The 288,358-nt window shown below is 24.0% G+C and overlaps 10 protein-coding genes across 12 annotated transcripts; 4 read left to right on the top strand and 6 right to left on the bottom strand.

Annotated features, from left to right (window-relative positions):
* The first annotated feature begins 67,129 nt into the window (after positions 1–67,129).
* Positions 67,130–73,670, top strand: LOC129619003 (transmembrane protein 132E). Its single transcript, XM_055534049.1, has 16 exons — positions 67,130–67,416; positions 67,476–67,724; positions 67,789–68,324; positions 68,421–68,646; positions 68,710–68,853; positions 68,936–69,141; positions 69,207–69,363; positions 69,439–69,591; positions 69,659–69,906; positions 69,971–70,326; positions 70,401–70,814; positions 70,878–71,052; positions 71,114–71,273; positions 71,335–71,830; positions 71,888–72,168; positions 72,398–73,670. Exons 1-16 carry the CDS (start codon positions 67,201–67,203, stop codon positions 72,410–72,412), a joined length of 4,032 nt encoding a protein of 1,343 aa, XP_055390024.1. The 5' UTR covers positions 67,130–67,200; the 3' UTR covers positions 72,413–73,670.
* Positions 73,671–86,895: 13,225 nt separating this feature from the next.
* On the bottom strand, positions 86,896–88,011 carry LOC129619081 (39S ribosomal protein L16, mitochondrial). Its single transcript, XM_055534164.1, has 3 exons — positions 87,895–88,011; positions 87,769–87,837; positions 86,896–87,660 (listed from the first exon to the last, which is right to left on the bottom strand). Exons 1-3 carry the CDS (start codon positions 87,920–87,922, stop codon positions 87,044–87,046), a joined length of 714 nt encoding a protein of 237 aa, XP_055390139.1. The 5' UTR covers positions 87,923–88,011; the 3' UTR covers positions 86,896–87,043.
* Positions 88,012–88,913: 902 nt separating this feature from the next.
* On the top strand, positions 88,914–91,320 carry LOC129618809 (ribosomal RNA processing protein 1 homolog). Its single transcript, XM_055533820.1, has 5 exons — positions 88,914–89,191; positions 89,259–89,482; positions 89,544–89,894; positions 89,948–90,192; positions 90,248–91,320. Exons 1-5 carry the CDS (start codon positions 88,996–88,998, stop codon positions 91,170–91,172), a joined length of 1,941 nt encoding a protein of 646 aa, XP_055389795.1. The 5' UTR covers positions 88,914–88,995; the 3' UTR covers positions 91,173–91,320.
* Positions 91,222–92,551, bottom strand: LOC129618810 (uncharacterized). The gene is made up of 5 exons (XM_055533821.1): positions 92,334–92,551; positions 92,111–92,271; positions 91,903–92,036; positions 91,534–91,852; positions 91,222–91,481 (listed from the first exon to the last, which is right to left on the bottom strand). Exons 1-5 carry the CDS (start codon positions 92,432–92,434, stop codon positions 91,363–91,365), a joined length of 834 nt encoding a protein of 277 aa, XP_055389796.1. The 5' UTR covers positions 92,435–92,551; the 3' UTR covers positions 91,222–91,362.
* A 622-nt stretch (positions 92,552–93,173) lies between these two features.
* LOC129619041 (nuclear pore complex protein Nup205) lies at positions 93,174–100,605 on the top strand. Its single transcript, XM_055534114.1, has 20 exons — positions 93,174–93,388; positions 93,499–93,647; positions 93,716–93,911; positions 93,974–94,098; positions 94,166–94,267; positions 94,336–94,898; positions 94,954–95,020; positions 95,082–95,509; positions 95,569–95,765; positions 95,826–95,978; positions 96,042–96,243; positions 96,296–97,151; positions 97,222–98,085; positions 98,146–98,266; positions 98,321–98,555; positions 98,619–99,363; positions 99,431–99,753; positions 99,821–99,981; positions 100,042–100,227; positions 100,289–100,605. The coding sequence occupies exons 1-20, from the start codon at positions 93,379–93,381 to the stop codon at positions 100,495–100,497; spliced, it is 5,892 nt and encodes a 1,963-aa protein (XP_055390089.1). The 5' UTR covers positions 93,174–93,378; the 3' UTR covers positions 100,498–100,605.
* On the bottom strand, positions 100,541–103,666 carry LOC129619043 (DNA ligase 4). 2 transcript variants are annotated; one of them, XM_055534118.1, is made up of 9 exons: positions 103,513–103,666; positions 103,314–103,457; positions 103,129–103,255; positions 102,782–102,949; positions 102,306–102,722; positions 101,854–102,242; positions 101,665–101,785; positions 101,170–101,603; positions 100,541–101,105 (listed from the first exon to the last, which is right to left on the bottom strand). In XM_055534118.1, exons 1-9 carry the CDS (start codon positions 103,516–103,518, stop codon positions 100,611–100,613), a joined length of 2,301 nt encoding a protein of 766 aa, XP_055390093.1. In that variant the 5' UTR covers positions 103,519–103,666; the 3' UTR covers positions 100,541–100,610. The 2 variants fall into 2 exon arrangements, with proteins under 2 accessions (XP_055390093.1, XP_055390092.1); XM_055534117.1 differs by having other exon boundaries at positions 101,854–102,722; positions 103,513–103,664.
* Positions 103,667–104,299: 633 nt separating this feature from the next.
* LOC129619042 (N-acetylneuraminate 9-O-acetyltransferase) lies at positions 104,300–107,439 on the top strand. Its single transcript, XM_055534115.1, has 5 exons — positions 104,300–104,531; positions 104,586–104,682; positions 104,743–105,411; positions 105,503–105,604; positions 105,669–107,439. The coding sequence occupies exons 1-5, from the start codon at positions 104,408–104,410 to the stop codon at positions 107,083–107,085; spliced, it is 2,409 nt and encodes an 802-aa protein (XP_055390090.1). The 5' UTR covers positions 104,300–104,407; the 3' UTR covers positions 107,086–107,439.
* A 191-nt stretch (positions 107,440–107,630) lies between these two features.
* On the bottom strand, positions 107,631–132,216 carry LOC129619045 (mpv17-like protein 2). Of its 2 annotated transcripts, XM_055534121.1 has the most exons (4): positions 131,951–132,216; positions 108,284–108,466; positions 107,893–108,070; positions 107,677–107,831 (listed from the first exon to the last, which is right to left on the bottom strand). In XM_055534121.1, the coding sequence occupies exons 1-4, from the start codon at positions 132,070–132,072 to the stop codon at positions 107,805–107,807; spliced, it is 510 nt and encodes a 169-aa protein (XP_055390096.1). In that variant the 5' UTR covers positions 132,073–132,216; the 3' UTR covers positions 107,677–107,804. The 2 variants fall into 2 exon arrangements, with proteins under 2 accessions (XP_055390095.1, XP_055390096.1); XM_055534120.1 differs by having other exon boundaries at positions 107,631–108,070.
* LOC129619044 (dnaJ homolog subfamily B member 6) lies at positions 110,830–113,543 on the bottom strand. The gene is made up of 2 exons (XM_055534119.1): positions 112,822–113,543; positions 110,830–112,588 (listed from the first exon to the last, which is right to left on the bottom strand). Exon 2 carries the CDS (start codon positions 112,171–112,173, stop codon positions 111,331–111,333), a length of 843 nt encoding a protein of 280 aa, XP_055390094.1. The 5' UTR covers positions 112,174–112,588; positions 112,822–113,543; the 3' UTR covers positions 110,830–111,330.
* Positions 132,217–136,959: 4,743 nt separating the features above from the next.
* On the bottom strand, positions 136,960–225,964 carry LOC129618724 (probable cyclin-dependent serine/threonine-protein kinase DDB_G0292550). Its single transcript, XM_055533672.1, has 4 exons — positions 224,642–225,964; positions 142,652–142,695; positions 140,775–141,459; positions 136,960–139,200 (listed from the first exon to the last, which is right to left on the bottom strand). The coding sequence occupies exons 1-4, from the start codon at positions 224,754–224,756 to the stop codon at positions 137,366–137,368; spliced, it is 2,679 nt and encodes an 892-aa protein (XP_055389647.1). The 5' UTR covers positions 224,757–225,964; the 3' UTR covers positions 136,960–137,365.
* Positions 225,965–288,358: the final 62,394 nt, after the last annotated feature.

Below are 288,358 nucleotides of genomic sequence, written 5' to 3'. Positions count from 1 at the left end.
AAAAACTTTTTGTAATATGAAAATATTTCGTAAAAAACAATGAAAGTACAAAAGATACCAAGTTAAATAAAGAATTACTTGGATTTGGAAGCACTTATGCTTCTTGAAACATATATAATATAACAATTGTGTGAAATTTTGTTCTACAACCGTTTTCTGTTTTTTATCGTCAACATATTTCGTTGTTTCATTGTAATTATTACTGAATCATCCTGTAAGCCAAAATATACATAATAAATTAAGCAAACTCGTACAAATCTGCATATTCACTGTATAAATGTTTATTTTTACCGACCGCATTGTATCCACAATGCATACAGTTTATGTGATGGCAAGTTTTTGGCGGAAATTGGTTCTTTCATTATTAGGCAAGCGTAATAAGACTATTTTTAGAGAGATGTTTATTTCTCTGCCTGTGCAGATCAGTATCTCAAGTTCGGCTGAATCGATTTTCACGAAAATTTATAACTTAGTTTATATTGAGTTGACGTTTGATAATTTTTTGGAATCATATTGGGTCCCGAGAGCTAGATCTCTACTGCGAGCCGATTTTAGGTTTTTGACTATATCTAAGAAAATAATCTGCGTATTTTTCTAAAATTTTATATAAAAGCTATGTCTGATAATACGCGAAACCACTAGGGAACTAGGGTGAAATAAAGTGAAACTCTACTAAAACCCAAATTCACATTTTCCTAGGTATATTAACTAAAAGCTTTCTAGAGTCCTAAAAATTTAAAATAAGTATTTTTCATTAGCTTATAAAACATTTTCGTTAAATAAGACAATACACCTTGCGCTCGGTGACTTTATCAGAATTTTTTTTTTTCATAATTATCCTCAAAAATTAAAAATTATTGCTTTATATTTATTTTTTGTTTTTCGTATTTAAATTATTGAATATACCAGGTGTAACACCTATCTCTCGTTTTATTGTAGTAGTGACCAGACAATTTTGCTGAATTTTTAATATACATTAAATATACTTTACACATACATAAATTATGACATATAATTTAAAAGAGATTAAGTCAAGTCAATGGACAAAATTTATGTTCCATTAAAAAGTAAAATCGATTTTTTTTTTTTGTTTCATAATTGAAATGTGAATTAAAAATAAAAATAAAAGAACAGAAAAAAACAGAAATTTTTGACTCCTAATAATTTAACCAACTTTAGTTAAATTGGTAATTTTTTTTTTTTTCTGTGTACTTCTGTGTATTTTTTTCCCTTTATTTTTTTCGATTTTTTCGATTTTCCATTTAACTTAATCCTTTTTTTTTCTTGTTCATGGTTTATTTTACTAATGAAATGATGGTGTTTTTTATTTCATATAAAATACCCAATCATGAAATTAATACTTTCCATCATTGGTAACTTATTATCGATATATTTTTTCATTATTTTAAGCATTTAGTTATGCACATACAACTGTACCTTAGTATTAATTATATACCATATACTTGAATACATTTATGTATATTCCATCGAAAGTCCATTCATATTTATATATAAAACAAACAAATACTTATAAAAGTGAAATTTTCGTTTGTATTCGAATGTGTTGTGTAGGACTTTCGAGTAGGATTGTATGAAATAATTAAATTTTCATGGGTATTCATGAGTATATACCAATATTTTGTTATAATATAGACAAGAATACTTAAACAATTTGACATTTGCGTTTCAGCTTCGGAAAAATGAAAGTACATACATATTTTTTTCCCTGTTCTTTAAATGACAAATTTTTTCACCATAATTGTTATGAAAAAAAAACTGACATTTTAAGTCGATTTTAATGTATTTTTTCCATGTAATCATTTGTAATTGGAAAATTTTTCTCTAACTATGAATTTTCGTTTTTTTCTTTAAGTTTGAGTAAATTTGTCAGTCTTGTATTCCTTTACACCTATATTTTACCGGTATGTGACAGAAATTATTACCAAAATAAGAAAATTTAGTTTAAAAAATATTGAACAAATTAAGATTTTAATTTGAAAACGAACGGACTACAGTACTGTGCCCGAGAGATATCATACTTGATAACGTATTTCCAAAGATAAAGTTCATATCGATATTAAGGATTTCATTCTGTTTCTCACCAGTTTTACTTACCGAGTCACAAAAGAGTCACTAAAATTCAATGAGTGAGAATTCATGCTCAATGCGTTTTAGTGATATTTTTCTCTTATAGGTTTTGTTATTTAGCAACTTTCTTTGACAAGACCGACATAAAAACGTTGCAACAGAAAATTTTCTACTAATTGCTTAATACAATACTGTCAGCTATATTCGAATTAGCCATTTTTAAAGATATTAAATAATATAGATTTGCTAATTGTGCTACAATATCTCTATTCAAAAATTTTTATATAGCTATGTATTTTGACAATATTAATTAATATTTTCGCGCCGTAAAGCATGCAATTTTACTTTTTTTGCAATGTTTGTAATGTTTACACTTATTGTTTTTAGGTTTAGTAAAACTAAAATGTTTGACTGGGAAAATTAAAATTTTAAATCTGAAATTCTAAGAATAGTTAATAATTATTATTATAAATTTGAAATAAAAATTTTAGTTCTTAACAAAATAATATAAAATCGATAAATTCATTAAAAAATTCAAAAATATTTCAGTTTATGGTGAAAATGAATTTTAAAATTTCGAAAAATTCTGAAATTGAATTATAAAAAGTTTCCATTCGAACCAATTAAATTACGATTCTTTAAAATTATTTCACACAAGAATTATAGTAATTTGTATTTAATATTTAATTTCGTTTTGCAAAATACACTACATATGTGTACAATAATAAATAACAAAACAATGGCGGCTGAAAAATTACATTTGAAAATGTATGTACTTTAAATAATTTCTTAAATTTCTCTATATATACATATACATATAGATACTAACTAATTAATATCTGCATGAATTGCTCCTATTCGTATAATATTACCTTTGTACTATAAATTGACCAAAAATTTGAAGAAAAAAAGCAAAACGAATTAAGGAAAAAGCCGAAATAAAAAAAGAAAAGCGCACATAACAATGAAAAATAAAACAAAGACAGACAGAAAATTAAACTTGCTAAAGGAAAACAATCAATTCCCCATTCCATTAATCTACAACATTTCTCATCCAACCAGTGTCATCCCCCAGAATGTTATATTGATTAATTATTGTATTCCCTGTGCGCTGATTGCCAAAATATCGAGGTCATTGAAAAATTACAATAAGAAAAAAAAAAGCAATTTTTAAAATTTGGTTTTTTTTTATCGCTCAGTTTTTTCGCTTCCTTTTTTTATTGCTATATACAAATTTTAAAATACTATTTATTAAAGGTATAAACAATTTGTAATTCCATAGCTGAGTGTACCTTAAAGTGGTGCAATACAGAACGAGTATAAGAGAATAAGAAAAAATAATTAAATTTAGAAATTACACAAAAAAACAGGAAATACGCAGTCGCAGAGCATTCGAGTTATTTACGGGATGGGAAAGTTTTTCGGTAAACAAGATCAGAGTTCTTGAAATAAAAAATAAGACAGAGATAATAACAGACAAGAATTCTCAGAAATATTTTATTCGGCCATTGCACAATGAATTAACACTAAAGGAAAATTGCTCTATATAGCGATTTTAGCTTTTGTAGAGAAGAAAGCGAGAGCTCAGTATTTTAAGGCAATAACGAACATTTTTATATACAATTTTTTATACTGGCTTCCACAAAATTCATGCAATTAATTGTTCATCAAAAATCTATTCTACTCTTTCTACTGAATTATAATTTTTACATCCTATAGTTGCCTCAATATTTCAATTTTTTGCTTGGTTTTTTTTTATATGTATATGGTTTGTTTTTTATTATAGGGGGAAATTAAATAGACTCATTTTGGTTATTTTTTGTTTTATTTTTTTTTTTATTGGTTTAAGATTTTAGATATGCGATCGAAGACAATGGTTTTTATTGTATATAGAACATGAAGAAGAACAGAAACTTTTTTTTGCAAAAAAAACAAAAAAAGGGAAACGAAAAAAAAGTTGTATGCGAATTCAGATGAGGAAAGCAATTAATTTACGTAATTCTTGGATATGACAAACAAAAGCATACTGGGTATAATTTGAAAATTTTAGAATTCTAAATATTTGGACAAAAAACAAAAAAGAGAAAGAGAATTATAATATTGATTTTTGGTTGTTAGTCAGCTGAATAGGATGCAAAAAAATCGAATAGAGTCGTAATTAAACTTTTTTAAGTTTACATAATTGATTCTTTCGGCTTTTATTGATTAATTTTTAGTTGAATTTTAAAAACTTTCAGTTTCACTAAGAATTTACTTCAAACCTAGCTCATTTTAAAAGATTTAGTATATTTAGAATCGCTAGATAATTAATCTAATTTAATTTTATTAATATTATTAATAAAAAATTATGGTCCCAATATTCATTAACATTCTAAACATTCATTTTCAGCAGCTAAGTTATCTTACATAAATAAGCATAATGTACTGATTGGGTGGATCATTCTACAATTTTAGTGTTCATGTCGAAATGTTTCGGCACACTTATTTAGTTCCATAACTTTAGTCAAATAACAACTGCTTTAAGACATATATGTAGGTAATTAAGAAAATTAAACAAATCAAAAAAAAAAATTCAATGTGTACGTTGTTTTTAATTCAGAATCTCCATTTTAATAGCTAAAACCTCCAAAACTAATACTCAATAAAAAACTCATCCTATGATTATTAAAGTTTTGAACAATTATTCTTTTTTATCTTTCATATTTTGAATCCAAATTAATTATAATATACTGCGTGCCTGTGACTCTATAATATCCTCGAAACAAAATGACAAAAATAACTCTAGACACACCCTAAGTAATAGGGTACACAATCATCTTTCGCCATCTCGTTAGAGTTATTGCTCTTTTAAAATCAAGAACTCATTTTAAAACTCAGAATGAAATCCTCCTTCTGAAATCGTATCAGCGATATTTTTACCACACAAAATTTATATTTAAAACAAAATTAAAATTTTTAAAAAATTTCATAGGAAATATTTTTTAACCGTGATTTAATCATGTTATTATGTTATTAACCTGTTATAGTATTTATAGAGACACAAAATCTCAGAAATAACATTGTTGACGAAGCGCCAATTTGAAAAGAAAAAACCGTTTCCAAAAAGAATATTTTTCGGGATGTCATCAGGTTTTCTAGCAACGACATATGGAAGCTCCGAAATACGGTTCATTCTATCACCATGCTTACTGAATAGAATCGACTCTTACAGACCCTGTAAAACAGTATTTCCTCGATTAACAATATAATTGCACCATATCTTTAACAGAATATATACGTACTATATAGATATGGCTCATATTATATATGTGTATCCGAATTTCTTAGCATAAAAGTTATACAAACTTATTCATAAAAATTTTCCTAATGAAATTAATTATACACTAAGTATATATATAAATACGATCAATTACGAGTACACAGTGGTAAATAGATTTTTGTTTCCGGAAGAATGATTTCAATCGTTTGGCTCATTATTAGAGAAATTTTATATATAATAATCAAAAATATTACTTAGGACCTAAGTATATAACTACTATGTACATATAAATACGTATATTATTTGAGAGCAATTATCTTTGTTATACCACATATTATTAGAGGAAATTTTACATTAATATTTTGAATCTATAATTACTTTACTATTGTATAATTATGCTATATATATTGAATATACAATGTATGTATATAGATGAGCATATACTATTAAACAGGAAATCAAATTAATTGGAGTTCAATCAAAAAATATTACTTTAATATTCTTTAATAATTTCTATATTGAATTTATTACCGCACTCAACATTTTGTACTTTAAAAAATTCTTCATAAGTACCTTACATATACATATGTTTGTGTACATATACACAAAAAGATGTATTTAAACTTTCATTTAGATATTTATATTTGATGTACACTTATCTATACCTACATATGTATATTCAAAATCACGTACCCACATACAATGTATATTTGTAGAAAGCTCCTATAGGTTACATTCACATTTATATTATATTGGAAAAGGTATAAAAAATGAAAAGAAAAATATAGACACATTTTCATTAATAATGCGAAATAATAATTTTCACATACATACTACGTACATATATACATATGTATATACATATACACACATAAAAAAGGTGCACGAAATGGAAAAAGTAATTTAATTTGCCTTAGAAATTAATATGACGCCAGTGTAACATTAAATTAAAATTGGATGAAAAATAAATTTTAATTGAAATGCGGGCGTTAACAAAAAAAAACATAAAATTTGTTAAATAAAAAACAAACAATCAAGGCTCTGTATAAAATTAAAGCTGTATATGAAGGAGGTCTTAATTTTGATTCAGTTATGGTTAATTATTATTTTTTTTTTTCGTTCTTTTTAAAGTTTTCAATTTGTATTGTAGTACACGTGTACTATAAAAATATACTATTAGTATAGTTTTTTAAAAAATTTTATAATAAAAATTTGCTATCTAAAATTGTTTTTATTGGCTTGTTGTCCGTAAGTTTTCGCAAATAATTGAGTTTTGATCTGTAATGCAATGAATTGTCAAAATTTGTGATTTATTAAACATTTTTAAAAGAGTTTGAATCAAAATATATATACAACCACCGTCAGAACCGGTTCTGACTTTCTGAGCATCTTACCCGGTTTCCAAAAGTGGACAATCACCCAGTCAATTCAAACAGTGAACAATATTTAATAAATATTGCGCATAATAAATCAGTTTCTTGACTAACTTTATCAGAAATTGTTATTTTATAAAATTTAGTTTTTTTTTTTAAGTTTCCTATGGCACTCCTTTAATCTGCCATCCATTACAAATGCATACTTTGCACATATGGTAAATTTGACGGTGATAGAGATTATAATTTGAGCAGAAGAAATATAATTGATTCTTGGCATATTCTTGTCGTTCTTCTAGTTTTACTCAGAAAAAATTGCACTTATATTCACGGGAACAGCCTACAGTTTAATTGTACTCACTCTTTGTCAAGTTTACCCTATATAATCTAGCATTTTTAATAAAGGAATAATCATATTTTAGATAATGTAGACTAATTGTCTGGCATCAAATTTATTTACCTAACTTCGATATTAATCAAATACTTTATTAGTTTTTGCTTATGACGTGTCATCTATAAATAAATTTTTTTTTTAATTTATACTCAAAATTTTTTTAGAATTGTTTATATAAAAACTTTTATTATAATGTCAGTTAGATCAAAACTTTTACCAGTTAGATTTTACTCTATTAAAATGATTATTTATGTTAGTAACTGATTATTTTTAACCAGATAGTCCAACATTCGTACTCGTAAAAGATATATTAAAAGTGCGATAAAAATTTTTATAGCTTTCAATTGATGAATTAAGTATAAAAATTTTTGAATCTTAAAAATATTGTAAAAGTAGAAATAATTTTAAGAATAAAAAAATGATGTTGATCAATTCAAAAAAGTAAAAATTTGAAATGAAATTCGAAAATTTTATTTATTTCATTTGATTCTCAAAGAATATAAGGCTACACTAAATATTTAGAGTAAATTTAGTGTTGCCATATATTATAGTAATTTACTGGAGAAGAACACTGTTGCGCCTCTGTTTATAATTTCAAAATACTAGACATTCATACGGTTGGGCTCGTATTCAATAATTGAAATTAAAATATAAGTGAAGAATGATTTTTCGAGAAATTTTAAAATTTTTTCCGATTTTAATTTATATGATTTCAAATTTAAATTTTCTTATAAATCATAATAATTTCTTAAAAGAAAATTCATATTTAACCAAGTGAAATAATGCTCTCTCTAGATAATGTTAATTCCATCGGTCTTTGATATTTCACTCTTTAATACATGCGATATGAATTTTCTCAGTTTTCTCAGCAAGCATTTAAAACATTTAGCCTCCATATTCTTTATCTCAGTATTACTGTTAAATGTAGGTATTTATAAAACACTTTCATCGAATATGTAAGTCCGTTGTGGATTAGTAACCCTAGCTGTTAGAAAGTGGCAAAAATTCTTTAATACATTGAAAAATATCAAAAAAAATTGTGTTAATAGTCATGAATTCGTGGTCCAATATTTAAATATTTCTGTTAAATTACTTGTTGTTTAAACAAACACAATAACAACAACTAAAACTTTTCATTTTTCCGATCTTATTTCAAAATATTTGACAATTTCCTAGTCAGATTTAATTTTTTTGTTCTCAATTTGCTTTAAAAAAGTATTTTATTTTTTAAGTGCAAAATAAAAAAAAAAATTAACAAAAAGCGAAAAAAAAGAAGTATGCCGATGCGTGATTATTCAAATATTTTGCTAATTTTCCATTGAATGTTAAAAGAAAAAAAAATATAATATTAAACCATTAAATTAAATTGTTTACTACAAAATGTTTATTGTCTTTCACATTTTTAGTCTTATATAACATGTATGAATGTACAAATGTATAACTCCATGCGCTAAAATATCTTTGTATAGTCGCCAAAATGAAATTTTTCTTTTATTCTATTTAATTTACACCCTAAATAATTTTAGTTGCTTTTCAGTTTTATATACTAAAAAAAAAAATTTATTGTAAAATTTTGTATGAAGTTTTTTATTAACTTTTGCTTCTTCTTCTTCTTTACTATGGTTATTGCTGTTATACAACATAGTTTCCATTTATTATGATACTACTGCTGTTGTTGTTGTGATTGTGTGTTATATGGTGCTACTTTTTGTTCCTACCAAAAATCTATTTATATTCACATATTTATTCTTAACATTAATTTATATGTAGGTTGTCATAAAAACAAAAAAAATAAAAAAAAAAAATAAATTTTTTTTTCTCTGTGAAGTGCTTTGTCACACGCTACATAACTCAATTAGTCAATAGTTCTCTTAAAATGTGTGAAAAATTAACATGAAAAATTGGATTTTTTCAAGTTTTTTTTTTTTGCTTTCGGAATATTTTAATATGAGTTATTGATTTTAGGCATATCAAAGCTTTTAGCATGTGTATACGCATATCTATAAGCACGTGTATAAGTATATGTATGTATAACAACATGTATGTCATATTATAATGAATGAGTTTTGATTTTACTATAAAACGAAACAAATGTAACTTACAAAAAAAAATGCTATTTTTGTGTTTCCCGATTGTGGAAGAAAAATCTTACAATTTTATTTACAAAATGTTGAAATTTTTAGTCATAATTTTTCAATTTATTTGTAAACTACATGGAAATATTCCCATTACCTGAACATTTTGATTCTTCAACTCGATTCTTACATTGGATGCTGAATAATTTCTTTCATGTTTTTTTTTATTAATAAGAGCGTCTTTGGCTAACTTTTCTGGGGTTTTGGTATAATAAAGAACGCAGTATATTTCTATTATCAACTAATATTGGTGAAAAATAATTCAATAATATTAAGGAATAAATTAATGTGTATGATCACAAAGTTCTTTTAAGCTCAAAAGTCAGTAATCATCTACAAATTTCTATAAACTTGAAAAAAAAATTGAAATTTTACAATTTTTAATTCTTTAAATTTAAAATTATTAAAACATTTCTTAATAAAGCATAAATAGCTATTTTATTGTTAATTAGGTACTGGCTTTTAGCCTCTGATGACAGTAATAGTGATAGTTTTGATATTATCGAATAAGTCCGAAGTCGGAATCATACTTTGTGCTTTTAAAAATTGTTTTATCGCTTTCATTTATTTCGTTTTATATGGACATGAAATGTGATCAATAATTCGCAACAATTACTAAATTATGAAATCTTTATCGGGTTCTTAAAGAAACAATTAATTGCAATATTCATTGGCGCCTAGTAATATGTAATTTTCGCGATCAGTTTACTTAATTCTGAAAAAATATTCATGTTTTCTTTCTCTCTTTTGATCTTACTAAAATCTTTTTATTTTGCTTTCAAATTTACGTGGATAAAGCCCTTTATTATGGACGATATTTTTGTACTAAATTTTGTGAATTTTTTTAAGAATAGTGTAATCGAAAAAAAAAAAGTTTCCAAAGGAATGCAATTCTAATAAGAATTTCGTAAATTTGTTCGCATCAATAGAAAATTGTTATAAAAACGCCAATTAGCCGAGAAATCAACGCACTATCGTTCTTGTATAATTTGTTTTTGTTTGTATTTTTGTTTTTTTTTTACTATACAAAAATGTCGTGTACGCATTTTTTGTATTCCTTTTATTTCAAGTTATTTACACAACATAAAAGAAATCTATATTTGAATTAACTAACGACAACGAGAAAAAAAAAACGAATTGACCTTCAAGTTTTTTTAGAGTCCAAAAACACCTTTATTTTTTCTTGGTCGATAAAATAAAAATACGCATGTTTGTACATATGTCTATACACATGTAGTAAACATTGATTCTTTTTTATAAAAGAAAAACATCTAAAATTATGTTTGATAAGGAAAATACACTGTTAATGATAAGCACTTTACTAACCTTAAACGATGTTATCAGTTTGCATTTAATATAAACATGGTTATTGGTAAACACCTTTACACACTTAGTAAATTCTACAAACATGATGAAATTGAAATTCCAAAATAATCAGTATGAAAAATGGGTATGTGTAGCATAATAAAATGATAAACATACAAGGTTCTGTTTATAGGTAATATAAAGGTAAAATTAATATCATTTTATTAGTTTTTGCTTCCACTCCCAATATACATTTATGTATTTAGAAATAGAATTGAAATATTTAATTGAAATAAAAAAAATTGTTATTAACAACAGCAGTTTGAAAACTTATTTTTGATTTTTGTTGTAAAATTTTGAAATATAGAAGAGGAAAAGCTTAATACACAAAAAGGAATGAAAATACGGAATACAAAACTCAGGATGTAATATACTAATTTTAAGCTGGATCCAGCTCTTCGTCGTGTTCAGTTGAAATTGTTTTATTCAAACTTTTTTCTCAGATAAACGTTCACTACTTCGAAGGAAATAATTTGAACTAAATTCTTCAACATTACGTTTCTTTGAACAATAGTTTTAGGTATATGCATATTTCAGTCCCAATATGACAAATAATTTCAGTACATCATACAATTATTTAAAAAATTTTCGTAAAGAAATTTGGAAATCGTATACATATTTCTATATAAAAATCGTGACTTGGTCTTAAATCGAACTAAGCAGAGTATTGAACTTTAATAGTTTGAATTTGGCACAGGTCTAAAAAAAGACAATTTCAACAGAATTTTAATTCCTACATAAAATAATTTTATAGCGCAGTGAAAGTCTGCTTAATAAGTCAACAATAAAATCTTTGAATTGGAGTTGCTCCCTGAAAGAATTCGTAATTAATATTTATTAAATATCAATATAATTTGTTAGCCATATTTCGAGCTCCAATATATAGTAATTTGAAATAATAAACAAAATTAATTGAATTTGACATTGATAACTTGACCAAATAACCTATGAGGTGTTAGAATTACATATATAGTAAAAACAGATACGATGATAAACACTTCCTTCGTAAAATCAATGCATAAATATAATTGACTCACTTAAATCTCTTTAGCATTAAGCAGATTAAGAATTCGCGAATTAATTTTAAAACAAATTAATTTTATTGCTTTAATTTAATTATTCCATTACCCTTAACATTTCTTTTAAAATTAGTCATTAGAAAATTAACAAACAACTTAAAGACCTCTTTAACTTAAATCTAAAACTAATGCTTTTACTAGGTAGTTAAAAATTATACGAGTACTCGATATAAAAACCCACTTCACTTAGTTTAAATATGAATTTTTTCCAATATTAACAATCATTTGTAGGTTAAACATCTTATATACGTATAGGCTGTTATTTATACAAAATCATTACAAATGTTTTTTTAACAAAGTTATTACCAGTGTGGCGCCTCTTAAATAACTAACCAACTAATTCGTATATGAGTATATTAAAAAAATATTTGTGTTAATCTATTAATAATGATAATCCAAAACTTACATAAAGTTTTTATTTAAAACATATTGGAATTCTTTTATATAATATCGTTTTAAACTGCGAATCATACTTATAATTCAACACAATAATATGCTATATCGTATGTTATGAATAAATTAAAATTTTTACGATATATTCTTTATTAAAATATGCACTTAAAATTTTATTAATTTTTCATTGTTTTTATTATATACAAACTTATAAATCTACCATTTTTATATTCAGTATATATGGAATTAAAAATTCAATATCCTTGAAATTCGATTATTAAATTATCATTTCATTAAGACGGTAACGTATTTTGTATGAAATTAATGAATTTTGTTTTAAAAGAGATGCAATTTATAATTAAATTTTTTTTTTATCTTAAAAACAAAAAAAAAATTATTAAAACTTTTAATGACTATTTTAATCAATTCAATTAATTCATTCTTGTATTGCATTAAAGCTTGGTTGTACGTGATATTTAAAAATTCAAAATTTTATTTTGTGTTTTCAAAAGCCTGTATTTCAGTTCTACTGGATTAATTAAATTAAATTAAGTTGAATAAATTAAATTAAGTTGGTCTATTAAGAAATTTTCATTAAACTACAACTTTATTCATATCTTGGGTTTAAACATAACTTATAATAGTTCGTGTTCAATATAATATTCATTAATTGCATTGGATATATACATTAATATTCTGGGAATCACAACTATGTAGATCAATGTGATGGATATCTGACCGTGAAGGTACTATTTTAAAAACCGCATAACTTGAAACGCGTGTTCCTATTTTTTTCTATTTGTATTTTCCATGCATTGCACATTTGCGAAAACAACGACATAAGTCAAAATGCAGAGTTGCAAACTTTAAATTCCGGAAATCAAAGTTATTTTTTTGAGCTGTGCCATTATTCTTCTCAATATATGCTCTGTATCATAATATTTGAATAGCTTGGACAACAATTTTTGTTAAATATTCGGTCTTCTATTTATTATCATTAATAATTTTCCATATACTGTACAGAAATTTTTTAACTTTGTCGAGAAAAAATTTTTGAGCAATGATTTTTATTGCAGAGATTGCCAACCTAATATTACCAAAAATATATTTCTTGGATTTTCTAAAGAATATTATGTTTTAACGAAAGCATATTATATATGTACATGTTTTGGACCACAAGCGAAAGTTTGCTAACAACCTCTTTATAATATCCTCAATAATTTCTATAAAACCACAGAACTCTATACATGTACATATAAAATAATATATTCGAATCAATAGAATAAAATCTACTACATATAAACCAAAATCTATAAATATCTTAAATTCAATGTAATAAGTCATACTCATAACCCATATAAATTTTTAAGATAGAATCATAAATTTTTATTATCTACCACCGTACAGCATTATAAAAACAATCCTTTTTATTCAAAAAACAAAAAAAAAAAAACTGAAATACAAAAAATCGATTTATTTTTCATACCTATAAACTTTCTATATGTGTAGAGTTAGAGTATAATAAATTTGACCTCTTTCTTATACTCCATATTTTCCATATATTGTTAACGTAAGAGATAAATCATGTATTCTTATTTCCGCTAAATATGAGCTTAAGGGTTAATTTTTGACATGCAGATTTCTATTCCATATAGTATTATTCGAAAAATGAATTGAGATCGTGTTGAAATTCGAGGATTTTTTAATATTTAAATTGTTTGTTATATTATAAGAAAATTTTAAAATTATACACACTATTAGAGTTACTTAATAAAATCAAATTAATACTTTTGTCTTCTTGGAGGTTTTCATATTGATTAGGAATCATTAGTCATATTTATTTAGTTCAACTATAGCTTATATTAATTCAGAGTGTAAAATCTGAGCGTGAAACTCTTTTTCTTCAATTATTAAGACCGAAAATTGGAATATTAAACTTATATACTTACTTAGATAGTATTATAGAACAATAATAGAGAAATATTAAAATTCTTTTTTTAATAAATGCTTACAATACTTATTTTGATTTTCATCCTTGGAATACTAACCTACATTTTTGTTTCGTTTACATATTTGCTTACAAATCAACTATTTTTTTTAATATATAGATTTGTTTGAATAGAATTTTAATAAACAAAAGTATTACGTAAGAAGCTAATAATAAAAATATAATAAAAATGAGAATATAAAAAAAATTGCTATAAACAATATAAAGAAAAATTCATTTGTTGTAGTTTTGTAATTAAAAATTTTTAAAATTAAAACATAATAAATGACTTTTTATGGAGTCGTTCCGAAATACTATAAATGTTAGTATACTAAATATGTACACTAAAAAGTTATACATATTATGTATGTCAGACTTATCGCATGTTTTATTAGTAAACAAAGCAAAGTTTCAAATACATACAACAAATTGCAGTAAAATAAAATGTGCGAAGATACGTGAAAATTCAAATTTTTTCGCTCCCAATTGATTCGTACTGACTCACGTTTAATTGATTCGTACTAACTGTCATGTATATCCCACTTTTTTTACTCAATTTCAAATCAGAATTCTCCGTTTTCTAATGGATATTTCATTTTTCCAATACGATTACTCATTTATTCAATTGGATTTTTGAATTCTTCTAAAATTATTTCAATTTCTCACACAAAGCGAACAAGTTTTTTATAAATTCAAGAAAAACACGGGATACCGAATCATTTTTCTCACTCGAAAATAACATTACACAAATTTGATAGTTACCCACTTTCTCACTTGCCGAACATAATATTTTAAAAAGATAAGCAATCTGGTCCTACTCTTGAACTTCATGAAATTCGCATTGATTTTTATTCACTTAATTAAATTTTTTAAATTTCTTCTAAATACTAATACTTAACAGGACCTAATAACATCAATGTTGTGGAAACCCTAAACTTCAAATTCAAATTTTTTAATTCAACTAAAAATCTTATTGAATTAAATTTTCTGAAATTTAAAGTATTAAGAATAAAAATAAGAATTTTATATAAATCAATTCGAATATAACATTGAAGCTATTTTTCTAAATCGTACCAAATGAGTACACATGTGGCTCTCTTGCTTCCATATAAATTATTTCTAATTCTCATATATTCACATGTACATACCTATAAGAAATGTGTATTGTGTTGTGTATTGTGTCTAAAATTTTTTTAACAAGAAATTTATAGTCAAATGCATTTTTTATTTCTCTATAAATGCTCTCTACTCTATATTATAAAAGAGTGATTCTCTTTAATACAAAAAAAAAAGTTCTTTTTACTAAAATCTATTACGGTTCGTTCCTTAAAACAAAAAAATTTGCTCTCTACCAATCAATTTTAATTTTTCAAATCGATTACTTCCAATTCATTGAATCTGTCAAAGCACTTATGTATATGGATATGAAAATTACCTGCAAAACAAAAAGAGAAGAGAAATGAAAACAAACAAAACATAAATACTATGAAAAGAGAGAGAAAAAAAGAGATAGAGAAAGAGTGTAAAAGGAAAGCATCATTCTTTTTGATACTTTATCCACATATTTAGATCATTTGTAATCGTTTGATTTGTGAGCTCATCAAAAATATTCTTTTTATATTAAATGTAATCAATATACTTTATAAACTATAATGCATAAATATTAAGTATGTATATATATATATGTATGTGGATAAAAAAAAAACTAATACACTTTAGGATAATGAAGATGATCCTTTTTTAATGACAATTTAAATTTCTCTTCTTTTATTTTTTTGTTTTTTCTTTTGTTTTATTAAATAATATTTTTGAGAAAAGGAAAGTCATGGATCATTAAAAATTGAAGTGAATTTATGCATAATAGCTAATAAACTTTAATTTAATTTGACATCAGAATAAAAGTTCTTTTGAACACAGAGGGTCTTCAATACATATTGTAGTGTCTATATTGTCTTGAACATATAAATTTCATATCATGAATATTTGTATATTTATACAATAGACACGCTGACTTAAATTAACTTGTAAATACCAGTTGGAGTTCAAACAACCAAATTATTTAAAGGAATATGTTGTATTAAAGGTATTATTATTTCCTAGATCTACGTTACAATGCACGGGGATCCTAGGAGAGTTATTGTGCTCCTTACTAATGTGCTGAGGTTTTATTCTAAGGCACTCTTTCGAGGCCTTTATTCCTAATATGTAGGATCATTTTACAGGAATCATGATAATAACGTCACTTCTCCACTACAAATTTACATAACACTTAAGAAATCCTCTTCAATTGTCGATTGCTGATGTTGGTTCAATTGATTTTCTAATAATAAAAACGGTTTAAATAAACGGTCTTTAAATAAAAGGGCATTTTCTCATATTTTGACAGAATATTCAGTACAATATAAATTTTGAATTTATTCAAAATGAACTTTTATTTATATGCATTTAATTACGAGTTTACTGTAAGTATATTATAAAATGAAAAAAATTATTTTTTAAGAAATTAAAAGCAATTTCTAAAGGAATAATAAGAATCATATTTGTATATATATAGGCTTCTCATACCATTATTCTTGTACATTATATATGCTATCTTTATGTAACTCTCATTATGTTGCTATATCTTTTATTTACTCGGGCAATTTAAAAGTTTATTAACAAAATTACTAAAAATGGACATATCAATTATAAGAACATAATATGAACACCATTATTAGAATTTTAATTTTTCCGAAAAATTTTCAAATCTGTCTTTTTATTATCGATAATTACTATTCAGACAGTATTATACTCGTAATTATGATAATCTTAAACAGCTTTTATACTTTCCTATACTAATACTAATATTCTTATTCTCCACTAATAATGTGAACTTTTTTCATTATGGCATTTTTCGAATAATCATTAAAGTAAAATTTTTCAATATTAATTAAAGGAATTTGAAAATTAAAGAATTATTAAAAGAAATTTTTAATAAATTTTTCCTGATTTGCATATTTACTTAATAAATTTGGTATAATATATATATATGTATGTAATATGTACAAGTTTTACAAGAAAATATTTACAAGCTATCTTTGTAGCATAAAAATACCCTAGTCAAAAATTAGTCTAAGAAATATTCTAGATTTTTCCATAAATGAAAACTTTGTTTATACACAAATGTTGCTAATCTAGTTTATTCGTAAACATTACTAAATAAAACTAAACTAAACATTACTAAGTAAAACTGTTATGTGAGTAGCACAGTTAAATCATATGAACCGTTATACAGAGTTGCTTTTTAATCATGAAAATCTTTTATATTCTAAAAGTAAATTAAATTTCATAAAATATTTTTAATAATCCATCATTAATAAAAACAGCTTGATTTTAAGTTTTTATACAGGCCACATCAAAACTTTGATATTTTTGTAAGAATTTCCCACGAAGTCATATAAAAAATTTAATTATAAAACACTAATTTACAGAAACGTTTATTATATGCTAAGACTTCTCATTTCTTACATGTGATTATGCAACTGATAGTACTCATAAGAAAAGCTCGGAAATTCAATTTTAACTATTAATATACCTTTTTCGAGGCATCCGAGATACTTGTACGATGAATGCGTACACAAAATATTTATGTGTTCACGAATAAATTAGGTGGAAAATTAAATTTTTTTTTTCTTATAGTACATAATTAAATGGCTGTGTGATTTTCAATTAAAATTATTTAAAATCAACAAAACCAAAATTAAAATATTCAAAATTTTAACAGAATAAGAACGTAAAATAGAAAAAGAAATTCTACAATAAAAGCAAAAACGAAAACAAAAATGTCCTCGTCATATTATTATGTAAATATTGTATATTTGTATAGCTAAGTATATATGCATACCGATTTTAATAAAATCTAGATGTGTGTATAAAATTGTTTTTATGTGCGTGTGTGTGTGCGTATACCGTTATTTTTTATCTATAATTTCAATAAAAAAATAAAGTAATTTTTGTAATAGCTTTCATTCATCTTTTTATAGCATTCTATACTTTGTTTTTTTTTTTTTATTTATATCTATATTATATGTACATACTGTTGTCCTTAAAGAAGTTAAAAGAGAAAAAAAATTTTTTTTTTAAATAAAAATTATTTTTTTTCTCTGTGTATTTGTATTCTATTTTTTTTTTTTTTGATAAACATTATCATGACATCTGTATTTTGTTTCTGAATTGATATGAGCATAAATGTGTTTTCCTAAGAGTATGCAATTTAAATTATCTTATTATTTTCATGTTTTTCTTTTACATTTTTTTTATATTTTTCTGCGTTTCCTTCATAAACTTTGTTAGTAAAAATGTGTGTATGTATATATGTTTACAAATTTAATATATATATATATATATATATATATATATATATATATATATATAAAGTAAGAATATATATGTACATATGTACACACACATGTTTTTTATAAATTTTATATAATATTGTGAATATTTTATTTTATCCTTGAAAATTTTCATTTCTCAATAACTAAGTATTAACTATACATACATACATACATAAATATAAATATATTACATTTCTTGTCGTCGTTTTTCCAATTCGGTTTTTCCTTTATCCTTTTTCGCTTGAAAGCGCTATTTTTTTTTACTTTTTTCTTTTGAATATTATTATTCTTATATATTCTTTAACAATAATATTACGTCATAGATTAGAGAATGGAGGCAATTATATATGGCAAAGAAAAAACTAAAAAATAATATAAACAAAAAGAAAAATAAAAAAAAATTAAAAAGAAAAAAATATAAAACAATAACAATAAAGAAAAATTCAATAAATATTTAGTACACACTTATATTATAGTTCAAATTTTAGTACATACACACTTATATTTCCTTAATATATTCTATTAAGATTCCCGATTTACATTGTTTATTATATCATAGTTATAGTTATATATACAAATTTCAAATCTAAAATAAAAGTATAAATATTGAACAAAAAGCAAAAGGACGCAAGCAAAATTTTAATAAATAAATAAACAATTTTTTTAAAAAAAATTTTTTTTTTTCAAAATTGCAAAACACTTAATTTTTATAATGAGTTTAATGTGGAATTTCTTTTTTTTTCTTTTAGGTAAGAGACATGAAGTCAACTATGTATATGAATACACAAAACAAAAACAAGAATATGTTGTAATGTAGCTTTACAAGCAGAAGAGTTCCAAAGGGTTTCATATTGTATAAATAGTGCCATAAAAACCCAAACTAATTTTTAATCAAAATTTTGTACAGTTACTCTAAATTTAACAATGTGGTAAGACTTTCAGTAATAAATTAATATTTTACATTTAGGTTTTTTTTTGCGGATTTGTTTATGAATAAAAAATTAATATTTGAGGTAGACCAATTAGTTACGTTAGGTATATTGTTCGATTATATTAGATAAACTCAAAATAATTTTGTCAATTATGTAGGCTTAATATAATTTTGCCGCGGTTTAAATTGGTAACAATTATAATATTTAATTTTTTGAATAATTTTTAATTAATATTCATTTTTGATTACATTAAGTAACTAAATTTAATATTTTTAACTATTAAGTATCAAACAATTAATTTTATTAATTTAATTTACAATATTCAAGGGATTCTAAAATAGCCTTAATGTATTTGAATATACTATTTTATTTGATTTTGATTATTTTCTATGATAATTTCAATTTAATTGGTTTCTTTTTAGAATATTTTTAAATATAGTTATTTTCATAGTATTTTTTAAATCGTAATCGGAAATTTTTTCAAATTTCCAGCTATTTCGCATTATATTCACTTCAAAATTTACGATAAAGTTGTTATACTAAGCTTAACTATTTTCGCTCATTCAAAATCCTGCTAAAATTATGATATTTAAAGAGATCTGATTATGTCTTTACAAAACAGAGTTGTTCTTATTCTATATAGTTGTTCTGAGAAAATATTCTGAAATACTGTAGGATATAGTAGCATAAAAAATTAATTTAATAAATTTTTATAAAATTTTCTATATTCTTTAAATTTATTTATTTTATTTAATTTTAAAATTTAATTTTTTTTATAAAGAATATCAGGAACTTTCAATTAATTTTTCAAAATGACTTTAATATTTTCCTAAATTCATTATACAATTTTTCTAATTTCTTACGATATAAAAATAATTTCAATAGTTAGTTTTAATTTTAATTTACAAATAAATATTTTGTATATGTAACTATTAAATTTAATATTAATTGTAAAAATTAATTCGAAAAATCGTATATACTTTCACTTATATACGTACCTTAAAATATTAAACACTTACAAAATATTATCCTTGACTCAAATAATTTCCACAAATTATTCATTAAAGAAAAAAAACAAAATCTTCTTAAATTCAAAATTTATTGAAAAATATTAATGTAAACAGAAAATTATACGAGTATAATTTGAATTGATTTTTCATTTGAAAATATGTTGAGAAAAAGTATACATAAGTAGATAAATAAAGTACTCTTTGAAAAAACAAACATGCTTACTACAAAAAAAAGTAGTACTTTTAATATAATAATCTGGCAATCTTGTCGCGCGAATCCTCAAGGTTGAAAAATTTTCAGATTGAAAAATTTCGAAAGAATGACTTGTTTTGTAATCTAACGATTTTATGTATATGTGTTGTATGCTTGCATATAATATGTACGATGTATGTACATATATTTTTTGTTTTGTGTAAAAATTCCTTGAAAAAGGATGAAATATGTTGCATCACTTTGTATTAATAGACGTGATGTGATTTTTTATTGTGATGAAATATTTTTATATATGTGTGACTTTGATATTTCTTTTCGTTTTTTTTTTATTATTATTGTTGTTATTATTTTTTATATTTTGAAAAAAAAAATTTTCTTTATTTTATTTTTACTCGTGTTAGTTTTTGGGGCAATTTTGTTGTAAGGAAAATGGAAAAAAAAACTAGTTATATGCATGTAATATGAGCTATGATTGATCGGTGATTGATGATTATCTATTATTAATTATTGGTATAAAAATGTATTTATATGTATATAATGTGTGTATATGAATTTATAAAAAGTAATCAAAGTTTTATAATGAATTTGTAATCCTTTTGATGATGGCAAAAGTTAAAATTAAGATTAAATATCATATTTTTTTTAACATGAGTTTTGATGACTTGTTTTTAAATTTTACATTGAAAAAAAATCAGGAAAAAAGTTTAACAAAAGGATAAATTTAATATTTCAATACAAATAATTCAAATAGATTGATTTACTATGGAAATAAAATTTTTCAAAGTTTTAAGCCCCAATCAAACTTTTATAATACTTCAAAACTATTAATTCAGATATAAATGACACAAAAATATCTAAAACCGTGATTGTTGTAATAAAAATGAATTGATTCTAGTATGATTAATCTTTTATTACTTGACAATTCCATTGCACTTCATTCGATTTTTAAATAATAATCCAAGAATTGTGAAAAGAAAGCAAATATGCATACATAATTTATCTATACTGATTAATTGATTAGTATAGTATTTTCTATTTACTCAACAAATGAGTTTTAATTTACTGCTTATTTGACCTTTTTAAAATTTAACATATTACCATATATATAAATTAAATGGAAAATATATTAGAACAAATTTTTTATCAAAAATAATTAATTTTACTTTTGTTCAGAGGCTAAAATTTTACACGTATTGTTCTGAACCTGTATTAATCAAATCAAATCCTGAATTAATCAAGTTATCGGAAACAAATTAATATCATAACTGGTTTTAAAGGGCGACTTCAGGATATATACATTAAGATCTATTCATTTCTAAAATTCTTTTAGTTTCATGGATTTAGAAATTGTATAAAAAGACGGGCAACCGAAGAAACGAATTAATAGAATATTAATTAAGATATTGTTTTCAAAATTATTTTGAACAAACCTAAAATAAAACTATACAGTGCACTATGAAAACATTTTGTAGCTGTTCTTTACACTTCTATGAAATACAAAACATGAAAGTAAAGTTATTTAGTTAATTTAGTCTTATTTTAGTACTTAGTAGAAATTATTTTTGTGTAAAAATTCTAATGTAACTCTTTTGTAGAAATTTTAATGTAATATTATAAGCAGTTCAATTCAAAAATGAACAAAATAGAAATTCTATAAATTTATTCGTATAAAGCCAAATTTTAATCTTCGAAGTAGGTTCAATTACAATCACACTTGTATTGTATGATCAAACAAAGTACTCGTATAATCAGTATAACACTCAACAGTAAACAATTCTCAATATTATTTTACTCTCACTTGAAGTTTATTCTCCCGTGCACCGGCTGTAGATCAAAAAGAAAAAATTCCTGAAACTAGCCAATAAAAATTTTTGGATAACCCAAAAATTGTTCGATTTGTAACATAATTCTATTTTATTATTCCTTTATACTCACACTCTCATTTAATTCATACACACACTATAAATATTTTATATAAAATCATATTAAAGGAATAACAATAATAATAATAATGATAAAAAAAATACATACATACATACATGCATATATGAAAAAAATAAAATATCAAAAATTTTGAAATATTATTTTCTATTATACCCAAGTAGTAGTCATAAGAATAAAACCGAACTGCAAAAAAAAAAAAATATTTCGAAGATAAAAGAAAGAATTTACAAGGAAAAAAAAAAGGATCTTTTCATGTTGTTTTCATTAATTCTACATCTGTCAAACAAATGTGTAACTTACGAAAGTATGAAAGAAATCAAAGATTATATAAGGCAAAACCAAAACGAAATAGGAGCAAACAAAAAAATATAGTTTGTCTAATCGACTCTAAGATATCATAATAGAAAAGAAAGAAATACAAAAAAATAAATAGAAAAAAATGAGGTTAACCCCAAAGTCTATAGATTTACATACATATATCGCAATTTTACCATAATTCAAAATTCATTTTTCAAAATTTTAAAAGTCAATATGTGCTTACAGTTTTGTAGGGGAAAATTTAGATCAAATCAATCTAAAAAAGAAGAAAAATTTTATGTAAGTAAATAATCTATGTGCATAAGTCAGTATAGAAAAAAAATAATCTATATAGAAAAAAGTTTTAGTATTTAAAACTAATCTGATTTTATATACTCAAGTCAGAAACTGCTTTACGAATACTAAAAAATAGGTTATGTTACTTTAGTTTTTATAAATAGTCATAGGTTTCTTAGTATAAAGAAATAGATACGAGTATTTCTCTCAGATCAAAATAATTTTAGTGATATAATGTATGAATGCCTAATACTTAAGCAGGCCCGTTAAGTAAATTATATAAAAGTGTTTTATAGTTAATATACATGTGCTCTGTGCCGAAAATAAAATAAAACTCCTTAAATAAAAACATGATTTATAAAATTATTATATGTCAAGATAATTTGGATAATTGAAACTCAATCTAAAAGACAATTACTTTTATAAAGCTTGTACATTTTATGAAAAAATCGGTTAAAATTTTATCAGATTTTGTCTAAGTAAAAGCTTATAACTTGTGGAATTTCTAATTCCTTTGTATATTACATTATTTGTACTTATTCCTTAAAACGAAAGTACAGTGCTTTTCATAACTTCGTTTTGTACTTGAACTATTTAAATAAATATTTTTCCTTTCATTGCATTTAACCCACTTAAATCATTTATTTATAATGATACAAGAATGATAATAAAACTTTGCATAAAAATGATTTTAATCATTATTGAAAAGAAAATTTCACCAAATAGATTTAGAAAAACTTTTCGATATTAAGGGATATCTTAAGTACAATTGCCAGTGATAAAGATTTATTATTATTCTAAATTTACAATATTCTAAACTAATCAATATAAAGCGAATTTGCTTTTCTGAACATTCTCTATCATATCAAAAACTTATTTAAATTAAAAGTGATTTACAATCTGAGCAAAACATAAAGCATATTATAAAATTATTAAATAAACATTTTAGCCTATAAATTCTAACGAACTCGATTCTACAAAATTTTTTTTTTAGATTCAAAAATTTTTTTTTAAAAATTATCTTTAAAAATGGAATTTACTAACTTTGAAGTTATGGATTTATTCCAAAATAGTAATTTTAGTTTATGCGGTTTCTACTGATTACTACAAATAATATTTGTGAACTATAACACAGACGTTGAATCTAATTTTATAGGTGCAATTTTGTAAGATGCATTAAATGCAGAGCAACATTCATTAAAACATGCAATTCCTCATTGCAATACATAAGAATTAATTCAAGTAAATCTAGTTATTGATATAGAATTCCAAATCGAACTTATAAATTTATTTTATTTAAGAAGCTAATTATATTTTTTTATAATAATTTTTCATAAATAAAATGCTTAAAGAAAAATCATCCCCCAAGGGGTTAATAAGGAAACCATATTACATTATAAGCTTTATTTTATAAAATTCCCATTATATTTAAATCAAATATTTTGATCAGTATTCTCACAATATAGTAGTTGTGATATAGATATTTTCCAGGACCATAACAGAGAATAAAGGAAAAGTTTACTTTTTATTTTTAATTTTGTTTTTCTCTTTTTATTTGGCTTTTTCATTTTTTTGTTTTACTTCTTTTGCATATGTGACACCAAATAATTTTTTTTTTCATACCATCTCTTTTTTTCTCGAAAATTTTTTTTTTTTTTATCCTATTTTATGGGAACAAATCAATAGTCAATACACTCTTTTTTAAGGCATACTAAAAATATATAAAAAATAAAAAAAAAAAAGTTAAACTTTTTTTTTTGTTTTCTTTTGTTTTTTTTTTTTGTATTGTAACTGGAACAAACATTTTTTTTATTTTTTTTTTTTTTTGTTTTGTTCGAAAATCTATAAAAATAGGGAATTTTTTTAACGCCAAAAGATTGTTACGAATGAAGAGAAAAAATGCTCTATTTATTATTTTCTATTGTTTTTGTTTGTGCACACAATTACACATATATACACACATATACCAATTCATTTAGTAGTAAAATGTTTATAAAATGATAAAAATTTGGTACATGTAAAAATTGTTTATAGAATATTGAAAATTATTTTACATACAATGTAAAGTAAAATAATATAAAAGAGGAAATGAAGCGATAAAATTTAAATTTAGTTTTTAACATAGTTTCCTTTAAAAAAAAGAAATATTTATATGAGTAAAATATTTAAAATAAATTTAGAATGAAAGTTATTCTATAAAATAGCACTAAATTGAAATTGTCACAATATAAATGAATTTTCTGTTTTATAATTAAATTAGTATCTCAACATGTCCTTAAATTGTAAGAATTAAGATTAGTGATATATTATTCCTTAAATTAGTTTAGACCATATTTAAAAATGTTATTTAAAAGCTAATGACGTTGCATATATACTTACTATTTAAAAATCTTCAGTAAATTTCCTGTTGTGAACATACTGATATCTATTTAATTAATGATTCAATGTCAACTTTATGTTTTTTTGAATTTTGGTACAAGCTGTAGAAAAAAGAATTGATTTTAGCAATATTTAACATTTTATCGACCGGTAGCCTATTAATCTGCTTTTGGTTATCGATGGTTTTTGTCAGTGAGTTGCTCTTTTTATAGCTTTTTATAACAAAAGGAATAAGCACAACACAATGCATAGTGAAAATTTAGTCGGTACTGGGAGTAAATTCAACTTAGCCGGTACTTACTGAGTGGCAGCCTCAACCGCTACCGGACGATAAAGTGTTAATAAAAATTTTAAAGTAAAATCAAATGCAAGCCAACACGATATATTTTTGAACAATAATTTTTAATTAAAATAAAAGCGGGAAGTATGGCAAAAATTAACAAGATATTGCTTTCTGTATATATACATGCAAAAATATTGGTACCATTAATTTGTTAATATAATTACCCTGTATTATATAGCATTAAAGATCCGATTTGTGAGGAGTTCGGTCTGGTTCAATTGAGGAGCCGAAAAGGAGAGATCCGGAGGCATCACAAGGTGGACCTAAGTGGCTTAAGTGTACCCTTCAGAGTGCCGCATTAACCTAGCATAAAATATTATTGTTTTCTGAATTTTGGTAACGTTGATTATAAAATAGAAAAAATTAAAAATCGTTATACTTATTGCTATCATTTGATACTAAACTTTCGATAAAAATCTTACAATTGAATAGTTCTTAAATTCATTTAACAATTCAAATATAATTGAATTGAAAATTAATTTTTATTAAATTCATGTTCAAAAATCCGTAATTTTTAAACAATGCAATACTGTAATGTTAAAATATTTGAGATGGCAATAAAACAGTATTCAAATTATAGATACTGGACCCAATGTTTTTCTAAATTTTTTTTATCAAATTGTGTCATTATGACAACGAACTACAAACGAATTAAATTATGAACGTAAATACTATTGAACAGCTTTGAATACTAAATTTGAAATTATATTCATTCGGCAATCAAATCTTAAATAAAATTGGTAAACTTAAATTTGAATTCGAATTTAAACATTTTATATAAGTTTTAATTTATCAAATTTGAATTCGATTGCTTTGAATTATTTTCTTCAATTCAAATAATATGAAAAGCATATTGAATGAATAAGCAATAATTCAAAATTAATTTTGATTTTAATTATTGGAATTTTTAACAAATTAATTCTGATAAAAAATATCAATAATAACCAAAGATTAATTTAAAATGGCAATGACTTTTGAAAACCAGCGAAAAAACTCTTCAAATATTATTAATAAAATCCAATTTTTATGTACATACATGTATTGTGTATATACATACAGTTTTATGTATTTCATATGTATATTAACTATTTACCATTACATTACATTTCATAAGCAAACTGTGCTCCACATACAAAATAAAAAATGAGTACTCACGTATCCTTTTCTATAGAAAATAAATAACATATTTTTATATCATTGTTTGCAAAAGTAAAAATGAATTTTCTTATAAAAACAAAAAATAAAATAATGGATTGTTGCTAAAATAAATATTGAAGAAGTAAAATTATGAAAAAACTAAATTGAGAATTTAAAGGAATTTTAATATTAGCTGAATTAGAATTATTGCAGTTGAAGTCGTAACTTACATTCAGAAGCTTTTAGAACCGTAGTTAACACATTCCATATGCTTCAGCTTATAAAATCAAAAGCGTTAAGTAGATTTCTTTAAAAAATATTTCTGTTGTCCTCGTAAAAGCAATTGACGATTAATTTTTCTAGAAAAAATTTTTGTAATAATTTTTGAATTCTTGGCATGTTAATAAAAAAATTTACAAAAATTAAAATTAGATTGTAATTTAATTATTTTAAAAATAATATTTTTATAATAAATAAACAGCGAAAATTTCTTCATACTTCTGCAGAACATAATAATGGGGCGAATCCATAATCACTGGAATAGTTCAAGGCGGAAAATTTATTGCTTTCTAGACAGATACTAAAAATTTTTATATGAGTGACTCAGTTTGAACGTAAACTTTAACTATCACGTTCCCTGTTCCAATACAAAAATGCAAATTTGACCGACAAGTCCAACAGGGTTTTTTGAATAATTTGCTTTTTTGTTGTCATAGGATATCACGTCCAGTACTGAAGTTGTACAGTTCCGTTACATCCAGTCGAATAAGAACAGTTTGTTTTAGAAGTTTCATATAGCCCCTGACGCACATAAAGCTCAGGAACGTATCAGTGCTTATTAAGCGCACGTATCCTGAACCATATGTGGCTCACCGGACAGAGAACGTGTGAAAAATCTCTAATAACATTCACATAATATGAATTTTTTTTTTTGTTCACGCCTAAAAATATGCAAATTTTTCTTATTATAATATCTCTAAGTATTTCTTCTATTCACTTTAAAAATTGCTATATTTTGTAGATTAAAATTATATTAACTGTAATTTTTTTCTATTTAAACTGATTTCGTAGCCCTAAATTTCATCATCAGTAAATTTTATATTTTTATTCCAAATATAATGGTATAGACTATACACTATATATTCAGTTCAAAATTTTACCATTAAGGGAAAAGTTCTACTTCATTAATTATTACTTTATAAAACAAATTAACTAATAATTTTATATTACAAAATAATTATTAATCTCGAAATTATAATTATCATCAGTTGAAATCGAAAGTTACTATACACTTTTAGGAATATTTCTATTGCCATCAATAAAATTTATTTGTAATTTTTTTAAATTATATAAATGACTTTCAAATTTTTAAATGCCATAGAAAAAATTACATTTAAATTACAATATTCGAAATTATGCATTTAATCAAAGATCATATTATGTAATTATTAATTAAGGACAATAAGTAGTTACTTTTCATAATTTATGATTATACGCTTCTTAAAATCACAAATTTTAACACGCCTGTAAAACTGTTTTACTATAATTTATGTACATTCTTGTATAAAATGAGAAATTATCATTTGTTCGAAATATTAAATCATTTTTTTTCGTTATTCATACATATTGATTATTCGAAATTCTTCGATATTTTAATTTATTCAATTTAATAATAATAAAATTATCCATTTAATTTCATTTCATTTTATTTGACATGAATATTTTGATGGGACTATATAAAGGACATTATTTTTTAAAAATCAAATTAAATTCTTACATATTATATATAATATATTTAAATAAGAATAAGAGTATATTAAATATTATTGTATATTGTAGTTATTACCATAAAATAAATTACAATATACTATTTATTTTTTTTCATTTTTTTTTAAATATCAATTCAGTTTTCAATAACACATATAAAATTATATAAGAATCAAGAATATTATTATGTACATATGTAATTATCGCCATATCAAATTGTTGTATGTATAGTCATCCTGTCAAATAAGTAATTTTCTTTTTCAATACATACATACGAGTATTAATAATTAACATATACATATATGCGTTTTAAATTATTATAGATATTATAAATGGCATTGAATCAAGGATAATATTAAAATAATCAAATAAAAAAAAATTCATTGCTTAACTGTATAAGTATACATTTAAAAAAAAGTTTATTTTAATAACCATATTGTTGTATATATTTGTATATATATATATTTAAGTACTTAAAAGATTTTCTTATAAATGTAAAATAAATAAACAATAACAATAATTTTAATATTTAAATATTTGTACATACTTATTATTTTTTTTATATATAATATAAGTATACATAAGAACTATTATGTTTAAATAAGTACTTATATTTTTATGTATACATATATTAGAAATTTTCATTGAAATATAATAATAATGAGGTATTTGAGTACAACCGAAAGAAATTACTTTTAAAATATAAAATGAAAATTTTCCATTTATTATATAAAAAGGAAAACTTTTCAGAAATATTATTAAATATACATATATACAAACGAGTACTATAATTTTATTATTTCCGTTTGTAATACCGTAGAATATTTTTGATTTAACTATATAAGTTTGTGCATTCGTAAGTGCCAGTGATAATTCAAAAACCTATTAAACGAAACTTACCAAATTTTGTACAATTCCTAATAAAGTCATTGCCGCCAAATGAGTCCTTCTTTCATTTAATTCGATTAGAACGCTGATTCAATTTGAAGTAGAGTTGAGTTTCTTACAACTCTAAGAGTAATTTCTTCATATCTAGGTACAAGTACCTATATAGTACGCGAAGATTTAAGTGAATTTCGTGATAGAGTCATTATTCCATCATAATTTAAATGAAGTATTAAAAAGTTTTAAAATAGCTCTATATGCGTATACTCTTTGAAAAAAATAAATAAATCGTGAATATCTTCAATAATAAGGATTCTGCGATATTAAGTCCTTATGAATGGTAGTAATAAAATAACAAACTGGGATTGCTTATTGTTAAAGCTAACCAATATTAAAACTTTACTCACATAATTTCGAAGTTAATTCGATCCAAAATGGGCAAATTTTAAACGAACTAGCTTGATAATAGGAACAATATTATATAACTAATGAAAAAAATTTTCAATATCGTAAATTTGCATAAGTAACGCCGAGTTGACACGGCTAACTCTTTTTTTTGTCTAATTTTTAAATAAATCTTTATTTATCAATTTCAAAATTTAATTAATAAAGCATTTATATAATATGACTTTTGTACAGTGTTACAGAAATAATAAATTATTTTTTTTCTAATTTTAATTTGAAATATTAATGAGAATTTTACTTTAATTTTGCTTTTAACTTTGCAATTGTCAGAGAACAAAAAAATATTTTAGAAAAAATTTTCTAAAAAAAATTTGAAAGAACTTTTATATACCTTTTCAAATTTTATTCTTTAAATCACTTGCAAATAAAAGAATGTTTCCGATCTAAGACGTTTTGAGAAGATGTACAAATTTTAGATCTTAAATACTTCACGAAAAGGTATATGTTCCATTGAGGGTCTAGTTATAAGCTGTAATTATAACAATAAATAAAATTTTCTGATTATTAAAAGCAATGTAAATTTTTACAACTTGACTTTTATTCCTTTGTCAAGCGACATTTTAGTCACCAAAAATGCTTGATCTAAAACTTATCAAAATTAGTGACATACTGCACGAGTCTCACAAATTATTTTGTTAATATTTCTGGACGAAATACAAAATGAACAACCCTACAAATTTTTTAAAAATATATATTTAAAAAGTTCATTAAACATGATAAGTACATATAACATAAAAAGTTAGTCAATGTTAATGACTCTATATAACTGTTATTAAGTATTCAAGTATAAAAGTCTTTGATATGTAAACTTTATGTATATGCACTTTATAAAAAAAAATTAACTACCATTTTATTCTTTTTCTATATAATTATTATTTACGTTCACTTGAACATTTTTATTTTTATTGATTAGAATATTTTATGATTTTATTACACACACACACATGTAAGAAGGTGAATTCATTTTCTCATGTTCTATTATATGAAACGGTGTATAACATATAAAGGTAAATAATGTTGAAATGAGTAAATTCATGTAATATTCCTTAATTAACCACATTTTCTAATAACTAAATGGTTATTAACCTAATATCGTAGGCAGACAATAATATAGATGAACTATATATATTAGAGAGAGAGTGAATACGTAAATATCATGTAATCGTAGGTAGTAAGTAGGTTTTTATAAATAAATTTATTAATGAATGTATCAATAACCCTATACGAGTTTATTGATTAATAATGAAAATAATTATATAATTAAGTTCAAGTTTAAAAACAAACTACGTAGAAATTAAATAGAATTTATTTTATATTAAAATTCTTTGAAATTTTCTGGTTTAATTGGAAAAGAGGAATGCATAATATTATCAAGAATTTGTAATTAAAATCTAATTTTTATTAAAATAGGGATCATCTTATGGTATAAATTTAGAAGTATTCGGATTACATGAAGTGTCTAACTGCGAAGATTTTATACAAGAAAGCGAGGAATAATCAAAAATCTTCATTAAGGAATCAAATATTTTTTAATTGTTTAATTGAGATATTATATTAGTAAATGCAACCAAATTTCAAATTTAATGAAACAAGCCATTTTCGTTTACCATGACTAATTTCACTCATTTCTCCTTATATTGAATGCTTAATTTGATTTTGTTCATTCCTCGAAGTTAGCATTCAATCAAATGAAGAATGGTACCCATATTTCTTTAATTTAATTCTTTTCGAACTTACATGTGGTAACTTCTATATGCAATTTAAAATTTTACGTGGATAATTTATGCTACTACTTTTCTATTGCTATTATATTTTAGAGCCCAATTGCAATAGAAATTAATAGCTCCATGGTGAATATTTTCTTCGTATAGTCCACTTAGTTTTACGAAAATAGACGCCAATTAACTTTTATTAGAAATGTATTTAAGCTCCAAATTTGCATTCAGAGCTATTAGTTAAGGCGGAGAACTATTATACAGAATAAATTGTTACTTGTTATAACTCATAAATAATTCAGGGATTCTATTTATAGAAAATTTACAAAATTATTAATTTTAATCTGCCTCCGTCTTTAGTTTACGCCTACATAATATTCATATATTCCATATAAATATTAAGGAATTGCTCTAACTATGTGCCCATTTTCTATTGGAAATCCTATTAAAATTAGATTTTGAATAGTTTTTTTTTTCATTCTATTAAAAAGTAATATCACACATTTATTCTCAATAGAGCACATACATTTCTCATTTTAATTTTAAACCTTTTATTTTCCGGAAACCCTGTATACCATTTAACAGAATTAATTTTACATTTTTATTGCTGTTACATGAAATAACAAACTTGTACTCTTGTTGAAAATAACAATCCTTTTTTTTTTTTGTCCCTACCTTAATGTTTATTTAAAACATAAATAATTTTTCTTATTTTTTTTTTACCATTTTTTTTTTGCAGTTAATTATGACCTTTACATAATCATAAACTAACATTTTTCACACTAAATATAAGCATCTTTTTCTTTTTTTTTTACATTTTACCATTGTATTTATATAAAGTCTTCTTTTCTGTTTATTTAGCATTTATAAAAAAATATGAGCTTTTCCCCATCATTATTTTTCTGTAATGCAAGGCAAAAAAAAACAGAAAAAAAGACAAGAGTTTTTCAATGAACACCCTCGACTAACAACACTCCTTTTATACAATAATAAAATTGTTTATTTACCATTTGCAAAAGAGTGTACAAAATATAATGAACCTAACCGAGAGGATACTAGAAAAAAAATTTTGCTGATATGGTCATCATGTAATCGACTGCAATGAGTATTTTCTAAAAATTGTTGGAAAATTAAAATTAATTTATTGCTATTGGTTTTGACAAAAGAATTATTGTGCAAAACTCTGGAACTCTGAAGATATCCTTTAAGCATTTCTTACCCCGAGAATATAACTTTAACGTTTAGTAGAGATTTCACTCTGTAGATTCCAATTTAATTAAAACTCGTTAGTAAACTAAATCAAATATTAAATTTCAAATAATTTCGGTGCTTTTTTCTTTGTATTTGATAAATAAAGAAAATTTGGTCTGTAGAAAATGATGTTGAGTTCATATATAATCCACATAGAGGATAATTATCGTTTCCCTGAAAATTACGCTGATTCGTAAATTTAGCAAACGATAATTACTTAAATCGCCTCATATTAGTAAAGGTATACAAGTTGCTGAAATCTAACATACTTTAAAAGTTGGACAAATCTATTACAAATTTGGCTAAAATAAACTCAAATCTAAATTTTTATTAAAATATAAATTGCAGGAACTGAGATACACGAGTATACAAGCCGAAATGCAGACAACTAGATATCGCGACATGTCCATTTTGGTAAGGTAATAATACCTACTTTTTTTCATGCAATGCGATCAATAAAAGTGTAATATTTAAAACGTAAAATATACTCAACTGTATACGAACATAAAAGTTTATATGTGTATGTAAGTATGAAACTAATAAATATGGCATTTTGTTAGTTAAATAATGAATGCCAACATGTTATTCATCATAATTTTTGTTTGAAAATCTAAAACAAGCTCAATTGAAAAATTAACAAACAGAAAGAAAAAATTTTACATTTTTTTTCTCGAGAAAAGTTCTTTCCTTTTGGTTAATAACCTTTTTATTTGTTTTTGTTTTTCTTGAGAGTGATAAATTAAAATTTTCACGCTACAATTTTTTGAATAAAAAATATCGTAATTACAAATAAAACTGCGTGATGTCGTGTAGTATAGAGTAGATTAATTTTTACTGCATTTAGTATAACGTTTGCTGTACACTGCATTATTAATTAATCTATGCATCAATTTCTGAATTGTCCTGTGAAATTATAGATTTTCAAAGATAAGATTTCTCAGAAATTAATTTTATTTGTTTTATTTTAATTAATTATGTCAAAATATTTATAGTTTGGCCACTACATCAGCAGTTTTAAAGTTCTATTAAAAATCGTACATGAAATTAGTTAGAATTCAATTTAAGCGCATAAATAGTTGTACCATTCAAAGTTTGTACCATTCATTTTTAATAATTTCAGTTTTGACATACTCAATTTTAACATACTCAATTTAGCAATACATCATACATACATTTCACGTTGACATTATTATTTATTTAATAAATAATATTTTATTCCATACAATTTTTAGGAAGCAAACTAAACTTATATATACATGTGTACATGACCCCAATTTGCCTTATGGTTCTGATGTACTCTCTTTATTATACCACAGCTTATAAGAATACGCTTTCGACAAAAATATCTTATTAAAATAAGGAGATATGCCAGCTCCCACAGTTCTATTATAGAAATTTTAAAAAAATAATTCTAATATTGGCAAACAATATTAGAACACTACACTTATGTGTATGTGTAAGATATTTCGAAAGGACTCAAAATTAAAATTGAATATTTTGTTTTAAAAATTTCCTCTTTGGAATTTAACAAAATCACTTTTGATTCTACATTAAATTCCAAAAATTTTATATGAATAATTGACATAATAAATATAACAGTTTATATTGTGTTTATTTTGAAAATTCTACTTTCACATTATCATTATGTCAGATATAATTTTTCGAATAACTCACAGTGTTATCCTTAATTTCTTAAGGAAAAAATTCATTCAATATGTTATTTTAATTAATGTTGTACAACCTTTTTATTACAACTATTTTAAATATTTATTATAATACTTGTAGAATTAAAATTTATAATGTAATAAAAAATATATACTCATACCTTAAATTATTTTACCTAATAACAATTATATAAAAGTAAATTAAAGGTTCTTTTATATTAATTAAAATCAGATGATAAAATAACTTTAATTTAATCGATTTGTCCCTTTTTTAATTGCTATATACCATTAGCTCGCAATCTCTCGGTTATATACTTATATGTATCTCTGTTATAACATAATCAAGTTGAAACAAATTGTTTTTGAATTTGGAGTGCATGAAAATTCAGGGCTCAAATATAGCAATTTCAGGCTGTTTTCAGATGAAATTGAAATATTTTGCTAAATGTATATAACATTTAATCCCTACAGTAAAATAAACACTATAACATTATTGTTCGAAAATACTTCAGAAAAATGATCCTATTAGGGTCCAAGCCTGAAAATAGATAGCGAGAAAGGCGAAAAAATTTATATTGTAAAAAAAACTCTACGAAATTCGAGATTTGAAAACCTCTACGAATTTCGTTCTGGATTTTTTTTTAGAAAAAAAAAGACCCCGCGAGCCCAGTGGTCGCAAAGAGGTTCTTGCACAAAAGATATCAAATATAGTTAAGGTGTAAGAATTAAAGAAAAATTTTTTACATATTTTGTTTATTTTAAACCCAGAATTTCTGGGGCTTGATAGCTGTAATAACAAACATTTAAATTGGCTAAAATCTAAATTAAAAAAATCATTAATAAAAGAAATTTTCTGCCCGAATTCATTTAATTTTTGATATATTATGGAAGTGGTCACTAATAGTATTTTTATAATATATTAATATAGTTTTTTTGTATATATAAAAATTTTAACACAATAAAAATTATGTTAAGTCAATTTTTGTTTTCTATATTATACTCATTGTACCCTGTAAACATTTTATTTATTCATTTAAATACTTTACTCACATACATATATACATATACTTTAATTTTATTATGATAGCAATTTCAACTTATTCATATTTACTTATTTATTTTCTTTTCATAAATATTTTAAATATTTAAACAATGTAGAACATAATTTTCCGTAGATTGTTGCGGACAAAAGAATTTCTCGTATATGAACAAACCATTATTTGTATACCAATGTTTTGAAAAAAAAGCAGAATTAAAAAACATAAGGTAAATACAGACAAATTGTATCCGTACCGGAAAAAGAAGTTTTTTTTTTTTTTTAAATAAAAAAGAAAAATAGTAGTTACACATACTTATATATATAGAAAAATTTATTCATTACCAACAATTAAAAACACATCATATATACAACCATATGTACAGACACATAAAATATCTACGCAATTTATGAAATCAAATAAAAAAGAAACAACAATCATAATAATTAAAGAAAGAAAAAACAAAAAAAAAAGGATAAAAGGATAACCACCATAAGTAAACACTATTATATAAAAATGTAAAACAATAACAAAACTATAAAAAAAAAAAAAAAAAAAAAAAAACATATTTACGATATATTGTAAGAGCGTGACATTTTTATAATAAAAAAAAAAAAATAAAATAAAAATTATGAAAACAAAACTTTTTTCCAACAAAATATTCTTTAAGGGTAAATTCTGGATGATTTTATATAAAAGGGTTAATATACACTATAAATATAGGAATATGTTTATACAATTTTATTTACCTACAATTTTTTTTTTAATAAAATATACACTATATTGTTTAAATAGAAGAAATTTACATGCATATTTTCCCCTCTATACAATTTGCTTTTCAATAGAATTGTTACTCGTATATAGAATTGCTGATTCTTCATTCTATTATTTTAATAAAATATACTTTGTTATATACATACAAACATATACAAATAAATAGATAAGATATTATGTGAAAGCATTTCAGGAAAACCAAATTATTCAAACTATTTAACCACAATAAAGTCACTCTATATGTATATGTATGTCTGTATGTATGTACATAAAAGAAAAATGGTTTGACGGATAAAATAAACAATAGTTTTTTTTTATTAGTAGCACATCTTTTCAATATTGACATTCATTCAATTCCAGAGTGGATGTCATTTTACCAAGGAACAATTCTATATATGTATAATTTAAGAAATGAATGAACTTTTAAAAGCGGCACTCTATATAGTGTGACTATAACAAGTCGAATAACTATTTCCGAATTCTGAAATCCATATAGAGCTAATTCTAAATTTAAATTTTTAAAAAGAAATTCTGGAAACATTTTACTTGCTATTTTCAAAAAAATATTTTTAATATTTGAAAAAAAAAAATATTAAGTAATACTTGAATTTTGGTTAAGACTATGTAAGACTCTGAACTATTCCGCAGCATTTGGATCCAAACGCTATTTTATATGAAATATCTGTTATATTTGAATAAAACCTAAAATATTCAAAATGAAATAGTTAAGATTTGAAGTTTAATTTTTTTGCAATTATTCTTTACAAATAACTTCGCAGTTGAGTATTAAGCGGGTACAAATGATAGTATCAAGCATTTATACTTCTAAATTGACATACGTTTAGAGTGTTATATAACATACACACATTGAAGTTGAAGACCAAGTCCTTTTTTTACAATGAATAAATTTCAACTATTTGACTGCTGACATATTATTTATGGGAATTTATGACATTCTAATTTAGATCTAAATTAGAATTAAATTATCGAAAATCTTTATTACTTCTATATACATACTTTAAATAAAAAGTAAAATTTTTAAGATTTTAATGAAAATTTTTTCAATTTTCATTAATAAAAATTTAAATTTTTTCTCCTAATTAAATTCAGTATTCTTTTCAAAGGCTTATCTAATTATCAGTCTGTTTCTAATTGAATGAGTTTTAAAGAGTTATAAAAAAAAAAACATTTTTCCAAAATTTTTCTTCAATTAAAATTTTTTTTTTCCAAAAATTTTTTGTTTTGAAAATTTTTGAATAAAACTCCAAAATTTATTAATATAATAATATTTTTAGGTATTTTTAGTTGCAAATTGTCTTAAATTGTCTTAAAACATAAAAAGATGGTCAAAATTTTTTTGCCCTTATATGAACTCTATACATTTTTTTCTTGACAAACATAAAAAGAAAATGGAAGCTGATTTCTCTACACGGAGGTCTTATTTATTACTCAAGAAAGTGCTTCAATTATAAAATTAAAAATGTTATTTTTCAATAATGTTATAAAAATTTTTACTTTGAAATATCAAAAATTAACGAAATTTTGGCATGACAAATTGAATAAATTTTAAGTAGAATATATTATAAGTTTTTATGGGTTCAATGGACGTCATATCAAACATCACGAATCCTATGCAAATATTAATTCTTGTAGTACAATTCCAATATGTAGTAAGGTACACTATTGAACAATATTAACAAATAGATATTTGAATTATTTAATCAAATTTTTACATAATTCTATTAAGAGATGAAAAAAATTTTGTTGTATACACTGTGAATAATATTAATATTGACTATGCAAGAGTAATTATACTTACTTTTCAAAAACAACAAACATTTTAAATTTTAATTGTAAATTGTATATTTTCTTTTATTAGATTGAAATTTATTGAAAATCATATATTATAAATAAAAAAAAAACCTTGTTCTATTAAGATTTTTTATGGTATTGTAAGGTAACTACAAAAATTTTAATTTCTGATTACATGCAAATTAACTCAATCCATTCTTCAAATATGCTTCGAATACACCTACACACACTAATGTATTTATGTATAAGAGTTTGTAATTTTTTTAAAATTTTTTATTATTGTACATATTTTTCTGTTATGGCAAATCAGCAAAGTTAATACTTAATAAAACAAAAACAAAAAATAAAAATAAAAACAAAAAGCATTTTAAAAAAAAAAATTAAAAATAAAAAATTAGAATTTATGAGAAATTTTCAAGGTATTTCCTTAAGCAAAACAGAAAAAAAATAGAATTACAAAAAAAAAACATAAGAAAAAAAGGAGGAAAAGTAAAAACCCCTGGAAGGAATTTATATGGCAAAGATATTGTAACAACCTGTTGAAGTTGTGAACTTTTTCCATATTTTTTTTTTCTTGTTTTTTTTTTTATTTAAATTACCATAAACCATTTAGTATTTTATATTCTCTAAATATGCTGCTAATAGCAATAAATTTTTACTTTTATTTAAAACTTATCCTCTTAATTAAGGTTGTAAAAGAACAAAAAAAAATTGAGATCCCAAAAACGTTTTTAACAATAATATTTTGTAAAGTGTATAAAGTATGTATATTGTTTAGTAAATAAATTAAACAAAAACAGAAAAAAAAGAGAAAAAAGAGAAAAAAGAGAATTTACAAATTACAAAATGATTACATTAATTTTTTTTAATAGAATAAAATGTGTTTGACATTTCATTTACAGATTTTTCTTTTTTATTTTATTATTTTTTTTTTAACTTGATACACACACACACAGAAATCTTGGAAATAAAAGTTTGAAATAAATATTTATAAAAATTTTATTTACAAAATGCTTTTAATCAGGTGAATGAAATAAATGAGCGAATAATAAAATAAAGTCCCTAATAAATAATAAAGAGAAAAATAAAAAAATTTTTCTCTTAAATGAAAAATTGAAATTGAAAAGAGAAGTTTAAATTATTTAATTGGATATTTAGCGCGAGGTGTATCGGTATTCAACACTTATATTAAGGCTCATTCGGACATATAATTTTCAATATTTGCAATTAATGCTTGACTGTAAGATTGTTTCGTGTACATTTAAGCAACTAAACTATTGCGTCAATGCAAATCAATTACGTTAAATAAAAAATTGCAATCAGTTTGTAAAAAAATAAGAACCAACTGTTTGATTGCTTAGTTGCATGCGATCAAACATTTGCATGTATGAGCGCTTGAATATAATCCTATGGAAAATAAATAAGCAATCAAACAGTTATAAAACTAAAAATTGCATTACTGTATGAGCCTTTACACTATTGACAGAAATGCAACAAATTTGTTATATTTAAGGATATAAGCGGAGTCCAATTGTAACTCCCATTTTAATGGTTTTTTAATTAATTAATTGAAAAATTTGCAAAGTTCAAGTTGCACAAAACTCAAAACTTAATACAAAAAAAAAGTATTTTCTGAAACGAGTCAAATTAAAATTTGTAGGGGTTGCAATAGGGCTTATGATTCTCTCAAAGAAATATTTTTTATTGTCTGTTTTCAAACCTCTGATTGTTCAAGTTTATAAAATAATAATATTATTTTAATTCATATATGTAGAATCTGGATTAGATTAACAACATTTTAAATATCTCTTTGGTAATATCAATCAAATATTTCGCTATGTCATTGTCGCAACTTAAATCTATTTCGGAAATTAAATATCAACAACATCATCGTATAAAGTCACCGTTTCGGAAATGCGTCAATTGCTTAAGATTGATTTTCCCTTTAATACACGAATAATTGCAGTTATACAATAAAATGTGGTAATTGAAAGTTCAACGACCATAATTTTTGAACAAAAAATTCTTCATGAAAATTTCGGCTTATAATTTTTTTTTGCAATTTTTTTCATTGTCGAAGGTAATATATATATATATACTATATCTATACAATATATGATAACTGAAAATCTTGCTTTTGCTAAATTTTTAGCATTTGCTATGTTAACTAAATATATGCAGCATTAAATAATAACCACAGACATACAGTGCCTTAATTGACCCATAGAATTCAACTCTGAGTTTTGCATTAATCAAACGACAAGTCTTTAACTGAACTCACAACATAATGTAATACTCTAAAATTATAGTTCGTAAGATTGTAATTATAAATTTTTTAAACAGTTCATTTAAAAATATACATTCATTATTTTAAAATTTTTATTTTCACATTATATACTTATTTTGTGAGCTGTACATTACTTACTATGTACTTTTATGTTCATCAATTTTACATGTTATTATTTAATGTTCATCAAGAATTACATGTTATTACGTGAATATTATTGTCATTTATCTGTGTTAACTGCAAACCGAAAAAAATCACCCCTCACCTTTTGATTCCATAAGGTTTTAAAGTAAGCAAAGTAGATTAAAATTGAAACACTCCCCTGAATAATATACCAGCAGTTTATTTTTTTTCTACTTTCAATACAAAATTTTATTAATTATCCCTGTTCAAAATACAAAATAATGGCAGGAGATCATTACTTTCTGGACATAACACAAAAAATAAACATAATAAATATAGAAAAGCCACAATAATAATATTTTATAAAGGTTAAACGAAGATAACAATAAACTGTTCGTTTCTTTATAATGAAAATAATGCAGTTTTGTATGTGTATCAGACATAAATCTGAAATGTAAAATTATAGGTTATGATATATGTATGTACTCCTTATATATATGTGAGAATAAAACATGAACACATTTTGATCCTTTACAGTGTTGTGGCCACAAAATGCAAAATGCAATACAAACATAATATTACAAGAATATTAATAAATTTATATTTGTTTTGTATATACCATTATGAATGTTGTGTGGTTTGCTACAGACGTATACGTGTAAAATTTTTGTTATATTGCATGTAGATTTTTTATGTGTGTTGTATGTGATTTCTTTGTTCATGTAATATATTATTATCTCAAATGGGAAATTTTAACAAATTACACTTTTCATGTTCATACACTTACATGTTGAATACGTTAAATTCATATAACTATAAATATCCATATATGTGGATTCGTGATTTACGTACATTATAGCTTAAAAGTTTTCACTAACTATATGTACCCTTATTGCCAATTGTTTCAATAAAATATTCTTCTTTATACTTGTACTTATAAAGAATTTTAAAGTTCTTTATGATTTAAGTATAGTGCAAGATACGATATGCGTGAGTAAAATTTATTTAAAATTGTAAAAACTTTCTGACAAAATATAGAAGATTTATTCACTCTTATAAGTAGATGAAGCTTACGTAAGGACGGAATTTTTATAGTTCAACAAGTTCCGAGTTACAGAGACTTAAAGTCAATCTCTAATATTTTCTTTTACTTTTTGATATTTTAAGTTAAAATCTGTTGTTATGTCCGATAGGCACATAATTAAATATGATAGCCTAAGAACAAGCGGTCTGTCGGGAATATTTACATTAGTTAATGGCGAAATTTGAAAAGATTGACTGTCTTTTGATGGTGAAAAAAATTTGAATTTTTAACTTTTCTTTTTTAAAAAATGTTAATTTTTCATGCGATGAACATTACAGCTTTGATAACAGGTTAACTTAGTTTTAATTTGGTAAACCAATCATCTTCTTTCCTGGTATGGTTTGCAAATATTTTTTTTAAACCTTTTCTTCAATGACTTAAAATAATTCACAGCAATGGTTCCAAGTTGTGTCTCTCTTCTGTTAAGCAAATTTTGCTGACCCATGAATTAATTTTCTTGTGCATTCATTTTTCTTATGTACTCATGAGGATCCATCTATATCGATGCAGAGCAGAGCACTCAGCCCGTACATAACAATTTGTACGAAACCTCTTTAAGAACCCTATAATAAGTACTTACTAAAAGTTAAAAAAAAACGTAGTTTTTAATGCAAATCTTTTCACCCATCATTCAAGCAATTCCATATTTAATCAAATAAATTCATTTCGACCACTACAATTTTGTAGTTTAGTAGTAAAAGAATTTTTTATTTTTATTTCAACCTGCTTTTATTTAAACCTGCTTTTATTACCATTCTACTACAACTACACTAAAACAATAAAATTCTTAAAATTTAAAAATTGAACATTGCACAACATATTGTCTGCCTCTTAACATTATTATACACTTTAATATCTTAAACTGACAACATTACAATATTGTCAATTTCCACACACATTTATACATACAACATACAAATTTACACGAATGTTATTCCACTTGTTTTATTTATTATTAAAAATAATTTTCCTTATTTTTCTTGTTTTGCTTTGCTTCTTTTTTAATGTAAAGTGCCTAGTTCATTTTTTAAATTGGCTTCAATTTCAAATTGAAGTCAACTAGCTTTAACTTCATAAGAGCTCTTTATTATATATATATATATATAATAAAATATAAATTTTGTAAAGTGCACTTACGCATATTATATATAGAATTTAAAAAAAAATAACAATAACAAGAAGAACAACATGTGCAATTACTTAACCATATTTATTGTTAAATATTCAATTACTTAAATCTTATTTAATATTAAATAACGGAATAATATACCTACATACTTATAAACAATATTTATTTTTATTTCAATTTACAAATAAAGCATTCCTTAAATACAACCCTTCAAATATTATTAAGACTTCTTGAAACCTATTCAAGTCCTTTTAATTTTTTTTTTTTTTAAATTCAATTGTTAAGTACGACACCATCGTTTTTGCTTGTAATATTTAAAATGAAAAAAAAAAAAATGATTTTATTTTTTAACTAGGGAAATTTGTTTTTTATTTTAAATTGTGGAAATAAGTTGCGTTTGTATGTGCTATGTTCTTATTTCAAAATAGATTACATAGGTTTGTACTGTATGTGTAAAAATTTCAGTATGAATAATGCAATTTTCATATACTATGCTGTACTATGCTGTATATTTAAAAATTCATCGCTCCAAATATGTTATTCTTAAAAAATTTTAAACAAATCTACGAAAAATTTCATATAGTTAGAACTAAAAATTTAGTGCCTTACTTTGTATTTTTACTAAAGGAAATAACAATCTGAGTGATTTAACAATTATAATGTTCGAATAATGTAATGTTCGAGCAACGAATATAAGGTTTTCGCGTTACATATAATTTGCTCTTCCCAAAAATATAAAAAATTTAGTCACGTCACCACTCAACAGCCGTTGTACATATATGATTGTTTGAAAGCTAAGAAGCTCAGTTGGTTTTTCAAAATTTTTATTTTTAATAGTATTATGAGAGAAAAAATGAAGGTAATCCAATTGAAAAAAAAAAAGGAATTATGATAGTTACAATTTTGATTTGAAAGTGATTGGAAAAGTTAGTATTATGCAAGACTATTAATTTTAGTTGATTTGTAGATGAAAGACTTATATATCTACTTATAACACTGATTTCCATTTAAATAAAAATTTCAAAACATTTTTACCATAACACGCACAGTATACGAATGGATGAAACAAAAATAGGTTATTAAAATAGGACCTGTAATTACTTATTGTCTAATCATCTCTGGATAGAGAGCCAAAATCTCTACACAGGAAAGTTTTAATAGTGCTTACCAATCCATTTCATACTATTAAAATTGTAATGATTTATTTTAATTTAAAAAAATTTCTTTGTCCTTTAAATATTTCATTGAGTTCGTGTACTATAAATGATAACTAAAAATTATAATTCTTTCACCATGAAATTTATTCAAAGTCAAGGGGAGAATAAATTTCCAATTAACCCTATATTTCATAAGTCGTTTGAAGATATTTAATTCAAATTTTTAAAATCCAAGTGGTGTTCCCGAGAAATTATTGTATTTGACAAAAACTATCATGGAAAATTGTCATCCTATACCTTGTATGAAAGTTATTCCTCTTTTTTTTACAATAATGTCAAGGAGGAAATATCAAATATTAAGAAATCCATAAAATCTACCAAATTTTATCATTAAAATAAATCAGTTCAAGTTCAAAATTCTGAATGAATTGAAAATTCTAAAAATAATACTAACAAATTTTCAATAGCCATTTATCAATTTTTTTTTATGTAATTTTACTTTATTTTAAATAATTCAACGCGAAGTGTACCCAATGACTGAATTTTTATAATATTATAGCCGCATTCAGTAAAAATAATTAAAAAAAAATTTATAATAAAATGTGTTTAAGTTGTCTTTAATGTACCCAAAATGGTTTTAATAACAAACTCATGTATACTGTGCTATACAAGTATTTGAATACAAAAACTGTACACAAAAAAAAAAATATCCTGAATTGATGTCAAATAACATACTAATACACATACATATGTACTTAAAATATATTTATACTTATACTGAAAATCTTAACCGATCATTTAAATCATTAATTAAAGAATTATTGTTAATGGAATACTTTACAATAAATAAGAAAAAAAAGAATTTATTTTTTTTTCAATAAATTATTTTTATTATAAAAAGTCATAAATTACGTAGCATTAAAATATGTATATGAAATAAACTAAAATTATATTATACAGGATCAAATTAATTACGTCAAATGTATTGCAGTAAACCAAAAAATAATATGCATCCGACCTGTTCTAATAGATTATAGTAATATTTTAATTTAAAATTGTTATGACTTATGGTTTTATGACATAAATTTAAAATGCAGGAAAAATGTACAAGTGTAAACACACATAAAATTTGAATTTTAAAATTTGTTACTTGCCGTCATTTTATTTAATTGAACAAATTTCTGAATTGAATGAATAAAAACATGAAAATGAAAATAATATTCATTAATTTTGAAAGAGTCTGTTCCTTAACATAACAAGAATATTTCTGTCAGCCACGATCTGTATTCTATAATATTATAATCACTCAGATTGCAGAATGGCAGCCAATATACAAAAAAAAATATTACAAATTTTTAACCAATTTTCTCTTTTAAAATGAGAAGTTAAAGTTAAAAAATAAAATTTTTGTTGCCATCTATCGGAATAAATTTTGTGTAACTATACTTTTGTCACTTACTCCCTACTACGCTACTACGTTATACGTCATCCTATAACTATAAATGACAGTTGTAGGATGACGTAGTAGCGTCGATAATTTTGAGATTCTAGGTGTTAACCTATTTCTTATTCTATAGAAGCTTTAGATAATATTAAGTATTTTCAAATGGAACTCTCTAATTATGTCTTTTTAAATTTTAAATGAAGTACTTGAAGGACAGTGGGCCATTGAAATACAATTAGTTATAAAAATTTCATTTAAATTCAATTTTCAAGTATATGAATGCTATAAATTTTAAGGAACTATCAGATTGACATTTCAAATGAACACCAAAAAATCTGATGTGGTCAGCACATAACCGACCGCATTGTGTATTGTCTAGTTAAGTGAAAGGGTTACGGAATATTATAAAAATGTCTGTTATATACTTCTTTCCAATTTTTAGGACATTAGTAAGCTTATAGATAACATACTTAGAAAAATGTAAATTTGGCTCTTAGTAGAGTTTCGCTTTGTGCTACTCGAATTCCCTGAAATGCTCACCAGTTAGTTTGGGTAACAACCAGAACTCAAATATCAAATTTCAAGAAATTCCATCAATTTGTTCTGTGGATATGGTGAAAAATGTAAAATCGGCCCGCAAATCAGTTCTCGAGCCCTGATCTTTCCAAAAAAGTTATATGTTCATTGCTTTAATATGAGGAATTCATATATTAAATTTCAATGAAATCGGTTGATTATTTCTCTTTATATACACAAAAGTGTATGTTTGGCCCGTAGTAAACGTCTAGTTGCCGATGCCTGATCTTTCCAAAAAATTTACATGTTCATTGTTTTAATACGGGGAATTTATATATTAAATTTCAATGAAATCGGTTGATTATTTCTCTTTATGTACACAAAAATGTATATTTGGCCCGTAGTAAACGCCCAGTTGCTGATGCCTGATTTCTTCCAAAAGTTAGGAATTTTTGTGTATGATCGAGCAAAGCTTATATATGAAATTTCAAGTAAATCGGCTGAATACTTTCTTCAAAATGGTGAAAAATGTAAAATCGGCCCGCAAATCCGTTTTCGAGCCCTGACCTTTCCAAAAAATTTACATGTTCATTGTTTTAATACGAGGAGTTCATATATTAAATTTCAATGAAATCGGTTGATTATTTCTCTTTATATATACAAAAATGTATATTTGGCCCGTAGTAAACGTCTAGTTGCCGATGCCTGATTTCTTCCAAAACATACGAATTTTTGCGGACGGTCGAGCTGAGCTTATATATAAAATTTCAAGTAAATCGGTTGAATATTTTCTTCAAAATGTTCAAAAATATAAAACAGGCCCGCTAAAAAGTGCAGTTCCCGAGGCCTGATATATACCAAAAGTTGATCGATCCGTGCCATGGTGGAAACAAACTTACATATAAAATTTCATCAAAATCGGTTCAGCCGAACTTGAGATACACGCGTGCACACACAGACCGACAGACGGACAGACCGACAGACCGACAGACCGACAGACCGACAGGTTGCTAAAAATAGTTTATTTACACTTCCCTACTATGGAGAAGTACGTTCCCACCGAAAACTCGATATGCAAAATTTGTTGCCATCACATAACCTACCTATTGTTTACACAATACGGTCGGTAAAAATATATATGTGAACAAATTCTATTGAAATAAAGAATAAAAAAAGGTTTATCTCTTTTACTATATACATGCTTACTTATATAAAGACTTTATAAAAATATCCTCCTATGTCACAGCGGTAAGAAAAAGGGCACATTAATTCAATTTTCAATTTTTTTTTTTTTTAAAGATTCTTTTAATATAAAAAGTGGAATGAAATAAGAACGACAGATACATTTTTTTTTTTTCAATTTTTGTCTCCCCCACTTACAATTTTTTTCCCTTGTTTTTCTGTCTTCAACTTCATATTCTTATCATCATTATAGTTTTTCTATTCTTGATGTTAAATAATTTATTGCATCACAATAAAAAAAATCTTTCAGTTTGAATTTTATCAAGTGATAAAGATTATGTATACATATACATATGTACATACACAAATATTTTCATTTCTTATTTTAAGTTAAAATCATTGTTTTTTCTTTAATTATTATGCAACATAATTTACGTTGGGCGTTTAATAAAAAAAATAATGAAATTTTTGAAAAAATCAATGATTTTTCAGTTCGTTCTTTTATCATGTATGATGTTAAATCAGAACATATGTCAAATTTTCAAATATGTCAAATTTCTTAAAAAAGGCTACGGAACTATTTACAAAACAATTATACGTTAAAGAAAATAAACATTTAAAATTCAAAATATTCCAATTTAATAAATTTTTAGTTGAGCTTAGTCGAAATTTCTCTAACTTTTATTAAGCTTAATTAGAGATATTGATTGAAGATGTTATGCTTTGACTGCCTAGTAGAATAAAATTAAAAGCTAAGAAATACCACCAAAAATAAAATGTAATTTTTATATGGAACACCCTATTTTTATAAAATTTTTCATAAAACTTCTTATAAATTTTCACTTCACGCCCCGAATTTATACTGCAAGTTCATTAGTAACATAAAATTTAAACCATACATGTATATAGTGTCTGTGCGTATATATCCTAATGGCTGTGTAGCAGACTTGACATAAACTATTTACAATCTTAAACTTCTATATTTTTTAAAAAATAAATGATTTTCAAATCATATGAATATACGTTAAGTTTAATATTAACAATAATTCAACTTTTTAACCAAAAATCTTAAAATTTATTAAACAAACTGCGTAAAATTGCAGAATATTCGAATATACATATTAAAAATATCTATATATATATATATTAAATACTCTATATAAGAGACACATAATAATAACAATAAACTATTATTATAATCTAGAATAAATGAATAAGATGACAAGAGAAAGTTATGTAAAATATTTGAAAAAGTATTGTTCATTTATGCATCGTCAAGAATGAATTCTATGAACTTATGCTTTATAGATTTTTCATGAATTCAACTACATTATACAATATGAAATTATGTACATATATATATATATATGGATATGTACATATGTATATATACATTTCAAATCAAAAATTAATATATATATTTTACTATTAATTTATATGTTATTTTTATATTAAGTGTATACCCTTGTACTTATACATTGTATAATACATTTGAAATGCACTTGAAATTAATGTGAATTTTTCATGATTACTTATATTATATTTTTTCGTTTTATTATTATATTCATACATTATATAAATACATAATATATATATGTACATACAATATACATTAAATACAATCATTTTATTCAAAATAATTATTGTAATTACTAAACAGTTTGAAGTTATTGTGATCTATTAAAAAAAAATTACTATATACTTACATTGAATTTTCTATATATACTTTCTTTAAATAAAGGATGTTATTTCTTTAATTTGTTTTATATATGTATAGCATTAAATATATTCATTTACAATTGTTCATTATATAATTTAATATTATGTAAAAGATTTAAATTGTAGAAGGTCATATAAAATTGTGTAAGGTAATCAGATTAGTAAAAAGTTAAAAATTGGAATATTTAATCTTAATTATATTTAAAAGGAATATTGAAAACGAAGATTTAAAGAAAACCTAGACAGCTTATTATTTAGCATTTAAAAATAAGGAAATTACATAAAAATATCTTCCTTTCTTATTAAAATGAGTAAGAAAAATTAAGCTATATATTTTATTGTTGAAATTTTTGAAAATTATTTAGATTAAGATAATATTTTTGAAACTATACGTGGCATAAACATTTTTTTTATTAAAATGATACTTTGTAATCCATTACTATTCAACTATGATTTTTTGTCATGATTTTTTAAAGGATCAAATTTATTAGCTCCCGAAATAATTATCTTAAGTATGAATAGAATATACAGTATTCTCAAACTCATATAATATGTGAGTTTGTGTGAAATAAAACTAGTTTGTATTTTAGAATTATTATTCAAAATCGATTCTAACTTTTGACAAAAGTCTCTTAAACATTCTCTTTCGATTTTAAATAAGTATTTATAAATAAAATTAATTTACAAAATTATTAAAAATCAACTTATGAACTAATCATTAATTAATTCTACAAATTTTATCAATTTAATTGAAAATTTTAAACTGCACAAATTTTTCATTCACTTTTATATTTTCATAAAACTTATAAAATTCTTTAATTCAAATACAAGAGAATACAAGAGAAAGCATTAATTTTTCACAATATTTCTTGAAAAATTTTCTTTATTATTTATTTAAATTTTTAATTTCATTTAAAATATTGAAGTCAACTTAATAAAACTTCTTTAGAAAAATCATGACTTCTACAATAAATTTTAGCTTTAGCTTTTTTTCCACTAGGAAAATTTATAAACTCTTACAACATTATCCAATTAAATTTTATTCAATAATTAAAAAAAAAGTTCTTTATATTTCAAATCAAAACAGTTTATATATAGCTATTTTTCATCCAAAACCAAAAATTTTAAAATTTAAACCACAATTTTAAAAATTATATTTTTTAACAGTGTATAAGGACTATAATCAGTAATAAGACAAATATATACGTGTATATAAACAATTTTATATTTGAAAAATGAGCTCATGTTATAAATTCAGAAAATAACAAATTCTATAAAGTTTTATAAATTTATTCTTTAATTTTCTTATATTTATGCATATTTTGTTAATTATTGCTTTCAATAAAATTTTCAAATAATATTTTATTTTTACATTCCATATACATTATAAATATTGCATTTAAAATACTGAAAATCTCTATAATTTCTATATTATAATGCAAAATATTTTCATTGAATAATTGAAGCGTGCCAAATCAAATCTTACAAATATACGAATAATGTACCCAATGTAAAAGTACAACATATACCTATACTTAAGTACGTATACGAGTATTATAACACTCGTGTTCTGTACGTGTACATAATTCATACATATATGTACCTATATACATTATATAAATAAAATACAATCCATAAGGATAATTATCCAATTGTTTATTCAAACAATTCCCCCAACTACAAATATATCATTCATTTTCATTGCATATAAGTACAGCATAGGACAGACCATAGAGGAAAACCAGGAAAAAGTGACAAAAGTTAATGATTATTATAGTTCATTATTCAGGATCATAATGTATATATACAAATATATATATATATATATACATAAACGTACATGTATTTAAATCTATATAAATCTATTTGAAGAGAATATACTTTTAACTTATTCTTTTCTATTTAGATTGTAACCGGTGTTTTTATTTCTTCCGTCATATTGTCACATTACAATTTCATATAATATCATTCTTGTTCAAATATATAAATATTCTTGTATATGCTTAAAGATTTATGAGTTCCATGTTGTTACGTACATAAGTATGTGCATAATATGTACATAGTATATTTGCATAAAAATTTTTATATTATTGTATACTAAAGAAATAGTTAGATTATACGACATAGAAGAATATGAAATGTATAAATACTTTATAAAGTGCATCAACTTCTTTTTTTTTCGGGGGGTTTCATCTTATATATAGAATTCCATTTGAAGGGCGCCCTTCTTTATTATTTTGATCTTTTATATGTAGAAGATAACATAGACCTCTTATATTTTTTTTTTGTATATTCTGTATAAGTATAGTGGTATTCTAAGACACTATAAGACATAATATTCAAAGAAATAAAAAAATAAAATTATAAGAAGAAAATATTGTAGATTGAAGGGAATTAAACTTTTCTTTATGTACTCATAAAATATTTCATACATAACATAAAGGAGATTTATAAAGAATATAAAGAAGTTAGTTACGTTTTCTTGTTTTTGTTTTTTTTTTAGTATTTTCATTCAACAGCAAGAATATTATTCTTTAAGGTATTTTAACAATTTACTTATACCATGGAATGTATGTATATGAAGATATTGTAGTGATGCTCCACAATACTACATACAACATATACTTATATTTTTCAGCGCAATTTATTCTCTCTTCTTAAATTTGCCTTTTCTTTTATTTTATGTTTTTTTATACCATTGTTATGCACATTTTGCATCAGGTATCATTACCATAATAATAATAAAAATAAAATATTATGCAAAGCTTCTTGTACATATCTACATACTTACATACTTATATATAAATAGCATTTTTCTATTGTTGTTGTTTACTACCTGTCATTTATGACAGCTACAATATAACTTGTCATTATATTATTGTTATTATATTTGTGATGAAGTTTTGAAACAAAAAGAAACAAAGGGTTTTTAACTTTTTAGTCCTATTACGTTGTTGGTAAAAAAATAAAAAATTAAATAAGAATTAATGAAAAAACGTAATTTTCCCGTGTTCTTTATGATACATGTATATATATATATATATATATATATATATATATATATATATTGTTAAATTAAAGGGCCAATATTTTGGGTAAAATAAACAATTTATTATCTATTATCGCTTACAACACATTATTCTAAGCAAGAATTTCAATTCTATTGTCCCTATTACAGATTCAGTTACAAGAATGTTTTCGTGGTCCACACAAATGAAACATTAAGTAACAAATTTTTGCAAAAATTCTCTATAGGAAAATTAGGTTTAATGTTTTTTCAAAAAATATGAATAACAGTATTTTCTAAATGTATTTTAGTATTTAAATTAATTGGAACCGAACTGAAAAAGGACAATTACATAATGTACAGGATTATTACATCGCATTACTGGGAAAACAATATGCTTTAATCATTTCAAATGTAATAAGAATCAATTGTATATTTTATAAAACACATTGCCAAAAAATGTACCTAAATATATGTATACAGTAATAACTATGCTCGATATCACGATATCTTAGATTTTTACATTGTATTCTTGATTACCTAAGTATATACATAGACGTTGATAAAATAAAAAACTATCTACAAAAACAATTATTTAGCTGCATTTACACAACGAGATTAACATCAATAGTTGATATGCGTCTCATTCCCCTTGCCAACAAGCTTTGAAGCTTTAAATTATAGGTATTAATCAATATGTATCAATTAAACTTAAGTTAATTATGTAGACAAATAAGTGATTATTATATGTATTGATCAGCTTACACGTGTAATTTATTCAATTTATAACAATAAAATATAAAATAATTAAATAATATAGATTTTACAAATATGTGCATATATGTATATATAATTAAATGTTACACATGCACATGTCTATTGCATAATTCATCTGCAGGTTTATCAACTGCAGAAGACAATTAAGAAATTCACGAATGAAAAAAAAAATGCAAATCTAAATAAAATACAAAATTTTGCGTATACTCGTATTTTGGAATACACAACAAATTTATTCTATATAAAAGCAATGAATAATATAAGGACATAAGCCCGATACACAATAATTCTTATATTCTCTTTAGTTTAAATATATTACTCTGTTAAAAATTTAAAAAATATATTGAAAATGGAAGAAACGAACAAACAAAGTTCATATAAAATCAAAAATGTTAACTGGGCCAGAAAACCAAACTAATTCAACTCCAAATATACAGGTATATTTGGATGCAGATACTGCCAAAAAACAGGTATATACAGGTATAACAAGTATACTTTCAAAAAACGACAAAAATTAAAAAAAAAATTTAATTTAAACTTACTGTACTAATTGTAAACTATTACATTTCTGAATAAGTTTGAATTTATCATGAAATTACCTAACTGAACGTATATAAAAATCAAATATTAAACTTCACCAATTACTTAAAGAAATTTCTAAAATTCATAAAAATTTTTTAAAAAAATAACAAGTCTATGGTTCCTCTCTTTTATATAAATTGAATATTCAAGCTTAAATATCGCAAATTACCATGAAATTTAGAAGTAGATATAACAAATATTTAAAATAACAAAGTTTGTGCGGTTTCGACATTAAGAAATGCACCTTTCATTAAGAAATCTCAAAGAAAATAATTCAGACAATCTTGTGTTTACATTTTAAATTAAAGAATTAGAATCAATTTAAATTTCCAATAGTTATTTCTAATTTATATGAAAAGGTCATCATAAATCAAATACAAAAATTATATTACACATCAAATAGAATTTGAATAAATTGCATGTGTACGACATAAAATTTAAGTGGAAATTTGAGTTTCTATAATTTTTATTGCTTTTAAATTCAGCCAAAAGAAAAAATTTATGACATAAAATTTGAACTATGTAGATATAAATACTATTTGACCTCTTCTACTTTACCATCTTCCGCCTAAATAACATCGAGAAATATGTAATTTATACATTGATACATACATACATAATTTTAGAATCCTCTTTTCTTTCTCCCATTTAGTTTTCCTTTTAAAAGTAGCGCTAGAGCAGCTTCCGTATATATAAAACAATGATACTTATTTGAAGGTTCTATTCCTTTGTACATATTTTTATTTAAAATATGCTTTAAGTTTTTTACTTCTTTTTTTCATCTGGTTTTTTTTTTTTACTGTTGTTGTTGAAACAGGAAGGCTTCAGAATAGAAAATAAAAAAAAACAGTGTATAAAAGAAGCGGTATGTTAAGCATGCTAGAAGTACATACATACTACATTTATATATACTTATAAGTATTTAAAGAAAAAAGAAAAGATTTCATTTTTTTTATTAAATAAAAAAGGATACCTTAGCTCATAAAGAAACACGATCACTATTCACTACATATATATGTGTACTTAACTGAAGGAACATAAAGAATAAATTTAATATGTTATTTTACTTTTATTGTATTATATAACAAAGTACGAGTATACGAGTATTTATATAAGTATGTACACTACATCCAGTACATCTTCATATTACAGATATTATACATAAATTTAATGATATGTAAGAAAGTACTATACGTGAATTTCTTTTTTAAAATGGGATGATGCCAATTTGAACAAAATAAATTTTAAATTCTATATGTGTGTTTATTTGTAAAAAATATATATATAAATGATAAGAATATGATTTTCTTTTTAGGGAAATTGAAATGGAAAAATATAGTAAAATATATATGAAGAATATTTTTTATTTATATTTATACTCGTACTAAATTAAATCAGTTTACATTTGGGTTTTGAAGAAAATTAAATATTTCACTCTAAATACTAGAAAAGGAAAAATTATGATTTTGTATGAAAAATTTGCAAATTTTCTTTAATAAATTTTTTTTTTTTTGCATGCGCTTATTTATATGCAATCATTAATTCTAAATACAATAATCTTTCGCATAGTCACCTCAATATATGATTAAAATGGATTTAAATCTTGCTAAAAAGCCATTTTCTGTTCAATAAATACCCCAAAACCAAGGAGTTGGCTTCAAAAAATTTTGCTTAAAGTCATACATTTTCCGTCCTAAAAGCTACATCAAGCATTTTCTTATCATATTCTACCAAATTAATCAAGTTTGGCTGTTTTTGAAAATGCAGTTCTTATGATTAGAACTGCAAAGCTTTTAAAAATTCTTGTACAAATTAAATGTAAAGGTTTTAAAGCAATTCAGTTCTAACCTTAAGAACTGTATTTTCAAAAACACCCTATATTTACTGTACTATAGAAATTTCTTTTGATTTTTTAATTAAAAAAATCTTATAATTTTCGCAATATGGTAAACGCATATGAGCGGGCGGCCTAACATGGGCAACAATGTTGCGTAGCGGGCGAATATAAAATGTATACATCCGGATACATAAAAAGTTTGAGGGCCGTATTACTCAAAAAATAACAAGTTTTTGAAAAAACATATAAGAATAAAAAAATGTCTAGAATAAGTTTCTACATCCATATTGCCTAAAATACGATTATAAGTGACAATCCACACAAGCGGGTACTAGTACCTGACCCGCTCATAATGTGTTAATGGCATACTTAAATAAACAACTGATTGCTACATAGTATTTATTATGAATAGGTAATTTTCTATGATGTGAATTGAAGTTTACCAATAAGCTATAAAATTAATTTATTGGCACTCAATCGACTTTTAAAAAGAACTTTGACAAATGTTTAATAATTGAGAAACAAAAAACTTCAAAGATCTAAGATCTTAAATTTTTGTTACGTAAATATGCACCTTTTTTGCAGTTGAGGGTTAAATTTAAGATAATTATTGCATAAAAATTAAATTTATTTCCAAAAAATATTATTAGAATTTATTTAGAAAAATGTATTCCATATAATTTGAATTTAAAATTTATAATTTATGTAACAATAAATTTAAATTTTAAATTCAAATTATTTCGTCTTTTATTAAAATTTAATCAAAAATTAAATTTATAATTTATATGTGTACTGTCTGTATTTATCTTGTTTTTTAATTTGAATAATTTCAAGTTATTAATTAAAACAAATATAATCAATTATTTACTTACTAATCATCTGATCATTGGTGCAGTGGTTATGGCACCGGCCCTTTAACCGAAGGGTCTCGGGTTCAAACCCCGGTCAGGTCACTATAAAAAATTATATTCAATATTATATAACTTAATATGCAATACTAATAAATATTAAAAAACAAGTAATTTTCAAATATTCATAATATTCGATACTAAAAACTAAGAAAAATAAACAGTAAATATTAATAACCTCAAATAATTAATATAAATAAAACTACGGCAGGCTAGTCACCTACCTAGCTAACTCTCTATGACTATAAGAAACTAGGGCATGATAGATATCATGCACTAGCCCTATACTCCTCCTAGGAGTAAAGAAGGAAAAAAAAAAAAAAAAAAAAAAAAAAAAATTTACTTACTAATAATTACATGTATGCATTTAACACTAAAAACAAAAAATTATTAAATTCAAATTAAAAATTATAAAAAGAAAATTAAAATCGCATGAAAGCATCATCAACAATATTATATATTTTAAAAATAATTGGCAACATTATTAAATAAAATTATACTAATTTATTCAAAAAAAAAAAAATAAAAAAAAAAATTATTGTGGGTGATTTTAAATGACGCCTAAATATTATTTAAAATTTAATTGGAAATTAATAATTATTTTTGACTGCAATTGAAATTATTAAATAATTCGCATAATTTTATTTACGATATATTTTAGCACTTTTCTAAAAATTTTTTGAAAAAAAGTGCTTATTAGTTTCACTCTGTCCGTCTGTCCGTGTGTCTGTTTACAAAACTTCTACACCCTTGAAGATAGAAAGCTGAAATTTAATACGTCCATAGATCTTTACTAGAAACTTATTTCCGTAGAACAAAATTTTTAGCTATCTCCCCCCCCCTCTAGAAGTTATACCCCCCCCAAAACCCTAAAAATGGCCTTTTTAACTATTTGTTGCAATGAAACCATAAGCATTTTTTAAATTTTTCAAAAGCAGAAAGGCAGTGGGTTGCTTTCCCTAGTGCGGTATACTATAGTTAGACTTTAGAAAAACAAAATGGCCGTTCAAATTTACCTTTATCTAAAGTCCTAGAGATTTACAAATAGTTCATTTCGTTAGAAGAAAATTTTTTTCCATCTCCACCCCCTCTCAAGTTATCGCCTCTTGAAATTTGTAAAATTTGAATTTTTGCCACCTTATGTTTCGAAACCGCAAGCTTTTTCAAATTTATATAAACACAAAAAGCTAACGGTGAGTTCCATGACATTAAAACATATAATTATTTTTCTTAACTCACACAATTAACCCTTAAAATCGAGCATTATATTAACCCCTTTTTATATTAATTTTTGCTTTATTTCAAAGACTGCATAAATCGTTGATCCTAAATATATGCAATCCTTGAAATAGTTTCGTTTATGAAAGAAAATAATTTTAATAGTGTGGTGGATATACATAGACTGTATTTCAAAGCAGAATTTTCACTTGTTGAAGGGAAAAGTGCTACAATACAAACCATTAGTTTGACCCAACTTTATTTTTTAATTGCGCGAATAGAAAAAACCATAAAAAAAATATTTATTTAAACAATTATTTTTTTTACTTGCTAACTCATATTTTTCAAAGAACTTCTGTGCTTCAAAAATTTTTGCAGCATTGACATTAAAATAATATTGAAGTATTAATTGATTATTTTTATACATAACCATTTAAATCTTAAATGTATAATGCAAAATTTAAATTTCCGGTACTGAATTGATCCAAATCCTTTATCAAGATCTTTGATTCATTATAATTTCAAATTTGATTTTTGTATATAATAAACTGCTATACTTCCACTAGTAAATCCATTCCTGTATATTTTAAAAATTTATTATACATATTACATATAAGTAAAAGTGTTTTAATTTAAATTTAAATAATTGTGCAAAAGAATTTTGATGTGGGAACAGCATATAACCGGCTACATTGTTAGTTAATGAGCCTAGAAATATGTTAATTTATTAATTCTATTATTCAGTTTTGTTGAAAAAAATTTCTTTCCAGTTAAATTCGTAGAAAATCAGGACTCAAATATTTAATTTAAAGAAATCTAGTAAAGTGATTTCTTAGATATGGCAAATGGAATTTAATATCGTCCATACTAGTATACAAGCCCAGATATTCGCAAAACATTTATTTAATCGTTTTTTTAATAATCAGGGTCCCAGTGCACCAAATTCTTTAACTTCTCAAAAAAATACATTTTTTTTATTATAGTATGGCTTCATTAATAAGTAGACTCTTGATGCAGTAGTATATTTATTATATATTAGAACCCAGATTTGACATTCCTGACATATTTACTGAAACATTCCTTTAACAAACAGAGTTCAATATATTATGGAAATTATTTGATTATTTCTCACAAAAATGTTAATTCCGCACATAGTAAAAGCTCTCTTACTGACACTTGATTTTCCTGAAAATGGCTAGTTCTCTTGACCACATCTGAATTTTCTAAATAGATTGATGACTTGATTAACGCTTTCTCAACACTGTTAATAAATTTGAAATTAGCCCCTAATAAAGATCCAATTTCTAAAACCTGAGAAATAAAATTATAAAATCCGGTCAACCTGTGCTATTCCCAAAAGTAAAGTCAGAGAATTCTGACTCGGACAGACACACGTCACTCTAATATTAATTTAGTTTTCCCTATATATCATGGAAAATAATGTCGTGCATAGCAATTTTATCAATAAAAAACTATATTTTTCTGTTCACTATGAATTCAATTATTTTTAAATGAACACTAATGTTTGCTATTTTGTTAGAATACATATTTTTAAACAAATTACTAACAAAATTAATTAAATTGAATTTCAAATGAATAAGTATTTATGCTTAATAATAGCTCTTCTATAGCTGTCAGATATATTAAAAATTTTTCAAGAAAATTTTGCTATAATTTCAACTTGTAAAATTATGTAAGAAAAAAATTATTTTGAGCCGTATTCATTTTAATTTAAAATATAATATTATGTATACACAATTATATATACATTTTAACTATACATAATATTAAACAAAGAGTATTTTTATTCTTTTATTTTGTTTTTGTAAAAATCTTTTTAAAACTAGCAGGATACGAGTATTATCATAAAACAAAATAGAACGGAAAAAAATTAAAAATATTTTTTTTTGTGTTTCAAGGTTATCCTTATAAAAGGTAGAGTATTTCTATAAATCTTTTATATTTCATTGTTAATGTCTACGTTAATATACTTAAAATGTTTAACTATAAAGCCATAAATTTCAAAAAAAATTTCCATTATTACGCCATTTTTACACAATACATAAATGAAAATCTATTATTAAATTCATTGCATATAAATTAGATGGCTCATTTTTTAAAATATTTGGAAAAAAAAAGAAAATTCAAAATTTATGCAATTCTATATTACATAAATTCTGAGAAAAAATGCAAAACTGTTGAGGTGAATAAATTACTATTATAATAAAATGATTAGTTTCTTGGTAATTCAATGAGTTCAATTTAAAATATTGTTAAGAATTCTTAGCTCTTTAATGAACACAAAGAATATACAGCGAAATTTTATTAATTTCTCATGAGAGACATCAGTGATTGGGTTTGAAACATAAATTAATTGATTTCAATATATCAATTGCTTTATCAAATATTATGAACTTCTGCTAAAAAATATAGAACAAAAATAGCAAAATAATTTTCCCGAAAATCCTATGAAATTGTAATGGCAAATAATTTTTCTTCAATCAAATACTTTTATTTTCTCCTCAGTCAGGGTTCAACATCCAATTGATTGTTGAGAATTGTACCCATAAATTTCAATTTCCACTTCATCTGATAACTTGGCAATCTCAAACATTCAGAAATCAAGTAACAATACTCAGTTATTTAAATCACATCCAATTGGCAAAAATATAAAATATTTGAAGTTCATTGCCCTAAAAAAAATATTTTTAAATAAAAACAAAATAATATCAAGCAATTAAAACAAATAATTGTGTACAAACATAAAATTTGGAAAAAAAAAAATACAAAATTTTAAAAAAATTATTCTTTTATCCTTTTTTGACGATTATTGTATGTTTGTCATTGCAAATTCAACAATAAAAATTGATTATTGCTTCTAATTGTTTGATCGGACATAGAATTTGCAATTGTATAGAATGGATGATAACAATGAAAAGGCAATTTTTTTATGGACACATACGATTTTAATACGGATTTTATAGGTAATCAAGAATTTATTGAATCGATTTTATAGATATGTGTGAATATTATTTTATTGTAATAAAATTCAGAACAAAAAAAGAAAACCAAGGATTAAATGTTTTAGTTTATATTTCCTTAATGTAGTCTCAACATTTAGTTGTATTTTATTTCGAATGTCATTTAATACAAATGGCATTTCCTCACTTTAAAAGTTGCTAATTTCAATTCGATTATCGATTAAAATTCGATTGGCATATGTAGCATTCGATTGCATATAACAAAGAGAATAGGAAATATACTTTAATTTTTTTTTTTAATCAATTAATAATGATGTATTAAACAAGCTGTTGAAATTGACCTGATTAACTTCAGCTTTCATAATATTATGATTTAATCACTACAATATAGTCGACTTCCAAAGTCAATAATATAGATGAATCTGACAGTGATAGAGATTCTTAATAGTCATTATCGAATTAAATTTGATTATGAATTAACTTCCATAATTGAGCCCTACTTGTTTCTTTTCTGCTTGATTTCGCATTCAAAATCAATTAGACTAAAATCAAATAAACAAAATTTATTCCACTATCGGCAATAAACCGAAAAAAGAAAGAAAAAAATTTTCCTGATTTCTTCCTTTTCTTCTCTTCTAAAATATACGAGTACATATAAAAAAAAAAATTTTACTAGGCTATGGGAAAAAATTCATAGAATTTTTTATTTATTTTCCGCATTGTTAAATAAATTGCATTCTTTTTTTTTTCTATTACATCATAGAACCAAGACAGAAAAACCAGAAATAAAATAAAAACCATATACTTTATTTCTTATTCATTTGTCAAGAATTTGCTTCTTTCTTTAAACAATTTAAATCTCACCCACCCAGCTAGACATTTATAAATTGATTTTTCACAAATTTTAAACAAATGATGTATTATACGTGTATAAGACTTTAACCTTTGTTTTTTAAGGTTCTTAAAAAAAAAGTGTTCAGGAAATGAAAATTAATTTATTTTTAAATAATCAATTTGCAAACTAACTATGGTGTAGGGATTAAAGTAATTTTTTTAAGTCTTTGTCTTGAAATAATCTTTGAGTTAGTTAAAATTAAAATATTTTGTTACATGATTTTCTATAAAAATGTGAAACATATTAATTATTGACGATATTGTTATTAATTGACGATAAAAATTAATTAACTCATATCCTCACATTTGATATTTTGATCGTAAATTTATTTTTAATACATAACCTGCTTAAACGATGATATTTTAATGTCTACATTAAATCATTTGAAATATTTTAGAAAAATGAGAAAATCAATAAATTGAACACAGATTTTCTATCCAAACAAAAATATCTGTAATGATATTCTGCGAAAAAAATATTCTTATAGGAATGGGAACGCAAAATATTAATAAACACATTACAATTTGCATCTATATTTTAGGTTATAAGAATATGTACATCGATGAGTTGACAATAGAAAGGAAATTAGAAAAATATTAAAGATTAATCACTCTCTATAATTTACTTACTATTAAAAATTATTTAGAGAATAACGTGAGTTCATGTTTGCATCAGAATTTGTAAATTAGAATGACAATTGCGTTTTTCATATAGTCAGTCCTGCCTTATAGTCGCGTTTTCTTATAGTTATAGGCCTACAGAATTTGCAACAAAGAAATTAATGCAAATTTGTTATAACTATTTGTTTATTTTTATTTTGACTTTATTTTTTAAAATTTTAACATTTTTTGGTTTTTGTTGGCAGTACTACTCTATTTTTATTCTATCACAGTACAGTTCTAAATACATACAAATTTTTGACCAAAATTAGTAGGGACTGAATCAAAATTTTAAATAAGAATTGTTGCTGAAAGAATTGTTATTAATGCGGCGAAAGATTGTTTGTTGGAATAACTTCTATACTGCCATATTATTTTCAAAAACTTCCGAAAGGTTACGTTATAATGAACTCTATCTTGGTAAGGTACTCTTGTGTTGAATCAATTATTAAGTTTCCAATTGATTTTCTTAGTTCATATAGAAAAATTTTAAGGCTATCTGGGAACAATATTCATCATAATGTGTAGCTGTTTGTCTTACAACATCTCATTTTGCTAATATTAATTGATTTAACGTAGAAAATATTTATAATTATAATTTTAAACTACTTACTTACATACTTAATTTTTTACCATTTTTAAATTCTTAATTTCTTCCTTCAATCTTGCATATTCAATTTCAGTATCATTGGATCTAGATGACAAGTTTTAATATTCTATTTGGCTCATTTAAAAAAATTAATATTTTTTTTAATTTTTTTTTTATTTATATTTTCTTTTGTCATTCTTTCTATTGCCAGTATACATGTTCTTACATATACTTACATAAATACATACTTATATGCATACATATTTTCATACTTGAAAGATTGTAAAAGAAAATAAAAGAAATTTCATTCAAATTCTTAGACCACTTACAGTGTGAAAAAAATGCTTCAAAATATGCCATCAACACTTCCTCAACCATAGGGCATAAATAAAAAAAAAAATTTAAAAACTAAAAAACAGATTTAATTTTTTTTTATTTCTCATTTTAGATTCAATCTGACGACTAGCTAGATGTTAAACAAAATATTTGTCAATTTAAAGTTAAAAAAAAAAAACGAAAAAAAAATAAAAATTCAACACCCTTTGTATGACATTTTCTAACTAAACAATATAGACGCCTCCAATTTTTTTTTCTATTCTACACGATATAATGTAGATGCAATATTCATTTACAGTTCTAAATGAATGCGATATGAAAATGAGGAAAAAAAATTATGCATACTAAGTAAAAATAACATTCAGATCTATTAAAGCTTTTGCAATGCAATTTAAGTATGTACGTACATACGTATATGTACAAATCTAAACACAATACAAAATAGTAAAATAAGAAGAACGAATAAAATCTTAACATCATTTACATAAGGATAAATACACATAATTATACATACATATGTACATATTTACATACACATGTATGTATAATTAAGTTTATATAATTAAAGCATATAAGTATAAATATCAACTAGTTTTTAAATTTTTGATTCATGTCAACTATAAGAATGCAAATTGTATAATAGTTATTTGAATTTAAAATTTGGTTTTGGAATTATTATATAAGTTAAAAATTATTTTCATTTTTATTATTCTATTGTAAAAATAATGTATAATTAGTAGCTAAATAATAATTCGGATGATTTTGTTGCGAGGATTTTCCAAAGCTTATTTGGCAACATAAATTTGTTATTAAAATTAATTGTGCTTCATGCCAAACTCAAAAATCATAGAAAGCATATTATATTTTGAATATGCTTAAACCAATATAATCTACTGTACAAGTCGGTGCTAGGGACCATATTAAATGTAAAATACTATAATTATCAACTTCAAAAGTAAATATTATAATTTCAATTATGAATATTTTAATTTTAAATATTAATAATAATATTTTGTTGGTCTTAAAATTAATATTAAAATTAAATTTAGTTCAAACCATTTAGTAAATGTGAAAACCATTGCAATTAAAACTGTTCAAACCATTGATATTGCATATTTTTAGGTATTGTTCAAAAATGAAAATTAAATTTTAAATTATACCGTAACAAAACCCTGTTATTGTTAGAATCATAAATTATTTAATATTATTTCTAACACAAATATGTATGTATGAGTTTAATGTATTGCTAAAATAAACTTGATCAATTTTTACCTCAACTTCCTATAGCCAGTATTATTGGACAGAATTATTTTCAAAAGAATTAATTATTCAGACAATCAAAATTATTCACAAATAAGAAAAATAAATAAATCTTCTACTATAAAAAATTTGCAAAAAATTTCAATTTTTTATAGTAGAAATTCAAAATTTTATTTTCAAAATTCAATTATCGTAATTATGTAATTATTATGTACCCGATAACAAGAATGATGTCAGTGATATTCTCTAATAATGAATTTTAAATATTAAACAAAATTAATAAATTTAATTAAAAAAAAAACATTGAATTACCATTATATATACATAAAATTTCGTATTATTACATTATTCATATACATACAATAATATACTATTTAGTATATTCAACAAAAAATAATAATTAAAGTCTAGCCCCATATTTATAACATTTTTTCCTTCTTAATTTTTATTTTTATAAGTAAATCCTTTGTAAAGCATAAGATTCATTAAAATTAAAAAAAAAATCCCAATAAATAATTTATTGCCTTATAATAATATAATTTATTCAGAAAACAATATAAATAATACGTACATGCATATAAACATATTAATCTATATATAGCTTTATAAAAATACGAGTATATTAATGTAGAGCATGAATTTTCAACATTAATAATTTATGAAAATTAATGATAAAACAGTGAATTTTAGTAATTTTTAGGCGATAAAATCTGTAAATTAGAAAATTTATATACATATAACACTGTGACAAGTTCGTGACTTATTTTATATTGTAATATATTTATATACTAATATGTAGGTATATGCTTTTACATTAAAATATATTGGATATTATGCTTTACATAACTTGTACCTGAATAGCATCCTTATAATGAGAATAATCTAATTTTCTTTCATTATTTTTTTTTTTTGTTTTTGATTATCGTAATATCGATAATAATAACAATAAAAATAGTATAGGAAAAATTCTAAAATTTTTATTAAACTAATTTTCATCCTTTTATTTGAAATTGTTTTGATATTTTCTAAAATTTATAATGTACACAAGTATATGTATAACACATAATCCTGTACATATTTTTGCATACACACATTTTGTAGAAAATTTGTTATAAATCGATTGTAGAATAAACTGTCATCGATTGTGAATATAGGTCATAATAGGTTGATATGAATACATAATGTTTTTCAATATCGATCTTATAACAGAGATAGTAAAATCGTTGCATATTAGCTATTTTACTGAATTGTTAAAATGTGTTAATTTTTCAATCAAATATATTTATTTGTACGCATTAGACTCCTTCAATTAGTTTCAATTGTCTGAAATTTTTAAAAAAAATCTTCCGAAAATAAATTTTGTGAATTTCATATATGGCTTCAGAAATTAATTTTTTAAAATTCTTAATGTTTGTTCTAACTTTATTATTGTTGTAACCTGGCTTATTTTGAAGTATAATTCTCCCCGATTAATTGCACCACTTTTAATTCATTTTCTCCTTTTATTGAACAAACAAACTGAGAAAATTCACTATTGCACACCCTTTAATTGAATAATCTAATTAAATGAACCCCTTTCTTTGGTATCAGCATCTAAATATATAGCCGAATATAAAATATTCCCCTTTTTATGGATCTATATATGAGAGCATGTTTCTTATTGATTTTATGTGTTCTCACATGACATGATCTCTTTTTTATGTTAATAGTCAACCTCGAATTTACCGTATATTTAAAGTGAGAATTTGTAATTGGCGATAAAAAACAGGAGCACCACTGTAAACTAAAAAAAAAAACTAAACTTGAAAAAAAAAATTTTTCAAATTTTTACCACCCTGTGTTTTCCAAAGTTTTTCTTTTTTATTTACAGTGAAATTAAGCTCATAACCTATATACAAACATTGTAAAATAAAGAGCTGAAAGTCTAAGGCCCTCATTCTATGACTTATCTTGCATTCAGTATAATTGAATAAAAATTGAATTTAATTGCACTGATTGTTCAATTAAGCCGATTTTTTTTGTGGTGTTTTACCCACTTAATTGAATAAAAAATTCGGTTTTTTGCTCGGTGCAATTAACTGAGGAAAACTATACCTAATAAAAGGAAGACACTTTTCATGAAACCCAATTTTGGACTTAATAACTAATAAAATGGTAAAAAAAAAGTAAAATATCTATTATTTTGTATATCTGCTGTCGCATATTCTATCACTTTATTTCAGAACTCTCAGGAAGCCTACTGTGAACAACTAAACATTTCTGAACAATTGAATGCATTAATAATGGTATATACTATAATTCATTTAAACCGCTGAGATAGTTTAATTTTAAGATACATTTGATTTCTATATTACCCCCGTTGAACATATTCTATGAGCATATTCTAAACATAATTCGAACTATGTCACATAGCAAAATTTTAAAAGAAAATTTTTTTCAGAAACAAATGCTTGACATAGAAAAAATAAACACTCTTTCTTTCTTTCTTATTTAAGAACAAATAAAAAAAAATTATTTGTATTTTCAAAGAAAAGATATTATTTAATATGCATCATCACATCACGTTATCTTAGAAAACACTCTGAATTCAAACTTCATTTACTTTAAGAGTATTATCATAATTATTATTGTATGTAGCAGCTTTTTAGTTTTATTTTATACTCATTTAACTGGCCTAGCAATTCCTTGTTTTTCATCAATCCTCCCATATTTAAAAACGATGTCAACATTTTTATAAAATACTTATTGTTTAAATATCATTAAAATGCGATAAAATTTAAGGCAAATATGTACAATCATATAATAAACATATATAAAAGTTATATAATATATCAAGTTATTTAAACACACACTTATGTGTGTTTAAACAAATAAAATACATATTATTTGTACATATTCATAAACATATATAATACATATATATACATATATATACATATATATAATACATATAATACATATATATAATGCTAATAATATACAGTATAATAATTATATTTTCTTTATTTCTTTAAATGCTAATTATTTATATTTCTTTTTTGTTTATTTCTCCTTTGTCTTGCCTATTTAGGAGGATATTGTTTGTGTGTTGAGGTACATTTTGAAACGGCTGATAGTGGATTTTTCCTAAAACATTCAATGAGATCACCACCTTTATCGCCTGAAATAACAACATCACAATCAAGACCGAAAATTACATCGGATTCAATATTATCAACAGATCGATTTACTGTTGTACAAACAACTCAACCAGTATCAATACGTGCCAGTTATGGACCATTTTCTACAAAACAAACAGTTCCAGCAAGATATATAGTACCGGATGTAATCGAATCACAAGGGGATAATGCAAATGTATGTTTTATTATAAATATCAAAAATATAAATTTTAATTTATTGACATTCACTTTCAGAATACAACGGCAGCACTAATGGATTTACAACAATCAAATTTACATTTGGATATTTCAGCACATTTAGTTCAAACTTCAATACCCCGAGATTCACCAGTTTTAAGAGTATTATTTCATGCTGGTGCTGATCCTGGAGGTCATTTGCAACGTCAAAAAATTTGTGTATTACTTCATGTAGGTTTAACAAGTAAACAACCTTTAAAAGGTCGTTGTATGCCTGAAGGAGAGGATGGAGTTTGTGTTGCTGAGGTAATTGTTAATACAAAAATTTTTGATCATAATTTGAAACAAAAATATTTAATGTATCATATAGGTTATAATACCATCTAATTGGTGGCCACAACTTCCACCGCCAGAAAAAGAAACAAATGGTTCAATGCCACCAAAAGTTCCCCAACGTTTAGTTCAAGTTTCATATAGTGTTTTTGAGCCACCAACAAAAAATCCTGAGCTATGTGAACCAAAAGTACAAATACAACCGCTAACATCTTTTGCACAAGTTCCCTTAGTTGCAGCACAATCAGCTTATAAAGATTTAAGAGCCGATGATTCACTAACATTTTTAATACCACAGCCAACATTATATCCAATGTCAAAAATTCATGTACCAGTATTTTTACAACAACAACCAGATCAAAATATTGGAGCATTTACTGTTCGTGCTAGAGTAAAAGCTGGTTTAAAAATTCTTGGAGCAACAGCTACATCTGATCAATGGAGTATTGAGGTTCAAAAAGATAATCCGAAACATACAGTTGCTGTTGTTACAGCAATTAAAAAAGATCAAGATGTTGATGGCGATTCTAAAGATATAGAAATTGATGCTAGCAGTAACAATAATAATAATAAGTAAGAAGTGTTCTTTTACAATAAAATTTTCAATTTGACTTATTAAAACAATGACAATATAAAATTTTAACTTAAAAAATTTTATTACATGTATAGGATTACGGAAATATTTTCTTGGTTATTAGAAGTTGCAAATGATACAAAAGAAAACTGGGATGGTGGAAAGATTATTTGGTCTGTAAGTTATTCATATGATGGTCCTAAATTAAAAGACGCATCATTGGAAAGTACAGGAGCTACACCTGAAGAAGTGAGAAAAAAGCTAATTGCTAAGCTAGAGATTAACAAAGATGATATCCAAGCTGTTCTGCCAATTGCAAAGGTATTGCTTAAAGTTTTTGAAAAGGAATTTTTAATTGAAATTATTATTTAATTTAAATTTAAGAATTGGGAACTAATGAATACAGCCGTACTAACAGGACGACAAGTTTCACAAGCAATGAAAGTTTTTATTGTATCACAAGCTGGAAAAGTTGCTGATGTAACGTTGCAAAGTTCTTGTCATGCAGAAGACGAAAGTGTTATAAAGGTCTGTGATACTCTATGAGTGACATTAAATGTTTATGAACAATTATCAATAATAAAAGAAACTAATATTTTCATTAAAATAGGTCTCATCATCATGTAGTTCAGTATATGTAGACGGATCTGAAATTCGAGGCTCATCAAATGCCTCTATTATTGTAAAGTATGGAACTTATATTGGTTTAGCAAAATTCATTGTATGGATGCCAGAATTTCCATTGGAAGTATATGTTTCCGATTTTCGATTATCACAAGTTAAAGGTTGGAAAGTTCCAGAAGATCAACATTATGGGTAAATGTAGACTGATATAGTCATGAAGAATAATAAATATTAATTTGTACTATATTGTGTTGTAGTCATGGCAAAGGAAATCGTCGACGTAAAAGAGCATACGGTTGGAATCATCACGGAGATGATTTTATGAATGTTTTAGGTCCTGAAAAAACTGTTTGTAGAGCTCGATATCAACAAAGCCCGGTTGAAGTTTATGCAAGATTCTTAGCGATGGATCAGGTAAACAAATATATCTTCGACAATATCAATTAATAAATTACTGTTACCATAATTATCTAAAATAACTTCCAACAGAACTCTGGACGTGTTAGTTATTTGATTTCAAGAAGAACTGGATTACGTGTTACAGATTTAGTGCAGCCACTTTTAAGGGTTGCTGATCCGAAAATTGCAACACTTAAAGGAAGAATCCTTCAGGGAAAATCGATGGGACGAACTGATGTTCAGGTTTGTTAAAAGAACCTATCTTTGCAAAATTTATTCTAAAACTTACAAAACAATTTTAAAATTTAAGGTTCTTTCACCAATCACTGGTCGTGTAATTGGTGCTAAAGAAATTCGAGTTGGAAGTGATAAAGTTACTTTAACAAGACTAATCGTACGGGTGGTTTCAGGATTGCAATTGACCATAACTCCTGACAATGCAATTGAAAATGGATATATTGCTGAAACTTCAGTTACACGTCGTTTAACAGCCCAATACCAAGAAGGCTTACTAGATATTGATTTGGAGTTTTCGGATGGAGCTCGAACACCTTTAAGGTAATTATAAAAATTCACGCTTTACATGCTTCAAGTTAAGTATTGTCTTAAATGTTTTTCACAGAGATGTATCAGTTGACGACTACTTCCTGCTTGTTGAAAGCTTGGATTCTGAAGTTGTAGCTTTTGCTCCGATGTTGGCTTCACATCATCCACGTGTTATTGCTGTTGGCGAAGGAAACGGTGATTTGTTAAGAGTAACATTATTATTGTCAGAAGAATGTCGTCTAAGACGTGGAATACCTGCGTCTAAGCAAGCTAAATCTGCTCCCGGATCTTTGGCAAGTGCTCTGGCTTCTGTTCAGGTTGATTTTAATACTGGCGATAATGCAGCCAAACCAGATACTGTACAAAATGATGGAATATTAGGAAGAGATCGAAAAGGTTTACGAGACTCAGGAGACCTTAATGATATAATTGGTATAATATTATTGCATTCTTTATTTAAAATACTTCTTTGTGAACCTTTTTCAAACCATTTTTTACAATTATAGGAATTCCGTTAAAAGATGAAGGAAATCACGAGCCAAACGTGCAAGCTAGACAACATAGGGGAGGTATGACCTCAATAGATGGAATGCGGCATAAACCTGGGCCACATGATATGACATCAATGGAAATTGGAATGTATGTTCTTTTAACCGCATTTTGCGTTGCCATTATCGTGTTCGTGATTTCATGCGTTGTCTATGCATCGAAGTTTCGGCCCATTACAATTGAATCGGGTTTGGACAACGTCGGGGGAGCAAAAGATTTACTTTCAACTAGTGGACTTTTAAGAGATTCGAGAAAACCTAGAGAATCAACAACAAACGCTCATGATTGGGTGTGGCTTGGAAGATCAACTCTGGATCGCTCATCAGTTGCCCACGACTCAATGAACGGAAATATTTTTGAAAATCCTAGAGGTATTAGAAATGAAATAAATTCGAAATATAAATGTATTAATTTTCAAAAATATGTAATTTTAGATTCAAGAATTCGTATTACGAGTAATCCGATGAATATAAATTATTCAGATCCAGATGATGTTGTAAATCGCATCACAAGTTTTGATAATTCTGGACGGCATGTACCCTTGTGCCACATGAACAATCAGAATAATATTAATTCTACTACATACAATAAAAACGAAATCAGAGAAAAGTATTATATTTGATCTTATTTTGTTTAATTACAAATTATGACACTCTCCTTTTTCTTATAGTAATAATACATTACCACCACCGTTACCCCCACATAATCGTCATGGGCAAAACGGAAACAAAATTGAATATAAACCACCAGTGCCACCTCATAGAAATATTGGTGTAACTGCTAATAATAACACTAACAATAATTGTAGCAATAATGGAAATATTGAAAAGGTATACTCCTAAATAAAAAATAAATTGAACACCACCAAAACTTTTTTTTCTTTTATTTTAGGAACAAATACCACCTGTAGCTCAAAAACGCCATCATCATAAGCATCATCGAAATTCGAATCATATTCATAATCGTAAATCACAAGTAAATGGAGGCATTGATATGATTCGTTCGTATGATAGACCCCAAGAACAACAAATCCCATCTACATCTCAACCACAATTACATACTCATCATCAACAACAGCCACAGCAGCATGGTTTAAGTTTCACGCAAGAACAATTAAACAAAGCATTCTACAACCAAAATTCACCAGAACAAACATTTTCACCAAAAGAAATTAGCCCATCTAATGATGAAGAGTCTCCAACTCAGAAAAAAGATATGCATATGGCAGAAAGATTAGTTGAAAATGCAGCACAACAACAAAAAAGTATATTCCAATTTGATTCATTAACTCCAAAACGTGATGCTGAAGAATCAAATGTAACAGCAGAATGCACGCAAAATGATATTAAAACAAATAAAGAACGTGAAAGCGATTCAATAAAAATAGGTAAAGCAATAATTTTTTATTTAAACTGAAATTAAAACATTTAAAATAAAATTTTAGAAGAAATCCCAGAAGTAAAAAGGAGACATAAAAAACAATTATCAGAAACTCCCGTCCCTATGAGTGGTGAAACAACATCAAGTTCTGATGATAATGGGGGTTTTATTACACCACCCGGTGAAGAAAAAATAAGAAAACATCAAATTAAAAGAGCAACTGTAGTTGGTAATCCTATGTTCTCTACAACGTCAGATGGTGATATTGGCCCAGGAGAAAGTTTAGGTCTTGATGATTTGGATATGGATTATGAACAGATTATGCATTATTTTGATAATTTAAAGGTACGATCTGTTTTCCTTTTAGATTAAGAAATTCTAACAAATTTAATAATAATATTGGTGTTTGAGAGTTCTTTATTTTCTAAGTTTTTATGTTTTTCAATTGATTGAGTGAAATATGAAGTTTAAATTTAATTGTTCCCATGTAGAAATTTAATTTTAGCAGTTAAACAAAATCCTTTTCTCAATAAAATTTTAATTTAATTTTAATAATCATTTTATCTTATTTTAGGAATCAAACGCTTGAGTTCAAGAGATCATTGCAAAGATACGCGAAATACTATCAACATTTAAAGAACAATATCGTAATGTGGCAATGCCACCAGCTAGTCCAGAATTAGTTAATATTAATGATCCAGATTTTGAATATTTTTTCGAAAATTTAAGTGAATCTTATGCTTAAGTTTATAAAATGTAGAAAAAAAACCAAAACAAATATAATAAATAAATAAGTTGATAGTAAATTAAACAAAACAAAAAAAAAATATTAAACTAAATTAAAATACAAAAAAAAAGACACTTAAACTAAAATGATAATTAAAAAAAAATGTATTGAATAAGGACGAAACTTATATCTGAATTTAATAGAATTATTAATATTATAAATGTATGTAATACGATGATGTGGTCAATTGAAATATATAACAGTTTAAAATTAAAAACAAAAAAAAACATAAAAAAAATAAGCTAAACAAAATATGAAACAAAAACTATTAAAAAAAAAACAAAACTCATATATAAGTTAAAAATATAAACGCTTAGTTAAAGCTATTGTGTATATATACATATTATATATAAATATTATGTAATTAAAAAAAAATATATAAATACAAAAGTCTAGTTTATGTTAATATTCATAATAAATATAAACTAAAGCAAAATTAATTTATGTAATTTACCAAAAAACAAAAAAACAAAAAAAAAGCAAAAATATAAAGCATTAAGTTTTGTAAAGTATTAAATAAAAATTCAAAATATACAAAAAAACACAAAAAAAAAAAACTAAAACTGAAACTGAGACCCTCACAAATTCTATAACAAAAAAAACAAACAAAAAAAAACATCTTATATAGGAATGAAGGATATAAAGATCGTCTAATTGTGGCTTCGCGACTTTGCAGTGATCTGTTAAAAAAAAATTAACAAACAGAATAAAATCAAATATCAAAAAGAATCAAAGAAAAAAACAAAAATTACCAAAACGAAAAAAATTTTCTTTATTAAGTTTCTAAACTAAAATTAAATTAAATTTAAAAAAAGAAAAATAACAATTTTTTAAAAAATAAAATTTTTTTAATACGAAAAACAACAAAAGATTAAAAATTAAACAAATATGCATCCATTCAACATTCAAAAAAATTTCCATTTCACCCAATAATTTGAATATCGCAAAAAAAAATATTTAAAAAATCGTAGATTAATAGGTACAAAAATACTATTTTCAATTTTTTAATATTTAAATTTTCATTTGTATGCCTTCTTTTTTTATTCAATTTCGTATTTAAGAGAAAAATTCACATTAAAAAAAAAAAAAAACAATTACGATACCTTATTAAATTTATCTAAATTTAAATGAATAACATTGAAATATTTGTTAGATTTTATAGTTACAATTGATTTTTTTTTTATAAATTTTTCAATTAAATAAAAATTGTAATTTGCTATTTTTTCAATTTAAATAATTTAATCAAAAGTTTTTTATTCTATAATCATATCGTATAAGCTTTAAGTAATCAAATTCTTTTAAATATTAGATTTATTATAAACAATAATTACAAACTTATTTAAAAATATGATCGACAAATATTAAATAACAAAAAAAAAAATTAATTTACAATATTTTAAATATTTTCTTCTTATTTACGCATTTTATAAGGAAAAAATTACTCATTGCTTATATAACAAATAAATATAATCAAATATATAACAGTATTACAAATATTTTTTTGTAAAAAAAAAACTTCTTACAAAATTTTCCTAAAATATTTATTGCTTTATTTCAAATTAAATATTATTTAATATATAATATAACAATAAAAAATTCTGTTATATTATTAAATTTATACATAAATAATATAAAATTATATATTCACAAAATGGTCGTCTCCTTCATAAAATTCCTACTCTTTATCATCCAAATTATTTTCAAAAACAATTTTTCAATGTTATTCCTAATGCAAAAAAACAAAAAACAAAAATTCTTGTCATACAAAATAAACTTTTGTTGTTTTTTATCACACAGACACACACACACACATTAAAAAATGTTTTTTCCCTGATCAAAAATAAATTTTTTGCATATACCAAGATCCTATTATATAAGCTTAATTAATCACAATTTCATAAAAAAAAAAAATTTAAAATTTACAAAAAATAAATAAATTATAAGAATTACAAAACAAAAAAAAAAATCACTGTGCATTTAAATAATCAGTTAGGCGTGTTTTTTCTTGTACTGTTGACTGAAAATTTTATTTACGAAAAACTAAAATAAAAAAAAAGAAAAAAAAATTAAAAAAAAAATGTATAAAAAAAAATAAAATAATGTTGCCATTTAAATGTATAATTCTTAAAAACGCCTAGTAATATTTGTTAAGTATTCTAGTCAAAAATTTTTCAGAAAAAAGAATATATATATACATAATATATTATAGTAATAAAATTAAATTAAATATATCTATATAACTTATGTAATACGATACCCATATATTATTTATGTATACTTATTAATTAAAGTATATAAGATCTTATAATGATATTAAAAATGAAATGTTAATTGATTAAAGTAAATAGAAAATTGAAAATTTAATAGATTTGAACCCACAATAATTTATTTCGTATTTTTAAAAATTCCGGATAATATAGGGATTTTCGATAATTATAAATTTTCAGATCAAACTTAAATCTAAACAGAAACTAACTAGTTTCCTTTTTCAAATTTTTAATATTTTACAATTTTCTATATGATTTTTTTTTTTAATTTAAAATATGCAACATTTAACATATTTTTAAAAACTTTTTCAAATGTGCTTCTAGTGTGGTAAAAATCTATAAGAGAACAAGCTAAATTTTAAAATTCTATCGAACATATTTTATATTAAAACTAAATTTAATTTAAAACTGAATTTTCGAAAATCTTTCATCTGTGAACGTTAATGGCGTTATGTTCCATTTTTTTTTTTTTTTTAAAATAGAATTATAAAAATTTACTAATAAATTCACGATTTTTTAATGAACTTTGATGCAGTTATTTTCCAGTACTGCTTCCGACTGGCAACACCAATTTTTACTCATAAAGATATTATATAAATTGTTATAAATATAATGTCAAAAAAATATGATTGCCATAATTGCATAAAGTTATTCTCTTTCCGTTTTGATTTAACAAATTTTAAAATTAATAATTATTAAGAATTTGCTTTATCATTTTTAACAATTATTAATTATGTAATTTAAAATAATTAATTTAAAAAATTTTAACTAATTTCTATTTACTTTTGAATTAAATAAATCTAAATTTATGTATTTAAATTTAATTTTATATACTTTAATTAATGATAATGCATAAAATTATTAAATATATATCAAATTTTATCATGAATACATTTTTATATTAAAGAAAACAAAGAAAAAAAAAACACAAAACAATCAAAGTATCCACATAATATTATTATATTATATAAAAATCAAACATTATACATATTTCGCATATAAAATATTTTTATTATATATGTATAATTAATTATTAAGTTTAAATATTTATTTTATGAAATAATTTTTTTTTTAATTTTAATTTTTTAACAATTTTTAATTTTATTTATTGTTGATTATTTTATCTTTATTATGTATGTCAGCCATATATGTATATATATATATAAATATATATATGTACATTATTTATGTAATATTTAGTTTAATTTTAAATATTAAACTACAATTTAATTTTAGTTTATATCCATAAATAATATGAATTCTTAATTTTGTCATCCCAATTTTTATATTTTAAAAAATTTATTGTTATAGTTTTGTATTTTGTTTTTAAGCTAATTAAATATTTTGAAACTATTGATTGAAAACGATAATTTTACGAAAATTTATTTTTATCTTATTCCATTATAATCATTACAAATTTAACTAATAACAAAGAAATTATTATTATTTAGGAGCATTACTTATTTTTTCATTAATAATATATTTCATCATATTGTAATATTTAAATCACGTTATACGATACACACATAAAATGATATTATATTAAAAATAAAATATTTAATAACTACTTGCATAAATAAGTAAAAAACAGAAAACAAAATATAAAAAAAGGAATTGCATATTTTCAAAAAAAAAAATTACTAACTTCAGCAAACAATTTTAAAATTGTAATTTATCTAATATAATGTCCTATAATATTAATGCTGAACTATAAAAAAAAATAACCTAAATGTGAGATAATATAAAATGTCATATGATGAAATATTTATTAATCAAAAAATAATTAACTTAAAAATAATAAAAGTTTCAATTTTCATTTTAATTATTAATATTATTTCATTATAAGGTCAACAAAAACTCTAGAAAATCTAAATAAAATCTATATAAAATCAGTATTTTATATGTATGTATATATTGAAACTATAATTATTATAATTTTATAAATGAACGAAAAGGCTCCAAAGTATTATAAATAAATAAATAATATTATGTTCTTTATTACGTATATAAATTTTATATAAAAATATAATAATATAAAACATATATAAGCTAAATAAATATTAATCAATTTGCCGTAATAATTTAATGCAAAGCTCCCATCGCTGTTTTACATAAACCATATTATATATACGATACATTAACAAAAAACAAAAATGAAGTAAGACAAACAAACAAACAAAAAAAAAATCATTTTGAAATTGAAATTAATAAAACATGTTAAATCTTAAATTTGTATATTTATACAAAATTATAAATCCTATTGAAACAAATTAACAGCCTATTTTTAGCTCAAAACTTAAAAAAAAAATGAAACAGATATTATATTTAATTTTTTTTTTTTTTATAATATGTACTTGAAAATCCCAATTTTTTGAATTTATCATAAATGATATTATATAATTGTTAAATAAAAACTACTGCCATTTTTAAAAGATTTAATAAAAAGCAACGCAATCATTTCAAATTAAATTTTATAATGATATTTTACATAATGAAATTATATTTAAATACAAAAATACTAATCAAACTATTAATTTAAAATTCAAAATGTTTGCATTTAATTGTTTTTTCTGATTATCGAACATATCAATTTTAAATTAAATATTATTAAATTTTGACTCATTTTTTTATTGATTACAGTTTTACTGATTATAGGAGACTAGCATATTTTTTTTATTTAAGAAATTTTTGTTAAATTTCTGATATTTTTAATTAATTCTTAATTTTATTAACTCATAATTTTTTATTAAATTTTCTAAATTTCAATATTAATTTATTAAAATTTAAAATTTAATTCTTAAAACCAATTTTTAAATGCTTCACTATTTTCAAATGCAAAAAGTTCATTATGTAAAGTTATCATTCGCTATATATAATTAAATCAGAAAATTTATAAAGAATAATCAGAAAATTTATAAAGAATCTATAAATTCGCTTAAAATATTTAAAAAGTTTTCTATATAAAATAATGTATTGAAATAAAATAAAAAAATTATTTTCAATTTTCACAACTGCTTAGAAAATGCTCAAAAAACAACATTACTCTTGTATTTAAAAAAAATTTCATTTACTTATAATTTTTTTTTTTTATATTTTATTAAAACTTTACAAATACTTTGAATAATTGTAAGCTTTATGAAAAGAAAAAATTAATTTAATCTTTTAAATAATATTCGTTTACAAAATTTTATTATTCTTTTAACTTTTTGTTTTTTTAAAGTATAGCCAGAAAAAAATAAAATATGCAAATATTAAATCGAATAATATACTAATTTCTTAATAAATTCCGTAAAATATTATTAAAATTATATTTTCTTCATATTTTCAAAAACACAATCGCAATTAACTTTCTTTTTACTTTATTTATGAAAAAACATAAATCCAACAGGAATACAAGGAAAAATGGAATAATAAATTCTAAAATTATACACTAAAATGACCATGCTTTATTTAAACAAATAATAATAAAAATTGAATAATATAAAATGCCTAAAATAATATAAAATTTATTTGCAAAGAAAAAAAATCAGCTTCCTTCCGTCCAACATATTACTAAAATAAAAAAAACAAAAATTAAAAAAGAAAACATTTTTTATAATAAACAAAATTTAAAAAAAAAAATTGAATGTATGCGCAATTTAAAATGTATACGGCGTTTTTGCTTTTTTTCTTATTTAAATAAGAAATTTTCAAAATTTTCATAAATTTTTCATTTACTTCCCGAAATTTACTTCTTTTACTGTTATACGTTTTATAATATATAAAATTACATGATAATTAATTATAAAAATATTAAAATTAAAAAAATAATACCTTTAAAAAATTTTTGTAATTTTTATATTGTACAAAAATTAATTAATAATAATTCATTTGAATAAATTTATTACTAATATTATATTATTGTCTTTATAAATTTGCAAGCTTAAATTATTTTAATATTATATATAATATCTATATTAAATTTATTATTCAATATAGCATGGTCATTCTAAAATGTACCAATATACTTATCATATTGTTACTAATATAAGAAAATACAAGAAAAAAAACAAATTAACTTATTAAACTTGGCCTAAAATATCATTACCATAATTAAACATATTTAAGCATTTAATTTTATAATTACCATTAAAATTACAACTAAACACAATTCTAAATTACAACAAGAAAAAAAAACTTAATAACATACCTGCATTTTTATATAATTTTAAAAATATTTAATACTTTTTTAATATTAGCGATGTCAATAAAGAAAAAAACTAGTAAGCCCTTAAAATTTTAAAATTTCATAATGAATTGTCGGTGTAATTCTTTTGCATCATAATCGATATTGTAGTTAACAAAAGCATTGTAACTTTTAAAGTTATCAACAGATGTCAACATTTTTTCATTATTGTAACCAATAATGCAAAAAACAAATGTCACGAATTAATGTGTAATGTCATTTTTAATTATGCTTTTAACATATTTCAAATGAAAATTAAATAAATGTATGGAAGAAGAGTTATTTTTTCTTTATTTTTTCGTTAAAATGTTAAAATTTACACAATTAAGAAAAAATTTAAACCATTACTTAATTGTTGAAGTTTTTTTATTCACTTCACTCAATAAAAATTAAGTGTAAAATAAATTCTTAAGTAAAATCAAGAAAAATTATTTATTAAAATACTTAGTTCAAAAATTTCAATTTTATTATATTTAATTTAATTAATATCATATACATGTTTAAATAAACAAAATATAATTATAAAATCTATGTAAATGTATAATTAAATTTAAATAATAATATACAATATATTAATTATATTTATTTATATATCACTCAATGGCTGCAACAGTTACAGAACTCTAAAAAATACGAATTAATTATACAAAAATAAGCACTTAAAATATGTTTTTTTTTTGTGCAAAAATACCATTTCTCTGGCTTTATTTACAAATAAAATATAAAATAATGCTATAATGAGAGAAATATATTAAATCCAAAATTTCAAAATTAGTTTTTCTCAAATCAGTAAATTTTGATTATGTCAGTGTTGCAAGAAATGAGCGATATATTCATATATTTAAGCTTAATATTAATTATTAAATAATGAAAAAAGCAAAAAAATGTTTAAATGGCTAAATTAAAATTTAAATAAAAAAATGAAAACAAAAACGAGTAACTAAAATAATTATGTATAAAAATGAATATAGTTATATAATATAACAATTATTGTGCATATATCTTTATAGTTCAAAATATATATGTTATATTATGTAATATTGTAAACGGAATTTTTTTTCTAGGAATTCAATAGAAAAATTAATAAAAATTAAAAAAGAAAATTTTTATTGGTTTTCTTCTTTTTTTTTCGTTATATTATATACATACTCTATATACAAGAAATATAGCTTTGTAAAAAAAAATTATATATAAAAATTATAAAGAAATATCATAAACAATGCATATAACAGTTAAAGAACGCTTAAATAAGTATGAAACATAAAATGTAGATAGAAAACTCATCCTTATTTAAATTATTTAAATTACTTAATTATTGGAAGAATGAGTTCTTTTTTTAAAAAATCAGATAAAAATAATTAATTATTTGAAAATATTAATTATAAATAACATTGTAAATATTTTATAATATAACAATATTTTGAAATTGAATATTTAAACCGGAAATTATACGATTTTTTTTTTTATAAAAATTGCAATTTATTTAAAACAATTTTAATATAATATAATTATATATTAATATAATAAAATTATTTAAAACAATTTGAAAAAAAAAAACACAAACTTTTTGAAAAATAACTATATATGAGTTTTCTATTCAAAATCGAAAATAAAATTTAATAAAAATTAAAATTGTTAATATAAAAAGCTTCAAATTTAATTTTTAAAATATAGGGTTTTTATATGAGCTTTGAAAACAAAAGAAAACAAAAAAACAAACCCAAAATTAGCTATGTGAAAATTAGGTAAAATTCATTTAAGGAAAAACAAAAAATACTATATTAATATATATATATATATATATATATATATATATATATATAGACATGTATATATATATTCAATATAAATTATAATTATATAATTATAAGAAATGTGCTTGATTAAATTAAAATTTCCATTAATTTATTAAACGAAAAAAAAAATAAAAACAATTCTCTTATATAATGAACATATTTTACAAAAACACACAGTTTGATATATAAAATAAAGTAAATATATGTTCCAAGAGTATAAAATTTATATGACAACATCAAATTTAATATTAAATGGTTATTACTAATATATAAGAAAGAAAAAAACGGAATTAACAAAGAAAAACTAAAAAAAAAAAAATAACCTAAACATACGCAAATTTCACATAATAATGAAAAATATTCTATATATATTATATATGTATATTTATATTTAATTATGTATATATAATTATTTAATATAAATATATATCAATATTTAGAATTTATACATTAAAAAAACATAAACACATTTCCAAAATTAACAATCGTAAAATTACTGCATTAAAAAAAAAGAAAAAATAAAGAAAAAAAATCAGCCTACATATTATATATACATATATAATAAAAAATATATATTATATAAAAAAACATAATTATACAAAAATCAATGCTTATGTACCTTTATATTGAATGTAAAAATTTATTATAAAATAATAAAAGCAAATTTGTATTTTATAACAAGGACAAATATTATACAAGATTATAAATTTATTTTCCTCTTATTCCGTTTCTTTCTACCCAATATTACAAATATAATAAAATACAAGTGAAAAAATCATAAAATTAACGACCCTTTATTAATTTATTCCAATCTCACTAATCGGTTCTTTTATTATTTCGAAAATATTTTATTAAAAAAAACAATCAATTACAATTCTAAAATCAATGGTATACTTTTGAACAGATATAACAACTTGTATAAAAAGAAAAGTATAAATTATCATATTTGAAACCTAAACACACATTCGTAAAGAAATGTTATACAATTAATTAATTTTATAAAACTCCTGAAATTATAATATGTTCAAGAAAATAAAACATATTATGTATTTAAATTTAATTATATTTGTCTTTATTTTATAAAATTCAAAAAAAAAAAAAACAAACATTATTAGTAAAAATATTGTAATTTAAAACAAAAGAACAATAAAAACAAATATTAATTATTTAGCGTTTATCATTATAAAATAAAATATTATATTGTATAAAAATAATATAAAATACAAAATAGAGAAATAAAAAAAAAATAATTCAAAAAGCTGAAACAAATCAATAAACAACCAACATACAACTATTTTATATAAGGAAGATCAATCATAATTATTATACACATGTATAACAAATTCAAGATTAAATTATTAATGCAAAAACATTATAATAACAAAAATTATTAAACATAGTACAGTTTAAACTTTTGTAACATCATTAAACTACTCAACTTTTGCATTATTAAGTTTTTATCTTGAATTCGTTTTTATTTTATTTTTTTTTCAATTTTTCATTTCTAATTTTTTTGCATTTTTTCATTTTTATCTACATAATATTATATAATATTCATTCATAAAATATATAAACTACTATATCATGCTAATATTCCGCAAAATAATTAGAAAAAAAAAAAAATGAAGATGAAAAGAAATAATTAAAAAATAATGAATAAAATAAAGAAGAAAATAATTGTTAAATTAAAGTTTTGCATTTAAAATGTAAGCAAAAAAAAAAGAAAAAAAGACAAAAAAAAAACAAACATTTAAAAAAATATATAAAAAATATTTTTGTAATGAAATATTAGTTATGGAAAATAGGTACGAAATATTTTTTATTTTATTTTAATTTATTTATTTGTTTTATTTATATAATAATGTACGTATAAAAAAACAATTATTTCTATTTACATAAAATCTATAAAATGCTATACCATAAAATTTGAAAATTACTAGTCATTTTCTTAATAAATTTAAAATATTAAAAATATTAAAAATATAAAATTAAAAACAAAAAAGCAAACACACATACAAAATATAATTGTCGTCAATATCAATATATTATGAAAAAAATTAAAATTTCCATTTTGTAAAAAATTTTAACTATTTATTTTACTTATTACTTTTTTCGACCGTTCCCCCGCCCTCCCGCATTGAATTAGAATTAAACAAAAATTCCATAATATTCAAATTAAAAAATCATAGTTTTAATATTGCTATTTTAAAATTATTTAAAAAAAATTATTTAAATTATATTATTACAGAATTTTTTATTAATTAAAAATTACAAAAATAATTTTTACATAAAAAAAATAAATACGAAATTAATTAATTTTATTTATTTTAATTTTAATCAAAACAATTATATGAAATGTAATTTATGTAAATTCACAAATGAACAAACCATATTGTAACAAATAAATTAAATGAAAATAAAAACAATAAAAAAAAAATAACATTAAAAATTTGTTAAATTATAAATTAATAAATTATTAAAGTAAAAATAAATCATTTTTCGTATTTAAAAAATTAAATGTTTTGCACTCTGAATTATAAATTAATAAAACCACATCTTATACATATATATTGAATATTTTTTCAAATTTTCCAATATGAAATTATGTAAATTAATATTTAATTTTAATTTTGATTTTTTTTTTTTTATTTTTTCCAATTTGAAATTCAATTGCGTGTAAAAAAAAAATTTTCAACCATAAAATCTTTAATATTTTTTATTGTAACTTCCAAACTAAGAAATTGTAAAAAAAAAAAAATAAATGAAATTAAATTAAATTTTATTGTAATATGTAATTGTAAAAATAAAACAAAAAAAAAATTATTGGTCTTCTAACTAAAATTGAAATAAGAAGAATTTTCTTTTTTTTTTTTTATTATTAAATTTGAAAATTTAATTTTTAAATTAGCAATATAGTAAGAAATATAACGAAGATAATGTTTTCTATTTTAAATAATTAAATGAAATAACAAAAATTTTCATAAAAAAAAAAATGTATACATATTTAAATCCATATTCAATAATATTCTGCTAGTCGCATTATTTGAGCTGATGCGATATTATTAAAAAAGCATTTTGATTTTCAGTATAAAACTTAAAATTCCAAAAAAAAAAATTTATTTTATTTTAGAAAATTATAAAATTTTTTGAATAACAACCCACCTTTGGGTAAATTATGTATCTTCGACATAATATCACTTGTAAGCTGATGGGATGCTATTCAAAAAATTTTCAAAAAATTCAAAATAAAATCAATTTCGATATTTTTTAATATTATCACATTACTTCAAATGATGGCGTATCTAAGAGAATTTAATAATAAAAAAAATTTTTAGTTTAAATAGGAATAATTAAAAACTAGTCCATTAATAATATTATATATGTATTTCTTTTTTTTTAAAAGGATAAAATTCGGAAAATAAATATAATATTTTATATGCTGCTGGAGAATGTATAGTTTGAAGACCACCATCCATATTGTGTATTATTATATTTGTATTTGAAAATATTCTACCCAAAAAAAAAAAACAAAAAAATATTAAAAATAAAAAAAAAAATGAGCACAAAAAATATAACACATTACATAAAACTTGCACCCAAAAAAAAAAATTTAAATTAAGATAAGACAAAAAAAAAAACAAAAATTTTTTTTTTCTTTTGTTATTTTCTATATAAATAAAGATCCTTTTCTAGTAGTACATTGCATTCCTAAAATTGAAAACCTTTTATAATTTTTTAATTTAAAATGTGTAAATTAGAGATTTTCATTACAAAATAAAGAAAAATAATAACAACAACTACATATTATGAATATAAAATAAAATATAAGTAATAAATAAATTATGAAAAAAAAAATCACTTAAAAGCAGGCATATTCAATTTAATTTTAAAAAACACTCAACTGGCTTAATGTAAAAATATAAAATCATATTTTTAATTTTATTTCCTATATATTTTTGTTTTCTTTTTTTTTTCATTATTAAAAAACACAAAAATAAATGTTTTATTTAATATTTTTTAATATTTCTGTTTTTTTTTTTTGTTATTTTCTTTTAATTCCTTATTAATTTCAATGATGTGAAAAAGAAAAAAAAAATATTTTTAATTACAGCAATTTTTAAGCTTTGTTTTAAAAGCCATATTAATTATGTACTATATTTAAAATAAATGTAAAAGAAAATATAAGAATAATGCATAAAAATAAACACATATAAGTACCCATACTTTTTTTTTTTAAATAATTAAATTATAATAATTTTTATTATAAATATTATTACTATATATAATTATTATAATTATTATTATTATTATTATTATTACTATTATCATTGTGTCATTATTATAGTATGTATAGTATTTAAGAATTATTTAAAAACGTTATCGTAGTTTATGTAAATAAAAAAAAAATTTATTAAAGAGAAAATGAAAAATAGACCCTAAAAATATCTATATTAACATGAAATAAAAACCTTAATATTGATTTCAAAAATAAATTATATGAATTGCATTTTTTAATTTAAATTGTTACTCTACGTACATAATATGCATGTCATCTAAGGTTCCTTGCATATTGAAAGCTTTGACTTTAAAAAAAGTTACAGTTAGTCTTTACCAGTAATTAATTGAGATATCAGTAAATTAGAAATTTTTACATTAAACCAATTTGTCGTTATAGATTACCATTTGGGGGTTTACTTGAAAAAAAAAAAAAAAAGAAAAATCATACATAGGATGTATACCAAAACGCAGATCTAATATTCAAAATAACTTATTCTGTAATTAAAATGATATTGCTGAATAAGACAAGTTGACGTTAAATCTGCATTTTGGTATACACCCATATATTTCATACGAAATAAACTCGAATGCCAGGGCATCGAGCGCAGAATTCTAGACGCAAGACCATACAACACAAGCGCAAAAGGCAGACCTAGATCTAGATGGTTCGGTGGTATAGAGACTGATTGTAGAAGAATTGGGGTCCATAACTGGAGGGCAGCTTCCCAGAACCGTTAAGTTTGGCGAAAAATTGTGAAAGATGTCAAGGCTAACCCGGAGGTGTAGAACCAAAAGATGATGATGATAATGACTTTATTGTGGTAGCTAGTTACATATATAAAATTTTTATCAAGTTTTTTCAGAACAATGCAAAACAAAATGATTACAAGGAAAAATGGGTACTGTGCAGTCGTCATTCAAATTTATTTTGGTAATGTTAGTTGTTCCAATTTTTTTTTTGTTCAGGTATGACACAAGACTGAAGTTACAATTTTACAAGAAAAATTTTCTTTAGATTTCACTTTAAAAAAATTAATTTTGGGCAAATGTGCAACTTCTGTAATCAGGAATTGTAAATTAAGAACCCGTGTTCCAAGCGTTTATTTAGTTGCATTATGCATATTCAATAACACAAATGCATACCTAATTTTCCAGATACTGTCATCTTAAAATGTAAAATTGCTTTGAAAATATGAAAACCCTTTCAAAAAATCAAATTTCACTTATATCCATATTCTCTTATTATCGATCTACTCTTCTAATATTATATTATTCTTTTGTTATTTATATTACTGTATGATTTTATTGCATATGTAATGGATTTAAAATCTAAATATAAATATTTCCACATTATAACTGTTCTTTACATGCAAGAATCACCTACGGCTTTTTTTTTACAGTAAAAGGAAATGTCGCTAACTTTTTTCATAAATTGTCAAAAAATAGTTACAAAAAACTATATGCGTATAAAATTGGAGGATCCCCATTTTAGCAAAACAACAAACTGCTATAGAATTTTCTTTTATAAAAATCCAAAGGAAAAACTCTTGTGAAAATTACATATTCATCATTTCTTACGTTATACAGATTTTAAATTGAATTTTTAGTTTTGATAACACATAAATATTTTATAAAACATATTAAATATTTAAAGAAAAACTAATTTGCAAAAGCATTGTAATTCCTAATTCCATAAAAATTCCAAATTTCTTTAACGAAATCATACATACCACGTGTATGTTCTAGTTGATAAAAAACGTATAGCTTACGGTTTCGATTTATCTTAATTATAAAAATGTAATAAATCAGGTTTGAGTTGTTAAATTAAATTTTTATATGTACATACAAATATTTTTTTACAATAACATTATAAATGTTTTCCGAACCATTTGTGATCCACGGGAGAAAGCCATCTGTGACATCCACTAAGATTATTTTGAATAACGTATTTTAGAGTATATGGGTTTAGATTTTCCTTTTCTTTTCTTTCTTCTTCTTCTTTCATTTCTTCCAACATTTGTTTTGAAACTACCTTCGCTTTGAAAGGTAAATTATGGGCTACAATCCTTAATATTGGTTCAACTTCTGAGAATTCACATTTCCCACCCATTTCTACAATAACACGACCACTTTTCACGGGAGTTACATAATGATCAATTGCACCTTTGCCACCACCCATTCTCTGTCCTTGTCCTTTTTTCGTTACCGGTTGCCAAGGTGCTGTTACTCTCCATATTGCAAACATGCGATTAACATCCATTTTTCGGCCAATTGTCAAACGCATCATTTCGAAATGTCCCCATTTCAAGCGACCACCACAAGTTGCTATTATACCATATTGCTCGTGTAAGAGTGTATTATGAACCAACTCGGGCCCTCGCATTAGTTTTAATTTCTTTTGCATTTTTGGGGGCCTTAAGTTGGGTGGATATTGTGGAACCTTTTCCATCATTTTTAATTTCGGTCTCTCTATAAATTCCACATCTAAAAATATTATGTTTAACATATAACTTTTTATTTAAAATTTGTACTTTATATAATGCTCGTACATAAGTACGCATATGCACGAGCTAAATACAATGGAATACGTACGATCATAATTGACTGGAGGCTCGAAATATTTTAATCCGCAAAAAATTACATGTTGTGGTCGAAAATTGTCTATAAAGACAACTTAAATATTTCAAAATATGTATTATTAATATAGAAAAATATTACCTATTAACAACTTGTTTAGTTTTAACATTATAAATAAATTTTGAAGCTTAACAAATCGTTTAGTAAATCTAATCAGTTCAAATAACCTAAGTGTTTATAAAAATGTAAATAAATAAATTAACCACAGTGCTCAAACTTCAAAATAAGCTGTGTTTACACGACTGCTCTTAACACATAGTATGTTTACACAATAAAGATTGTCAAAAAATTTTTCAAGTATTTTTATAACGAAGATTTCTCGCAAAGTATGTGAATTTGTTACAATTAATTAAAAAAATATAAAAAATATAAATCAATAAAATAAAAAAAAACTTGAAAAAGATTATGCAAACAAAAGTTTAAGTCCGCTATGTAGTTTTCAAAAAATTCATGATTTACATTATGATTTTTCATGCACGGTAAATCTTTATTCGTTAAAGAAAAAAATTATTGAATTGCGGAAACATGATATATAATATGACAAGAAAACAAGAAATAAAATATTTCAAAACCTAAGAAATCAATAATGCAGACACGTTCTTTTAAGAACATGATTAAAAAAAACCAAAAAAATATAATTTTTTCAAAAACAATATGTTTGAAAGTTTGATTGTATGACACTTTTTTAGTTCCAAAACTCCACACTTGGAAATGAGTCAATATCGACGGCAAAATCTAAAATTAAAATCTATTATAAAGTCTGATAGCACTGTTTACATATATGACTGAAATCATCTGAAACTTTATGGCAAAATTTGCCATGAAAATTATAAATATCACATCACGAAGTCTGATATCAAACAGGGTTTTTATATTATACGAGTTTAATCAGACTTAGATTAAATTACAGATTTTGTCTTAAACATATATAAGCAGTAGTTTAGCTTTAGAAACACAGCTTTAATCCAACACAGCAAATTGACAGAATTTTGAATAACATTGCATAATTATACCGTCTAATTTAGGCCTCTAGGGTATGCTTGGCAGCATGGATGTCAACGCTTTTGACATTCGTTTTGACAATCAGAAGCAAATCAAATCTTAGATACTGTCGCACGTGGGCTTTTGTTAGATATTTTCTTTTCTGAAATTAAATTCTTGAAATTTATTGCCCGCAAAACGATGGTAGCTTTAACACAACAAAATCATGAGTTAAATGAAAATGGTGAAGTTAAAAGGAAAATTCCTAAAGAAGTTTATATAGTTTCACAGGAAATAAAGATTGCAAAAAATTTGTCTTCCTGCGATTTGAAATTAAGAGAAAAACAATTAAAAAGGTTACGAAAGTGGCTTCAAATTCGTTCAGAAAGCTCTTTTGGTAAATCTACATACTTAATTATGTAAAAAAAAAGTAGGTATTAAAAATTAAATATTTAATATTCTAGAATATACAGAAAATGATTTCCTAAGAATTTGGAAAGGATTGTTTTACTGTTTTTGGATGTCAGATAAGCCTTTAGTGCAAGAAGATCTAGCTGACCAATTCGGTACTCTAATAGGATGCTTTAAGGACTTAAAAACTTCTTTAAAATTCTTTAATGCTTTTATGAAAACTATGTGTACCCATTGGTTTGGTTTAGACCAATGGCGTTTAGATAAATTTATGATGGTAAAAATCTAAAATTACTTACATTGTGTTAAGCATTTTGAAATTTTTTGATTTTTTTAAGTTAACTAGGCGAATGTTGCGCCACACTTTGATGGCTATCAAAAAACATAATTGGCCAGAGGAACACATACAAGATTTTAATTTCTACTTGGCAGAATCAGTTCTTGATAATGATGTTACCGGAATGATAATGCATCTTGTAGAAATTTTCATGGATGAATTAGCTAAAGTATCGAATGGAAAGATATCAGCAACCGCCGTTGGGGAGTTTACAAAGCCTTTCATAATTTTCTTAGCAAAGCAAAGAGACTCAAAAATATTAGGTGAAGTTCGTAATAAAATATTCTATCATTTGTTATGGCAGAGTGAAGCTGGACGTGCTTTTCAAGATAAATTTGAAGCATGGAAAGCGGTAAAATAGATTTTACTGGTCAAATATCAAAAAAATTAAGCTTTACATTTTAGATGGGTTTTCCAAATATCAACATAAATCAACTAGAGAAAGTAGAAACTGCGGAATCAGATGCAGAAAATGAAGAACAAATTGAAAATGAACAACAAACAATGGATCCAAGAGCTGGGAATGTCGATGTATTTATTCCAATTTTACCTGTTGATACAAAATTTATAAGTCGAATTTTTGAAAAAATACTTGAAAATGAAATAGCTAACGCAAAAAGCAAAAAGTTCATAATGACTCTCTTAGAGAAGTAAGTCTTCTAGAAAAACAGTAAGAATTCTGAGCATAATACTTTCTTATTTTAGATACAGAAAATTTGAAAATGGTGAATTTCCTTTGGGAGTTCATAAAATGCCATCTGTTAAAATTGAACCACTAAAGCCATTATTAGAAAGGACCACACAAGAATTGGATAATCTGGACGAGGAATTACACAGTGTTGACAGAAATCTAAAAAAACTTAACAAGAAAAAGAGGAGGAAAATATTAAATTCTCTTAATCTTGAAGAAGTTGATGAAAACAATTATGAAAAAGTACTTCAAAAAGCTATGTCAAAATATAAAATCGGAAAGGGAAAAGATGACGAACTACATAAGCAACCGAAAAGAAGAAAAATTACAATGACATGGACAGAGGAAGAAATCGAGCCTAAAGAAAGTAAAAAGAAAGTGGAATTGATTACAAATACTACACCAAGTGACGATAGTCCAAAAAAAGTTAATTCTGTCAAAATAGAAAAAAAAAAGACAAAAGGAAATACTGAAGAGCAAAATGTAGTACAACCTTTTAAATCCGAATGGGATAAACCTTTAGAAGATGGTGAAATTGAATATTTTATCCCTTCAAATAAAATAAGATTAAACGAAGCAAATAGCAAATTGGAAGAAAGTGATGGTAATACTGAGCAAAACTCCAGTCTCGTTTTAAATCCATTTTCAAAATTGAATTCATCTAAAACATCGAAAAATATTATTTTGGGGAAAAAAAATAAAAAACAAAAATTATTAAACGTGTCATTGCCAGAAAAGAAAAGAGTTAAAATTGCATTGGCGAAAAATATGATACAAAAACCTAGTGAATATATTAAACAAATTAGGAATTCCCCTCAACTTCCATATGATGCAGATAAAAAACCAATGAAAAGTTTGCTAAAACCCAATCAAATGCCCAGCCCTATAAATCCATTTTATAAAAAAAAAATAGGTTTACAATTAAATGAAACATTTTAAATAACATTACAAGAACTGCATGGTTGCAAGAATATTTCTCAAAAAATAATTTTTCAAAAAAGTTTATATGTTCTAAAAAGTATATTAACTTTTCCAATAATTATCTACATTGTATAAACTAAAATTTAAACTGTTTACATTAAAAAATAAAAATGTATATTAAAATTAAACCAATATTTAGTCATGTTTTTTAATGTGTAATTGGTATTGTAACACAGGCACTTTTCTTGTAATGACCAGTTTCAGCTTCAAAAAGAATTTGCTGGATTTTAAATTTTGCGACTGATCTAGAATAAGCATCCGGAATACCTAGAAACAAGAGTTTTATATAAACTATAATGGATCTTTTATTAAATCGTACTTCTAAGCTGTGCTGCAACACTATTGCAAAATTGCTGATAATCATCGTCTCTGGGAGGTTCAACCCTGTAGTAAGTTTGAATGGACGCTGAACTGTTATTTGGATTGTGTTTTTCTGCATGTGAAGTTTGATCTTCTTTAATAAATGTATGTTCTTCAACATAATCTTCATACGGATAACCCTCTTCTGTTTGTACTCCTTCAAAACTTATATTGTTTGGATTAACTTTTTCATCTTCACATTGGTTATGTGTTTCATCTTCGGACATAGTTTCTCTTCGTTTCATTGCTATTGATGGATTTAATACTTGAGTTGCAATCTAAAATTGAAACAAATAAAAATCTTGAAAGAAAAATACGCAATAATTACTTTAGTATTTTGGTCAATCACATTTTCTTCTACTTTATCCGGGTATTTTGGTTTACGTGATGTTGACACTGATCGTAAAAATGCATCAGCTTGTTTAAACCAGGACAATTTTGGCTCATGTGGTAGTCCTTTTGCTATTTGTGAAAAATTAGTTAAACAATTAATACATAGTTATATTCCACCATTTAGAAATTCCATAGGCACTAACATTTCTTAAACAGAGAAGTTTCCAATTCCTTTTTATAAGTGGTTCGTACGCCCTTAATCTTTGCCCTAATATCATTATGTGTAATTCCATTCATGTTAAGTTCTTTTATGATTTGTTCATATGCTTCGTGTCTTGCTCCCTTGTCTTTATACGAACTAAGCCTTTTAATATTAATTTATTTATTAATCTTAATACTTATGTATATATGTATATACAATTCTACCTAGAATTCCATAGGCATTCCTGTTTCCCATAACATTCCAAAAACTTTTTAATTGAGATATTTCTTAATTCTCCACTATACAATGATACAGATTTGGACATAATTTTTGGTTGGTCGTTTTGTTTTTCAGCTAGGATGGTAACAAGTTTTTTGTTTTTAAATATGATTCGAGTTAAAAACAAATTATTGAATATCTTTTTTCAACTTTCAATTCAATATTCCGCTTCAATTTTGACAATCAATATTACGAAAAGCAGTGTAGCCGAAAATTTCAACATTAATATCAGAGACAAATACCTTAAGCCACCTGGTGAAGATAAATTTAGCCAATTAACATTTTATGATTATGATGCTTGACTTATATTAAGTATTTTAAAATATCTGTGTATTATTTTAAAATATTTCCAGACTGTCAATCCAAACATCTATTTTTAATTTTGCCAGCAATAGAAAAATTATCAAACTAATGATATTTTGGATACTTGAATTCAAAAATATACGCTTTTATGCTCGAATTTCAATCAATATGAAAGAAATGAGTCACTTTATGGAAACTAAGTTTTTCGCATTTTGCATTCAATGTAATATATTTACAAAAGTTATGGCATTTAAATAAAATTCAAAGTTTGATTATGTTTATTGATAAGTCCATTAATATGGTTTGGATTTATCATATCTTAATCATTGGAAAATTTAACGTCAAAGTTCCGTAAAATTGTCGTCAGACTGTTGATGCTATATTCAAACTAGTACGGCAATACTAAACTGATTGACATTTTGCTTAATATCAAAAATTTCATACCACAAATCACAATTATTATTAACGACATATCTATAATCTGTCTAATATCCTTGCTAAGCGGCAATTGAACATCAACAGTGTAATTTAATTTGTAATATAAATAGGTAAATTAGTCGCTGGCTATCGAAAACAGAACAGAAGAATACTCCTATATTTTTAATTTGAAATTGAAATTTATAAAATCTTGGTATAAAATTTAAATACTGAAAGGAAAATTTTTAAATATTTGTTAAAAAATCCGTCATGGCAGAAGGTAAATACACATTTTAATAAAAGAATGAAAAATTTAATTTTAGGTTATAATGGCTTTGGTTCTTATGTTATTCCGCCAAATGTTTTTTCAACTTTGTTATTTTTTTTAAGGAATACCGGATGATATGTGGACCCCATACAAGCACTTACAAAGTGTAATAGAGAATTCACTTCTAAGACCAAGCAAAAGTAATCTACCTCAAATTGAAGTTGTTTTGAGAAAGTCGAAACAAAATTTTGCAAGTTTGTTAAAAAATCCGGTAAGAGGAATATTGTAAATTTTTAAGAAGAAAAAAATAAAACAGCGGAAAATAAAATTTTTTTTAAGCCTAAAAATGAAGTAAGTCGTAATGCTATTAAAAAAGGTATCACGGAAGGGATTAATGTACCCGGTACCGGAAATGTAGTTCTATCAAAAGATCTTGTAGATGAAAGTATTATTCTGTCTGATATGTATAACTTGGATGAAAACAACGCATTAGAATTACTATGCACAGCACAACAACAAATGATACATCATCCTGGTACTTTCTAAGGAATTATATATTTTATATAGATTTAATTTACGTATGGTAAATATTTATAGGTTTGCCTAGAGGACTTGTGGCAATTTTACTATATTATGATGGTCGGAAGGCTTTGGCTTGTTCTCTAAGAGATTTATTACAAGCAAGAGCTGGCGTTTCTTGGTGTACTGAAGCGCCAAAAGAAGTAAGCATAAATGAATTACCTTTCCTAAAAAGCAGAATACCATTTAAAAGTTTAAAATTTTTTTTAGTTAGTACATTTAATAACTACCTACACAGACAGTTTAATAAGTGAATCGAACGTTCTTTGTCACATTATAGATTTATTATCTGAAATGGACATAACAAGTGAGGTAAGGCGCAGCAAAAATATTTTTCTGGAACTTGATCAAGTGTTTTATTTGAATTTTCTTATTTTTAGCTCGAAATTTTAACAAAAAATCGTGCTGTCGGGCCTCCTAAACACCATCGTCAAGTATTAGATTTATTTGAAGAAATTCAATTAGCGCTTGCAACATCCCTTTTCAACTGGTCTGCTCAGTGCGGACTCCCAAAAAATGTTACAGAAAAATTAATGATTCACCTATCAAAATATAAACCGACAGAATCAAGAGGTGGAATGGACAATGTTACACTTACTTTGCTTATGGCTTTGTTATACGCATTTGATGCAAGTGTACTACAAAGGCATGAAGATATAGAAAGATCAGTTCAAATTTTACCAATAATTTCTGAGAAAGACTATGCACAAAGTATATATAATATTTTAAAAGATTCTAATTGGGAATGGGATAATAAATTGAAGTCAATAGTCAATTTCGCTTTTGGACTTTCAATGGCTACATTGCGCCATGCACCACAAAATTTAAAATTTAATTCAGAAAAAATTATAGAAAATGACGAGGATATTGTGGATGAAGCAATCCAATGCAAAGTTTTTGATTTTATACATTATTATTTACTGGAAAATGAGCTAATTTATAAGTAAGTTTTTTATTTGGTAGTCTTTGATCTTAATTAAAATCATTTTAATTTTTAGGACTGAATTTTTTTATCGTCGCATTCACACCATTTTTACCGATTTTATTGATTACATGCATTCTAAGGTTAGAAAAACCTGCTTGTTTAAAAATGTTGTTATTCACATTGTGAAATTTCTTATTTTAGGTAACAGAGCTTAGAGGGAGAGCTGATGAAACTGCTCGCACAGTTCAATCGTTTGCTCAGCAAGGTTTAGACTCTCCACCTAATTTAGATAGAAATTTTGAATCGTTAATGCTGGCAGTTGGCAAACTTTATATAAGAGATGATCTTAAATTAAACTTATGCGTTGAATACTGGGGTCCTATGGAATTACAAACAAATTATGCCAAATCTACACCACGTTCTGTTTCGTTGTTCAAATTTATTCGCTTAGCTGGGGATCTTTTACCACCAATTTTATTTGTTCCGTACATGAAAATGTTGGCTGGTTTATCTAGTAGTGAACACGCAGCACGATGTGCCTTTAACTTGCTAAAACAAGGTTCGGGACTTACTAATAGCACTACCATATCATGGGATCATTTTTTTGGATCGTTGTGCAGATACTACGCGTAAGAAATGTCTATTTTGTAAAGCGAAGCTAAAACTATTTTTAATCTGTTTTTGTTAGAAATTTAAGACAAGAACAAGCGCCTGGTACTGACACAATTTATCGAAATCGTGCACTAAATCGTACCATAAATCCTCAAGAAATTGAAGGTTTACATTCCGTATTAGAAATAATACGAGTTGTCGCTAACTATGATGAAATAGCTCGAATATCTTTATGTGAACATCCAAATTGGGCACCACTACATGTTTTAATCGGTAAGTACTGCAAGTATTAAAAATTAATAAGAAAATAATAAAAATCTTAATATTTTTAAGGACTTTTGAGTTGTTCAGTTCCTATAAGCTTAAAAGCGGATATTATGCTAACATTGTCGACTTTAGGGAAATCAAAGGATACTGCAACTCAACTCTGGAACAACTTGGAAGCTTCTCAAATTATAAGAACAATTCCAACCACAAGTATTTATTGTGAGTGTGAACAAAACTAAGTTTTATTTCGTAAAGCCTTCGTAATTTTATATTTGCTTATAGGTAGTGGTGGATTGGAAGCTGAAATAGAGCAAAATGAAAGTAGAAATGAAATTTATCCTCTCACACGCGCAACTTTAGATTTGTTTTATACATTGGTTACAGTGGGGGTTCCGAGAAACTTAGGTGTTAGTCCTAGAAAACCTGGACTGGATCCTTATTTAACATTCATTGTTGACGTTATATTCTTGAAATTTTATAACAGGTTTCAAAAAAAATTCTTAATAATATGTAATATTAATATGCGCTTTTTTTAGGAATTATAAAAACGTTGCCGAGAAATGGAATGTTGGAGAAAAATGTTTAAAAGTTTTATATCATTTTATTAAAACATATCGTGTTAATCCGATAGATTTTATTGAAAAAAAAGAAGAAAATTCTGCACCTGGTTACCATTTAATGCTCCAATTACATACAAAATCTGATCTCTTGCGTTTGATGTTGCATGTTATTGATGAAGCTCGAAACAGCTTAGACTTATACACTCCTTTTGCCGGAAAAAAAGATTTGGAATCAGCTGCTCTATATTGTCTAAACATATTGGAGAAAACTCTTTCTGTTCAAGAACAGTTTTTCGAAGCGCATTCAATCTCTAATAGTTCAATTTTGTTGTCTGGATTAAATAAACTGATTTTAGATGTAAATCCAAGAAGTGGAAAACCCGATCACATTCTTAATACTACTAAATTTGTAACATATAATAATTGGCTGCCAGAACATGCTCTTGTTGCAGTAAAACTTTTAAATATTGTTGCAAAACAGCCTAATGTAAATCCTCAAATTTTGGGAATGCTTGCCCAATCCGAAAGAATTCAAACAGAAATATGCCATGGTTTTGTAGAATGCTTTGAAAGTGATATCATAATTGAAGATGAAAATGATCAATCTTTAGAAAAAATGATTGGTGATATACAATTGGGAATTAAAGAAGCTATTATTGAATTAATACAAGATTGCTTGCCGCAACCCGCTCCAAATATAGCATTATTTTTGTTAGGATTTGATGTTAACAAGGATTTTCGAAGTAGTCACATACAAAAAACTAGTGGCATTTTAAGTTCGTCAAATTCTTGTACAAGATCATTAGTTTCAATGCTAGACAAAAACTTGGAGGTAAATTATTTCGACTTTAAAATTGATTTGAATACTCTATCTAAAATGCATTGAATTGTTGTGCTTTTAGCTTATAAAATCTGGAGTGGTTGTCAGTTCAAGCGAAGAAAAAATAATGGAGAAGGCATACGGTCTCCTTTACACTCTATGTTCAAATCAAATTACTTTTAACACAATTTTACGTTACTTAAGATCATGCAATGACTTTTTATGTAGGCATATTGCGGCATTACCATTCCAGAACTATACAAGTTCAATGGTGTTGAATCAAATGAGTTTTCTTTTAAAATGCATTGCTATAGAATTAAAAATTACAGCAGACAATAATCAAGTTAGCCAATTTTCCAATTTGTGTAAAATTTTATTGGGCATTGTACAAAATAACATTCAGGAAAATATACCATTTGAATTAAGTCATTATTTATCAAATACTTTTACCGATACAATAAGTGATTCTTTAATTGTTAACAAACGAAATCCATCGGACCAACAAGCACCTAGAATATTGATTTGCCATTTATTGAATTGTTTAGAATTCCAAATGAAAACTTTACCACAACCAGATTGGCATTATTTTGATAATACATTGACAATGTCCCTCTTAAGTGATTGCGAAGTTAAAAATAAAGACATTATTGGTCCAAAATTGATTGACATAAAAAAATTACACGAAATTCTTACAGACGAATTAAATACAGTACAAAGTTCCATAGTAGCTGGACAACGACAATTAATAATGGAAGAAATACAGTCGTTCTTAAAATATGCTGTTAAAGTTAACGAACAGAAAAAAAGTTGTGTGGCCACAATAAAATTTGTTGCTGCTTGGGGTCAAGTAACTGAGATACTATTTAGTGTATCTCCCAATTTTGCTTTGCCTTTGGAAACAAAGCAAGAATTAATATTAGAAATACTACAATGTTTATTAAGCAAGGTTCAAAATTAAGATTTCGAACTATTTTGGTAACAAAATAATTTTTTGATTCATTTGTAGGTGGTTCCAGTGGAGGTGATGATGGAATTAGCTAATATAACATCAGCTACAGTTTTAATTTTAATGGTGAATTTAAAAAATTGTTACAATAATAAATTTTGTAACGCTAATGAAAGCTCAGGTACTTTATCTTTTAAAAGATTGGAAAACTAAAACTAAGGGTTTTTATTTTTAGACAAATTTCATAATATTTCGCTACGTCCAAATACACATGTAAAAACGTTTGGTACATCACCAAAATCCAATACTTTGAGCTTGAAATTCATTTTACAGAACATATTAGAATGGATTATTCTGAGCGGTGTTGGCTCTCAAAAGTTAAGGATTAACTTATACGCTTCACTTTTGAATTTTATGAACATTGTTAAAGGAAATGTACCCGACAAAGAGTCTTCGGTTGACAACGAATTGTAATTGACCTCTTATTTTCATTTTGCAATTTAAATAAATTAGTGTTAATTTTTCTGTTTTAGCTATGTTTCCAGACTAGACTCATCAATGACATATCATAGTGAAAATAAGGAATCAAATCAGATACACATGGTAATTGAAGTGTTTTCCAGTTTCGGAGAAAAATTAATTGACATATTGTGCCATGATTGCATTGGTGGATTGGACATTTGCAAAATGTTGGCATTATCATGTATTGATTCTTTACTTGATATGGATTCCTTCACCAATTTTGTAAATTTCATTGCTAAAAGAGGATATCTTACACATTTAATTGATAGCTTAGCAAAAGGTGATGATAGTTTGTGTCGTGTTTTAAAAAGTATTCCAGATGATATGAAAGCGTTGTATGTTTATGAATCAAAAATGGCTACGTTATGTAGAATTGGTAGCTCGCATATCGGTGCTGAATTATTATTAGAGAATCGCGCTCTGGGAACTCTATCTAATATGAAAGTATTTGATTTACATCCAGATTTTCAAGTCAATTCATTACGTAGACCCGATACCCTGGATAGAAGTTTATTTGTTCCGTCTGTAGAAACCCGATATCAACAGATTTTATTTCCAGCATTAAATCTTTGTGATTGCATCATTTCGACTTTGGGGCCAGAAAATCATTCTGCAGTTTCACAAGTAATACATTTCCTTTTGTCTCATGGTGAAACTATTGAAATCGTTTTAAGAACTGGAAATCCATGTTCGGGTTTAGAGTTATTGAAAGAGCTTTCTGGTATTACTGGTTTAATAGCTAGATCGGCAAATCAGGTACTTATATTTGCAAAATACTTTTCATCAATCAAAATCAAAAAGTGTTATTTTTAATATTTTACAGGATATATGTTCATTGCAACAATCACTTGATCAAGATATTAGTGCTCAACTCTATCGATTACAGAGATTAATATTATCACTTTATCCAAGATTTATGTTAAGCGAAACAATACTCAAAGAAATGATAAAAGTTAATAATAACTTTTTTGAGGAAAATGAAAAAGCTGTTGTAGAAAGGAATAAAGCATTGCACATAAAATATTTTCTTGAAATAGCTTGTAATTTGAGTATGTACTGCCGAAATACCATAGCAAATCATTCTGCTGACCACAGAACAACTGCCATTCTTTTTTCTCCAAGTATAACAGAATCAACTGTAAATAGGTATGATAATTTCACTTTAATTTTGTGATAATTGATCTTAGACATTCATTTTCAATTTTATTTTTAGAAATGATTATCGAGGAAATACTTTGGAAATAACACCAAGTTTAGGTATAGTGGTTAATCAACTAAAATATTCTGTTGAATATTATAATAGAGAAAAATTGATTTATGATAAATTAGTACGTCAAAAAGCTGGGTTACCTTCAATCACCTTGGATTTATCTGGTATGAAAAATTAATTTTTTTTTTTCTTATGGAAACTTATTTTATATATAAATAAAACAGTTCAAGCACAGAGTAATGAATTGGCTGAAAGGATAAATGAAAAGCAAAGTGAATTAAACTATTGTACTTTTATAACTGAACAATGCCTGTATTTGCTTTGGGCTCATTTGGATTTTTATATGAAGAGATCAATACCAATTAACAAATTGCAATTTAATGCAAGATCTTTAACTTCTAATGAAGACAGTAAGTTTCCATTATTACTAAATTCAATTACAACTTTTGTATTGATTTATATGAATTTTAGCTTTTATATCGTCACCATCAGAAGCTGGATGGAAAATTTCAGTAGAAGATATTAGTTTATTAAAGAAAAATTTGATATCAGTCCTTAATGAAACATTCTGCAAGCAATTAATTGCAACAACACAATCTCAAAATTCTTCTGATAAAGGATTCACAGAGGGACTTTTACGGCGCATAAAAAGTCTTGTACAATTTGTATCAGTGAACTAAATGTTATGATTTCAGTTTAATTAAAATTAAGATGAATGTTTATTGTACTTTCATATACATTTGTGGAATTTTTTCAAAACCATACCTTTATTAAAATTTAAACAAGAAAAAAATTATATAAGTTTATTTTTTAGCCAACAGCTATCTAGTTCAGTTTTCAAATTTTCTATTTCATTATATGATAAGAGAGGGGGATTTTCAATGTCATCAAACAGAATTTTTAATTCTTTATTGTCAACATGATCTGTATATGAATCTCCATATTTGTCGAAATATTTTACTTGCTTTGATTCTGTTTCTTCTGTTGCAAAAATGATGTCTCTCGGTTTTGGACGGCAAAATTTTATATTACTTCTATTTGAGAAATTGTCAATTAGCCAACTATATTTAATAATGTTATGTTGACCTGTTTCACTAATTTTTTTTGCTCGAAATCCCATTTTTCCTGCAATGCATATACAACTTTTACGTACAGTTGGATTTTCAACAACCTTGCCACCATGTTGTACCACAATTTTTTTCAAATCTTCAATTGAATATTTGCCATCAACTGAACCTGATAAGACGCAAAATTCAAAATTTTCAAAAATTGAAGATAATCGTTGTACCTAAAAAAGAAAATCAATGAATAAATTACCGAAATCTCATATAGGAATACGAAATTTTAATTACATTATCGGGAATAAAATTAGATTTGTAAGGATTTTCCAAAAGAAGTTTTATTTTTTTCGCTGGAGCAAAATCTTTAGCATCAAGATTACGTTTATATATTTTCTTAACCCTCTCATTTTCTTCAGTTTCATTACACAATTCTTGAATGGATGTTGATTCTAACCAAACTTTATCTGTTCTTATTGATAGTATTCTCGGAAATCTTAATGTGAAGTCTGTTTTAAAATCTTCACTTTTGCTTAATTCTGTTGCTGTTACATCCAATAAAACAGTATTTTTTAGAGGCAACCAAGAATCTGCTTCTAGCTTTCCAATCACAAAGTTTTCAGGCTTTTCTTTTACCAAATGTTCTTTTATTCTATTATTTAGTTGCTCCTTTTCTACATTTGATAGTCCAGAATTAACGGTTGCAACGGAATATATTTTTGATGCACCTTAATTTAAATCAAATGTTAAAAAAATAACGAACGAAAGTCAAATGATTTACATACATACATGGTTCTTCTTCATTTTTATTTAAGGCACCTAGTAAATAACTATTAATGTAATTTTTCGAACGATCAAAAGTTACGCCCATAATAATAAAACAAAGATCTGCTATAACATCATCAACATACTAAAAATTAAAAAATGTTACACATATAAATATTATATCAAAAATAATAATATGTATATCTAAATTACGTCAGGTTTAAGTTTATACCATCCATCGCCTCTTATTCCTGGTTTATAAATTGATGATGGATGCTTTAGTACTATGCCCTCTTCATTTGCATTCATAGCTTCATTAAATTTTTCTATAAATTCTTCCAAACTGTTAACTTTATCTTTATGACAAAGCTGTAAAATTCCTTTTTGTACTTTCAAAATTTCGTGAATTTTTCTTATTCTTTCAAAATAAGGTTTTTCCAAGAATGATTCATTATTTAAATATAATATATCAAATACAACAAAACAAGGATTAAGATCCCCACCAGATTTCAAATGCTTAACATCATAGTTTTCACCTTTAACACAAAAGCTTTGTTTAGTTTTACTCCACACCATCATTTCACCATCCAGTATAATTGATTCTACCGAAGAGTTTAATAAATTTTTAATATTACATGTAAGAGAACCAGCATTGATATTTTCACCGAAATTTTTTGTGTAGTCTATGCCATTTCTTGATAAATATTTGAATGTACCATTTTTCATATGTATTTGAAATCTTTCACCATCCATTTTTGTTTCTAAATAATAAAAGGCACTTTGTTCAAAAATTTGTTTGAATTTTGTTGGTTGTATTTTTTGGCATAACATGGCTTTAATATGTTGAAATAATTCGACTTCTACTTTATCAAGATCAAAATGTTTTCCTGATTCTATGATATCACAAACTTTATACAAATTTGTCAATTTCATGTACAGAGGTCTTGCTTTATTATTATAAATTGAAAATATTTTTTGTTCACCAATTCCTAAATGAAGCCTTTTAAATAAAATTCTTATAAACCATTTTTGTTCCATAGCAGTGGCAATTTCGAAAAATTTGGTCAATTCACTTTCAACGACTAAAATATAGTGGAAAAAATAAGTGTATGTATAAGAAATGTATGTATATTATTTATACCTTGCCGGTTATTATTTACTATTACATCAAGAAGATCATGTAATTGTTTCAATGAAAAATTACTGCCATTATTTGGTCTACTTTTTAAAACGTTAAAAGCTATGTTTGCGAAATCTCCTTCATAAGATTGATTTTCGTTTTTATAAGTTAACTTTTTGGCATCTTCCCCTTAAATAGAACAAAGTTAAAATTTGTTTGTTAGTTAGTTAATGAATTTTAAGAAATTGGGAACTTTTTGCATTCAAGAGGTTTTCTGCGTAGGCAGGTACAATTAGTATTTATTTTAGAGGGATACCTTTCCATTCGCAAATGATTTACGAAATAGTCGATATCGATTATATTCTTACCATTTGGTGCCAAACCAAGAATCTTAACATAAATTTTGCCCATTGTTGTGGTTTTTATGCCATAGGTTCTTCCATCTGTGTTTGGAAGTAAAATTCGTAACACACAGTAAAATGTAGAATCAGAACCCTGATCAGAATAACAGAAATTAAAAAAGTATACCACGAGCTTGAATTTGGATACCTACTGTTAAATGAGATTCTTGTTTAATCTTATTAAAATTTTCGATAAATTTCTTTAAACAATTTTCTTTTTGACGGATATCTTTTGAGTTTTGAATTTTTTCTAGCAAGTTTACAAGATCACTGTATTTTATTATTTCTGAAATCTCCTACAAGAAAAAAGAAATAACAAAATATATAAAACATTCGTAACAAAATAATTACCTTCATTATTGCAACTTATAAATAATTTATAGTGTTTAATAATTAAAAAATATATATATTAGTTCGTTTCTGTTGAGGCTTGTGAAATTAAAATAACAAAATAACACAGAATTGACAACATACTAACACATAATAACTGTGTTCAACAACTTATCGTTTCAGTACTCCCACTCACAAGTCACAACTAAAAAAAGCATTGATAATTTTTTAATAAAAGTGAAGCACAGAATTTTTTGATGAGTAAACTGTAACTTGAAATTTAAATTTATTATAATTTTATTTTTCTTTTAATTAAATTAAAATTTATACCTTTCATGTTTTTCTAAAATTTTTTAATATAGAAAATATGAAATAAATAGTAAAGGACTTTCGGTACCATTTTTAACAATAAGAATACAAAATATGGAAAATTTTTTTAAGATCAATTTTTTAAAATTGGTAGGAAATTTATTTTTCTAATTTAAAGTACTGATTGCATTTTGTAATGAAAAATTTAGGACAATGCGATTGCAAAAATATTTTGGATTTTGACTATTTCGTGTTATATTTGATGAGCATGAAATTTTCTGGATCAAAAGTTTAAAAATGAAAGAATAAAATAAAAACCTTAAGAAGTGACTATTTTAAAATTCACAAAATAAAATTTTCAAATGTTTCATAATTACCGCCAGATATCTTGAAATTAAGCTATCTTTCATAATTTGACGTTCTATTTGACAGCTTTTGCAGATAACTTTTACAATAGCATAATATGTCATAAACACATAATTTTGATAAAGGTTTTTTACATGTTTCAAATTTGTTATGAAAAATTTGTAGTACAGTACCTATTAAAATATTCCCCGGTAAAATTATATACAAAAAAATAAAAGTAATTAATAAATAAAAACAGAAAATGGAGGAAAAATATAATGCTGAAAATATTATAAAACAGTTCAACTCTGCTAATGCCAAAAAAATAGCTCTTGTAGTCGTTTGTGGATTCATTATTTATCATGGAATTTTGCATATTAAATATGGTAAGCAGAAATATGTTGCAAATTTGACATTTTAATATATGTTTTTTAAACTAGGTTCGGACTCTTGTAAGTGGCTTCTTGCAAAAGGTCGATACAAAGGTAACAAAGAATGGCAACCATATGGATGTATGATGCATAAATATTCTCAAATGTAAGCGCAAAAATTAATTTCAACATTTTGCAAATTATCGATTTTTAAATATTATTTTAGGGATACTAGAAAATGCTTTAGATATTTGGCATTTTATGGTAACAAAAATCATTTCATATTTATTGGTGATATTCGAATGAAAATGCTATTTCAATCCTTCATAAATCATCTTCATCCTCATGAGGATAATGAAAATAATTCAGTTTTAATGTCACAGACCAAAGAAAATAGTGATTTTATTGATTACAAATTAAAATTACGAGCTGTGTATATATACGCGGATCATGTTAGTAAAGAATTAATTGGAGAACTAGAAAAGTTTCAAAAAGATTCAGAGCCATCTTTTGGGTCGGGGTCAACCTTTATAATAGGATTTACAAATTCCGCGTTTTTAAGTGGAAATGTTACTGAAAAAACTTTAATTGACTACTCAACTAACTTAGAACAATTAATAGAAACATTTAAAATTATAGCTATGAAAAAGTCGAAAATTTTGTGGAAATTACAAGATCATGTTTTAGAGGAAAAACTTCCGGATGAATGGAAAAACGTAGTTAATGAGGATATCGATAAATTTAATAAAGTAGCTAAAAGTGTTTTTAAATATTCAGAAGCTAAGATTTGGGAATCGTCTTTTCAAATTTCAAATGGGTTATTGGATAAAGTTATTGATGGTTACAAATTAGATGATCTGGCATTGCAACATGATGTTCAAATTATTTTAAACATGTAAGAGAAAATAACCTTTGAATATGTGGGCTATTCCATTCAGTTATTTGAAATATGTATATTTGTTGGGTTTTTGTTTTTTTAATTCCAGGTACTGTAACGATTACATGAATTACAATGATGGTTCATGCTGTAGTAGTCCAGAACCTTATACGGTGCTTCAAATAGTTTCATATTCAGTCTTTGGAGTATGGTAAGGATTTTTCGAATTTATTTAGATAGACTGCAAAATTATTTTATTTTTATGCTTTTTTTAGTATTGTATTGGTTTTAGGAATGTTATTAAGACGATGGATATTAACCATCAGGGGAATTACATTCTATGTCCCTCTAAATCAAGCAGCAGGTGATGGTGTAACACCTATTTCAGGAACCACTGATTATTCTACAGCATTGTTTGCGATGGCGAATCTTGGAATTATTCTGGCTTATTTTTATTTATGTGATCGTACCAATTTTTTTATGAAGGAAAATAAGTATTATTCAGAATTTAGCTTTTGGATACCAGTAGGTTACGTTTTTGCTTTAGGTTTATTTTTCACTGAGGATAGTCGTTTTACAAAAGTTTTAAACCGTGATCAAACCGATGAGCTGAGAGGTTGGATGTTACTTGTAATACTTATATATTATATGACAGGAGCCGACAGAGTTTTATCAATTCATATGCATATTAAAGTACTTATAAGCGCTTATATATTTTTGGCAGGTTACAGCCATTTTACTTATATGTGGCAGACAGGAAATTTCGGTATTGTAAGATTTTTTCAAGTAATGTTTAGATTAAATTTTATAACTGTAATTTTATGCTTTTGTATGAATAGACCCTATCAATTTTATTATTTCGTGCCACTTCTATCATTTTGGACATTTTTAGTTTATTTTGTTCTTTGTTTACCACCTCATATAACTGCACAAAGTGTTGAATCAAATAGTTATCATTATTTATACTTAGTTTTAAAGTTTGTTTGTTTCTTAAGTATATCTACAATACTTTATATGTCTGAAGTATTTTTTGAAAAAATCTTCGTTACGAGACCATTTAAAGCTATATTTGTTAATTTTGATGATGACATACATGAATGGTGGTATCAATTTAAGTTGGATCGATACACAATTGTATTTGGTATGATATTTGCATCAATCATACATATTGCTCAAAAAAACAATCTTTTTGATGATAATAATCATGGAAATCTTTTTTCTCGTCGAATTTCATTAACAGTAACCTTAGCTGCTATAATAGGTGTAGGATTTTATACATCATTTAGTTTTCTTTGTAAAAGTCAACAAAATTGTGAAGAAATACATTCATATATAGTTTTTATACCAATTTTGGGTTATATAATTTTAAGAAGTATTTCTGGTATATTACGGACACGTTATTCAACATTTTTCGCATGGTTTGGCAAAATTTGGTTAGAATTATTTATTTGCCAATATCATATATGGTTAGCAGCTGATCGTCACGGTGTTCTTGTGCTATTGCCAGGTTTCCCAACGTTGAATATGATTATTACAAGCTTTATATTTGTTTGTGCTTCACATGAAGTTCATCGACTTACCCAAATATTATTACCAATAATGGTGCCAAATGACTGGAAATTAGCTTTAAGAAATTTTGTATTTTTCTTACTTATGCTAGTACCAATTGGTCGTTATGACGGAATGTTTTAATTTTGAAAACAGTACAATTTATTAAAATTAATTTGTTAGTTTGTTCTTTAATAATATTTTACAATTAGAAACAGAATTTCTGTAAATATTTTCAATTCTTATTTATTATAAGACTTGTTGAAAATGTTAAGTATTTTTAATTGAACTAGTTTAATAATTTTTCGGAAGTTTCAGTATTATTTAGTTGTTTAAGTATGATGAATGTATAAAGCTCAGTATGTAAATGGAATAGAATATTTTTCATAATAGCGCTGTTTAAAATTTGAATCATTTTAGTATAGGAAATATGTAGATTTAGTAGTTTTTTTAATTAGTTTATTTTTCGCATTGATGCAGAGAAGAAAATATTTGTAAATATTTATTACGGCTGAAAACTTACTAAATAAATTGAAAAAAAAATCAAACAAAATCTGTGTTTAATTTGACATTAAATTTTCTTTGGATTCTCAGGAATTATTAAATTCATTGCAAAAAATTATTAATACTTTTCAGAAAACTGGAATATTGGGCTTTAAAATATGTAATATAAAATACGTTTTGGAACACTCAGGTACAACATGATTTTTATTCTTAATATTCTTTTATATATTAAATTATAGATCACATTATGTACTTAATTTCGATTTAGTCGTATTTTAATTAACATTATTGTAAAATTTCTTTATATTTAAATACAAAACTTAATTAATCATTTTCGTCAATTTTATCCGTACAATATTTTATATTAGAAGTAAAAACATCATATCCTAATGAAATTAAATTATCATATAAAATTCTATATTTCGGTGGTAACCAATAAAAATTTACTACTTGAGCTACTGGCCAAACCATCCATTCCGCTGCATATAATTTCCATGCTTTTTCTTTAATTTCATTAAGAGTTTCTTCCAACGTACTTTTCTCTAATATTCCTAATGTTATAAAAAATATTGATATATATAACGGTGAACAAATCAATTGATCTAGAACCACTTTTTTTAGAACTCTTTGAAATAAACACAAAAAAAAAAATAAGAATAAAAATTAAGTAGCAAAAAAATTATTTATATAAATTTTAAGTATTAACTCTATCTTTTTTATTTTATATTACTTAAACGGATTTAAAATTTTTAAGTATGTACATTTACGTAAAAAATTAAAATTTATAAAAGATTTTGAATAATTTTAAAAATATGATGATTTTTATTTTTTTACATACATAACTATACTTGAGCCTGGGAGCCTTTTATCTAAAAATCTATACCAGTAATGACATATAAAACCAACACTAACACCAGATACTGCCATATTCATTGTGCGCTTTTGATCCCATTTATTGATTCGTCCAGAATATTTTTCATATTTCTGTTCCAAAACATCACCAAGTGATGATAATGTTAAGCTAACAATGCAAAATTAAGTAAAAAATTTTTATAAAATATTTATATAATTTTTTCTAGCTTATAATTTAAGCATATTTAAAAATTGATTTAATTGTATTAAGTGGTTTGAATTTGAGAAACTTACTTAATTTAAGTTTATTTAAATTCTTTTTTATTTAAAGAAGAATATTTTATTTGTAAAAGCTAAATGTGAACTAGTTTTGAATAGAATTTTTAGATTTCCAGAAATATTATTTTTTAAAATGAAAATTGGATAATTATTATTTTTCAACACAATTTTGTGTTTACTTATATAATTTATATTATATAATCAGGTGACAACTTGAAGCATCAGATTTATAGGCTTTTTAAGTAATTGTTATACCTCCACTCCTAGTTCTTAAAATTATTCAACATTGCACGACAAAAAGGTATGATAGTTATGTAAACATGCGATTGTTACTAATTTAAATTAGATTATAATAAATTGATTTTATTGTTAAGATTAAAATTATGTTAAGTAAAAACACTCTTTACGCATATCCAGTTTAATTAATTAATTAAATTAATAATAATATATAAAAATTAATATGTAATAATATATTTTCAAAGAGTGATAAAATTATTGTTTGCCTCCATCTCCAATCAAATCCAACAAGCTTATTATTGTTCAAAAAAAGAAAAAAATATTAAGATTTCAAAATGTGCCAGAAATTCTTAACGATAGATTAAAGTAAAAAAATATATACAATAATAAAATAAAAATTAAATAATATTAATACTATATAAAAGGATGAATTTGGTTAATTAAGTACAATTTATTTTAAAACGTTACTCTACAATATTCTTTGAATTAAAATATGCTATTTAATATATAAAATCGAGCCCAAAAACATTTAAAATGTTATTTATAAAAATATTTATAACTTAATTATTAAAATAGATATATAAATTAAAAAATATATCAAATAAATAGGTTCTACTACTTAATTTGTCTTTAAAAAAATTTAAAGTAAGTGTTTAGGATTTTGAACTTACCATTTGAAAATCATCTAATTATTTACTTGAAAAGAATTTTTATTTAAATTTATAGAAAAACTATTAAAATTGATTTAATCTTTACATGTAAATATTAGTAATTTTGTAATAATTAGATGGTATATTAAAAATTGAATAATTTTATTAATATTCCAGACCACTAAAAATTTCATTTTATAGAAATTTCTCACATTTACTTTCCCTAAAACTTGTTTCGCAGAACAGCTTTTGCCCTATTGCCTTTAAAAAATAAAATTTCAAACAAAACTATTTTATATTTTCTTTTTTCAAAGTTTTATTTAAAATTATGATAAAATATAACATTAATCTGTTATTTTATATGTTGAAATATCATATTTGTTCTTAATATAAAAATTAGGATTAATTTTCTTTCAAGGATTAATTCCCTTTCCTTGTAATTCTCTTTCCTTAAAATAAAATATTTAATTATAGAACAACTAAGGAAATTTTGGGATATTTGAAAAATTTATCATATATTGTAATATAAAAATTTTAAATTTTCACAGAACCAGAAATGGAAAACAAAATTTAAGTTAAAATCATTTGAGTTTCAAACTTCAAATTAAAAACCTTTGACACCATTCGAATTTTTAGTTTTTGTTTTCAATTGAAATAATAAAATAGTCATTTGGCAATAGAAATCGCAATAAAAAATTTAATATTAAATTTTATTAATAACGTTAAAATCAATTATCAGTAATTGTGAATTTAATATTAAATACAATAATAATATACAAAAATTGTTTTTCAATTAAGAGATTTCGGATTTATATCAAAAATGAAGATGGAAAATCATACAGATCAATAACACATACCCATATAATATAAAAACAATACAAATACACCTCACCCATAAAATGAAACAGATTTTGATTAGAGCGGTGATACAAGTTTTATTGACTAAAATTTAAATAAAAATGTCTCTAGAATGAAAAAAAAAAGTTAAAAATTAAAATAATTATTAAATTCTTATTTTCTATTTTCTATTATATATTTTTATTTTATTTAATTTTTTTTTGTTAATTTTATATATATGTATATTTTTATTATTTAATTCATATGCATTTTTTGACTGAATTTTACAGATATTTAAATTTTAATATTATTTGACTTGAGATATTCTAAGCTAAAATTAAATGGTAAGTTTGTATTCATTTTTGAATTACTTTTGTGTTGCTTTTACTTTTTGAATATTATTTTGCTTTAATTTACATTGTTTTATGTTTTGCAATTCTGTATTCAATTAATCCGGCTAATCTAAGGTACTTCGCTAGAAACAAAATGTAAATTAAGCGAGAAATTTTGTTTTCTTCTTTTTAAGTAAATATTATAATTATTTATACATTTATGTAATTACAATAGGATAAAAAAAAGTACATTTATCTAAAGAAAAATACTTAAGTTTTTCTTGATTTTAAATTAATTTTTTTCTTTTAATATTTCAAATATTTTTTTAGTTTCAATGTTGGCTCTTTATTTTTTTTTAATGTTTTATTTTGTAAATTGGTTTTTTTTTTAATTTAATTGTAAATGATTCTTAATTTTTACGTTAAATTCTTTTTCTCCTTTTATTTTTTTAATTCAATTTTAATTATTATTTAATTTTAATTAATATTATTTTTATATGTTTGCGTATACATACATATACATATATATATATATATTTTAATTATTTTTTTTTTGTATTTTCTTTTTCTTTTTCAAAAATTTATATAATTAAAAATTAAGATCAAAATTGTTTTTTTTTTTAAATGGTAATTAATTAAAATTAATTAGAACAAAGAATATATTAATTATTATAATTATTATTATTTTTATTATTCCCTCAATTTGTAATTGAATTGAGTTTCTGGGGAATTCCATTCACAGTCTTCGATTTTAGGACATCATTTTCATATGATAGTACAGTTTCTTTACCATTTTCATATACTTTTTTTGTCATAATTTTTTTACCACCAACAAATTTTGTTGATGTTGATGTACGTTTAACTGCACCACTTCCACCACCACCACCACCACCACCAGCTGATATTGAATTAAATGATGAAAATGTTGTAAAAATACTACTTGTAGGTCCCATATCTGGTGTAAATATGAAATCCATCATTGAATTACCCAACATTGGTGTCATAAATGATGTCATTATTGTATTAATTGGATGATGTTGTTGATGATGATGCTGCTGTTGATGATGCCGGCTATGTTGACCATTACTACGATGTGAATGATGATGATGATGTCTATTTGATGGATGATGTGAATTAACATGCTCATCAAATAAATCGGCAAATGGTGAATGAACACCGAAAAATTCTTTAAATACTTCTTCAGGTGGCCTAAATACAAAATGAAAACCACCAGTTGGATCAAAATCATCAAATTCTTGAAAACCGCCATGTCTACCCGATGATCTATGATGATAACGTGGATTGTTTGGACTACTATCACTTAATCCTTCTTTACCAAATTGATCATAGATTTTACGTTTTTTTGCATCTGAAAGTACTTCATATGCTTCAGATATTTCACGGAAGCGTTTATTTGCTTCATCTAAATTTTCGGGATTTTTATCTGGATGCCATTTTAATGCTAATTTTCTATATGCTTTTTTTATTTCGTGATCTGTAGCAGTTGTTGTTACTTCTAATGTACTATAATAGTCAACCATATTTTTTGTCTTTTATTTTACACACGTATTTTAATTATTTATTTTAATTTTTATGTTGAAAAACCAATTTTTTCTTGTTTTCAATAATATTTTGTTTTAATTTTTTTTATTTCCTTATTTTGCATGAAGAAAAACAAAAAAAAAAAAGCGTAAAATCCTCTGCTCGCCGCTTTATTAAAATTCCAAAATAATTCCAATTTATTGTAGGATACCAAATATTGATTTTTTTTTTCTTTGTCCTCTCAAATCTTGATATTTATATTACTTCACTTAAATCCTTTATGTTTTTCCTTTTAAGTTGATTGTATGCCAACAATATTACTTATTTTCTTTATGTTGGAGATTAATTAACTTCTGTTTCATAATTTACTTGCGATAAAATGCATCTATTTATTGACAGGTGCTGATTATTTACCTAAAAATATTGGTTTTTTTATGTTACTAAATATGATGAAGAGATGGTGTGGATGGAAATCAATTTTTAGCTTTTAAACATTATTCTAATAAATATAAAAAGTTGATTGAATTTGTTTCATTAAAATTTCAAATTATTTTTACAAACAAATATTAACTATATATTTTTTTTTAAATTTAAATATTATTATTTCCCATTTTAGTTAATAAATCAAATTTATTTTTTTTTCCTACTTTTATTTTCACAGTTCCTCTTCTCGTTTATTTCTTGAATACGATTGATTTTTCAGCTGATATGAAATTATTTTGTATACATTGGAGGGTGAAACAATATTGCCAAATACAATGCAAAATTTAAAAAAGCATAAAAGCTCGATTAAAAGATTTGATATTTTTTTTTTTAAATTTCAGGTTTTTCAAAATTTTAAATTTTTGATTGAAAAATTTTACTAGGAATATTTTTTTTTATGATTTTTGATTAAGTTTTTTCAAAAGACTAATAAAATAAAAAATAATGTATACTTAGTAGTTCAAGCCTACTTTTTATTTTACACAGAGAGCAGGGTGATTTAAGGTGATATTTTTGAGGAAATGTTGAGGCTTGTCATCGTTGTTTTTATCACTCACGTTTTAGTAATAATTTTTAATCATTAACAAAATGAATGATGAAATGAAAAAATTAATGCTGTTTATCATTCATTTATTTTTTCTTTGGCGATAGCTAATTTTTGTCTTTGGCTCTTTTTCGCTTTCGTTAATTTTTAGTGAAAAAGATGACTGGGGCCATTGTATATTATGGATAAAATATAATTTTTATATTTTAAATTTTAGTAAATTAAATAAAAAATAATTTGTAATATTTTAAAGTTTTAGTTTTTTAAAATTTCTATTTAAACTTTTAAATTGACTGGAATGCTGTATGTAAATGCTATATTTTAAATTCAGTATACGCTTCTGCAGTATAAATGGTTCAGTTCTACAAAGCTATAACATTTTAATGGCAAAAAAAAACACTGTAAATTATTTGAAGGTTCAATACTCGTAGAAGAGGCTAATGGTGATATCTAAATAATTTTAAAGAATGAAAGTTTTCTTTCGAATTAAATTTTTCTTTTAATGATTAAAATCAAAGATTCCAAAATATACGTCCATTTTTTGTTCAAATGTTTTACCCTTTATATAATAATGCAAGCTTTTTTTAAAGTCAAATTAATACAAAACTTGCTTCATTTTCTACTTCATTAACGTTTAATGTTGACATGTGAACTATAACAATGGTTTTTAAAAAGTATAAAAAAAAATTAACGAAAAAAACAAAGCGAAAAAAAAAATTATTTAAATAAAATTCTTTTGTTCGATACAATAGGCTTTAGTGTTTACGAATAAAAATTCTTATATAAAATTAATTTTACATACAGAATGTTGTCAAGTTAGAAAAATCAATATAATATTTTTAATGTACTGATAATTTCCTATTGAAAAATATTTTTGGGCTTTATTTAAAATATAAAGAAAACAAAAAAAAAATAAATTCTATTGATATTTTGAATCATACTTTACAAAAATATATCATTAATGTAATTTCAGAAATAATTAATTAGAAAATCATTTGAGAAGATTTATCAAAATTGTATAACATAAAACTATAGAAGTTATGTCTTCCATTATTTTCAATTGATTTGCGAACTAGGCACATACGTAGTTTACTTAAATCTTCAATTTTCTATTCTACAAAATTTGATATGGATATATACTAGAGCTGATACTATGCCATATAGGACAGGTTTGCATTCTAGAAAAGTCTTGATTATATGATAAAAAAGAATATATTTTACCCAATGCTCAATCAACTCTTTACTGAATTGAAGCTTTAAAATAATAAAACAACATTATGTATGTCGTGGTTTTGTGTTTAAGAGAATTTCCATGTTTTTTCTCTCATTTCAGGTATTCTTTTTCGCGCACAATGACAATTAATTAAAAAAAACAGTTTTGTATAACTTCAATAACAATTAAATTAAATTTTTATCAAATTTTTTTACGTTTTTTTTTTTTAATATAAATTATCGAGTTCAACATTACGATATGATTTTATTAAGTCACAAAATTTTTGAATTCAGCTTAAGTACAAATTTTTTGAATCGAATTGTATCACTGCAATAATTAGGAACGAATGGGATAAATTATTGTTTCTCTACATAGTTTTCGGTAAAATTTTTAATTTGCCAAAAAATAATTTTGACGTGATACGAGTATAAAATATCAATATGTCTTAAATATCATCACATTTAATTGAATGGTGTTCAGAAAATAGTTTTTGTCTCTTCATCAAATATAAAACATATGCTATAAGATATTAATTGCAGAGCTGAACATATTTGTGTATTCAGGAACCCATACTCGTAAAAGAAATTATTTTAAAAAGTTTGGTTTTGTAAATTTTAATGATTGCTGTGAGTATCAAAAATACCTACATTTTAACAATAGAAATTTATGTTTCATGAATAATTTATTAAAAATTGTCAGAAATATACTAAAAAAAATAGGGAATGTAAAAGATAAAAAAAAATAATTTTTTTAAATATTTGGCAACATCTTTTATTAAATTAATATTTTTGTTGTTTTTATATTATATAAAGAATAGGAAAAGGATACCTGTGTATACACACATAATGTTATAATTGTACATCTACGTCAATACTTTTATTATTTTTGGTATAAATACATACATATGCATATAAAATTCATTATAAATACCATTGCATATATGTAGGTATGGGTACTTAAAATAAAATATGATTTACAATGAGTATCCAAGTACAATATATTTTATTAGCATATTTTATTTTTAAATACCTTTTATACATATTACGTATGTATGTAACATAAATATGTGTTTCCATAGTAATTTGAATATATAGATTTAAGGTCTATTTTATAATAAGGGAAAAAAAATAAAAATTCTATGTGTTTCTATGGAAAATTAGAATTCAACCTAGATTATTATTACTACTTTTTAGTATAAAAATCTTGTATCCAAGTTTCTATAAGTGTACATATATGATATTATATTTGTATGTTGGGAGATCTATATGTACTCTTGTTAAGTTGACAATTTTTATTTATTTATGAAAATATGAAAAGCGGAAAAAAAAATATTATTGATTTTTCCAATATTCTCAAGTAAATTTATCATTATCCTTAATACCACAAAAACGCGGGTGTATAAATAATTTGTTTATTTTATTTTTTATTAGAAGAAGTGGAAACAAAGGTGGTATAATATAACAGTAGTCTTGTATAATCTGAAATATTTTAGAAAAATGAATAATAAGAGGAAGAAAACAACAAATGTGTACACAATAGATCGAAATATTTAAAATGAAATAGGACCATAATAGAAAATTATAAAATATGTTTTTTTTTGTTATTGTTTTAATTAAATATTAAATATTATTTAAGAAAATGCATTCTGAGTAATAAACAAAAGATCTTTTGGTACAAATTTTTTCTTTTTGTACTATAAATGTAATGTGTGTGAGTATTGCAAAAATATTTTATTGCATTTTCATACCCCATTATTCCATAACCTACCACAACTTTTCCTTTCTTTCATAGTAATTTAAAATTTTCGTTATGCATAGACATACAAATATATAAAAGTTATATATTTATGCATATGTACCAGTTTTTATAAAAAGTAAAAATATAAAAATATAAATATGTAAGTATATGAAATTTTACTTTTATTATTTTCATAAAAATATTTTTACGTACATCTCCATATACATACAATATTTAAAATTTTTATTTTTTTTTTCTCTTGAAAATTAAAACATTAAAATTAAATTTTATCGCCACACTGATTTTGGCTAAATGCCAATTAGTAGCAAGTTCGTGTAATATATTTTATTTAAAATTGAGTAAATGCTAAATATTGCGCAACTTTTCATATTAAATTAAAAAAAAAATTAAAAATTTTATTTAATATTTTTATTTTTAATTTAAAATTGCTACTTTTATAAAATAAGATTTGTATGGGAAGAAATAATAAATTTTAAGTTAACATTAATATTAATATTACATAAAAAAATAACAAATTATGTATTTTATATGTAAATATTTTTTTTTTAAATAAACTCTTTAAATTTTAAGTTTTAAAAGAAGTCCTGTGAACGTTTTTTATTTTATGTTTTATATAAAGAAAATAAATAAAAAAAATGTATAAATAAAGTTTATTGAACTTGAATAATCAGTTGGTGGTGGTTAATAAACTTGTGGTTATTAAACTGGGGAATATAGTCGTCATTTCGTAATTTTTATGGATTTTTTTGTTTTTCTTTTTGTGGATCTTTTTGGAGAAAAAATGTGCATTGAAATTTATGCCTTTTGTTAAATTTTATAATATTGAATGCATTTTTTTAAATTATTATAAATTTTTTTTATGAAAATAATTAAATATTTTACAATATTGGCATTTTCCTAATTTTTCACAATATTCACAAACTGCGAGATATTTGGGTTTATCGTTTATACATAAATAAATTTTGCGTATCTAATTTGTTAATAAACATGACTAATTTTTCGCAATATAACAAAATTAGTATGAGTAGTGCAGATAAATCATATGAACAATTTTAAATTTATACTAGGACAGTTAAAAATATATGGCATATTTATCACGTTATGTTTTTGCAGCATTGTATCTTTGCAATTATTGTTTTCCATTATTACGTTCTTATAATTGCGTTGAATATTAAAATTAAATAAAAATTTTAATTACCACTAAAATTAAGTGCCATATCTATATGAGTTTTTTCGGGAGCAGTTTAAGGTGTAAAATGAAATTTTACACACTTTTACTAAAAAAAAAAAATATTGTTATTAATTTAGTGTATTATAAAAATATTTGTATTTATTAAGGTTGAAATAAAAAATTCTATTGATATACATATATATGTATGAACATAATATTAATTTTATACCATTTTATATAATTGATGTTTTTAAAGTAATTTTGCCTTGCCGATTCTTTCCTACATTTATTTTTTATAATTCATATTTGACAAATTCTATGATGCAGTTTATAACAGTATTTTAAGGGAAAAAAATGTTTTACTTTCAGATAGATAACATAATATTGTTTTTGATGATTAATATATAAAAAACTTATCTACAATATGACTAATAATATTGCTAACACTTTTAATAATTTGCAAACATTTGTCAAATATTATTTCAATAATAATAAAATAAATATTTAATAAATATATATATAAATATTTTTATTGCATTTAATTAAATATTGTAAGGTATCTGTTTATAAATTTTTTTGATATTTCAAATTAACAATAATGAAGTATTTACTTTAAAATCATGGGCGCACATATTATAGAAAAGTAAATTTATATAAGAGAAATTATAAACTTAATATAGATGAGTATGTTTTTCAATATAAGAATAATCAATTCGATTAGTTTAACAAAAAAAGTCCAAGAATAAGTAAGTAATGCATTCTAATTTTTATATTCTTATGAAATATGAAGTTAGAATTTTGAAATTACTCATCTTAATTATTTCGTAATCTAAATATTGAAATATAAGATTATTTCAAATGGATTGATAATTTCCGTTAATATTCATTATTACTTCAAGGCAAAATCACTCTCTCATTTTAGAAATTTTCCCGGATATTTTAAAAAATATTCTTCTTCATTCAAACTTGATAACAATTTAATTTAGTATTACTTTTGCCATATTCTTCATTCCAAATATTTCTATATTTTTATATATATTAATATAATGTTATGTAAGTATTATATTAAAAAATAAAATAAACTTTTATGTTAAATAATAATTCACAATTTTAATAAAAAAAACTATTAAATAATAATAAAATAAAACTGTAAATTAATACTTATAAAAATAGTAAAGCAAAATTTTCCAAATGGTTCAAATTCTTGAAACATTATAAATTTGAACTATTTATAAAAATGTAAAATATCTTGTGGTCAATATTTCACTAAAAAGAAACAAAACACAAAAATACATGGAACACGTGAATAATTTTTTTCAAGTATTAAAATACTTTTTCCACAACAATGACAAGTATCAATTACAATATAGTAAAATATTTTTAATGTAATGTATAAAATGAAATAAAATGAAATAAAAAAAATCATGGAATTGAAATAAAAAACAAAAAAAAAGCTGAAAAACAAAAAAAAAATTGTAATTGTAGTTTGAACAAGGTTTTTTATATTAGAAATAAAAAAAAGTAAGAAATAGTAACAATTTTTCATTATAAAAAAGCTTTCACATTTAAATATTTCTACTTCCCATTTTTATCTATAAAATTTCTATGTAATATCAATTTTAGTAAAATTCTAACATGATTTTTATATCATAACAGCTTTCAATAAAATTTCTATATGTATATCTTATCTTTGAAATTGATGTTATTTTTTTTCTTTATTATTCAAATATTTATAATATACTTAAATTGATTTTTTTCAGTATCTCTCATATTATTTTATAATTGTTATAATAGGCTCCGACAAACAAGTAATTCAATTAGATAATGATATGAAAAAGTAAATTACAAATCATGTATGTAAATAAATAATATTAGTGAATGTACATATGTATAAATAATTAAAATATTTTATAAGAATTTAATTAGAAAGAATTTCTTTTAAGAAACATTATGAAAGTAAACTAAAAATTTGTAGCAAAATAAACCCACTCAATTCTTCCAATAGCATTATAAAAATTTTTATATTTTTTTTCCTTTTTTCATTTTTTTTTCATTTTTTGATTGATAATCTATTAATAAATATGTAAGTTTATTTTTAAAAAAATATTTATGAAAGCGTGGAAGATACTTTTTTAATATACCTTGAACGCGAAATTTTAAGCATTTACTTAAAATTAAATTTTGTTTTGGTTTAAATAGAAAAATATGAGCATATTTTATTCTTTTCATATAATATACCTACATATAAATATGCACATATATATAAATATAATATTAATAAAATTAATAAAAATTTGTTCAAAACTTATTTCTTATATTAATGTATGTACATATATTTATATCCATACTGTATTTGTGTATATAATAATGAGCAAATAATATTGAAATGACGATAGTAAAAATTTTTATGTATCAAATAATTTTGAACCGGTGATAGAACTTTTGTTAAAAAAAAATTTTTTTATAAAACATTTTGGATACCTGCCCATACCTAACTAACAAAATATGGAAGATTTAATATTTATTATTATTTACAAAACAAGTCAGTAATAATAATTTCAGTTTTTTAAATAAAATTACAAAATTTTGTACAATTTTGTTTTGAAAATTATTAAATACAAAATAAAATAATGAAATTTATTTTTTACACAAAGAATCTTACACATTATCACAATAATGTGAAATTAAATAAAATTTTTGTTTTTACTTCCGTAATGTTTCTGTTGTCAAAAAAAATATATAAAAATTTTATATAGAAAATATGAATGGTAAACAGTATAGATAGATAGTTGGAGTTCTATACCATCTATTATACCATATATTTAGAAGTTTGCTTTTTTTTCGAAGTGCCAATTTTAAAAATAATACTTTAAAAATTTCTTGGTGTTAATTAAATGTACATATTATTATATTTATTGCCTATTATTATGTAGGCAGTAACTACTCGTGTAACAAATATCCTAACAATTTTTAAGAATTTGATAGAAAGTTTTTTTTATTATGTATGTAGGTCAGGTAGGTACCTATATTGTTTGGAGTGATGGGTAGGTACTCTATTCCTTTTTTAAATTTTAACAAATTTCTTTTAACCAATTATGTCAAAAAAATATCAGTTTCATTAAACTGTACTTAGGTAGGTAGGTACCCATAAATAAAAGCATAAAGAATATTATTATAGGTATGTAGGTATTTATCTATCTATTAGAAGTAAAAATTTGCATTTGCCGTCTTATGTTAATAGAATACCTAGGCATATATACAATGTAAATAATATAATTATACAATTAATATTATCACTTTACTTATTTAAAATTTATTATAATATGTAAGTAGCTATCATCATTTGTATTTTATATACGTATATATATGTATATATACATACGTATGTATGTTATGATTGAATATAATTTCGCTATATATGTATGTCAATAGACTTGTACATATGTATGTATGCATGTGTACCTAGGTAATATGGCAAAGCAAGAATTACATTAACATTGTGCATTTTAATTAAATGAAAATATTGTACCTAATTCCACTTGCACGAAAATAGGTTAAATGAACACTATTATTTTTATACAAGTATACATGCTTATTATAATATATTACTATTTATCTATGTACATATCTAGCAAATTTATATATTTTTATCTAGTTTATTTTTGCTTAAAGAACAAAATTTTATTTATTTATTTATTGTTTCATTTGAAAAATTTTTGTACCCGTTAAAGATTTCAAGAATTCTTCTTTTGTTTTATATTTTTTTACACAATATTTTCCACTAAATAATTTTTTTCTTTATTTTTCATTTTTTTTCATATACACTAAGTATGTACATATATATGTATTATATATTATACCTATTATTATATCTTTTAAACAAAACTGAATGATGTTTTATAGGAAATGCTAAAATGCAGAAATAATTTTATATTATAAAAAAAATATGTATGTACATTTAAAAAAAAAATATCAAGGTGCAGGTGTGTCTATCCATAGATTTTAAACAAATTCAATCACTTTATATTTATTATTAATGTTTTTTTTTTTTTTTGTAATAATTTAATGGAAAATTACCTGAATAAAAAAATGAAATTTTTATGCACTACAAGAACAATACTATTTTCCTTTTTTTTCTTTTTCACGTTTTACAATATTAAAAAATTTTTGTGTAATGTAGAAAATCTGAAAAACAATGAAATTAACAGATGACAAATTAAACTTTATAGACAGTATGTACAACTACATTGACGTAGCATATTATGTCAAATGTCATTAATGTATCAAAATGTTTCAGCAACATTTTTCAATTATTTTCCTCCAGTTGAAAATTTATAAACAAAAAAAAAATTATTGATTAGCGGAGAATATTCAAGAAATTTCAAGAACATTTTTACATTAAAAAACGTTATATTATGAGTGCATGTTATTAATTTTAAACCGAAGGGTGAAATTAAGGTACACTGCAGATAATGTATGAGTACGACATAAATAGAAAGTGTTATTAAGCAGATATATGTACATTGATACAGTGTATATTGATTTTTGAAGATTTCAATATGTTATTAGAAAGTATTTCTAGAAAATCTACTTCAGAGAAATGGAAAAAGAGGTGTTAAAAATATGTTTTTGTTCAGTGGTAAATGGAAAAATAGATTAGGTTTATATTTTTGTAGCCACTACAATAAAAGTTATAAACGTTAAATTTTGTGACAATTCTCATCACTATTAAATGTCAAAAGCTCTTTAAAATATTGGAGAAAAAAGTTGTCTCTTGGTTTTTTACTCACTTAATAATATTTCTTTTATCTGTTTCACATCTTTCGATGTTACCATGTAACAATTGATGTTCAATACTGAGTTTAATTGGCTTTAAAAATTACTGTCTATAATTTATGGCAATATTTATATTTTTCGGAAAATAATTTGTATGAAAATTTGAATTTTTGACATTCTCTTTATTTTTAGCATTTTCTCAAAAAGTTGAATCAACCTCAACTTTAGTGCGGAGGTTTTTTAAAACGCCAAATTTATGTATACTGAACTATTACAATTACATATAATTCTTGTCAAAAAAGTAATAAATGCATCATAATAAAAAAAAACGATCAGCTTTTTTCAGACGAACCAATGAATAATCAAGGAAAAAATAGTTAGACTACAAATAGCTCAGCTCAAAAACGACGAACCAATGAATCCAGCTTTAACAACAAAAAAAAGAGATTCATTCACACATGTGACATAATATCTATGTTTCATAAAAATTGTATTAAAATGATCACGCGGTCAACTAATTCATAGCTAGAGACAGAGTTGTCATAACGTAATTAAACTAAATTTCGAATTATTTTTATAAAAATAAACGAAAAATTCAAATAAAATAAACTACTACGTTAAATTGTTTAATATATCGTAAATCGAAATATTAATATCGAAACAAAAACATCGATACTTACTACGTTTTATTAGTATTGTGACGTTTATAGCATATATTAGAATGGGAAAAAACATAAATTTTAATTGAAGATGTGTGTATGTATTTATTTATAGAGAGTTGGCAAGTGTGTAAATATTTTCATTGTTAAATAATAATGTTACTTAAAATATTAAGCGTCAAAAAAAAAATTTTTTTTGATCAGTTTTTAAGGTAAACATCAGAATCATCCAAAATATTTAACCGAAAAATGGCAATTTCTACTAAATGACTGAATGAAATACATTCTCTTTGCGAAGGAACTACTCAATTATTTGTATGTATGTCCAACTTTATACGAATCCATTTTTTTAGCAATCACAGTTTATTAGATCTATATGAATATGTAGCAGTTTTTGATAATGTTGACCTTTAATATTCTGAAAAATATTAATGCCTACATATGACAATTATAAATTTGTCACAATACATAAATACATACATATGTACATGAAACAAATATGTATACACTTATGCTAAAGTTTATATCGATATGCTGGAGAGATAATATCGATAATATTTAATTCATAATTAACATCGATATGGAATTGTAGTTCCGAAATTACAATTTTAAATATGAATTAATAAAGAGATGAAGTTTAATTAAATAAAATTGAAAACGAAGCAACAAAACATCATTTATAGTAAAGCTAAAAAATCTATATTATTCTGTATTGAAATTATTAGACATAATCCCATATTATGAAGATTAATTAATTTATTTTTTACATTGAGAAAATATAATATGTAGACATTTGGGTATTATTATTTGTGAATTCATACAGTATGTACATATATAATACATATTAAAAAATATACATATATATAATAATTAGTATTTCAGCAGTATTATTTTGTACATACAGTTGCATAATAAGTACATACGTACGTAATTTTATAAAATAATTTTAACGTTGGCGATTAAAATTCATTGAAAATTTATTGATTTTACATTTTTATGAATTAGATAAGTAGGTATTATGTATGTACATACGTGTCTTATATAATATAATAAATTTTTCTACAAAAATGTAAAATTATAAATTTTTATTATTATTTTTTTTATTTTATTTGAATCAGTTGTTCTACTTTAAATTAAAGTAGGTTAATTATATTAGTCTAATCGAAATCTATTAAAATAATATATGTATATTTACTTATGTAATTTTTATGTTAATTTTATATGTAAAATCAATTAATTTAAGAATCAAATTTAAAAATTTTAATTCTAGATCCAAAAATATACATAACTAGTTTTTAAATAAAAAAAATTAGGTGAATCATTTACTCATGGTTATGGGAAACAACATTGCTATTATTTATACATATATTTTTTACGTATACTTTTAGAATGGTATTTTCTGTATAAAATCTTGCTATGGTGATTTTCGATTTTAAAGTAAAATGCTTATAATATTTTGTATATACTTAGTAGAAAAAATTATATATTTTTTTTTAATTTAAATGGTAAAATGATTCTTTAAAAGAAGTGAACATGTTGTTAATATTATTAAACCGGTTTGCGTGTTTATAACAAAAGAAAAAATAACAAAAAAGAAGAAATAATTGAAAGACGTTTACCCATTAACCATTATTTTATTGAGTCATCCCATATTATATACAAATTATAGAATCGGTCACATTTTATAAGATTTATGAATTATAAGGAAAATGTCAGGTTTTGCTTGTGTTTTGTTTTTCTTTTTCTCTCCCCTTGTTTTAATTTTTTTATTAATTTTATACATGGTTTTTTCTTTATATACTTGTATAATTTACTTACATATTATTATCTTATAGTTATAAGCTAATTTGTCTTAAGATCTTACAATATTCTTTTTTAATCATTACCGAAAAAAACTTGTTTCGATATACATACATAAGTAAGTATATTAAAAGTGAGCATGTTGTATGTAATGTCGTAGACGAACAGTGAGTTTATTTATGTATGGCGGATATGTTAAAGTGTAACAATTTTTTTTTTTTTTTTTGTAATAAAGAAAATAAAAAATTGAAAACAATTTTGATTTTTTTCTCTTAGTTTTTTTTCTATATACTATATTCAACTTTAAAACACCGTAAAATCTTATATTCGTTAATTATCAGTCATCATCTTTCAGAAATTGGAATGATTGGACTTAAATTACTTTTGCTCGCAATTTTTTTTCTTGGTACTCATGTATGTATGTATGTACATACATACCTACTTACATTTCTTGAAAATGTAATGAAGTTGCAAAAACTTTCATTTCATAATAAGGAGAAAGCGATTGAGTATTTTGTAAGATAAAAACAAAGAGAATAAAGATCAAAGAAAAACAATTCCATTGAAACGCGTATATCAAACGTTATTAAGTCAATTTTTTGTCATTTTAGATCAGAATCATTTTAAGTGACATTTTGTTTATTTTTCAGGAGATTGAATTAAAGTTAAAGTATTTTTAATTTTTTACAGCATTTTCTCCTATTTTTAATGTATAAAATAAATGAGTTTTAAGAAATAGCAAAATAAAAAACCAATTAACTAAAAATTAGTAAAATAATGCTAGAATTTTTCAGTGTGACTACGGACCCCTATTTAGGAATAGAATATTATTGAATATTTGTTTGATACTGAGTACAGCTAGTACTACTTTTAGAAAAGAAAAATAATTCAATCTTTTCTATTTGAGCACTCCCTAAGAAATTTTGATTACATACGAGTTTAAATGGAATTAAAAATTCAACTGATTGTTATGCTTTCGGATAGTTTGTCATTTAGAAATTTTTCGAATTGGTACTAGTCAATATATTTCTTATATGTTATTCTACAAATATATACATACATATGTATGTTTTTATACCAGTAGCAAAAATTATTTTAAAATCTAACAAATACGTACAAATAAAACCTAATTTACATAAAGCTGACTTAAAATAGATTTGATTTAAGCGACAACATGTGTGCACAATACTAAGAAGCAGGAACGTATACATACTTTATGAGAGAGAGATAACATAATTATCGTAAAATATTCAATAGGTACACAGAAAAAAAAAATTTTTGAAATTAAAAACAAGAACAAAACAATTTGTTTCTTTTTCATTTTTTGTTTGTGTTGTTGCTTTGTTTTGAAAAAACCTGTTGTTTTCGAAAATTTCAATAATTAATTTTATTATTAAAAAATCTTTTTTTTTTGTTGGTACCTATTTACATATACCTTATTTACCTTGTACTATTTTCATGGTTGACTTAAGTTTAAATGCATTGAAATCAAATTGGTTATGTACAATTTAAAATATAAAAGCTTTATTTTTTTTGTCAATTATTGTATTTTACATGAAACTAAAAAAAAAAATATTTTACAATCAGCTCGAATAAACTTGATTTTTTTTTGAAACTTTGCACAATGTTTTTCAATGCTTAATAAATTGTCGCTTTCCATACGTACTCATATACATTTATCCAATTTAAGTTTAATTTGTATTGTATTTTTTTACAACAGATTATTTTCCTATATACTGTAAAATTGTATTCATATACATACATATGTAAAATATCTTCGGGTAAATTAAAAAACTAAAATTTATTAAATAAAATGTAAAGCTTTATAGGAAACAAGTTTACTAATTTTTGGTTTTTTGTTCTTCTTCTAAAAAATAATTATGATTAGTCATAAAAATGACGATTTAAAAAAAAAAAAAAAATAAAAAAAAAATATTTAGTGATAATTTTCTGATGATAAATTTCAACTAACTTTAACCGTTAAACTACTGTAATTTTTTATTCGTGCACACAAAGTTTACTATGTACATATATGGTTTTGATGTTAGCCGATTCAATTGAAATTCTTTTTTGTTTTTGTTGATTGTTTTGATATTAAAATATGATTAAAATGAATTTAGTTTAAATTTTTATATGCACGCATGTAAATTCAAATCCCATACATAGATACATACATACATACATATATGAATGAATAATATGCACATATGTACATATGTATGTAGATATATTTGAAAAATTTCAAAATTCCCAAGTCAGTGACTTTTTGCTTATAACAATATTTTAATGAACTATTTTTTTGCGTCACTGTAAGGTTATTTAATTTTTTTTTTTATTATTGTACAGTAGCCTTGCAATTTTACGAATATAATGAATTCATTTAAAAGTTAGAATAAACTAAATGGCAAAAATTGGCATTAAATTCTGATGGTGTATACAAGTATGAAATTTATTAATGGTATTTAAATTACAAAATTTTTGTAAAATAATGGTTAACAAAGAATGTGTAGAATCTTATAGTTTTTTGCATTTGATTTGAAATTTATTTTTCAATTTGAAACTTGTTTTCTTATTTGAGGACGATAAACATCAGTTTTTAATAAAATAAAATTTTTACATTGGTAGATTCATTAGTACTTTGTCTTCTTTGTGTTCAAATAATTGTGAGTTTACTGTATTCATATAAATATTCATACTAAAGTCACTATATAATTAATTATAGTATCTTTTAGTATAAAAGTAAATTAAGGAATTTCCTATTATGCGTAATAATAATAACTAAAAAATTTATAAAAATAAAAGAAAAAACTAACAATAATTTGGAAAAGAGAACAACGTCTATTTAGAATTGTTAATTTTATGGAAAATTACTTGGAAAACAAAGCTATATAATTTTTGTATACGAAAAAGCAAATTAAAGTTTAATAAACCACAAGAGCAAAATCGCTACTGTATTGTTTACAATGTTAAAGGAAAAAAATTCATTACCACGTCACATATTTGAATAAAAAACCTTACCTTATAAAAGAAAAATATAATTTTCAAAATTTTTATTAATAAATTTTAATTTATTTAAAGATAATAGATAATGTAAAAATGTAAATTTCCAATATTTGAAAAGGTTAAACATATATGAATTCATTGTGAAATAAAAATATGATAAGTAATAATAATTGTAATTGTTAACTTGAGTGAAATGAATTTCAAGTTAGTTAAATCAAAAAAAAAAATCTTAATTGAATAAACTTTCTATCTTATTAATAAAAATGCTTTCGTGTACAATATACGAAAATAATGGTTAGCGAACGTGATGAAGGACTTTTATCTTTTATAAACATTTACTTAAATTCAATTGAATTTATTTAATTTGATGATATGTAGGCTTGCAATTTTAATAATTATCTCTTTGAACATTTTGTCGTTGTTAAATAACAAATTGATTTTTCAAAAATATTAGAAAAAACTCGATGCAACATTGAAATATTAGTAAAATGTAATAATAATTATGTGGTATGAAACCAGTTAATAAAATTATGTAGATGTTAGAAATATTAATATTATTTTTCAATCACGTTTATTAGATCAATTACAGATTAATGAAATATGTATGGAATATAAATCACGTTGTTTTTATTGAAAAAAACAAATGTACCAAATGTATTTGCATATGTTTACACTTCACCGGCTTATTTCATCTTTAGTTTTATTTTTTTTTATTTTGCATAGAAATTTTATATACATAAATGTAGTTTAACATACTTATAACATGATCTTACATACATAAACATACGATTTTATTTCTTGGTTTAAGTATTTAAATAATTTTATATTATTTGATAATAGCAAGTTTCGATTTTTTTTTATTATTCTTAAATTATGTTATTTTGCGAAATCCAGTAAGAGAAAAATTAAAATTAGGATTGATTTAGGATGAAATGATTTAACTTCAGATATTGGAACTTTGGAATGCTAAATGAATCCTAAATTTCTAAACTTTATGATTGCTTTTAGGAATCTATTGCATTTTCATTCAAAATTTAATTTGTATATTATCAAACTGTATTTGACAAGAAAAAAAAAAAAAATTAAAATATTTAGTGATATTTAATAATAAATTCGGTTGATAAATGAATTGATTGACGTCACTTTGATAACCAGAATATCTGGACTAATTGGATTTTATTGCGATTATATTCAAAATTATGAAAGTATGTACATTTAAAATCAGATATGTATGTACCTAATATAGCCAGTTGTTGAGATATTCTAAATTTATTTTAATTCAAGATTTAATAAAAGTAATTAATTTGATAATTTACTAATTGAATTTTTTTGTTTCTTATTTGTTTTACTTAAATATCCTGTTTCATTAGAGAAATTATTGAAAAATTTCAATTTAGAGAATTACTTATATTATCCTACTATTAATGTGGTTACATGAAAAAATGTTTTTCTAAAAAAATTGTAGATTTTTCTTTTACTTTTCTAATGTTACCCATCATATATAATTATCATAAAAAAAAATTTCAATGCCTATCAAATTTAAATAAAATATCATATTAAAAATGAATTATAATTTTTATACTTAAGTATTTTTAGCATATTTTTATGGCAAAAAAAAAATCTGATGTGGTCAGCGCATAACCGACCGCATTGTGTATTGTCTAGTTAAATGAAAGTGTTACAGAATATTATAAAAATGTCTGTTAAATACTTCTTTCCAATTTTTAGGACATTAGTAAGCTTATAGTTAACATACTTAGAAAAATGTAAATTTGGCTCTTAGTAGAGTTTCGCTTTGTGCTACCCGAATTCCCTGAAATGCTCGCCAGTTAGTTTCGGTAACAACCAGAACTCAAATATCAAATTTCAAGAAATTCCATCAATTTGTTCTGTGGATATGGTGAAAAATGTAAAATCGGCCTGCAAAATCAGTTCTCGAGCCCTGATCTTTCCAAAAAAGTTATATGTTCATTGCTTTAATATGACGAATTCATATATTAAATTTCAATGAAATCGGTTGATTATTTCTCTTTATATACACAAAAGTGTATGTTTGGCCCGTAGTAAACGTCTAGTTGCCGATGCCTCATCTTTCCAAAAAATTTACATGTTCATTGTTTTAATACGAGGAGTTCATATATTAAATTTCAATGAAATCGGTTGATTATTTCTCTTTATATACACAAAAATGTATATTTGGCCCGTAGTAAACGTCTAGTTACCGATGCCTGATTTCTTCCAAAACATACGAATTTTTGCGGACGGTCGAGCTGAGCTTATATATAAAACTTTCAAGTAAATCGGTTGAATATTTTCTTCAAAATGTTCAAAAATGTAAAACAGGCCCGCTAAAAAGTGCAGTTCCCGAGGCCTGATATATACCAAAAGTTGATCGATCCGTGCCATGTTGGAAACAAACTTACATATAAAATTTCATCAAAATCGGTTCATCCGAACTTGAGATACACGCGTGCACACACAGACCGACAGACCGACAGACGGACAAACCGACAGACCGACAGGTTGCTAAAAATAGTTTATTTACACTTCCCTACTATGGAGAAGTACGTTCCCACCGAAAACTCGATATGCAAAATTTGTTGCTATCACATAACCTACCTATTGTTTACACAATACGGTCGGTAAAAACCTTATCAATTCGTTATCATAGTGCGATGCGATACGTACATGATCCACTTAAAGGGTTGATACAAAATATATGTATGTATGTATGTAATTAAGTTTAGCAAAAGTATGGCGTAGAATCGTAGATTATGTTACGTAGTATATGTATTAACTACTAGGTGGGTATCTCCATTGCCTTATTACAAAACTTATTTTGGCCTCTTTTCTTTCTTTGACCCATTTAAAAAAATTTTCAATTATCAATTTTAAAAATTTTTATGTTCATTTGAAAAGTATTTATAGTTAATGTACCTAACTATACTTATTTACCTATTGTTTATTTAAAATCTTATTTGTTATATTCTAATTATCATTGTTTATACACGTTTTTTTAATTAAATACTTGAATAAATTATATTATTTATGTATCTATTTATTTCATTTTTTATTATAATTTATTATTTATTTGAAGAGAATAATTTAAATATAAATTGTAGGCAAATAAACGAATTTCTTTGTATACGAACGTATGTATACAATGATAATATAAAATAATTTACAATTAAGGCCGGTACTTAATGAAAAAATGAGCGCAAATATGGTTATTATTGGCAATATTTAAAATTTTTTTTTCACATAAATGTAAGCAAAAATTATTAATTAGGCCATATACATACATACATCACAATAATATAAAATATAAAATAATCTATATTAGTATTTAATTCACTTTATTATTGATTTTTATTGTATCTACACTTATGTATGAATATTTTAAATAAATTGTTAATTTTATATACTTATACACAATCAAATACATTTTGTTTTTGTTTATGTAAATACTATTGGGTAATACGTTAGAAGGCAAAAAAAAACATGCATTTTGTCATGCGGTCAAATAATTTTTGTTTATTTTTATTTATTATGCATTAGACTTTCTATTTTTGTGTTTCTACAATATTCTATTTCAAACTTTCTATTTCTATTTAAAAATATTGGTAAATCTATTTTAAAAATATACAAAGGCCTTTTTTGGACTAGCATTTCTATCAAGTTTACTAGGTAACTATTATACTTATATGTAAAAACCTACATACATACTTATATACATTATGTGGAATTATTTAGGTACATATACAATGTCCTAGGCATCTATAAAGATTTAAAGAACATGTTTAAATTTAGCTGAGTGTAATAGATTTTTGCCTGTTTTTTTTTTTTAATATTGTTTAATTGCCAAACATACATACGGTTACAATATAATATTATTAAACAGTGTTGATTTTGTCATATTTGGAATTAAAGTTTTCGTAAAATTATTGTGCAATATGCCCTTGAAATTTTTAACCTCAATAATTTCATCACATCTAAATATAACCATCTTATATAAAAACTATTACTTTTTGTATCTTTTTTTTATCTAATAGAACTCATTAAATTTACCAAATAAATCAAAGAACTTTTTAAATTTATAATAGATACAATGGCATATGCAAGTATGTATAGAGATATTACTATACAAAAATGAAAAAGAAAGAACAAATTAAGCGCTAGAGGTAAGGTAATTTGTCTAGATTTATTTTCTTGATCGCTTTATACAGTATCTGATTTGAAGAAAAAAAACATTGCATGTGGGTGGTTTTTAAAACATGCTTTAACCAAATATGATAAACAGAGTTAAATATTACCAATAAAATTTGTTTTTTTTTCTTTTTTTTTTTAATTTTATAAAACTATAACTCACCTGATACCAAGATTTGTGAATAGTAAATATTTTTCACTGAATGCAGTATTTTTTATTTTTTGGACCCTATGCACTATATGTGACTTGGTAAAAGCTCTTAGAGCTTGTCTAACAAACAACATTAATTAAAATATTTTGTTATATAAAATTCAATTGAAATTTTAATTAAAAAACGACTAAATCGATATTAATTTGCGAGCAAAACAAAAATCGCATGTTGACACGAGTGTTTTGATTAAAAAAGTGATGATTTAAGATGTCATCGACATTGACGTCAGCTGTTCTTAAAAAATAATAAAATAAAAATTTGAAGTAAGTTAAGCTAGCAACATTTGTTCAACGTGGATTGTTATGAAACAATATTTCAATAAAGTGTTGACGAGTTAAGAAAACTAAAAAGCAGTAGATTTTTGTGTAGGTAGAGAATAATATTAGTGTTATGTAGAATAAATATATAAAATGACTTCCTACACATTATATAAAGCTAATAAGGCTTCTAAAGTAAAAATTTTAAGAAACTGTATACATAGCAAGAGAAATATGTAGCTCTTAAAATATGTACATATTATATATGTACGTACCTGTATGTATAAATAATCTGAAATCGAAAAGTAATTTCAAATACTTGTAATACATATGCTAATCTGTAAAACTATTAATTGTTATTGCAAGATATTTTAAGAAAATTAAACGTTATTGAGGCAGCTTGAAATTCAGTTTGAATAAACATGACATTTTTAGAAAAAAGATGAACGGAACTAAAACATGTGTTACAGACGTTTTTTTTTTATTGGTCAGATTTTCTTAAAATTTTATACATTATGTAAGCTACGAAAAACCGTTTAAATTTTTGTGACCATCGGGTGTCAGCAATTAAACTTGGACTATTGGAAATTTACATTTTTGTGCATATGCTTAAAGAGAAATTATCAACTAATTTACTTGAAATTTAATACTTTGGGTTTTAAAACAATCAACTTATAATTTTTTTGAGAATATCAGGGCACGGAAACCGAACTAGGGGCCGATTTAACATTTTTTACCATATTGTTATCAAAAAAAACTAATTGACGGAATTTCTTGAAATTTAATATTTCAGTTTGTTTGCTACAGAAAGTCACTAAGGAACTTTTCAGGGAATTTACATGGCTTAAATTTGTAGAAATGGAAAATGAAAGCTTGCTACCTTGCAATACATAAATAAATATTGAAATGGAAATGGTATATCGTTACAGTGTACAACATAACAGATTAAAATGATTTAGTGTTTAAGAATTGTAAAACACAAAATTTGTGAACTATATTAAAAAAAGAAACATCGCAATATTTTGAAATCTTATATTTCAACAAAATTTTTATTGTTGTGATTTATTTAATCTTTTTTTTTATTTTATTTTGTTATAGTTTTAGAATTACATAACTAAAATATTGTTCTCATTTTATTTTTTATTAATTATATAGTGTTTTTAATATAATATAATTTATAATGTTTTAAAATATACATTATTTTCATGTTTAATAAATAACAGTATGTTTTTATTATTATTATTATTAATATTATTATTATTATTTTTATTAATAATAATGCTGTTTTTATATAAGTACCTCACTTTTTTTTTATTTAATTATCAATTTAAAATGTTATTTTTTTTTTGTTTTTTTTTTTCTTTTTTGAAATTATAAAGGAGCAAAAGCGGCAGTAACATTTTGTGTATATTGAAAAATTGAAACTTAATTTTAATGGTATAGATTTTAAATTAATTAATTTATTATATGTATATATGTATATGTATATATAGATTTTATATTAATATTAATAATATGTGTATATTGAAATTAATTTTTGATAATTGAAACAAACTTAAAATGTAATGTATTTTTTTCTTAAACATATAATAATATTGTAAGAATATTATGTTTTTGTATATGTTCCGGTATATAATTCAATTTCTGTACTTGTATCATTTAATGTGAATGTTTTAGTATATAAATACATATAATAATGCTACATTATATGAATTAATAATGTTACATTATATAATTTTTACTGGCAATTTATATATGGGTATTTAAATAATTGCAGCTTAACTGTTTACCATTAAGTTTAAAAAATAAGCTTTGTTGATTATGTATATAAATTCATAATATCTTATGTCAAATCGTATTAGATAAAGACTCACAAAACTTAAACCAGAACATGTTATACTTACAAATGAATGTGAGAAAATTTAATTAATATTTTTTAAAAATACACATGTTTTACAAGATAATTGTGCGTAACGAAAAAAAAGTATGTTCCACGACTTCAAAATTACCATAATCAAAATTATCAGGTTAACATTTAGTATAATTCCAAAAATTTTAAGACAAAAAGAAAAACGATAAGTTACTCAAGTTCTGTCGTAGAGGCTTTTTTTCGACATTTCTGTTTTTAATAATATTATGTAAATTAACCAATTAACAATTAACCCAAACTGCCAGTATAATCATAATATCTCACTTCAAAATTGCAATGATACAATATAATATATATATATAATTCAGTATGTATACGAGCTGCATTAATTTGTAACGAGTTATATTGTGTATTAATAACGTTTCAATGCAATTTGGAAACTAGAAAATTTTATACAAGAGTTGTGTATCCATGACTTCAAAATTATAAAGTAATATTTTGCAATTTCTAAAAAATTCAGCAATTATATTTTACCATCTCTAACACTGAATTGTATAATTTGAAGTTACGGTATTATATATATATATTACTTTATATAATAGTATATATACATATCATAATATAATATTTAATATTTTTAGTTTTTAAATAAAAGTTATTCTTTTTTTTTAATTTACATGTTTTTTTTATTTTAGATTTTCTTCTGATTTAGTTATATTGTTTTTTTTTTTGGTTATTTGTTTCTTTTGTTTTTTTTTTCTATTATCTTTTCTAAATTTATACAAATATTTTAAATTATACAATTGACTTATGTGATAATTTTTTTGAAAATAATACTGTACATATTTAATATACATATAAATATATAATATAATTTTGTATATAATGCTTAAAGTTAAGTACATGTTATTATTATTGTTATTACATATTTATTTTTTATATTAGCCGATATGTGATTACTGAAATATAGTATATAAATTATATACATACATGTATATAATATAAATTTTAAATAATATGTTTTTGTAATGCATACAATCATATTGGAATCGAAATATGTGTACAAATATAAAATAAATATTTTAAAATTATATAGTACCTATATATAATTATATAATATTGTGTAGTTCTCTCTTACATAATAATATAACCTTTGATTTTTCTTTGGTTTTTTTTCTTGTTTCTTATTTCTTATGCAATTATTATCATATTAATTTTGAGTTCTTTTTAATGATAATTGTTTTGTTTTTTTTTTTTTTTAATTTTGGTTACGTTCTTTTATTTCTGTGTAAATTAGTGATTCAAAATCTTTTATAAGATCTGATTTTATATACATACATATTAAAAAGGATAGTAATATAATTTTTTGTATATATAGCTTATATATTTATTTATATTTTGTATTAGTTATTTATTTTGCTATTTTTAATATTATGTATATATAGTTTTGAAACCAAAGTGATTTATTATTGAATTAATTTTTTGGTACTTACTAAAGATTTTAAAATATGTTTTTGCCCCATTATAGTCATTAAAATTTGATTGAAATGAACTCTAAAAATTAATATATACTTGTATTTATAATTATATAAAAAATATATGAAATTACAGGCATATCTCGTTTAACGCTCATGATGCGTTCCTAGAAGTTGAGCGTTAACAGAAACAGCGTTAAAAGAGGCTCCTTTTACACTAAAATATAGGGTTATGTTACTACTCGTACCAACTTTTTTTGGTACTTTTTCAAGCCAAAAATAATAAGATCGTATATATTTTTATTTTGAAAAAAATTTAATTTCATTTATACTTCATTTAAAAATTAAAAAATAAATAAGAATTTCAATAAAATTAATTAAATACATTAATACATTTCACAAAATAAAGGTCATATTTAATTGTCTTTTTTAAAAAATATGTCTAAGCTTAATTGCTTTGATAATTTTCTCTTCTCCTTTAAGAGTTCTATGTAGGGTGATAAAGTATTCATTACTCCTCGTTTTATAGCACAAGACCTTTCAAAATTGGGATCATTTTCACATAAATCTTCTAAAGCATTTTGGATTATTCCTAGATTATTTTCCAAGCATACTCTCAAAAAAACAATATAATCTCTCTCTTAAGAATCTTTGAACATGTAATAATTAATTCTTAAGAATTGCGACTGTACTCAAATAAAAATTAATTCATTAGAATTTCGATTATTGTGAAATAAAAAAATTTTTTTTTTAATGTGACAATATAAAATATTTACATTTGGTGATTCCAAGAGATATAATAATTTTTGAAAATTGTTTTTTCAAAAGAGCGTTATAACGAAACAGCGTTAAAAGAGGTAGCGTTAAACGAAGTATGCCTGTATTAGAAAAATATAATTTAATGAATTCAAAATTAAAAAGAAATTATTGAAATTAATATAAAAATTTAACCTCATTAAAATTATACAATATTATCTATGAACTATTATTTTAGTGCCTATTAAATTCTAAAATTATCAAATACATAATAATATATTCTTAGGGTCTTAAAATTTTTAATGAATTTAAAATAAATGATATTAATTTGTAGGGTTTTTTAGTACATAATTATTATGGAAGTGTTATATAACAAGTGAAAAAATTTACGATTTTTTAATGTATAATAAAATTTTTTAAGATTTTGTATTAATTTTACAAATTTTAAATGAAAGCGGTTTGTAAAAATAATTACTTTTTATATGTATATATTATGTCCCATTAATTTTAAATTATATTTAGAAGTTATGTTATATAATTATTAGAAGTTGTAAAATAAGTTTTAAAATATTTTAACAACACGAATATTGTGACATGAATTTTAATTTTAATTTAACCATTTTTATGAAATAATTATTAAAAATTTTTAAAATATGTAAATAAATCGGAAGTTGAGGAAAAGCGTAAATTTAAAATAGTAACATATTAATAAAAAATTAATTTTTTTCTTAGTAAGTACCATTAATTTTTTTTTTTAATATGTATAATTTTAAAGAAAATCCATTCTAAAATATAAAAAAAAAATTAATTCACAAAAGAATGATAAGTAAATTTATGCAAGTAAGTAAGTTTCATAGTAAGTAAGTATATATGTATAATATAAGTTCTTAACGTCTAAATTTATTATCTTATTTTTATTTATATAATTTATTTAATTAATTTATTTTTTTTTTATTATTTGTAAAGTTTTCATTTTTTTTCTTGTTTTAAATTATATTCTTATTTTATTTAAGGCATTGGGAAATGATTTTGTTCGTACATATTACTTTGTCGATTTTTTTGTTGCATTTTTGATAATTCTAATTTTCGATCTGTAATAGCAACAAATGGTAGTCTTTGTTTTTTACCAATATCACCGATACCAACCATACGTGGTGCTTCAACTCGATGATATATAAATGAATTTGTTCTTGATGACCATTTATTATTATCGTTATTATTATTATTATTATTGTTATTATTATTTTCTGATGATAATGTTGAATTATCATTATTATTATTATTATTATTGTTATTTTCATTATTACTAAATCTGTTACGATTATTATTATTATTATTATTATAATTTGAAGATGTTATTGGTACAATTCGATTATTTGTTGTAAATAAAGATTTACTTTTACTATTGTCATTATTATTAACAATTGCTGATGGTAAATTTTTAAAACTATTTAAATTTTTATTATCAACAGTATCGTATTCAATTGAATTCTCTTGTGAAAAATCAATATCATCGTCATCATCATCATCATCATTGTTATCGTTATCATTATCAATTGGAAGTTCATTTGTTTTCAACATTTCTTTGTGTTCTAGAACATAGTTTTTTATTGTTGTAGTAGTAGTTATATTTGGTTTTTGGGTTGTTGGTGTTGTTGTCATAGTTGAAGTTCCTATTCTCATATTTGGTATTATTTGATTTTGACCATTACGATTATTTTTGTTACCATTATTACTATAATTTTTATTATTGTTATTTATATTAAAATTAGAATTTTGTTGTAAAGATGTTGAATCATTCATGTATTGATCATCATCATCTGAATTTGTATTTGGTGTATTTGGATTTGCTCGTTGCTCTTCAAATAAATCTTCAATTGTCCATTTTTTATTATGATTTCGATGAATTCTTTCATTTTTAATTTTCTTTTTTGATAATGAATATGATGATGGTTTTATTGTTGTTCGTTGTATAGGATTTAATAATGATGTTGATTGTATTTGTTGTTCTTGTTTATTTGATTGACTTGAAAATATTGATGATGATGATGATGATGGTGGATAGGATTGTGATTTTGATATTGAATGTAATGAAGAAGATGGTAGAGGTTGTGCTGATTGTGGTGATATTGTTCCTTCAAGTAAATCTTGTAATTGTTTAGTACGTCTATTGTATTTTTTAATATATGGCGGTAAGTCATCAATGTAGTCATTTTGTTCAGATGGTAATTGATATTGAGATCGTGACAAATTGGGCCATTTCTTTGTATGATGTTTCATTTTATTAATATTATGATTATGCTGATGATGATGATGATGTTGTATATTATTATATTGATGATAACGATTGTGTAAATGATGCAAACGATGATATCTTTGTTGGTGTAATTGCTCTGTTGGATAACGTTGATTTCTTAAATGTTGATGCTGCTGATGTTGTTGTTGATGATGATGGTGATGATGGTGATGATGATTATTATGATTATATTGATGATGATTAATATTATGATATCTATTATGAAATTTTTCGTTTTTTTGATATAACGGAATTATATCATCATCCTTGTCTTCTGATGTTATTACTGGATTATCGTCTAATGTTCTAATTTTATCTTCAGTATATTGTGATTGATGTTGATCATATGTTGGTTTAATATTGTTGTGCGTTGATATTGAAATTTCTTTATCTTCATTATTTGTGTTCAATTGATTGTGTCTCAGAAAGCTCTCAAAATCTTTGAATTTTAGTGTCTTTTTATGTTTATTTATATTACTGTTATTAAAATTATTTACATTGCTGCCTTTTCTTTGATGTATTTTATGCTTGTCGAAATTGGATTGAACTAAAATGAAATTAAGGGAAAAAAATGTAAATACAAAAAGAAAGAATTTTATTAAAAAGGATATAAATTTTATGTGAAATCAGATGAAATTACATACATGTTTGTGAAAAAATGTTGCATAAATTTAATAATTAACTATCGAACAATAAAATTCATAACATAAAAAAAAATTTGTAAATAAAAAGAAATTTACAATGGATGTTATACAATATTTTTGAATCAATTTTACGAACATATCAATATATAGAACGGATTTGTCTACATTTACATTTAAAAAGGATAATCAAATACATTATGATATCAAATATAAATACAAAAATTCAATTATATTTGAGTACCATACTCAATAATAGATATTTTTGGAAGAAAATCGGAAAGGACCATTCCAATATATATAAATAATTACGTAACTCTTTTAATTATAATCTAAAAAAAAGAATTCTTCTTGATTTAGGGAGTTCTTCTTGATATACAAAACATATATATTAGATATTAAGGAATATCTCCAGTAAAATATAATTTATTAAAGAACTTTGTCTTAGTTAATTCAGATATTTTCTCGACGGAACAAGTTTATATAAAATTTAAATGAAAAATTTTAATATTTTTTGATTTTATATGTGCAAAATTAAGTATTTAAAGGTTAAGTTAATTTGATTCATATCGCAAATAAAAGTTAAACTAAGAAACTTGTAAATGATGTTATTACTTTTTTAATATCTTTTAATATCTAATGGGGTACTCAAAATTGAGCTCTATGTACCAGGACGTATAAACAAGTTTACAATGTTTTGTAGTAATGGATCACTTTTTATCACATTAGAATTACTATAAAAAATAAAGTATGAAAGTTCTATGTGATTCAAGTTATATGAGTATAATTATAGCTGAAATAAGTAACCTCTTATAAATTTTCAGTTGAATGAATTAAATGTTACTCGTATTTTACAGAAGCGATACAAAAAAACAATACAAAGTTTAATTTGAAATCTACTATTTTTAAATGATAGAAAGTAATTAATAATTCTAAATTATTATGATAATGGCGAAACTTTTTGTCTTTCTTGTAGATATTTGAAATTATGTGGCAACTTTGACTAGATCCTTTATATAAAACAAAACCAAATTGGTTTTAGTTAGAAGTAAGATATTTTCTTAACAAAACAATTAATAATCTAATATTTTTCAAATCAAATTTTGCCTAAATTTACCTCTAGTGGATTTTATAATAGTAAAAAATTTCAACATATTTTTTTATTATAAAATTGAAAACTAAGATTTCGTACATAAAATTAAGTGAAATATTTCATCTTACTATTGTTTAAATAATTTAAGCGAGTAATTATTATAAAATAAGAAACAAAATGGATCTCACAGAAGGGTTCGAAATTATTACTTTTTAAAATAAATAACTTTTAAAATATTCATAATAAATTTTATATATGCCAATGGGTACAAAAAATTTCATGCATATGGTAACTATACCGTTAATATACAAAAAAAAAACAAAACAAAAAGGGTTACAAAATTAAAATGTTATAAAAAAAAAACACTATGTATTTCCATGAACTTACTTTGTCCTCTATGATTTATTAAAAAATTTTCATCAAGATATTTTATTTCATCTACTTTAAAATTTTCAATCGATGATGACAATGATGGTGATGATAATGATGATGTAAATTTATTATGTAAATCTTCTTCACTTTCTGTTCTTCTATCTAGAGAATCGTTAATATTTTCTTGTTCATGTTCCTGTTGTTGTTTTTGTTTTAGTTGCTGTTCATTTTCATTTTCATTATCCTTTTTTATATTATTATTATTATTATTATAACTATTATCGTTATTAATATTTTCATCATAAAATGCTGATAATAATGATGATGATGTTGTTGTTGTTATTAATGCTATTGGCGTTGATGAAGATTTTTCATATTCATATTGCTGATATTGCTGTTTTTGTTGTTGTTGCTGTTGCTGTTGTTGTTCAACTAATTCTTTTTGTTCTATATCCTCTGATTTAAGTTGCACTTGATTACGTCCATTGAGTATACTATAATCTGGATATAGATCTCCTTTATTAAATTTTTGTTCATCTAAATCACTTGAGTTATCATCATCATTATTATTATTATCATCATCATCATCACCATCTAAATTTTCATTATTTTCCTTATCATTATTGTTATTATTTATTTCCGAATTTAAAAATGATGTTTGTGTTTGCACTTCAGCTGAATTGTAAATATTTTCAGGTATCTAAAAATATAAGTCAAAAAAAGAAAAAAAAAAAAGAAAAATAATTAAATAAATTCTTTTAGCTTTTTTTTTCTTTCTAATATTGTAGATGATTTTCAAAATAATTTAAAATTTAAAGTTAAGGCAGAAGGTTTCATAAATAGTTTTTATGAAAAAACTGAATAAAAATTTTTTTAATATTAATTAAAAATAATATAAACTGTAGTTTTTTTGGATTCATGTATATGTATATGTTATGCATGTAAATACATATACGAGAGTCCTTAGGGCTTAAATATTTAATGAAGTAAAACTAAATCTGACATTTTTCTATGACCTTAACATTAATGATTTGCAAAAATATTAATTTTTTTTTACTGAATTTTCTTGGGAATTGGGTTTATATTATACAACAATTTAAATTAAAGTGAAAGTAAACACTTTAAGAATAATTAATATTTTAAAGCATGTACATTGTTGAAACTGAAGAATATTATAATAAAATTGCATTTCGTGTAAATATTTAAGGCAAATTCTTGACAAGTCTGTAATTTACTTATACTTGATGTTTATTGTTCTAAAATTCTTTCACAAATAATATTATAAGTTATAAAATTTTGGAAACTTCAATTTTCCGTCTGTATGAGTCAAATGCCAGTTATAATTGATTGATATTGAAATTTGTAATTGGGGAATTTTCGATACTTTAGATATGCATTTAAAGTTCTAAACTAAGTTTAAATCTGCTTCTTTTGTAATAAAAATTTATCGAATATGCTATGCCACATTTAAAGATTTTATAGGTTCGATTTATTCAACATGCTTTGTATAAGATATAAGTTAAAACTGAATTTTTGATAAGTTAAAACTGAATAAGAATCGATTTTTAAATTTAAAAAAAAGAAATTAGAAATTTTTACTTTGACATTTTCATATTAAGCAAGCAGTAACTTTCAATGTAATTCTCAACTGTGTATAATGTCAAATGTATGAATGAGAGAAGGATTTAATCAAACTAGAAAATATTTTGATATTAAGGTTTTAGGTTGTTAAGCTGAGAATTAATAAAATTTACTGTATTGAAATTGGTATTTTTAAATTGAGTTTAAGCTACTTTTTTTTTAGAAAAATATATTACAAAATGTTTAGGATAATAATTTAACAATAGATTTAGTTCGATTAGTCATACCACAAATACAATAAAAATACTTACCGTTTTTTGAGATTGTAACGTTGAATCGTAATCATTATAAATTTCTGGAATAAAAAAAAATATATATTTATTAAATCCAATATAATCAAAAATGTAAAATCGAATCTATTAATTTATAAATCATCAAAAGTAATTAGTAATACATATTATATTTAGAAAAGTTTGGGATCTGTAAAAATATGAAAATATAAGCATCAAAATATGACAAGACTACAGAGAAAGGGCAGATACGTGGAGTCTCGTAATTATTCCACTTAAAATGTTAATTGGAATATTTCCATAAAATCGAAAGCTTCCACAAAATAACAAAATAATTAAATCTCACTAACCGCTCCACCATACCAGTAATTGGGAGTTATAAGATTTTCTCATTATTACTGTTATTTATTTTTTGTTATTTTTTTATTGAAGGTAAAGCAAAAAACAAAAAAAAGGAAAGCGAACATTTGCACAAACCAACAATGACAATAATAATAATAATAATAATAATATCCCACCAACCACCCCTCCCTGCCCGCACGATGGGAGTCATAAAATTATCTTGTTATTATTATTATTTTTATTTCTTTTTTTTATTTTTTAGTTTTTTATTAGAAAAAAGCAATAAGCAAAAAATTTTTTTTTTATTATTTTATTAAAATTAAAGCAAAAATGCAAAAAGAGGAAGTGAAAATTTGCACAAAGCAATAATAAATATAACATAATAATAATAACATCCCACCAACCACCCCTCCCTGCCCACACGTTGGGGGTCATAAAATTATCTTGTTATTATTATTATTTTTAATTTTTTTTTATTTTTTATTTTTTTGTTAAAAGCAAAGCAATAAGCAAAAAATTTCTTTTTTATTATTTTATTAAAATCCAAGCAAAAATGCAAAAAGGGGAAGCGAAAATTTGCACAAAGCAATAATAAATATAATATAATAATAATAACATCCCACCAACCACCCCTCCCTGCCCGCACGTTGGAAGTCAATAAAATTATCTTGTTATTATTATTTTTAATTTTTTTTTTATTTTTTATTTTTTTGTTAAAAGCAAACCAATAAGCAAAAAAATGTTTTTTATTATATTTTTATTAAAATCAAAGCAAAAATGCGAAAAGGGGAAGCGAAAATTTGCACAAAGCAATAATAAATATAACATAATAATAATAACATCCCACCAACCACCCCTCCCTGCCCGCACGTTGGGAGTCATAAAATTATCTTGTTATTATTATTATTTTTAATTTTTTTTGTTTTTTATTTTTTTGTTAAAAGCAAAGCAATAAGCAAAAAAGTTTTTTTTGTTATATTTTTATTGAAATCAAAGCAAAAATGCAAAAAGAGGAAGCGAAAATTTGCACAAAGCAAAATAAATATAATATAATAATAATTACAACCCCCTTCCTACCCACACCAGCATGATAGTTCGTGGGTTATTATTATTATTTTTTTTTATTTTTATTAATAGCAAAGCATTAAGCAAAATATTTTTTTTAATTTTTTATTTTATTATTAAAAGCAAAATATTTTTTTTGTCAATTTGTTTTTTAAACAAAGCAATTAAGAAAAAAAATTAAGTCAAACATTTTTTAAATCAAAAAAGCACAAAAATATAAAAAAAAAGAAATCAAAATGAAAAACAGAAAAAGAATGCGAAAAAGAGGCATTCTTTTGGGAAAAATCCTGAACCCCCTAAAAGAACGTTTGGGGTTCATCATTCTTGGGAGATAGAAGTCTACCAAATTACGAAGACGCGCACAACGACGATTTTCTTTGCCGAATTTCTTTTCAGCAATGAAAGCTGGTTTCGGTGCGAAAGGAGGATAAATGTAGGGATCGGAGTCCCTTCCCCTTCTACGACCAATATGGCAATTCCGGCAATCTGAAAAACGATTCCGCTCCAGATCGTCAGTCATCAAAAACGTTGGCTCCTCGTCTTCTTCCACGTTTTGGAGGGACTCCAACGCCTTTGCGATCTTCGGACCATAGTCGATAAGCAGAGCCAAAAGAAACCGAAGGCTTGCTTTCATTGCGAAAAGCGTCCAGAATATTGCTTTCATGTTGTTTTCTTTTCTTAAGAAAAAAAGAAAAAAACAATTTTACATAGAACTCAAAACGAACAAAAAAAGTCAAGGAAAACAATTTATTTTATAGCAAAAATTTATTTAAAATAAAATTTATATATTCAAAATTTTTTCAAAAAAAAAAATTATCCGCATGAATATATAAATTTTTATTTATTTTAAATTATGAAGCATTACCTTCAATCGCTTTCCTTCTAATGAAAATTTTCAAAATCAAATTTCTATTTATACTTTTTTTCGATTCTAAAAATGTTTAAAAATTTACTACGATCAAAAATTTTTGTTTTAAAAAAAGTTTTTTTGTTAAATGAAGAGTTTAATGCTTATGGGAAATTGTGTTTCAATATCAAAGTAAGTTCGAAAATTTAAAAGACTTCATGAGTGTCAATTGGTGGTAATATATTTTTTTTGTAAGTTCATTTTATAAAAATAAAATCCAATTTTATAAATTTAAAATTATTTCCAATTGTTTTGAAAAGGACTTTCAAAATATATTTGGAGGTTTGTATTGCACAGTTTTGGAGTTATTTAAATAATAATCCATAAGAAAAAATTAAAGAAGATAAGGAAGCACAAACCAATCAGATTTTTTCAGAAAAATTGAAAAATTATTTTTTTACATGTGAAATATCTAAAACAATAGTGCAATTTAATTGTGCGAGTTTTCCATATGTGTTAATTCAATATAATTGGTTTTAAAAAACTTAAAATTTAAAATGTATTTGTTTACGTACATACATATGTATAAATTTTTATTACATTTCAAAAACTCTGAAAAAAGCTGTAAAGATGTATTCGATAGCTAGTATGAACTAAAAAATCATTTGATTTATTAAAATGTTGTGAATGTCTTGACAAAAAATTTTAAGCAATATTTTTGCTACCAATTTGTTCAAGGATTTTAAACAACATGTAAAAAGGTGTATGAATTTCAAATTAATTAATATTTTAAATTATTTGGGAGAAGTTTCAACAATTTCGTGTTCATAAGATATGCATAATTTATATTTGAAACATATTGAAATGGAATATACATAGCCATGTAAATATTCCTATACGTTTCTATATTTACTATTGGTTTCTTAATATTTACGAGTATCAATATTTATTAAGAATTAATTTGTTTGTAAAGTGTGAATATTAATTATTTTATTTTGCTTGTTTTATTCGTACGTAGCTTTGTGATTATTCAGAAAAAAGAGTATTAAGGAAAGGATATTGTATCGATGAAAAATAAAGAATTTACAAAAAAATTTTGAATTTTAAATCGTAATGAATTAGTTAAATAATTGATTTTCTAAATCAGAGTGAGTTAATGTTAAAAATTACACGGTTTAAATAAAATTATGAGTGAACATAAAGTGAATATATAAACAATAATAATTTTAAAATTTACATTTCAATTTTAAGTAAATGCCTTGGGAGAGGATCCTATTTAATAGAGGAATATTTTTTTAAAATTTTATTTTACTATACAGTAAATAAATCTAATTTAAGTTGAAATTAATTAATTAAATACAAAAGTCGTATATCATAACAGATTAAAAATTTTATTTATAAGGACCCCTTCTTTGGTTTGGCACAATTATTATTAATATATTTGTAATAAATTTGAATAATAAAAATGTTCTCAATTTATATTAAACCAAATATTTCAAATTAATTGTATTTAAATATTATTCATCTAAAGAACAATTACTTAAAGTATTCATTATTCACCTAAAGTAAAAACCTCTGCAAGCTCAAATTTTCCTAGTTTGATTAAAAGCGATTTAGGAATTTTGTAATATGCCTTTGCTACAACACTATTAAGATTTTGTGCAAATTTTTTAATTCATTTATTCAAGGGTAATAAATTTTGAAAAAAATAAAAGGAAATTATATTATTATTTATTTTGAACGAATATTTCATAACTAAAATGACGTTTTTAATCTTACAAGTTACAGTCTGACGCAAAGAAACTTTTTATGCTGTAAATTAACAGTTTAGATCTAAAACGATATTGTCGTTTCAACGAAGTTTAACGATTATATTAAGGTTTATAAAAATAATTCAAGTGAGTAATTTTAGAAAAAACGATTTCGAAATTATCGAGAAGACACAATTTAGGTCTAACATTGATACACTCTACTATTAATTTGGTGATTTGCTATCCCTTGATTCGGCATTACATAGCATTGTTATTAAGCCCCCAGTCAAGTCACATTGTTAATGTGTCAATAAATTAGTTAAAAAAATTCCCACTTTATCACACATTTATTAGAGTTTTACTTGAACAGAAATTGAAGTAATTACATTTATTCAAGCCATAGCTTCTTAAAATATATAAATTTATTTCATATAATAATAAAATTATTTAATTTCAAATATTTAAATCCAGATAATATGCAATTCAAAATATTTAACCATACTTATATATATTAGATTTTATAACCAATTCTTGGTTATATAAAACATAATAAATTTTCCCTATCTACAATTAAAAATTTCACTGATCTCCAAAATGTTTGAATTACTTATGAGGTGGAAATTTAATTTTTTTTTTCCAAAAAGTGCCTGTAAAACCTAAAATATAAGTTTCGGATTACAATCCAACTATAATCATATTAAAAATTTATTATATAGAGTACAAGAAATAAGTTATAAATGCATGTAATCATAGTGTAATTATTTTATTATTGAATCAGATAAATGAATTTCGGTTAGAATTTGGTTCTAATAATAGACTTCTAAAATATTTTTTTATTATCATTATATAATTTTATAGTAGAATTGTGTTTTTGCCTAAATTGTATTTACTAAATCCACTTTAAAATTAAAATAAAGTTGGGTCAAACCAATGGTTTGTATTGTAGCACTTTTCCCTTCAACAAGTGAAAATTGTGCTTTTAAATGCAGTCTATGTATACCTATCACCAGGCGCGGTTCTGATGTATTCGTCGCCCTAAGCGGTTCCTAAAAAGTGCGCCCCCCCCCCCTTCAACCTTTTCACCTATTTTATTACTGTGAACAAAATTTAATAGGCATTGCACATTGTGCATCATAAAGCAGTTTCTTGTAACCTTATTGTGCTGAATTATAGAATTAAAGTCTGGAACTAAACTTTCAATTTTTTGTTTTATAAATTCAAAAACAAGGTAATTTATTTAACTGTACGTTTTTTTATGAAGTTATGATCAGATTTATATCAATCACTTAAACTTGATTTTTTGATTTTAACAACCAAAAAATTTACTTTTTGACGTAAGTGAAACTTATTGTAAAAGGTTCTATGAAAATTATATCAAATGAACTTTTTCACAGCTTATTTGAATATGAAAAAAAGTAAAAAATTATTTTTATTTTTATAATTATTTTTATTTTTATTCGTAAAATTTGGCTTTTTATTTCACAAATCGCCTGAGAAATGAAGCAGCGTATAAAAAAAGTTTCGACTTGCATTCAAAAATTTAAGGAAAATCAAAGTTTCGTTCTAAAATTTGTGACATAAAAACTAAGCTTTTCATGTACATAGCTATAAGCTTTTATACTGTTCATTATATTTTTTAGATTTTATTAAAATAAATGCATTTACTGGTATTTATAGGCTCGTGGTTTTGAAATTTCAGAATGTCGTTTTGCTTAACTGTTTTAATTTTGGAGATAAATGTGTGAAGCAAATTATGCGCCATTTCATTTTACTCTTATTTTTTGGATGACTTACACTACATCAATTCAGCATAAAAATTCTTAACATTCACTTGATTATTAAACAACATTTTTTCAATTCAATATAAGTAGTAATTTTAAAATTCATTCAAAATTTTTTGTTGTTAAACAAAAACAAAATATTGGTATACACAATCTCAATATCAAGCTATGCTTTCCATCATTTAAGAATATTGCTCTCATTCTCTTTTTCTAATTTCTTTCTATTCTCATTCTTAATTTGTGTTTTTTTTGTTTTGTTCTTGTTGTTTACTAATGCAATAGTATACAGAAAAGTAATACATTATAATAATGTGTTTGTTTGTTTGGTGAGTGGGCGCCAACTAAGCAAAAATAAAATTTTGCATGTATGAAACAATTTAAATATAATGTGTACGAACGAGTGTAGCCAGGGAGATCACTAAGCATAATAAAAACATTGCTTTGTGATATAATTATATGTGTACGAGCGAGTGTTGATAGGGAGCAATCTCAGCAGAATAAAAATTTTGCTTTATGAGATAATTATATGTGTACGCATGAGTGTTGATCTTATTCATATTAGACAATATAAATTATGTGTACATGTGTATTTTTGAATATTTTTATTTGTTGCGTACATTGCTTCTATATATGTATGTATATTATATGAGACGATTTCACTTATATATATGAACGATTGAATGTATACAGCTGTGTGAAATAATATTCTGTGTTTATAGGCATATACAGTACATAAAAAATAAGAATGAAACAGTAGTGTAGAGTAAAGAAATGTATGAGTAATTTTAATTCTATGAACATTTTTTGTTATATGGTGCAAATAGAAAATATGTGTAGGAACAAAATATTATGTTTGCATGTAGGTAGATTTTATTAAGTTAATTTCGCTATAAATTGATGTATAAAAAAAAACTTGGAATCCTTTTTTTTGGGTGAAAATTTTTTTTTTTTAAATTTAGGGGTTTTTTAAGTTTTCAATGGCGCCCCTATTTTTTATCGCTCATTGCAAATGCATACTTTGCATGTATGATAAATCCGGGGCTGCCTATCACACTATTAAAATTATTTTCATTCATATACAAAACTATTACTAGGATTGCATATATTTAGGATGACGCGTATATGCAGTCTTTGAAATAAAGCAAAAATTAATATAAAGTGGGGTTAACATAACGCTCGATTTTAAGGGTTAATTGTGTTAGTTAAGAAAAATAATTATATTTTTTAATGTCATTGAATTTACCGTTAGCTTTTTGTGTTTATAAAAATTTGGAAAAGCTTGCGGTTTCGGAAATATAAGGTGTCAAAAATTAAAATTTTACGAATTTCAAAAGGCGATAACTTGAGAGGGGGTGGAGATGGAAAAAACTTTTCTTCTAACGAAATGAACTGTTTGTTAATATCTAAAAGCCCCTAAAATTTCAAAGCTCTACAGTATGGGGTCTAGAAGAAAAACGACATCAAAAATTTGGAAAAAAAGGAGTTTAGATAACGGTAAATTTGAACGGCCATTTTGTTTTTATAAAGTTTAACTATAGTATACCGCGCTAGGGGAAGAAAGCCACTGTCTTTCTTCGTTTGCAAAATTTCAAAAATGCTTATGGTTTCATTGCAACAAATATTTGAAAAAGGCCATTTTTAGAGTTTCGGGGGAGTATAACTTCTAGAGGGGGGGAGATAGGTAAAACTTTTGTTCTACGGAAATAAGTTTCTAGTGAAGATCTATGTACATATGAAATTTCAGCTTTCTATATTTAAGGGTGTAGAAGTTTTGTAAACAAAAAAAGTGTCCACGGACGAACGGACGGACGGACGGACGGACAGAGTGAAACTAATAAGCACTTTTTTCAAAAATGTTTTTGGAAAAGTGTTAAAAAATTATAACACTTAAAAAACATAATAAATTTTATATGTAAACGGTAAATTTACTTTTAATCTAACGAAAAAAATTTATGGAAATAACAAATTTCAAGTCAAATGAGCTTGATGTTATGGTTAATTGACCATTTCAAAAAAATTATTAGGGACTGCGAAAAGTGAAAATTCATGTGAGGCAAAACTATTCAATTTAGACTAACAGCACTTAGAGAAGATTTTTTCAAACTTGAATGAGAAAAGAAAAAAATTTCCATTTGGTAAACAAGATTACGACTTGATAAACAATTTTGTTTCGAAACGTCTATGAATCTTTTGCCAAACTAAAGTTTGTTTTACCCCTTGAATCTGTTTCCAAGATCTTAACATTCTTTGCTATAGAAAACATAAATTGTAAACACATATGAATGCAAATTAATTTAGTAAGTGCAGAAAGATTTCCAATCGTGTTGCTATTTTCATTAAAAATCCTTGTTTTATGGTCTATAATATTAAAAGTATATGTTCGTTGTGTATGTTCCAATAAAAAGCAATAAATTGTGTGATAAATTCCTGACTCCAAAATTACAGTAATATCCGGTTTTTATACATTAAATTTCATAAGCTAAAATATTACATTTTTTCGTATTTAATAATAACAAAAATTTTGCGCATTTTAACTACTTCTTTTAAAAAAATTTAAGTATGAATATGAATTATTAATAATGTCTTCTAAACATTTAATATAATTTTATTATTTTAATTAAACTATTAAATTTCTTGTTTTTAAATTAGGTTAGTAAATGCAATTCAGTTAAGGTCTTTCCAATAGGTTTTTACAGTAAATCGCAAAATATTTCAGAGATTTTTAAATTAGGACGTTATAATGGTTAAAAATTTGTACTATAAAATAACAATTTCATTTGGTAGTTGTTTAATTCAAACGAATGGTTCATAGAAGTTCTATAAAATTTTATAATTTAAATGAAATTTAATTTTCAAATAAATAATTTCATTTAATAGTTTTGCTTTCGAAATTCTAAAACTTTGCTGTTTTGTATCATGTGTTGGTAAATTCTAAAATCCTTTATCGTTTTATAGAAATAACCATTGTCTTATATCATTTTGAATATTGTCGATATTTTAATAAACAGTCATTTTCATTTATGACTGCTTATATGTAATTAAAAAATTCTCCATACATTACTGAAATTATTGTGCTAGTATGCAAAATGCTTACTGAAACACTTATGCAAATTAGTTTCATAAAAGGAACAAATAATTAATATTGTTCAATAAATTTCCTTGATTTTTAATACCAATATTTTTTATTCATTAGTTGATTTATTTATTTATTCAAGCATAAAATTGGAAGTGTTTTCCGGTTCCTTTTTATTTTTTTGTTCAAAAATATTTTAATTTAATTGAAAATGTTTTATAAAACTTAATAAAATTGCATAATGAATTTAAATTAGTATTCAAAGATGAAGAAGTAAAAATCAATAAATCTTTTGTGAAATTAATTTGCAATATAAAACTAAAAATCATTTATTATAAATATAAAAATTATTACATTAAGAATAATTAATAACCCTTAACTCCTTTGTCTTGATAATTCCATTGCATAGCAGATTATTGTCGCTCAAAGAAAACTAGAAAATCTATCTTTTGAAATATCTATTTTAGTAGATTTTATAACACTATAACCACTATCAAACAATTTTATGAATTTTATTTTGGTATGTACATGGTATATTCTTGCAATTTATATAAGTAATATTGATTTATGTTGTACTTTGAAATTTTCGTAGCAAAGTCGACTTTAATAAAATATACGCTTGCACATACCAATATCCTAGAAACATATTTTTCAACATTCATTCCAATAAAATACACAAAACTAATTTTAAAATTAAATTTATCAAATTACTATTTATAAAAAAAAAATGAATACTGCGCCTACATTAAATAAATGTTTTTCGAAATAAATTATGAAAACCTTATGTTTATAGCGTGAGCCAATAATTTTTTGATTCAACAATATTTTTTTTTATTTAAATTTATATTTACAGTGAGAATTAATATCAAATTATTTTGAATTTAAATTTAAAATTCTATTTTGTAATTCAGTTGTTGCATTCATTTAATTTCAGAATCAAATCAAATAAAAAAAAAAATCGAAAAAAAAACAAAATTAAATTGATTTTATAAAATTAAAAATGTTAATAAGTTCTTTGAAAAATTTTCTAAAAATTTAATAATGAAATATTAGACTGCTGTGAATTTATAATTAAGCGTCTAAATATATGTATATGTACATATGTACTAATTGGTATATAATTATATAAAAGTATAGGTGTAATTGTGTATTCTATGAGTGTACTTAGATGTTTTGTTTAAATCTATCAATTTTTAATTATTTATAAAAATAATAAAATTCTGCTATTAAAAACATAAATCATTACAAATATAACAGTTATTGAATAATTTAATTTTGTATAGGTCCATATGCACGTGTACATATAGTTAAAATTGTGGTGAATAAAAAATAATAATATTAACACAAGGATTTGAGGAAAATATTGACGTATGCTGTGAGGTGTGATTTTATTTTAGGCATTATATCTATATACATATATATATATATATATATATATATATATATTATTTATTTTAGAAATTTAGAACGCTTATTGCAATTGTATCTGAATACTTTCTATACAGTAGCAAGTTTTTGAAGTACAAAAATGATTTTTTTTTGTGATATTAGAAAAAATTTATTTTAGTACTTAAAAGGTACTAATACTAAATATTTTTTATCGTTGTTAAGTTATTGCTAAAACTATTCAATTTAATTAACTTCATATAGTTAATTTACATATAGCATTATCACATTAATAATAAAACAATTAACTCTCATTAATAATAGGCCGACTTCGAACTACTTTATTGTCAACTATTTTACGAAATAGTGATTACACCTAAAGAATATTTACTATAGAAAGACTACGATAATTTTACGACAATTAAGGAGTGTTTTGCGATTTATCTGAGCCTGTATTTTTAAGGAGATCGTTTATAATAAGTGAGATCTTGTCATCGTTTCGTATTTCACACGTCAACATTTCGACAGAAATGAACTTCACCCAAATGAGAAGAACAGTATATCTACGTTATCTATAGCGAGATGCTGTTGGTTTGCTTATTCAGATAAATTGATCATTATTGGCAAATTTAACACTAAAAATAAAAAAAGCAATTACATTCGGATGTCCGAAATTTCGATAACGTAGCTTTAATAATTTCTGACTTATTTGAAATTCTATGGCAAGTACTCGTACGACTCTTTTGATCACATCTAATATAAATACAGTCCTAGAATTTTTTGTATTAAACTTGTAAAAATTCAAATATACTTTCGTATGGATATGAAAACTTGTCCATGCAAAAATTTTGTGAAATTTTCTTTAAATTCAAATATCTTTGAAATCATTAAGATTTTATATATAAACAAATTTTGCCGGTTTGTGATGACCTTAATGATATTATACATTGGGAAACACCAATTAACGAATCAGTTTGTGTATTGAAAAAATTATAACCTAAAACATATAAGTCTCATTTGTAGCATAATTTTAAAACAAATTACAATACTTTTTCTTGCTTTCAAATAAAAATTTAATTTCTTACGCAAAATAAAATTTCATAAAGTTAAGATCAAAAAGTTAAAACCATAATTTCTAAAATCATATCACTTGTAATTCGAAACGTGCCAATGGTATTTAATGGACACGTATAAAATTTTCTCGTATAAAATTTTCTATACTTAAAATTTAATTTTAAATGGGTGCATACAATTGTGCCATTACATTGTATTTAATTTTGGGAGTTTTAATGTCACTATATATGAAGGCAAAAAATTACTGCAAAATTAATACTCGGAAGCATATTTGATGATATATTTGAAATTTATGACATCATGTTAAACATTTAATCCTAAAGTAAACAAAATGTTAAATTTTGTCCATGGAAATTACGATGCGATTCAATACTTCTATGGAAATATGATCAAATATGGTAATTAGGCATATATACGTACAGTATATTGCGTTAGAGTATTAAAAGATTTAAATTATTAGTTATTGTAAAACAATGAAAATCATGTAATTTCTCTAATCTCCTAATTAAAAGTTTTACATTTAATGCAATGTAATCATAATATGCTTCAGATAGTTATTGTAAAAATTATGCTTATTTGCTCAAAAATTTTAGTAATAATATTCATTTTAAAATTATAAATTTATTTATAATTGTTATTAGTACTTAATAACAATGGCTAAACAATAATATTCAAAATCCATACTAACTATGCAGGATTTTTAATTTTTATTACTCGGTTTGTATTATGTGTATTAAATTTCAAAATACATTGATACATGAAAAACATTATCTAAGAAATTATTCGGTATATACAATACTAAAACTTTGTACCAACGAATTTTGTAATAGAACTTCCATTCTTCCAACTCGAAATTATAAAGGTTTGTTGTTCTAGAAGTGTCTTAGGATTTTGAAAATAATTTAAACAAATTATCAAATCAAACTAAATTTTTTTATAATATTATGGAAAATTTGAAATTATTAAATTCAAATAGTAAAATATTTCTATTGTGAGTGCCAAAAACATATAATCGCCCGCGTATTATAACACTTAACACGTTTAACATTAACTTTTCTCGAGTAAATTTTCAATTTTGAACAAAACAAGAAAATTGCATATACATAGGGGCCATTGTGTAAAATAAACTTTAATATAGTAAATTTTTAACTTCTGTTTTATCATCTGAAAAACATGTTTTGCGTTTTGAATATGTTTATACTTTATAAGGAATTCTAAAGAAATAATTTATAAGGAATTATAAAGAATGGAACGTTGTCAATGTACTCGTATTTGTAAATTTCAAAATTTTTCATGTGAGTTTAATAAGTAGTGCGAATAAGTGTACTTTTTCAAGTGCATGTCTCTTTCATGAAATTCGCTTTTACAGACTTGTAACTACATTAATGAAACCTATAAAAATAAAGATTATTACTTGCCTTTTATTTTTCAAGTGGTTACTTAATTGATCTACCATATTCTCTTAACTTTTTTAATCATACTTTTCTCTGTTTGTATAAATTTTGAATATGGTTATAAAAATAATTTATAAATGCAGTACATTTTGTCATCAATTCCAATTATGCAGATGCACACTCTCTTTTTGTATAGATGTTAACAAAATGTATTTGTAAATTGTATGTAAATTTTGAATTGAATAAACAATATTATATTGCAAATTTGAAATTTGAATACGTCTATGTAAATATATTTAGGTGTGTGAATATTTTCGAAACCGATTGCAGACATATCGATTTATTTTTTATTTAATTTTTGCATTTATCTTTTATACTATTATTCTTTGAATATTTTTTTTTTTGACTTTTAATTATTTATAAAAATTAAAATATTGAAAAATATTGAAAAATGTTATGGCGATATCCTTGATATAAGAGTTTTTTATATATTTATGCACTTGTAGATGAAGCAAAATAATATTTTTATGCGTGACTTTTTATTTTATTTTATTGCATTGAATTTTAAAGTTATTTTAAAGAATTTCTTTAATTTTCATAATATTGACCTTGTGATTTAAGGAAAACATCAATTAATTATTGAATAACTAAAAATAAAAAATTTTCAATAACTTTTCTAGAGCATCTTACTATGTATTTTTTTTTTAAATCTTATAACATTAATTATTACGCAATATCACTAGAAATTCATTATTTTTTTTTATTTATATTAATTGATTTAATAATTTTTATAATATGTATAAACATGAAAAAAGATGCGTACGAGTATGTTCTTGATATAAGTACACGGTACTATAAAGGAAATCATTCTTGGAAGAATTTTTAATAATAATAATTTGTTAAAACTTGAAATAATTTTTGAAAACTATTAAACATGGTTGTGACATGGCTACAATTTTAATAATTCAATTGAAACGTTTTAGATTTAAAATTTGTCTGAGCTGACCTGATTTTTAAAATTCCTTTTATGTAAACCCTTAATTATACGCAAAATATTCTAAAACAAATCAATTATTTTGTACTTAAGACTCAAATAACTACTTATTTTTTACGGAAAACGTACAAAATTCTTCTATTTGCATATAAAATGTCAAAAACTCAGTATTTCTAGAGTCAAATGTAAAAAATAGTATTATCTACTTAAAACGTAAAAAACTCTTAAATTTCTGCGTAGAATATAACGAACTCAGTATTTTTATTGTAAAACTCAAGCGTAAAATATTATACTTTTCGCGTAAAAAACCTAAAATATTTTACTACTTTCTACGTGAAAAATATAAAATGAAATACTCTTGACTTTTTACACAAAACGTAAAAAACTTCAGTTTCATTTCGTTTTTCTGTGATTTTATGCGTTGATGATTGATTTGTGATTTTTCTATGATACGATAAAATCCATGTTTTTTTAATTGAAGTTTGAGAAATTCTTCATTTTCTCCATAAAACGTAAAAAACTCTCCATTTTTTGCATAAAACGTACGAGCTTTGTATTTTCTACTGTAAAAAGAAAAGGAAATTCTGCATGTGTTACATATGCATACTTTTGTGTACTTTATGTGTAAATTTTTCAATTGAATATAAGTATACGATAATATAAGATTTTTAAATATTGATAAAGTTCAATGTAAGGACATGACAAACATTAAAAGGAATAAAATATTTCAAATTCAAATTTGATGTTTGTCTAAATTTGATGTTTGAATATAGGTAGGATTAAAGAATATGCATAATATGAAAACTACCTTTGTATTTTTGTGAAAATGATAAAAATTAACAAAAAAAAAATTTATTCAATTGTGGTATTAATATACGTAACATGCAGTGATGCACGGCAACCACCTTTAAAAATAAATCTTAAATTGCGTACATCAGGGATTGCATCTTTGGTTTTTTTTCTTTTTTAATTCATCTATTCATTTTTATTGTATAAGTATATTCAAATGAAATCAAAGTTTCATTTGTAGAAGATTAAAAAATAATTTTTAATCATGCCCACATTCATACAAAAATAATTGAATTAAAATTTCTTTTGCCTTTTGTTAAAAGAAAAAAATCATTCTGTCAATTCACAAAATTTAACATATTGTATAAGTCGTGGGAACGTGCATGAGATGGAAATCATCTATAATATTTGACATAAAGTGTTGATTTTATATAAATTTACAATCAAGGATAGAAAATTGAAAAGTAAAGTACATGTTGTCATATGTTATCATTTTTATCAATAGAATCCTCTTATTCATAATATATAAAAAGAAATGAAATATTCGAGGAATCAAACAGAATTGAAATTTTATATGCTAATGCATAAGTGAAAATTGCAATCCAGAAAATTATTCGCAATTTTTTTACATATACATATGTAAATATATTATAATAATTTAGATTTAATTCAATAAAATTGAATTAAATATTGAGTAAAATAATAAAAGCAGTTATTATCCTTTATAGTTTAGAGATTTATTTAATACTTTTAATTCTTATTTTCAATTTTCTTGTAATTTAGTCACTTATCTTTCGAAAATAAAAAATATGAATAAGTAAATGAAAATTATTGGTCATATAGCCTTGTAGACTTTGAAAGTTTTAGGTTCAAGAATAAATTTTAAATAAATTGTATGTATTAAGTTTGAAGGCTATACAATCGCTCTATAATAAATAAACTTCGGCTGGAATTTAAATGCTATAATGCATCGAGAGCTCTTCATGTATGTAAAACATTAACTCCAGTGAAATTTTAAAAATGCCTAACTTTGGAAACGCAGTAAAACTTTGGATACTCAGAAAAATTTTGGATACGCATGGAAAAACTATAATATCAAAAAGACTTTTAAAAATTTTTCGACTATACATTTTGAAATAATATTAATTGTGTTTATTGTATTATAAATTAAGTTAGATGTACATTACATAGTAAACTGAATATTACATTCATAATACATTATAATTATTGTCATAAAAATTACAATAAACTAAATTGTATATTAATATTGAAATTTTGTAGAATTTTATTAAATTTCTGTCGTTAAATTAATATTTAATATTAAAAATTTAAATTAATATTAAAAATTAAATTAATATTAAAAATTTATATTATACATACTTAAGTAATTATATAAATTTTATAATATTATCATCATATGCACAATTTAATGTATGTTTGAATTAATTGATCAATATCATAAAGGATATAAAAAGAACTTCAATTAAAAATAAAGTAATAAACTCTTTTATATTTTATTGACTAATTAAGTAATTATTGACTTATTTATATAATTTTATTATTTATATAAATATGCCCATATGTATTATATATATGGTTATTATTTTTGTAATCATTAAAAATTTGAATGTGTACTTTCGTTAATGAGATATGGTATAGTAGCCGTCACATATAGCAAATTTAATTTATAATCTTTTTCAAAAAAGATAATAAAATAATTTGTATAACAAAATTTGTATAACAATATATGTAAAAATATTATATAGGTACTCATATGTATGTATGTATCACTATACTTATTACATATTATTAAATTAATCGTTTACATAAAAATTTTTATTTATATAGCTAGTTATTTTTAATTCATTACATAGTTAAATAATTAAATTTTATAATATGTGCTTGTATATATATATGTGTATATATATGTATTTCCATATCGTATTTCTAATTTTTCAAATAGGATATTTATAATTTTATGTTCTATACCATAATAAAATTTTTTTACTATTATTTTTTAAAATTGAATTTAATGGTAGGCTACTTTTATTATTTCCTATATTTTTATATGGATATATTTCTTTTGACCTTCATTTAAAAAGTAAAGCAAAAAAAAAAAGATTTCTTTTCATTATTTCATTAATTTAATCAAAGTATATAATAACGTAATATTTATGATGGCATTAACATATTTTGCCCGTAATGCCGTATAAAAAAATATTTTCCTTTATTCGTAGGCTATTAAAATTTTTTCTATTTCAGTGGTTATTTCGTGACTACTACAGTGGCTATTTCGTGGCATTTTTGAGTTATTACTTTGAAGTCAATGAGTTTATGGTTCAATTTTTTTTATTTATTTTCAAATTTCCAATATTGAAGCATAATTTTGGGACTGACATTATCACTTTTTTAAAAATGTAAATTTTGTTTCCTAGTAGATAATGAATTTCCGTGATCTGACTTGCTTTTAAAGTTTCGTCATTGCTTTTGTTAACAAAAAAAAGATGTCAAATATTAAATTTTAAGAGATTTCATCAATTAGTTCCTAAGATATAGTAGAATATGTACAATTGGCTCTTTATTTCCAAGTTTTTATTCAGAAAAAATGTGCAGATAAATTTTTTTTAATAATCAGATTTTAAATTATTTAATTATTTCTCTGTATATATGTAAAAATTCAAATTACACTTGATTTCCTGGAAAAACCAGAAACCGAATTTATCATATTATCAGACGAATCTTTAAAATATAAAATTTCAAGTAAATCTCTTAAATACTTTGCTAAAAATGAAATTTTCTGACATAAGTTTTCATAAAATTCGGTAAAGGCGAAATTGAAATACACGACAACACATATAAATCGATATCTCGCTGTAAATAGTTTATTTACGCTTCCTCACAATAAAATACAGTCGGTAATAACTTTACCGTTTAAACATATTCCGACTAACAAGTGTGTATATCTTCATATATGACACATATATGTATATATATACATATGTACATAAAATTCATTTCATTCTCCGAAAATTTTTCCGAAATGCAACACCTTTTCAACTTATGTTATGTTTTTTTTTCTTAAATAGATACAATCGAATATGTCCTGTAATGTAAAACGCATCATAATTATATATTAAAGTATAATATACGTTACATATAAGTCTTATGAAGTACCTACATATAAATTATTACTATATTATTATAATTATTATAAAAATTCATAAATTTTAAGCGGATTAATAATAATATCCTTATATAGGTATATAAAACATTATTTTAAGAGCAATGTCTTCTCTTTAATAAAAACCAGAATATTATAAACGGATTAAAGTATTTCACATAATATATAAATATCCTGTTTTGAGGTTAAAATGTTTTTGTGTAATAAAAATTATTACAATAACCTTATATGTATATATTCATATATATCTATGTAAGAACATAATATTTAGGTTAACATATTTTAGCCTTAATTTTTTTTATTTTAAATTTTTGATGGTGATGGGTGTCAAGTACCGCAAAAATACAATTTTTTTTTATAAGTATTAGACTAAAAAAGTAGAATTTTTATAAATATTTTTTATTTTTGTTTTTAACATTCTATGCCTACCTACTGTTATAAACAATATTATGTATATAAAATTTTCTACTATAAAATATAATAGTTTTAATACAAAGTCATAGTATATAAATTATTTTCTGTAATCAAAATTAACATCTAACATGAAAGCAAAAACTATTTAAAATATAAAAAATTATAAGGAATGAAAATTAGTAAAAAAAAAAAATGAAAAATACGTGCAGAAGAAAGAAATCTTTAATATTTTTACATAATATATACACGTACACGGTACAATGTATAATGAAACAAAAATAGAAACAACAACAAGAAAAAAATCAAGAACTAGAATGAGTAAAAAAAAAGAAAAAGGAAGTAATAAGAAGTTATCGTGCTACATGTTTTATAAGTGGCACTTATGTTTTCACGCGAAAAAGTCACGTTCAAAATTCTATATAGTTAATAATATAATGTACTTTTCTATTACAACTTTTACTCTCCAATAGTCCTATATATCATTATAACGAGTAAAAACAATTCAGTCGATCTTAGCCGACTAAATTATACCCTACAACCTTGACAATTTTACTATAAAAATTAAATTTTGAATAATTTAAAATTAACCGTTAGGGTTATGTGGGTAGCTATCAAAAACTGTGAAGCCAATCCACATAAACTTCAGGGATATAATTTAAATGTAACTGGGAATATGACTGTCGATTTCATGCAAGTATAACTTTATTCTTTTTCCAAATATTTATTCCACATTTTATTAAAACTTTCAGCATGGAAGTATATAAAATGTCATTTGACATTATTTAAATTTGTTAAATTTCATGTTAACATTTCAATTTACTTTTGAAATATTTGAAAAAAATCTGTTTGAGTTGTTTGACCCTAAATGAGACAGCCAGTTGTACTTGGGAGAAAATGAACAAAATGAAAGTTTGCTTGTGTTTGCTTTATTTTAAGTGTTTTATACAAAAAAAAAACGTGCAAGCGAATGAACATGTTGACTGGTTAAAATTATTGCAAACTTCATACCAAAAATAATATATACTTTACTAAGGTGTAGGGTGTAGATACATAAAAACATTACTTGCGTATATACCATCTCTAAAGTATTTTTCAATTGTGGTTTTTCGTTCTTTATATTCATGCGAGCTACATGCTATATCGCAAATAATTACTAGCGATCAATTTTCATGTTGTTATTATTATTTGTTATTAGCTTTTTCAAAATAAAGAACGAAATTGCTTAAATTGTAAGGTTCATTTACATTTTATAAAAAAGGTTGAAAAAGCTTTTAATTTACTTTTTCCTTTTTTTTTTGTTTTCTATCAAAGTTCCAAGTGTACTTCATATTTTAACTTTATGCGTCCGTCTATTCGTTTGTCAATATTGCGCAGTTTACGAAACTTTTACAACCTTTAAGGCAGAAAGCTAAAATTTTATTAAAAAAATACAAATGGATTTTTGTATTGTAATGGATAGTTGGAGAGTGCTTTCCTTTCTATAGAAGTTATAGTCCCTCAAAGTTCTAAAAATGCTATTGAAATGACACTTTACTGTAGTTGAAAACACAAATATATTTTAAATTTTGCTAAGCTAGAAAAGCAGCGATTTCTGTTATCTAATGCAATTAGGACAAGCACACGTTATAGTATCAAAATGACTAGTAGCAATTAACCAAAATCTTCAAATCGTTCTATTAAAATTTTTATCACAATTTTTTTCTTAGACGATACTTTTTAGAAGTTTTTAGATTGTAAAAATTATTTATTTTGTTAGATTTTTCCCTTTCGAACTCATTGTTTCCAAGCTTTCGCCTCTAGAGACTATCAACTAAATGTACAAGAAGCTCGCTTGTCTTTTAAAATAAATGTTTGCATTTGGAAATGCGCTATTTTACAAAACATTTGTTTGGTGCGAGTATTTTATTTGTGCCTAACTAAGTACATAACTATTATAAATAAAGTGTATGCAAATTGCCTGATGAGAAGAATATTCTGTTGATTTTTATATTACGATAACATGAAAAACTATTAATTATGAAATTGGGCCTCCAAATATTGCGTGTATACCTAATGTGTATATACGTATATACATTTGTATTGCTATTTATTATATTAATATTTTGAGTCAATTTTTAAGCATTTATTTTAGATAATTTGTTCCGATAAATTTTTTTTTATGTAAATTGCTTTTTAAACGCAATAGAAAAACAATATTTGCTTGTGGTTATTTTGTTTTTTCCTTAAAAAAAAAAGAGGACAAATATTGATTACAATAATTGACAACTAAATAATTGCGAATGTTAAAGTTTTTGTGTTATTACAAGATCGTATAAATTTTATTATTGAATTTTGATTCTTAATATTCGACGAATAAAATATTGTACGAGTTTTCTTTGGTTTTTACCAAAGCAAATTCTTTACGTATAGTTTTTCTGTTCGACAGCAAAATAGCGCAATAGATGGTACTTTATAAAATTTTCAGAAGAGATGAGGCGTAATAAAATTTAAATTTCTCTAACTATATTAACTAGACTATTCTCACAATATTAAACAATAAGTGTTTAGAGGACATTTTTTAGCCATTATTTAAATTTTATGCTTATGATTTTTAGAAAACATTTGATTCGTAAAACATTTTTTTTAACATTTCATCATTTTTTCTTAATGTTCTTTATGTTTAAATAAATAAAAATGAAATGGAACGAGATTAGGATTAAGATTAGTAGAGAAGTGAAAAATAATCTCAGAATAAGTAAGGAATAATGTAAAAGTTAAAAAAAATAGTGGTAATCCTCTTAATGTAGCAATTTATTGGTGCCTAAAGTGATTGTAGTATATTAATATTTTAAAATAATTTTGTTATGACCTATTCCCAAGGATTATTCAAAATGAATTTCGAAGTATGTAACCGGAAATTGTATTAAGAAGTAGAATCATAGCAAGAAACTTCAACGACGTTTCAGAAGTCTCTGTATATTTAATTTTTTAAATTCTCATTCCTTCAATATAAAATATCGGTCGAGCGTGTCAACAATATTGATGCTTTCAAGCAGTAAATGTTGAAATTTACTTGATCAATCCAAAGCGTATATACTGTACAATTTTAGACCAATCCAAAAAGTGTCAATCATAGCTTTTTACAATAGATAAACGAAATTTTTCTAAGCATTTTTTTTTAAATTTCCTTTTTAATATTGGAACAAAAATTGTCATGTTCAACGAAAAATTCCGCAACTCTAAAAAGTGCATGGGATGCATGGAATCTTATATATTTTAACATAAATTGGCAGAGAAAGTCATAATGCACTTTTTCTATTCTCCTATTCTTGCCTACCACTTTTCTGTTCATAAAATTTTCGTAAAATTTTATTTTATTTTATACTTAGTCTTATGTGTAGTTTGCGTCTGTTGGTTAAAACTACTCTACACAATATAAGTGCAATATAATAAAAAAAGAAGGAAATATAGAATTAAAAAAATGGTACCAAAAAATATGAGATTAAATTTCGAAAAATTTAAAAATATTAAACAACTTTTAAAATTGGACACCAAAATACTTTAAAAACTTTAGTACTTTGTTATTTTCTGACCATAAAATATTTTAAAACTGCTTATATTCTTTTAGGAAGAAAAATAAAAAGAGTATCGCTTTATATGAAAACTGAATAAGTTTCTTCTATAAAATTATTCCAATATAATTTTTTTTATTTAATTTCAATGAAATGAAATGTTGAAATTATGGAAATTTTAATGGAAAATTAAAAAATTTTCTTTTTTTTTGTATTAGTCCGTAATTTATTATATAGCAAACATTTTTGAACGTAATGAACACATTCGAAGTAGAACAGGATGACACAAAAATGGCTGAGTTATTTTCAAAATTTAAATACTTATATTTTTCGGAATTTTTAATTGTTAATTAGGGTTAATTTTAGTGTTCCCATGCATTCAGGGATTGGGATAAACTACTCTGTCCTTTCCCACGCATAAACTAGGGTGGGGAAGTTTATGTGAGACTTCCGACATAGGTTTATTTGTAAATATAAAAAAAAGTGGTATAATATAAATTTAATCGGCCTACATTTCATAAGCTTGACAGTACGAGTCATATGGTATGAGAATGAAATATTTCTGAGGATTTTTCATTATTTCCTTATTTTTGCTGCGATATTCACTAGAGCACGAAAGGTTTGGTCAAAAAGGTTGGTAAGTTGCTTTTAACCATATAATTCTAAGTTAGTTTTGTTTTGGTAATTTTTAGAAAAGTAAATACTTCCGAAACTGTCAAAATAATGCAAAAGCAATAATATCGCATTAGCATGTTTTTTAAGTAAAAACTAGCAAAACTGTCTAAAATTCAAAAGAAATTTTATTCTTTTTGTTGCCGAATGTGTTGGCACATAAAAAAGTGCTACCACTTTCGAATTATTTTTTGTTAGTTTAGTCTGTCGTGGTAGCTATCTTAGCTTTGACGAAGAACAATCAATATAATAATTTTCTGAATTTTTAAAAGAAACCCTCATTATAATTTAAATGCGAGTTTACATTTACATCTCCTTACAACGGGGGAAAGTGTAAAAACTGGTAATTATATTGAGTTGAGTATATTTGAAAAAGCTTACATTCTAAGCATATTCTTTTTAAATTAACAATTTTTTTTCTAAAGATAGTTTACTATTTTCTGTAAACTAATTTTTTTTTGAAATGGACAACAACTATTTTATCATACTGTATATAAGAAGCTATATCAACATGAAATTATTGCAATAAAAAATTAAGGAATATTATATAATTTAAACTGAAAATAAAAATGATAATGACGACCAACTTTTTTTTATTAAAATAATCAGTAAATAATATTTCCTTATTCCGTAAATGTTTTTTGAAAATGATGGCAGAGAAATTGTAGTATTTTACCATTATATTACCATTGTATGTACTATTTAATATGTGTACACATACAATTATATTTGTGCACTTGTTCTGTCCACATAGCATATAATGTAGCTTTTGTATTAAATTATGCAGTTTAAGTTTTAAAACTATGTGTACAATTATTTTTAAATGAAAAAAATCTATACATTTTATTTATTTTGAAAACTTTTTAATACAACATTTTGTTGTTGTTATTTATATGTCGTATTTGTATATAGATTATGCAAACATTCAAGTATAGATGATAAAATTGGAACTTGAATACTGATAATGAATGAAATATAATGGAGATTCAAAGTTTTGCATATTAAATTTATATAATTAAATAGTGTTAAATTTTGTTTAAATTAAAAGTTTGTTGAACTTAAAACTATAGCAAAATTTGAACGTAATTATAGAACAATAATGAAGAATTATAGAACTATTTTAGTGCAATGACCTATTTTAGCGCTTTAAGAACAGACTAATAGATGTACGAAAGGACATGGCTAAATCAACTAAGAATTTCATTTTTAACTAAAATATATGCATTTTGTAGGGCAACTAAAGATTACTTCTTGGGGGAATGTTTGCTCTACATACTTGTATAATAAATTTATAGGCTGTTATAACAAGATCAACTCTGAAGGTAAAAGCAGCTATATACCTATATAATATTAAAATAGATGTACTATATAATTATTCATTATACTAGAAATTCATACATGTATAGATGTCATTTTTTCTTCTTCTTAATTATTCAATTTCAATTGAATTGAAAACCAAATGAGTGATTTTAATTATTATCGAATGTTTTTATATTATACACACTTTTGTATATGATAAAGGGATTTTCATAATAATTTATGATAACCAATTAAAAAATTGTGGTTTTATAATTAATTTGACTATAATATCTTTTTAAAAAATTGTTTTAATTCTCTTTAATCTTGTACATTGTATGTATGTAGGTTTGTATAATAAGTATTATTGAATGCGCATAATATTTTTCAATAAGAGATTAAAGATTCTTTTTGTAATTATTATTAAACAAAAGCTAATAATTAGTGAGTTATAATCTAACCTCAAAAATTAAACAATTACAGTAATTACAAAATAAAAAAAAGCAATATTAAAATATTTCAATTATTCAACCAATATGGATAATCTCTATGATTAAAAATTTTAAATATTTATAATCATCATATGGATTTAATTATGTAAGCGAAAAATAATGGGGATATAAATTCATCCATAGGGAATAAATATATGTATATGCATATTATATGGAATTTGTTTAAATGATAATTATCTTAATATGAGCTTAAGAACAACCAATGCATTTCAATGTAATTCAAAAATCTACACGGGAACGAAAGCAGCAAAAAATGCTTTTCTTGCAATGTGTTCAATTTTCAATATCATAACGGTAAGCATTCTTTCAAAATTCTATGCGATTTGATGATTTCAGTCTTTCAAGTCTAATTCAGGATTTTAGAAGATTTTCTGGCTAAATCTTTCGCAGATTACTTCGGTTATGTGTAATGTTATTGTCATTACAACGATTTTATCCTATTTTTTCCATTCTAATTTTTGGCTCTAGATTCTGCTTTTCGGCATCCTAACTTTTAGTTTAAATTTGTGATAAATTAATAATGCTTATACCGTTTGACTAGATAATATTGTGTTTATATACATACCTAATCTACTTACAAATCTTATCTCTTAAAACTTTTAAGTACACTTAAGAATGAGTAAGATTTCCAATAATTTCAAAGTAATCACATTTAATAAATCACGTTTAAATAATTAAAAATTAATTTTAAAAAGAACAATATTTTTCAAAAAAAAAAAGTACATATTTTTTAAAATGCAAAAAATTTTTGAAAATTTTATAACATAAATTTATTTTTCGCCGCAATATTAAAGTGTTTTTTTCTCCAATGACAACTGAAATTTAAGTAAAATTTCTAATTAAAAATTATTGCATAGCAAGAAAAAAAAGCGAAAATGAAATCTTTTATTATTATCTAAAGTTTTAATTCAAAGGATAACAAAAAAAAAATATTGCAATTGTAGACTAGACAAAGAAGAAAAATGAATTATAATAAAAATGTGGCTACACAAATGAGAACAAAATAAAGCAAAGCGGATTCGGAAGAATTTATAAATTCAAAAAAGGAATTATAAACGGGTAACCCGTAGGTGAAATTAAAAACGAAAAAAATGAAAGGATAATAAGGATAACAACGGACAAGTTAAAAAATTATAGTCCTCCTTCCCGACCAACTACTTTATTATGTAGACTGCTGAATTCCACAAAGGATTTATGAAAATTGCCAAAGAAAGCTGATATTTAAAACAATTGAAATAATAGTGGTGTAATGGAACCACGAATTCCTAATAAAATCTTTCTATTTTAAAGATTAATAAAATATTTTCAATTGGAATTTATTCAAGTTTTCGGATATACTATTATATTTCATTTAATTTTGTTATACATACAACACTTAAGACCTATATTTATTTTCTATATGTGTTGAAAAAGAAAAAAATATAGAAAATAAAGAAAATTGCATATTTCTAGGGTCAATTACGTAAAATATTTGTCGAGAGAGAAAAACTCGTTTCGGTTAACCACAAATATAGAGTAAATGAATTTAAATAAAATAAAATTTTGGATTTGATATAAGAAAGGGTTTTAATTGACAGACAGAACTTTGTCAGCATTAATTAAATCAATAATTGAAAGAATCAAGCTAAATGATAATATAACTATTAATTTGTTATGTACCATTATTGATTACAAACATTTGCTAAGTTCAAAATTATATATTAAAAAATCTTCGATTTATAAATAATAGACGAAAATAGACGAAAAAAAAAAGACTTTAAAAGAATTTTTTCTACCTGGGAGCATTAGAAGAATATTTGTAATAAAGATTTGTAGAAAACTAAAATATCCTTTTGAATATAATATAAAATATTCGAATAGAAAAAGAATATGTACTCAGAAAACTTCAATAATTTTTATATTTTCAGTCAGGAATTTATTTTTTAAATATATTTGAAAATACCAAAATTTAAAAAAAATAAGAATCGGATATAATCAGCATATAATAATCGACCGCAAAGCTTTTAGTTAATATATTTAGACAAATGTGAATTTTACTCATTTAGAAGAGGTGACCCGATCAACACTGTGATCCGATTTCTTTAAAAAAATATGTCAACTGTTGTGTCGCTTGCATGTAGAGATCAAATTTCAAAAGAAATTCTGTTAATTAAGCTCAATTTACTATTGTTGTCTAATTTACAATTAAAAACTGTTAAATGGCCCTTCTGACACGGTCAACTCTATCTATTCTTGCTTTTCAAAATAAATTTTTCTTAAAATATTTTCCGTTTAACATCAAAAGCAAACAAATTAATTTTTTAATAACAAGTATAGTTTAAATTTGTTTATACTTGAGTAATATCGAGTCCTTTCGAGGAATTTATTGTTGCAAAAATTTCATTTATCCTTAAATTTGTATGAAAAGTGTTAATATTTATTATTTTAACCTGAAATATTTTAAAAATATACATTTATATGTATATTTTGATTATATATTTTTATATATGTACATATGAAGGTAGTAATAAAATAATATTTAATGAATAAAGATTTCATATAAGAATTTATTGACATTTTTATTATTAATTATAATTCAACAACTTGAATTAATTAAAAAAAATATATAAATATTTTTTAACAAATTATTCAAAGAGAATATTTCACATATTATATAAAAATTATAATATGAAAAAGCAAAAAAAAAAAACAAAATTAATTATCCGTTTCTGTTTTACAATTTAATATATTGCAGGTAATTATTAATCGCTGTACATACTAAAAAAGGTAATTAATTTTTCATCAAATTAAATTAAAAAAAAAACATCAACATTAAATTACATAAAACAATTAAAAATAATTTTCCCGTGCATCATATGTAGAATAAAAGGGAGGGTATTTTTATATCAAAAGTTTTAACTTTAAGATTTTTTTATATCAAAACTTTTAACTTTTAAAGATCCTCTAGGCAAGATTTTCATTTTATAGTTCTCTATTACTGAAAATTACTTAAAATGCCACAATAATTAAGGATTTAAAAAAATTCACTCAGTCATAGAACTTAGATTTATTCAATTCTGTATTTAAGTGAAATCACCATTGAGACTCGCGGAACCGAATTCCAAGCAAATTTTTAAAATTCATTTCACAAATTTTAACATAAAGTTACTTATTGTTGGAACCAACTTCAATATTTTTGAACCAACTTCAATACACTTTCACATAATGAATTTAAATTTTACAAAATTAATTTTATTGTTTTGTAAAAAATTTTTCTATTTTAAGGACTTTTTTGTTCTATGTTAAACAAAATACGAAGCTGTAAAGTAGTTTAGTTAAAAATTCCGGGCAAAAAAAGATTGTGAATTTCTTTGCTTCTTTTACTAAAATAAAAATTTTCCAGAAAAACTGTTTTACTTCTTTTTTTTGTTATATTCTTTAGTGTTATTATAAGTTTAATGGATTTTCTTTTAACAACAAACGATAAAAATTATTTTAGGAGGAACAGAAAAAAAACACAAAAAAAAATTGGTATTCCGTTTGAAGGACATCAAAACAATTTAAAGAATAAAAGAAAAATAACTATAATTGATAGATAACAAGAAAATACTTTAAATGTTGGTTAAATTAAAATTTTCGGAAATAATTTAATTTAAATTTAAGAAATTATAATTGAAATTTGAAGTGAAATTTTCATATTTAAAAAGTATGCCAGTTTGAGTTTCAATTTTCCGAAAAGTTAATAATTTATTTTTGAGACAAGTCAAGACAGTTTATTCTATATTTTATTAAAATTTTTTATATGTATATTCTGCTATATTGTAATTGCATTAGGAAGAACGCATTTTGTGCCCCTTCGAGAATAAATACGTGCACTTTCTAGGTTATGGAGAATAGAGCATTAAGAACTCTTACAATTTTGTGTAATGTGGTGTTTAAATATATACTGAAGGCATGTAATCAGTGGACTGATATAAAAAGCCTGTGTGGATGCAATTATTTAATTTGAGGTAAAATCTTGTACATAATTATGAAAAATCTAATCTTATTATTATGGTTTTGCTTTCATTATTTTCAATTGTCTTCTTAAGAAAAATTTTCAATTATAAAAAGTTTTTTAATAACTCAAATTATAACATGGACTTTTCGACATCCTAAATAATATCTATATATAATATTCATAATAATTTTGACATGCGATACTGAAATAAAATAAATCACTTAATTTCAAGTTAATTTCAATAGAACACATAAGGGAAACGCAAAATTATTGTTTAATATAATGGACAATAATAATAATGGGATAATAATAACAATAAATGGACAATATCGCAATTTTAAGATTAAAAAAAAAATTCAAACTTTTTAATTTTTAATTGTATTTGTATAAGTACATTCAAATATAGCTACTTATCATAATTAGAATGTCATGTTCAGATTATATAGAATAAATCTTAAAATTTGTGAAAAAATGGTGACCACTTTCTTAAAAATAAAACTTGTTTTTCTTGTAATCACAACAAAGGAATATTTTAATACTCGTGTAAATTTACAAAAATTATTATTTTATTATTATTATTGTTTTTTCTTTTGTTGTATATATGTAAAAGGAACAGACAGTCCTTGAATATTAATTACATATTCCCTTTTAAGAATATTAAAGAAAATCTTTTATAATGACCATTGAATAAAACTTAATTGAGCTTCTATTAATCCTTATGGTTGTTGTTAAATTGGGAAAAAAAGTATAGAAAAGAAAATATAGAATTTTCCGAAAGAAAAAAAAAATTAATGTTAAAAACAATTGCTTTTTAAGTGTAATAACATTTTATGATTAAATAAAAATTTTCTTAACAAAAAAAAAATATCAAGAATTTTTAGAATTTTCTTTCGTTTTTCATTTGTTTCGTTATTATTGCTAAAGTTATTAAAAGAACTATAAACATAATATTAAAATTTATACAGATTACCGATCGGTTAAGAAACTTTTTGAAAAAACAATTTTTTTTTAAATAAATGTAAAAATTTTTAGGGAATTTCGAAGAAGTTTTGGGTAAAAAATGTTCTCATTTAATTAAACTAGTCTTGTGTAGTTCGTTGTCTGGCAAATATAATGATATAATATGAGATTGGCTCATTATAAATAAATGACCTTCCAGAAATCAATTGGAAGGATTCAAAATTACTTTGGAAATTTGGTCCTAAATATCGCCAATATATAGTAAGTTTGAAGTTATAATTGTTCTCATGAAATTGTTATTAAGTATGAAATATTGGTAATTGCTGAATTGGTTATAATGCTAATAACGGATTGTTATATATTGCATGATTACCGATTGACAGAATTAGTGACAATATAGCAATTAATATTTTTTAAATAACATTAAAATATTTTAAAGCATTATTTGGATATCAGTCTCCTACATGATGAAATGGTGAACTAAAATAAGTTAATTTCATGTTAAAGAGTCACTGCTGTTAACAGCTTGACCTGTTAAAAATAAAAACAATACAACCACCAAACATTACTGAAAATTCAATGGCAACTGAATTTTAATTAGATCAAAACGACAATGCATAAAACATGGTGTTAACATAACAGCTAACCAATGTAGGCGCATTGATCTAATTTGACTGCTAGTACAATATTGAGTACCATTAAATCGATTTTTTCAATAATATTTCATTATAATTTAATTAGAATTTTTAATGATTGATTTTAATTATTTGTTATCAAAAATATTTAATAAAAAATGTATTTTTGTAGAAAACCCTTATATTTTTTCTAACTTGTTCAATTAACATTAAAGTCTTTTATGAGTCTTAAGAATGAAATTTAGAGGATTAAAGGATAAACTTTTAAGAAATTAAATTATAATTATTAATAATGGAATAAAATATTTTATATATAAAAAAAATTAATAACAATTAAAAAATTCATTTGAAACAATTTTCCTATACTTAAGGACTCAAATTAGTAAAAGTTAGTCTACGTTGCGTTTAAAACATATATACATACATGATACATTTAAGATTTCAACATTTGAAAGAGTAGAAGTGCTTATACTACATTTAAGCTTATACTTTCTTGCCAGTTTTTTAAAGAAACTATTTATAATATTGGAAAGAAATGTAATTTAATACCATAGTTTTTCATATATTTTGAATTAACGAGTTGGCATAACAAAACTTAAAGAATGTAATTAGGCTTTTATACTACTAAATGCATTACAATCAAAATATTACATTACACGTCTAGGACGCTCACCTTTTAATACTATTTAAATTTCTCTAAAAATAACTCTAAAATTTTTAACGCCATAATTTAAAAGGGAAAATAATGAGAAGAAAATCGTTCTCAATTGCAATCAACAAAAATAATATAAAAATTTTCTTTAAAATTTTTAGGTGGGCAGTAGGCACTTATTATTTCGAAAAATCATTCATTTTTGGAAATTTGTTTAGCATTAACCGTTACTAATTAAAATTAAAATCCATAAAGCGTATAGTAATAAAAAGCAATGGCAAGAAAATTTCGTCCTAAAAAAATTTTTTTTTTTTATTTATTCGATGACCTCTTAAGACCTTTTCGATTTTCTTTCTCATATTTTCCTAATTTTTGTTTTCATTTAGTTTTCCTTTTTTTTTTTTTGATTTTTTGATTTTAATTTCCTTTTAATTAAATGCAAATAAAATGAAAAAGAAAAAGAAAAATTGGTTCTCTTTTCATTAGAAATTTTCCATAGATATTTTCTCGTTTATTTTACTTCTTTTTCCTTTTTTTTTGTTTCATTTCCCCTATCCTATTTATTTTTCATGTCCCGCCATTTTTGAATTAAGTACAATTTATTGAAAATACATTAATACATACATACAGAGGAATGTACATAAACAAATAAAAACACAAATAACATGAAAATTTTTCAATAATAAAAATTTAACTGAGTTTATAATCAATGAGAAACGAAAAAAAATTTAATTGATAGAATATTTAAATGTACAAGGAAAAATGTAGAATAATGAAATGGTGTTGAAATGGTAGTTTTGAATGATCATTAAATGAACATTGTATACGCGTATATATTAAAGAAAATATTGAAATGACAAGTGGCAAGCGATGATGAGTTAGAGACATGCTAATTTTATTTTATTGTTTTTCCCCAATTTTTTAAAATATTTAAAATTTTGGGAAGAATATATTTCTAATAAACTTATATTATGCTTTCCTCAGGCCAGAACGGGATCCTGGATACAAAAGCACTTAAAATCTAATGCTTACCAAGTAATTTAGTTTTTAACAAAACATAATTCACTTTGCATTTGTTTTTCTTATATTTGCTTTTGTCAAAGAATTTGCGACAGAAAATTGTAATTTTCTGTAGGGTTAGTGGATAACCCATACAACTTGAGAATTACATTAGAGTTTGAATATATAATTATAAAAGGTCATGAAAATTATTTAAGAATAAATTCATATAATTAATTTAGGATAACATAATTATTTTCAGCTACGTAATTGATTTTTTTCACCAATTTAAATGGCAATATTGCTTTTGTTACGAATATTTTGACAAAGAACAATTCTGTAATATGAAGTATTACAGTTTTATTTAACATAGACTTTACTGCTATCAATTCTATTTATGTCCAATATAAAATAGATATTAAGACATTTTTCAGTGAAGCTCATGCTATCATTGAATAACTCATGGATTGTTTAAAATAACTTTAAAAATATTGTGGATGTGCATTGCTTTATTCATATGTATGTATATAGAGTTGATACTCATATATTCATATGAGAAGTTAGTCAAATGGTACGAGTATCATACTTTCAATATGACAATATAATTTTTTGTAAACTGTAAGCATAACGCATTAATACGTGGGATGTCTGAAAATCTATTGTGTACACTCGAACAATGCTGTATATACTCAACGCCTGGACATGATATAAGTCCAAGCGAATAAAAAATTATACTTATTTCATTATTGCACAAATTAAGTTACGAAAATTAAAAATGTATCTGTAGAGGAACCACACATTTCTAATATTTACTAAATTGACTAACATAAAAGTTCCAAATACTGATTTTACCCTCCAAATCGTCTTAAAATTAAATAACATAGATATGAGTGCAATATAAGTAAATAAACTGCATTTAATTAGAATTTTTTTTTTTGAAATGTACAATTATTTTTTTTTTTACGTATGTATATTTGTTTTCAAATTTCATTGCATACAGATCACTTTATTAAGTCTGCAGGATGAAAAATGGGAAATTGAGAATTTTGTAGACATCATAAATATTTTTTTTGAATAGAATTTTTTCCCTTTTTACCGACCGTATTGTGTAAACAATAGGTAGGTTATGTGATGGCAACAAATTTTGCATATCGAGTTTTCGGTGGGAACGTACTTCTCCATAGTAGGGAAGTGTAAATAAACTATTTTTAGCAACCTGTCGGTCTGTCGGTCTGTCGGTCTGTCGGTCTGTCCGTCTGTCGGTCTGTGTGTGCACGCGTGTATCTCAAGTTCGGCTGAACCGATTTTGATGAAATTTTATATGTAAGTTTGTTTCCACCATGGCACGGATCGATCAACTTTTGGTATATATCAGGCCTCGGGAACTGCACTTTTTAGCGGGCCTGTTTTACATTTTTGAACATTTTGAAGAAAATATTCAACCGATTTACTTGAAATTTTATATATAAGTTCAGCTCGACCGTACGCAAAAATTCGTATGTTTTGGAAGAAATCAGGCATCGGAAACTAGACGTTTACTACGGGCCAAATATACATTTTTGTGTATATAAAGAGAAATAATCAACCGATTTCATTGAAATTTAATATATGAACTCCTCGTATTAAAACAATGAACATGTAAATTTTTTGGAAAGATCAGGCATCGGCAACTAGACGTTTAATACGGGCCAAACATACACTTTTGTGTATATAAAGAGAAATAATCAACCAATTTCATTGAAATTTAATATATGAATTCCTCATATTAAAGCAATGAACATATAACTTTTTTGGAAAGATCAGGGCTCGAAAACTGATTTGCGGGCCAATTTTACATTTTTCACCATATCCACAGAACAAATTGATGGAATTTCTTGAAATTTGATATTTGAGTTCTGGTTGCTACCGAAACTAACTGGCGAGCATTTCAGGGAATTCGGGTAGCACAAAGCGAAACTCTACTAAGAGCCAAATTTACATTTTTCTAAGTATGTTAACTATAAGCTTACTAATGTCCTAAAAATTGGAAAGAAGTTTTTAATAGACATTTTTGTAAAATTCTGTAACACTTTCATTTAACTAGACAATACACAATGCGGTCGGTTATGTGCTGACCACATCAGATTTTTTTTTATTTTTCTCGTAAAATATAAAAGTTATAAATTTGTTTTCAATTAACTTTTATTCCATACGTTCCCTTTTTATTTTTTTATAATTCTTATTTCTGTTTATTGTTTTTTTTTATATAAAATTAGAGTTGAAAATATTTTATTTCAGAAAACCAAATTTTCAACACGGTCAGTATTATTATAGAATGAACAGATGCTACACTTTCTATTAAATGCATAATATATAAATTTTATATATTGGCCTTTCGTTACCATAGTGAAAATAGCAATAGACCAGTTAATGTACACATTGTAAAGTAATAAATAAAAAGAAAGAAAGAGAAAATGGTGCGGTTATTACAAACTCATAAAAAAAGTTTGTGCCTATACACCATTAATGTATAATGGGTGTAAATTGAAATTTTTATTTTCTAATTATTTTCAAAAATAATATGTTTTAGAATTTTAAAGAAATTTATACTTAAAATTTTAAACGTAATGCGGGGAGCAGAAGGGTGTCGGGAGAACGACAGAGTATAATTTATGGATGAGAATACATAAAAAAATAATAGTGCATATGTACAATGTATCAAAATACATGTGTGTACAATGTACATTTTCATATTAAGTAATGAATGAACATAAATATAAAAGCACTTTTATAAAACATGCATTAATTGTGAACTACATACATACATATGTATATTGGAAATTTTAGTTATTTGCATAGATTCTATTTATTGGAATATTGCCCAATAGCAATTTTAACAAAAATGTGAACGAATATAGAAACATTCTAATAAATGGAATTTATTATTATGTTGGTATAATATCTATTATTGGGAGTTTTTTAAAAATTATGTTAAATATAACGAATATATAGAAAATAAGGAAACTTTTAAACTACATTATTAAAAAGCCTTAAAACTGGAAAAATGCATAAGTATTTTTTAAAATTTGTATTTGCAAGACATAAGAAAATGCTTGCTTCAAGTACTATTCTGTTATTGTATAATATTTTGAAAAATTTTTTCAATTTTTGAGATAAGTGATTCCATTTTTGAACCGAAGTTAACAGTATCATTTCTATATACTATAAAAGTTTATAAGATTAGAGATAGACTAGATTAGTCTACTCGTACATAATCCGAACTCATAATACTTCACTTGAATCTAATATTGTGTTTGTTGCTTGTCTGGTTTTGTATAAGAAATTAATTCTTGTATTAAATGTCTTGATGTCAATTGATTAGGGAAAATATTAAACAAATTATTTTGAAATTTTAATGATTTCCGAATATTTATATTGAATTTGAATTAAAATTTGAAATATGTTATATAATTTCAGTTTCTAAATGTAAAATTTCAAATAAAACGAGGGTAATTGAATAATATAATTAAAATGAACATGTAAAATTTTTACTTTAACAATAAGAATTTTACAACACTGATTTCCGTTTTGTGTAACATAGAAGGATCGTAATGCTTTTCATACATTGATAGAATAATTTTGAAGAAATCAGATAGTGGGTTTAAATTTGACTAGCTTGTTTTATACATATATAGAAAAGTTATGTTGAACCTTATAGTAAGACATATTTCCAAGGTTAAATGTATACTAAATAACTGGCAGATCTCGTATTTTTCGTTGGTTTTTTTTAAAGTGTGAATATTTATGCATTAATTACCATTATTAATGTATAATGGTGCAGATAAAAATTTTGCTTGTTTGTTCTTATTACTGAATTTATAACTTATTTTTGTTTATTCTAACAAATTCCATTATTTTGAGTTAAATTTCTTGTAACGTAATTATTAGACGAACTTCTAATATTTTCCTAATATTTTTGTTGTTTTCAATGCCCGAAAATGGGGATAAATCAATTTATTGTTAAAGTGTTCAATTATAATACCGCATTGAAGAAATATCGATTTTTAAATGGTTGTTGTTCTCCTGTTTTTTTGTTTGTTTGCTTATATTTTTAATTCTTTGTGTATTTTTTATGAATGTTTACATATTTGTGCATTCTTGATATTAAAAGCATTTAAAAATTCTAAAATAAAGGAAAAATAAACTTTGTTTTTACAAAAAAAAAATTCATTCTTATGTTTTGGTAGTTTTTTTTTCTAATAAAATAACCATTTTCCCAATAACCATTAAAAATATTAGAAATTAAAAATAAAAATATAAAAACGAGTTGGGAAAATTTCAAAGTTGATAAAAAAAAAACTTTTCGTACATAAATTAAACTTTAAAATTTCTTAATTTATTTAATTTTTCTTTTTTGTTCAGAATGAAAAATTTTTTACACTATAAAATAATCGATTCAATTAATTAGTGATCCATTAAATAAATTTAAATGAATCGAGTTGAGTTCTTGAACCTATACATGCATATTTTATGAAGCGAAAAAGTTTCATTTCGTTAGAGAAAAGTTGTGAAAAAAAAACTTTTTTAAAAAAGGTCAAAGATTCATAAGTAAACTTTGTTACACATTTATTTTATGCAAATGAGATTTTCAATATTTTTTTTCTCTTCCTTTATATATAATAAAAGTTTTAAATTAATTAGTTTTAAAAGGGGACGTTTAGGTTTTGTACCTTATACAATATAGGATTGCGAACTTCTCTAAGTTATATATGTATTTACATATATACTAACTTTTATATTATGGACAAAATTCAGTGACCTATAATGCTTAAATCATAATTGAATCAAATGTATTAAAATTTAATTGGTGAATTGTGGTGGAAAATTGAAATTTGTTAATTAAAATAGTTATATTGGTGAATTGTTGCGAACAAGAACTACCAAATAAACTGAAATTTATTATTGAAAATACCTATGCACCTTAATTTTTTAGTTCTCACTCTTCTATAGATGTTGAAATATAAATTCTTGTTATTCTGTTATTTCTCTGTAATGGCTGGTCTTGTGAATGGCATTTTTTTTCTTTATACTTGATTAATTATTTTTAATTTGCAATATAAGAGGCATTGAAATCGGCTTTGCATTTAAATATTATATAACAGTGTACAGCGCATTTTATGTCCAATTTCCTGTTTAGATAATTATATTTTTTTTATCCTTTGTCAATTTTTGTATGTTGATTATTGAAAATTGAATATTTCGTTCTTTAGTTGTTGTTTATTTTATTTATGCACCATACATTTGACCATCAATATGTTGGAGGACTTCAGAATTACATCATGAAAATTTTTTAATTAATTTCCTTTGGAATTCATAAAATATTCATCTTTTTTTGAGAATTTTCTTCAACAATTACAATTAATTTTATTTCTTCAATAATAAATCCTAGTTTTTGGCTTGATTTAAGCATTTAATATGTAAATTAAAAATTTTTTATGCTTTGTACAAGAAAATTCCTTAAAATTTTTTCTTTAAAATGTATTTTTTTTAAAAATTTATATTTGACATGTTCAAATTAGAATGCTTTGTTAAATTTTTATTTTGTACTTAATATTTTTTCTGTCTACTTAAATTATTATTACTCGTATTAAATTCAAGTAGTGAATTAATGCTTTTATATCCTGCAGCTTTGTGAAGGGTATGTTCACTTTGGTATGGAGTTTGTAATTACTTGAAGGAGTCATCTGCGGTATGGATATGTATATATATATATATATATATATTCTATATATATATATATATATATATAGAATATATATATATTCTTATTCAGCGTAAAATTCTGTGTTTATTTAACCATGTCATGATATAAGACATGCTCTAAAGTTTGAATAACCTTTATATATGCTCCAATAATTTTAATAACCATGTGTTTTCGATAATTGCCATATAAATCTAAAATCTAAATTTAAACTTTCGGAAAAATAATAAAGTTAGATTCATGAGATTTTTCCCCACTTACAGATCCTGTGAAGTTTTTATGGAATAATTTGACACTTAGATCGTTCAGTAGGGTTAGACCGACTGAAATGTTTTTACTTGTTTTATCTTTATCTAATTAATAATAATCGCATGAGAATAAATCAATATATTCTGGACCATAGTTCAATTCATACACTACAATATGTTTTGCAATATAAAAACGATTTTGCAAAAATTTTTAGTTAGGCTACGCTTTTACTTAGACCTCGTCTTCTTATTGTTTTGTTAAAAATATATTCATTAGTGGGCATTTAAAGATTTTACAACTATAACTTTAAAGTTTCATTTCTATTTGAAAACTGTAAATAGGTTAACAAATATTTTTAAATATAGCAATTTTTAAAATTTGATTGCATGATCTAATGATCAATTAACGTGAGTGTTTAATAAATGAGAATTATGAGGGATGTTCAAGAGTAAAACAGCAAAAAACCAACGGAACAATTTTATATAATATTTTCTACATTCAATTTATTTTAATAAATTTTTAATTTTTCATTAATTATTAAAAATATTTTATTTATATTTACTTATTATTTCATTTATTATACGTTATACGTAAATATATATACATAATTTCTAGATATATATAATATAATATGTATTAACGTTAGTTCTATATTTATAAGCTAATTTTTTAATAAAACTTTTAAATTAAATTTTCAATTGAACATTTTCTGTCATAAAAACAATAAAAATAAATTATTATGAAAAAGGATAATAAAGTACTTATTTTGTGCGTAATTAATATTTTGTAATTTTTTATATTTCATTTTCTTATTTCGATTTGCTTTTTTTTTTAATAACAGACATTCACTCCTTCGTTTTAACTATATTGTATAATATACATAAAAGCCTTTAACATTTCTAATAATAGATTTGAAATATTATTGATATAATCGGGTTACAGTAAATATTTGTGATATTTTAAAACCGACATTAAAATTTAGTGATAAGTATTTAGAATGCAAGGATTAAGAAGGATATATCTAATCATTTTATATTACCGACCGTATTCCATACATAGTTATAGGATGGCACTTAATTTTGTATGTTCTGTTCAGTTTTCATCGAAAATGCATTTCTTCACTCAAGAGAGTGTGAATAAAATATTTTCAAGAAAATCACTATCTGCCATAGGACTGGCTTTAACTATTGTTCATAAAATATTCAATGATATCCTTAAAATTTTATATACGATCTCTGTATAATAATTTGACGAGCCACATAGAAATTGAAGTAAATCAGGGTCTTTTAATTTTTTTAAATTAATCAAACGATTTCCTTACAATTTAATATTTTAATTGTGCTTGGCAAAACAATGAACCAAGTTTTTAGAGAATATCGGGACTGGGATATCGGATTTTCGTTAGGAGTCGATTTTATATTTTTATATAGGACATAATTAAAAGAAATTCTTTAAATTAAATATTTGAATTCTGTTTGTTTGAAACTTGGTGATGTGTTTATAACGGGAATCGAATCACAAAAAGTGAAACTCTTCAATTTTAATGTTATATGTTAACCTCAACATTAATATGCTGACTAGAGGACTTTTTCGTAAAATTTGAAATAAGAGTTTGAGGGAAACTTTCATTTTCTTGTACAATTCTTTTGTCCAACTAACAAGAATAAAAAAACAGTTACATTTCAATATTATTCAAAAATATACATTCCAGTCGGTTATGTGCTGGTCACATCAGATTTATTTTTATTTAAAAAACACATAATCTTCCAATTCTGCAATTTGTTTGAGAAGAAGCTCAAACTTAATGAAGAAAACCTTTTCTCTAACTTGAAATTTCGAAGTCAAAGCATTGCTCATTAATTGTGTTGCCAAAATTTTGAAATAAGAATTTATTGGTATAAATGTTATACATTTAAATATTGAATAAAAAATCTGTTACACACGCATATTTGTAAATAATATACTTAAGCTTCTAAATTTTACAAATTATATTGTGCATTCGATTAATTTAATATTAAATACTTATGAGACACACTACATGTGCGGACTTTAAAAAAATAAGGTCCTTAAAACCGTTTTTTAAATATTTTTCATTTAAAATCTGTTTTATATAACAGTATGTATGTATGTATGTAGGAAATAAATTACAAAATATTATTTTTTTAAAAAAGTCATTTTATTATTTTCCGAGAATTCCTTTTTATGTTTTTTTTTTTTTGCAAAATTAATACCTAAAAGGCACATTTTTACCCACTTTTAAACTGATCGACTTTGTAAATTTTTTATAATTGTTATACGATTTCAAAATACATAATTAAAAAGTTTTATGTTATAGAAATGAAGGAAAAAGGATTTAATCTTTTTCAATTAAATTATATTTATTATTAATAATAACAATTATGTTTAAAAATATGTACTTATACTAAGTGAGATATATACATATAAATGAATAATATATAAATTTAATTATCCATAATATCCTAAGTATTATATAAACAAGATTTTTAAATTAAATAATATGTATAGGCTCTTCAATATTCAAACGGTATACTATACAGAAACATTACGTATAAATAATCAGAAAACTCTTTGAAAATTACAAGTTTTAGAGTTATTATTCTATAATTAGCATATTTTTAAAATAATATCGTTTAAGTGTTACAATGGGAAATATTATATAACATTTTATTTATTCTTTTTGAAATATATATAGGGAAACGATTAAGTATAAGGCGTATGAGATGCGTAGTTAAGTATATTTATGTAAAAAATTCTGAAATCGAATCAAAGAAAAATTATAAATATACCCTATTTTATTTTATTCATAAATATTTACAATAAACGCAAATTTCGTTGTATATACTAAAAAATTTTTAAGGATAATTCAAGTTTTTAAATTTTCATTCTGTGGTAATAAGGCAGAGCTTATTAAAAATTGATTTAGCATAAAATTGGAATTTTTTATAGTGTTTGAAATCCGTAATTGTAAATAACTATTGTAAATTTGAAGAAAAACACAGGATAATAGCAAATTTACATAAGTTTTTTTTGAGTCAACAAATTTCTATTTTTCTATTCATTTTTAGCACTTTTCCAAAAAATATTTGAAAAAAAGTGCTTATTAGTTTCACTCTGTCCGTCCGCCCGTCCGTCCGTCTGTCCGTGTGTCTGTTTACAAAACTTCTACACCCTTGAAGATAGAAAGCTGAAATTTTGTATGTGCATAGATCTTTACTAGAAACTTATTTTCGTAGAACAAAATTTTTACCTATCTCCCCCCCTCTAGAAGTTATACCCTTCCAAAACCCTAAAAATGGCCTTTTTTAACTATTTGTTGCAATGAAACCATAAGCATTTTTGAACGGCATAAGCAATGGCAACGGCTTGCTTCCCCTAGCGCGGTATACTATAGTTAAACTTTAGAAAAGCAAAATGGCCATTCAAATTTACCGTTATCTAAAGTTCTTTTTTTCCAAATTTTTGATGTCGTTTTTCCTCTAGACCCCAGCCTGAAGAAGCTTGAAATTAGCTTTTAGAAATTAACAAATAGTTCATTTCGTTAGAAGAAAATTTTTTTTCATCTCCATCCCCTCTCAAGTTATCGCCCCTTGAAATTTGTAAAATTTGAGTTTTTGACACCCTATATTTCCGAAACCGCAAGCTTTTTCAAATTTCTATAAACGCAGAAAGTTAACGGTAAATTCTATGACATTAAAAAATATAATTATTTTTCTTAACTCACACAACTCAACCTTAAAATCGAGCATTATGTTAACCCCTCTTTATATTAATTTTTCCTTTATTTCAAAGACTGTATAAATCGTTCATCCTAAATATATGCAATCCTAGAAATAGTTTTGTATATGAATGAAAATAATTTTAATAGTATGATATACATAGACTGTATTTAAAAGTAGAATTTTGACTAGTTGAAGGGAAAAGTGCTACAATACAAACCATTGGTTTGACACAACTTTATTAAATAAAGTTTCATCAAAATTTTAGTTACTATTGTACATTTTAGACGATTCTTCCAAATTTGATTTGATTTTGAATCAATGTTTCGAAAATGTGTCTTTTTAAGCTATAAAGCTCGATATAAAGGAAAGATTTCCAGAATACCCAAAAGAAATTCTAGTGTTGTTAAAATATATGATTTCAACATGGTGACTGATGTCGAAAAAATTTAAACCGAGAAGTTACTCATAATGAAAAGTAGAGTGAAAAAGGAATACGAAAAGCTAAACAATATAAAACTAATCCTTTATAATTCTGAAATATTAATTAAGGAGAATGAATAAAAATATGACACTGAAAATGCACTGCAATGAATAAAAAGCAAAAATTGCCATAATTAAATTAATATAGAGATTTTCATATTTTTTTTATCAAAAACGACTTTGAATCTTTAACCTTGATTTACTTTCAAATTATTAATTCTAACTTAACTATAGTTTTGTCTTATTGCTACAAAGTTATTCTTTAATATTAGAAAAATACTTAAAAATTTTTAAAGCGCACTTGAAAATTAACAAGCAATTTATAAAAATTACAAGAAAAAGAACTTTTTAAGAAGCTTTTGTGAGGAAAATTGTAATTGCAATCTACAAATTCATTAAAATTATATGCAATTTTGGGTTTACATATGTGCAATACTATTTACATATTATATAACATACTGACATGATATATGTACATATTTTCGAGTATATCCGACTCATACAATATAATTTGTAAGTTTTGTTTTTAAGTAATAAAATATTTTTGTACTCTTGTAAGTTTAATAATTGTAAATCGATTAAATTTTTTCATGTAAAATCAATTTATTATCGAAAAGGACAAGAATTTACAAATATAGAAATTTATATCGTAAAAAATATAACAACCTTCATGTATAAATATAGTAATATTTTCAGCAACTGTAGTGTATACTTTATTAATTAAACAATTCAACCATTAAATTAAATTGCTCAATTAAAGATTTTTCGAAATATCGAAAATTCAATTTATTATCGTGTTATTTATAACAAATTGTACACAATATAAGTTATGGTATATATAGTTTAAAAAATATAAATAACAAAAAAACTTAATAAAATGTCGTATATTTAATAAATTAATTAATATATAATATGTTATATATTTACATAAAGCTGTTAATGTTATGTAGATTTTAAAATTACAATATTCAATTATTAATAACAAAATTTATTGTATATGCATAATTAAATTGAATTTTAATAGTTTTAATAGCAATATTTTCGTAAAGAGTGTAGAATAAAATATTGATTTGATTTACTCTTAGAGCACCATTACTATATACTCTGTTTTATGAGAAATAGTTCGATGTTAAAAAATTATAACAATTTTAAAGAACGTATAGATTTGAAATTTTTGTAATGTAAATTTATCCTTGAAATTTTTTAACTTTTTACAAGAAGTTTAGAAAATTTTTTATTTTCTAAATCTTATGTTGAACTATAGGATTTCCACTTAATTTCACTGATTGACTTATATTTAAGTTAGTGTAACAGAAAAATTCCCTACCAAGCCAGCACAGAACATGCAACGTAGCTGCCAAAGTTTAAATCATAAAAGCAGGTGTGAGTAGCAAAATTTTAGTTGAAAATGTTAGAACAGCTTTTTTTGGATTAAATTCATGTTGTAGGTGAAAGAAAAGAATGGAAAACAGAAGGGTGAAGTTTGAAGATTTTAAAATTAACAACACTACCTACTTATTTATAAACCTATAAACGAAAATCTAGAAATCGAAATTCGGAATAAATTTGGTTAAATTCGGCCCAATTTTTTTTTGAATCTTTGACTCTTTAATTTTTATTGAAATGACTGTCAAATTTGCATATCTCAATGTTATTTCGAAAAACAATACGTTTTCCAGTAACATTTGATTTATGTTAGTGTCAAAGTACAAATGTACTAAACATACAAGCTATACTTACATGTTATTCTTTGCCAAATATATAATTAAAAATATATGAAAAAAAATTAAAAAAAAAAGCCACTGCACAATATGAAGTTTAAAGCAAGATCACTATTGTCAAAATAACATTTTAGCATTTCAATTAAACAACAGGAAAATTTTAAAAATTTCTAATTTTGAACAGGATGTTTATAATTTTCATTTCCGGGAAAGAAAATTAAAGTGTGTGATAATGTATGTACATGTATAGGAAAAAAGTAACATTGTTTGTTTTCTGAGAATTCTTGCTTTGTTATCTTTTCAGTTTTTGCAAGTAAAGAGATTTTGTTTGAAGATATACATATACATATACATATGTACATATAGATAGTGCATAAGTCATTGAAATTCAAACGGAAATTTGAGAGACATGATAAAGTAAGATACCAGCAATAAAATAATACGTACTGACACATGATTCTTTACATATAGTTTTTAAAATTGAATTTAAGACACTGTGAAAAGAGAAAAAGGCTATTGCTTTTGTTAAAACTTTTCATTACCGTTCCAATTGTTTAGTTCTATTCCATTTTGTAGATATTGTATTTGCATATGGTAGACTTTAATAAAAAAAATTTTTTACTTACCTTAACCTTTACATATTGAATTGTTACATTAGTTGACATGCAAATATTATTTATGATTTTAATTGAAATTTTCTCAAAATTTTATCTAACTACTCGTATGTCAAAAATAAGATTATGGAAGAATTTAAGAGAATAATAATTAAAACAGTTTTAGTGAATTTTGTGTCCGATTGGCTTTAATTGAAACAAAAATTTTAACAGTGGTAATTTTTGCAAATTAACTTAATCTTGTATATTCAGTTATAGAATTTTTCAAGGTTTGAGTCTTTTCTTTTAATAAAGTGGTTACATAAATCCAAATTTTTAGTATTCGAATATTTTTCATTGTTTTTTTATCAAAAGTTCGACACAATATACGTTACCATTAATTCTTGCCTTGTAGAACAAAAATTTTCCTTATGTCATTTAATTTTCTTTGAATGTGATTTAGAGTGTATTACTTAGTATGACAGATGCGATGTTTTCAAAGACTGTTATTGTACTATACTGTTAGACTTCTGTTATTATAAACTATAGCACAATGTTAAATATATTATATTTAAGTTACCTGGAAATACATACAAAAATGTGCCTTTTATACCAAGATCTAAACAACAAGAATTAACGGCACGAAATATGATTCTCATCGTATTGTGATTACGAATATGTAAAAACTTTCCCAACTTTAAGTAATTCGAATTTTTCCTAAATGAGATCTGCCGCAATACAAAAGACGAAATAACATTTTCCTAACAAGTTGATAAATAAAAACTATATCAGCTTATCCAGCGATCACCTATATTAGAACGCAATATTTCCAAATCTACATAAGGTAGATTTACCTGCAAAGTCTACTTACATAAATTAAAAGTCTACGTACATAAGGTAGATCCTTCTGAGAGGATCAAATCAACAAAAACCTAATTATGATGAAGGCTTAAAATATTTGTTTATTACAAAATTTTTTACTATGTTTAAAATAAAAAAATCGTGTATAAACTTTGAAATATTTCTGTTCTTATTCAATTTAATGGTATGCAGTTCCAACGAAATTTTGGCTAGCATTGGAATTTCTTTTTTTAGAATTATAGCGTTTTATGTCACAATTTTGTAAAGGAATTACAAAAATAAATTTAATGAATTCAATTAATTGTTATTTCTTCATTTATGTAAGAATTTTGGATCAATTTTGTTCCCTCATAAGAATTTTATTATGTGTATTTTAGTATTAATAATTGCCACATTGTCAACAATTCCAATTCATTGTATATATTTCACTTTTTTATATACATATATACCAAAATATTTACAAGGCACTATAAAAATTTGACAAAATAATATTATAACTGATATAGTAACAACTATTATTTATTAGATTTTCTTTTTTTAAATGTTATACAAAAGAATTGTTGTTAAAATATAGAATTTATTACCCGAGTGTGGCATAGGTACATATTGTAGTGTCCTAGTTTCTTTTTTCTAATACATTGTATAATTATGTATTTTATGAACTCAAAAACGCTTAGCAAATAAAAATAAGAATTCGTATCATTGAAAAAGGATAATAACGATATATAAACAATAATAATGTATTGAATAATTTGCAATAAAAAATTGTAACAAGTAATTTGTCCTAGAAAACATTGTGATTCATCTTTGTGCATAAAAACAATGTGTGTAGAATATTATGTGATGCGGTTTTTGTAAAAAATAATAATAAATCTTTTTATTACTCTTAATGTTATACGAATATGAGTAAGGTTTTCTTTACCAAATATTTTAATCATCATATATTTGTATGACACGAAAGTTGATGCGTTATTAAAATAGTTTTACTATTTTGTGTAAAATGTTATGAGAAGAAATTAAGTGTGTTACTTCCTCTAACATAAAAATTGAGTCTAAGTAGCTTGTAACCACATTGATATGGTGCTGATATTTTTTGATGTTATACAATTGGACTGCATTCAATATATTTTCGTACTAAATATTCAAAAATATATTTTTATTAATTCGATTTTTTATTAAGAGGGTCTACTGTGGGAATTTATGTGAAAGTAAAGTAATTTTTTGTTTTTTTAGAGTCCCAACTTCCCGACGTAGTTTGTTCTGTTAAAATATATTTATTCTCATGCACAGCAAAAATGCGAATCGTAACAAATTATTGAACTTTTTCCGCTTCCTCCTATGTTGTTACATAATTTGTTAGGAAATGTGAGAGCAGTCTCTTATTATTAATATATGTATATATGAAAATTAGATTAACTGATATTTGGAAATATAAAGTAATTTAATAATAAGTTCATAACCATTATTCTGAACATAGTTTTAATGTTAGAATTATTGTTTATTATTATAAAAAATTTAATAAAAAATTGAAATTTAATTCTGAAGATAAAATCACTTATTTTGAAAATTTTGCTAGAAGAACATGCTAATCGCCTATAATTATGCAATATAATTTATTCTTTATTCAATCTTTGTTTTAATTAAATAATTTAATTGTAATGTAACAAATAATAACAAAATTGAAACGAAATTTTATACAAACTTTTAATTTGAAAAACAAAAATCGATTTTAAAAAATTTGAAATTTTTGTAAAGAAAAACTAGAGTTTTGTACTACGAAAAACAAAAAAAAAATCTAGTAATCAAAAATTTTTTTTCGAAACTTTTCTTGGTAAGGAAAATTGATACGTTTTTAATTTTTGCCAAATTTTATAAGAAATGGTACCTATATGGTTTGAGATTTTTAAATGCATTTTTCTCACGCTGGGAGCAATTTAAAAATTTGAAAAAAATATTTTCGGAATCTAGACACTATTTGGCATCTGATGTTATAAAAATTATCCAGCTGTAGCGGATTTTTAAAGTCATGCCATATAAATTTTGACAATTATTTTAAAAGAAAAATTTTTTGTAATAGGAAAATTTAATTTTTTTAACAAAATGGAGTTTATAAATGATATGGTATTAACATTATGAAGCTAATAAATAAATATGTAATTTAATGGGATTAAAAAATTGTCATAAGATTGATGCAACTAAAGAGGTGTTCCAGTAAAACAATTAATTTAAAATATGCGATTGAATAGAAATGGATTTGAAAGAAGAAAGACATAAATATTTGCCGAATGAGGTGAATTTTATTGGAGAATTTGGTGTTTGGTTTCAAAAATTTGTAAATTTTTTGGATAAGGAATTCGTATTTTTTCAAATTTTTTGATAAAGGAATATTAAATTGAATTTAATTTTAGTTTTATCAACGTCTGGTTTGATTTTAATTGCTTTTGTGGCCCACAACATTTGTGGTTTTTGAACTATATCTTCTATACCTTCTGTACTTTTTCAATATTCAAGAATTTAAACTAAAGTTTAAGCAGCTGGGAAGTATTCTATAAAAAAAATTTCCAGGTTTAAAAAATTTCCTTACGAAATTATCCAGTTAGAAAAAACTGAAAAAATAAAACAGGGGAGAAATTTGATTTTCCCTAAAGTTCGAATGCTTGGTATACCGAAGGTACATAATATATAGAATTAAGCAGCATGTCTATTTTAAATCCTTTACTAGGCCTTTTAGAAACTATTTTTTGAAGTTCCTATTTTTTTCAGAATGGAAGCTATAATCTTAATATATATAACTTGGATAAGAAAAAATTTCGTGAAAATTCGTTAAAACCTCTGGAACTCGGAGACCCTTAAGATATGGCACCTAGTCCGGAATAAAAGTTTTACCCATTTTCGATCTTCTAACCAATGGTATATGTTGTTGTATAGCTTTCTGAATCCTGTATACACCAACATTATACATACCTTATGCTATTAATATACACATGTGTAAATAGATGATTAAATAGATTATGAATTTTTATTGTTTCTTGGTTCTCATCCATTTAATTTCGAATTTTTATTTATTAAGTTGAGTCTTTAGTTAATCGTGCAACGCTTACAATTTAATAATCATGCATTGTGATATAAAATAGCAGAAATGAATAAGTTTAGAAATTAATAAATTTTATTGATATTAACAAACTATTTTTATTTCAAATTCATTTATACGTTCACTTCATGTGCCTTTCGACGAATAGTTTATTTTACTTGTCTTTCTTCTACAATGTCTTTCAATTTATACTAAATTTCAATTTTACAATAAGTTTTACGATTTTTATCAAATTCTTAAAAATTTAATTTCTGGAATAAAAAATATCAAAGCAAACGAAATACACAGCTACATATGAAATAAAGTTATTTGAAATTTAAAATGATTCAAAAAATTTATTTAAAAAGACCATAAATTTTTTTTAAGAATTTTTATCATCTAAAATCAATATTGAAAAATACAGTCAAACAAATAAATGATTTTTAATGTAGCACATTTCATTTTTTGTACAGCAAATTGACACTTTTAATTTTTAAATCGAATAAAGATTTTACTCTTAAGAAATGGGAAAGTTCGACAGTGTGTGAACTAGTTCAATTTTTCTAAATTTTTCTGGAAATGTACTCAATATTTAAAATTTATGTGAAATATGCATGTGATGAAAATTTTCAAAATCGAATAAATCAAATTTATCAGTCACATTGAAAAAAGGCTTCGCTTTAGAAATCTTATGAAAATATGCATAATATGAACATACACATAATTGCATATAAATTCACGCCAGTGTATTGAAATAAAAAATTAACATATAAACCCCTATTACTATTTGTATTTATTTAGATTGTTTGAATGCTAAACTGAACTTTAAACTGAACTGAATTGGATTAACTTCATTAATAATTCGAGCGTTTTATGGAATTTGATATTTAATAATAACTCAATTTCAATTTTTTGAATTTTTAAATGCAATCTTTAGAATTATATACATATGTACAATAAAAAAATTGCAAATGAAACTGATATTACTGTTCAGTGTTCGTAAATCCCTAACAATGTGTCAAATCTGTCTTAATTCAAAAATTTTGTTAGGAATCACAAAACAAATGTATGAAATCAATGAAATTATATTTTATTTATATATACTAGTTTTATTGCAAATCATTTCCGTTTCTATATTAAAGTTAATGTATATGCATGTCTAGTTATAATATTATTGAAAACTAAAATCGCATATAAATTATAATATCTACTTAAAATATCTTCATTTTTAGCACATTCCCAACAAAATTAACAATAAAAAGCTTGTAAAAATTATGTGCTTCTTTCTCTTTGATTGTCCTCCTGATAATTTTTTTTCTGTATTGTATACCCCCAAGATATAGCTTTCTAAAGTTGTTAAAATATAAATTTTTGTTAAATTATTTTGTTCAAGGTAAAAGCAATTTGTAAATAGTGTAAGCAGAAAAAGTTTACAGATTTCTTCTTTTATCGTTAAATGCTTTGCAATGTCATATGTGTTATCACAAATAGCTTTTTTTCGCCAATCCACGAAAATAAACCAGTTTTTCTTCTAGGCAAATAGGAAATGTCTCAAATTTTAATGGTTTTCAAAAAATTAATAATTAGAAAAAAAAATGCTCTTGTAATTCCTCAATCTTGTAATATTATCACCCCTAAAAGTATGCAAAATTATATGACAATAAGAGAATTATTTCAATAAATCGTTTTCTTATTACTTACATCTATAGTTATATAAATACAAACTCTGAATTTAAACAGTTGCAGGAAAATGTGCTTTCTTATCATCCATGAGTTTGATCAACCACATTTTGTTTTTGTATTTATTACATATCTATTGTATATTTTAACTATCATAAAAATCAACTTAAATTTTATACTTGGTTTATTTTAAGCGCGCTTTTATAATAAAAAGCTTGTAAAATATAAAAATGTTTTTTATTGTCTTTTGATGCACGAAAGAAAACTTTTTGTTTTTATTTTTTTTCTTTTAAAAAAAATTCTTATTTTATTTTATATTTGATTTTATTTTTTCATTTTTATTATTATTTGTATTAAATTTTGTATCATTAAGGATATTTTAATCCTTTAAAAAGAAAAGAAAAGAAAAAACAAAGAATAGAAATAATAAAAGTATAAAATGAAAATTTTTTCTTAACGATGCACGGAAATTATCTATATACATATAAAAATTATGTCACAACAATATTTTTTAAGTCCTTAAATATCCTTTTTAGTTTCTTTAGGAAAGAAAACTATCACATATATATATCGTAGTAGGAGAACTAAATTACGGCAATGACAACGATATTCTATATATGACATACATAAATGTATGTAAATACAAGTGAAATTACATTATATGCAAATATAAGTATATATAAGTTTAATGAACTTTAATTTATTAAAACTGCTGTCGGTTTTGTATAAAATACATAATTTTTAATAGGTTTCAATCATTATACATGCATGCTAACTACGTGTATAAGTGTAAGTGTAACTTATATTTTACTAAAGAAATATAGAGCAGAATAGAAACAGAGTAGCAAAGTAATGAAAATTTTTACCTTGCTATACATAAAATCAAATTAAAGAAATTAAAGAAGAAGTATATTATGTGATGTAAGATAACTATCTAGTTTGAGTATAAGTGTTATATAATAATGTAAGTAGTTAGTATTATACTTAAATATATATATACTATACAGGGTAGTAGGTAACTAAAATATTATTGTAATATATAAAATAATGTAAGTGTATGTTATTACCCTACATAATATTATATTGCTGCTAAAAACGCGAGTCTATATTTTTTGTCTATGACTGATGGGTGTATTGTTTTAATGAAAATATTCATGTCACGAAAAATTTTTTAAGGAAAATTTTACAAGAAATTTTCTACTTTCATTTAATAGTATTTATTTTATTATATTTGAAATTTAAAGACATTGTTATTATTTTAATATATTGTATATCCTGCTCTATATTCTATTAAAAACATTTCTTATATAGCTTTACATAATATTAAAAGTAAAATAATCCTAATTGAAATTTTATTACATGCATAATATAGATTTGCATTATAGTTTTAATTTAATAATATTTTTAGTTGCAGCTAGATTTAGCTAGAAGATAAAAAAAACTGTCATTAATTTTTTAAATTTTAATTATTTTACTACATTGGGAGCATAAACAAATTTTTATTATCTTGTACGATATTTTTGCATAAATTTTGGGAGAAACATTAGAAAGATAATTTTCAGCACATTTATGTTTCGTAATAATAAAGCTCGAATTTTATTGCTATATATAATTAATCTGTAATTTTGGATAAGAGGAAAATTTCTATAATATTTTGCATCAATAGAAGTTCAATGAAACTTATGATAATAAAGACATTATAGAAGTTGAAAAACGACATTTTTCAAATATCGCGGGATAATAACTCCAAGAAAGGGAAGGGGCTACAATGAAATTTCCCTTAAAATCAAATATTTATTGATAGTTGATTTATATTAGTTTCAATGTAGGAAAACAGACGGCATTTCAGCTCGACAGTCTTGCATTTGTTTATTATTTTTATGAAAGAAGTAAAAATATTTTTGTTTTTGTAGAATTAATAAATTGATTTTGGATTCGGCACAGTAACTTTGTCAAATTCTTTAATTTTATGTATTTTTAACTAAAGTCTACTGTATGTAAATTGTTTTTAAAATTTACAATTAACGGACTCTGGATCGAATTCGGAAATTTTCCAATCATTTCATCTGATTATTGAATCTGTTGCAATAGTCATAAAAAATCGATGAAAATAATTTCCAGATTTAAATATGTCTGTAGGTATTCAAATACAAATTCATTATCCAAATCCAGTATCTTTCAAGTTCTTTCTGAAAAGCGATTAATTTAAATTTAGATAACAAAAAAAATTTTATTATTTTGTTCATAAAGCCATTATTAAAAAGAATTAAAAATCGTGAGTTGCCATATCCGGAAACTTCCCAGCGCCTATTTAAAATTCTGATTTTTCTGTTTTGTCTTCGGAACTATAACATATGCTTTCCGCTTATAATACTATTGAATATTTATTCAGTTTTGATGTGTATGTTCTTGTAATCCGACCCGAGGAACGTTTTTATCTCATAACATTTGTCACAGTTCACAGCCTTCTGTATTCGCTTCAGATATGCAAATAAATTATTAATTCTAATTTTTTACATTATGAAATTTAAATTGTATGCTTTTAAATTTGATACTAAAAATTTGATTTCTGTGTGAGTTTTTCTAAATATTGTAAGAATGATCGTGAGTGCTGAAGAGTTTATAGAGTAATAAAAATTCGATGGGTCTTTTTTGTTTTTTGTTTATTTTTATAACAGTCGTAAAAATTTCAAATGAAATAATGTTAAAAAAATTTATTACTGCGGTTAATTTGTGCTCATAACCACATTAACAAAAAATGTGAAAAAATGCTGTTAAATTAATGGAAAAAAAAACAAGAACAAATCCTCGTGGCAAATCCTTTCTTTATTAACCTTCTTTATTTGAAGGTGGTGCTGAAGGTACCATCTAAATTTATTCGATATTTTTAAATTTCATTAATTTTTGAGGTTTTGAAAATTTATCAATATTTTTTTAAATTTGATTTTCATATATTTCATGCTCGTATAACCCGTAGTTTGAAAATTGAAAGTTTGAATTGTGTTTTACTTACCATGATTGTTAGTTTTATAAAAATATTGTGCAAATATGGTGGAGAAACTTACCTGAAACAGAAAAATTAAATTATAATTAATTCATTTATATTTTGTATTTAATCAGATTTAAAAATAAAATCTTTAAACTAGCAAACTTAAAATCTAAAACTTAAATTTGATTTGAGTTGAACTTAAGCTTGGTATTAATTACAAATATTTTGAAAGTGCGAACCTTTAAATTTAAAATATTCTACTTTCATTTAATTTTCATCGTTTTCATTTTTTCAAATTATAATCTTCATCAGGATTATAATTATTATAAAAAAAAATATTTTCTGAATGAAGTTTTCATTTTTTATTTATTCTATGTAAAAGAAAATGAAGTCATTTCTGCAGAGTTCATATTTTAAAGAAATGATTTCACTTCCTGTCCGTCTTTTTTTTTTTTTTAATTTTATTTTATATAATAACAATTTGATAACAATTACTAAAACCATACTGGGCTATTTCTTTATTTGACTTTAATATCATGGGATGAGAAGAACAAGCAAAAAAAAAATATAAAAATTTTAAATGCTCGTCGTCGTATAATGGTCTGAGATTTAAGAGGAAGAAAGCAAAATAAAATAACTTTTTCTTTTCATTTTGTACATCTACACTTTATATTTTATACATTTATACTTATATCTTACTTTGTTATAGTTTTTGTTAAAAGGAGGCTCTAAAGATTTTGTAGTTATGACGATGACTAACGTTATACATTTTAAAATTCACACACTATCAGTGGCGACGCGTGCATCTCATGAAATGATTAATTTCGGGTTCATGCACAAATGGAAAAGAACAATAAAATTCATAATTAAAACGCTCAGTACAGAATGCACTCAAGTATTCTTTTAATATCAGCAGTCAGCACAGAATATTTGTGTCGATTTAGTTGATCTGCCTGTTCTTTCGTATACTATTCAAACATTGTATAAATGAGTGGCATAATAGGTTTGTATAAGTTCTTATAACAGGGTGGTTATAAAAATTTAAAAAATCATTTGCCTTCGATACATACATTATTTTCTAAGAGTAAGAACCTAAGAACTTGTTTAATACAATTTAATATATCTATTAAGTATAGCCAATGTTCTAAAATTTTTAAATACACAAAATTTTAAGTTTTGGACACTCTTATGAAAATGTCTCGAGTTGCTACTGCTACATTTACGTAAGTACATCGGTACATTATTATATAGATAAGTAAAAATTTCAAAAGAATTTTATTGCATTGTTCTCTTATCAGTTATGAGTATATATATGTATATGTTGTACTCAAAAAAAGAAAATATGAGAAGTATAGAAAATGGCAGAGCAGTAAAATCTTTTCAAAAGAAGACATGAATGAGAGTCGTTTTTTTCAATTACCTTTACAGTTCTTTTACCATTAAATAACTTTCAAAATATTATTTAAGTATAATATGTGTGTGTATATATAAAAGGTATGAATGAATGTGTATGAGTGATACCCTACTGTAGTACTGTGTTCTATATATACAAACATATTTAATATTATGTGTATTATTTTGTACGTTTTAATTGTATGTACATAAAAAGGGAGAAAGAGAGGAAAAGAAAAGGTACATAATGGACTTACAGAAAAATATAAGTTTTTTTTTCTGTGGTGTATTTTGAGTAATAAAGAAGAAGAGCGTACCTACTGAGAATAATGGAAAAAGAAAGTTCACTAAACTATGGGAGTTAATTTTAACAAGAAGCTATTTAAATTTGGTGGATATGAAAAATTGAAGAAAAAAATTAACAAATTTTTTTTTAATTCTAAAAGGAATAAAAAGAAAAATTCTTTTTTTTTTTTTGAGTTTTTAATAAAAGATTATTTTAACAATTCAAATACCAAATTAAAACCGATCGCCTTAACAAAAAGACTCGACGTTTTGCCTATATATAAACTGTTATACTTCGTTTTTGTTTGGATTAAGGAAGTATTTTTTGTTTGATTTTCGTTTGTTTTTTTTTTAATATATTGTTATGTACGTTTATTAATAAAGTTATTCCTTGCCAGTTCAATTTAAGAAGGCAAAAAAAAAACAATAAAAAATAAAAGTGTAAAATTAAATCAAATTTCTTAAAAATTTATTTTTTAAGTATCCAAATTAAATTTAATTACATAATTTTTAGAATGTGAAATGATTTTCACAGTTAAATTTCTTGTGTATATTAAAAAGTTGTTTTGGGGCTAAAAAAAAATTTTTGTTGGTGGTATGTTTTTTATTAGTAAATTTCAGAATTATTGAAAATAAATTCCCTTAGATTTTTTATTTTATTATTATATACTATATTAAGGAATATTTAAAGCATTTTGGATTGGAAGTGCGAAAGAGCACAAGGCAGATAACATAGGGGTGTAAGTCACATTACATTAAACACTTGTGTACTTATCTTGTTTTAGAAAAACAATTGTCTTATATTTCTTCCCCCTGTTAAGAATAATACTAAAGTCTCGAAATGGTGATAATAACGTAATTTATATTATTTTTTGTTTTCAGGAAAATGCTGTCTAAACTTCTACAGGCTTATCTACCGAAAAATAAATCAAGAATACCAAATTCTAAATCAGAATAAGTAAGTTCAGTAAAGGATCAGTAAAAAAATCAAGCGTTTGGAGAAAATATTTTAATTTTTTTTCATCGGATATTATCACTTTTTATTAATAATTTTTCAACCTTCAGAAGATTTTCTATATTTTTGTTGCTCATTTTTTCGCCTTAATTTAACAGCTCATTTGAATTCGTTATTCTATTTTAAAACATTCAGACATGAATCAATTTTCTACAACATTAATTTGTAAATTTGATAGCGATAATATGTACGAACGTATAAGAAACAACTGAAATATTATAATACCTCAATATTTAATAAAAATTAGTCAGTTTCGTTTCCTAGCCACAAATATAAGTTTATTGTAAACTAAAATCTATTATTATGAAATTTTATTTGATTCAAGAGAATGCAATCAGCCGTATTTTTCCAAAAACAATATTCAACACTTAACTCAAGAGTTCCATCCTTAACCTTTGAAGTTCTTTATAAGAGAAGTTCTTCTGAATAATTTCTTCAGCATTTTTTTTAGTTTTCATATTTCCTTTTAATTTTTTATGCACAACGTTGCGTATTTGCCATAATACCATTCTATTCTTTTATTGCTCAAATATACAAGTTAGTATCCAAAATTATTTCAAAAATTGTTTTCTTTTTAATCAGTTCCTTATTTTTTTTAATTTTATGTTAATTAATTTCAATATTTTCTAATTTCAATATACGAAATCTATTAGTTTTTTACCCAGCATTTACACGTACAAGTTACTTGCAAGAAAGTTGCAATACATACAAAAATTTTACTAACACATTGAAATATTTCTACTTGCTTGTTTACTTGCAGTTCAACTTGCAAGAAAATTTTGCTGCCAGTAATTTGAGCAAGTAATTTGACATATTGAGAAATTCACAAAAAAAAATTTGTTGTTTTGATTTTTTTTTTTTTTTAATTTAAAATTTTTGAATTTTGTTTTGAAAAAATTAAACTTAGCAAACTTATGGTTTCTAAAATTTATAAACAATTATATACATATATTGCTAGTTGTTTTCTTCTCAAAGACATTTTCAAAAATTAACTTGCTAAACGCCTACGTCATAATAGCAAGTAATTTGACATTTCGAAAAACTAATTGACAATTAATATTATACAAACTTGCATGCAAGTAACTTGTATGTGTAAATGCTGGGTTATTTATATATCAAGATATTTCTTTGACATATTTTGCCTTAAACATCTAAAGTATGCCTTAACCTTTCATTTTTCTGTAGTGTTGGTCCAAAATACATACATACATATGTAAATATGACTTAATGGTGAATATGATATTTTATTGGTATTCATTTTTAATTTTCTAATTTAAATTTTGCACTTTCTAAACTTCTAGAGAGCTCCTGAATTGGAACACAACTAATTTTATGCGCTCTATTAAAGATTTATTTTATTACAATTTGCTTTCAATTTTTTTTTGTAATTAAAATTGAGAATTTGTCTTTTAAGTTTTAATTCGACATTTTCAAAAGGAATGCTAGATTTATTTTAATTTCGATTTTTTTTTTTAATTTAATTATAAAGAATATGAATTGATATCTAAATATCCAATATAAAATTTTATTCAAAATGCATACATAATGAGACGAATAAATTTAGATTAGTTAACCGTATAGAAAATTTAAAGCTGTAATTATACAAATATATCCTGATTCTAATTATTTTATTTCTTTATGCGAACAACTATATGGATCGCCTCATTAAAAAATTTAAACAAAATTTTATATTTAACTTAGAACAACCTTCAATTCCTATACAATCTTTAGACCTTGGTTTAATTAAATTTCATCTGCATTATAAATCTTTAAAATATACATTTGATTTTTGTTTGTTTTGTTGCACTTTTTAACTTTTAATTTGTTTATTTCTCGTTTCTTTAATCAAATAACAAAATTAACTTTAAAGTTCAAGTTCTAATTTCCAACTTTGTATATGCATAATATACTCGTATTCTTTTTACTACTTGTATATAAAATTTTGTATGTAACTTTATATGGAATGAAATAAAAATCAATTCAGTTTTGCAGTAAATTTAATTTTTTGTGTTCAATTTTGTTAAAAAACAAATTGACCTCATTTTCTACTGAGTTTTCTAAATTAGAAAAAAAAGAAATCAGTAGAAATAAAATTCAATCAAACTAATGGTTTTCAAAGCAGCACTTTTCCTCAAACAAATAAAAAAATATTTTAAAAAAAATTTCTACTCAAATAAATTATTCCCATTAACGTACAAAATTTTGTTACCCAATAATAATTATTTATTGCATATTTTCAGGATGAAAACAAAAATTCAAAGAATGTTGACATATTGATCGAATACGGTTATTAGTGTTAGAGTCAAGATGAAGGATTATAATTTTTAATGGCAAAATATTAATGTTTTATTTTCCTAGTTGGAAAAGCACGCGGCTTTGAAAAAAAAAAAGAAACCAAAAATTTTAGTTTTGTTGACGTTCAATGGTGATAACAAAATAAACAATTTATTTGGTCCTAAAAACCATTCAAATCTTAGAATTCTAAGCTTTGTCCGTAGGAAAAAAGTTCTCAAAAAGTTAAACAGTCAATTGCAATTGCCATTTTCTTATTGAAAATGTGTCAGTGTTTCGATTGAAGAACCACTTCGCTGTTTTGTTTCGTTTGCAGAATTTAAAAAATATTTTCTTAAATGGTATTGAAGTTTCATTAACAGACGCATGAACAGATGGAAAGAGTGAAATTTTAACATTTTTTTTTTAATTTAATTGAAAAAATACTTAAAAATAGAATTAAAATGCACAATAATTTATAGATTTATAGATTCCGTTATAGCATTAATCGCTTGTTTGTACTATGTATGTAACAAAAACAAATATTTAATTTCCATAGAAAGAAGAGGGAAAATTGTATATAAAATTGTTAAAAATTTATTTCACTTCAATTTCAAATATCTAATAAAGATAGAGTACAAGTTTCGCATAAAATTTTCAATAAAAAGAATTGAAATTAATAAAATCAACTTTTTTGTTTCTTTTACTAACATTTTTATTTATAAAATTTAAAATGTATCACATTTTAAACAAAAAGAAAAAGCATTCATCAATACATTCAGTGTTCTCTTAATTACTAGTAAAATAAGTTTTAATGCAATTGCATTAAAATTTTGAATACAATGACGGAGTCCGGTTATACTAAATTTGAATACTCTTTTTTTAATCCGTATAATATGCTATACTGACATTTTACAATTATTTATATATTAAAAATGTTACTGAACATACAGTAGAGAAAGAATTATAAATTTCATGAAAAGAAAATATAGAATTCGTAATCGTAAATAGCTATTTGATTACGAAAGAGTAGTAATGTGTAGACAGAATAAATAATATATTTAGCTGAATATTATATTGAAATTAATATTGTATTATTTGGATAAATAAGCATTGATGTTATTGGCGAAAATTAAAAAAAGAGCTTACATGTCCTTTACATATTAATATACATTATTCCTTGTTATGAAAACAAATGTTTGGAAAGATGGTATTCTAATTGTACTTTAATTATTAAATATTCTGATACTTTCATGTAGCATAATACCTTAATATAGCTTTTACGGTTTCTAAATTAAAGATATACAAGAAACAACATTAATTAATAAAAAAATTTGAATCTGATTAGACGAACGGCTAAGAAAACAAAAGTCCAATCTATTACAATTATTTCATTAATTTTTCCTTTAGAAATTAAGTAAAATTTGTAAACATCTCAATAAAACTACGAATGTTCAATTATTAATTCATTGTAATTAATAGATTATGTTTGTTAAATGTTGCAGATAAAAGCAGAAAAATTCTAGAAATAGTTTTGGAGTCAATATTGTTCAGCGTTGCTAGAGAAATTTTTTCATTTTACAAAGTTTATGTCTTATCATTGCAATATTAAATTGATTAGCAAAAAAAAAGTAATTGAGTTTATTTATTGTGATTTCCAATTTAATTGAGTTGATTTATTGCAATATTGGCATACACGCTTTTGAATTGCTTTTTGCAGCTTTTTACACTTTCAGAAATCAAGAAAAAATATGTTTTATGCTTGTAATCTTTTTAATTTCATAATTGCAATTGCTTCCATATTTTTTATTAGAAATATTCCCTTTGAATGAATTTGTGAAACTCGAATGCACACTTCATTCTAAGCAAATCTTCATAAATGAAATATTTCCATATCAATTTTAATTATGATGGTTTTCATATTTCTTTTTCCATTTTCGAGTTTTTCTCAAAAAAACTTAATTTCTTCCTTAAAATTTTCTATTGAGTAGTTCCCAAAACCTGTAACAACAACTTTTTTCTAGCAATGCAAACAATTACAAATGATTAAATTTATAAAATTGGATTTTATTTTTATAAAATGAACTTACAAAAAACGAGAAAAAAAATAGAGTTGACCTTGTCAACTCTGTGATACCCGTACGAATTTGTTGTCCTATGTGCGAATAACTAATGTGCCATAACTAACTATGGGGCAGACTATGACTTTAAGTTGCCGTATTACCATATTAATTTATGCAAAATTTCAGTACTATGTGTTTTTCAAAATACTGGTTGTGCCAAACTACTATTGAAGTTGTATGGCAGCTACCAGAAAGAGCCAAGAAATTTTAGGGAATTTTATCAAGCACATCGGCCCTACTAATATATTCACTTGTGTGAAATCTCAATATCACAGCTTTTATAGTTTCTGAGATATAGCCAAATAACTTTTGAAGTTGTATGGCAGGTACCAGAAGGAGCCAAGTAATTTCAACGACTTTTATGAGACACATTGGCCCTACTAATATATTCGTTCGTGTGAAATTTCAATACCATAGCTTTAATGGTTTCTGAAATATAGTCAAATAACTTTTGAAGTTGTATGGCAGGTACCAGAAGGAGCCAAGTAATTTCAACGACTTTTATGAAACACATTGGCCCTATTAATATATTCACTTGTGTGAAATTTCAATACCATAGCTTTAATAGTTTCTGAAATATAGTCAAATAACTTTTGAAGTTGTATGGCAGGTACCAGAAGGAGCCAAATGATTTCAACGACTTTTATGAAACACATTGGCCCTATTAATATATTCGTTTGTGTGAAATTTCAATACCACAACTTTTATAGTTTCTGAGATATAGCCAAATAAATTTTGAAGTTGTATGGCAGCTACCCGAACCGATCACGTCCAATTTAAATAGGGTTCTGGCACTTACTACAATAAATCATTTGTGAAAATTTGGTGAACTTAGCTCAATTAGTTTTTGAGTTATCGTTCGGACGGACGGACGGACGGACGGACAGACAAAGCTAAATCAACTCAGAATTTGACGCTGATCAAAAACATACACTTGAGTCTATATCTAACACCGTTATTTCTTAGCGTTACAAACGGTAAGGCAAATTTAGTATACCCTTCGAACATACGTTCGTACGGGTATAAAAATATATTACCACCAATTGACACTCATGAAGTCTTTTAAATTTTCGAACTTATTTTGATATTGAAACACAATTTCCCATAAGCATTAAACTCTTCATTTAACAAAAAAACTTTTTTTAAAACAAAAATTTTTGATCGTAGTAAATTTTTAAACATTTTTAGAATCGAAAAAAAGTATAAATAGAATTTTAATCTTGAGAATTTTCATTAGAAGGAAAACGATTGAAGGTAATGTTTCATAATTTAAAATAAATAAAAATTTATATATTCAAGCGGATAATTTTTTTTTGAAAAAATTTTGAATATATAAATTTTATTTTGAATAAATTTTTGCTATAAAATAAATTGTTTTCCTTAATTTTTTTTGTTTGCTTTGAGTTCTATTTAAAATTGCTTTTTTCTTTTTTTCTTAAGAAAAGAAAACAACATGAAAGCAATATTCTGGACGCTTTTCGCAATGAAAGCAAGCCTTCGGTTTCTTTTGGTTCTGCTTATCGACTATGGTCCGAAGATCGCAAAGGCGTTGGAATCCTTCCAAAACGTGGAGGAAGAGGAGGAGCCAACGTTTTTGATGACTGACGATCTGGAGCGGAATCCGTTTCCAGATTGCCGGGATTGCCATATTGGCCGTAAACGGGGAAGGGACACCAATACGTACATTTATCCTCCCTTTGAAAAGAAATTCAGCAAAGAAAATCGTCGTTGTGCGCGTCTTCGTAATTTGGGAGACTTCTATCTCCCAAGAATGATGAACCCTAAACGTTCTTTTAGGGGGTTCAGGATTTTCCCCAAAAGGATATCTCTTTTTCGCGTTCTTTTTCTGTTTTTTATTTTGATTTCTTATTTTTTATATTTTTGTGCTTTTTTGATTTAAATGTTCGACTTAATTTTTTTTCTTAATTGCTTTGTTTAAAAAAAAATTGACAAAAAATATATTTTGCTTTTAATAATAAAATAAAAAATTAAAAAAAATATTATGCTTATTGCTTTGCTATTAATAAAAATATAAAAAAAGTAAAGTAATAACCCACGAACTATAGGTACAAAATAGGAATGCTCGATTTTAAGGGTTAATTGCGTGAGTTAAGAAAAATAATTATATTTTTAATGTAATGGAATTTACCGTTAACTTTCTGCATTTATAGAAATTTCAAAAAGCTTACAGTTTCGGAAATTATAATTTTACAAATTTCAAGAGGCGATAACTTGAGAGGGGGTGGAGATGGAAAAAAAATTTCTTCTCACGAAATGAACTATTTGTTAATTTTAAAAAGCCCCTAAAATTTCAAGCTTCTACAGGCGAAATTAAAAGTTTGGAAAGAAAAGACTCTAGATAACGGTAAATTTGAACGGCCATTTGTTTTTCTAAAGTTTGACTATAGTATACTGCGCTAGGGGAAGCAAGCCGCTGCCTTTCTGTGTTTGCAAAATTTCAAAAATGCTTATGGTTTCATTGCAACAAATACTTACAAAAGGCCATTTTTAGGGTTTTGGGGGGGTATAACTTCTAGAGGGGGGGAGATAGGTAAAAATTTTGCTCTACGGAAATAAGTTTCTAGTAAAGATCTATGTACGTATTAAATTTTAAGCTTTCTATCTTCAAGGGTGTAGAAGTTTTGTAAACAGACACACGGACGGACGAATAGAGTGAAACTAATAAGTACTTTTTTTCAAAAATTTTTTGGAAAAGACCTAGGAACTAACTGAAGTCTTACTAATCCAATAAATGGACAGAAATTTTAAAACAAATAATGTTAATTTTAAATTATAAAATTTTTTTTTCCTTTGACTAGCTATTTTTGATAATAAAAGTCAAAAAAACTGTGTATATAACTTCTCAAAAAGTCATAAATAAATGTGGCTTTTAAGGCACAACATTCTTAAAATGTATATTTAGAACACAATAGAATAGGAAACAGAAAACGTGCGATGTTGATGCAGCGCATATGTTATTAAAAAGCTCCTTGTGACATCTCGAAGTATTTATCTTCAGCTCGTTAAAATGATGGCACCATTAAACCGTAGATATGTGGCGTAAAATATCTTTATATGACGTAGCAGAGGCTCTAATTGTTGCTTTTAAAAAGTTCTCACTTATTTTACCCCTTGAGTCAACTGTTTTATTCTTCATACTTTTCATTATTTATATGTAGATTCATATATGCATAGAAGAGTTTGAAGAAACAATAATAAAAATTAAAATTTTTTAATTCATTAATGTATGAGAAAACGAAATTTTCCAAAAACAGAAAAGCAAAGATTTTTCTTTTAAAAAGTGGAAAATGAAATAAAGGAGAGAAAAAAAATCAATTAAGGAAAATGAGAACTTTAATTATCCTTTATAATTTTCAAGTTGTTTTGTACGAATGTATTTAAATAAGACACAGAGAATCGTATATCTAAAGCATAAAATGTTGAAGAAGGTGAAAAAGTAAAAAATGGCGGTAAGAATCTAAAATTATTGAGTCTTAATTTAGATTTTGCTTCTCAGTACGTATATAATCAATTTTACGCTTAAATAAAGATCAGATTGTATAAAAAGTTTTTTTGGAAAAATTTGTTTGTAAGATCTTGTTTTATTAACTTCACTAATTTATTTTTAGAAAATTGGAAGCTAATTTATTTAAATGAAGTAATATCTTTCCTTTTTGCCTATCTGAGTTTTTAGTATATTCCCAAAAAGAAAATTATCGGAAAAAATGTACCTATTAGTTTTACTTTATCTGCTCCTTTTTGCATCGATTTTTCTAGATCAGGTTTTTATATGTCCTTGCTTCATTTTATATGATAGTATTTCAAAGTTATGGAATCCCAAATTTTTTTCAAGTTACCGTGTACAAACCAAAGATAATTTGTAAAGTTTGCAAATAATATGTTGCCGAATTGAACGTTCAATTAATCGCTGTCTTAAACTGATATTCGATCATTTTTTCGAATTTCGACATTTCTGATATTTGCCAATTTTCGTCTTCTTTTTCTTAGACTGCATAACATGACCTGTACCGAAGACATAGAAAGTAAAATTAAACGGAGTAATCAAATTCTTAAATCAAAAGGTGATACTTATATGCCTTTACTAAACTAATAAGCATTCATTTTTTTTAAAATTTAAATCACCCCTAATAATATGCAATTTTTTTTAATAAGAGAAATATGTCAAATATTTATTTCAAACCTGACGATGTTTTTTGAATACTTGCTTGGACTAAAAGTTTTGGTTAGGAATGTGCTGTTTTACAAAATATAAATTTGATTAACTACATTGGTCTTATTCTCTTTGAGTCTTTTATATTTTGTTACAAAGTTTTTGAACCTTGACCCTAAACAGTAAGATTTTTTTTTGTTTTTTATTTTAGAGGGAAAATATTTTGTTTTTTTTTACTTTTTTATTGATAAAGATGAATTTGCTAGAAAAGAAGCTACCTAAGAAGGTTCAAATCCCTTTCTGATTTTTTTTAGGACTTTTTCTTATTTTTGTTTTGACACTATAGCGTACACATGCATATATCCGAAGTGATTTGTTTTCTGCGAAATAGAAAGAGATTTTGACTTAATTTTCAACAATAATTTTTTTTATTGGAATAGTTTGTTTTTTAAATTACTCTGCTATACAATTTAATTTTTGTTATACCGCTGAATTGTGCGATTTAGTGGCTTTTGATTGCAGTATTTCACGTTATAATGTAGGCAATTTAAGTTGTTTTAAATTTCCGATCCAAATGTGTTTAAAACTGGTCGTCATACAATACTTGAACTAAATTTTTATCATGTTATTTATACATAACTCAAATTTAATTAAAAATTATTAAAATAAATATAAATTTGCGCTTATTAGATTCTCTTGAGCCGTCGATTTTAAGATAGAAAAATGAAATATCGAACAAAAATCGATTTTAGTGAAGGTATTAATTCTGCAAAATTTTTTCGTATTTACTCACTCCTCCAAGTAACGACGTAAAAAAGCCATTTTTCGATAAATTACTGCGTTCACACCAAAAGCAATTTGCAACCAAAATTCTGCAACAGGGTCGAAAACTGCTTTCTTTATTATAAAACAATATTATAAATTTTTACAGATATCGATATAAATTTTACATTATTTAAACAATTTTTTTATTTGTTCTACTCTCTTCCGAGTTATTACCCTTCACAGTCTGCAAAATGGTAATTTTCTGCAACCTATTTTATCCAACATTATAAGCTCTATCAAAGTTGTATAAAACTTGAAATGTAACAGTAATCGTCCTCGTATTTAAAAGTATGTACTTTGCCTTAGCAATACAATTCTAGATTTCTGCCTTAGCCGAAAATTATAATTACAATTATGAAAATTTGTACGATAATAAAAAATTGTTTTACTAAATAGGGTAATAATAGGTAATTTTCATTACAGGAAATTTATGTTATATAAATACAATTTCGGATTTAAATTCTTTAAGAGAAGTGTGCATTTTACAAACCATTCTACAATGCTTAGTCCTATGTACTATGCATTTTTATTTTTATTTTTAAATAAACCGCAAAAATTTTGATTTCACATAAAAAAAATTTTAAAATATTTGAAATTTATCAATATTTTTAGAAATTTTAATTTTGTGTTTCTTTTTTTTTAACAAACCACAAAATTTTTTTTTATTATTTATATTATTTAATTTTAAAATGTAAACCTTAACAATTTGGTTAAAATATAAAGGAAGTCCCAGTTTGTGGTGATTTCAATTTGCCAACGATTCAAATAATAATAAAAAAAAAAATAAATAAATTTCTAATATACTTGTACAAATAAATATTGAATTAAATAAAAGGATTCATATACACACATACATACATATATCCTTTGTAAATATATCAAATTTAAATACATTAAAAAAAATTAAATAAAAATAAACAAACTAGCAATATTTTCATTGTGACACTTCATTTGTAAAACTTGATTTGTGGTATTCAATTTTCTACTATAAATTTTGTAGGTTAATTTCATGGTTGCCATAAAAAATCATTTGCTATCCAATTATTACTATTATACCAGTAGCGTATACATGTGTGATTAAAATATTGAAAATAAAAAAAACTATTGTTATACACATATATTTGTCAAATTGAAAATATTTTTTTAAATAAATCTGTGGGTCGTCGGTGGCAATTTAATTTCAATTCATTCTACGAATAATTTTTTTTTTAAATTCATACTCGTACATTAAAAATTTTGAATTTTTATTTGAAATTTGTATTTTTTTCTCTTCTATTTGTATACATTCATAACTACATTGCAGCAGAACTATTCATTTATAACAATTTACAAAGAGAAATCAAAAACGGAAATACTGGAAACGGAAATAATCAATTCAAATAAATTTTGTGGAAAATTATAAAAACAAAAATTTTTTTATTGCAGATCATAAATATTTTCAAAGTTGAAATAAAAATAATTTGTATTCACAGAGAAAAAAAAAATTTCAAAAATAAAAAAATACGAAAAAGTTTTTAACTTAATTGGAAGTTTTTCAAAGATTTATTTGTCAGTTTAGTTTTTTTTTGTTCATAGGAACCAATAACAAATTTTGTTGTCAAAAATTTAATTTTTTTTGTGTTGTTACACGAAATATTTAAAAAACAAAAAAATTTAAATCAATTTGAAATTTAAAATATTTTTTGATTTATTATTTAATTAACCTTATAAAAATGTTTTTGAATTTGTAATATTTCCAATAATATAAATTTTAATATTTTAGATACTTACTTTAAAGTTACCATATCATGAAATTGGAACCATTGTACTTAATCAAATGGCAACAGGTTGTAGTTTTCCTCAAAATGTCGAAAAAATATGAAAATGGAATAGTTTCAATATATAAATTGGAAATTTCCAAAAAATTTTTTAACTGGACTAACTAGAATTCGGATGTAAAATAAAACAAAATGCAAAATTGAAAAATATTGAAAACTGTTATTTTGGGAAAATTTTTATAATTTCGAAAATAGAAATGAATGGAGAAAAGTAGCAGACTTTCGAAAATGAAATTTATTTTAATAATTTTGGCTTACAAATTTCATTGAATTTTACTTATCAGTGTTAAGTAACGGCAATTAAATTCGAAAATTTATTTCAATTGCTGATGAAGATTCAAAAGAATATAAAAGTTCTCAACTTTTGGTGTTTTCAGAAATGTTTTCTTCTCGTTTTGCAGAAAAATATTTTGATTTACGATTGCTTTGTTATTTAATTGGAGTAAACGGCAGAGTACGATAATTTATATTCAATTTGGTCATAAATATTTTTGACTGGGACGTTGCTTTCATGACATTACAAGTGAATTTTTTATTATTATTGTAGGAATTAATATAAAATTTAAAGCAAGGGTTTAAAAACTTATTTGTTCTTCGATTTTGGTTAAGAGCAGATTTAATAATAACTAGAAGAAAATGTTAGGTTGTTCATCTGCTTAATAAAATTTATCAAATTACATTTAACGATCATATTAATTTTTTGTAACATAATATGAAGTGCATGTGTAGAAATGAGTAGATACAATGTCATAGTGAAGAAAAAATGTCAAATGTGATTATACCAGTCAAATATCTATTAGATCAGAATAACCCGTATACTATTAAAGTTTTTGTGCTACGAATTGAATGGAAGATTTAAATTAAATGCATAGATTTCATTTACTTAAAAAGAAACTAATTGTAGGCCACTTAAAATTAAATTTGTTTTTTTTTATGATCATGTCTTCTTGAAGTTCTGGTTTTTTTTTTCTCCTCGGGACCATTGCCTTTGGAGCCTTTTCACATTGACTCATAAAACCTTTTGTGATTCCCATCACCAGTTACATAAGGACTGTATCTAGACCCTTAAAAAATTTCAGTTTAGCAACCACCATCAGGCGCGATTGAGCAAACACTTCAATCGGGGCCAATTTCAATATTGTTAATTGATCATATAGACGAATAAGATATATGTATACAAATACATATGTATGTGTATAAAATCCGTTTATTACAATTCAGTATAAAAATCAAAATTTCATAAACGCTTGATTAGTAATTTTACGAAGAATAGGTTATTAACATCTTTTTTAAAACATTAAACATTTGGTCTCTCTAATAAATTAAATAAATTGATTTTTTTCAATGTTTATAAATTTTATATAAATATCACAAGTTTTAAAATGACAACGAATAAAATATGTGCATAATTTTGTCATTGAAAAAAAAAATAAAATTTTAAAGGAGGGGACGGCAGCGGGACACTAAAAATTTCAGATTTATAATGAACTACTAAAAGGGAAAAAAGAAACGAGAATATTGAAAATAATAAAGGTAGAATAATGGAAAATCAATGAATTAAATTGATACAAGAATAAAAAATTAAAATAAAATATAAAAAACTTTGAATTTCAACTTTTTATTGCGTCAAATACAAAAACATGAATTCTGTCTGCCAACCCCCGCCCCACATTATAATTTTTCTTATATTCTTTTTGATTGTTATAAATTTAGTTTTTTTTTTTTGTGTAGTTGCTTGTTAAAGTAAATTTTAGATTTCAAGGCAAATTTTTTATAGTTTTTAGGGCACCAGTGTAACTTCAGTTTTATTTTTTATGATTTTTTGCTCTTTGTATTTTGTAGTAAATTGTGATTTATAGATAGATAAAAATAATTTTAAGTATCTACTTTTGGAATAATTTTTTTTCTTTATTATTATTAAATTAATTAAGTAAATAAAAGAAAAAGAGAAATTAGAACAGAGAAATGAAAAGTGTATTGTTTAAATTTAAAGTAAAAATTTCAAATTAAATTTAATTGAAAATTTTTTCATTTAGAAATAAAACCTGTCTTAATTGAGCCTAGAACCAATTAGGAATTATCATTTAATTTGAAATTCGAATTTCAAGTACTTATAGTTTGATTTATATTTTGTCAAAATTTGATTGATATGCTTCGTGAGTACTCGTAATTCTAAAGTTATAAATGAAAATTTAACATATCTGAGGAAAATGATTGAAGGCAGTTTATTTTAAGAATATAGAGGATTAAGGGCTACAATTTTGTTTAATTTATTATTTTATGTAAATTTTTTACTCTATGTAGAAAATAAGAATTTATCAAATAAGAGATAAATTGTGTAATAAAGTAAAGACTAATTAAAAAGGTAAGACTAAACCGAATTAGTAAAATTGTGTAGTGAGTTTGTTAATGAAAACTACTTGTATAACAAAAGATTGTTGTTAATTTTTATGAGAATGAGAAATCGTTAAAATTGTTTTATTCTTCTCTTACCTATATATTTTGTATTCACCGTCTCAAAACATAACTTGTTGACCTAAATCCTTAATAGCATGTACATAAATTTATATCCTATTGATTTAAAATCTTCTTTTATGATATTTTTTAATACGATATTGGTTATTAAAAAATAAAAACCTAGTTTTTGTCTGATTTTGTACTTGAAATCGTTATGCAAATTTTATTTCATTACACATACATGCAAGTATTTTTTGATTGCATATAAAATGTATATTATTTAAAACATAATATGTATATATGTTTGAATGTATATATATATAGGATAATATGGAAATTAGCTAAGAATTATTATTTAAAATAAATTGCATAGACAATCAAATAATATAAAAGATTCTTAACGAGTTATTATCTTTTTCATTTATAGAAATTGAAATTCCTCTATAATTAAATGTAAAAAAAATCTGATGTGGTCAGCACATAACCGACCGCATTGTGTATGGTCTAGTTAAATGAAAGTGTTACAGAATATTATAAAAATGTCTGTTAAATACTTCTTTCCAATTTTTAGGACATTAGTAAGCTTATAGTTAATATACTTAGAAAAATGTAAATTTGGCTCTTAGTAGAGTTTCGCTTTGTGCTACCCGAATTCCCTGAAATGCTCGCCAGTTAGTTTCGGTAACAACCAGAACTCAAATATCAAATTTCAAGAAATTCTATCAATTTGCTCTGTGGATATGGTGAAAAATGTAAAATCGGCCCGCAAATCAGTTCTCGAGATCTGATCTTTCCAAAAAAGTTATATGTTCATTGCTTTAATACGGATAATTCATATATTAAATTTCAATGACATCGGTTGATTATTTCTCTTTATATACACAAAAATGTATATTTGGCCCGTAGTAAAGGTCTAGTTACCGATGCCTGATTTCTTCCAAAACATACGAATTTTTGCGGACGGTCGAGCTGAGCTTATATATAAAATTTCAAGTAAATCGGTTGAATATTTTCTTCAAAATGTTCAAAAATGTAAAACAGGCCCGCTAAAAAGTGCAGTTCCCGAGGCCTGATATATACCAAAAGTTGATCGATCCGTGCCATGGTGGAAACAAACTTACATATAAAATTTCATCAAAATCAGTTCAGCCGAACTTGAGATACACGCGTGCACACACAGACCGACAGACCGACAGACCGACAGGTTGCTAAAAATAGTTTATTTACACTTAACTACTATGGAGAAGGACGTTCCCACCGAAAACTCGATATGCAAAATTTGTTGCCATCACATAACCTACCTATTGTTTACACAAAGGTAAAAAGGGGCTCATGTAATTGTATAAGAGTATGTGAATTTGCATAGCTATACAAAATGTAAAATAATGATATATTTTCTATGCAATTATTGGCATTATAATATTCAATTTTCAGAAAAGAAAATTTGCAAAAATTGTAAAAGGATATTGTTGAATACGATCATAAATAAAATGAATTTATTGTTATATTTTTTTTTTACGTAGATATCGGCCTACTGACATTAATAATCTTTATTAATCACATGCATTCTATGATTTTGTTATTCTTAAAAGGGATTATTTATAATAAAAATTAAATTGACAGTTCCTATATATATATTGTAAAGAGGATTTATGGTAGAATTCATATAGTTATTATAAAGTTGAAGTTTATTTAATTAAATATTTTTATTCTACATATTAAGTAGTTTAAATTCAATTTAATAATCAAACTCAAATTGAACTATTTGATGAAATGATTTACAAACACATATGTATCTGTATATAATTAAAATTGATGTAAATATTTTGATATATGCAATTCTAGTCCTACATTTATAACGTTGAAAAACAGGAGGAGAGGAGAGCATTATAAAATTTTTTTATAGGAAGAAATCTACTCCAGCAAATACCTTTCTAAACTTACTACAATTATATTCCTCGATAAACCAAGTTATAAAGCGTTTGAATAAGGGAATAAATATCATAGCTTTCGCAGTTTTAATTTAAAGCCGAACACACATTAGCAGCATGGAATATTAAAAAGAAAGGGTACAATTTGTTTTTAATAAGGACATAATCCACCTTAAATTAATCTGTGAACCATTAAAACCCTTAATCTATGTAAAATAAATTGAATATATAATTAATTTGAATTTTAAAAATTTTTATTAAAATAAACTGGAAATTTTAATTCTACTGAGTTTTTTTGCTTGATTTGCTTGATTGACAAAAAAGTGTATATAGAAAAACGATGCACTTATCTTATGTTAGCTTTTCAAGCAAACATTAAAACAAAAATCAAATTAACTTTCTGTTCCCGTCTAATGCCTACACAATTTGATCTAAAAAGTAGGGTTTCTAAATTAAATTAAGGGAATAATTATAAGGGCTCACGAAAATTTACTTGAAACTTATGGTTATAATTAAGAAATAAAATGTCATTATACACTCTAAAATTCTTTTCTTAAGCACCTTGATGAAGACATTTTACAATTTATTGTTGTTTGAAAAAAAAAAAATCTGAGACATAAAAAATTTTAACATTATTGATATTGTGGCGGAGGAAAAGAGAAAACAAACAAAGCATAAAAATAAAAAATCAATTTTCATAAAATTCATAACATTCGATTTTATTGAAATCTGTTAATCTGTTACGTAGAATATAACAAAATCTAATAAGAGATTTTATAAAATATGAGCGTTGTAATGAGAGGAGTAAAAATTTACTGAATGATAAAAGAATTTTTCATATTTATCAGTACGTATGTATGTGTTGTATGGGTGAGTACTTGCATGCGAGTGGTAATGTTATACTTAGAATATTGATTGTACATATATATATTATGCATAGAGTACGTATGTGTTGTGTGCCTTTGAGACTATTATGTTATGAGTGGGTACTTGTATGCGAGTAGAAGTATACATAAAATAAAGTGTTATATTGTTGACATATTGCCGATACTCGTATTTTGAACTGATTTTGAAATTATTTTGTGATTTTCTAGTAATATTAATAATTACTTAAGGATATTGGAATATTATAGAGAAATATTTATTTTTGTCATTTATATTTTGAAGGGTTTAAAGCAATAAAATAAAAACACAATATTGGAGATAAAAAATATTGTGACTTGATTAACAATAGCTGAATAATAATCTGGGTTTGACATGATATTAGAATGAAAATGTAATTAAATTTGTTATAAGAATGAATGAAATTTCAATTGCAATGAGTCTTATAAGTTTGTGTTTGCATTTCGTTTCAAATTCGCAAAAAGTAAATTTGTTTTTAAGAATTTCTGTCAGCTTAAAACAATTTTCGCGAATTAAAAATATTTTTTTATTTGAATTGAATGTAAACAATGTGATATTGAATGGAAATAACACATACTCGTATGTCATTGGTATCACGGCAGTGATGTAGAATGCAATGTAAAGGGCAAAATTTGCATTAATTTCTTCATTCCCCTGTAGTATTTTCTCTTTAGTTGGTTAAGCGTACTCTCTTAGAAAACGATTGTTTATTGGTTCGAGTTCTGTTCGATTCCAGTTTTAAGCCAAGACATTTTTTAGCTTTTCGTCCTTGACTGAAGAAATTCTCTTTCCTGACTGTTCTTACAAAACGCGGAGTTATATCCCTCAACTTATTTGAGAAAATAATAAATATTTAAAAGTATCGCACAAGAACATCATAAATATTAAAAAAATAAATTTCTGAATATTCAATTTATTGATTTATTTTTATTAAATTTATGAATATCAATTATACTAATGATATTTACATTTGTACTCGTATTTTCGAATTAAGTGTTTGCGTCATACTTAATTTATTATGCTGAATTATATAATTCACAATTTATTTTTGATTCTAAATGAATGAAGATAACAAAATGAAAGGTTGTTCATGTTTTTCGCCCCAAAAACATTCTTTATCTATCTTTGCATATAAATGGTTCTGTATTATTCTATGTGTGTTTCAATGTACAGACTATAATTTATTTAAATATTTTATTTGAAATAGAATTCCCAATACGATTCCGTTTATACATATAATGTTTTTTTTGTTTTTGTATTTTTCAAGAAGTGAGTCTTATTAATGATTGTGTAAATATTATGACTAAAATTAATTATTTAATAGAATGTTTTAGTAAAATTGAAGATATGTAATAGTAAATTTGAAAATTTTCATATTAAATAAATTGATTATTTTGTTATCATTTTTTCGTATTTGTTTTCTATTATAAAAGGATAAGAAATATTTTGCTGGAAATGAAAAATAAAGTATTCAAATTGGGTAAGTTAAAAAAGCATAATTTTTACAAAAATATTGAAAACTACTCTAAGAGATTTGCGAAATTTGTGAATGAAAACCATAAAGTCTTCAAGTTTGAGAAAATTCTATTAATTTCAAAGACGTTAGTTGAATACTCTTATTTTTCTGATACAACAATTTTACGTATTTTTCAAATTTTGTATAAAATTTAACTATTCAAATATTTTCTATATGTGCGGGTGTACTTGTAAACTTTTATTTTATTACAAAATTCTCATATAAATTTTGAAATTCAGGAAAAATTTTTAGTAATATGCAAAAATATTAGATATGTAGCTTTTAGTAATTAAATTTAGTTTCACAACTCAAAATAGTTTTCTAAGATTTAATTGAATTTAAATTGAATTCATAGCGAAGAAAAATGTTTGTATAAATGTTTGTAAATTATGGCAATTTAATTTTTCCGTTATATATATGTGACAGTTTTATGTCAAAAATTTTTATAATAAAATTACAAGAGCACATTAATTATGTATATAAAATATCCTATTATATTATATGTGTAATATTGAAGAAGAAAAAGTATAGAATCATCATTTTAAAAGTTGACTGTCAATGACATAAAAATTTTATATAATAATGATTTGGACTTAGAATTAATTTTTCATATGCGCACATACATACATATATGTATTATATTTACTCTCTTAAATAATATTGATTTAAAATTGGATATGATAGAAAATAATGGGGTTTTCTTTATATCACTGAAGTATATTCAATTGTACATATATAAATTTATACCAATACGGTATAAGAAAATTATTATACCTACATTACGATGTTAATAATTTTTTAATAAGTAGAAAATTCATTAAATTTTGGTTGAGTGAATAGCAAAATTAATTATATTTTACAAAACTTGAATATAATCAGTTTTTTTTTCGATGACTTTTTTTTAAAGTTGCACAGTACTTAAGAATTATAGCTGATTTTGATGGGATAAAATAGAAAATTTCACAAAATTTGTTAATTTCAAAAAAATTCCAAAAGATTAAATAAATTTTTATGGAAGATTTTATGATTTAAATTAAAGTTTTATAGAAGAATTGAAAAATTCTATAGTAATAATCTTACAAGAATTTTTATACACAAAAAAACTTCAATTCTTAAAATTATTGAATTAAATTTAAGTAAATTAGAAATACTCAATTAGGAATGTATAATTTCCTTTTGAACACGCGGTATTATAATAAATTGATCGGAACAATCCGGCAATGGTACTTTACATAAGCTTTAAATATAATCCTTAGAGTGCTATGTTTCATGTAGATTTCATTGAATTTCAGATTTTAGCTTATTATTATTAAGGTTCATTTCTAAATTTTGGAGAATTGAGTGCTGTAGGGCATAGGATATTTTTTAAGTAAAAATTAATCATTAAAAATCAGGAGGTGACTGGTTCACAAAGTCGATTAAAGAAGAAAATTTAATAATTATTTTCTACACAAGCATAATTTCATGGCAGTTGAATAACAGATTCCGAATCACTAAATTAGAAGCATGACAAGTATAATATTTTTCTCTGCATGAGAAATTTGTCGAATATCCTTTAAGATGATATACAAGAACACTAAAGCTATGAATATTTGCAATTTTTTAGTTCCACAATATTTTATTCAGTATTTTAAATTATTTCTTAATATTAACCACATTAATTTATCGGTAGAAGGTGGTTATAAAAAAAAAATTGGTCTAGTTAAAATAAGTTATAAAATGTGTATCTGCATCTAGGTTTAAACGATGCGGTAGTTAATTTTTTGTCATCCAATTTTTTTCATCAATATTCTTTTAATATAAAAAAGAGTAGCGAGAATAGAAATATATTCTGTTACATTCAAGTGCTTTTAGCTCATTTCTAATGAATTCACTTCTAAGCACACGTTTTTACTAAAATATGATATTAATCTATACTCTTTAATCAATATCCCCTTTTAAAATGTTATTATATAGGAATTTTTTTACCAAATTTTAATTTGATGTATAAATCTATTAGATTCTTTAAAAAAAATATTTTATCATTACTAATCCTTGCAATACTAATAATTATCATTTCAAATGAATTCTTTTTTTTATATTTACGACATGACCTATTTAACTCAATATATTCATTATATAAAACGATAGAAACGAAATAAATAAATTGATTGTCAAAATTTACATTCGAAATATTTCAATATCAGATCAAAATGAATTATAATGTCTTTATAATAATAATAATTCCTAGACTCTTGTATTATATCTTATTTATTTTTTAATTTCCCTTATTTTATTTTCTTAACACAATGTTGATGGGTATATATACATGTACATATTATATTGATAAAGAAATCTATATACAATTATAACGTACCTACACACCACCTACATGAAAATTTTACCTATTTCTAATTTTCAAGTTATCCTTAAATCATTCAAAAAGAAAAAATAACAAAAAAAAAACACAAGAAGAGGAAGAAAAATTATATTATGTTCTATGTTATTATCAGTAATTGTAAGGAAAAAAAATGAAAGCCAAAACAAATAGAAGAAAAACAAAAAATAAATTAAAATCAAATCAGACTTGAATTTGTAAAGAAGCACATTTCCTTTCTTTAGTTTAGTTTAAAATTATTAGAATCCAGTTTTTTGATTAAAACGTAAGATCGTTTGCAACTAATTGGAGAAAATAAAGTATTGTACATAATTAGAAGCAGAAAGGAAAAAAGCAATACTATAAATACATTAAGGGGAAGAAATATTCAAGGAAGTAAAATAGTGGTTGAGTTTTGAACCGTTTTGACCATATCTCATTTGAGCTCGCAACAAAAGACAAAATTTTTATTTTTAATATTTGTAGCCACCGTTTTCACTGTTAATATTAGTTAAACTGTTTTTCAGAAAATTGAAAAGTTTTTTATTTTACATTTTATTTCTTTCAGTTACAACTTATATACGCCTTTGTAATTTCACATTCAAGATTCATAGTTATAGGATTCTTTATAGAAAATAAGATTTTCTGACATGTTCAGAGTTTTACTCGTTAAAAAATGTACTTACTTTAGTGTACTAGTTTCAAGAAATGGAATAGGGTGGGAAAAAATTAAAAAAATATTTACAGAGAAGAGACGGCAGTAATCATGCCGTGCTGACACACATTTTTCTACGCAATTTCAAAAGAGGCAAAAAATTTTTCAACACAATTTGGATTCTCATTTAGGTCTATTTTTATATAGGTAATCTTTATATTATTTTAAATATGTATAAGTTTTCTGAGCTAGAGACGCCCATACAATAAATTCACAAGTACAAACGTTTAAACGTTATACAGAGAGACGAATCGAGTAAAACAAATTATCACATTTTTTCTCAATAATATTGGAAATGTACTAAAATAAAAAAAAAAACTAAATACAAGACAAGAAAAACTCTAAAAAAAAAATACAAACAAACAAGAATATTACAACAAAATATACAAATAGTTTCTATATGTATGTATGTATAATATATGTGTATGAAAATTACAAGAAAAAAATAAAATAAAATTGGATATTATCCTTCCGTTATTCTAAAATGCAAACACAATTTTTGATTTATATCCTGTATGCCAATTTTATAAATTATATCACATACACGTACATACCTACATACATTGATATATATATATATATATGTATTTTCGAAAGGTACACCGAAAGGAGACTATTAGTATTTTATATGTAGATATGTATGTGTTTCTTCAAGAATACATCATTATATACTTATTTATATAAATAAGTTGTAATGCTTAGAATTTTTGAAAATATAAAATGTGAATATCCTTCAATTTATATATACGTAAATATATATATACGTGTGGATTCGAAATATGTACGTGACTATAGAACACATAATAATATGTATGTACATGTGATGTACCTAAATACGATTATAAGGCATACATTTTATGCACACATTTAAAACACCGATAATAATTTGAATAAAAAAAGAGAAGAAAATGAAAAGAAGAACGAGCCTTTTGTTAAATATTATTTATATATAAACACGATATGTGTACATAATGTATTACACATAATATAATACTCACATATATTATTATTACTCGTATAATTTTCTCTGTTTGTACATAAAAGCAATGTTATTATTTTAAAAGATATTTTTGTATTTTGTGCTGTTCTTTTGCAATTCTGTTCATTTGTTTCAATGACAGCACATTACATACATACATACATATATATTGTGTGCCTCTATATTAATGCCAAAATATATTTATACATTCATATATAACATTGTTAGCACATATAACTTGAATATTTACATATCCTGTGTTATTATCCTGCGTATAGAATGAATGGTAAATATGTACAAAATGAAAACGAAAAAGAAAAAAAATACAAAGTAAATTATATGAGAGTGTCAAAAATTTACAAGACCTAATTTAACCAAAAAAAAAAAAGCAAACAATAATATAAGAGAAAAAACCAAATGATAAGAAAACGTAAGAAAAAAAATTCAAAATTTTTAGGTAAAGAGAAAAAAAACCATAAGGAAAGGACTTATAAAGGACTAAAGGGATTGCGTTATTTCTTAAACTAAAAAAGAACACTTTTGTCTGTGTTTTGTTTTTCATTTTGAATATTTTTCGATTTTTCTCGCAGTATATACAAGATTAAATTGCGCTAAAGCAATTGTATAACAGAAAAATTTCATTTTTGTACCACAATGCGCTCTCCTGATACATAACATTCGTTTTTAGAGCATTTTCAAAAAAAATTCTGAAAAAATGGATCTATTAGCTCATTTTTTCGTCTGTCCAGTTATGCATTTATTTAAAAAACGTGAATTAGTTTAGAAAAACGTCTCTTAGTTTTGATTCATTTGCTTATCAGTCTCGACACGAGCTAATATATTTTCTTGCTCTTTAACCTTTGGTGTGCAGGTTTCTCTAAAATGTCAATTTTGTTATTTGTTATATTCTTGTCAAACAAAATGTCAAATAAAGTGTATTAAAAAAAACGGTCCACCTTGTTTCAGACGAACCAACAATCTAAAATTTTCTTAAAAATTCGTTTTGAATCAAAATTATAAAACACGTTTGAATTAAAAAACTATTTCCGAAATTTCGTCCAAAAACCTATTTTAAGTTGAATTTTTTAAAGCAGAATTCGCTATTTTATAAAGGTGCTTCTCAAATCATACTGCATTTGAATTCTCAAATATTCTGTTTACATATGTATACATAAATGACCTTATTTTCATTTTTGATTGATAATAATATATTCAACAAGCAGAAGTTATACATACATATTTACTTACATACGAAATAATAGGAATAATAAGTTGTTAATTTTCTCATATGCAATGCCATATTGTGTGTTTAACATTATGTATAAATGCTTTAATACATACGTTATGTAAGGAAAATGTGTAAATATTTATGTTTATAAAATGTAGAACAAGACATTTATAGGATGATATTTTAGTATTATGTTTATTTTGTGGTAATGTAAGAGAGAAAAAATAATAAAGGATTGCTGTTTTTAATAACTTTTGCACCTAAAAGTATGCAACTTTTTGTTTTTATATATTTTGTTTTTAAATTTCGTTACAAGTGTCAGTTTTAATGTTATAAGAATTTTGTTTATCTGAACTAGCTATTTAAAGAAACAGAAAGTTTATAAGTTTGTTGACGTTGGTTTTTTTTGTGATGGTAAGTATAGTGTAGCGAGGACTATTATATATGTCATTTGTATATACATTGTATTTTCAAGGTCATGTTTATATGTAGTTGTTTTAGAATATATTAGTTTTACCAAAAATCAAAAGCAAATAATACAGAGGCTATAAAAATTATTTAACTGCTATAAAAAATAAATTTCTGAGAAATTTATAAGAAAAACTTTCGGATATGCGAGTCTTTTATATAACAAAATATATTTAAACTTATACCGGCAGGTATGAGTTTTGAAGCTTTTTATTAAAGTGTTGCAAACAAAATCAGCTGACTATTTTAAATTTTAGTTCTAAAATTTAAAATTTATATGTAGAACCCTCGTCTTTTTGCATTTAATAAAAGCTGAAGCTAAACAACAGAATTTCTATGTTAGCTACGAGTATATGGTCTAATTACATTAAGTATATTGGTTGAATTTCCATAATTCAAAAGTGTTGCAGCTCTAAATTTTGCTTAGAATATTTTCTTAAGCTTTATATACTCTCATTGGTTTGTTTCCCTCTTTTCATTATAATAGCTATTCGCAATTTATTGTAGCCTCCTTAGTTATGATTTTGAGAAAACAATTAATAAATTCTGCTTCTTTAAACTTCGATTTCGTAATTTATAAATAATAATCCAAAGTCAATTAGTAATAATCTATTAACATTTTAGTTAAAAAATAAGGCATAAGGTTGTACACGAATAATCTCAAATTAAAACGAGAAATTTCTTATATTATTTTTCTAAAACCAAATTTCGATAAAGCTCTATTTATATAAATAAAAAAATTCATCATTATCCAATTGATTAAAATATGGGGAACTCTTTGTAATATATTTGCAATTGGTTCTTGGATATTCTATTATAATAAAAATTAGCAATATAACACAAGAAGTTTTCAATTTATAAGTAAAATCTATATAGCGTTAATAAAATATCTCAATTTACAAATTAATTTTTTCTTGTATCATAAAGTTTTATTACTACCAAGAAATGCATATTATCCATGTAGTTCCTCTATGTTATTCAAAATTAAAAATACAAATCTTAATCTTAAATAAATGTTTGAAATATACATATATGAAAGCAATCAACATTTTACTAAAATCAACACGGACTCTTCAAATCATAATATTCATTACATTTCCTTCTCGTTTTCTCCCCTCGTAAACATATTATCCTTTTTTCATTTTTACCTGACATTTTTATTATATTATTAATTTTTTTTTGCTTTTTATTTTTATTTTATTATACTATTGTTTTTACAAGGTATTAAGATCTTAATATGATGGTAAATTTTATTTTCTTTCTTTCCGGAATACTAAAATAATATATACCTGTATATTACATATGTATGTTTATAATGTTTATGTATAGTAGTAAGCGTGTAGTCATTTAATATATATAAAATTATCTGAATCTGAGAATATTTTCATTCATAAATTTCATTTTAATAACTAATGGTTCACTTTATAATATAGTATAATATAAAATAGCATATAGTAATAAGGATCAAATTCATGATTGTATCAAATTTTATTATCACGTTCTCCTTTATATTAAATACAAAAAATTGTACATTGCATTCAAAAAGTAAAATTACCACATTTGAAAATTTTAACATTTTTGAAATTTGGATTCAAATTATACTCAATTTTTGTATAAAATATGAATTAATTGGTAGTATATTACAATGTTGCCATGTTAAAAAGCATACACATAGCAAAATTGCAAGTTGCGGGGCTTTTATTGCGATTACCATGTGTAAACAATGATTGTGAATACCATGTGTTATTAATTGTATTATATACCGCTTCTCTAGAAAATAAAATGTTTATTATTTTTTAAATTAAAACCAAAAAACGTAGCATATTTTTAAATCCCTATTTCGTCGAAATTAAAAATTAAAAATAATCGAAACGTCACTTTGAACTTGGAAATGCCGGAATTGCTTTTTGAAAAAATTTCGTTATTGCTCTTATTTGCTAACTAATCAAATATCTCAGAGAAAAGTATAAATACTAAGAAGATAGGACAATTTAGAAAATTTTTATTTTTAATTCAAAAAAACTTGTCTATTCCGTAAAACCTAACTAACTTCATTCCCTTGCGATTCCGTCTCTGACAGATTCTGCGGTATATAACAACATAATCAAATAATATTTTACAATATAATATTGTAAACAATAATAGCAAAAAAATAATATTATTTATAATAAAAAAAATCATGTTTGCTATCCTCTTTACTCTATATATGTACATAAAATACATATTTTATATGTATATCTATGTATGTGAGTATAAAACCAAAAATTTGGCGAATATATACAAAAGAATATTTTATTAACTGTTAAGAAATTCATAAGTATATTATTTCAAATATATAATGTTATAATAATAATAAAATAATAAGAACAAGAGAAACAGAAAAAAATTCAATTCTAAACACAAAAATAAAGAAAAAACAATAACAACAACAACAACAAAACTAAATAAAACCATTTTTACCTATATACACTTTTATTATTTAAGGTTTTTTTTTTGTACTTTTATTTTTCTCTTTTTCCTCCTTTTTTCCCGTTTTTCTCTGCGCCTTTAAATAAAACTCTTGTTTACCTTTCAATTTTTTTCTTTTCCTTTTTTTATAATATTAATATTAAAATTTAATATCCATAATAAGTGTATTGTGGGTATGAAGATATAAGAATTACCAGCCACCAGAACCCATATATGAACAGAGAAAAGAAAAGCACAAATAACGAAAAAAAAAAAAACAAAAATAAAAGAGAAAACCAACAAACAAAACAAAACATCCTTGTCTAAAAGAGCAAATGTTAAATTTTCTTTGCCACTTCCATAAATACTTACATACTCATTAATATACACACATTATATACATATATACATATATATATATATAGTTAAATAATGACGTTGCTTGTATACATACACACATATACATCGTTGTATTCGAAATATAATAAAATTATGAATTATAAATAATTTCGTTTGTTTGTTTGTTTGATTGTATGTTAACAACAATATTAACATATGTAATATATGTTGTATATATTACGTTTTATATAGTTTGTTTATATATATATATATTTGTATATTATGTATAAAAAAATACTTACCGTTATAATTTAGATTGCTACAGGATATTTTTGGTGAATGGAACACAAGGGAAATAAAAATATTCAAAATGAAAAATTTAATATCAAACATTGTCCATTTCACTAATACTAACATCCAAAAGTCCTGAAATCAAATTTTTTGCTTTTTTTCTCCTTTTTTCGTATTGTTATTATTATTTTTTTTAATTTTTATTTTTTTTTGTTTTTGAATTTCTTGTTTGTTTTTTGTTATTATTTTATTTTTTTTTTGTATTATCCTTATATTTATAACATCATAGTTAATAGCTGCTGCTACTGCTGCTGTAGTTGTTCTTTTATTTTTTATTTTTAATTTATTTTTTGTAAGGATTCCTTGTTTTTTTTTTTAATTTTTTTTGTATATTATGTAAATTTATGTTTATTTTTATTTTCACTTGTTATATTATATTTATTTTATGTTTTCATTATTATTAATATGAAATAGCCCAAAAAAAGGAAAAAACAAAAATACAACACAAAATTTGCTTCTCCTTTCAGTAATAATTTTTATTTCACATAAAATAAGAATCACATAGAATCTAGGCTATATATAATTTACGATATTGTTATATTTTATATGTTTGTATATATAGTAAGGATAATTCTAATAATTTTAATTTTCTTTTAATATTTTTTCTTCTTTTCTCTTTTATTTTTAATTTCTTTTAATCAAATCTTTATAATAATAATTATTTTTGAAAAAGAAAAAGTTGATTCTCAATTCAAGAGAGAATTTTTGTAAAATATTAAAATATGTAGGGCTATAGAAAATATAAAATAGAATAAAATTTGTATTTTCAGAACATCTTCTTCTTTTTCTCTACTTTTTGTATTTATTGTATATTTATAGTGTTGAAGAAAGTAACCAAAATAATTTTTAATTTAAAGATTTTCACGTATTTAATTTTAAAGACAAAAAACAAAATTTCTTTAAGTAAAAATTTTAACACTGATTTTTTCTATTCTTTTGCTATTTTTCTAAATATTTTTCGTATATCCTTTTACTGTTGCTAGCTTTGTGTTTATGTTTTGTTTACTTTAAGCCCATGCAAATTAAAAAATAATAAAATAATTTTTTTTTTATTTATTTTAAATGTAGTTTTAAAATAATAAAAATTTTTTACATATTTTTATAATTTTTTAAAATAAAAAACAAAATTATTTGTTTTATTCCTTTTTTTCCAAACTTTTGATAATCACGTAAAAATTTACAATTTTCTTTTTATATTTTTCAATAAATTTTTCGCAAAAAATGTAAACGTAAAAAAATTGATATATTTTTTTTATCCGCTTAAAAAATTTCCAATGATTTATCACCGGTACCGTTTCAAAATGAACTGAAATTATTCCGTTTTTTGTTTTTCATTGAAATTTCAACTTAACAAAATAAAAATAAAAATTACAGCACATGTTTTTATATTTTTATTATTTTTTCTTGTTTTTGTGAATAAACCATAGAATATAACAATGATTGTTAGAAAAATTATAAAGGTATATACAAAAGATAAAACGAAAAAGAAAAAAATAAATAGTAAAAAGGATATTATATGAAAGAGAAAAGGAAACAGAATATTGAAAATATTCGTTAACTAAAAGAAAACACTGAAAATGTGAGAATTTTTCGGAATTGCTGTGGTAGTATTTTTAAGAGAGAAATTTAGAATTCAATACTGGCATATAAGCAACAATGTGTATAATATAAAATATAAAATTTGTGAAGAGAGAATTGAATATGTAAACAGAGAAATAATTTTAAAATAAAGAGAATGTGTAGTGTAGTAAAAAATATTATTTATTTTTTTGTTGAGATTATTATTATTTAAGAGAAATTTTGTTTTGTTTTGGGTCTGTATTTCAAATAACATTTCTTAATTCTCTTTATGATTTATTGCGAATTGTAAGGTATTTCTGTGCCTTCATACATAATTAAATGGAATGGTAACTTAACTAAGGTTTGGAAATTTTTAAATCTTGAGTTCGTAAAATATAAAAAATAAGAGATAAAATTATACTATGCGTTATTATAAAAGCAAAAAAATTCATAAATTTCTTACACAACCTTGTTTTCTAACTTTTAAATTTGGTACCAGCCATTGTATTTCATAAACTTAAAATTCCATTTTAAGTAGGATTCGATTTTATTCGACTTAAAGTTCGATTTTTTTAATAAATATTTCTAAAACATTAATACAAATTGTCGATATTATTAATGTAATTAATAAAGGACTATTTAGAAATTATTAAAATCAAGAAATATTTTCAGAATTTTACGATTTCTGTTAAAGGTTAAAGATGAAAATCATAGCGCAAATAAAGAAGTTTTGAGAGATGGAGATCATAACACCTGCGAGATATTGTTCAAAAATTATGACATTGCAAATAAGAATCTAGATTAGATGAAAAATCTAGGGTTTGAGGTCAAAAGTTTAGGCACATTACATGATAATATTCAAATCATTATACGATGATGGTTATGTTATAAATACTAAATTACAGATATCAATAACAATTAATTAGCTCTATAGCAGATAATAAAAAAGATGATAACTTTTATACTGGTGTAGAAGGGCAGTATAAGAACAATAAAAAATGTTCTTTTAGAATTCTCAACATTAGTCTGTGCATTTGTTTACAAAATTTTAACATTTTTAAAATAGCAAGCTCAATAAAGGATCTCCTTCTAGAGAAATAGTTTTGCAAGAAAGCTACTGTTTTAGAGTAAAATCTTTATCTACTTCCTACACCTTTTTCTTCTTTGAGAGAAAAAAACGTGTGTTCAAAGCTTATTTACCTTTTAAGACAAAAAAAAACTAATTTTGTAGGAGAAATTTTTTAGACATACATTTCAAATAAATATTTATTGTATCAAAACTACAAACAATTTCAAAAATGCGGAAAAATAGTTATTTGCTATCACAACTATATAGCCACATTGCGATTACAACTGTTATCTTTTGAAAGTTTAAGACTTTGAAAGTTGAAAATGAGAACAAGTTTTTTTCCATCTTCCTTTCTCTTCAAATTATCGCCTCCAAAAATTGGAAATAAATTCAATGTTCAACTTCTTATATTTTTGAAGTGACAACTTTTTCCGAATTTTATAAAAACAACAAATAGAATAACATCATGGTATCAAAAAATTTAATTATTTACCTCACACTTGCTTATCCTTCGAATTCAACCGTTATAAATTAACATTTTTATTTTTTATACTTTCTCCTAAAAGTATGCAATTTTTTTTGCAAGCAATAATTTTGATTTATTAATGAAAGCTTGTTAGGGAAAATATTTTATTTTTTCAAGGGAAAAATGCTGATATGAGAAATATTTGTTTAATTCCAATTTATTTTAATTTAATAAATAAAATTAATAAATGGATCTAATTTAAATTAGGTAACAAAGCGACTACTGAATTTGAATTGTATTTTCAATTTGTTAAAAATTAAAATATTGCATAACAATATTTTTTATTAATATTATTTAATAAAAATTCAATTTTTCCGAAATTTATGATTTCCAACTCACTTTTTTCAAACAACCTTTCTCGTTTATAACAAAATAAAATTATTTTTAATACCATAGTAAATTTCTAATAACCAATTTTATTTCTAAATCATTTCTAAGTACAAAAGTAGAAATTCAAATATAAGCAAACAGAAAAAATTTCTTTCTGAAACAAAGCAAAAAACAAAATGGAACAAATATTAAAGCGGATACCTATAGACCAAAAATCAAGAAGGAACAGAAAAAAAAATAAAATAAAAAGAAAATATAATAAACAATAAATTCAAAAACTTCCTTTCAAATTTCCTTAAATTTTTATTGAATTTTTCCTTTGAGAAAATTTGTTTGACTTTAAAAAAAAAACAGAAAAAAAGTACAACGAATCAGCACCATATTCTAAAAAAAAAGGATTTACTTATGTACACATACATACATACATACAGAATATTTAAATATATGAAAAATTTATTGATATATTTATGTTATATTTTTAGGTTATGGATGTATGGGTATGTACATGAATTTATTTAAAATATTTCCAGTTCATCAGACATTATGCTCCAAGGACTTTTTGTTGGTAAAGAGGTAATATAAACAAATTTAAAATTATGATAGCAATCAAAATTTTTGAAAAAAAAAGAAAAACAAAAAAGTCATAGTATGTAAGGAAAATGGGAAACCAAGAGCAGAAAAATAACAGAAAAAAAAAGGATCATAAGGCTTATAATGACATATTGTACCTATATTTTGTACCTACATTCATTCATACGTATATGCATGATTTTTTATTAATGTTTGGGATAAGTTGTGTATGCAAGGGAGCAATTTTAAAATAATTTTAAATAAGGTGTTGAAGATTCTATGGTATTACCGTAACAGGGCGATGGAACTAGTTGAGACAAACAAAAAATAATATCCAAGACGTTTTTCATTTTCTTGCATTAAGGAACGTTTTAATAGTATATATGGGACGTTCTCCTTTTTCTCATAGTTCATAAAATCGTATTTTTCTGAATTCTTCTAAAAATCATATTATTTGTTTAATTTTTGACTAAATTGATCTCAGCTTTTCGCTTCTTGTACATGTTTATTCCTAAAATTTTTAGCTAATATTTTATATCAAAATCAGAAAAATTTCAATATTTTTCACTTTGAACTTATTTGGCCAACTTTAATTAGACCAAAAGAGCTTCAGAACGTATGCGAAAAAAGGAAAATGTCTCTTTCTATTTTCGGTTTATCTGGATTCATTATAGCACTCTGGCATTATTATTGAATACCCAACACCTTGTATGGAATATTATTCTTCGTATTATGAATATGAAAAAACAAACAAAAATTTCTGTGAAAACTAAAAAAAAAGTTAAGTAAAAGAAAAATTATAGAGTAAAAATTAAAAAAAGTAAAAATGTAAAATCATGATGTCCTTCTTTTTTCTGCTTCGTAGCCTTGGTATTGAAAATATTGGTTCGGTTGCTTGCCTTTTAAATAAACTTTAAGTACAAAAGTATGTATACAAAATAAAAATAAAAAAAAATAGTAAAAGTTATGACTTAAAAATATTAAAATATTTAATAAATATTTAATACCCTTTAAATTGAGTAGAAAAATAAAGAGCATAGAAAAAAAAAGGAAAAATAAATAAAATAAAATTTTTTCTTCTCGGTTTCTCTTAAATTGCTTTAAAAATATAATCTTTCAATATTTTAAAATATTATTGATGTAAAGTTGAAGTTTACATTTAATTTACAAGGGTTATATTTTATGTTTTTGAAATTTTTAAAAATTATTGCTAAAATGTGCTTCATTACAAAAATTTGCTTACTAAATTGAAATTTTTTTGAGAAATTTACCGTAAAATATTTTTTTAAAGGACAGAGTTGTTTTTACAATCGAATTGTTAAGTAATTGATCTAACCATGAATTCCAAAATATTTGGTACAATATGCATATTTAACCCACTAGTAAGGTAGCTGGTTAAGCTAACCCACTTTGCTTTCGAGCTCCCGTATGTGCACCACGTTGTTGTATGTAGTTTAAAAATTAAATCTGAAATTTTTAAAAAAATATTATATCAAATTCTTTTATTTAAATTTTTGTTCTCATAACAGTTAAAGGTCCTTGTTATTCAAAGGAAATTCTTCTAGCTTACAAAGGGAAACTTTATTAAATAAGGGCAACTAAACTAAATTGAATTCTGAAGCTGAAACGATGTAGAGAATTTGATTAAGTACCTGAAAAGCAAAAACAATTTCTATAATAAATAAAGTCGCCACTTAGTCGCATTGCTGATACCACGTTACTGCTCCACCCAGTACATATACCACAATAAGTATGACAAAGAATAACTGCTCTATAACTTAGTTGTAATAATACAAATTCATGTGTGTTGGCAAAAAAAGATTGTATTATAAGATTGACCAAAAATAAACTTAAAGAATTCTTATACAACTATTCGGGGATGTGTAGTCGTGACTCGTTTTCAAGTTTTATGAAATATATTTTTGATCATTCCAGTTCGATTTCGGCTTAAGTCATTATAAGAACATGAAATTTTGAATCCAATATAGCAGGCTTATTTTGCTTTAAATATTTCATTTACCTTTATTCATTGAGTTATTTTCGAATAGGAGTCACTTAACCTCTTAGATCGCCCGGTAATTGTATATAAATTTATATGGAATTGCATACGGAAGTGTTAATATTTTCGCATGACTTAGATTTCAAATGTCATAGATTCGAAAGAATACTTACCCACGTAAGTAATTTTTTAAACAACAAAAACTTTTAGGACACTTTTCAGGACACTTATTTTTGTGAAAAAATGCTGCTTCTTATAAAAATTTAAACTAAAAGGAACCAGAGATTATTGGTAAGAATTATTTTACAAATTTTTAGGTGCAACCTTTTCTATAGTAATAAAAATATTCACAAATAAATAAAATTAAATAAATAAATATGTAAAAAAATATTGCATGTAGAATTTCATATGTAATAACTGTTCATAATGTTTAGAATTTTATAACCGTAAAATTATTTCGTGTTAATTTCAACTTTATTATTTTAAGAGGAAATTCTATTTGTTTCCTTTAGTTCTAATTTTTGAATTTTTTGTATACATTAGGTTTTTTTGTTCTTACATTTAGGTTAATAAAGCCATAAACAATATCGAAACAGAAAACTTTAACTTTGACCTTTGTTTATGACCTTTTTTATTCAAATTGATATTTTTGTTAATTTGAATGTAAAATTTTTAAATTTACCATACCCTTCTTATATACGTGATAAGAAACCCAAGAAACAATTTTACTTATGAAAATTCCAATACACGTAAAATGATACCGAGAAGAGACTACATGGCATTAAGAGACCAAACTGTAAAATTTAGCATTTAACTAAGTAAATTCAGATTAATTTTAGTTATTACTCTGCTGGAGTAGGAGGTATTGGCATAACTTGATAACAGGTATAAATGCTATTGCTGAACTAATATAAGCTTATATTCCAAATTTTAGCTATTTAGTATTCTAAGAATTTTGATAATCATCAGTAAGTCAGTGACAAAATCATAAAATAAATCTACACAGTTATGCAATAGAAACTTTATATTTCCAATGAGCTCAACAATTGAATTATATTTCAAGAATTTTGTTTACGTGGTATAACCTAAACCCACATTATGATGGTTTAAAAAAATGAAGAATATCTTCGACAAAAGCGGAAGTAGTATCTTGTGCTTAGTCTTGGCGGTGGCACTACTTGAAATGTGCTTAGTCTTGGCGATGGCACCCCAGATTGAAAATTATTCTGCTTTAATTTAATTAAGAGAGAGAGGCAGAGAGAATTTAAAATTATTACAAAGAAAGAAAAAAGAATGTATAGGTTCTTGTTATATCAGATATGTCATAATACAAAAAATTTGACTTAAACTTTGGGTGTTGTTTATTTGAATTGTTGAAGTTTTTACCCGTAATAAATTGTACATGTTGTGTATTAATTTGAATATTAAGTTTTTAAAATTATAAGCAATAAAATTTTCATTTTTTTCAATTCATAATTAACCAAAAAATGTTAAAAATTTTTCTTTATATTTTTTTCAGTGAAATTTTTTATAGCATATAGGCTAACTTTGTAACTGAATAATTAAAAGAAATGGTAATAATTTAAAAATATAAAGAAAATTTTCATATTATTTCATAAAAAAGCAATTTATTTTAATAAACTACCAATTATTTTGCGTGATATTTAAACATTTCCATCAAAGAAATAAATTTTAGGGCCTAATATTTAAAAAATTGTGAAGTGAATAATTATAACTTGTATATTTGTTTTACTCTAATAATGAGTTAGTTATTTTGTAGTATATCAAAACTAAAGCATAATAATTATTTGTGGAAAAAATTGTCAGGTTAAATAATTGTTTGACTTTAACATTTACTCTGTCAAAATTAAAATTTATAACATTTATGCTTAGAGTATTTTACATGAACATATTTTTATAAGTTAGATTTCTTTATGATTTGAATTTTCGTCAAGGTTAACTCTCAAGGTAATTTGACATTGAATTCTCTATAAACCTATTGTTAAATTAGTATATAGTTTGAAAATACTGAAACAAATTAAAATTTAGGCAATATAATATTTATTATGGTTCAATATCAAATTTAATAACGTTTGTCTGCTTGTTATACCTTAAGTCATAGATATCGATCACTGTATTTTATAATCTTACTTTTAAAAACAATTATTACATTTTTCTTGACTTGTAATTGTAATCAAATTTTAATATCATTACATAATAATCCGTTTTATGTGAAATACTGGGATAGCTAATCATTTTGTCTTTTATGTGCTGTACAACTTATTTAAGTAAACTAAGAGGAAAGAGTTTTATAACAGTCAAATTGAAAATTAATTAGAATTGTTCAATTACATTGGTATAATATACGAATTGAAATTATAACAACATGAAATTTTTTTTTGCATACTTTTAGGATGTCAAATGCGTTAATTTTATACATGTACGTAAATTAAAATAATTTCTTTTAAATATAACTATTGCCATATTTTAAATAGTTTAGTGTTATACCTTAATTTATTCTAAACTAATAAATAAATAGAAATAATAAATTTACAAGTAGCTGTTTTGAAAATTTGAAATTTTTCTTTTTTTTATGACATAACAATTGAATTTGGCAATAATAGTTACTAGATTTCGAATTGTGTGTTGTTGTTAGTTTATAAGTCCACAATCCTCTTGTATGGTAAAAGAGAAAAGCTGAAACATCTCTATTTTCTTGCATAATTACATAATTAAACATTTGCAGAGCTGGTTAAACATTTCGTTACTAAAAGCTATTGTCGATTATCATATAAGCTTTTAATTGAAAAATATATGGATAAATAAACAAAACTTCTTAATTTTGAAAAAAAAGATGCAATTTCTTAAATCTTGAAAACGACTTTAAAAATTTTACTGACGTTTTGCAAAACGAGCTTTAGTTTTCCTTTTCAAAACTATCCAAAATCACTTAAATAACTTCACAATTAAATTTTCTCTCACTGACAATATTTTCTCTCACTGATAAATTTTATAGTACTTATAGTAATTTAATTTTTAGGGCAATTTAGTTCTCATGTTTAAAATATATACATAATGTGCATTTTTGGAAGATCAAAATTTTCGACACCATTCTTTTCATTATACTCAGGAATAAATTTTATTTAAATTAAAGTTTTGGGCAACTACCTTAATATTTTCTTCATTGAAATGAAAATTTAAAAATTCTTTTAAAAATTTTCATTGAAACGATATCCTTAAGAGATTTTATAATGTAAGAGCCCTTACCTTATTGATGGCAATGGTAAAAATAAAAATAAATTGAAAAAAAAAAACAGAAAAATTTTTAATCAAGCCTCCTCAACTCTTTTATTTTGTATTTGTTTTTCTTCTTTTTTTTTGTGTTTGGTTCTCCCTACCATTTGGGTATTTATTAAGAATTCTATGTAGTCAATTCTATATTATTTTCTTTAATAGTCTGAATACACTGAACGATGTAAACTAAAGAAAAATTTTAAAACTGTTAATTATTCAAAGCTCTTCATTTTATCTTTTGTAAATTTTCTTTTTTCATTTTCTAAGGACACTGGCATGTATAGAAAGAAACAAATAATGAAAAAAAAAACTCATTTTCTGGAAAACAAAATATTTTTTTCCATATGTCTGAAATTTTTGTTTTTCTGTTTTTAGCTAAATGCAGTCCTGAGTACCAAAAAAAAAACAAAAAAAAATCATTTGCGATGACGATATAAAAGCTTAGGATTAATGAATGTCCTTCTTATGGTGTTCAAAACCTTATGGTGTTTTTTTTTAAACTGATGTGCGGCACTTTGGGATCTGCAGAAGGGTAGGGTAGAAGGGTAGTTGAAGTCGCTGGAGACTCAATTTTTATGGTTTCGTAGATGTCGGAAATTTATGCAGATAAAAGCGAATACTTTAATTTTACTTGTAATAAGGTCTAAATCTTGAAAGTTGTTTTCAAAAGCTTAGAATAGAAAAACATCAAAAAATCGGTATCAAAATGGTTTCTTATTTGTGCATTCTGTGTTTCTCTAAGAGGTAACCATGCAAACGCGCTAGCACAAATAATGGTTCAAAGTACATGAACTATACGTTTAGAATTAATTAGCTTCATCCATCCGCTTTCTTCAATATTGTGTGAGCCATTCATGTCGGTTGTTTGTTCAAAATTTTTTTCGTTTTTGATAAGTTATAAAGATAAGAACAATCCACATATGAGGTGAGAACGAATATTATGAGCTTTAATTCCATTGTCAAGGTATATAAAATATGTAATTAAGTTGAATGAAGAGTATCGCGGAAGAGAGCACTAAATAAATAATTAGCTTTTAAAGGATTTCACAAAAAATAAAAAAGTAAAAAAAGAGAAAAATTTTTATTTTTTTATTTTTCTGTTCTTGCTCTTTCAAATAGAACAGTGTTTAATATAACGAAGGATGTGAATGAATTTAGGGCAAGCAAATAATGTATTTATTAAAAAAAACCATTGGAGGCGTAAAGAAATGAAGGAAAACATTAATTTACAATTGAATTTTTTATAGATTTTAATTGAAAAGAATTAATCAAGTACAATTTCTATGCTATATTATTTAAAAAATTAATTGTATACCCTTGATAAAGAGATAGATCTATTTATAAATGTTATTTATAATTTTGATATAAAATACTCAAGAATATAAATAATTTTAATTAGCTATTAATAAAGATAATATGATTTAGATAGCAATTGAAAATATAAAATGAATTACCATCATGGATTATTGGACAAATAACAAATTTAATTTAATTGAAAATAAGGGAAGGATTAGATTTTATTGTAAATGAACGCTTTGATCAAGCATTCATGTAATAAGATATAAAGCAAAATAAGGCTAAAAATTATTTAAAAACAATAAGCAATTTCGTTATAAGCAAGGACGCTATCATTTCATTATAAGCAAAGCAATAATCAAATTTAATTATCATTATCATGTATGAGTAAAAGCAGTGGTAAAGTTAAAAGTTAATAGAAAATCAGTTAGAGGTAAAAGTTATAATATTTATTACGCAAAACCTCCATTGGCATTAAATAAAAAATCAAACCAATATAATGTATTTATTAATAACATGTATTTATTTGTATGGAAGTGCTATCAATCAAATTTTAGATTCCTGGCACAATTATGTCTTCCATAATTTGTCACATTTGTCGCGTCAAGGAATTCCATCGACTTTAAATTTTTCGGAAAATTGTTATTTATAGAATTTTGTTCTACATTTTATAAATTGCATCTATAGAAATTGCATCTATAGAAGAAATTTTTCATCCTTTTAAAGTGGTAACAATTATATGAACTTCCCATTTCATATTCCTTTGAATTTTTAGTATTATCACTCATAAGTTCATAATACTAGAACATTGTACAATTATTTTTTAATAAATTCGCATATGCTACTTAAATAATTTATTTTCAATTATTCAATTTTACTCTCCACTAGCTGCTCCTTTAATTTATAACAATGTAGTTCTATTAATATAAAATCTAAAAATTATGCAAATTTAATTCAATTTTTGATAATATTTACTCTCCTTCTGACCGTCTTCTACTTATATAACCTTGAATTAATTTTGTAATTGGAATCCATTAATTAATATTATAAATGATTTATAATTAAAATATTCAACATGGGTAAGAGTGTATAAAGTAATAACGAGGAAAACAAAAAGAAAAGGAGCAACTTTAAAGCTTGTTTAATCTTTAAGAGTAATTTTTTTCTAATGTTATTAAGGGAAAGAGAACTTTTGGAGGCTGTTAAGTAAAAGAAAGAACGGATTTTGAAATAAATTGAAAAATTTTTGGTTTTTGATTTAAGAAAGAATTTTGTACCCGTACTCTAAGTTAAAATCGATAAATTTTATTGAAAAGTGTTGTTTTCAGTTAAATTAACTATTACATTACTAGTTTAGGATTAGGACTCTAATCTTGTTAGACCAAATGAAAATTTCAAAAAATTTCTGCATTACAGAATGCTTATTACATACAGCTAATATTAATTGCCATAGTTTTAATTGGTTTTCTATACAGACATTATTCGCATTCGATATTGTACCTAGATTTTATTTGTTGAGATAATCTGCTTTCCAAATTTTCTATCTTATAGCAAATAAATGCTTGGCATATCATAAATACTTAATCATGTATTTAAATTATTTTCCGTTTTTTTTATAGAATAAAATAATATCCTTTGTTCACTAATGAGCCTGGAAGGGATAGGATTAAATATAATAAAAAAATAAATAAATATATTGTGTTTAGTTTTAGTGTAAGTTTTAATACTAGAATATATTAAATATTCATTTTATTTTCTTTTTCATTACAAAATTTTTAACTAAATTTGAAAAAATGTGCTTATTAAATTCGTTCTGTCCGCCTGTTATTTGACCTCTTGCCTTTCGGAACATCTATCTTGAAAATGTTTGCAAAATTTCAGATGAACACGTAAAATCGCGCTCTTCTTAAATTTTCTCAATTATTAAATGGCGTAAGGAAATTAAAGTTCAACGACTGACACCTCAAATAGTAGCTTAAGCGTTATCTGCTTTATTGAATTGGAATAAAATTCTTTATTACTTTGGAAAAATTTTAATTTCCAATAATTGTCAAAATTCGAATATTACCAAATTTATGTAGAAACTGTCAGGACATGTTGATTTCAATTAAATTTGCAAAACTAATAATTTTTAATTCTACTGATAAAAGTATGCGATAAGGATGCGTAATAAGAAAATTTTTAAAGAAAATATGCTATTTACTAAACATTAGTCTATATTGCAATATTATTATTCACAATTTACAGGACCACACATCATTGATTTCACTTATCGATATTTTAAAAGAAATACACTAAATTGTGTTGGATTAATGTGAAAAAAATTTCTGTTAGGCAGGTTTATGTCGACATTGCGGCTTATAGATTATTTGTCTGTCAATCTGTGATTTCCTTTATTTCAAACTCTGTTAAACTTTTGACGTGAATTTATAAATTATGAGCTCATTGTGATTTCACGAATTTCTAAAGTCAATACTATTTTTAATATCAGTTTTTAAGTATTTTTCTTAATTAGTCTTTAATTACTATTTAATTTTCCACACACAAGATAATCAGGGATCAGCTACTGCACCTTTATCAAGCGTTGATTTTCACTTTCTACGATATGCATAAAAAAAACCAATCGGATATCTTGAAATTTAATCAATGGATTAATTTTTGTTAGCGAGCTGTTTGAAATTCTTTTCAGGAAAATCGGGCTGCAGAAACTGAATCTCTTCTTAGAAGTAAATTGTCTTCTTTGAACTATATTAGCTAAGAGGTAATTAATTTTCTTAAACTATAAAATAGACGTATAAAATATATTTTGTATTTTTGTGACTTTGACGTATATAACAGATAATTGGTATTGCGGTCGTCTATGTGCTGATCACATCGGTTTTTTTCCCTTATTTATTAATAATAAACTATGATGTTTGGGTTTTATATATCAGAAAATTTCAGTGTTTTCCCTTCGCATTTTCTATCATATAACGAAAATAATAATAACAATGTATAGAATAAAGGATGAATTAAGAATAAATTAGTAATGAAAGTATAAAATAAAGTAAGAGAAAAGGAAAACCTTTTCAATCCTTCATTATGTAGATAGATGAATTCATTGAGTAAAAATTGTTGAATAACTTAAAAAAAATTTTCATACATCTTAATATTTGGGTATGCGTTCATGTTTAATGTGTAAGTGAAAAGATCCGGAAGTATTGAAAAACAGGATATCAAAAAACCTTTTTTTTTCTATTTCTTTAAAATTTGCATCGAAAATATTACAAGAGTGAACAAAAAAAGAAAAAGGATTTTTTAAAATATTTTTAGAAAGTAAAAAAATTCTGTTAGAAAAGCAAGGAAGTAAAATAAAAAATTTAGATTATTTTAGGTTGGCTCCAATTCCGATATGGGAAGAGTTTTTGCTTTATTTTGGATTAATGAAATGTTTTTGCCCTAAATTTCTGTACCATATAACAAAAAATGGATGCATAAATTACTAAAGAATTTTTTTTTGCCAAAATATTTTTCTCCTTTTAATATGAAAAAGTTGAAGAAGACAAAATTTACCATTATACCATTATGGTAGGTTAAATATTAGAGAAAAATAGTTATGACTAGAAAATTCTTGATAACTGTATTAGTGTGTGAATAAGTGAAACAGCAATACAAAATTGCCAGAGATAGAATAAATTTAATTACACTAGTATGGAGAACTGTTCAATGTACAATTCGCTTAAGTGCACAAAACGAAAATTTGAGGAATGCGATAAAATTATATATACATGGTTTTTTACGTACATATATATTGAAGTATACAATGTGGAAGAGGATATGCTAAATTTTTTAGAAGGAATGTTCAAAAGTAATTCATCTAACATCTTTATTTTTAAGAGTCAATTTATCTCAATCAATGTGACAAATGATAATTATTACCTTGTCAAATTATTTAGTTTTGAATCGTTCACAATGTCTAATTTATTGTGAATTTAAATTGAACTATGTGAGATCCAGTTAAAGAAACACTCCATTATTTTTGCGCAAAACCAAAAATTTTACTTAGCTTGGTTACTCTAATCCCAATTTAGATTAATTATTCAAAGTTGTAGTCACAGTTTTATTTAGGGATTGTGTATTTCAAAATTTAGATTTCTGATAATAGAGAGAATGACGACATCAGGGCTTAACTGGGTAATTTTTATTGAGTTTAATATGGTTTTAATAAAGTGATTAATTTCTAAAATTCAAAATTATTTTTAATATTTACATTAAAATTCAAGAAAATCAAAATTATTAAAGTTTGAACAAGTAAAGAATATTTTTCGAAAATATTTCTTAATTCTATTATTGAAAATAATAATTAGATTTATCAGATTTTCCTTTTGTTTGAGATTTGTTTGGAGATTTCACGTTTAATGAAGTCAAATAAAAACTTGATTTAAATATTTAATTATTTTAGATTAAAAATTCTTTTTTATCCATTTCCTATATCAGTTTTAGCATAATTATATTAATAACAATCTTAAATTATTCTTAACCCAATTCAATTAACGTTGTTCCAATTTCAATTTAATTCAATTACAATTCCTTTGAATATTTTATACTTAATTGTATTTATAACCATATATTGTTAAGGTGTTACTAACAATCTTATCTTAGTGAAAGAATTATAATAGATAAAGTATTGTTCGAAACCATATTTTAGACATATTAAGAGGATAAAAATAGAGTAAAATTATGAAAGATTGCTGGTACGCGGAACACACTTTTTGAAAGAAACCACTAAAGTATTTTTGGGTGTAATATATCATTAATAATGTAGGAGATATTTTAGCTCCTTGTGTTCTTCTTATTTTCAAAAACATCCATAAGACTTTTAAGTTTGAAATACATACGTAGATTCTTTGTGTGATTCTTTGTGGTTGATATTCTTTAGAATACTAAAATTAATTAATTCTGTGTATAGTTTAATGTTATACAAAGGTGTTATACTTTTTATACTCGCATACAGAGTTGGTTTACTTAATTTAATTTTCAAGGTTGTTTTCATTTATTAGATATTCTGCTTTTAAATAAAAAAATCTATAAAAAAATTTATAATCAAAAATTTTTTTAGAGAATGTTGGATGTTTTCAAATATTTTAAACGGCAAGATTAGAATTGGTAGGTGTATTTCGAGTGGTTTTAGTTTTTCATGAAAAGTTTTTATTTAATTTAATTCAAGTACACGAACTTATTTTGCATCATAGCAATGATATTGGAAAATCTTGTGAAAATCGTGTTTGTCAAACTTGTTTTAAGTAATGTAATTACACTCAATAAATTTTGGGAGTGCTAATGAACTTTTATTAAAATTTAAATATGCAAAAATATGTCTTAAACCTTATCGTGTTGCATTATATGTTTTCGAATTGTAAGTGGAATTTCAAACAGAGTGACATATTTTCCACGAGAGTTATGAATGAGAGATTTTTGTGCGAGGATTTAATTAGTTTAATTAGCCTGGTTATAATCTCTCTCTTGAATGTGGTTTGAATAATTGAAAATACAAGAATCTGAAAATTTGTTTCTTTTACAAAATAAACATCAAACAATTTTCTTTTCATGGACACTAACGCATTCTTTATGAAATTTCGGTCTTTAAGTTTCTCGAGTTCATCGGATGGGGTAATATTGAAGTCTTAAGTGGGTGTTCCAGAAGCATGATTCGCTCTTATAGGAGGCGCTACAATAAATCCTTACAAGGTTGTATAGGTGCACTGTTTGTCCCATAATATCCTTATAAAATTGTCAATATATTTTAAGAGAATTTGTTATTAAGTTAAAATATTGGCAGAGTTTTTCATTAGATTCTCTAAACTATGTTTTCTATCTTATAGCATTATTAACTTTTGAGTAAAGTAAGATCCATTTTGTAATTTTAGGGGACCTTGAATTTTTATTGATAAGAGCATTTATTTTGTAGGACTGTCCATGAGTTCCAAACAATTTTGCATCTTCAAAAATATAGCTGACGTAGATCCTTTTTAATGACCAATTTTCCTTAGCATGGCTTTGCATTTCTACTTTTTGCAATTAAACTACTTTTAATGTTTCGGTATTAAATGATTAACAAATCTAGTATATTTATTTTTGAATATTGATTTAGGAACTGCACTTACCGCCTGCCCTGGCATATTAAGTGTAATTATATTCAATACAAAAATTTCATATAGTATTTAATCATTAATATGTTTAGATTTTTACTTTTTCCGTGCACAAAATAATTTCAGAGTTTCGGGAAACAAAACAAAATGTAACTAAAATAAAATATTTTTCTAAATAAAAGGAAGCATTTTTGTATTCGAAGTTTCAATTTTTCTAATTAACTTTTTTTAATTCATTTTTTGGTTTTTTTCTTTAAATATAGGGAAAAAAAGTGGGAAAAAATATTACAAATGACATTTTGATATTTTTATTTTTACATTTTTACTTTAACATTCCAGTAATTATAAAACAAAAATTTTTATAAGGTCCTTTACAAAATAGAAATAGAAATAAGAATAAAAATTGTTTTCTTTTTCCACCTTTATACCTTTAACATTTTATTTTTTTAATTCAAGATTTTTATCTTAAAAAATAAAAAAATATTTTATCAAAAAAAAAATTCTATCCTTTGTTTCTATTTAATTTCAAATGTATTTAATATTAATGTTAGTGAAGGTGAATGTTAAAAGGAATTGAAAAAAAGAAAATTGGAAAAACAAGAAAATAAAAATAAGGACAAATTTAATGTTATTAATGAAAAGGAATTGCTATAAAACTTTAATCAGATTTTTTCTTTTTTGCTATTGTTGGAGAGTGAAAATTTATAACCTTAATAAAATTTGTCCAAATGTCCAACAATATTAATATTATTTTAAAAGTCTCCCTTATACTATAAAAGTTTAGTGGGTAGAAAGTATTTTTGAAATAGATTTAATGTGGGTTGTGTAATATAAGAGAAAAGAATATGTGTGTCAGTGTGTCTGGTAATATGTGCTAAAATAATAATGTTAGAGGCAAGAGCATTATCTTAAACTTTTTATTTGAAAATTTATTTTATTTAATTTTTTTTTTGAGTCCATTTTCACCTTGAAATGGCATTGATTTTCAAGAAAATTGTTATTAATATTCTAGAATTTCAAAATATCAGGTGTTTCTATTAAATTTACTTTAACCGTTATTAGGTATACTAAATTTATTAAGTGACATATTTGTTTATTTTAATGATCAAAACCTTATCGTATCGGGTCATAATGGCATTGTTTTCATTTGGAGAGTAAAATTGAGAAGTAAATAAATTTGGGCAGGTTTAAAGAAAATTTTGTTTTTTTTTCTTCTAACTTTTTTCTGACTTAAATTTAAGAAAACTTTTATTTGCAAAAAAATCTAAATTGCTTCCATTCAGAATTTGAACAGCTTATATAAAATTGAAATTATAGATTTGGTCAAGAATTAGATAAGAACTTTTTTAATTGGTATTTTTAAATTTTTTCATCAAACTATTGCAATTTTACCGAACGATTTTAAAAGCTGGGCTTAGAGTTTTATGGCGCTTGTGTACTTATATCGTACTGTCATTCACAAGAGCGGTTATGTGCCCTATATATATTAGCGGTTATGTAAACTAAGACACTTTTAGTGAAATTTCTGTCTTTCGGATCATATAAGTTTCTAGAGTTCATAGGGTAGGGTAGGATTGACGTCATGAAGCATGCTTTGAAATGAGTGTTAAAACATGCCTTGTTCTAATGGAGGGAGGTGCAATAGATCCTTACAAGTTCGTCTAGCTGAACTGTTTATCCCACATTATAAAATAATAGACTTAAAATTGTTAGTATATTTTAGGAGTGTCAGAATTTTTAATTAAATTAAAATATTGACAAATTTTTTCATTAGATTTTCTCATATTAGCTTTCTGTTTAATCTAGTACCTTACACGTTAAGAGTATTTATTGAATAAAGTAAGTTTCATTCTATAATTTCAGGAGTTTCAAATTTTCATTCATAAGAGAATTTACTTTTATTTTCATAGGCCCGTACTTGAATTCCAAACAATTATGTTCCTGCAAAACCAAAACATTTGCCACATATTCAAAATTATAGCTAATGTCCTTTTCAGTGCCTATTAAAACTTGGAACAATAAAAATTTTTTCCTTTATTACCTACTTGTTTTCTAAATACCAAAAATGTAATATTTTTGTATATGTAAAATGTAATATTTTTATATGTAATAAAAATTTGTAATATTTTTAAAATTGCTTTGTTTTTTTTATCGGGATCGGGATAATTAAATTTTCATAATTGAAATAAATACAATTTTAGCTTTGCTTTCTGTTTTATACTGCACGTTCTAAAAATTTTTTTAAAAAAAAGGAAAGAAAATGGAACGAATTTTATTAGCAGGTGCTTTAAATAAGAATTGTAATGTTATTCAATGGAAAAGAATAAAATTCACAACTAATTTGTAAATTTAAAAAAAAAAGATGATTTGATTTTTCAAATAATAAAAATAAGTGGGCCGTGCACCAGTATTGTCGTATTCCCAGTTCGATTTCTAACATTTATCTTAATTTGTTTTTTTGTATTTTAAGCCCTTGTTTAACCGTACTGTGAAATAATGATGGTTCTTACTGACAAATGCGTTTGAGATAAGTTTGTGAATCAGCTTTGTTAATCGCAAAATATAAGAGCCTTGAGTTATTGTTTAAGATTTAGTCAGGTGTATAAATTTTGTGTACTCGTCTCAAGAATTGCTCTCGAACTGTTATCCGGTACGAAAAATTTATTGGAATTGGAAGGCTGTTTTCGTTCAGCCGAAAATAATGAAGGCTCGTATAGATTTCATCTTCTCAATCTAATTATTAATTAAATAATGTCATTTTCATGATACTTATTAAGTTAGAATTTTGAGCCTCTTACCATAAAATTTAGTTTTCTTAATAGGGATTCTAAATACAAAAATTTTATTATTTTTTATTTATAGAATATGATCATCTTTAAAATTTTCACCCTTATATCATTATAAAATTTATGCCGAAAATTTAAAATAATTAATCATAATAAAAATATAGCAGGTACTACAGGGTTAAATAACTACAAAATTGAATACTTTACCTCTTACAACAATAGAAGTCTGTCTCGCAATAATGAATAATGACAAATTTATTCATTTTTAAAAGGACTATACAATTGGATTCCTTTAAAAATACATAAATTTTCTTTTTTATTTCGAGCGTTAAAGATGGAACAAAAACCAAATAAAAAAAAAGAAGGAAAGAAAAAGGAAAAAGGATCACCGGTGTAAGATAATTTTAAAATATTATTCAAATTAAATGTTATACACCAACTTTAAATTTCATATAAAATCAGAAAGGTAAAGAAATATAGGATATGATACTATTTACATAATTTAATATTCAATTTTAATCCTCTTATAAGGAGAAAAATGGAAAAGACATAAAAGGAAAATGTTCACATATAGCGTTAAAATTTATTTATGTTAGCGTTTCTGTATTTATGGGGGTGTCGGGGAATATTTTATTTGTGTATAGCATATATACATAAATATATATTGTAAAGAAACCAGTGTAAATTGAATTTAAGAACTTATTTCTGTCATTTTAATTAATTTGATTCAAGATAATTAATTTTATTTTAGGAAAATACGTTTTGCTCTTTTTCCTTTACTGAATATGGTGGTTTTGTGGTTTAATTTTAAAATATCACTTTAATTCTGCACAGTATAGATATTTTTAACCAATTTACGGGAAATTTTCAAATTATACTTTTAGAATTAGATGTATTTGTATATTTACACATTTATGTATTAGATATGCATGCGTTACATACCTTACTATGACTGAATATTTATGAAATTTAGCAGAAATTTAAATTTCGTTGGAAATACAAGTATTCCAAGGATAGCAATCTATTTACTTGAAAAAAAAAACCTTAATATTTTTTCAGTTTTTTTTAATTATTCTTGAATTCGAATTTTAAACAAATATGAAATATTTTTTTCAATTGAATTTACAATTCATTTAATTGAACTGTCAACGTTATGTTTGTTTACAAAATTTACAAATAATTGAATCACACATATTTTAGATTTAATATCAAATTTTTAAAATTATACTTCACGTTATATTTTGCGTAATATTATTCATTACATTTCTAGGCAATTAATAGAGCTGTTGGAGATAATGCATAATAAACATTAGAATTATAGTCGGTCAAACGAATGCTTTCCAAGACCATATTTCTCTTTAGCATGAAAATAAACTTACGTTTTTAATGAGGAAAGTTTCCATTGGAACAATTTAATTTTTTTATTACGATGTAATTTTGCATAATTTTAGGGGTAATATTGTAGTTAAGGAAAGCATTGAAAAATCTTTTATTAACCATTGTCTCTAAACAATTGGCTTTTAAAGCTTTAACAAATTACTGTTTAGGAAAATCCGAAAACTATTCCAAAATTTTAATTTTTCATAGAATTTACGAATTGATTTTGATTTTTAATTGATAGTAGCTTGCCGAAAACCTGAATTTTCGCAATTTTAAAGAGAGAAAAAAAAATTTTTTTCGATTGAATTTTTGATGCAAATTTTCATTTTTCTATTCGGAACAATTATATTGAAGTTTCGTAAATAGACGAACACATTAATATAGCCAGAATTAAACGAAAAGACAAATTTTCTTCAAATTTTTTTGAAAATAAATATGTCATTTAGATTATGTCATAAACATGTCATTTTTGAAAATAAGTGTCATTTAGACACTTAAATTAAAAATTCAGAAATTTATTATAATGTTAATATTTTATATCTAGAAACTTTAATTCAGGATTAAAATTTTAAAAGTTAGACATTTTTAAAGGAATAAAGAAAAAACTTGAAATAATGTCGATTTGAGTTTAAACTAGTAGCCAGAATAAAGAGAAAGAAGAGCTGCTGCAAGGCCATATTATATTTTAAATTTTATCAACTTTGTTTTTAATTTTAAGTAAAAAATGTGTTAAAAGCATAATTAGAAAAAAAAAATTTTTTAAATATTATGTAAAATTAAAAATATTTTAAGAACGAACCATTAATGTTGTACTCGACAAGAAAAAAATTCAGCATAAAATATGCAAAGCAAATGATACTCTCAGGTTTTGTTACAAAACAATTTTGTTTTTCTTTTTTATTTTTCCTTATTAACAATTTCTTTTAGAAACTTTGTTTACATATGGTATGTAATTATACCCGTACGAACGTATGTTCGAAGGGTATACTAAATTTGCCTTACCGTTTGTAACGCTAAGAAATAACGGTGTTAGATATAGACTCAAGTGTATGTTTTTGATCAGCGTCAAATTCTGAGTTGATTTAGCTTTGTCTGTCCGTCCGTCCGTCCGTCCGTCCGTCCGTCCGTCCGTCCGTCCGTCCGTCCGTCCGAACGATAACTCAAAAACTAATTGAGCTAAGTTCACCAAATTTTCACAAATGATTTATTGTAGTAAGTGCCAGAACCCTATTTAAATTGGACATGATCGGGGTACCGGTTCGGGTAGCTGCCATACAACTTTAAAATTTATTTGGCTATATCTCAGAAACTATAAAAGCTGTGGTATTGAAATTTCACACAAACGAATATATTAGTAGGGCCAATGTGTCTCATAAAACTCGTTGAAATTACTTGGCTCCTTCTGGTACCTGCCATACAACTTCAAAAGTTATTTGACTATAGCTCAGAAACTATTAAAGCTATGGTATTGAAATTTCACACAAACGAATATATTTGTAGGGCCAATGTGTCTCATAAAAGTCGTTGAAATTATTTGGCTCCTTCTGGTACCTGCCATACAACTTCAAAAGTTATTTGGCTATATCTCAGAAACTATAAAAGCTATGGTATTGAAATTTCACACAAACGAATATATTAGTAGGGCCAATGTGTCTGATAAAAGTCGTTGAAATTACTTGGTTCCTTCTGGTACCTGCCATACAACTTCAAAAGTTATTTGGCTATATCTCAGAAACTATAAAAGCTGTGATATTGAGATTTCACACAAGCGAATATATTAGTAGGGCCGATGTGCTTGATAAAATTCGCTAAAATTTCTTGGCTCTTTCTGGTAGCTGCCATACAACTTCAATAGTAGTTTGGCACAAGCAGTATTTTGAAAAACACATAGCACTGAAATTTTGCATAAATTAATATGGTAATACGGCAACTTAAAGTCATAGTCTGCCCCATAGTCAGTTATGGCATCTTTATTCACACAAAGGATAACAAATTCGTACGGGTATCACAGAGTTGACAAGGTCAACTCTATTTTTTTTCTCGTTTTTTTCTTAAAAACTTGCCCAATGAATTTAATGACGACTAAATATATGAGAATATAATTTTTATTTACGTATACTTTAAAAGTTTATGAAAATACAAAGAAGAAACAACAGCATTCGCACTACACTCTTAGTATTATATACTATAGGTATAGTGGGTATACATGTACAGACCTATATAAAAATATTAACACGAAAAATGAAATGTCAAAAGTTTTTGCTTTCTTATTGTTGTTTTTGTGTTATTTAATCTTCTTTCCATATATGCGTTATCTTTACAAAAAAAAAAAAAAAGAAAAAAAATCTTTTTTTGAAATCCCTAAAGATGTGCACTTCTCTACTACCACCTTCATATAAACTTGACATTATTTTTGAAACTTGACTATATTTTGCAGTTAAATGTGTAGACGTACATAGGTGTGAGACTTGACTGAGTTTTTTTTTTTTTGTATGGGAATTTAAACGAAAATTTTCATATTAACCATTTTGTAATTGTAAAAGCTACTGTTATTGTTGTTATTGCTATTGTTTGTTTTCACCACTTATTATTGTTTTTCTTTTGCTGATGTCATTTTTGTGATGAAAAAAGTTAGATTAAAATTGTCAAAAAGTTTTCCAATGAACTATATGCATGTAGTATGGCATATATAGAATGATTAAAACAAAAAAAGCAGAAGAATGTTTTTTTTTTATATCCCAAAGTTAAATATTCTTGCAGTTATAAGGACAGTAGGCTCTCGAAATAATGACCAATGAATTATTTATTAGGTTTTTGAAATGAAAAGCCTTTTAGGAAATTGGTTGATCATTTTGTAGAAAAAGTGGAGATAATGACAGCTTATTTCTTCGAAAAATTTTAGTGGATTGCCGTATTGTCGAGCGAGGCTTTATAAATAACACTTAAAGTTAAACAGTCGAAAATTTTCTTAAAACTTATTAAAAAGATAATAAACACAGTTTAATTTGCTATGTTACTGTTGAGCTGAAGTTGAGGCCCATGAATATACAGAGAAAAAATCGACAAGGAGATTGATCAACATCATAAAAAAAACAGGTTTGTTTAGACTTCTATACCATAGAGTAGTGCATTCAAACCAAAAATTCGACGTGAAAACTCGATCCATAGGTTCCCTTTCTAGTTAGAAAATAGTTTTTGAAGTCAATTTCCTGGAGTTATTAATTCCAATTGCTATAGTTGTAGGCTTTGTGATAGGCGGTAATTATATCTGTACTCTACATATAAAATGTATAAGTATGTGTTTACGCACTTATATGATAACTTTATAAAAGTTGTTATTAAGAAGTTTTTGGCATTTTTGTATACACATTGCCAAAAGGATAAAAGAAGTGTTGAATATTTTATTTTCTTATACTTTTTTTTCTTTTGTTTGTTTGCCTATTTTAACTTCCTGATAGAGAAAAATTGTTACATATACACTGTTAATTGGAACTTCTTTCACAAAAATTTGTTTGGATAAAAATGTTGAATGAATTGCTTTTCTTTCTTATACATATTTCTATATAATATTTTGTGTACTTTTCAAATGGCTACATGGCTAATGGTTAACAAGACCTACAGAAAATTTTATATGTACATAAGCTTATAAAAATATGAATAATTCTGTTAGATACTTTAAAAGTTGAAAAGTTTATCCGATATTCACAAATTTTAGAAATTTGGGAATTGTTATATTTCGTTAAAATATTAAGTATATGAAGATAATGTTAAGTGGTATTTGTTTATAAATTACAAAATTATTCCATTCCTTTTCAAATACTATATGGAAATATATGAAGTTTGGATATAATTTTCAATACCTGATTAGGAAAATAATATAACCTTTACGTAGAGAAAATTGGAGAATATTGGTTTAGGCACAAGTATGAATACCTATATGTATATAAAATTGCGATTGTGTTCAAGATTATGATGAAAGCTATTAAAATTTGCATAGGTGTTTCAAAAAGGATATTAGAAAATTGGGCTGTGTTGTTGTAGAATGTTTTAATACTTTTAGATTCATTTGGTTTTTTTAAGAGTAAATAAGATATATAAATCACAGTGTTTAAATATAACAAAAGGTTTAATGCTTTTATCTGTTAATTTTGTCATATTGTAATTAGTCTGTTGTGTCGTTTATATTCAAAAGGACAACATGACATCGTATAGTGCTCATTTTGCTCATTAAATGTAATTCGCAACATAATTTAAAAATTATATTTTAGGTATAGTAAAATTGTGTGCTACATTTTCCCTCAGGTACTTATTTAAGCTACTCCTTCGTCTTATATTTGTTGAAAATTTATTTTAAAATATAATGTTATGTTTTATCTCAAATCTTACTTTAAAATGCAATTTCAGAAATAGTTTTTCAAGAAATTTAAATTCGGAATTTTGGGGAAATTTAGTGGAGTGGGAGAGGTGAAGTAAATTAATAAACTTCATTTTGTATTAAAAATTATTTAGGTTTTTGCCTGCCTTTAATATGGCGTGGGTAATGAAACGAGCTTCTTTTGTTAAATACTAACTCCCACAATGTCATGTTAATATTCTTGTATTATAGAGAAAAATCCTTAGCTGTACTCCATACTTCAGTCACTCTCGAAAATCGAAAAACGGAAACAGTTTCAACCTCAATAGAAAAAAATGTGTTCGAGCAATTTTGCTTAAATTTTAGATGTTAAGTACTTATGCCTACAGAGCAAAATAAATTTTATAAAAAAATAAAATTTACAAAATAATTCATCATTTCTTCCTATAAAATATGCATCATTTAAATCTGTAAAATGTGATTTATAGGTCCCAAACCAAGGAAGTTAGAACAAAACTAACTACGCCACTAGAAAGGGCATACTTTAAATCCTTCAAAACCATTCTTAATTCCAATTTCTATCTTTACTACACTATCTTTGGACTTTAATTCGAAAAGTCCAAAGATAGTGTATAGAACAAATAGAATTGAGTCGGAAAAATGTTATTTTGCTTTATTATTTTCTAATATCCAAGTCAAAATGTAAGGTTAATAACATTTACAAAAGATCTAACGAACAATCTCCCTATACTTCCGTTATATTTAAATATGTTTTCATTTTGTTAAAAATTGTATAGTTTTTTGAAAATTGAAGATCACAAAGAGTTTCAGTAAAATTTAAAGTTTGCAATTATTTTGTAATACTTTAAATTTTTAAAGTTTTTAAAAAAAAAATGCTACCCAAAAATCTTAATAATTAAAAGGAAGTTTGGAATAAAAGCTATTGTTTTTCAGTAAAAAATTTACTGTTAAAATTCGTGCAATTTCTTTAAGGCAAACCTTAGATTTAATTTAACATATTTTTCGTATAACGAGCATTCCTGGGTGCGCCAATAATTCCAAATATATTCCATTGCATTAAATCATTATGACTCCACTTTACTTACTTCTTACTTTTACTCATTGAAATTAGTTACTCACTAATCCAGAGTTTATATTTCTTCGCAAAAGGGCAATAGCAAAATCTACCTAAATGTATTATTTTATTATCCTTAATATTTTTATGAATTAAGCTCAAATACTCCAAAAAAAATGAAACTAAATCGTCAATATGCTTACATTACACAAAGGAAATAATGAAAAATTAAAAACTTGCATCACTTTGCTTTGAAATTTTTATTTTTCAACTTTGTGTTTGCTCCAAATACAATTTCATCTGCTCATCTGTCTTTGGTTAAAAAAAATAACAAAAAAAGTAAATTTTTTCTCTATCCTCAAAAACAATTAACAAAGAGGTTTAAAATTTACAATTTTCTTTTTTGAACTTTTTTTGTCAAAGGAAATCACTTTAAATTTGATTGGGTTTTGAGAAAAAAAAAAATTGAATTGAAAGAGAACCTGTGATTATTATGCATATAGCGCATGAAATCTGCATATTGATAAAGAACAAACAAATGACACGAAAATTCTTTTGTTTTTTTTTCACTTTTGTCTCTTGCTATTATTGAATGGGTGCTATGGGAATTGTAATTTTTTACCCAGTAACATTTCTACTATGTATAACACGAATTAAAACCATGAATAATGAAGAATGCAAATTGAAAAAAAAAATTTGTACGAAAAATATTGTTAATTTTTATTCAAAAAATTCGAGTGGTTTGCATTTGTAAATTTAAATAAGTAGTTAGGAATACGAGGAATGTAATTTAATTCTAAAGGTAAATTTAAAACTAATGAATTTATTTAATAAAATAATTTGTAATAATTAAAATCTTATATTTACGGAATAGTTGAAATGTTAAATTTTTGGAATTATTTTGAATCCATTTCAAATTTTTTTTTCAATCTTATATATAAGTTTCCTCAGATCACACATAATTGTTAAGATTTATAATGTGCCATTATATTAGTTGCTAATAATTTGTTATGCAAAAATTAAGAAAATTTAGAGAGAACAATAAAAAGAGAATTTTCTGGTAATTCTTGGCTTTCTATTCATTTGTAATTTTGTTTTGTTATCAAGTGTTGTCATAGTTTTCCTAGTAAAATTTTAAATGGCTATGATTTGGCTATGAGGCCTAGCGCCCTATAAGCAGCATATCTACATGGTTGTCATTATTGACAAAAATTTCTTTTTTACAATAGTTGTACTGATATTCAAATTGTAGTTGTACCAAAATTCAAATGTCCAATTTTCAACATTTCAAATTAATGAGAATTATTGGAATTAAATTTAATAACATAAATTTCATATTGAATTTATATCAACTTTAAATTATCGGATAAATAATATAATAATGTTTACCGTAGATGTCGATTTCCTGCTTTCTTGATAAGTATACAAACATTCAATCCTTTACAATGTATTTTCCAATTTATATATGCATATTACCACTTCCTTCCCTTATTCATTCATACGTAAATGTTTGGTCCGAAATTTATTTTTAATAGCACGTTAAATAATTTATTTGGAATTATTTTTTTTACCAAGATTCGCGCTACACTTTCTATTGTATTTGTACACATCTGTATTATAAATACAATATAATACATATATATCTACACATACATTTATATTATATAAATATATAAATATTTTATATTAAGGCTATTATTGTCTTTCTTGTGAAAACTTAATTACATTTTAAAGAACTTATTTAAAATGCCATTATTTTCAGATTCACAGTATATTTCTCGTATTTAATCGAAAGTGCATTAAAGCAACATTGTTATACAAGTAAATTTCTTTTATTTTATTATTGTTTTATTTGAATTTTCTTTATTATTTTTTTAAAATTATTTTCTCTTCGATTCTGTCACGTTTATATAGTTAATATACATACAATTTTTCTTTTATACACACATACACATATTTTGTATTTGTATTGTATAGATTCATACAATGTTATTGTTTCAATCTTGTGCTACCCATTAGAGTATAGTCCAGTCAATTCATTTGAATTTCAAAATTATTGATATTTTTAATTATTGATTTGTAATTGTGATTTAGAATTGTGAAAAACTATTTTGAATACATTGCTACTTATTAAAAATAAGTTTCTTTTTGTAAAAGGTTGATCAAATTTGTTAAAAAAAAAATTGTAAATACTTATGACATTTTGACAGTGCGTATTTTTAATAATATATTTTATTTAATGAGATTATCCAAATATTCGATTTTCAATAAGAGTTAATTTGCGAATTTCTTACAATATTATTCAATTCAATTATATGTGAAATCAAAATCTAATTCAGATGATCTTTTCCTTTATGCTTGAATTGTAGGAACCAATTCAAAGAGTCCTGGTCTCTCCGTATACAATATTCGAATATTGCAGCATATTTCTTACCACTTATAACGTATATATTAATTTCATGAGATTCTGATTTTACCAATACCAATTTGAAATATTGTGTTATCTGTTGTTGGAAAAACTCCCTTAACTTCTAAATTATGTTGAAAGACCTTTAAAATCGGGCTTAAATTTTAATTTATTTTAAATCAACGTCAAAAATTGTTTTAAAATTTTTGTCTGAAGAGAGTTTTTGTATGATAAATGTTTGATACGGTTTGATGATAAATTTTTGATATATCTTGATATTGAAAATTTGATAATAAATTTAATATCTGTGTATGTTTCATGTCCAAATACCATTTTATTTAATTTACAATTTCAATAACGAAAATGAAGAGATTAATTCCAAATTTTTATATTTTTAACAAATTTTTCACAATATTTTCTTATTTTATCTTCATTTTACTGGGCTACCATTTTCAATTTTAAAAGTTCAATAACATTTCTAAAAAAAAAACAAAATCATTAATGATTCTTTCTTATATACTTTTGAAAAAATAATTTAAACGTTTTATTTTTATTGAATTTTTCTGTTTTCCTTTGGTATTTTGGGATTTTAAAAGTGAAAAATAACTGTATAGATTAAAATTAATTGCAAAAGTTTTCAATTTTTATTTGGAATTTTATCCTTAGTTTACCGTTATTTTTATTTTATTTATATATATAAAGCTAATGGATAATTACAGGTTTATATAGAAAATTACCTGAAGGTGAATTCGTGGTTTTGTAAAAGATTTTAGTGAATATCAAAGAATTTAATAAATAACTACTCCTAAATGTACATACATACATACATACACACATGGAAATGTTATTGAAATATATTAGAATTCGTGTGCTGGTTCACCTTAATATAGGAGGCAATATTCGCATCAATACGTACTGTGATATTTGTTTTATAGAATAGTATTTTAAAATTTAATGTTTGTTTAAATGGAAGTCATTGACCTCACTTTATATTTTAGTGGTCAAAATATAGAAATAACGTATAGGTTGAAATTAATTCATATTATTGTTGGAAGATATTGGAGAATATTCATTGCAATATCATTTATCGGAAACTGTACAGATTTGTGTATCAAAAAAATAAGAGGAAGAATGAAAATACACATTAAATTTGAAATGGCATCAGAATTATAAAGCGATCGCGTTTTAGATTAACTATTGGACGTTGGATATTCATGTGGAATAAATATAACTTTCGAAATAAATTTTATAGAAAATAATATTTAAGATAATTAATTTTTATTGGATATTATGAAGAGATTATGTCGTTTACCTGAAATTTATCTGAAACCTACTTTATATCAATCAAAATTATATTGACTGTAGAAGTAAATTTGACGCTAGACTGGCATTTAGGTTGGCTACCATTTCATATGTTCATATTTCTTGTAGTTCATATTTACTATAAGTTCATATTATTGCTTTTATTGCGTAATATAGAATGTTGTTTTAAGGGTTTTGATGTTTTCTTCTACAGCTGATAGCTCTCAAAAAATGAATTACTTGAAAACTACACCTTCTAAAAACTGAGTATATATCCTTATCTAAGGACATTTTTAATGTGGTTTTTTATTGTTAAATTTAATCTAAATATTATTTTAATAATCTTCTGGCTCTTCTTCTTTAATCCATTAATTTTTTTCTTTTCACGAATAAACTAAAATATTTTTTTTAAAAAAACTTAACCATAAATAGCATCAGCTGTTTATAACATGTTGAAAAAAATGCTAAGTTTTTCTAAACTTTGTGTTATAAATCTGTTACTGATCTGCATAAAAAAAATGTACAAAGAAAATCTTCTGTTTCTATTGTATTGTGCCGCATCATATTTTCTCGAGATTATTATTTTTTAACACAAAAAATATATTTTGTTAAATACCCGCATTACTCGTATCTTACCCAACAAAAAAGGTAATTTTAAAGGGAAATAAATAAAATATAGGATTAAAAAGATTTTATAGGATTAAGTTAATAAAAAGTTGTAATACTTGAATTAGAATATTTGAAGAATATCATAGGGTTCTGATTTTGAAGAAAGTCATGTTTTGTATAATAATTTGTGCCTTTATCGGAATATTTTTGAATATTCAAATTCGTAAGCGAATTTATAATTACAGATTAAATTGGTTTTATGCATACACTTTTTCTTTCGGTTCCATTTTATTCGTTCAGTTGTTTTCTTCTGGTTTTGAGCCTAGGTTCGTAAACAAAATAGAGTAAATTTTAGGCAATACTTTCGAAAAACCTGTACTATTCAAAATTTTCTAAGTACTGAGTTGTAATTTTTCTCTCTATCATGTAATTTCTCCTCTATCATTAAATGACTTAAAATTATTTGTTAAACATCTTGGAAAATATTAAAATTTTTAATATAATTTCATCTTTATAAAGTTTTCCTCTACATTATTAAAGAATAAGGAGTTTTTGTATTCCCCATTTTTAATTTATTTGCTTAAAAACAAAAAACTTTCAAAATGTTTACTCTTAGTTTATATTTTCTAAAAAAAAAGCAAAAAAAAAATTTATTTTAATACCATATTTCTAAGTTCTTGCTATCATTTGTAACCGCAGTGACAGAAACCTTTCGTCAAAAACAAAATAACAAAACAAAAAATAATGGTCAACAAATTTTTTTTTTTCCTCTCCTCTTCGTTTTTAAATTTCATTCTATATAGTGACACAAATGTTGTGGATTTTAATTTTAAAATCAGCTGAGTTAAATTTTTTTCCCTTAAATACATACATACATACATAATTGCATAATAATCATTCTGTATAATAGTGGGTAAAGTAAAATTGGTAAAGTTTAATAGCAATAATAAATTATATTTAAATTGCAGATTTGTTTTTACACTTTAATTTTGGTATTAGTATTCTTTTAACATATGTAATTGCATTACAAATACATATACTTAAGTATATAATGTCCTTAATTTAGTGAAATTATCATCATTAGAAAAGAATGCTATTTGGAAAGGATTATAGGTTTAGAATTTGAATTAAGAGATTTATGTAATAGATTATTTTTTTTTATAATAGTCAAATGTAATTCTAAATCCTGTAATTGTTTTGGTATATGTAATTGTAGTGCAATATAAAATTGAGAATTTTATTTAAGCAATTTTTAATTGTGAATAAAACAGTAGAGAGTATGTACGTCGTTTTTTTAGAAAAAGAAGCATTTTCATTTATAAGCTGAATGTAGTTAGCTTTTCGATTTGAGTTATTTTAGTTTAAAAGATTGTACATTATTCTCTACTAGCAATATTATTAATTTGAATTCGCTACAATTTATTAGTGGCACGTATTGTGTGGTTTAAAAAATAGAGTAAGAATACATAATCACTGTAAATTTTGATCTTGAATTAAATTTAAGTTTGTTCAATGTTCTATATATAGTATAATTATATTATTTTTAAAATATAGAATAGTTGTGCTGCAATGAAAATGTAAGCACTGTTGAACCTGATCAGGAAAGATTTGTTTTCAATAAATTTTTTGTTATACTTACATATTTTCATAATTTTAGGAAATGTGTTATATGAATATGAATAGTATACATGAAAGAAGTATAATAGAATTCCGAAATTATGATCGATGAATTACAATTTTTACTCCAAGTTGAAGCAGAACTTCATAAAATATTACTATAGCATTTGTTTTTTCTTATTGACTCAAAAGACTCAAATTTATTTTCGTTATTTACACGGAAAAACTTATGCATGACCAGCAATTTATTCCTGTTGCTATAAGGAACATTTTATTGTATAAGACATTACCATCAAGACATTACCATATATTGTTAATGAATTTATACTTTCATAAAAATGAAAATTTTAAACGCTAAATATTTCAACTCTTCTTACATAAACTTATTTTCTTGCATTAATAATTATTGTAACTGTTAACGTGATATTTTTCACGTGATTTGGAATTAAAGTTTTTAAAGCCATTTGTAGAATTTTTACTGTTATACGCTTCAATAAAAATAGTTATATTGGGAACCAATATGGAACCGAATTATGAAAATAGTAAATTGGCATTGAAAATTTATAATATTACACTCTCTTAAGCATTATTATAGGATGTTGCCTAAATGTTGGGGTTATTCTTGTCATAATGTAAGACAGATGTCACATTATTTCAGTAGTTTTCATTTCTGTTTAATGTGTAGTAGACATTTCTGTGCTAATTTTGACATAAATTTAATTTTTACAATTTGGTTTTCTTTTTTTCAAAATTTTTCGAATCTCGCAGAATTTATTTATTCAAAATTTTTTAACATTTCTCATTATGAAGACAAAAAGTTACGTCAAAAATTTATTCGTGCATTTTTGTAATAATCTTGATTGTTCATTTTAAAAAAGTCATAAAGCAATAATATTGAAACAAAGGTAAGAAAACAGAAAAACAAGAAGAAAATAGTAAAAAATAAAATTTTTATTCTAAATTTTATGATTTATATTTTCATTACTCTAGCCATAAATATATACAAATGACTCTTATATGACATTGAAAGGAAAAGAGGTTTGAATCACGGGTTTTTGTATCAGCATATTGCAGGTTTTTCGTTCTTATTTTCGGTTGGTGCGATTGTCATATTGTGCAGCAGAAAAGAAAACGGAAAACAATAAAAGTTTTAAATGACTTTGAACGATTTTTTTTTATTCTTTTCGTGAAAACATTGTAGAAATATTCAATCAAGGTGAACAAAGTCATAAAAAAAATTATTTTTGCTTTTTTTTTATTTTAATTTTTTTAGTGAAAAAGCAATATTGAACAAAAAAACAAAATTATTTTTCAGGTTCTTTTCAAAGTTTCTTCTGTATATCCTTATTTTTAGTTTTTTTTTTTATTTTATTATAAAATCTTTAGTCAAATACGGTTTTTCTCACAGGTTATTAATCAAAAAAAACTTAAAGAAGAAAAAGTTTTTATTTGAATCGGAAAGGCATTTTTCTTTCAAAAATTTGAAAATGTAACAAAATTGGGGATTCTATTATGTAGAGTAGGTCAGAAAATGCATTGATAATATTTTAAAAATTGTCTTGTGTATTGAAAGTCTGGCGCTTCTTTTGAAAGTATAGCTTTCGGGGACAGAATTTTTTAAAAGAAGTTTGATTAATTTTGTGCTCAATTTTTAATGTTGAGATGAAATTAATTTTTGAAATATTTTATATAATTAGTTCAATGTGAAATTATTTAGCACATACAGAAAAAAAAATTGGAAGATATCAAGAAACACAAATAAGTTTGATTAACATTGGTTGGATTAGATCTTTAACACGAATTAACACGCATTCAAAAATTTAGAAATTACGAAATTTAAAGAACGTTTTAGGTCACTTGTATTATAACTTAAATCTCAAAAGAAACTTTCTACAATGGAAAAACTTATATGCCGCGTATATAATGACGAACTCGCTGAAAACAGAATGGCAAAGCTGAAAGAAAGAGCAGTTATTCTTCGTGTAGGTCATTTAGAATTACCTTTGCTTTTAAACCTTAATTCAATATGTATTCTAGCATAAAATTGTAGAAATATCAAAAAATAAATGGACAGATGTTTCAAATTTTCACCTTCTGTTTTCATTTTCGAGTTTCACTTCTTACTTCAGGGAAGCGTTTTAGTTCGCTTTTGTGATTCTTTCGAAATGTTCTTGTAAATGTATCATTTGCAAGAATATTTTATACATGTTTCATGAGATCTATTGGCAGTTCAATGTATATCTTGGTCAGATCGATGATAACGTGCTGTATAAAAGCGTAAGTTGAAAATGTTGAAGACTGATTTCTAAAGGTAAAAATTTGGCGGTGTTGTTGTAAGTGTAAGTGTATTTATGATGATTAACTGAAAAGAGACGTGACGATAATACTAGGTTTTTCTGACGTTGAGGAAGAGAGATTTCGGCAAGACGATTAATATTTTTATAGAGCATTTCTAATGGGAAAAAAACTGGGAATTGTCTCATCGGATATTGGAGTTCGACACGTGCTATTCTTCTGATTTTTTATGCGAGTGTTATTCATGATGATTTTTCAGTATAATTTTGATCGTAAACTCAACTCAACTCTTCTGGCGTTTCACCCTTTCGTTTATTCTCAAGAAAATATAAATAGCTAAATAAATTTTAATACTTTTTTGTCATTTAAAGTGAAAAAAAAAGTTATTTCTTTTCAGCCCCTTCAAGTTACTCAATTTGAAAATAAATAAATTATTTTTACAAAAAAAAAATTATAAAAAAATTAAATTGTGTCATGATGAAGCAGATTTAAGCCTGATCACATACGTATGTATTAAATCACTTTTAAATTGGAACTTATATTTTATATTTTGTTGTCATATACAAAGTTTCATATAAGAACTTTTATAATACTAATACTTTCAAGTAGATGTCACTAACGTACATACAGAAATACGATCTTAATTTTATATAAATAAAAGTTTGATGTTGTGAACGCAATATGGGAAAGAGGAAAACACAAAATCTCATATGTGCTTTAATATTATTATCCTTTCATTGACTTTTTCTTATTTTTTGTTTTCTTGTTATTTAACCCATATTAGTTCCCCATATGTTTCATATAAATTATACGATGTACTTTAATATTATATCGTGTAAAACATGTTGGTCCGTATTATATGAAAGTAATAAAAAATATAAAATCCATCATAATAATAAAGCCTCTAGTGCCTTCAATATTATAAGAGTGACATATCCGTATACCTATTATCCATATTCAATATAACATGATATTTTATTTGACAATATTATAAGAAAATTTTCATTCTACAGCTTTCCCCCACAACATTTTCAGAGTACACATAAAAATATTTTCAATAAAAATTCTTAAACAGTGTTAAAATTGGAGTTGGACAGACTTTTATTAAGATATTTTAATATTCAATGCAAATAAACCAGGCGTTTTGAATGGCTCAATTGAACATGTCCACAAACCAGATTGTTATTGCGTAAGAGTAAGTATCCCATATGAATATTTTATATTTTGAATATTTGATTTTTTATTAGCGATAAAATTTTAAATTGAAAATGGATATTTCAAATTCATTATTTTGGAAAAATTTAATAAATTATTTATGCTTTTAATATTCAAACATATACGTTGTTTGATTGAAATTTTGAGGAGTTGTTGTGCTTTATTTTAAAAGGAATGTATTGGTAGGTGGTTTCAAAAATGCAAAATGTTACTTTTTTGGTAAATGTTAAAACCTTCTACTTAACATTAATATTTTAATAATTTTGTATTTCGAGTCGGTGGATGTAATTGCTAAATTAGGGTGATTCCGCTGGATCTCCATGTCCCAGCTCTCACGTTAATGAACTCGAGTCCTTTATGCGACTCTAGAAACATTCATTTTCTCCAAACCAAAACTAAGCATGAGCACAGAACATGAGCCAACGTTCCCTCCCCCTTCCCTTTGTGTCGACAGCTAATTTAGGTAATTTTTCTTAAATGTCTTTAACGCTAGTCTTGTCTTAGAAATACTCTTAATTTTACCTTTATGTAATAATAATACTAAAGTGGCCTCTTACATTACCGGAATTCTTATCATGATAAAATTTTAAAAATTTATGAGCATTCTACAGCATTTATTGTCTTTATCGTATATAGAATTTTAACTTTTGCAGGTATCTTTACAATACAGTCTTATTTTTTACATTTGGGAATATAGAACCACTGTTCGAAACCATTATTCTTAACTTTACACTTTTGCTATCTGAGCTAAAATTTTCTGGAACGGTAAAAACTTAATGTCAAAATTATTATGACGTACTTACAACCACTAACTTCCGTAAAAATATAATACATATTTCTTTTTTTTATATTTTATTTATAAAAAACTACTGATATGAGAGTCAACCGATTTAAATTATAGCAAAAACAGCAAAAAGTGAATTTCTTCGTAATTTTTAATAACGAGCAACAGCTAACCTTAACAATAATACAACTAAAGTTGTCAAAAGAAAAAAGAAAAAAGGAAAATTTGAAAGAAGAGAAGAGCGTTATTACAAAAAAAAAAATATTATTTTCTTGTCGTTCTTTTCCCATCAATCTAAAAGGGCTTAAATTACTTTGACAGGAGAAATTCGTTGTTCTTTATCTCCGTTTACCGACTTTTATTGACTTTTGCCTCCATCTTACTCACTCCCTCTTTTCAATTTTTCCTTTTCTATAATATTTTTTTGTTCCTTGTTAAGCCATTTTTGATTGATGTATGTATGTATGTATATAAAATCGTTAGTTTTTATAAATACTCGTAAATATGTCTGTAAAGTGTGAATAAATATAATGATGTCTACACATGTATGTTGAATGTAATAGAATAGAAGTGTTACCGTTATTTTTATTTAATATAGGAATTTGCTATTGATTATGAAGAAAAGAAGAAATTTTTCATTGAGAAGATACCCTTCTGCAGTACAATAATAAAAAGAATATAAAAAATAAATAAATTTGAATCAAACCAATGATTTGTACTAGTACTTTCATCTTGAACAATGAACAATTTAAAATTTGTTAAACTAGTGTTTAATTGTCTACTATGCCTTTAATACAAAACAAGTAAAAATATTTCAGTCAAATTATACCCTGCACGTTAACAATATGAGTTCATAAATTGGTTTCTGAAATATGTATTTAGAATTAGCTTTCTTTGTTGCATTGCATTTAGGTGAACCTGTCAAACCATTCATAGAAACATCACAGATACATAAATGTCTGACCTTTAATTGGACTGCCAAGTTTCATGAATCTTTATTATTTTTTCAAATATTTAAAATTAGCCTTTGGAGTTGTTACCTGAATTGCAGCTAACTGAATCATTCCATTCACCCCATTGCACCTTTAAGAAGGTGCAGGGTATAAACATTTATTTTATCAAAAACAAAAATATTGCATACCTCTCGGAGAATATTATGTAATTGAAATTTTCTCAACTTTAAGATGTGATAACTTGGAAAGGGTGTAAAGGAGTATGAAAAATTTTTGGAAATAAACTATTTTAATGTAATTTTTACAAACTGTTAAAATTTTAGACTACCAGATTTTAGACTGTTGTAAAAAGATGAAAAACTGGAAGAAGAAAAAATATATAATTTTAAGATAGCTGTTTTTTGGAATTGGGTTGATTAACTTAGTTCTATTTTGGCGTTTATGGCTCCAATATAATAATTTTTTACTTTCTGGTGAGTTTTACATTATTGAGTAACATAAAAAACGTGTTACATTCAACTACATTGTAGTGGTTTTTCTCAATTTGAAGGCGACATTATTAAAAAATTCGAGTTAAAACTATATACCACGAGCGAGTGTAAACGACTTAAACTACAACTTTTTGCTATAATTTTTTTTAGAATGGCTCTTGAATCGAAAATTGCCCTTAAAATTTCAATTTCATCCTTTTCTCCTGAAATTTTAATATTATTAATAAATAAATTTTTGCCTCTATTTAAATATCCTTTTTCAAAACGAAATACAAAACGGCAAATCTAATTTAATGTTCACTTATATTCAATTATTGTAAGTATATACAAAATGTGTATGTACATTATAATATTGTGTACATTGAACACATCGAAATGAAATCTTCATATTACATTTTCATATAATTTTTTTGGTATTTTCGTTAAAAAAATTCCAGAAATTGAATAGAAGATGAGAATAAAATTAAGGAATATTACATATTTTACGTATACATATACACATATATATATACCTGCAATCTCATAGTAACATAATATTGTACTCAATAGTATAAAAGTGAAAATATCAATAAAAATTGATGTCCTTTTCCTTTTCATTTTGTTTTTCTTATGTCCTTTTTTTCTTCACTTTTAAGTTTTTTTCTTTTTGAGCATTTCATGTTAAAAAAAATTAAGTTAAAAATTTATACTTGGAAATAAAGATAATATTATAATAATATTAAATCGATATTAAATCGGGAAATTTAATATAACTAATATACAATTTTAAAATACACAAATATATAATTATATACACGATAATATATATGAAATATTACTAAAAGGGTAAAAGGATAATGTAAATTGTAGATCAATGTCTTAAATATTTATATTTAAAAGTACATAGTTTAGACTCTGAAGGGTCTGTTTACTTTAAATTTGTTTTTGTTTTTATATTAAGGATGTTTGTTTAGTTATACAATGTAGATTATATTTAGAATTGTTTGGATGTTTGACATGATTTTGAATTTGTATATAGAAGTCATAATAAATAAAAATTAATTTTTATTAGGTATATGAAATATTAAGGATATTGGGATTAAAATGTAGAAAAAACCCTGTATAAATTATTTGATTATTTTACTTTGATTACAGTTTATATATACTAAGATTTTTTTCTTGAATTCTATATAAATTTTACTTCAAATTTCAAATGATGACCCGAAAATCGGGATTAGTTTATGTATTTAGTTAGTAAATTTATACATATAGAAATCTATTTCATGTTATAACTTTAATATTTGGTTGCCACTTATCTTAACGCCATATTTTTCATCACATTTTTAAAAACAAATACTTTCGTTCTTTGAACACTTGAATTTTGAACTAATTTAAATTAGATTTCATATTTTTCTTAAAAAAAATTCTTACAGACATTTTAAATTTATATGTCGCAGAATGGTTATATGTGTGTCTTATGAGAATTGTTAATATTTAACAATTCATAGAGTGCGACTATGAACCATGAAACGTTAACAAGTACTACTGGTTTTTTGGCGTAGAAATAAAACAATTTTAAAACGCAACTTTTGTTTTTAAAAATTATTGTTTTTTTTATGTCAATTTTCGATAGTGAAATATTGCTTTAGCCTTTATGTAACACGCTGAAAATCTATTCAAAAATATTTTATTAATTTATAAGCAACAAATTTACTCGAAATTGTTTGAAAGCGATCTAAGAGAATCATCTTCCATGATTTTGCAACAAATAAATTTTGAAAAGTGCTAGTAGGCCATAGTATAGAATTTAAAGGCAAGCCTTACCCGGGAAGAAGGTTCTTGAAATTAAATTTTAGTTAAGCTAGAATTAAAAGGATTGAAATGGTTATTATGTGATTTGTAACTGCTTCACGTTATATTTCATATACAATAAAGACAATAAATCTAATTGTTCTAGTGTTAAGCACAATCCAAGAATTTTTTTAAAATGCTCTTTAATTTTTTAAAAAATTTCCGATTCATTTACTTTTAATAAGCAAAAATATAGGTTGTTGAAAGTAAAAAATAATTCTATAATTTGCAATTCCAATAATTATATAAAATTCTTTACCGAATTAATTAATTCCACTCTACTATCTCCTATATTCTCCTCTATTTATTATATTATAATTTTCAGCAGGAATTATTTAGTTATTTTTGAAAATAACTCTCCAAAAGTTTCAAGGCCTTTTTTCTTGCACTTCCATGTTCTAATATGTTCTAATATGTTTTATTTTTTTCTCCATTTTCAAAGTAGGCGAACAAAATGCTGCTTGTAAAACTGACCATTAACGTGTACCATAAAAAAAATATTATGGGAAAAGAAGCCAAACACACAAATTTTTCGAACAAATTATTGGTGATTTCAATAGGAGCTGATCATTCTTGAATTTGCTACAAATGTTGAAAAAATATGAAATTTTTTGAATTCGATTCTGTACTTTCATTACTTAACGAAAATTTTTATAATTTGAGGAAACTTTCAAATATGCTTATTTTGCCAGTAAATTGTACATATTTCATTGACTACATTATATTTAAATTTTTTATAATCTCTTCTTCATCAACAAAATCAATTCTTTCATACACAAAAATCTTTTACATTTAAATATTGAATACATTTTTTGTGTTATGAAAAAAAATAAATAATTTTTATTCTTCTCTCTTGCCAAATTGCTATGTATGTATGATTTGTTACAATTTAAAATCAATAAATTCTCTTTGAATTTGATTCTAAAAAAAAAAAGAAAGAAGATAAATTGAATTAAGGGAGAATAAAAGACAACTTTAAATAATTCAATCATTCACTCGAGTCTGGATTTTTTCACTTTATATGCTACATTTTCGTATACAATTCAAGAAATGTATTAGCGTGTGTAAAAGTACTCATATAATATGAATGTATGAGCATTGATTGTACTGATATATTGTTTCGATACTGTGTACAGAGTGGTCCCTTTGGTGGTGTATTGACAAAAGTGTAGGTCTGCATTTTATAAGAGAGGAAATAGTATTTTTTTGGCCAACTTTAAGAAAAACGGACTATAATTCTGGCTCTGTTATGTGTAATGAAGATGGCGCAATGTAAGTATGAAATGCATCTGTCAAATGCATAAGTCAGATTTTCTAAATATTGGAAAATTTTGAATAAACGCCGTATTACATTATCGAAAAAAAAATACCGTAATGTAACGTAAATATCAAAATATTTTCAAATATTTATTGATGGTTGTTGTATTAGAAAAGCTGTAACGATCGTTGTGTGCTTACGAGATAGCCTATTACTCTACTACATAGAACACTCTGTATAATATTCACAGGGGAATTGTCAAAAATATACGCGCAAATTCTTTCCTGTAAAAAATTTAAATATTTCGTAATATTAACGTGTATATGTATGTATTTTTATAAAAGGTACATTTATTTTTCATTTCATTCTTAATATTATTGAAGTACATATACATATACATACGTAATGTATATCAATTTCATGAAATTTCTCTATTAACTTTATATTTTTGATTGGTAAAAAAATTTTATTGTCTATTTTAGTGTGTTTCAATATGTCAGATTTTAGAATGATTGATACATTTTCATGATTTTATAAATGAATTTTTGGTTTTTATTAAAAAACAAAAAAAAAATCTATTAACTTGGCCGAATACGTAATTCACATATAGGGCTATTAAAAGTATGTAAGAATATACATACCGATAAAAAATATTGAATAAGCAATGGGGCATAATATTTCTTCGTATATATATGTATATGCGGTATTGATTTTTTGTGTGATTTATTATAAATAATATTAATAAATGTTGGACTAATTAACATGAATAAAATTGGATAATTGACAGCTGCGCACGTCTTTCTAAAGTTAAGTGACATAACCGAAGTTTATTAATTCTTTTCTTGTATAAATGAAAATATTCATTCATACTAATTAATATTTAATTTAATGTTTGACTAAATAGATACCGAATTGCTTTCAAAATCATCCATGTAGCTACTTATAATAATTTTTAACATTAATTTGTTCTGGAATTGAAAGGACCCATTTTATTTTCAATTATTCAGTTGTTGTGGACCAAAATATTCAAATTTTATATTATCGAAAACGAATTTCAAATTATGTATTTTTTATTTTAGACCCTTTGGCTTGGTTAATAAAGTTACTTTATTAAAATTGTAAGGAAATATTTTGATTTTGATGCTGTAATTTAATGCTAAGGAATTGAGTTCTGATTTGTAAATAGTAAATATAAAACTTTGTAAATTATTATTGACTTGCTTTTGATTTTCCTCTCTCGATTTGTGTGCAATTTCACTAATTTTTTCATGTATATTATATTGTGAAACCCTAAAAGTATGCAATTTTCAATAATATAGGAAATAGTTACCTTTTGTTCACAAACAAAGCGCGGTATTTCTGATTTGAAAATTATAATTAAATTTTCTTGAGTAATAATATAGCTAAATATTCTGAGCTTCAGATGAAAATTAATTGCAATTTATTCATTTTGTTTCATTGCTAATAATTATAGAGTTAAAAGACATGTACGTAACAACTAGGTTGATACTAGTGCTTTGGAACCCAGGCTTTTCAATTCCACATTTAATAGAAATTGTTATAACCAATTGTAATTGTGAAATTTTTATATTTTGAAATATTTTATAATAAGTTGGTTTTCCCAAGCGAATAAATTGAAAGCTAAAAGTAATTAAATTATTCTTAAAAACTTCAGAAGATGAAACTGTACAATGTAGATGAGTTACTTAAAAGAACAATATGGCTCTCATGGTCAGTATCTGAAAACACGCTGATGGCCTGGCTTTTGCTAGCGAGATGACAAAACGGTAAATTCGAGCATCCAAACTACTCGTAGAATTCACTGGTCACTTTAACCAACCAATAAACATGTGAATATTCAAAAGAAATCAATTTGTTAGGTTTGTTCTTTATGTACTTGGTGTATATGGTGCCACAGTTTTATCAACTTTTGTCAGTATAACGCAAACTGAAAGAAAAATATGAATTTTAAAATTTTTTCATTTCAAATATATACTTACGTATTTCAAAAGGTTGCGCATAAAAATTTGCTCTTTTTTTACCTGTGGAATTTTTTCTTTATTCAAAATTCTTTTTTTAAATTTTTTTTTTTGTTTTAAAGCTTTTATTATTATTATTATGATTATCATTTCCACTGGCGGTCACTTACGAACTAACTACTTAAAAATTATCCACGATTTTATTTCCAATACTATTTTTTATTAAAAGTGAAAATTGCTTGATTGGCAATTTTCACTTATTATTTAAAATTTATTATTCTAATAAAAATGTTTTTTTTTTTATTTTTTTTATAATTACTTGCGCAATGCTAGTGTCTCATTACAATTAAATTAAAATTTAGGTAGTTCGATGAATTGCAAATGGATATTACATAACGTATTACGTTAAAAGAAAAAGTTGTCATTTATTAGTCAAAAATAACAACAAGTAAATGTTAAAGTAAAGGTTTTATTTATTGAAACGGTAGAGGGCAATCTTTATTTGAATTTATTGATGAATGCCCGGGCAATTCTGTTTTACTCAGCGTGTCATGCAGAGTAAAACATGGTGGTGACGTAACACCTCCGCCCTTAAGATCCGACTCCGTGCGGATTTTGTTAAAAACAACATTTAGCTTGGGTTTTGAAGTGTTGAGGTGAAATTTGAAATAAATAACGAAAATAAAAATTAAAATTAAAACTACTACTATAATACAATCGGTCCCAACACTCGTGTACCACTTCACTGTGTGAGAGTATTCCAATTGTTCTATTATTTCGGTATTATTAATGTGTTTGAGGTATAGTTCTTCTAAGTTAAATTCCGTTTTTATCCTTTCGATCGTTATGTCGCGTTCTATATACGGTAATATCTTTGCTGAATATTCTTTTTGATAACTTTCCTGCATAAAATTATCAATAGCAACTTTGCAATTCACGAACTTTACAATATTATTCCCTTTTATTTTAAATTCGTTTTGTTGTTCACAATTATTAATTAATAAGGTTTCTTCTAAATTTTTTGTTACAATTACATTGTCTGTTACTGGAAAAATATCGCTAGTTAAATTTTTCAAGTAATTACATTTCATTTTTTTTATGTTTAGTAAGTTTGCTATACAACTATCATCAAAGCTTTTTAGATCTGTTTTTGTTACAATTTTTTTTTCAGTATCTTCAAAAACACTTTGCTTGCAAGTAATTATTTTATTTATTTTGGTATCTAATTCTAAGCTATTATTTTTATTTGGAATTTTTACAATTAAGGTTTTAAAACAAATTTCTTGTGAAAAAATTGGAACTGAAAGCGTAAAAATAATATTATTTTCTTTAAATAAAACTGCATTTTTTATAAATGGTAACATTTCAATAGTAATATTCAAATATTTAATTTCCTCATAACTGAGAATATTTTTTGATAATATTTCAAGTCTGCTAGCTAATATAATTTCTTTAAAATTTTTTATTTGATTTAATACAGTATTAATATTCTCATTTAACTCTAATTTAATGCTTAACAATTCCAATTTTAAATCAATTTTTGTTATATCATTCTTTAACTCATCAATACTTTCTTTAATTTTACTTTGAACACTATTAATATGATCTGTTATGTTTTGGATTTGATCCGATAATTTTGTATTAATGTAGACTTGTTGGTTTAAATTTCTAGTGATTTTGTCATTATTGCCTTTTAATATGTCGAAATGTTGCTCTATTTCTATTCTATCATCGTCGTCCATCACCCCGGCTAAAATGTGAAGGCCGCTACCGACAAAATTAAACAAACCTCTTTTATTTACGTGATGAGGAATTAGTGTCATAAATTCTTGTTTTAAATGTTCAAAATTGTGTAAAAGATTAGTAGGTATTTCTGTCTTCTTATGTAGGTGGATAATATTAGTCTGAATTTTGTTGATAGTTTCTTCATATAAATTTAAATCTATGATATGCAATATTTTTTCGAAATTTCTTACAATTCTTAATTCGGAATCTTGTAATAAGATATAACCATTTCCAGCTTGTAATTCGTTAATTTCGATTTGTGAACAATTAATGAGAGTTATGTTGCAAAACACAATTACAATAAAAATAAGAGCTGAAATAGTACAAAATCATTTCAGTAAGAATTTATGTGTGATGTCATATGATTAAGTAAAAATTTTGTTGTTAATTATTCAAAGGGTTAATAAGTTTTAATTTTTTATCGAATTAGTGCTGACATAAGCTAAAATGGTTTTATAAAGAGTTCAGAATCTTTTTATTGTGTTATTTGTTTTTTTTTTTTTTTTTTTTTTTTTTTTTGTATTATAAAAAAAATTTCAAGGTTGTTGTTAGTATTATTAGTACTGACAGATTCTTATTTAGTTATTAAGATTAGATGTGAGAAAAAAAAATTTTATGATAAGATTATGATGCATAAATTTATTTGTATTTAATAAAAGTAACGAGACTTATTGTATAAAAATGTAACGAAAGTATTTGAAAATCAAACCTAAGATTTTGTGAAGTTTGCTAAAAATCATATGGTATTTTGAAGTCGCGCGATTTGTCAGGTTAAAAAATATTTTTCTTTTCTTCATAATAGAAGAATTTATTTTTAATTTTGGAACTTAAGTTTTTTTCTGAATTGATTCAAATAACGAGGATAGTTTTCGTTATTAATTTTAAAATGAGATTCACTTTCTTTCTCGATTTGGATCCTTTTATGAAGAGGTTGCAATTTGGTAATTCTATTAAGTTTAAGATAAGTAGATGCTTTTTCTTTTTTTCGTTTTTTTATTTCATAGTATTAATTTTTTTGGTTTTAGATGTTAATAGTTTTTCGTGGATGGCAGGATAATCTGTAGTTTTTACGCTACCGTTTACGAAATCAATAGGTTTTCTACCTGTAGAGGAATGGATTGTTTCATTGTAAGTTTTAACACTTTTTATAACTGGATCTTCGTCCATAGGTAAATTTTCTTCCTTTTGTATTGCGTATAAAATTCTGATATGTTCATTTAATGTATTGTGGAATCTTTCGATATCCGCATTACCCGAGTGGTTATTGGGTGTTGTAAAATGTACCGCAATTCCTTCATTTTCTAAAAAGTTTTTGAAATTTAAACTGTTAAAGCCCTTTTCCTGATCCTTGAAGTGATTACAAACTCCATAACAAAATGAATATAGCCACCATTCACGAGGGTTTAGGGTATAAAAAGAACTCTTTGAGAGTGACTATGAACAATATCGGATGTGTGTATGAAATACTTAAAACATAAATTCCACTGCAATAAAACAAGAGTAATTATTTAATTTACAATATTTTTTAAACTGGTCCATGTATTTTAAATTTAATTTAGTTATTAGAAAATTTAAAATTTGAAAAATATTATCCTTGTAGGAAGAACATCACTTATTTGATTTTGTAAAATAATAATAAACAGAAATAAAAATCATCCAAAATCCTCCTTCACAATATTATTGAGTACCAATAAAAATTTTAAAATATTGAGGTCAAGATGTAATTTATATCATGTTAAGTATTTTACAGTCTACTTTTGTTCCGCATACATAATTTTAGTTTAAACTAGGAAACCAATTTAGTGTAATAATTATCTTAAGTGTACTACTACAAAATTCATTGAGCTATTTAAAAAATTCTGTATAACATAAGCACTTTATTGGGTTTAAGTAAATGTGATATTGATTGAGGCTGTACACTAATTTTCATTTCAAATAATTTGTACAAAATTAAACTTTAAATTTGATGTAGTTGAATTTCAGCATACCGGTAGCAAGATATCGCAGCATACAACCAAATAGCTATCTCTCTGTTGCCAATGTTCTCCAATGTTATTTAGCTTATTTATTGTGATGTTTTTAATATATTTTTGTTAAATTTTTCAAAATATTTCCTGAGTTATTTTCTGATTAATAATTTATAAAAAAAGAAATAAAATGTCTTTTATAATACAACAAAATGACAGAAAAATTAAAAATAATTTGGGACAGTTTTAAAAAAATTACGATTTTCCTTATGACATACTTTGTTATTTTTTAATGAAATTTCTAATTAGTAAAATTTTTAAATAATCAAAAAAATGTCGAGTATCGATAAAAATCTAAAATAAATTTCTAAAATTTCTCATGCAATTCAAATTTCTAAATAGTTCTCATGCAGAAAGGATTAGGTGTTTTGCAAATAGAATCTTATCTAAAAAAAGAATTTCTGATCAGAATCCTGTCTTGATTCCCAATTAAGAAATGATTAATAAGAATACTATAAATGAATTTGCTAGAATTTTTTTAGAAGCCAGAAGTAGCTCTAAATTGTTGATTTTTAAATTTAGGTTTCAGATTATATACTTCGCAATTTTAATAACATTTCTAAAATCATCAATACGAACAGCTTTTACAAGCACACGTTTCAAATAACTTTCCAAAATCTTTTGCTGCTTTTATTTCATTTTTACTTTGTACAATTTAAATTAAAGGTGGCAAAAATGAATTTTTAATTCGGATAGTAAATTATTTCCATTTCAACTACGAAATGTTGAGAAAGTCAAGTATTTTCGATACAGAGTTTTAAATTAAAAAAACAGAGTTTTAATTAACAAAAATTTTTTGAAAATTTGAAAAAATTCATAATTAAAACTCGTTACATTATTGAAAGAGTCCTCTTTTATTAATATTGTAGGAAATCATCCCTTCAATTTAATTTGAAAAATATAAGATTATTAAATAATATTTTCCATACCTTGTACATCCTTACGTTATTACATTGCGTTTATTTAAGTATAATGTGCCTTGTTTGGTAATGGCTTCATTTTGAATAGAAGTAGTGTGAAATTATTAATAGTTTCAAAGACTTTGTATAAATATTGCTTTCATTAATTTGGTTCATTCCAGTTATCAAGCTTTAATAGCCTGAAAAAGAAGAGTAAAGAAGGCGAATAAAGCTTGGAATTTAAATGAAATATAGGTTCTTGTTTCCGAAGCCTAGTAACTATTATATTAAAGTTGTTATATGGTCATTATATTTCAGTTACTGTAAATTTTTTTTGCGCTTCAATATGGTTAACAAGCCAGCGTAATGAATTGGGCAAAGTTAATTAATTTTGTGTCAACATGAGTAGCAGGTTTCTTTCCATTAGAAATTATTTTTAATGACATGTGATGATTTTTTCTAATTTAAAAACTATTACAAAGCTGCACGGAGCTGATACCGTCGCGTTTCTTATTTATTTATTAAAATTAACTCCATTTCAAAATTTATAGTTCCTCTTGAATGAAAAATTAAATAAAATGAAAACAAATGAAAAAAAGTTTAAAAAAGAAGAATTTTTGAGGAAAATAAAAATGCAATTACAATTTGAACTTGGTTAAAATCACTAACATTATTATGTGCACCATTATAAATGTGAAATAAAAAGTTATTATTTTAATGGAAAAGGAATTAATTACACATATACATAAATAAAAATGAATCATGAATCAAGTTCAAGTCATTAAAATCATTTATTGTATGTGCATATAAAAAATTTTTCATCATTAGTATAGTCTGGAAATTATCCTGGCTCATGAATACTTCATTATCACATACAAATTTTTTTTCGTAATTAAATTTTTTATATAAAATAATGAACTCTATCTTTAAATTATATGAAATTCATTCAAATATTGAGACAATAGCGAAAATTTAATGACTATGAAAATGAAATTCATTCATTAACATTTTTCATTCATTTCAATGTTGCAGAAAAATGCTAGATTGTTAATGAAATACAAAATTTGTGTATGCAGTGATGATTTACATAATATCATTGTGTATCTCTCTTATTGAAACTCGTTAAAAATGAACTACATAGACAACGTAATTCCCTGTAAATTTAAATTAAACTTTTGAATAGGAGTTGGTATAATAATAATTGGCACATAACCGTTATGAATGCGGTGACATGGAATGCAAGTGCGATTTAGTTAACACCAAATTTATTTCGCTAAATAAAAAAGAATTAAAAATAAAGAAAAATAGTGTAAGCAAAAGATGTATTCAAGTCGTTGGAAAATTATATAATATTTAAAGTATTTGGCCGCGACAAACATAAAAAGAAAATTTTTAAAGACGTTCCTGAAATTAAAGAAAAAATAATGGCAAACGAAACTATTCATGGCGTAAGCAATAGATAAATAGTAAGGAGAGATTGGAATACTCATTAAGGACAAATCTACAACACATAGCTCTCTACAATATTTTTCATTTAAAGTTTTCCATTTTTTAATTTTAATCGTAACTTGTCTTATTTCACTGTTTCAAAATAAAATTGATAATAAATCAAATTGAAAAAAGAGATCAAAGATTTGGTAAATCAAGTCATTTACTACTATGTACTAAAAATAATATTGACACACACAATAAAGGATAATCTCAACATACCGCAAAGCATTGATATATACAATTATAATATTAGATTGACTGAATTTAGAACCCTCTTAATTGGCGTTAAAAGAATCATACAAATTTTCTTTAACAACTTTCAAAGAGAACCAAATCAAAATAATTATAATAAAAATGTACTTAAATCGTACATTTTGAATGAAAAAAATATACTCCACAACTTTACCCTAAAATATTTAAAATTCATCTAAAATTGAGAGTTCTTTGACCTTTGTATCTGTACGTTTAATTTGGTGGTTTGCTACATAAAAAGAACATTTATGAACATAAAAATTTTCTCAACCGGAAATTTTTAATGATTTTTCTAGTGCTATTAATATCACCTTTACCATTTATACATCGAAAATTTTTTTCATCTTCTAATTATCCTCATTGACAAAATAACACGTTAATATTGTGGAAAATAAGAAATAAGTTCAAAATGATACTACCGTCAAAATGATACAAAGGGGAGCCGTAAATTTAACTAGAGGCATGATTAATACTTGAGACTTGAGAACTAAATCAAATTTTTAAAAAGTATTAGAGTTGCAATATTATTATTGCTCATTTGTACTAATATCATTGATTTGATTAAATTTACAAATTTGCATACTTGTCGGGGATACCAAAGTATGTATAAGAGTTGAGAAGTTGTAAAATAATGTAATTCTGGATCGAACAGCGCAAAGTTTAGCACATATTTTTTATACCCTGCACTTCGTGAAGGGTATATTAACTTTGGTATGGAGTTTGTAACTACTTGAAGGAGTCATCTGCGGTATGGACATATATATATATTCTTGCTCAGCGTAAAATTCTGAGTCGATTTAGACATGTCCGTCTGTCCGTCCGTCCGTCCGTCCGTCCGTCCGTCCGTCCGTCCGTCCGTCCGTCCGTCCGTCCGTCCGTCCGTCCGATCGCACGATAACTCAAAAACGAATAATGCAATCGACACCAAACTTTCACAAGTTTTTTCTTTTGTGCCAAGGACGAGCCCTATTGTTATTGGACTAATTCGGACAACGGGTTCGGGTAGCTGCCATACAACTCCAAGAGTTTATTTTAAATATTTCAAAAACTAATGAAGGTATAAATATAAAATTTTGTATACATGTGTCCAATTATATTCTACACGTGCTCTAAGAATTATAATGGGATAGCTGCACCGGTTCGGGTGGCTGCTATACAACTCCAACAGCAAATTTTTTATATTCGGCAAAATAATAAAGTTAGATTCATGAAACTTGGCAGTCATGTGTCCAATTATAGGTCAAATATATTTCTGAAGTTTTAGAGGAATCGCTTGACAGGTTCGGGTACCTGCCATACAACTCCAGAAGCAAATTTTAAATATTTGGAAAAATAATAAAGTCAGATTCATGAAACTTGGCAATCATGTGTCCAATTATGGCTCAAATATATTTCTGAAGTTTTGGTGGAATTGCTCGACAGGTTCGAGTAGCTCCCATACAAGTCTAAAAGCTTATTTTAAATATTTGGAAAAATAATAAAGTCAAATTCATGAGACTTGGCAGTCGTGTGTCCAATTATAGGTCCGACATATTCCTAAAATTTTGGTGCGATTGCTTGACAGGTTCGAGTAGCTCCCATACAAGTCTAAAAGCTTATTTTAAATATTTGGAAAAATAATAAAGTCAAATTCATGAGACTTGGCAGTCGTGTGTCCAATTATAGGTCCGACATATTTTTAAAATTTTGGTGCGATTGCTTGACAGGTTCGAGTAGCTCCCATGCAAGTCTAAAAGCTTATTCTTAATATTTGGAAAAATAATAATGTCAGATTCATGAAACTTGGCAGTTGTGTGTCCGATTATAGATCAGATATATTTGTGAAGTTTTGATGGAATTGCTTGACAGGTTCAGGTACTTGCCATAAAACTCCAAAAGCTTATTTTACATATTTGGAAAAATAATAAAGTCAGATTCATGAAACTTGGCAGTTGTGTGTCCGATAATAGATCAGATATATTTGTGAAGTTTTAGTGAAATTGCTTGACAGGTTCAGGTACTTACCATACAACTCCAAAAGCTAATTTTAAATATTTGGAAAAATTATAAGGTCAGATTCATGAAACTTGGCAGTCGGATGTCCAATTATAGGTCAGACATGTCCGTGAAGTTTCTATAGAATGATTTTAGAGGTTCAAGTAATTGCTACACAATAACGAAAGGTGCAGGGTATAATTCAATCGGTTTATACCGACTGAAACGTTTTTACTTGTTTTATTTTAAGGCAAACACATATTTTGCGCAGTTTCAATTATTAATATTGTACCAAACTTACAAAATTATAATTAGTGATAATTAATTATTGCATATATTTAGGGAGTAAAAAACAAAAAATCGTTAACACAATAAAAAGTCAAAATTGAGAGCCAATAGATGAATTCAGGTAAAATTATTAAATTTTTTGATGGCAAGATTACCGAAATTTCAGAGAGGCATATTATGTGTTTTCGAAAAAATAAGGGGCCAGAATTGAAATTTTATAGATTCTGGGAGGCGATAAGTTTGAGGGGGAAGCAAATTGAAAAAAAATTGAGCTGATGAAATAAAGCATTTGCTAGCTTGAATAAAATCTTAAACTTCTGAAAGTTAGAATTACAATGAAAGTCGATTTCAAGAATTTTAAAAAAAGAACAAGCTTAACGAGGTAAGGTAACGGCTAATATCAACGTTCCTTTCATTTTTGTAATATTATTTGCTATGGTGTTTCGCAGTGGAAAAAGCAAGTTGTTAAATTTAAAACTTGTTTGTTGTTGCGATATATGTTTTAAAATTGTCAAAAAAGTTGTTGATTTTGGACTTTGTGGAGTTATAATTATTTAGATGGGAACAGGAACGTGATACTTTCTTTTAGTAAAATAGGTTTCTAACAAAAATTCATTAACGCATGTTTAAATTCGCATCTTTATATCTCAAAGAGTGATGACTTCTTTAGACAGAGGTACGAACAGACGGGCAGATTCAATTGCTCAAAAATAACCAATTAATAAAAAATTTATATTTAGTTTTTCGAACCTTAACTTTTTCTTATTGATTAAATTGAACAAATCGTATATAATTATCCACTATATGATAAGAATTATAAATAGTTTTGAGTTGTCCCTGAAAATTGTCCCACTGTAAACATTTAATAAATGTTATTTAGTGGTTTTTATAGCCTTGGTTTTTATTACGAAATCAAAATCAAAAAACATTCATAATATGTCATGATAGTAGAATGAAAATATTAAGATAACAACCATAAATATTTGTTCTTTTCATATGACTGTTTTAATTCAAACACAATAGAATGTTGGACTCAGATGTCAAATTGTAATTCAGAATCTCTTCACATTTTATAATTTTTTTTTTACATAGTTCTACAGAGTACACAAATGGCCAACATATTATGTTTAATTCATATTTCTGCAGTCACAATAAATCCATAAATGATTTACAAGGATCTCGTTTGTACATACTGCTTGTTTTGCTTGTTTTGTACATTCTACCAAAAAAAAAATATAAATGCCTTTATTTCAAAATCATATGGGAAACTATAAAAAATAGTATAAGACTGGAAGAATAACAAAAAAAAAAACTTTTCCTTTTTAGGTCGTGACATCAATTTTTTCATTTAGTTTAAAGAGGGTCTGCGTATATTTCCAAAGCAGGGATTTTTATTCAAAAAGAAACTATAGAGAAAAAGATAAGTTTCTCATATTTGAAAATGGTGACACCTTACCTAATAGATTATTTTGATAAAATCACTTAATATCTTTGAATGTAGATAAATTATCCTAGGAAAGGAAATGACATTATTTGAATTTGAGAATTTTTTTTTTTATAAAAGAAAAATGGAATGTTTTTATAACTTTAAGTTTTAACAATAATAACCATTTGAAGAAAAATACAATTTATTTGAATAAATAAGGAAGACAATATATTATTATTCCTAAAAAATTATAAAAACAAATACATGAAATCTTTATGTATGTATCTGTGTGCATGAAAATAAATCAAAGATTTTGTGATGTCAGGGTCCTATTACACCAAAACGCTCATCAATAAGCCCCAGTTTATAAAAATGATTGACACCATAAGACAAAAAAAATTGGATACAAATTGAATGCGAAGTAATTTTTGTAATCTGGCCTTGTCATTATAAATTTGCTTGCTTTATGAAATTTAGTAAAGTCCTTGTTTGAATATGTACAACAAGGGAACAGAAGAAAGGCAGGAAATGAAGCAAAAGAAAAAAATCTTCCTGTCTTTTGGCTGTAACAACAAATTTTCAAATTTTTTTTTGAATTTATTTGCGCTTAATCTAAAAATTTTTAAAATTAAGAGCGCTAATTAATTATTAATGTAAGATAACGCTAAATATCAGAAAATTCTAGTTTTATAAAATCTAGTTAAAAGATAGTAAATCAATTTTTAAAAAATTTCATAAGCAGATTGACAAAATTGCTATTATACCATCTTTCGTCACATTTAATTTTAAGAATGACTGCACCACAAAAAATTTTCTATTCAAAATTGCAAATGGATCACAAAATTTACCTATAGGGTCTAACGTTTATATATAGACACAAAAACCATTACTGTATATTTAAGACGAGGAATTCAAAAATTCTAAAACATGAAAGTAATAATAAAATTTATTAAATAATCATAAAATAAATTTAAGAAGAGCCGAATTTAAGTTATGATTTTTTTATTTTGAGAGTCTTTTAGGTCTTGCTGATCTGGAGTTACCAGAAGGGTTTATTATTGTTTCATATAGATACTCACAGTATTGAAAATATTAACAATTTTCAATTCAACAATAAATTACTTTAATTCAACTGTTTAATAATTAATAAAGCAGTTCATTATTCAATATGTGTATGTATGTGTATATAGCAATGTACTGAAACAAATGTAACCCCGAAAACAAATATTTCTTCTTCATTACCATTAACATCTCGCATATCAATGAAAATTATTTGTCAGGATAATTTTAATTTAAAATAATTTGAAATTAAATTCTTATTATTTATAAAAATCCTTTCGAAACTCATTTTTATCATCCTGGCACAATTCGTTCGTCTATATCTCACAGAATATACTTATATTGGATACTTATGATAAAAGACCACAAAAAAGCATTAAACAATTCTACTAATAAGAGTAAAAACGATAAAATGACATTATACTATATGAAAATTTCCTGGTCCTTAATAAATGGTTGTCATTGTGGTCACAAAAATACAAAAAAAAAAAAACAGGTTCTGCATAAAATTTTGTTAACATCATACATGCACGTTATACCCATATAATATAAAATTTTGTTCTGCAATTCATCATTAAATCGCACATTGGAAACGATGAATTTCATATACCGCAGAATTTTGTAAACAATACATGTGAGTACATATATGTATGTGTATTTTTGTGTATACAATTATTATAAAGGAGTGAAAAAAATTTTTTAAAGCCGCGACACATCCAATTTTATTTTGGTTATCATGAAATATTTTTTATTCAAAAATCATCCAATTTACAAGGTGAATCATTTTGAATTGTGAAAATAAACCTGTTGATGTTGTAAAGCTGATTGTGCTGCTAATATTGCAACTACTAATGCTGAAAAACAGTTGTGTTAAAAGAACTTAGTTTGAGCTGTCAACTTATGCATTAATTACTCGTACCGCTAAAATTTTTACATATAAATTGAAAGCCGGTACATCAGGCAATTGAATAAATTGGCAAATTTATTTGGTGGTTATTTAAAGGTACTCTATCTGGCAACTCACGTAGCAATCCAAAACTTAATTTTCTTTCCAGATGACACATGAATTAGCTTAAAAGAATAAACGTAGTTCTATAAAATTTTTAATGTATGTGAAGAAACTCGTTCTTATTCGGGATCATTTTTACTTCTTCATCTGTAAAGAAAATCAGCTTTGAAAAGGTGTTTATGTAGCGCACTAAATATAGTATTACCAGAAGTAAATATTCGATTCCGGTGTCAACAAATCATCTATAATTTTTTAATATCGAAAATCATTTAGTTTTCACTTATACAAATTCACAAATTTCCATTTTTGTACAAGTGTTTGTTTCTCAATTGCAGTCAATTAAATTATTCGTTCATTATAAAAAAATTCTTGTTAAAAATTTTCCTTTCGCTTTTCTACTAAAATAAATACCCGGAAATTTTCCTTATTATGCACTTTCAAATTTTCACAAAATGACAGTATAAGTCACTTAATTTGAATGAATGAATTGCTTTTGAATTTAAAAATAAACATTTTTCACGTCGTGTGGTTTTTCATTCATTTTTCTTCATTCATTCAAAAAGAGTGTATGTACTTACATATTGGAAAAGAAAATATGGAGAATTTTAATTAAAATTGAGGCGAAAAATTTTAATGAGTACAGCCTTGAAATCATTAAAAATCAATCAAAATATTATTGATCTACTCAAATAAATTTCATGTTACGTATTGTATGTGCATATATGGTTTGTCTTTTAAGCTATAGGACTAGATATGCAAGTCCAAGACTAAAACTGCTAAGATATACCAAAAAATTGAATAAAATTTTGGAAAGTACTCGTATATTCAAAATTTAATTAAATAATATTAATATTATCATGGAATTGATCAATGTTAATGCAAATCTAAATTAAGGAATTAATTCAAATTGAAATTAGTTACTCAGAATTCATTATAAATTCAATTTTAATTAAATTTGTAGAACAAATAAAATATTGAAAATTCTCAGCGTTCGATGACATTGTATATTTAGAGTTTTGTATTTTCTTAATAGAAAGTATTTTGATTGTAACAAGTTTCATGCAGGGGTTTGTATAAAAAGACCATTAACCATTCATAAAATTCATAAAATTTTTACTAATTTTCGGTGTGAAGACTTTTACTGATCTATTTATGATTTGTTTTATCTTTGGTTTTAATCTAATTTGGAGAAATTATTTTGAGCAACAGTTCCTAAAATTTTATATTATATATATATCTTTCTTTACAGTTTACATATGGTGTTGCTTATTTTATATCAATTTGAAGCCTCTTCTGAATAATGCATTATAATGAAGAGCAAGGGTTTTTAAATAATTTTATTCTTTTTTGAGTGTTCAAACTCAATTTTCTAAGCCATAACATCGAAAAACTTTTTAATTGATTGTTCCTCATCCTTAATTCAATATGAAAAGTTAAGTTTTAAAATTGAAAATATTATTAAAATTTTGCTATTAATTGTACCTTCATAGTTTAAATTGTCGCTAGACGCATAAAAATTATGAATTTCAATAAATTTCACATGTGTCGCTAAACTTTGTTTTAAAGTAATGGTAAGAGCGTATAGACATTACCAGTCAATAGTAACCCAAGAGCATCGTAATCTAATAACAAATTAATTGCATCCCTTCACAATAAATTGAAAATAAAAAACTCAAACTTAATAGACTGTAAAAGTTCAAAGGGTATTGTTAATAACAAATAAAAAAGTTGAAAAAATCTTTGAATTTTTAGTTTTTTCAAAATTTTATTATTTTTGAATCCTAGAGAACTGAATGTTAACTTTCAAATTCACTATGAAATTTTCCACCATCAAATCTATAATATGCTTAAGTTAAATAAAACTTTCATTTCTTAATTGTATAATATCCTTTTATGTATACTACAATTTCGAATACAGGACATAAAATTTTACGATTTCAAATAAAACTAATAAAATTGAGAATTTTGTGATAGAAAAGTATTAATAAATTAAAAGCAAACATATAAAGATGTTAATTATTAGCACTTTTCCAATAAAATAGAGAAAATATGTGCTTTAAACTACCACCCTGTTCGTCCGTTCATCCACTTATATTCAAAATTTCTACAATGTTTAAAATAGATAGCTAAAATTTCATATAAAAACTAATCCTTGCAAAAAATGTTTCCTTTATTTTTTGTTCCTACCCTAAAAGTATCCAACAATTCTTAAATTTCTTCTATTTAAACGAAAATATTCTAGCTGATGTCCAAATAATTGGTTTTATTCTGCTTTTATTTATTATCAAAAGTTTATAGTTTGTATTTTCTTTAATTTTTATTTTATTATCAAATGGATAATCATAGATTTAATAATCACACACACTTAATATAAATAATTGAATGGGGCTTTTTATAAAGCTTCATTGTAAACGTACAAACTGTTATAAAATTCGAGATTTCTGAATTGAAATAAAATCATAATAGAATAGATGTTAGTTAGTAAAATGTGAATTAAAAATACACGTACAATGTTTCAAAGTATCCTCAAAAATTTTAACAACATTGTTTTGTTAAGTTAAAATTATTTATTATAACCTAAATCCTACTAGAATGAAATAGAGCTGTGTGATTATTGAACAAGAGCAAAACTTGTTGAGATTGCTTTTAAAGTTATTTTTGCTAATATTATGTAATCCTTTACTATTGATTCTAGATTTATGATATAGAAAATTATAGTTTGAAAAAAAAGATTATTATTTTTGCCAGATATTGAAAACTATTTAATTTTACAACAGCTGAGCATTTTTTTTTAAATATATTTAAATTTTTAATAATTAATTACAGTAGCTATATACCAGCTCCAATTCATAGTTTACATAAAAAACTATTCCAGTTGAAATTTTGAATTAATGGACGATAGAAAAATTTCCTTATTTTTAATATTATTCTCTCAGTTCATGTTTAAAACTTATTATCAGACTATATCGAAATTATTTCTCAAATGTGAACGATTCTGCGAAAGCTTCTCCTTCTCACTATGTTATAAATATTGGAAATGCAATTTTAATTTTTTTTCCTCTTAACATAATTTTTCTTTACTGTTAATGTGTAATTTTTTTTAGCTTAAATTAAAAATTTTTTTTACGATTATTTTATTTAGCGGAATAGTTTTCCTTCTGCTTACTTAATTCCAACTATTTTTTCCGTGTAAGGACATTTATAATAATTGTATGCATATCAGTACGCAAATTTCTGTACAAAAGTGTTATACTCGTAAATAGAAATCTTTTTTACTAAACTTGAATAGTTGCATAAAAATCCCATTTTAAAATTTATTTTCATAGTCATTAAGTTTTCGCTTTTGTCTCAATATTTGAATAAGTTCCGTATACTTTAAGTAAATAGATTTCATTATTTTAGAACATAGAAAATTTAATCAAAAAAATTTTTTAATAATAATGAAGTATTAATGAAGCGGCTAAATAAATTCCAGACTTCTAAAGCTGTAAAGATGATAAATTGAGCTTAAATAATTAAATTGGTGAATTTAATAGTAATAAAAAAAAATCTTTTAATTTGTTTTTGCAATGTGCATTTCAATTAATTTATCTTCCTATTAAAATAATTACTTTTTATTTTAAATTTGGAATGGTGTGTAGATGGTGCGTGGTTAATCAGTGTTAAAAAGTTTGCATTGTGATTAAATTTTTCTCTCTGAATTTATTTATTTTTCTTTGGTGCCAAGTTCAACCAGATTATATAGTTCTCGCTTATGAATAAAGCTTTAAAAAATATGCTGAATGATCTTGATCGATTCTTCTGCAAAAAAATCATATATGCCTTCTTTTATTTTAAATGTCACAGAATGACAGTCGAAATTTTTAACTTGAAATTATTTTTGCAAGATTTTCGCAAAATAATTCTACTTTATTAATGAATTTTCAATTTTGTTTATTAAAAGATACAAGCTCTTAAAAATAGGACTAAAGTCTTTTTTTCTAATTGTTATAACAAAATGTTATGATTTAATCTATAATCTCCTAAGACTTTTATCTCTCTTTCTCTTTAAGAACAACTTAATTCAAAATCTAAAACCGCAGAGCCATTCTGGGAATCATTTTTTTCCTGATTATCGTATATAGATTTAGGATTTTCTATCAACTCATAAATATAATATAATTTTAGAGATGATAATAAATTTCTTGTTCTTTTTTGAAATTTACTAAAATTTAAATTGCTTTCAAGATTTCTGGAAAATCTGAAAAATAATCTGACATATGAATTTATTGAAAAGGAAGAATCATTTATATACCTATGTACACACCCATTTATATGGTTGTACATATAGTTTACATTTTGCTTGAACATAGCCGATTAAAAGTTCTTAGTATATAGAATTTTCTTGAAGAAGAAATAAAACAAAACTTCAAAACGAATCCTTATTCCTTTTGACTTTTAATGTTTCAAGAAGATGTTTCATTTTTTCAACTTATCACAATACATCCTCATATTATTATGCTACACTTAAAACAGTTCAGCATTTTCTCATAAATATACTTATATTGTATATTAAATATTGTGTAATATATGAATGAACTACGTGTCCATAAATTGAGTAAAAGAAAAGAAAATCTTGAATTTTCATTCTAAAAGATTATTTAGAGATTTATTCATTTTTATGTAATTTAGGTAAACAATTTATGAACCAAAATCTTCCTTATATGCTCATTTTGGTTTATATTATAGGTATCATAAATATTATGTTTATTGTATACATATATAGTAAATCTTTTTCAAACCGCAAGGATACTCTATGACTAAAGTAAACCATATTATATTTTATATTTTTCTTCTTCTTTTTAAAATTTATGATATCAAGAGTTTTTAAATGTAAATAATAGTCATAATAAATAAAAATTGAGGCGAAATAATGGTAAAGAGTTTACCAGTAATGTTATACAGGAATTAAAAGGACGTATGGTTTTAATATTGTGAATTATAAATTCATTAAATTTACCGTGGTTTGATCCAATCCTATTTGTAAGTTGAATTCAGCAATTCATAATTAAGCTGAATAAGACTTGAATATGTAGTAGATTTACATCCAGGATATTTCAGATTTTAAATTAGATTCAGGAAATTTTATATTTTGTAATTATTAAAACATTGCTTTTAAAGTAGAAAGAAATAAGCCACTTACGAATTCATTCCAGGAATAAAGTTTCGATATATTCGGCTTTTGTTTCAGTATTTAGAAGACATTTGCTAAAATAATTTTATTGATAATATTATATTTTATTCATAAAATTCATTTCATATAAACGCCGGTGGTTATGCAATTTTTTTTACCAATAGTCAAATTATCAAATGCACTGTTTGCTTAAATTGTAAACTTTTAAATAATGAATTTCATGTTAATGTCGCTTGAATTTCATATAATGTAATTGAAAATCAGAAAAGAATATTTTAATTAATGTAACTATTGTTTTATGATTATTGTCTCTTAAAGTTATGGAAAATATTAAAGAAATATTTAACTTTGTTTTTTAAAAAAATTGATTTAATGTGTCAACAAAATTTGTAAATATTTTACTGAAGCACAATATGATAATTGAATTATTTCTGCAGCACAATACACACTAGATTATATTAATTCTAAAAATTTACTTAAAATAATTACATTGAACTCGTTTATTGTTATTTATTTAATTGTGCTGTCATAAGTTATAGATAGCAAATAATAAGAAGTAAGTATATAGTAAACAATAATATAATAATATGCTCAATAATATTATGAGCGTTGAGTATCACTAAATAACTTACTGAATATTATCACAACAGTAAAATTTCAAAGAGAAATTATAAGAAAATTTCACAGTAAAATTGAAAAGAGAAAATTATTATTACTCATATTTTCTCAACTACATAACCTTATGTGTATTATGCTACAACTGCATTATTATAAAAGCTACACATAATATAAATAAAATAACGTGTTACAAGTAGCAAAAACAAAGTAGTTAGGTACTCACAAAAATATATGTATATATATTATATGAAAATATGAGTGTCTTAATGTATAATGATGATAGGCATATAAAAACAGGAGGCATGATAAGCAGATATTTTCAATTTGAAATTGAATGTTTTAATATATAAACTCTTTAGATGAATTTCAAAAAAAAAAAAACAACAAACAAACACAAAATAAATAAATAAAAAAAGAAAATATTTTAACATAAAATAAAATTTAATGGATCAAAAAAGCTATTATAATGAAAATAACGATCCAGAAATACAAAAAAGAAAAAAATGAGTCAAAAATCAGAGAAGATTTACAAAATAAATACACAAAACGGAAAAAATAAAAAGGATAAAAGTATTACGCGGAGGCTGGAAAAAAATTCCATGTTATTTTTTATGTTTTCAATTATACATTTTACTTAAGATATTATTCATGAATAACATTATTTTATATAATATATACATACATACATTTGTACATATGTGGAGATCATATAATGCAAGATTACCTTCATTTTCATGCTGTTACTTTTCAATTTTGAAAAAATAACAAAAAAAAAAATTATTATTACTATATTTTCTTTTGTAATTCCAAAATAATACAAAATATTTTTACTTTTTCCTTTCTTTGCAGTTAAAACATGTCCAAAATTATTTAATGGAATACAAAGTGTGTATTATAAGCGTTCCAATAAAATCGCAAATTGTGATGTAGTTGCTTTTTATTTCTTTAACATTTTCTTTTTTCTGGATCTTTTTTCATTTTTGTATTATAAAAGCTATGGGAGTGTCTGAATAATGAAAATTCAATAATAATGCACAAGAGTGCTTTATGAATTATGGAAATTTATTATAAACTTAACGCTCTATTTGCAAAAATTGGAAATATTTTGCTAGAGTACTCTTCTTTCGAACTTATCATGGCTATAATTGTTCAGATAAGATCTATGTAAATTCAAGCAAGGAAATTAATAGGAACGAGTTATGTGGTGTTAATATTTTTAAAAAGTTTTTTAATAAACAATTGAGAGCTTTGAAAAGCAACAGGGTTTACTCCATTTTTCTTTCAAATTTTCATAAATTAAGGCAGGAAAATTAATAGCAACTCTATTTATAACTTATTGCCACAAGCAACACAAGCAAATATTCGTTAAGTATTTAATAGAAAAGTAGTTTCGTGTTTGAGCAATAATTTAAATTTAAAAAATTGCACATAATTTTGCACATTACTTTATTTGGAATTTAAAATAAGTTGGGTGCTTTCAAAACAAAAAATACATAAAATTTATTTGTCTTTAAATTTAATTCATATAAAGAAAGAGAAGATTAAGCCATGTTCATTCACTGGAAATATTAACGTATGTATAAAAAATTATCGAGTTCATAAAATTGTATAACTGACATTAAATAGTGTTCCCGTTCTGAATGCACTGTTGTATACCATTGCATACGTTAATTATCATTACCATGTTAGTTATTTTTTAGGAGGCGATGCTCAAAAACCAACAGGCTTTAAGATACAGGGACTCAAAACAAACAAAATTTAATTTAAAATTTTAAATTTGATTATTGAGCTGAGTTACTTCCACGAAATAATAGCAATGGTAAGAAAGCGAAGATAGCTTTATTTAAAATTTGTATCCCCTAAATCTTCCAAGAGAATTGTCCAAAATTACATTATTCAATGCATACACAATACTAATTTGTATTTATTCAAGAGTTAAGACTTCTAACAGCAGTTTACATCGTTTTCTTTTATAAATAAAGAAAAATTATTCAGAAAGTTTTAACGTTTTCATGTGTGTATGTAAATAGCATTCTTTTAACACAATTTTGTAAAAAATAATGAGCTACGATAAATATTTGAGTGCGGAAAACGAAAATTTTTAAAACATGAGAAATCTTTTCCATATTTTCTTTTAGATGTAAAAGAAAAAATAAAAATGCACACAGCAATAAGCGAAGTTCCAAAAAATAATAAAAAAAAAAAATTACAAAAATTTCGGAACATACTAAAAAAAATAATTAGGAGAATTTTTTTTAAAGACTACGTTCAAGGAATAGTATAGAAGATTACTCTTAAAACTTACAAATTACTCTTTTAGGTATTTTAAAGTATTTGCAGTTTGCATAGCATTTTAATTAGCTTTGTTATTGTTCATGTGCGAAAACGGTGCCATGTTTAAAATTCTGAAATTATATTGTTTACTCATCTAATGTTTTATATTGAAAAATTTGTTTTCATTGTTAACTTTTCGGATTTCTTATCTAACGTTCTAATTTAACACAACAGTTTTTCAGTTAAATCTGGATGCTGATATTTTCAATGGAAAATATTTTAAAGC

The sequence above is a fragment of the Condylostylus longicornis genome, unplaced genomic scaffold (assembly GCF_029603195.1).
Source record: "Condylostylus longicornis isolate FDR11 unplaced genomic scaffold, ASM2960319v2 ptg000010l, whole genome shotgun sequence".
Taxonomy (NCBI): domain Eukaryota; kingdom Metazoa; phylum Arthropoda; class Insecta; order Diptera; family Dolichopodidae; genus Condylostylus; species Condylostylus longicornis.
This window is presented reverse-complemented; position numbering and strand designations above follow the sequence as displayed.

Excerpts from the sequence above, each read along its gene's own strand:
- LOC129619003 (XM_055534049.1), top strand. The coding sequence starts at position 67,201 with ATGAGATCACCACCTTTATCGCCTGAAATAACAACATCACAATCAAGA. Across the intron at positions 69,907-69,970 it reads GGAGCTCGAACACCTTTAAG|AGATGTATCAGTTGACGACT; the intron begins GTAATTATAAAA and ends TGTTTTTCACAG. Across the intron at positions 71,053-71,113 it reads AAAAACGAAATCAGAGAAAA|TAATAATACATTACCACCAC; the intron begins GTATTATATTTG and ends TTTTTCTTATAG.
- LOC129619081 (XM_055534164.1), bottom strand. The coding sequence starts at position 87,922 with ATGTTAAAACTAAACAAGTTGTTAATAG. Across the intron at positions 87,838-87,894 it reads ACTAAACAAGTTGTTAATAG|ACAATTTTCGACCACAACAT; the intron begins GTAATATTTTTC and ends TTGTCTTTATAG. Across the intron at positions 87,661-87,768 it reads GCCTCCAGTCAATTATGATC|ATGTGGAATTTATAGAGAGA; the intron begins GTACGTATTCCA and ends TAATATTTTTAG.
- LOC129618809 (XM_055533820.1), top strand. The coding sequence starts at position 88,996 with ATGGTAGCTTTAACACAACAAAATCATGAGTTAAATGAAAATGGTGAA. Across the intron at positions 89,192-89,258 it reads TCGTTCAGAAAGCTCTTTTG|AATATACAGAAAATGATTTC; the intron begins GTAAATCTACAT and ends TTAATATTCTAG. Across the intron at positions 89,483-89,543 it reads GTTTAGATAAATTTATGATG|TTAACTAGGCGAATGTTGCG; the intron begins GTAAAAATCTAA and ends GATTTTTTTAAG.
- LOC129618810 (XM_055533821.1), bottom strand. The coding sequence starts at position 92,434 with ATGTCCAAATCTGTATCATTGTATAGTGGAGAATTAAGAAATATCTCA. Across the intron at positions 92,272-92,333 it reads GAATGCCTATGGAATTCTAG|GCTTAGTTCGTATAAAGACA; the intron begins GTAGAATTGTAT and ends TAATATTAAAAG. Across the intron at positions 92,037-92,110 it reads AACTTCTCTGTTTAAGAAAT|CAAAAGGACTACCACATGAG; the intron begins GTTAGTGCCTAT and ends TTTCACAAATAG.
- LOC129619041 (XM_055534114.1), top strand. Across the intron at positions 96,244-96,295 it reads TTCTTGAAATTTTATAACAG|GAATTATAAAAACGTTGCCG; the intron begins GTTTCAAAAAAA and ends CGCTTTTTTTAG. Across the intron at positions 98,556-98,618 it reads TCTTCGGTTGACAACGAATT|CTATGTTTCCAGACTAGACT; the intron begins GTAATTGACCTC and ends TTTCTGTTTTAG.
- LOC129619043 (XM_055534117.1), bottom strand. Across the intron at positions 103,256-103,313 it reads AACAAGAATCTCATTTAACA|GGTTCTGATTCTACATTTTA; the intron begins GTAGGTATCCAA and ends TATTCTGATCAG. Across the intron at positions 102,950-103,128 it reads TCTTGGTTTGGCACCAAATG|GGGAAGATGCCAAAAAGTTA; the intron begins GTAAGAATATAA and ends GTTCTATTTAAG.
- LOC129619042 (XM_055534115.1), top strand. The coding sequence starts at position 104,408 with ATGGAGGAAAAATATAATGCTGAAAATATTATAAAACAGTTCAACTCT. Across the intron at positions 104,532-104,585 it reads AATTTTGCATATTAAATATG|GTTCGGACTCTTGTAAGTGG; the intron begins GTAAGCAGAAAT and ends TTTTTAAACTAG. Across the intron at positions 104,683-104,742 it reads ATGCATAAATATTCTCAAAT|GGATACTAGAAAATGCTTTA; the intron begins GTAAGCGCAAAA and ends ATATTATTTTAG.
- LOC129619044 (XM_055534119.1), bottom strand. The coding sequence starts at position 112,173 with ATGGTTGACTATTATAGTACATTAGAAGTAACAACAACTGCTACAGAT.
- LOC129619045 (XM_055534120.1), bottom strand. The coding sequence starts at position 132,072 with ATGTTGTTTGTTAGACAAGCTCTAAGAGCTTTTACCAAGTCACATATA. Across the intron at positions 108,467-131,950 it reads TTCACAAATCTTGGTATCAG|CTTAACATTATCATCACTTG; the intron begins GTGAGTTATAGT and ends TTGCATTGTTAG. Across the intron at positions 108,071-108,283 it reads CCAGGCTCAAGTATAGTTAT|AGTTCTAAAAAAAGTGGTTC; the intron begins GTATGTAAAAAA and ends TTTATTTCAAAG.
- LOC129618724 (XM_055533672.1), bottom strand. The coding sequence starts at position 224,756 with ATGTTAGTATTAGTGAAATGGACAATGTTTGATATTAAATTTTTCATT. Across the intron at positions 141,460-142,651 it reads CGTTACAATCTCAAAAAACG|ATACCTGAAAATATTTACAA; the intron begins GTAAGTATTTTT and ends TTATATTTTTAG. Across the intron at positions 139,201-140,774 it reads AATAAATCATAGAGGACAAA|TTCAATCCAATTTCGACAAG; the intron begins GTAAGTTCATGG and ends ATTTCATTTTAG.